A 288358-nucleotide genomic window follows, 5' to 3' on the forward strand; every position below is an offset into this window, starting at 1 on the left:
GGCAACTACTCAGCAGACTCAGCATATCCATCAGCACCATGTACTTGTCCTCAAAACTGAATTATAAATTTTTGTCCCTTAGGTCTCATACTGTCCTTTTCTAAAAATAAAAGGGTGAGAAAGATTACTATTTCTCTGCCTATGAATCTTTTTTCTTTGCTTAAAAAAGCTACTTGTTAACTCACTCTACATAATATTATTATCAAGTATTTTTCTCTGATAGTAATAACCATGTCATATCCTTCACAAGTAAGGATCTTAAGCCTTGAGTGTCTCATGGGAGTGTAAGAAATCCTGCCACCATGTATCTGCAGTCAGAGACAGCCCAGAAACCACAAAAACCCCCAACATTTGTCATTCAGTTTTGCTCTACCTTTTAAGCACATTTTATGTTGCAACATTTCCTCTTCAAAATGGACTGGGGGGAATTTAGAAGAGAGAAGTGTGTTTCAGGTATGGACTTACAGATTCAGATCATGTTCAGAGGGGTCTAATTTGAGAGGTCTAAAATTAGAAAAAGAAAATTAGGTTTTTGGGGAGTTTGTTTGTTTGTTATGTGGGTTTCTTTTAATCACTGTTACACCTTTGACTCCAGACCTGAAATTGATGGTAGATATTAGTTAGCCTTTGAAGAGGGCTGAGAGAGAGCCTGTCTTGCTTTAGCTCCTTGCAAGATCCTAATCTGTAGATAAGTGGATGTATCAGTGCTGCCTGACCACTATAATCTCATAATATTTCTTAATTGGCATATGCTCTAATTAAATGCATATAAATTTCACAGAAAAGAACTATTGAAGGATTTATGATAATGGAAGTTTTAGCATACAGGGAAAATTACTTTCTTATTGCTAAAGAGTTTATACCATGAGTACAGCTTTGCTTAGGGAGGTAAATGCACTTGTAAACTGTTAGGTCCAACCCCAAAATGAATGTGTCTGTGTCTCTCTCATGACGCTGCTAGTGACTGGAAAAAATATTCCCAGATAAACACAGCAGTGAATCTATGGATTCACAGTTTCTGCTAAAGCAATCACTGTAATATGTAAAGCACTGCTTTCAGACATGGGAAACATCCTGAGGCAGGTAAATTAAAAATTATTTTTACAGATTGGAAACAGTTGTCACCACATATCTACATAGATTTTTTTTTTTATTTCCCCCCAGGTCAACATGCAATGTCATATAGTAAGTCCTATGAAGAGACAGCATTACAGAATTCATGCCAAGAGTTCCATCTCTGATACTATGAGCATTAACTATTGAAACAGCTGACTGTTATTTATTTCAGTTGTCGTATTAAAAATCCCTCAAATTTAATAAAATTAGTCTCTAAAATAAATAAAGACACAATTACAGTCTTTTAAAGCTCATTTACATAGTTTGCATAAGTGAATTTAACAAAGAAAAATACAATTGACCCATTATAATTAACAAGATCAGTTTCATCAAGAAGTGATTAACCCTTTGTTGTACCTCAAAACTGGTATGTTTTATAGAGGTAGAATGATCTTCTATAGAACCTGAACACCACCTTGCTACCCTATATAACATTCAGACTATACACTAATGAAAGCATGAGTGTCAAGAAATATTTCTCAAAACAGTTAGAATTTAGCATAATTTCAATAAATTTTACTCTGGATACAATATAATTATGGGCTGGCAGTATTGCAATGTTCTGCTAAGGACCTGCAAGGTGCCTATTTCCAGTGAGACACAAATTGGACAAAAGCCAATGGGAAATCTAAATTTCACGTCCTACTCTCTCTTGAAATGAAATCCTTCCCCTTCTGCAAGTCAAGGAGAGTTTCACTCTTGACTTTAGCAGCAAGGATTTAATCTGTAAATAAAAGAAGGCTTCTTTATTGAAATCCTTTCATTTTGTATCCTGTTGGCTGATACCTTTTTTAAAAAATGAGATTTCAAAAAAGTGAGTGTCCAGTCACAGTCCTTAGTTTTGCAAACCTCAGGGGGTCCAATGAGAAGTAGAGAGAAATTTAAACAGCTATATTTTGCCACTTTAAGACAGAAAACCATTTTGTACCAGACACATAAGAAAGCACATTTAATTATGAAAATGAATTGCCAGCATGAAGGAAGTTCAAGTAGCATGGTTAAAAGGTAAAGTTTTCTAATGCTGCACTGTTCAGTTTTCATGGGCTTTAATCTTTTATTATGGACTCTTATCTGAACTATTCACATTAGCTAGCCAAATTGTATAATAATTGATCATGGCTTTCCCTTTCTAAGTAGGAAAAAACCAATACTATTTATACTTGTTCTACTCATTTACATTTTAGATTACTCAAACTGAAATCCAACATTATTTTATCATTTATTGACAGACATCAAACACTGAAAAAACATTTAATGATTCCTTCTGCCAGAGTCCTTCTTAATTACAGAAGGAACCAAGTTCAGTGCTCTTATTTAGTTACATTCTAAAATGCTTCTTGGATTCTCTACAATCATTTTATTCTCATAGACTGGATGATGTCTCCAGCATGACTAGTCCAGACTCTGGATGCACGCTCTCCTGACTTTATAACAAATACTTGTCATCTGCCAAACTCAACTTGCTAGGGCTTCGCCTACACTGTAATTGGAAATGAAAAAGCTAGGGTATCCAAGCACAGAGTTTGCTACAAAAAAAAAAAAAAAAAAACCAAAAAACAAAACAAACTTCAGGAAGTAGACAACAAAGGCACTTATAAGACACCACAGACTTTGAAGGAAAATCTCAAGTGAGACAGATTTCAGAACACAAGAAACACTTAAAAAAGAATCAAACATCTTGTCATCACTTGTCAAGTGGCTCTTTTAACATGTCTGTATCTGACAGATTGCTCTCCCTCCTTCCAGGAACAAAAAGACAGTACAACCAATGTTAATATTTACAATACACAGGCAAAACAATCTCATGAACCACCATGATGGGCAAGAGAGGAAAACCAGAGACTGTAATGGACATGTGGAATAAATTTTTGGAGATGATCACTAGCACAGTCCACTCTCTGTACTAGTTCTTTTCACTTCTAAACAGGTCTGTTTTGTAAAGTCATTCAGTCAATGTATTCCATTCAATTTTCTTCAGAATGATCCCTCCAGAGTTTTTACCCCATAATTCACCTCCTCTTATCTACTTTTACTGGTTTCCTTGTTATAAAGCTCCTTCAACCATTGTGCCAAAGTGCAGTCCAACAAATGTTGTGGTGATTCCTGACATGGGTGAAAATTTACATAATATGTTTCATGTTGATAAATTATTTTTCTAAATGAGAAAACCAGGAACTAGCATTGGATGTTTTCTACCAAGAGAGAATCTGACTCCCTGGAGTAAGTTTTCATGACAAAAAACCACGGCCAGCTCAAAGTCAGGCATAGATGAAAACAGATAAGCTCTCCTGCAGGAATATTATAAAACGCTTCTATCACGTCCCTTATGTCAGAAGACAAGAGCTGGAAATCAGCAGGGCTATGAACAGTGGCCAAGTGTGCAATTTTCAGTATAGACTGTTGAACTATTACACTTGCACGTCTCTCTGCGGTCTGATGTGGACAAAGCACAGCTGCCAAGTGTGCAGTGCTGGGACAAAGCAGAAATAATGAAGTGTTACAGCCCAATAGGGAATGTGGGTTAAGGATTTAAACAGGCAAAAAGTGTGAAGGGCTGATGCAGAGCAGTCCAGCTGCCAGAAAAAGGAACAGGCAAGAGGGAAAGGTACCTGCAGTAATCATGTCAGAATAGGCTACCCAGGCCTACATTCAGGATAGTGGCCAGTCATTTACTAGTGTTTTCAAATCTGATTTCAGTTTAAGCTTCAGAAAAGCCAAGCTAACAAGTTCTGTTCACTGGATTGAACAGTGAATATGAAAAGCACTAAAGTTATCTGGAAAAGAAAAGGCTAATGTGGAGCTCTGGATATCCCACAGAAAACTTTTAATGAAGGCAGTTAAATGATCATTTTAAAAAGCAAATTAGAAAGCTTCACCAGCAATAAAATGCATCAACGTATGTTGTATAAAACTGCAAGAATTACAGCCTAAAAAATGTGATGACCTAAAATTATTCAAGCACCTCTCAAGATAATAATAATGCAGATCCAGTATGAGACAGTTAAAAGAATGAAAAAATGTTTACAATAACATCTCTAAAGATAGCAAGACAAGGGGTATGAAAATATTTTTCTTTGGATCATTTAATCTGTGGAATTATTTCCTTTCTTCCTGTTAGAAATATAATACTGAACTGAATGAAGCTCTGATGAAGAACTGAAAGAAAAGCAAGGAGGAAGGAAAGTAAGATCCCATAGGTAAATGAGGGCAATATGGAGGGGAAAACATAAGATTTATATCTACAGTATTACTCTCCAGGCAACTAAAGGAAAGGCAGACTTTTTTTCTATCTCTATTACCCTCCCCACAGCCTCAAGGTTTTAACTGGGTTCCTGATAAGCACAAAAAAGTTGGATCCATTTGAAGACTCTGAAGTTACTGAAACTCAGCATTAAAAAGTTTCTTTTGCCTATGAGTGGCAGCTGGTAAGAGCATTAAAACACATCACACAAAAATTTAGGAACAGAGAGGATGAAAGTGAGCAAGGCTGCAAAGTAAAGCAAGTATGCTACTGCAGAATCCTCTTGCCTCATTTCATGAGTGCAATCATCCAAAGGCAGAGACTAATGTCAGGTTTAGGACACCAGAATGGCACTTGCTAAACAAGACATAACATTTCAATGCTTGGGCTTTAGACAGCTCAGCTACCCTCAGTCATCATGCTCTGCTGAGAATTCCAGGAGAAAAAAACCCAGCATTTGCTGCAGAAGCAACAAGAGGGCAGCCTGCCAGATTAACTTTTAGAAAAACTGGGGAAAAGAAAACAAGGCAACAAAAAAGAAGCCAAATACAATTTGAAAGCTAGGATCTTGTAAAGATATAACTAAAGTATTTTTGAGCCTAGTAGTGGGCTAGAAAAATACTCTCTTGTTACAGTAAAGCTAAAGATGGAATTGGTTCAACTGGCTGCTGTAAAGGCATATCAGGAAGCCATTTTTTTTAGTGTGCATTATTTTCATATGTTGGCATCTGCATTAATCTCTCAAAATGAACAGGGTGGGGCCATAGACACATGTAAGAAATTGATTACCCTAATTAGAAGGGTAACTTATGATTAAAACTGTGATATAAAAACAACAAACAGTTGAAAATCATAAATATCAACTGTAGAGAGCCATCCAAGAGGTAGGTATTGTTACAAGAGTAATTTGGACATTTTGCTGCCATATTGGAAGATCAGAGGTGTGAATCCTCTGGGTTCATCTTTCAGCTCTTCCAAATTGCTCAGCATACAGAAATTGCTTTTAACATTGTTTCCAGATGTACTCCTGGCAGCTTTTACCTTCTGTTTGGACTGATATGAATGATCTGAACCTTGGGAACGCAATTATACTCTGGGAAAAAAATGTTATTCTCTCCAAATAAAGAATAAAAAGCTGCAAGGCAAAGATATGTGGTGACTTAACATCTAAGTAGCTCAATACCCCAGAAGAGAGGGCAAAGGAAGTTTTGATTACTCCACCCATTTTTGAGTTTTTGAAGCCTTGTTAAGTCTGACCCAGAAGAGAGACTAGACAGAGTTAAAGAATAAAGTAGGTGTTTATTAAAAGGTTCAATGTACACACCTTGGGCAGTACAAGGGCCCAGTCAGGGCTACACCCCAGATGAGCCCAAAATGGTCACAAAACTGACAATTGGTCACAAGGTCTCTCACTCTTATAAGTTCTGGTCTATCAGCAGAGCTAATTATAGTTTTAGTTTATGAAGCCCCACCCTTCTTGGTTTTGTCTCTTCAGTCTACATTGTTTATGCTCTTGGGCCTGAAATTTTGATCAGTTGTCCTTGGTCCCAAGCTAGAAAAGGAATTGTTTTGTCTATTGTTTTGTCTAATTGTTTTGTCTCTCTGAAGAGAGATTACCATCCCTTAAGATGAAGCTCAGAACTACACACTAAAGCAGTACAGAATCTGAAAATTATAAAAGCTAAAACCTAAGGCCTCATTTGTATGAACACATTCCAACATATTCAAGGAGTTAATTAGATGACTTCAGGTTTGGTCTTAGAGCACCAAGTGCCCATTAAATTACAGATTAGCAATTGTGTTATCATACTAATGAGCTACTTTTTTTTTGGGAAAAAATAGACTAACTGGAAAAAAAGTAATTGAGCTAAATAATTAAGTGAAAGCTACAGAATTTGCATTTCAACTGTGGTAACTAGTCCCTGTGGTAGGCAGGCAGGACAGCCTCAAGTATTAGTATATAGAATGTAACCCTAGAAAGATGCCATGTGTGCGTGACACTGCTGGGCTGTGTGTAGTAGCATCAACATGCAACAGATCTGCCCAGAGTCTGCTTTCAGCACACACTAAAAACTTTTTGGCCCAACAGTGGCAGAGGCTGGAAACAGACTGCCAGAGCCAAGATGAGTAAATATGGCCATTTCCCAAGAGCTGTCATCCCCAGAGCCCCATGGCTGCCTTCTGGCCAGCCTGCTGCTTCCTTAAAGCCAGACCTGCAGCAAATACTTGACAGGAGGGGAATGCTGGCTCCCCAGGAGTAAGCATCACTTAGTGTATCACAGATCCCAGGAATTATCCTGCTGATCCACAAAAACTCCACATGCTGTAGTTTAAGCAATGTTGCTGTTGACTATTCAGATTTCAAGTAGCAGGACTTCATCTTCCAGTGACCAACTAAGCTGAGAATTCTGCTGTTAGTTTGGTGGGAGAACCTCTTTTCGGAGCAAATAGACAAGTGACCAGCCAGTTACAATACGAGGATCTCTCTGGGGACTTCCCATCACATACCAGGAGCATATCTTCTATCTAATAAAAGTATATTTCATCACTATACCAGAAACTATGGCAATAAAGAGAACAGCACAATTCCAGCTGCTAACCAGTTTGATGTCAGTCAGCCCAGCCCAACAGAGAAGAGAAATCTGGGCAACACAACACTGCTCCAGTTAGCAGCGTCTCAGGCCTTACCAGTGTATTTTCATCACTGAGTTTATTTCTACTATTCATATTCAGTTACTATTTTACAATTACCTGTATGCCCTTTACCATATTGATATTTTGGGTAATGCATTCCAAACAAAACTCATTCAAGCTACACTATCTGTGGATGAATTTTGTTTGCGGCACTTGGTTCTTTAGAGGAATAAAATGCTGAGAAAAGGCTCCATCCTGCTGCTGGGTTACTGGGCTGTTTTTCAGAGTGGCCACTGGGAAGAACCCAGTCCCTGTTAGCACTGAAACCAGCAATGCTGCAGTGAGCTCAGAGACACTTTTTCTCCCTGTAAGAATTATTTTCCTAAGACAAAATTACTTCCTACTTTTGATGCTGGAGTCTGTGAGTCTGTTCTTCATGGAAGAGCCATACGTGTGCAGCTCACAGAAAATCATAACTCTTTAGATCACTTTCTGCAGTTTCCAGCTTCCCTTACATATGACTAAATATGAATTCAGTGCTACATAAACATCTAAAAAGGAGCCCTCCTCATCATTCACAAGTGGGATATTAAAACCACTAGGCATTTGAAGTTAAGGCACAATACACTGGCTTTTTCAAAGTTAACTTGAACAATTTCTTTTATGGTAAATAGATCAAATTTGCTCAATAAAACAATTATCCTACATATCACTGATTTCAATTTATTTAAACAAAAATGTTATTCCTTTCTGTGAAAGGCCACTATGAGTTCAAATATAATTCACGTCTCCTTCTAACAATTGATGTTTTCTTTCACCTAAGGGCAAACATTAACATTTGAACACCATAAATTTAGTCTTTAATTCACTAAGAAATTGCACAGAAATTGTTTTGCTAAGCATTTAAAAAAAATCAGTTTAGTTAACATAGCTTCTGGAAGTGAGCATCATTATTCAACTTTCTATTACAAATACAGGCAGTGCTGCATTTCTCAAGTAGCATATGAGAACAGCTTCCCCATTTAATATCTGACTTCTGCATCAAAATTATTTTTTTCCTTCTGGAGAAGGTAAAGCTGAAAAAACATGAGTTCCTCCTACCAGTGGGAATCTCTGTCCCATCAAGCAAGAGGTCAGCAGTTTACTGCTGTGGAGTCAAGACTGCTCTTTCAGAAATGCTCCTTAATCATTCTTTGTTTTTTTTTTTTCTTTTTTGATTGTTTGGCCTATTGGTTGTTTTGGTTTTGCAGCAGTCGGGGGAGAGTGGAAATTCTTGTTGGGATGGGTAACAATATTTTAAAAATCCAAACAAACAGTTGTGTCACCACATGGAGTTGTACATACTAGGAACTACATTTATCTCATTTTCTTGATATGTTCTAAGACAGCCTTTCATACCCACCACATCCCTGCCCCAAGAAGAGTTCAGCAGATGTTGGACAGAATTGGAAGATTTGCCATAGCACTGCCCTTCTGACCAAACAGAGACTGATGATAACTGAGGTCACACACCAGCCAGGAGCCACAGCATTTTACCTGGCTGTCTGAATCACTACTGCTGAAAATAAAAGCATAAAAGAGAAGCAGAGGCCAGTGCTTTAAATTGATATTCTCCTGCCCATACAGCTGGGGTGCTTATTTTCATTTGTCTTTAGAGATGAAATAGGCTGATATGTTTTCAGTAGGTGGGGAATCAAACATACTGGACCAAAAAGTCAAAGTGAGTTGGATAAGTAAACAAAATATATCAAAGGAACTCAACAACTCCTTGGCAGTGGTAACAGTGGATTCCAGTGGAGCTTGTGTCTGGAAAATTGGACTCCAGGGCCCAAAGGGATTAATTTTTCAAATTTATTTTACTTTCTTGTTGCAGATTTGGAACTTTGTACTCTTAGGTCTTCCACTCATTTTCTTTCTCCCTCTAAGAACTGGATAACAGGTCAGGGGAAAAAAGTTGAAAATATGTACTAATTACACAGTAGATTGAAAGACTTCCTTTCAACTTGGTACTATAAATAGGAAAACAAACACAGCTATTGACATTAGTCACTATCAGAAAGTAGCTGATTATTCCACATATACTGTTTTTCTACAACTGTACTTTAAACTCATAAAGTTGCTTCAACATATAATGAGGAAAAAATTTTGTGGTGGTACTATTATGAAATTCTATTTCACAGCATTGTAAAACTACCTACAAAGACCTCCAAAAAGAGAATGTGAGCACTTGCATACTGTGAGGCCATTTACTAACAAGGACCTGATAATAATGTCCTTCTGGGACACAGTGCATTGTTTTGGGAAACCAGTAATCTTTAATTCAAACTATAAATTACAATGACTCTTGGCATTCCATCAAAGTGAAGTCTTTGCAAGCATAGCTATTTTAGGTTTTTTTCTCTTGCATCATTAAAAGAAACAAACTCAGGATCCTCTGCCCAAAAGCTAATCGGAAGAAACGTGACAACTTTCAGATTAACCATTTCTAGAGAAACACTCAAGGGTTCAAGTATTCTTTTTAGTCTTTCATTTGAATGTCTAGGCTTCTTTAAGCCTAAGAAAGTCTCACTTTCAAAGTGGGGTTTTACTGCTAAAAACCCTCTCTAGTAATGTGGTAGAATCATAAAACTGTTTGGATTGGAAGAAGTCTTAAAGATCTCGTTCCAATCCCCCTGCCGTGGGTAGGGACACCTTCCACCAGACCAGGTTTTTAGTGGACAAAACCAGATAAAGTAGCTAGAATAGCAAAATAAATGTTTCTCTCCGATGACTTCATTCAGCTTATCTAAAGCAAAGGGAAAAACAACTTTATTTCATTGTATAATAAATACAGCTCTAAATGAGTGCAAGTTAGCACATATAAGTCTGGTTACCTCAGAGCAAAAACTCAAATCCTACAGCTGACATTTCTTTTAACTAAAGTATGATTTTTTGTAACCCAAGTTCAGAGAAATTGTTCATCTATTTGCAGACAGCTCCTTTCTCATCAAGAGGTATTTTAAGGTAACACACATCATTACATTATGCCAATTCTCTGTCGCAGACATAATTCGTTCTGATTTGACTGAAATTTTAATCAGCTGCCAGGAGAGCAAGTCCTTCACTGGTGGCATTCAAAATCAGCTCTAATACCCGAGCTGCCTTGGGAATTAGAGCTGACATTATTGTTATAGCTCTGAATGCTCATACAATGCATTTTTATCTTGCACAGCTGAAAAAAAAAAAGTTTTCTATGCCTTGAAAATTAACAGAGAGCAATCTTATAAAACAGCTACCAACTGTATTGATACATAAATGAGTGAAGTGCTACACATAGATAAGCAGCAACTTGAACTTAGCTGAAAGGCATTCAGAACAATAATTGCATTAAAAATCATGTCTTTAAACCAAACAGTTTTAGAAAGTTTTATTTGAAAGCAACAGATCCTGTTTGGGGTACAGTGAGGGATGCCTGACACAACACAAAATTGAATTAATTAAATTAATTTCTCATTATTTGCCAAGCTTACTTGGGTACTGATTGTTATATCATAGAACTATCCCCAAACTAGATTATGGAACTGTTAAACACAACCAGAAAGATGCACTTGAACTTCCAGTCATAGGCATGAAATTGGCAGTCCAGGAATTTTTAAATCTAAGCTTTTATACTGCTCAAGCAGACAATTTTTGAAATTAAATTCATCTTTGTTTCCAAATCTCACATCTGAAACTTCTGCTTGATTGCTGAAGATGCTGATGGTAAGTGTCCTGTACATGCATCTGTGGCTTACCACCAGAAGTTACAGGGCTGAGCTGGCCTGACACTTACCCAATTTCTTTGCCTGATTAACATATTTCACACCTGCTGCCCATGTACCTGCACAGCCTGAATATTCTATAACCACCATGCATCTATACTCCTGACTTTAGAGATATTTTCTGTTTTGTCTCTCAATTCTAATCTTTCCAGAACCTCAAAAAGTAGAATCCTGTAAAGGTGAAATTAGGCACTACATGGAATATACAACTTCATTGTGTGCCATTTTTAAGGACAAATATACTCATAAAGGGGGGAAAAAAGAAAAATAATCAAAACCCCCCATCAAATCCAGAATTAAACCCTGATAACATTTTGTCACTGACTTCATTTTTACCAAGCCCACTATAAAGCCATTCTAAAAGGGAACATAGGGATTTGCATGGCTTCTCACAGGTAAAAATCATAAGGACATGGGGACATATGTGAAGGAACTAAATAATCTTCATTCCTTTCTGAAATTCTTAAATCTCTAATCATGTTCTGAAGAGAAAAATTAAGAACAATTAGGTCATATGCTTATGCTCTAAAATGTCTCGTTTAATGTTGCAGCAGTATTTCTTAGAAATACTTGATACAGCCATGCAGCAAACTCTTAAAATTGGTTTTTAAGTACTAGATTTTGTTCATACATTTTTCTTTCAGTGATTTATTTAAAGCAGTTGAAAGATACAGCAGTGGTTTTGCAGTAATGAAAATTCCATTTCTTGTAGCACTTGTGTCTTGGCTCCATAGCTGCTGATTTGCTCCAAAATATATTACATAATAAAATGAAATTTCCAGACAGAAGTCAGTACTCAGCTGCTAGATATATATCAGGGAAAAACCTCTTCTACACGTTGGCTGCTAATTATATGCTATTGGTTTTTGACAGAAATACTTTCTGGATTACATGGTTTTTTTTCTTATAAAGATATTTAGAGAAGACTCTATAGCATACTTCCATTTTAATTTCTACACAAATCTACCCATCTTTTCCTGGGACAAAGTGAGACTTTATAATGAGCAAGTAAATTTGGACTCCGGTTGGTATTTATTTTTTTTACATATTTTCCTAAATTTGAAAATTTGAGGTTTAAAAGGTGGTTTCTGAGGAAGAAGTACATCAGAAATAGAAGAACAATCTGCCAGAGTAATCTCATATTTGATGGTGGAGCAAGGAAGAATTACCATTTCTAAGGAAAAGTGGTGTATAATATTCAAACTTAAATACTGGATCCATGTGAAATTCAAGATTATAAACAAGTGATCTACTAACTCTTTGTTTAAGTTAACCAAATTTTGTATATGGAATGCATGTACAGTTCAGGGGAAATGGAAGGAAGTCCCAATTTTATTTAGCTGGAAAAAAACCATTAAGTTTTCAAAAAAACCCAGTTACATTGACTCCAGAAATTATACTGTTTTTAAAAATATGTCTCAGTGGATATTCTAATAAGCAACATGAAAAAGCTTGGACAAATTAGAATCAGGTCAATATAAATCATTATGTGATGATCTGATTAACTGTATGAAGTATGTAGGTAAAATATAGTAGCCTATATGCGCTATAGAACAAAGTCTAGTGAAATCACAGATTTTCCAAACTAAGAGGAAGATCAAATTAAACTTATGTAATCAGATTCTTTCTGTGTGAGATACAAGTTTAGCACCACATCCTATATTTTACTAAGGGAATGAGATGCTGGAATGCTGAGAAGTGAATAAAGAACATCCAGCCAGTCCACTTCCTTACATTTTTTCTCAGGAAAAGCAGATAAATCAGACTATTTTTATTTAGGCCTTGTCATGCAGCTGAGTTAAAATATATTTTTAAATTAATTTAGAAGACAAATATGTATTGATCAATGCGCATTCATCCATATTCTTGAGTAGTTTAATCCTCCAGCTGTTCTAAATATAGAGAGATTGGACCAATTGCTATCTCTTTGACTGAAGTGTTTTATCAACCTCCATTTGTATTTGGTAAAGAAACTCTATCCAGTTTGTCAAAATATCACCACTTGGAAAGGCATAAAATTCCTCAGCAAAACATGCAACAGAAGCACGCTTAAAGTAATAAATATATTTCATTTTTAGGAGAGACTCTTGAGCTAAGTAATTTTTCTGGAGATAAAATGCCAGTATTGCAATGCAAGGGATGAATGAAAGGAGTCAATCTGGAAAAAAATTATAATTCAAGTGACCTTGTACACAAATGACACAATTCTGTGCTTTGTCCTTCACCCATGTTACGTCAAACCCTTGGTGATCCTGTCACCATGGGCAGCATTTGCAGAGCCCAGGGCAGGGCGAGGCTGTGGAGACAGTGGGGGCCCAGAACAGCCTGAGTGCAGCCCAGGACCTGGCACAGCTGGCACACAGCTGGCACAGCCCCAGGGCAGCCAGGCCAGGCTCAGAGAGGTGCTCAGAGCCTCAGCTCCAGCACCACAGTTAATACCCCACAGAATTGTGCTTTGCACAGGAAACTTCCACTCCATCAAAAGCGTGAACCTTTTTTGAAGAAGAAATTTTAACATTTTGGAAAAGTTGGTTGCTCGTGTGTTGGTTGGTAGGGGGTTTATTTTGTTTTGCTTTGGTTTGAGGTTCTAAAATCAAATCTTTCAAACAAACGCTGGAAGAAATAATTTGTCCTTATCAGACTCCTTCCTTATATCTTGCAACTCTCAGCCACCTCTTCAGTTATGTCTCCAGACACCACTCTCACCTCTATCAACTTCTGGCTCCCCTCTCCTGCAGTGGGGCACTGAGATCTACAATTTAAATAAAAGCTCAAACTACAGCTGGATGTATATAGCAGCTTTGAAAAAAATAAGGAGGACATTTTTCTATCATATTTCACACACACAGAGTTTACTTTTGCAGTACTTTAAGATTTTCCATAAACACAGGCTACATTGAGGTTTTCTGTATGAAACTAGGGTCTGATATTAGTGAAAATGGAGCTTTTCATAATAAGTATTAACAGGTCTATTAGTACTCTGATCAGGTTTGGAAAGATTATTTTTTTAAACCAAGCAGAATCCTGGATCTCCTTTCCCCAAAAGTGGAAAAACTAATTTTAACCTATCCCAACTCCAATACCTCCTCACATCTGAAAAAGACATTGAGCAGTCCACATGGTGCTCCCTGAAAAAAGTCAATTTTAAACATATTTATGGGACCCAAATGTTTCATTCAAAACAGTATTAAAAGGTAGAAAGAAACCCCACAAACTCAGAGATTTTCCATATATGTCCCCAAACTTTCGCTCTTCTATAGTAGAGCCCCACTGGAAGAGTAGTGCACAGATAATAAAAGTCCATATACTTCATATTTGATCCTTTATTTAAAAACTGAACTATGAAAGTGGCATCTTATTTTGTGAAATCTCCAAGCACCTCAGAAGGAAGAAGAGCCACCACTTCCTCCCTGGCCTTTTAAAATTTTCCTGTCACCCAGAGTTCACTCTGTAGACCTACAATCTACAGCTGGCATAATGTTCCTTTTTTAGAAGTAAATATAGTTCACAGATGTAGTGTAAAAATAAAATTTTACTTCCTTGTGAATGAGACAGAGGTGACCTTGCCAGTGAGCGAGGTAGAGTTAGCTGTAAGAACCTCAGTGCAACAGCTACTGAATTACACACCTTCACATCCTTTACCTGCAGCTGCAGTGAGCATTTCCAGGAATCTGGAATGGACACCAGAGTTTGCTGGAGGGAGAGGTCTGCTTAGACCCCACCTCTGTGTTATCTCTGGCACTCAAATTAGCTGGACATCACAAGGAGACTCAACAGCCAATTGCCAGTCACCTGACAAAAAAATGGGTAAACAAAAGGAGCAAAAGAATTTTCAGAGTATTTTCAAGGCAGTTACAAAATTATCACAAGGCAAAAATTTAGCAAAATACAGACTTGGATCAAAATTTTTCAGACCTGCAAACAGCAAGTTGCAAGTATAAATGGGGGAACAAAAAATAGAATGTGAAAGAAGGAAGGAAATCCCCTAGATACTGAAGAAGGGTAAAAAATGCAAGAACTTATTTCCTAATTTAAGGAATTATAAGATTGGACATACAAGAAAAGCTAACTGACTGCAATCACACATGGTTGTGTAGTTTTTCCCCAAAATTATACAAAGCTTCCCTCAGTGCAAGTTCTAGGACCTATCTTGAACCTCAGGAGTAATGAATTTTTGATAGGCCTGATTTCTTCTGGATTACCTCTAAAAGGAGGGATTAAGAATTATGTGGCCCATACACAAAGCATACAACAATTTTTCCTCTCAGAAAAGTAATAAAAAAAGCTGAGATAACTTCTTACTATAGTGTTACCTGTTGCCTTTTTAAGTGCCAGTTGTTTGGTTTATTTAAGTAGTGCAACAGATTCCAAAGATTTTTGTTTAGTCTACAGGCAATCTTCTGAGCAACCATTTCAAGAACACATGCCAATAATTAGCTGAATATCTACTGGATGCCAGAGACTGTAAGAAGAAAAAGAATCCTTCAGCTGACTGTAACAAATACAATAATAATATGAAACAAATAAAAATATATAATAATAGTCTCAAATAGGTATTTTATGGTTATGAATCCATATTTTTTTGCATTCTGAATTCGTCATGATTGCCACTAAATATTTCCCAAAATGCCCTAGAGGCAAAGTATTCAAAGGGCCTAAGGAACGTAGGTGCATTAATCAGGTTTCAAAAGTTAGCTTAAGTTAGCTTATTAGCTGGATACTTCTGGAATATTTTCCTGTTTTCTATCTTTTAAGGTACATCCCATTGATAACTGCATTAACATATACTTCAAGTAAAACCACTTTGTGTAAGTAGTCAAATTCCCTCACATTTTGTAGTCTGTCTAGAAGACATGCCAATTATTTGTGATTTCATGTAAAAATCATGTGCACTCACATCCAAAAGACAGAGTACATGCAAGACAGTTCGCTCAAAGGTACCACTAGTAGAACACAGATTCTATGAAGTACAAAGTTATCACAGGTACTCCAAACTCTGGTTTCATATTAGCCCCTTCTAGGTGACTTTATCCCAACTTGCCAGGTCAAGTTTTGGGTCCTGCACATACTGTAACTTCCAGGAATGTATCTACAAAGCTCTCATTTTGGCTGTACTTAATACTCATGAATTGCATTACTCAGAATGAGTCAAGCAGACAAGCATATAATTTGCTGATTTACCTTCCCATTTCCTTTTTTCCCCTTTGAGCCAGCCTGTTAGTCCCCCTTTTGTCTTCCCAGAATTGCACATATAAGCAACACCAAAATCAACAATACTCTCACCATCTTCTTCCCTGTGTCCCAATGGTTCCGTTCAGTTCCTAGGTAGAAGTCCCTTTTCCAACATATCTGCTTTATTTAAGATGTAATTAGAAGCATGAGGCAGCTTTTCCCAGTTAATTCTGAAGCATCTGGCATTGACCACTGCTTGCCTTCTGTATGTCAATGTATATGTTCACAAAATTAAAACCAGACTAAGATAATCCTTGACCAAGCAAAATGCCAAATTTGCATTCCTGAATTCATAAGAAATCTACATCTACTTCACAGCATAGGCATCCTCATCCCCTCATGGACCTCTGTCTCTATTACTATGAAAAAAGAAATTAAACCAACAGCAGTAAGTAATAAAACCAGTGGATGGATGACAGAGCAGCCTGTTAGTGACATTCCTTTTCCTCTGCTCCATTCTTTCTTCAGTCACATTAATTTATGCAAGCAGTGACAAGAAGTAGAAGAAAAGGCATATAAGCAGCATCCCTTACATCTGACACAAATATTTTAGTTATAGTAGGCCCTGAAAGAGGGAATTTACAAACTTGGGGTATATTTTTAAGTTTAATCTCTTTTGCTGTGGAGTATACTCACAAGAAAACCATTTGCTCCACTAAAGAACTTATTATGCATACCTGAACTTAATTCATATCACCACATCTTCACCATTACTTCTTCATTCATTTAATGAATTCCAATTAAGAGCTGTCCAAAAATACAAAGCAGGGAGGTGATACTAGTGCAGAGTCTAAGCCTAAGCACAGACATGGCTGTCCAGCACTGCCCCTCTCATGCCCAGCAGGGCTGAGGGAAGCTGGCACCGCTGTTCCCACTGTCCCTGTCATGCCCAGGAGGGCTGAGGGAAGCTGGCACTGCTGTTCCCACTGTCCCTGCCATGCCCAGCAAGGCTGAGGGAAGCTGGCACTGCTGTTCCCACTGTCCCTGTCATGCCCAGCAGGGCTGAGGGAAGCTGGCACAGCTGTTCCCACTGCCCCTCTCATGCCCAGCAGGGCTGAGGGAAGCTGGCACTGCTGTTCCCACTGTCCCTGTCATGCCCAGCAGGGCTGAGGGAAGCTGGCACTGCTGTTCCCACTGCTCCTGAGGGCCTCAGGCAGTCTGGACCAGGGGATTCCTCTGCCCAGCTCCACTGCTGCCCGCCTTGCCAGCCAGCAGTGCCACATCTCCATCCCCCACCTGGGTCTGCCAGACAGCTTGAGGTTGGTCTCCAGTTTTGTTAATGAACCAAAATCAATTATGTAAAAGGCAGGGAAAACCCCAGGCTGCTCATTTTGGTTTATATTCAGTTAGGGGTGGGAATCTTGCTGAAGGATATTCATACCCATTGTTCCCCCAGACTTGGTGGTGTTCATCTGAATCACACCACAAAGACACAAACTTTCATTGTCCACCTCATCCATTCCCTTCTCCATTGATACCTGCAAGTTCTATTTAGTTCTCAGGAGGTTTTTATGGGCAGGAATTAAAAATGTTCCCAGGAAAGTTGCAAGGTCACATTGGCACCAGGTGTCTGAGGGGTGGCTGCCATGAGGGGAGGCCCAGCCGGCTCCACAACACCCCACAGCCTGACAAGCTGAGCCCTCAGGGAAGCTGCTGGTGCCTCTCTCAAAGAGTATTTAAGGGGAAAATGTCACAAAGGTGGTGAGCAGTGAGAAAAAAGTGGGGTAAACAGCCCTGAGACCCCCAAGGTCAGAGAAGGAGGGGAGGAGGAGGCAACCCAGACGCACCAGTGTGGTTGAATAATGATCCTTGGCACTACTTTTACCAGGGGCATTGCCAATATATTACATAGAGGGTCATTGCATGAGAGGGTCATGGCCATCCATGCCACCATGAGACACCTCACTAAGGCACTGCCCTTTGTCAGACTGCTCTAGATCTCTGCTTCCAAGCACAAAAGATTCCTGCACACCAGGCCCTGTCCCCTACACACATTCCTCTCATAACCTGAGCCTGTCTCTCACTCATGTACCCGCCGCACTTACTCATCTCCTCTGTGGGTGGTGGTGTCAGCATTTTGAGATGCCTAGAGAAATAAATTACAAGTTCAATTTTGCCATTTCAAAGACTGCTTGCCTTGCAGATGTTGCTGTGTTCATGTATCTCTGTGTGTGCTCACACAAGTGCAAGGCCTGCACGGACAGAAAAGAACCCAGAGCAAACTTCCAGAAAAGGATCACACAAACATTTTCTCAGTATAAAGTTCTTAATTAAAAAAAAAAAAAAAGGCAAACAAATCAAAACAAAACCCCCAACAAAACCACACTAATTCCTTTCTCAGCAGGCTTTACTATCTCAAAGATAGAGATTGGGTTGAATTCAACTACTGAGTTAAATAAGTCTCTAATTTGAGTAATTGTTGACAAGCAGACTAACCGATGATATCTCCATAACCTGTACTATGCATGCTGCGCAACTCCTCATTGTATATATACAAAAATATTTTTCTTCTTAACTTAATGTTATCCTTTTTATGAGATAAATTGCTAAGATTGACTTGATAAGCAAGTTCTGCAATATAAAGTTATGAGGTAAATAACTGTCCAGTCCAATTATGCCAAATTTCTTAGCTATAGCACAGGTAAGCTATAAACCACGTTTATCTGTTTGGCATTCTGTTTATCCTGGTGGGAGATCCAGTATCTGCCATCTCTGCTCATCTGTCAAATCCTCTCAGCTGCTCCTTGTATGTGCTTGCCAGAGATGTCTTGTGTGCTGTGCCCTGCTGAGGCTCCCTCCTCCTCTGCTCCAGGCTGGCTTCCAACTTGTGCCTCACGATGCCAACTGGAGATCTGCCTAAGCAGCTCTGTTTTGTTACTGGTCAATGTCCATTAATAATACCACTTCACATCATCTCACTAATCCAAAAGCCATCATTACTTAAATAAAGCACAATCAAGACCTAATAGCAGGCCACCCTTATGCTGCTGGACAAGTCAAAGCCAGCTCAAGGAAAAAAAAAAAAATCAACCTAAGGAAAAGCCTGCAGCAATAATTACAAATAGAATTTACCAATGTTTATCCAAACCAATGTACCAATGTTTGGACATAAGAAGTATGAAACAAACTTAGCAGGATAAGATACACTCCATCCTAATCAAGTTTCTACTGGTCAAATTTTAGTTTTATTCATGATTATGTGAGTCTTTGGCAATTCTAGTGTTTTCTCAGATAGCCAGTCTGGATTTGCCCTAGTGGAGTAAAGATCAGCATCTGGCCTCTGAACTCCATTCTCTTACTTAAAAGAAGCTGATATGAAGAATTTATTTTATTTTAGGCTTTCCAACCTTCTATTAAATCTTTTCGGTTTGGGGCAAATTTATTCCTTGGATATCACTTAAGTTACTACCACTCCTTTCCTTGGTAATTAAGATTTATCTCTAACAACAGAAATAAAGTGTGCTAAAACAAATCTGAACAATACTGATGATATTTTTCAAATGTATAATTTTTATAGGCTCAAGAGTACTAATGTTGTCCTTCCTAGTGTTCACCAGACATCCCCACTGGCACTAGCACACAACCCAGCCTTTTACCTTACACAGAGATAGCTACAGAGGCTGATAGACTGAAGAAGCTTCTCATAAAAAAATAAAAAAATTAAAAATCCACCCATCTGGGACCACTTTGCTATTTTCAGTTTTCCAGCTTTTCACTAGAATCAGAAAGACTCAGTTGCAAGAAAGAAGTTTCCTTCTCTTGCTGAAATTCAGAAACGTATAAGTCAGCACCACTGTGGTTCTAATCTCAGCTTTCAGCTTGAGGAGCTGAACTGTGGTCACTTGTTCTCTGTAACTACCAGAGAATTCAGGAAAACTGTTAAGATCAAATTATGCCTTTTCAAGGGCAGGCAACTCACATGGTAATGCACTGAGCCACCACCAAGGAATGCTCTGGATTCTATTAATACAGGGGCAATTTTGTAGCATTTTCTCTAAATATGCAGCTTTACAAAAAAGGCCTTATTTTCATGCAGCTAGCACAGAGGAAAATGTGGTTAGAAACTTACTGGTTAAGTATAGTAACTTTGGCTGGAATAAGAGGAAATTATTCTGGAGTTTGTAATTTAGGAATTAGCAGTTAGATCATAAAATAGGTTACTGGTAAACACTAAGTATTAAGGATTAGAATAATTTTTTTTTTTTTTTTTTTTTTTTTTTTTTTTTTTTTTTTTTGTTATTGACACCAAGAAATCAGTTCACTAACTGTAGTATGCATGCTTACAATGATTAGGCTTGGATGCAGTTTGAGGTATGTGTTCATGAGCATTCATTTACATCTTAATTTTTTCTGAAAATTTTCTACATTCATTTACATCAATGAATGATAAATCTGGGGAAAAAAAGCCTGGAATATAATTTTAACATAGCAACACCTAACAAGCTCTTGAAAACAGGCTTTTAAAGTATGTATCAGTTTATTAGAAATGTTTTGACAGAAAGTTTCCAAACTGCTTTCTCAACAGCTTGCTATCACAGAAAAATGCTGTTATATATACTAACATGCTTTAGATAACCTGAAAGGAGTATTAAATTTCTTAAGTCCATATTACAGCAGTACAGCTTTTCTGTGGCTAATCAAAACTAGAAAGCAGTCATAGCAAATCTGCAGTCAGTATGAGGCGTTTCAAACTGTTCATCTAGAAAAACAGTTTCTTTTTGCAGTCCAAATTCTACAGTGCTCATGAGAACCGTGACTTGTCAGAGCTCCACTGTGTTAAATACCAACCCTCCCCTGCTGCACACAGGGCTCCAGTGTGATTTCACTGTGTGAAGAGGGCAGAACACTTGGGCACTGGTAAAGGGACCTGTGTTTCTCAGGCTGTGTGTATTACTTAAAATATGCATGGAACTTCTTAGAATTACTCTGGATGACTTTCTGAAAACTATAGTTCAATACTCAGATGCTGACAAAAAGACAAAAATTGAAAGAGATAAACAATCATTCAACACTGACTAGAACTCTAGCACACACATCAAAACTGCTGCTAGTGACCACCTTTCACAGAAGGATGCCTCATTACCACACTAGGTAGCCAGTTCAAGCAGAAGTATGGAATGTTTTCTGAACAAGGATAAATTTAAAAGATCTAGAAACTTCAGCTTTGATATGAGTTGCACTAGATGTGAAAATTAAACATTATAATAGAGAAAAAGATCAGAAATTATTTCTCAGTGTTTCTTATCATTCAAGAAAACTGGCAGTGACACAAAGAAGTAATCATTCAGTAGATTTAAAGAATAGCAAATATTTTTTCACATGCTGAATCTTGAAATGGTAGCATTTATAACCTTAATATTTTAAATGTAAATATATAGATTCAAAATGAATCAAGCAAATTAGTATAAAATAGGTTTGTCAGCAGCTTTAAAACATGACAGTAGAGATGATCTGAAGAGGAAACTTCTTCAATAGCAAATTTCTTTAAACTGGGACAGTGCACTGAGAGATGTTCTTACACACCTGTGAGCTTCCACTCTTGGCCACTGTCTGGGACAGAATAAAGAGTTAGATGGATCATGGATCTGACACTTGACCTGTGTTTCCACTTGAACACAAAAAAACATCCTGCTGCTTTCCAAAGATACCAAAAAAAGAATTTGCATGATACAGTTTTCCTAATGATCACACAGGATTTAAATTTTAAGTCTTGAACTTAAGTTGTTCTGCCTCTGGGTACTGTACACTTCCTCAATAGACAGGAAATCATCTCTAGTTCCTGAAAGGAACATAAGAAAGGTCCTCAGAGAGATAGAGTTTCAGAATGGAAAAAATGAGAATTACCAAATCAAACAATCAGTTTCCTGTCTTTCAGGAGCCTCGTGCTTTACTGTATAATACAGTATAAACACGAGCTCTGTTTTTCCTCAGCATTTTCATTTCAGTTCATAATAAAATAAATCTCTTTATTCATATAAAAGAAATCAAATTAAAATGTAGCTGCCATTACTTTGGAAATTATTTTTATGGCAATGATAAAAACAGAACTGAACATGTGCTATTCTATTTTTATTCAATTCCATTATTTGTAAGAACTGGTTCAAACAAGTGATGAGCCATTCATGCTACAAGAGTCCAACATATAAAACTGTAGTAACAGAAAGTGTCAGAAATTTATTATTTCTGCCATGTCAGTCTATGGCCTGTTATCTCCCACACTGTGTACCCTGCTCCAGGAGTTAACTAAAGCCATAAGAGCAGCAGGAAACCTCTAAAAATATTCCAGGACTTGAGAGTGACTAAGAGGAGTCCCACCAATTCAGGCTGATGGAGAAAAGCAGAAGAGCTGGCAAGAGAAGATCCCTGGCACTACCTGAGCCAGGAATAAGGAACAAAGTGTTTTCCAGCTGATTTTCTATTGGAGGATGATGTGGTCATGCTACATCTGTGTGGCAATCAGAGAGGTTGGCTCGATTGCTCCTGTCCCTGGGAACAATGACTGAAGGTTTTATAGGCAGCTCCAGAATGCAAAGCCATAATAGGACAGACTGAAATTGGTTCAGGCAGAGGTAGGAGAGAGTTCTTGGCAGTTGGCTAGAGGAAAGATATTTTCTATACTCTGAAACTTGAAAATAAAGTCCTGAAAAAAAAAAAAATAAGTACTTGAACTTTCAAGTCTCATCAGTCCCCTCTGAGAATTTTCTGTCACAGAGGAGTTTAAACTCCTTAAACTTCTCTCTCCTATCCAAGAGCAGCAATCTCTCCTCCCTCATTCTTCATTCTCTCCTAACCTTGCTGGAGAGATTTCCCCACAGGGACAATTTCAGTCTAACAGCTTGCTCTTTGATTATGAAACACTTGTGGCTGTACTGGTGACTTGTGCTCATCACTACCAGAGCAATGTGAAGTATTTGCTTTCTCCAAAACACAGAGAGAGGACTGAAGATAGGATAAGCCACCTCATGCTCTAAATTTTAAAGACCTTTAGGGGGTTTGTGGACCTAATACATTTGCCTTCCTTAGCAGATACAGTTCAGTATCATAAATAGGTTATAATTAGGAGCAATGAATGCATCAGATCCTTTCATTAGGACTTACCTTGCTAGTAAACAGTCCTCTGTTTTTACAGCTCACTTAATATTCACACTTCATATGCATAATAAATTTTATTTTTTCAGTCTCTTTCACTAAATTTTCCACAGTTTTGCATGAGATTTACACTGCAAAAATGCTGAAGTTGTGCTGAGGCAGTCTTTTCTTTAAAATAAACGCCTTTTTTTAAAATCAAACAACTTCAACATATTCAGGCTGTCACTAAAATAGCTAAGCACCCCTAGGACTATAATGCTTGCCCAGACAAATGCACATTCCTGTCTGTAGAGACCTAGCCGGAATGTCTAGCATCAGAATTTCACATTTGTGCAGTCAATTCTATTTCACGTACTAAGCCACAAACCCATTCTGGTTGAAAACAGCAGCAAGTCTGTTTTGAATTAGGTGACGCAGATACAGTAGTAACAGAAACCACAGAGAGCCCAGATGTATATATACATCCACAGACATACAGGCAAGGCAACCAAGAAGCAAAGGCAGCTAGCACTTCAAATGCTCTCCAAATTCACCAGTTTAACACTGCTAATGAATAAAACAATATATTTACCGAACAAAAAGGCAATGTGGTGTTTTACATTTCCCTCTTACTGAAGCTCTATGAAATGTGAAAGCAAGAGAAACAGGTAATCCTAGAGTGTCTTCAATGAAGGTTCTTTATTACAGCAAGGACCCCCTTCCTTTGAATGCACAGCTCCAAGAGACAGGACAATATGAACAACTAAGGAAGGCAAGCCTTGCAAAGAAGACATTTAGACCCACAAGAGTCATTATCATTTACCAGAAAAAAGTAGGAGAAAAAAAATTATGCGGGCAAGAAATTAGACAATATTGTATTTTATACTGTAGCTGCTTAAGAGAGCAAGATGACTGTCTGCATCAATCTTATTTTTAGACTACCTGAGATGGTTCTAGCTTTAATGTGGAGACAGAAACAAATGGATGACAATCTTTTAAAATATAATTTTTCAATTTTTAAAGATCATGATTGATGATGTGATTTTATGCAAAAAAAAAGTTTGCATGATGAGACTAAACCCATACCTGTAAATCAGTGGATTAAAATAACTTGGGCCACTTTCTAATAGTGAATTGTATTAAATTATTTGATTATTAAATGAAATAACTAATTTATCTTAACACTGGGAGTATTTGAAGTGACTTGTCACTCAACCAGCTCAGTTCTTCCCAGCATAGTTCTAGCCATAGGACATTGTTCCACTTGTCCAAGGACAAAGGAAGTTATGAATAACAGGTCAGTGCCAGTAGAACCTACAACTTTTGCTGTGTTTTGAGATTTTTAAGGCCAAGAAAAGTTGCCTTGTTGAGGTGATAAAGGCTTGATTTGCATTAAGATAGTTCAGTAACTCAAGAAGGGCTGGCACAAACACTGAAGTTGTAGCCATTCACATACACACAGAGAAAAGGCAAACTGAAGAAATATTGAAAAAATAGAATTGTCACTTTTATCAACTTCTACAACACCACAGAACTCCTCTACATTTATGAAGTAATAAAATCATGCACATTATACAGCATAAGTTAAATATGAATCACACAGTAGTTATGTCAAATTGCTATTGTTACAAACAGCACATGGCTCAAATAATTGAGAAATTGGAATCTTTTCTGTTCAAAAAGATTGGCTACAAAAGCAAGCACCTCTTTCACTCATTGAAAGTTGGACAAGAAATTTGTTTTGCATCAGTACTGACACTACAGATACAAAAAAGACATTAAAGCAAAGTCTAGTATCTCACTAAGGAAAAAATATATTGTGCAAAACATTTCATTTCTTCTTCTGTATCAATCCTCTAAATTTTTCCCCATGTCCATCTCTAGAAATTTCTTTTACTTGCATATGTTTTCCCTCCTCTATTTTTCTATGGTATTTTCTTCTCCTTTATATAACAAACAAGCTATATTTAAAAATCAGTTCTTTTCATAAATTATTCTTATAGATTCTTCAAATCTATAAGCCACTGCTTTTAATTCATGTGACACTTTAAAGAAAGACTGTCTTGTGGTATTTGACTAAGATGAGTCAACATAGCAAAAGAGGAAATAATATACTGTTCTTAAGACATACATACTTTGTGATACATCTAAAATATTTCATCTTCAAATATCACTGTGGCACATTCACATACAGTTCATATAGTCCATGCTGTCTTATTATTTATTTTAGAAGATAAATATTGAAGAATAGTGTGGGTAAAGCTAAAAACTAAAAATAATTACTCTTTGATGTTGAAAACAACCTTTTAGTAATAAATTTATCCAATTTAGCCTGACAGAGGCAGTTCATGACTCAAAAAAAATGAAGTCTGCAGCATACAACAGGAGGGACAGAATCATTAAGTAGATTTTTACTCTCAGCCATTTTTTTTTCTTACTGTCTTTGCAGAAGGTTTCTGTCCTACCTCAAGCTGACAGATGGGTTAGCTTGGGAATGACATGGATGAAGGGGTTTTCCTTCTCTAAAGTACCAACCATTCAGTGTTCTCATATTCAGACTTAAAATATATCTAATAAATGTCTTCATACTCCACCTGTAAATAATCACTGCAAATAGAACTGATCTCTTTTCTTTCTTTACAAAATAAAACAAGCATCCCTATGATATCAAGAACTTTGCTAAAAATCCTAAAGCTTTTAAAAAAAAGATACTTCCTAGTGAAAATAATTAGTGGGATTTAAGCCTCAAGCAATGTCTAGCTCTAGTTCATTATTGCTTCCAGACATGTGTGTCTTCTGGAAGATTGGTTTTTTTTTTTCCTTCACATTTTAATTAATTTCTGCATTTTAATATAGCTGGTGTATAAGCCCAATGACATTCGCGTTTTCTCATCCATACGTTTGTGAATAATAGCGCAAATCGAGAGTAAATCTTAATAAATACAGAATATTTGTGAGACTTGTTGCATAGCTTCCTTCATGCCTGAAAGGTCCAGAAGAATAAAACATGTGGGCCCAAGCTGCAAGCTTTGGTATACTTTGTCAAATTAACAAGAATCTCTGCTGAGGGCAGGAAAAGTATCCCAGATTTGCATTACAGCATGAAGTTTGCACCGAGACAAAAAAAAATGGAAGAAAAAAGCCAAACAGTATTTATTATAAAACATTAAGGCAGAAATATTTCATGTAAAGTCTTCTACCCAAAGACCCTAAGCATTGCTTTCAGAACATGTATTCAAAATGAAATGGATGCAAAAAAGTAACAGAGAAAATAGGAAGTATTTTTACAAGAAATTACAACAAGTACTGCCTGATTCAGTCTACCAAAGCTGATGCTAATGAGAATATGATAATTTACCATCAATATACCAAGAAAAGTAACAAGTACTCTTTATGCAAATATATGATAAACTAGCCCTAGATAAATGTAGCCAGAAAATTACAAGGTTCTTTTTAATATCAAAGGATGGACTTCTGGAACAATCTTTCAGTTACAGAAACAACTGAATTCATTTGAGACGAGGCCTGATAAATTTAAAACAGACTTAATTTTCTTGTAGTTTTACACATTCCTTAACCTCTCAAGTGTAGGGATACTTTCCTAATGCTTTAATGTTTTTCTTGCTCTTGCTTGATCTATGTTTTTTAGCATCCATTTTGTGTTTCATGACAGCATAAAAAATGCAAGAAACCGTATATAATGATATGATTGTCACTGTAATTTTGGTCTTGTGCATCTCAATGATCACATGGCTTTGATATGCCACAGTAAGTTTTAAAATGTTGCACTTAATGGTAAATGTGGTAAGCCACAATTGTAGAGCTTGGTAATGCTTACTTTGGCTTTGTAAAATGGGATATCAAAGAGGTATAAGATCAACTTGCCATATTTGGCACCATCAAGTTAACTTAAACTTTATCCTAGGTGGACAGTCAAAGCCATGCCTCTGGAAATAGCAGGGTACTGTACATAAACTAGAAAAATTATTGGTTGTGAAGCAGTCTGGACTGAATATAACAAACTCAGCTGGCTTGAGCTCAGGGAGCTGTTTCTTTTGCTTCATAACAAAGCTTTTGTTTCAGAAGTTGGAGACCCTGTGTTTAGCCCAGCAACAAACCCTGAAATGAATCAACCATGTGTAGGTTTGATAGTGTGTTTACAAAGGCTTCCATGTGTGTATTATTCTGTCCTTGTACCTTAATATGATGTGGCTGCCTCTGTACTATCCTACACTAAAAGAAAAAAAAAAAACCTAAAAATAAACCAAAGCCTTCTCCTTAAAATATTTTTAAAGGAAATTGTGCCAGAATTTCTAAGCATCCAGAAGACATATCTACTATCACATTAGCTCCCACTAAATGGTCAGTCCCTCCCCATTTTCAAACAACTCATCATGCATTTTCCTTCTTTCTTGATGGCAATGGGTCATACTCCATGACCCATTCTTAATTCCTTTTGTCAGTTACCAACATTCTCCTACTCCTATTGCCATTTTAATCTTCTTGAATGGACTAAAATACATTACACAATCCAAGTTTCCCATTTCAGGTCATTATTATTTTAAGGTAATTTCCAACTTAAATATACATCCATCCCAGCCATAAATATAACTAGTTGAATGTGGAAGTACAAGTTAGCGTGAGGAAAGTTTATACGAAGTCTTTTGTACATTCAAATTTCAGCCAGTGTATTCCACAAAAATAGCTTCTGTGAAATTATTACCTTGGAGATAAAATAGCACTGTGCTTGAAACATACTGTCTTACAGCCTGAAATTTGTGGTTTATAATAATTACTTAAGAACATTACTCAGGAACAGAAAAACAATGGAAAGCAGGGATTTGCATCTACCCTATTCAAAATGCTTTTACAGTACCGTGACTTCATGTTCTTGACACCATCAGGAAAGGCTGGGAAGTTTTATCCAGAGATCCTGACAGCTTAACTGGGGTTAGAGAGATGCCTACCTGGCAGCAAGGGAAAGAAAGTTTACTTGTACTGACAGACACAGCTGTGCCTTGCATTTTCTGCACTCCCAAGGGAGATTTGTGCTTCACTGTTTAGAGAATCACACTGTGAGTCAGTCTCCAAACCTTCCACAGGTGAATAGAAAGACCAGGCAAGAAGTTAAAGGAATGCAGAGTCTGACTCAATTTATATATACAGCACAAGTGGTTGAAATATTTTTCAGACCTGAACAGGAAATCCAGTTAATACTTAGAAAAGGGAGTAATTAATTTGCCCAGTTTGTTAGGGAGGTTTTCCAACAACACACAATCTTGATTTTATCAATTTCTAAATTCAGTTATTTGGCCTTTTAGTAAAATACAAGTTTAGAACCCTCACTATTGCTTTGAATGAAAACCTGGTGAACTTAACTAGCCAATCCAGTTTGCTTTCACCACTACTGAACAAGGCAAGAATCTACTAATTTTTTATCCTGTTATCACAACACTATTATCACATGAGTTTATAGGGATAAACTCACACTTTTCCAGCTTAGCAAATATCCACAATATCAGCCTATGGCTATGTGATTTGCTACAGTTCCTCCATCTGCATGTTTCAAATCTTAGTGTCTCCCACCCACCTCTTCCTTTCCTACAAGGATGACAGTAAAATGTCAAAGTTCCAAAATACTTGGAAAGCCCTCTGGATGAGTTGCTTTGCGTTTTCTGATGGGCATTCATTGATACTAACTCAAGAGCAATGGACAAAACAGGAAATTGATATTGAAAATTATGCTCTACACCAAAAACCCTTCAGATTGGAAACAGCATCTTTACCTACATATTGCTTAGGTTGATGTTCTTTGCTTTTCCATTCCTCTGTCACAAACTATTTTTCAAGTGAAAAACAGAAAAAACTGCACAACCAAAAATAAACAAGATGATCCCAAGAAAACTTTAATTACCTCATCAAATCTTATCTTCATATTTTTTGGTAAAAATCATGATAACCTTAATATTTCATTTATATGTTTGGTTTTTTTCTCCTTGTGAAAAAGAAGATTTTAGATTCTTAATAATTTTGAATACTTTGCGTAACTTATGCCATTACCCTAGCCAATACAAAATAGCATTGATCTAACAGAATTAAAAGTAGAGCCAATTTTCAGAAAACAATAGAAATTAAGGAGTATAAACATGTAGAATTAACTTACCTCTTAAGTCTGTTTTTGAGTAACACAACACTGAAATAGTAAATAAGGATCCATTTTTGCACCTGTCAAAAAACAATAGGCAAAGGACTTCTAGTACCATATTGATTAGCAGGGGACAGAGAATTCATAATATGCTTATGGTAATCTATCAGTGTAAGAATATGAGGAAAAAAAGTCTCTGTACTTCTGATGCATTGATTTTCTTAGATTTATAGTGAGAAAATGAACAGCATAATCTCAGCTAATGAAGACCAAATCATGTCCTTCTGATATCACTTATTGATGACTTACATGGACATAAGTTTATTTAAGCAAGCATGTAAATAAAAGTGGCATTGGGATGAGATTATACTGTGCATGGCTTGAATTAAAGTTCTCTGACAGAGATATTTGTGTTTGAGAACTCAAGCTTCTCATTAGCCATCTTCCTTGCCGCTGATTTCTGGATACTTATTTCACAGTAGATATCAAAATACACAGAGAGGAAGGGAAGTCTTCAGGATTTACCACAGCAGGAATTAGCATCAAGTTACAGCATAATAAGGAGTGATGAAAACTTCATGATAAACCATACAGCTGGATTTTCTTTTAAAACAAATATTTAGTATTTTAAGGCATTTTCCACAACTTAAAACACTTAAATTGAATTACACTTGAAAATTCTTGTGATTGAAAAATAGACTGCCTTAGTCTGATGAGTTTCATTTTACAGACTTGGGATAAAAAAATATAACCAAGAAATGCTATTTACAGGTTTTGAAAATCAACCTGATCTGTTTTATTCTACATAGGAATGTAGGGCTTTAAATTCTGGCATCTCAGGACTTAGTAACTCAGAGAATTTCCCCTTTTAAATTACATTATTCTCCTAGTCATAGCTCTCACACCTTGTTTCTTTTGGTCTAATAGACTATCTCAGAAAAACTCAACATGGGTAAAGACTTGCCCTTTTGGTCTTCAGGCTACCATAACTGTGGGATGGAGTTCCATAACTGGCACAGAGAATATATAAAGGTGCATTTTTGCACCTTTGTATGGCAACTCATTCAAAGACAAGAAACAGCTTTCTGAGACTGCTCAAATGTTTGGAGTGTTACAGCCATGTTGTGAGAAACTGGCTGAAAAATCAAATGCAAATGAAATCATGAAAGATGGGTGATAACTGGAGTTTATAGTGACTCAGACTCACCATAGGAACACCAAAAGCCAGACAAAGAGAGATAGACCCAGCTTAGCTCTACAAGAATTAGTGTCCCTGCTTTAGAGGAGACCTCTATAACCCTGGGTGACAGGGCAGGGAGCCAGCCAGGACTTTAAGGCAGAACTATTTGCACCTTTCTTAGAATCAGCAGTTCAAAAGTGGTTAAAGGGTTTCCATTCCTAAGCTAGATTTTAGTAGAATCCAAACTGAAGCAAGGTTGCTTTTCAAGTACACATAATGCAGATGTTTAAAAAGGCAGGTTTAGAAAATAATTCACAAACAATTCATTCCTATCCTTGGTGCCTGTATATCCAAATCCTGCTCCCATGTCCAGCAGTTTTCAAGCCTTTGATTACTATACATTCAGCAATCCCTTTGAAAGCGTAAGGTGGCTTTCCTTGTCCCTTTATATGTAGTTACATGTCTGCTCCCTGCCCTACAAGCATTTCTCAAGTCCTCTGCAAACTCCTCAGCTGCTGTGAAAGTTCTGCCAGGTGAGCATGCCCAGCAACACTCAGAATCTAATTCCAGGGAAGCTCCAACATCCCTTCCTTTGAAAAAGTTCACCTGAACTGAATAAATCCCTCAACAGGCCTAATTTCATCTTTTCTATAAAGAGTAGTACACAATAAGCTGTGATCAAACAAGTGACACAATACACCTTTCATCACACCATGGATGTAATACAGTGCTCAATTGTTAATTTAAAAAATACCTTACTGCTAAATTTAACTTGCTTAGTCTCACAGTACAGCAGGATGTTCTGCAGCACCCAGCCCTCCTGCTTGTGCTTCCTGGCAGTACCATAACAATGGAGAATCCTTAGGAGCTCTTACACAAGGAGCTCCACAAGGGTTTTATTTAATCTGTGCTTGATCAAGAGCTCACTGATCTCTGCTCTTTTCACTTAAAATGAGACTTTAATTTCATGCTCAGATATTTGTTGGATGGATAAGGGAGCATATTTCTGTTGCAGGCCAATTTCCTGGTAAGGGACCAGCAGGAGAGGGTTTGTTTTCTGAGGCAGGTCATCATTTCCCATGAAATAGTCTTTACTGATATTAAGACAGTTTGCTGTTTTGTTGTGGTGGTTTTGTAAGCTCCCCAAACACAAGTTTGACATAGACCTATGAAAGGATAGCATGGGCTTCAATTTTTACTAACTCTTGATGTTTAACAACTTTTCTTTAAACAAACTATTGAAAACCTTGGATCTGAGTTATCTACCAAATCATGGCCCTCAGAATACAGTTTTAATTTGATTAAACAAAAGCAGCAATTTTTAAAGAAATGAAGATGAACATTTTTCAAAGTGAGAGGCCTAAAAAGTAAGAGAGGAAGCAAAGCACTGAACATCTATTTTTGAGGGAAATTTTTCAAAAACAAAATAATTCCTGCATTTTGTGCTGCTGTCTTCTGAATAGAAAGAAGCCACTGTTTTACAAGCCAGACCATTTTGCCTTTGGGGAGGGGAAGTCAGGAACAGGGAAACTCCCTGTTGAAGGGACAGCAGCAACATTCCCATGCCTGCAGCCCATTCCTGTGGCTCCCACAGCTGGAAATTAAACAGAAAAAGCGGGTAATGCAAACTTGTGGTCAGGTTTCAAAGTTAGTAGATTGTACCGGCTTGACATGTTTGAAATCAAACTGCACATTCTTTCATTCCATTTTTTATTGTTTGATCAATGTAGGTGTTTGAAATGTTATGAATGTCCACTGTGACAGTGTGCTACTGCTCTGTCCACCAACACAACCCTTAAATCATTGTGTTCCTCATTCTCAATGCAGTTTGAGATGAAATCTCAAAATATGACTAACAGTGTAAGGGTAAGTAATATAAAACATAAATTAGCAGCTTCATTTCATAGGATCATTTAATGAGTAATTTTTTTCCCCCTCAAAAACAGTAAGTCCAGTGAGTTTCAGAAACATATCAAAGTTATAGTAACAAAAGTTACATTTCTAATCAACAGGACAACAAGCTACCATCTCTTTGCCACTCCTTTTTATAATAAAGAAATAGATTCAGAGTTTTCTTGGGAATTTGAGACATATTCAAAGCAGATAACACAAATTCCTTACAGGCTAAGGTAAGCCATTGGGGATACAGGCCTTGGAGACAAAGCAGTTCTGATAAATGAACCCTGACAGAGACAAACAAAGTGACAGACCCACAGGCAATTCTGAAGGCAGCAGCTCTCCTGCCTGTGAAGTTTGCCACAAAGCATAACATGCCCAGGTATTTTCACCTGCTTGTTCATTACTCTCACTCCTGTCAAAATGCATCTCTCTTGCTACACTATGGATGTTTTGTCATCCACAAAACACTCACTTTGGGCTCCAAAGGCAAACAGGCCAAATTCAGAGCTCTAGCAATCTGACATGAGCCCACTGAAGTCAATAGCTACACTTGCTTATACATACATGAAGAATTTTGTGTCAGTATCCTAGAAGGTGGGAAATTCTCACCTATTCAATAAGGAGCAATTTAGCACAGGTTTGTAGGAATTTAAGGGATTATTTCAAACAGAAAAACTGCAAGACTGCAGCTTATCTCAGATACTATCTGGAATTGTTCATCTGAGTTTTAGCATCAACACTTCACCAATCTCTTCCTCTTGCGGTTAGCAGTACAGGCATCACTGAACGCCCATTTTCATTTAGTCATTCTCTGTTCCCAAAGAGCAAAGCACTGAAAATGAGCCTCTCATTCACTGCTTCCTAAGGGTCTTTCCAGGTATTTTCAGTTCCATAATCATCTTGGGTCCAACAGAAGAGCATATACAGGGAACTAATAATCCTTTTTGATTTCTTCATCCACTCCAATATTTCTCCAACTCAAAATCATGGTTATGTCATTCTGGTTTATATTTGTTTTCACACGATGCACAAATGCCCAGGAAATACACATTGATTCTACTTTTCCTATATAAACCCCCCAGTTATATACACTGAATTTAGAAATGCCTAGCTACCTTGTAGTAGTTGGAACTAGTCCTGGGGAGAAAAAAGATATAGATAAATATAAACCCCAATGAGGTGCACACATATCTAGATGCTTAAAAATTAGGCACCTGCCAAAATACTAGAACATCATAATCATAGCTGGCTTGCAGATGTGAAAATAAATAAAGAACAGAAATAGTATTTGTGGTTAAGATAAGTTGGATGTTTTTATCTAGGGGAAACTAAAAGACAAGATTGTTATATATCATCTGGAATGAATTTTGAGCCTTTTCTATACCTAAAAATAAAAACAGATGTATAAAATCCTATTGGCATTAGGAAACTCAGCTTTGAAAAAGCTATTGTCTGCAAATGTGATGATCCTTAAGTCTGTCTTTAGGAGGACTAAGGGATTCTGAGCAATCCCAGTATGATAGAGGGTATTCTCTATATAATAGCCAATACTTGGAGTCATTTTTTTCCTCTCAATTTCTTAGTCTTATTCTCATATCTGATTATAATTTGGCAGGGAAGTAGAAGACTAAACCATACAGTAAATTTTGGAACATTACTGCAGTCATCACCTGAAATCATACTGGATACAAAAATTAATCCTTGATATAAAATAAACATTGCCTCCTATACATCACAACCTGAAAATGTACACTGTAGAGGCTGTAAATATATCAAAGCCTTACTCGCACCAAACACTGAGAATCTGCACCAGCACTGCACCTGTGACAGACAGGTGATCTCCGGTTTTACTGTTTCACAGCACTACAAGCAAATAGGCATATTTCAATCTTCAGTATCTTGCCCACTGTATTTCAGAAATTCTGCAACTGATTTTATAGTCTTTTCACAGTACTACCTTATGGAATGTTCAGATTATTTCTGAATGATGTTTTGGATTAGCAATCTTATATCAAGGCATTACGTATAAATTAATCAAAATGTTTTTCATTATACCTCTATAACTTTCATTATGTAAATAAGCAAAACATTTACATTCTCATAATCCATGTCAAAATTACCAGAACAAATTTAATACTGAAATAAATTAATTTGGAACTCATCAGCATCACTGAAGATTGCTATGTAGTACAACATTCACTTATTGCTATGATAGCCTGATAATCAATAAATCCTTTAATCTTGAGGGTCCAATCACAAGAGTTTTAAAATAATGGAGTGGTGGAAAAAGCAATGTAACGGAACTCTGATTTCTTTAAGAATCCAGATGTGAACTTCCATAATCCTCTTTTTTACTGCCTATTTTATAGAATTTCATTAAAGATACAAGTAAATAAACTATATTTTAATCCAGAGTTTTATATTTCATACCATTTCATCTTCTTCAACCATCACTATAGTAGTAGACCTTGTTACTTTTTGCTTCAGTACAGACTGGTTACAAATGAATCTAATTATTTCATACTTTGGGCAATGTGCCTGGCAGACAGCAGGGCTTGGACACCCACTGCTGCTTTGAAGATACATGTTGAAAGCAAAACTTGACATTTTTTCTGATAAAGTTATTAATTTTCATTGTATTGACTAGAAAATAATCACTTCCTGGAAAAAGATCAGAATATGGGCAGCTGAGATTATTACTGATGCAACAGAATTACTGAAAATTGTGAGCGCCTCTTAAATATGTTTTTAAGTGTTGAGAGGAAATGAACCCTACCAAAAGTGAATGAAGTAGAAATTAACACGTTGATCATTTAGTCTAACACACATTATAGAGACAAAATGTGTATCACAGTTTCACAATAACATAGATAGGAAAAGGTGTATGCAAAGATTTCTGCTCATCCTTCATTTGCTGATTCTTTTTTGATTCTCACAGAGCTGCTATATACTTGCTGTTTGTCCTAATATCAGATGAAAATAGTCACTTTTTTTCATTAAACAATGATCAAAAATAGTACTTTCTTTACTTGCCTTCTCAAATCCATACAAATTCCCAAACAACATGTAAACACACCATCCCAGAGAGGCATTTTGTGCTGTGCAGGCATCTATGCCCATGGACAGGAAGCTTAAGGCAATTTGGGAGTTTTAGTGCAAGCCCTTTTTTCACTATCCCCTGCCACATGAACTACTCAATGCCTTCTGGGAACTGCTGTTAACACACCCAGCCCACTGGGCTCCTGGGACTGGTCCCTAAGACTTGGTAGGTACTGGGTACTGCCTCACATTTCAAAAGGGAATGGTCAGCCCTAAGCAGGGTTTCAAATCCGAGACAATTAAAAGGCACTGACTCAAATTAAAAGCTTTTCTGTGCCTAAATTTTAAAGCTACTACAAGTAACTCAATCACTTTCTTCAAAGGGGTTTCTTTGTTTTCTGGGATAAAACTGGAATGTTGGTCTAGAGAAGACATATTACATGGCATGCTAATTAATGCATGTGATTCAGTTTTCATCAGCTTGGACTACTAAAATGACCATTATTTTATGAACAGAGGTGGATAATGAGAAATATTTGAAGTCTGAGACCACTCATATTCCAAGGCATTTGTCAATCAGCAACCTCTGACTTCTCTGAGGATGTGTCATTTTGGACAAATGAGCTAAATAAAATGGGACTTTTATATTTATTAAATTATAAAGTTCTAATGTATTTTTTCTTTTATTATTACTTAGATGTACTTTATGTTTTGGCCCTCATCCTTTCAAAACTGGACAGGTAAGAAATGGAGCCTCCTGAGGCACAAGGCCTCCCTGAAATGTTACCTTTGCTCTCTATGTTCTTTCTTATAGAACAGGATAAATTTTCTTCTACTTCAAAGTGCTTTAGCAAGTGATCAGTCATGAGGTTCCCATGCATATGAAGAGGAAGTACAGGATTATCATGGCTGGACTATTCAGGATTATTCATTTGCTGTTAGAAATTTGCCTTCTTTACTTCCTCCACGTCTTAACTTCTATTTAAAAGGAACTGTGAGGGTGGTAGCACTAATGTTGCCAAAAACTAATAAACATGTTACAAGGGTGTGACACATGCAGACCACTAGTCTGTGCCTGCACTGCCTCCTTGTGTATTAGATAGGCCACCAGTGCTCCCCCAACACAAAACAACACCACAAAACAACGCAGAGGAGGGACTCTAAGAAGCCTTTTATACTTAAACATCTGTGTACATAATTTGTCCCAAGTCATAATTAAAAATGGACTGTGGTATGTAGATATTGGCCCACTGCTTCAAGCACGACACTGATTAAAGCAGAACTAAACAGGGACACTCTTTGATAATATGATAAACAGTTGCCAATGTGAGTAACTGAACCTGACTACACTGCCCCCTTTTAGCTCTCCCAGCCCATGTATTTGTTTCAATTGGTCTCCTGCAAAAGGAAGTTTCAGATAAAATGAAAAAAAAAAAAAAAAAGACAATAGTTTGGAACCAAAAAGATACCAGCAATTGAAGACAAATATTTGAGAGTGTTGCATTGCAAAACTGCAACAAACTCAAGTTTTAGTAGGCCATTGGAAAAGATTCCAAAATGGCAATCAAAATGCAGATTTCTGGCAGTTCTGGTGTGTAATAGCAATATGTAAAAAACTAAAAAGAAACTGAGAAATGGCATCAAGTATATGTCTCACTTTCAGTTGTCTTAAATGAGGAAAACTATGGTATCCCTAATGCATTATATTTTAGAAGATATAATGCACATTACACCAATAGCTCCTTTTGCTTTTTCTCTAGAATGAAGTATAATTACAACAGGCTATGATTTCAAAAAGAAATTCATACAAATTAAAAGAATGATGGGTTGCTGTGTCAGATACACAATGCAGTCCTATAAAATACCAGTAGGTGAGCCTTGAAAGCTTGGGGAGTTTGGCTGAAATAAGCCTTCAGAAACTTGAACCAAATGACAAAGCTGAGCTGGTAATGCAGCAGGACACTTGATATTTCCTGCAGCTTGCTGAACAGGATTGGGATGTGCTGTTTGTATGCTGTAAAACACTATTTCAGCAGTATTTTTCTGGGGAGGGAGGTGTAGGAAGACTAGATAATGCTACAAAACAGTCATGATTAAGATTCAGCAAAGTCAATGACACCAGGAAGCACAGTCGTTGCTTTTCTCCAATGAACTTCATAGGCAGACATTATTTACTTTCTGTTTTAACCTGAGGCCAAACACATAGCCCATTCCCAGAAAAATTCTGGCCAGAACATATTCCATTCACAAATGGGGATATGCAGTAGCTCCTCAAAGAGATCACCTGTATCAACATTAAAACACTGCTTTCTTTTGTGTATGTTAAGGCTATATAAAGTAAGAAAGGAGGAACTTCATAGAGAATTACAAATTCATCAGGCTACAGTGATCAATGAAAAGAAAGTTATTGAAAAAATTGTGCTCCTTAATTGTGGCAAGATTTTATGTAAATGCAGTTACTTTTCCTCACAAATAAAAATATAGAAGCACACTGATCAAAAGGAAGGTTAAGGAGTAGAACATGTGGAAGAAAGTGACTGTGTGACACGGAGTTATGCATCAAAGTAGGGGTAGGAAGCTCAGGTTCAAAACACATGCCCTCATCCTGTCTGCACAGACAGGTCAGAAGCAAGCGAATAAACTAATTTTTTTCCAAGCCTCTCAATTATGTGTATGTAAGCAAAACCACCAACAACCGTGAACCCAAACCTTGAAAATAGTGCAATAAGTTCAACTAATACCTGTTTCTTCTCACCCTTTGATGCACAGAAAATCCATATATAGAGGGTCCTTCATCCATTTCTTCCTAAATCACAGCCATAACCAGACCAATAACCACAGCAAGCATTAAAATCAACTGACAATTCAGGCTCTTCCAGAGAATTCTCAAGCCCACAAGCCCAACCTTAACAGCTACCTACATAACCAGCACTTGTAACAAAAGAGTCTCATAATACTGGCAAGCCCTGCAGTGTCTGGGAAAACCAGACTCTTCCATTTTATTGCCTGAAGCACTGAACATAACTCCAATCCTAAACATTTACTTTCTTTGCAGCAAGCAGAGGGATCACTACAAACTTTGTTAAATTGGAACCTCAGGTGCAGCCTGTTTGGCAATACTTGCAGCATCCCTGAAATAAGAGAGCAGCCCATGAAAACATGAGAGCTGTTCAGGGAGCTCTGCACAGTCAAACAATTATTTCCAACAATTATACCACATATTTAAGTTTTCTTTTTCCAAATGATACTTCCTAACTCCACCCCAACTCCTAATTTTATATGCATACACATGGGTATCAAAAAGAATTTAAACTCATGACGATTCCATGGAACATCCTATTCCTTCAAGTTTTGAAGAACCTTGCTTTAAACATAGGTCTTGAAAATATTCTTTTCCCATCCTAACATTCAAGCCAATCTTATCCCTAACCTTCACAACGCCCATTGCCGAAAACAAGGCATTTTCTGCTGATAGCAGTAAGCTGCTTTGTATTCCCCAGCAATAACTCAGTCTCCTGAAGTCATCTCTTACAGGACAACCTTAATGAAGGCTGGCAGAAAGATAGCAAACTGAAAATAAGATGCTAGACCTCAGCGATTTCAGACCATTTTCCATCTCTAGATCCAATAAACTAGGTTGTCTATGAATTCTAGTCCTCACCTCAACCTCTCCTACTGCTGACAGCAGCCTTCCTAACACTTCAGATCTGCAAAAATTGATTGTAAACTGGAGTCTTGACACAATCCTAATCTAAATCTGAAAGACAGTAAATCATTACTGAAGAACAAATAGCATCAGTTTCTAGCATCATTGGGTTTTTTTCCTGCCTCTAAAAAGCTTCCAGAGACTAACAGTAAATTGGATTTAGACAGTAAATCTTGTGTCAATCCTGTTCAGAAGGCCAAACACCTCAGGGCCACAAAACATTCCCTGGACCATTTTACGTACTGGATTAAACCTAAAAATTCTCAAACATTAATCCTTCAGTTCTAATCCTTACAATTCTAGTTCTCACATTATTAATAACTACCCACAACAGCTTTTCTTCATGCAAGCCGAGTCTTATTAATTCTCACTTCGGGGAACACTGTACATGCTGCATAAACGATGTTCTTTACACTTAGTCATCATCTTCCAAAGCCCTACTCTTAATCAGTTTCAAATCCTACCAACACCCTCCTAGAGAAATTATTCCTGCACAGACTGAAAGAGGAAAACACAACATAAGTCTTATAACAGTATCTGCCCAATTCTCACCTCTGTAGCATGTGCAGAGTCTAGTGCTAATTTGTAATTTATACATAACCTGTTATAGTGTAGGACAGTATCAGTCTCTGCTTTCCACATGTACTGTTTTTGTGCTTCTCTGGAGGAGACCCTGTACAACTGAACATTACTCAGGGATGCAGACACATCATAGTAAAAAAACCTAACCTCTCGTGTAGCAAAATTCTTCTTCGGATCTAGAGAATTCTAACTATAAAAAAACCAGGCTTAGTTTATTTCTCCATCTGATGTAAATACTATTTCTCTTGAGGAAGAAAACCATGAAAGCTTTAGCTGCCACCTTCATTAGTACAAAGATTGCTGACAGAATTCTGCATTTGGGTGAAATGAATTTACCTGTTGATCCTGTATTTTTCTAAGACTTAAGCCTTCTTTTATACTAGACTTCTTCCCAGCCTACAGGAGACTAAGGTATTGATTTCTGCCAGTTGGTATAAAGTACTGGCCTAACTCCTTCCTATCTCATTGCTTCTCATAGATTCAAACTGGAAAATGAAATTGTAACAATTTACAATGCAGCTATCAGCATTAAAGAAATTTCCAATAGTAGTTTCAGAAGGGCACCAGTTTCTACAGGAAATCACAATACATCAGCGTCTATTAATTGCTCCCTGCTACTCATCTTTAGCAGTCTTACATAGTTGCATTATTCAGTATTTATGACAGATACAATTCTCAAACCCCAACACTATCACTAGAATAATAACTAGGACTTGAGTTAACTAGTACATAAGGGAGCAAACCCCATAGTTAATGGCAGCATTAGTCAATGATTTCTACCACTTAACTTTGGGGGAACCTGCAGAAAGGTATTATGGCTCTTAGCTAAAACCTTTGGCCTAAACTCAATTGCCATACCTAATTGCTAAGCAGTTGTCTTCTAACTCCTATGGGACTAACAAAGCTCAAGGCACAGGTTTCTATCAAAACAATTACTATTTCCAGGGGTCAGCAGGAACAATCTGCCTCTTAAGACTTGAAATTCCTCAACTCCACCCCTGTGCCAAATCTTCCTCTGCTTATTGTTAACAATATCCTGTGTGTCTGTCAACCAAGTTCTGGAAGAAGAATTCTACTAACTCATTTCTGAGGTATCATCCCTAAAGTGAAAAGCACCACAGGTTATTGTCTTGCTTTGATCTTATCTTTGAAGAGCATTGGAGAACAAATTCTACAAATTTGTTCTCATCTTCATGATGCTAAGGAACAGGACGCAAGTTTGATAGCTGACATTTTTAACTATCAATGTTAACCACATAATTTAAAAATGAGATAAATCCTACATCGAGAGACGTACAAGTACCTACCAACAAACCCTTCCAAATCAGCAGACTGTTTCAAACAGCAGTTATGTCATTTAACCCCTTCAATCCATAACTCCGACCTTAATACTGCCTTCATTCCTTAACACAGGCCTGGAAGCTTTAGCCTGTCACGTTGATGTTTCTGGTAGCAACTTCCATTACTGCACATTCAACTTAAAGCTGTAAGGATTTTTTCACCAGGTACTGTACAAATTCAACCTTCAACACAGACACAGCAACAGACATCCTATTTCTGGCCACATCACAGACCTGCTTTTAGATCTGTGTAGGTTGCACAGTGCAACTTCACTCCAGTTTTGCTTAAGTCATCCTCAATTGGGAAAAAAACCCAGTAATGCTAACATTTCTGTAGTCTTGTGGTACCTGAGCTAGTGAGGATTGAACTATGCTGTTTTATATTTAATTTCTTTTACTATTCTTTTTCCTCCCTAATTCCTGGGAATCAAAAAGGAAAACATCCAAAAACATATACTGCAGTCAAGACATCCACAATACACTGAGTATCACTATACAATATCAGAAGGTTTAAGCATTTGTCCCTACAGAATAACACCTTACCACTTCAGAACATGCCAAGCTTCTAGCCACAAATAATAACACCTTACTACATCAGAAGGCTGCAAGCTTCTACCCCCTTGCTCTTTAGCCCAATCTTTTATACCCCTCCTGTTGATGCACTGCACCTATGTGCCCTCTGCTCCCTTGGGTGGTTGGGCACTCCATGGCTCATTGCTGTCAATGCTGCTCACCTGCTGCTCACAGCTGTAGCCCATTGGGGATGAGGCTCAGCCACAGCCTTAGTCATTCCCAATTACCACAAACTGTGCCTACAGGCACAGCCATTCCATAGAGCAAAGAGGTTTGCTGAGAGCCAGAGAAAGTCTTGGCTTCATCCTTCAAAACCACAGATAATGGAACTAGGGGACTTCAGTGAAGCTGTAGGCTATAATTCATGTTATTAAAAGGTGTATTGCCCTTTTTGAAGATAGAATTATGGTAAATAACGCTGTGATTATTTTGTGTATGTGCATGTGTTTATGTATTTCTTTCTTTGAAACTACAAAAAGGAGTTGATTAGTAATTTGTCTAGCAGAGATCATTCCACTGATCTCCATCAGTGAAACAACTTTTTTTTACAAAAGTTCACTTCTCTAAAGCAGTATAACTCACTCTTCTTCCTAATAATAATCATATAACAGAAAACTCATAACAAACATAGATTTGCACTAGAAAAGAGACAATGATAAAATACCCACCTACCTAAACCAAAAGAACTAAAGCAATAGAGAAGGCAGTGATGACTCTTAAGGCAGATATTTATTTTGCAGTATTCACTTATGTGCTGCGAATAGAATTGAGAGGGCATCAATATCTGTGTGAAACTAGAAAAAAAACCCATCAATATCCCTGAGATATAGGGAAACCAACAATAAAAGCATACTCTTCTTTACAGTGCATTGTTTATTCTCAGTGAAATGACCCCTTTATATATAGAGAGAAGCCCATCACTTTTGGTGATGTCAAGGAATATGTTAGAAAAACACAATGTGATTGCAAGAGAGCCAAAAAACACCATATTTACAGTTACATTTCAATATGGTGTCTATAGCTTGAAGAATGTGAAAGAGCTACTGCTGTGGGTTTCTTGTGACCTACAGTGGTCCAAGGAAACATATTCTCTTCTCCATAGTTCCTAACCCCTCCCCCTCTCTGCCCCAAAATACAACAATGACCCATCTGTGCACATACAAGAGAGCAGTTCCTTATATTTAAACATGGATTAATCTGCCAACGTAGATGTATCAGGGACAGAACATAATGAATGTCACAGTGCTTGGTCTTTCTTTTCACTAAAACTGTCCTGAACAGTAATGAGGAACAAAAAAGCCGACAGGAAGAACAAACCACTGTGGATCATGGATGATTTAATAAATAACATCATTCACTTCTCTTCTGTTTCTATCTGAAAATATTTTCATATTTTAGCCTTCTTCCAGATTCAAGAAAGAAAATATTTCTCCTGAAATTACATCTAAGAGCTGAAAATTTCTAACAAAAGTCTTTAATTTTATGGCATTCATAAAGCTTATCTATGCTCTGAATTGTTAATCTATTCTTCAACATATTATCACGGCTGCAATTACTTCCCTCTGCACTTCACTAGAACACCATCATTACAATTTAGAAGATTATGAACAATAACTAGGAAAATAAGCTAAATGTAAATCAATCATCCCTAATTAAATAATTTGATTGGCTGCAAAATGTGGATCTTCACCTAAATGACATGTAACTTTTCTCTTGTAACTGCTGAATCTGATGGCAACTTATTACATGTCTATGTTGCTTGACATGCTGGCATGCAAAAATAACTGAGCTAGCTCTAAATTAAAGTGGTCCTGGTACCAGAATTCATATAGAATTATACAGACTTTTATATTAAGTGTGCTACCTCACCAGAATTAGTACTCAGCATTTTGTCCTCTTTGTTCTCCTTCGGATTGATGTAGGACCACAAAAATCAGTGGCTATCTTTCCACTGACAGTCTGGGAGACGAACCACATCCCCTAACCTTAAGTAACCATAAAGGCACTGCGTGAAATTACTATTCTCTACACTGTGAGAATACTTGTTCTTTTTCACCACTATCTGAAATGCTTCCATTTCTTCTCCTGGGCAGTGACAGACTTTTTCCTTTTTATTAGGGAAGAGTTTAGCTGTATGCGTTCAAGTAAACAGAAAGGCTTAAAACAAAGTCAGAGAAGCAATGTTTGATAAGAGACTGCAAGGAGCAAGAATGCTGGTGACAAAGATGTATAATTTATAGTATGAAGAGGAAACTTGAAACTTTATAGCATATGAGATTTTCCCACAACAAAGTATTGAGTAAAAATAATAAATTGCCATTGGGACTACCTACTGATATTGTAAGGAAGAAGGTTGAAACAGCAAGTTAATCTGGTCTGTTCTACAAAGCATCTAGTGACTGAGAACTACAGTGACCAGCAGAGAAACAATAATAGTATTGACTTTTGGGAAACTTGTATGCAGCTAAGATGTGAGAGAGACAATTGTAAGACAGGATGAAATATTCCATAGGCAGCTGGGGGTAGTCTCACGATGACTGGGGAGATGGTTCAATGGTGCACATGGTGCTGTTGGGTTAAATGCCTGGTGATCTTAGAGGCCTTTTCCAACTTTAATGATTCTATGTGTAAGTTGTGGTACAGAAAGATCGGTACATATGGCATTTTGGTGCTCCATAGCTGTACTGTGGATGATTACCTGATGTGCCAGAATAACCTTGAGTATCTCTTCACTGAATGGCACCCAAAGCACAGCACTTAAGAGAGCTCAGACATAACAGTGCTATGCACCTTGGTCCCCTCCGATGCAAATCGAATGACAATGATCTCAACAGTTTCAGGAAACCAAGGACAGAAAGAGCTAGGTATATTAATGGAGTTCAGGAAAATGTAAGATATTTTATGAAAGAAGAATAAATTTCTGAAGTATAATTTGACACAGAAACATGTATTTTATTGGAAACTATGTATTTAGCAATTGTTGTAAGGCATTAAAGATCTCAATGAAGGTAGGTTTTAAAAAAAAAAAAATACATGTATTTCCACCAAAACGTGACCATGGTTTTCTCTCGTTTTCCAGAGAAGCCGGGGCAGACTCTGATCCGAACCGAGGGTTTCGGCTGGACCTGTTGCACAAGTAAGCTCTGCCAGAGGTCTCAGCCTACGGGCCGGTCCGTGTTACCGACTGTTGCACAGGTGGGCCAGGACAGGAGTGCGAGCGGGAGGTTCCCGGCCAGGAGCGGACACCTGGCTGCCCGGGCTGCAGGATGTGCTGAGGCGGGGAATGGCAATGCTCGGTGGCGGGCTTTTCCTTCACCACCCCGCTCCCTCCATTCTTACAGCCGCCTTAGAGCGAAGCCCCTGCGGTCCCCCCAGGGGTGTGTGCGAACAAGCTGCGCCTGGTTGGGGTGTGGGGGGAACGGGTCCGAACGTGCCGCCGCACCAAGGCCAGCCGCCGGTTTCGGGGGGTCCCAAGGGCCACCCCGCAAACGCTTCACCTCAGCGCCCCGGCTCCTCTCCCGCACATTCCCCTCCTCAATCTCGTCCTGCCTCGCTCCCTCCTCTGCCGGCGTCCCCCTCCCCCGCTTGTCCCCAGCGTCGCCCCCCCGCCCGTCCCCGCTCCGCGCCCCCGCCCTCGCTCCGCGGGGCGCCGCGGCCGCCGATGCGCATGCTCGGGGCGAGGGGGCCCGCGCGGAGCGGAGCGGGAGCGGGCGGGGGGCGGCGGTGACCCGGTGAGGGGACACTCCAGCCCCGGCCCGGCTCGCTCCCGCCGCGCCTTCTGCGTCCCCCGAGCGCCTTCGGGAAGGCCGCTCTCCGCCGCCGCGGGGGCCGGCGGTGCCCGCGGAGCGGCCGGTGTGCCGCCGCCGAGGCGGAGGGCGGTGCTGTGGGCGGCCGGGGGAGCCCCGCGATTGGCCTCCGCCCGGCGGCTGGCGTGTCAGTCGGGCTCCAGGGGTGGCCCTGGGAGCCGCTCGCCCAGCCCTCTGACGGGATGAAGCCTTTAGGGGGATGCGGAGCTCTTTGCATTTTGATTAAAGCCCCTCATCTCCCCTCAGTCTGAAGGCAGGGCACCGGGGAGGACGGGTCGGAGGGGCCTGTGCAAGGCCGGGCAGAGCGGGAGAGGGACGAGAGAGAAAACCTTCTCTCCGTTTAGCACGTATGGCTCTATAGGAGAAGTCATCTCTGGGAATATAGTGGAAAGGACGGAGCAGGTATAAACTGAAGGCGCCCGCGTTTAATTCACACTTGTGGGTGCCCAGCATGGAGATGCAGAGATGGTTCACAAGGTGGAAAACGAGAAGGTGGCCCTGGGACTCGGCTGTAACCGTGCTCATCACCTTCGCTTTCCTTCTTCGGGCTGCAGAGGTCAGAGGAGGTAAGAAAGCAAAGGGGAGCCGGGAGTCCAGCCGCCTCTCTCCCCTCCTCGGGGAAAGGACCCCGGGCACGGCTGAGGCCGCGTTCCAGAGGAAACCTGTCAGAGGGGCTCCCGCTGCTGGGGAGGTGAGAGTGCCCTTGCAGCCGCCTCCGGGCGCGGAGACCCGCGGGGAGCCCCCGGCAGCGCGGGCTGGGACGTCTCTCCCAGGTGCCGCGGAGGGACGGCTCTCGGTCAGCCTTAAACTTTGGGTGTGTTTTTAACGAGGTAAAGGAGATGTACCGACAGGGTGGGAAAATGAAAGAAATACTTGTTGCACAGAGAGACTTATCATCTTTCAGCACTGGACTCTTGTTTTGTGGAGTGTGCGTCCAACTTTGTTTTGTAGAGCTGCTGAAGTTCACCAGATTGTGGCTGAAATTGACCGACAAGTCAATTTCTCCTCAGAAATTGACCGCCTTCTCCTCTGAGGGGCAAGGAAAGGGAAAGTTGGGGGTGGAGGCTCTCTGCTCTCCTTCTTCGTTTTCCTCGCTTTTATTTTTTCTTTTGCAACGGGTTTTAGTGGTCAAAAAGTTTTCTAGGGCGCAAGCGGAGGAGAAAATACACTCGCAGGGCCCTTTGCCAGCCGCTGCGGAGGGCAGCTCCCGGGGCAGCGGCGCCCCGCAGGTGGTGCGAGCGGTGCCGAGCCCGGAGGTGCCGGGGGGCTCGGGGGGGCTCAGCCGGGGATCGCTGGGCTCCCCGGGGCGGTGCCAGCGCTGGGCGCCGTCCCCAGCCCTCTCCCAGCTCTGCAGCCTGCCCGGGCTATCGATGGTCCCTTAGGTGTCCGTGGACCTGGTGGGCAGGGTGCGGCCCGCGGGGGATTGCAGGGGGAGCCAGGAGCAGCCTCAGCAGAAAGGAATCGCCGCCCCCTCCCCCGCACCGCCCCTCGCCTTGTGCGCGCTCCTCCGTCCGCACCGCTCTCCCCGAGCTCCCCGCTCCAGCCAGCCCAGCTGCGCTCTCTGGGCTGTGCTCGCAGCTCGCCGAGCTGCAGTGCGGAGTCTCCGGTGGCGGGAGAGTTCTCCTCTCCTACCGGGAGTGAAAACGCTGCCTCTTCCTCCTTTCCTTCCTTCCTCCCTCCCACCGGAGCCCGCAGGCGCATCTGGAGGCCAGTCTGGCTGGGACTGAAGCTTTTATTTTTCTGTGGGTCTGACATCAATGAAGGGGCTTAACTCTCTGAAATGAAAGGTTTAAATTTTCATGTATTTATTATTTTAACGACGAATTTCTCGATCTGAATCCAGAATCAACAGGCGTCCTAGAGGGAGCAGGGAAAGGTGATCAGTTTCCATTCAAGCCTTTATACCTGGGCGCAACTTTGACGGTGTCAGATCAATCAGGGCTCCTGCCCCCTGCTGGCCCCGTTTCTGACAGGGACTGGAGGGGTCAGATTTCATCCCTCTTGCAATTCCACGGACTCGCTGGAGTTACACTAGGGTGAATTAACCTTGCAGTGCTTCAAGGATTCGGCTACTCGTTACCGTGTGGAAACTAAATTTCTTCAAGAAGAATACCGTCCTGAAAGGCATGATCAATTTCTTATGCCACTTTTCACAGTAGAACTGCCTAAATGAAGTAGGGTTTATGTAGACTATGTTTACATAATGGGTTGGATGGAAATGATCAGTTAAAAGAAAATCTAAACCCAAACAGCACAGGAAAAATCAACAGAATTTGCACTGAAATCAGCAGAACTGACACTTACTGGACTGTATTCAGCAACATTAGGCAGACTAATTTGGTTGTGGTAACTTTATTCAAAACTAAAAGGCTATATTGATAGTCTTCTAGTCTTCTTCATAAAGGACATTTCAGAAATATAGAACTACAGGCTTCTTATTCTTTGTAGAAACGTTCAGAAGAGAACTTAGTTCTTGACCTTTTCTGAGATACAGTGTGCTATTTGCTTAGGAACTACAGGGAGCTGTGTGTTCAGGGCTTGATCTGTTATTGAAGTCACTCAGAGTTTTTCCATTGACTACAGAGGGACTAGAATTTGACCTAATTTCTCTAACAGTGTACAAGGGACTTATTTCTGAATCATCTGTTACACATTCTAATCTTATTTAAAGTACTTAAAAGTTAACATATGACATAATGATTCCTATTTGAAAATTGGAGAGGGAAAATATCAAGGAATTAAATAAAATAGCATAAATGGCAGGTAAACAATATGACTAAATGAAAATGCTGGATAAAATATGAATGCTGGGCAAAATATGAGTTGCTCTGTCAAACTCTTTTAAATCTTCTGTTCTTCAATGTTCTTTTCATAAACCATCTCTGTGAAAAGAAAATTACATGGTGTATTCATATGAAGTGTTAATCATGTAGCAGTGACTTTTTAAACACAACAGAAGCCATTCCTTGTAGACAAACCTCAACAGATTCCTAAAATTTTTGACTTTTTTTGAAGTTTCTTTATTTAACAAAAAAAAAAACCCAAAACCATAGACAAGTATGAGGTGTCTTTCATACTTGTAAGAAATGGTGTGCAAAGAAGTGTTTGGGCTCTTGAGTTATTTCTTCTTTACACAGAAAAAGTTACAGAAGTGAGAATCAACTGCATGGGGAAAGCAGTGACTCATACTTGGTCAGCTCAGTGCCCACCAGCTCTTAAGTAGCTCTTTTCAGAAAATGTTTTTGCTTTATGACTTGGCTAAAGTAAACAAAATTCAGTATTTTTAAAGACATCCTTTGATTTCCTTTCCCCTTCCTCACCTTTAATACTAAAGCTGTTGGTAATGTGTTTGGAATGAATAAACTCATTTAGTCAAAGTGGCATGGCTTCAACACTATAAATTTTTGTTAGGGCTTGACATCAATGCACTATTGTGATGCTGATTTAAATTTCATGGGCAAGAAATGAAAAATCAGCCTTTTTATTATTTATAAGCTTTTCCAAGCAAATGGAAATTTAGCTCTTAATCTGTGTGGAAAAAAAAAGATTTAAGAAGCCTTACTGAAAATGAGGCTGTGAACCTATATATAGAAAACTATGGACCTTCTATGTAAGCGATGAGCAGATTTGTTTCTAAGATAAACAGATACTTCTTGCTGTCATCTTAGGAAATATAAAGCTTCCTTGTGCTTCCCACACACAGGCTTGGAAAGTAGTGGGAGTTCTAGGTGCAGAAGGAATGCAGAACTGGGCCAATTAGTGATGGCAAAAGGAGAGTTTTCTCAGTGGATGCACACTTAACGCTGCTACTTATTTGTATTTGCTTAGTAAGGAAGATATGGATCTGTTTGTTGAATGAAAACTCTTGAATGTATCCAGCTAGTCCAAACCTGTACAAAATAGTGCTTTAAACTAGAAAAGTATTAATTTCTTCTCAGAACTATTTGTGATGTAAAGTACTTTTGATTTTAACTGATCAAACAACTTCTAAGATTAAAAAAGATTGGCTTATGTGATAATTTGTGTGCGTTTCTCAGATTGCCATTCCCCAAGTTAGCAAAAATTAATAAATCAAAGGATGATTTCACTAGGTGCAGCTAGTGGTCCTAGCTGAAGTTTTTCTGAGTCCCAAGGATCAGCAGGTGAAATGGTCCAATCTTCCCAGAACAGTTGCAAGAGACACCTGCATGTCTCTTTTGCTATGTAGTTTTGATTCTTTAATTGTTTCTAAGGTAAAATTATTTCAACTTCAGCTGCAGACATCAGGCACAGAAAAAAATGACTGGTATGTGTTGTTAATTCTCTAGAATGTGTGTCTTTGCACTGAATTTAGGAGACCTCACATGGATCCAAGAAAGGATTCAGGCTGCAGGAAACTATGTCTCTTTCCTACCTCTGCAGGAAAGAAGTTTTTCAACTTCAGTTTAGTGTATATCTTAACAACTTTACCTGTATCTAGGGGCACATATACTCTGTGGGTTTGGCTTGAAAGAATCTCTTCTCTAGTACCTATAATTGAAATGACACTAGGAAAAAAAAGTCTTTGATATAAAAACTTTCCTGGTGCTATCTTTTGTTCTGATTACTAAAATAAACCCATTAAAAACACCCCACCCCCAAAGCTCTCAATTGTTAGTAAAATTGGTGTGTGCTGCAGATATAAAATGTAGGAAAAAAGTTGGCATACTTATTTTTTACAACTATCATGCCCAAAGTTTCTTGATCTCCCCCAAAGAGAACCCTTAATTGTGACAGAGTTGCAGCTTACTAAAGGAGCCATGACATAACTGCTGAGGTTATACCTAAAACAGACTGGAGCAATTATGTCTTTCCCGGATTTGTTTTGTACAGTGGTGAACAGTAGGGTTTCCATCTGCCAGCAAGATTAAGAAGTTGCTTTTCTTTTCTCTGTAGAGCGTTCTGCTTCTTTTCAGAACAAATCTTCCTAGCATTGGTTAATTTATCATTGTTCTGAGTATTTGTTGATAATAGGGGAGAATAAATTAAGCAGAGCTTGGAAGAAATCTTTAATGTTCTAAGAATGTGAAGTCTCATGCAGTGATAGAGATTTGCCCTCTGGATGGGCACAATAGAGAACAGTGGCTTAAAAGGAATTAGGTTAACACACAAGCCTGTTGCAAGGGCTTATAACTGTTCTACTCAGTATTAAATACCAAGTTTACAGACTGTAAATGTAAGGATTAATTGTTGACCCGGTTATTACAATAGTAGTAGAATCTGGGAGAATTTAAATTCTTTTTAGCACATTAGCACACATAAGGGACTGTAAAAACCTTTGTGAATTTCAGGTCTGGCACTTCGCTGCAAGTCCAAGTGTTAATGTACACAGTGTGTGAAATAGAAGGTATTTGGCAGAGCTCATATTATAGAACCAGAGTGTTTGCTGCAAACCAAATTGAAAGATGTATTATAAAAGATGAATAAAAATACAGCTTAGATCATGATTCTGCTATGAATAATGTCACTGGCAGCTAAGCTTTCTCTGACAGAAATTAACTTAATAGTAAATAAAATTATGATCGCACTTTTGAAGTAGACTAAGTACTACCTACTCTGTCCCTTACCTGTTACCTTACCTTACTCAAATTATCACAGTAATCTGATAGATCATCAAACATTCACAGCTTATAGATAGTTCAAGACTTCACAACCTTGGTGTCTGCTTAAGAGGAATTCCTGATAATATTGGTAGGATACAGAATTGAATCTGATTTCCTTCCATTGCTCTCACAAGAGGGATGATACCTTTGACATCAGGGAAAATATGGTGAAAGACTTTAGTTGTACGAGTTGTTTCTCTATCAAATAAAATAGAATTATGTTAAATGGCATAATTTCTAAGTCTTGTCCTTGGCTGTATTGTATGCTTAAAGCTGAAAAATGTTCAAATATTCCATATTTGAAAACTCCCATTAATTGGAAGATAATTTTTGAACACATATTTGAATTATTTCTCAATAAATAGCTTGATGACAGAACTTTTAAATGGACTCAGTTTCTTTCATGTTTAATTGCTGAGGGAACGCCTTGTCTCTTCCTGTAGCATGGACCATTTTTAGACTGCCTCTCTTTTTTATATGGCAATAGAAACAGGATACTCAAGAATGTAATACTTGTTTTGCTGGTGTTCACAGCTGAAACTACTGTGTCTGCAGTCTGTGCAAAAAGGAATTTTTGAATATTCAGCAGAGGCCTCAATACAGTTGGACACTTGGAATGCAGTCCTAAAAGATTTGTGCAAAATAAGAAAAATTCCATAGAGGCATGGGACAGATGTTAAAGTATTATAAAATAATGGGTCAATACAGGTCTGCACAGATTATGGACAAGCCAAATCTTCTGGGGGTAGCAAGTGAAACCTTTTATGAAATCACCATCAGGTTATTAGTGCTTGATGGCAGTCAATGCTGCTAAACAAGTCATAAAAGCACAATCTATCCAGTCTCAAGAAAGTTCTGAACAACACAAAAGTCATATTTTGTAGTGACTTACATTATGATAAAAAGCCTCAAAATTTAGGTTCCACTTCAGAATTATGCAATGTAATGAAAGCTTAAATTTTTTTTTTCTGAATATGTGCAGTAAATAAATCAGCCTATAAGCTAATTTTGCTAAAGATCTGAATGTGAAGTTGTACCTAAAAAAGTTTTCCACTGGTTTCAGTATGGGATGTAAGTGGTGGGGGATTGTGGTTTTTTGGGTTTTGGTTTGTACTGTACGTGTGATGTAGGTTGGTCTTTAAAGTGAGATGTAGTTCATAGTTGGTGAGTATCAAAATTGCCTCCTGTACATGCGTAGACTGTCTGCATAGCCTTTGAAATACTAAAATGTATTTAATAGACTTTTCAGCATAGGAAGTCAATGAAAAAATTCCAAATAACTGGTGTGGAAATGGAAGTAGCCATTTCTGAGCAGTTTCACAGAAGCCTTTGTGGGTGAAATAGTCAGTCCTAGGCTATTTAAAGCATTCCTGTATGCATCTGGATAATCTCTAGTTCTTGTATGCACTAAATATGAAAGCACTGCAATAACACCTATTTCTAAAAATGTCACCGGTCAAGATTCCAATTACATAATTCATCTAGGAAATTAATATAGGAAAATTCTTAACAGGTAAAACAACCTTGAAGTATGTACCTAGAAGTATATATATTTAACATATATTCAGTTAATCTCATAGATTTACATTCAGATTCCTAGGAAAAAAAACCCACTTACTTTTCAGGAGCACTATGTAATTAGGCAACTCAGTTGGTTCCTTTTTGTACCTTGAAGATACTCTGTTAGTCACTTTTGCAGCCCATAAAACAGAGTTGGTTTTATCCAACTGTATAAAGTCCATCTATGAAAAGTGTTGGAACCTTCCCAAAGGACACTGCAGAACCAATGCTTTGGTGCTGGTTCCCAGAGCAGTTGTGTTACAGGGCTGGGCTCTCAGCAGAGGTGGGAGGCTGGCACTTCTCAGACTGCCGAGCCCAAATGCCTGTGAGAAGGGCAGCTCTGCCCAGAGCTGGCCTGTAGGAAATGATGAGGACAGAAGAGTGCCTGATCCTTTTCTGGTGCTTAGACACCTATGGCTGAACTGCAGGGAATGCTTGCTTGGGATACAGAGACTAGACCCTGCAGTGGGATGGCAATAGCTCAGTGAAGCTGTTGGGCTTAACGTGCTTTTCAATTCCTGATTTTGGATGTTCTGTATGAATACCTAACAGATGAAAAACACATTAAAATAATAAGTGTAGATAATCATATGTATTTCTTTTTTAAAGGATATCCAGCATAATAACTGCCCGCAATACGTAAAAGTGTATAAGAGTAAAAATAAGAACAGAAATATTCTTACCACATTAGAAATGGTATAGTTTTCTGGTAATCGATGGGTCTTGTTTTGTATCCTAAAAGTCAGATTGTAATGCTGCTGTTAAAAATGAGGTGAAGACCTCTGACATTCATTAGCTCTTGGACCATTTAATGAGTGTCAGTTAGAAACTTCCATCATAGAAGTGTTTATCTTTACTCACCTATAGAATACATGGAATGTCCTTAGAATGAGGTCTTAGAGTTCTAGAGATTCAGAGTTTTAAGAAAAGTAAGTTAACTAAAGAACAATAGGTTATTATGTCTTTAATAGGTAGCATGGTTTCAAAAACCTCTGCTGCAGTCAGTGCCTTCTACTTAGGTCCTTAAATATATGCCTAGAAATCCAACTAGAGTTGGCCTCTTTTGAAAACCTTGCCCACAAATATAAGGAGTCCCTTCATTAGTACTCACCAAATACACACATTTTAGCCTACCAGTCCATCACAGCTTGTAGATTTTAAATGATCTGTTACAGTGACATAAAACTGGACTAAACTTTGAGAAAACACTCCATTTAGAGCTGAAGATTAACATTTCAAGGCTCTTTAAGTTTTAGTATTTGCAGTGGTTCCATTGGAAAAGATTACTGGCAGAATGAAGCCTATTTCCATGGAAAAATATGAAGTAAAATAATAGTAACTTAGAAACATTAGTCTTCCTAAATTTCTCATATAATTCTTTGTAATGGGGAAATTTAAGCTCTTTTCTACTCCAGGGTTGTATCTCCCTTATTAGGAGTTATTGATTGTAACTCTTAAAGGCTCTTTTTGGAGTGAGCGCTGGTAAATTTTAACTTTCACGCCAATGAAAAAAAAATCATCACTGAAGAATTATGGGAACTGAAGAAGTTATCTGTTTATTATATCAGGAAAACACAGTTCTGTTCAAAAGTACTTTTTACTGTATCAAAAAGAAGGAAAGACAAAGTTACTGTAAGTATTTACAGTATAACAAACACAGAGTTGCACCCTCAGTTTGCTAAGGTATATCTGTATAGTAAAGAATACTGCCTCTTTTTTTCCTCTTTGGGTTTTGCTATTGTTTGCATTCAATGTGCCCCAGTAGGCAATCTGAAAGCATCTAGTAAATTATGTAAGTAAGCACAGCTTTTAAGTAGGGAAGGCTCATTGTGCCTGTGCTTTCTCATAAAATTAAGAGACTAACAACCAGGAGTTAACAGACCAAAATCTAAATATAATAGGATTTCAACTTCTTTGCTTTATTAGGTAATTGGAGAGAAATAAACATATTTTAGTCTAAATGAGTCATCCCCTGAAGAATTTCTGGTGGGAATGAATTTTGTAGCCAGACATTGCCGCCACGGTCACTTTCCTGCCAGTCCTGGAGGGTTCCACTTTGAGGCATGATGGTGAAGTCCTTCCCTGTGAGAATGCAGATGATGGTTTCCTATCTGCCATATGATTTTACCCTATCTTCAATAGCTGAACTGTCTGGTCCTTAGGCACCAGCACCTCCATCTGCCGTTCAAAAGTGCTTTGCTGTGTAGTTTATAGCAAGAGAAAATATGTCAACCTTGGTACACCCTATCTGCAGAGGTTCAGGGCTCCATTCCCACTGCTGCTTGTAAGTGGTTTGCAGCATGTTCCGTGTTAAATAGAGGAAAATTTAGGGTGTTGGACCTTTAGATAGGCCCATTCCGACTTCCATGGTCATCTTTTAAGGAATAATAAAACTCGTTCTCTATTCAGTGAATAATAGTTTCAATCTGTATGTGTTCAAAGTCTACTGAGGACCACTGCATATAACTGGGATAGGATCACTCTAAATGTTTGACCTCTTCAGATGTGAGTAAGACATGAAATACCACCTGAGATCCACACTAGTGTGGAATTGCAGTCACTCATGGAATTGGCACACAAACTCCTTCTTAATACAGCTGTACCTAGGTTAGAAACCTGGCTCTATTTTCAGTGTGGGTTAATGGCCTAACATTTACAAACCTCACACTGACAGTAATGTCACTCACTAAATTGATCTGAGTAAAACTTTGCAAAAAGCATGTTGTAGATCAAAACATTTTCAAAATTGAAAAATCACTAAAATAATTATCTTTAACCTTTAAAAGTTATTGTAGCTAGAACAATAATATGTATATATTTTACTCTTTTATTCAAAATGATTGCAACTGGTATAATTCCAAAGATGATATTGCTGCCATTAGATGCACTGTTGATCCATCTTTTTTTGGGTTCTGTGCAGTTTACCTTTGCAGGGCCAGACAGACTTTGTCACAATACAGAAATTCAATGGTGGTGGCTGAAGGAAAAAAAAGGGATTTTATTGCCTTTTACTAAGGTCCTAGGTTCACAATGATCTCAGTTACAGACAGGATACATATTTTATAAACTAAAAAGATATTATTAAGTACCATTCATTTAATTACTGTCTACATTTCAATAAATCCAAATGTAATGAACCAGACATGAACACTCCAATGCCAATTTTCTTGCATATGTTACTTGTCCCTTTCTTGTAATGTCTATTCTTTTACCTAAGGTTAATGATGTGTGATCATCTACAAGTGTTCCCATAGGGAGATGTGGAATTGCTAAGCATTTTTACTGAAAACTGGGGTCATCCTAAGAGGAGGAGGCTTGATGTCCCACAGTGAATAAGTCATGAGCACATGCTGTTTGTCCAAAAGACTTCCATTTCTGCCCTTCTTTACAATTTTTCAGCCCCTCCTTTCTCTGCTGTCCTAATTTGTATTGTTATGGTGCTTGCTCCATCCTCCATGGACAGTTTCTACCAAGAGAAAGGCAGAGCCATGTTGTGTTATAGATTCCAGCTGAAATGTCAGGAAGTCTAAGTGAAGGAAGCAAGTCCTCTGAACTTGAATAATGATGTTACTTATATTTGTGACGTTAGGGCATGTCAGAAATGAATCTGCTGTTTTCACCAGATGGTGCTTAACTCCAGATGATACCACACTGAGCAATGGTAGTAATCGTTAGATGTAATGCAATATAAAGGCAGCAGAATTTGATCCATATGTGTTGTATCAGTATTATTAGTAATGATACATCACAGATTCTGTTTCAGCTTAGATATTGTGGAGTGAATGAAAGCTATGATATTTTCAACTGTGATTATATGATAATAATGTAGTCTAGATTCCTACAGACTTTCCAAATCTCGAATGGCATTCTATTTTTACAATATAGGGTTATGAATTAATAGAATAGAAAGAATTTGCATGGCCTATAAAACAAATATATCATTGTCTGTCGATGAAATGTAGGCTTGGAAATGCTAACCAAATCTGGAAGTAAATTTTGACATTCATTTTCTTCCTCTTCAAGTAAACAGAAAACACATGAAGTTCCCCTCATATATATGATGTTCAATACTCTCTCCAGTTTACAACTACTAAGCTTCAGTCAATCCTTTTAATTTCCAGCAGAGATATTTCTTTTCATAAGTAAAAAGATTTTTTTTTTTCATAAGTTTCCTAATGTAAGAAAGCTAAAGGGAAAGGAAGAGTAAATATGGCTTCAGAGTTACATTTATTATGAAATGCTTTGGATCAAATGTTCTGATCCATACCACTGTAAATATGGAAAGCTCACTGAGTGAATGGATCTACTTCAGTCATGCCACAGTAATGAAGACAGGATTTGACTCTACAGTTTTAAAGTTGCAAGTCATTTTGGATCTTGAGATGTGACAGCACTAATTTTTCTTGGTGTGTTTTACCTTATTTGAAAATACAGGAACTTATGATGGAGTTAAATAATTAATTGTTTGGTATCTCGAAAAATACTGGAACGCTCAGGTTCTGATTTTTAAAAAGGGATTTTTGAAGAATTCGCCTTTGCCATTCCAGAAATCCTGATATTTTTAAGCACTTCTGCTCTGGCCACAGCTATGCAGTCTTTCAGTGGCAGTGAGAGCTGCACGTCTCTCTGAACTCTCCTGAACCAAGGACAAAAGCCACTGAGCTTTGCAATATAGTCATTAGTGAGAAGAGCAATCCTCTGCAAAAGTAGCAGAGTAGAAATATGCATTTTGTTTGCAGACTGCAGGCTACCCTGATGAACACAGGCTTCTTTTCACAGGGTGGTCTTGTGGCATCATCTGTCTTGTTTACACCTCTTGCAAGAGGTGGCCTTCAAGCAGCAGTGCAACATGGCCATAAACATCTATGTAAGGGACCTGCTTTCTGGGCATGGATTTTGGTTTTTGTCAAATTTGCCCTGGCAAACAGAGTTGGGTTTTCAAAGCTGATGTGCAAGTTTCATAAGGAGAATTAACTCCATCCCAAGAACTGGTGAACAGAGCTGTTTGCATGATTCTTATTTATTTCCTTGCCATCTGAATTAGTCACACCAAATTGGAAGGATACAGAAGCGTAAGATTGTAGGTCATTAATCTGCATTTTTCTTTACTTTTTGAGAAAACTATTGGGGAAAAGTAAAATCATATAGGCAAGCTGTTTTATGTACCATAAGTAAGGTCTCATGAAAGATTCTGACTTGTCAGTATATGGGTTATATTAATGTTGCCCTATATAAATACAAGCTGAGATCTTAGTTTGTGGACCACATAACATTTCTAGTAATTATTTAAACTGACTAGTCCCGCTATTTTATGTTTTTTGAATCACAGTTTGTGGAAATAAATAAATAGTCAACTGTAGACTATTAGCAGAATGTTTTTTCTTATTATTTGGAATTTGTGGTTTGAAGATTGTCCTATTATTATTCTGTTTCTTGTCTGGAAGTTTAGCAGCAGAACTAGCAGGGAGTAATGAATAATCTTTTTTATGGGTGAATAGTCTCCCAGGCAGCCAGGCAAAGAAAAACCATTATTCTAAAAAATAATGAAGAATCTGGTACAAATTACAGAAAAGAGCAAAGGACAAAGGAATGTAGCAGTGGTTGACTTACACAGTGAATTGAAATTTGTACTAATATTTCTTGTGACTGGTTCTACATTACTGGTTCAAATTAATATAGGTACGTCAAAGATAGCTGTTGGTTACTAGAAAAAAAAGTGTGGCTTTTCCTTCAGAATGTTCCTTCAGTATGTGTAGCAATTCCTTCAGAACTGTTTGGAACACAGATAAAAATACATTATATCCATTAAAATTATTTTTTCAGTACTCAACAGAGAAGTTAGACTAATACCACAATTGAAACTTTTCTTTTGAGACTCTTCAAACATAATTTCTTGAATTTTCTTTGTATGTGGATTTTAGGTAAATTCAATTTTGTATGACAACATTCATTCCCAATGTGTTAGCTTGCAACAAACATTGGATATTTGGTTTATGTTTACTAACACAATGATGATCCAATGAGGGAAGGAAATGAAAAATTGCAAGATGTGAAAAAAAAATTTTTAAGTTCACAAGCATTTTCTTGTGAGTATATTTTAAGAAAGAAGAAGTTATGTGCATTCTAGGCTGACTGAGAAAACAAAGATTGATTTAACTACAGAGTTGAGGTTTTTGTATTTGGCACTGTCAGGAGATGAATAGGACGAACTAGTTAACTTTGTTCACATCTGTGGAAATACTTGTTTAAATAGTTGAATATTCACAGGCAGTGAATTTTGAACCTTAAGTTGATTTTTTTGTTGACACGTAAAATGAATAACAGACAATAAATCAGCTATAGTTAATGCCACTATGTAGTTCAGAGATGTGAAGTCAGATTTACCAAGCTCATTTCTCAGCTTTAACACTGAAAGCCATTTAGAACTTTGTCTTCCCAAATTAAGTGGTTATGAGTTTGCCAAGATAAAAACTGTGGAATAGTCCAAGTGACAAAAAAGTCTACTGAAATTTTGTTTCGACTCAAAAAAAAAGCCACATTAAAAAAGCCATGGTTTGTAGAGAGTATGAGAATGAGCACCTTAATTTTTCCTAGGATAAAAGACATGCAGTATACTAACTGTTTTCTCTTACTGCCTCTCTTGAAGTGCTTGTCTATTCAGTACTTTGTCCTTTTGCCATGGAGAACTTATATATAATATATTAAGGCTTTTTGTTGGCTTTACATATGTATGCAGGCTTTTTTCTTTGTTTCAACTTGCATCAATATCAGTGTAATAACAGCTCTGGATTTTAATTTTAGATTGTTAGACACTGAGCACAGATGCAATCTTATTGTACTTGGTCTCTAAAGTATAAATTTACATTTTAACTTGGAAATAATGAAAGACTGCAATTCTGCCCACTTAGTCCTTGCAGGCACAGCAGGTACATTTTTCTTTCTCTAACTTGCATGTGAAATTAGTTTAGCTGCTTCCTTATTCCTTGGTATCTGAGAAAGCAGTTATGTGTAATCAGAATATATTTTAATCTTAACAACAGATGATTTTGTGGTAGCAGATTATTAGCAGCTGAATGCTTCTGAAGGTTTTCTGCAAACTTTGAAGATCAGTTCCACTTCTCAGAAGTCACTCATTAAAAGCATGTATTGGAAGTTACAACCAGCAAGATCCTCAGCATTTGGAATTGGTGATTTTCAGTGTGTAGTCAAGCAGTTTGAAAATCCGATAATAAAAAGCACATTGGATGGGATGAACTCTTACATATTTAAAATTAATAATCCTATTAAAATAATATTATGGTGTAGGAGTAATGTGCAATAAGTCAAAGTAGGATGCAGCTACTGCTCTGATTAGACATATGCTTTTGCAAAGAAATTAAAAGCTTTTTTGGAAGCTAGGTGCCATAGAGATTCAAGACAAATAATTCTTCTTGTTGTTTTTCTTTTTTTTTTTTTAAACTTTGTCAGCTGAACCCGTTGATGTGCTAAAAGCATTAGAATTTCACAATTCTCCAGAAGGAGTAACAAGAACAGCAGGATTTTGCACAAACAGAAGGAATTCAAAAGGATCAGATGTTGCTTACAGGGTTTCCAAAACTGCACAGCTGAGTGCCCCAACAAAGCAGCTGTACCCAGGTAAGATTGGCAGAAGGCTGTTACGTTTGTACATTACCTTGCTGCATGTTTTTATGTTCTCTAAAGCATAGCATGTAGTCCAACACCAGGAGCACAAAACACTTCTCTTACCCCCAGAGTTGGCCCTGCATATGAATGGCAGGGTGGACTCCATCCACCAAATAATTCAGGTTTTATTGGCTTCAGTTATAAAGCTCTTCATCAAATTCTGTCACTGCTGGAATTGACTTGTAAGTCATATTACCTGTTCTTTCATGATGCTATCTGATGGAAACCTTATTTGGTGGCTTCGGCAAGTCTCTGCCTGTTTCAGTAGTGCTTCCTGGAGTAATGCTGCAGTGGGAGAAATGAGTTGTGGTTAGCCATTGCAAAATCATTCCCAGAAGCAGCATCTGGTAAGAATTACCTTAGAATATCTGGATATTTGGGGGACTAAACAAGGCTAGTTGTGGATAGCTGTGATTACATCTTCTCTCAAATTTCTTTGAAATTAAATAGTCAAATTTTGGGAAAGATTCTTTGGATGTTACAGAGAAATTTTTATTCCATGATTTTGCTATCACTTGTCACTTGCCTCAAACTGTTGAGGAAAATGATAGTAAGAATATTAAACCCAAAATCTTTGAAGATTTGAATTTTTTGTTTTGACACATCCTGTAGAATTAGAATGAGTCATACAGAATACATAGAGATTAGAAATGGCAAAGAAAAATACTTTCTTTTTTTTGTCCTTTGGAGAAGCAATCATATAGATATCACTCAGATGCAGAAAAGGGTCAAGCATGCTTTGTTTTATAGTAATAATGTGTTCCCAGAGCAACATGAGAAACAGCTATGCCCAGTTCAAGAGTGACTTACAAGTTCCCTTAACTCATCACTAATTGCTGATGGAAGAAGATCAAAGCAAAATCCACTACAGATATAATATTTATATTATTTTTCATACACTTCCTTCAGTTTTAATATATCCTCTCAACTAAGTTGAATGGAAAAATTCCTGCTATCCTTTACAGGAGTAAAAAAACCAAAACAATTTTTTGGAGGTGTTTATGGTAATTTATTCCTTTTCAATCTTGTGACACAGGCATTCTCTCTCCCCACCACAAGAAATCTTCACTCTTCAGATTATTCTTAAAGAAATCTGAGTGATTGTGTCTCTTTTTCTTAGTGCTGTGTAGCAGTGGAAAGACTAAAGATATCCAAGATAAGATCAAGCTGTTAGATATAATTTCAGCTAAACAGTACACATTTTAATCTGTCCTATCCTTGCTTTCATCTAACTCCTGTAACTCATCAGGATCTACTATATCCATTATTTTCCATCTTTTAAAAAATTAAATTTATTTTATTTACCAACTTCCCAACCTGATTTTGCTGACTAGTACCAGAGAGTATTCTTATCTATGGTAGAGGTTCTTGTTGAGTGAAATTGTAGTCCACACTTTTAAATTAGATGGTTGCTAAACAGAAGATGGATTAAAAAAAAATAACAGTGAATGTGAAACTACCATGGTTCTTTCATACTCTGTGTTATTACAGGATTTCACAATAGATTTAAAACACCTCTCCTACAAAGATAGGCTGAGAGAGTTGAGCTTGTTCAGCCTGAAGGAGATAAGGCTCTGAGTGTACCCCTTTATGGGGAGTGGGGGTCTTTCAGTAACCTTTAAATACTCTTAAGTCTTTCAGTACTTAAAGGGGCTTATAGAAAACAGGGGTAGGGACTATTTCTATGGGCAGGTAAATAGGACAAGGGGAAACAGCTTTAAAGTATAAGAGGAGAGAGTAGTATTGGATGTTAAGAAGAAATTCTTTATTCAGAGAGTGGTCCAGCACTGGAACAGTTTGCCCACACAAGTTGTGGATGCCCCAACCCTGACAGTGTTCAAGGCCAGCTTGCGTGGGGCCCTGAACAACCTGGTCTAGTGTGTGGCATTCCCCCATGGCAGGAGGTGACACAAGATGAGTTTAAGGTCACTTTCAATACAAACCATTTTATGATTGTATGATTTTCAAGTTATGTTTTTAAGAACAATTAAGGTTTAGTTTTCAGGAATTAAACTGAGATCAGAAAGAAAAAAAAAAAAGACACAGATAATGTTCCTAATATAATTTTTTATGTACTCATTTTTGAGAATTAGAAAACCCTGCAGTTTGTATGCTGGATCCTATGTGCTTATAGAAAAAATGGAAAAATGGTTTAATCTTTTCTGAATTTATAGCTGTATATATCACTTTGTTTGCAGGTGGAAGTTTTCCAGAAGATTTTTCAATATTAATGACAGTAAAACCTAAAAAGGGTATTCAGTCTTTCCTTTTGTCTATCTACAATGAACAAGGAATTCAGCAAGTAGGTGTTGAAGTTGGTAGATCCCCTGTCTTCTTGTTTGAAGATCAAAATGGAAAACCTGCCCCAGAAGACTATCCTCTTTTCAGAACAGTCAACATTGCTGATGGCAAGTAAGTGGAAAATTTTAAAATTAAGAATGTATTGCAGAACACTGTATATGTGATTATCTTTTTACAAAACTCTCCTTGAATATTTAAATATGTCAGTAACATCTTTTCTAGCTAGTTGGGCTGGTGTAGTACAAAATTAGAGAAGCTTTGCAGCAGAATACAGTTCCAGCTCTGAATGGTGCATACAGCTATGAATGAAACAAACCACCTTATCTGCCATTTTTATAAATTAAGGGTGAGGAAATAGTCGTAGAAGTTGATCCAACCCAAACTAAACCTACGAATATTCTTCCTGTGCGATACACAAAGAAGCTGTTTGCAAAAAGTCTCAAGGAACAGTCTCACTAAAAAGAAATGTCTGGTCCACTTAAAGGTGGTAGCCAGTATGAAGACAAGTTGACAAGACAGCACAGAATTTCTTCTATCCAGAGCCAAACCAGCAGATAAATAAAATAGTTTGAGATTTCTATGTATAAGGAAATCAGGAAAGAGTAAGGATTTATACCGTACCCTCAGTAAAGGAATGAATCTCAAATACCTGTTGCATTAGTAATGAGTTGTTAGTTTTTTGTAGCTTTGTAGACAAGCAATCATTCTCTGGGAATGTAATTCCAGTGCTTGTAAAAGGACATTCATTCTTTCAAAGGCTTTTTATTTGCTGTGCAGCAGTCCAAGAGGAGCAACCACAGTCTTCAGAGATATACAAAGTAAATTTACTAAAGCAAAAGAAAACGACTCAGCGAGGAAGGGCAAAAATTGAACTGTAATGAAATATGTTTATAAAACAATGAAGAAGAAAACAAAAGAAAAAAATTAATTGTCTGCTTGGCCTAGTATTACCAGACAATGAAATTATATGATGAAACGTAGACTTGATTCATTTCCCTAGCAGAAGGAGTGATTAAAAAAAACCAGCATTTTTTAATGGACTTTTGATAAATAACAAAGCTCTGACATAGATTTTAATTCAAAATGTTGATAAACTAGCTGAAATGAAAAAATATAAATGAACTTGGTTTGGTACAATTTCCTACACTGAGACTATACAACTTCTAAATCAACTGGAGTCAATCCTAGGCACAGTGAGCTATGATTTTATGCTTTCAGCTTCTACACACTTTCAAAAGATAAGCCAACAATTTTCTTCTGACTCAGCTGTTTTATGAAGGATCTAGGACAACAATCTTCATCTCAAACTGAGATATATTTAAAAAGTGTGAACAGTGTAATGTGCCTGAGGATGCATGGCCAGTTTGCTTTTATAATGATAGTGTTTAACAGCATTCCAGAGAAAACATGGAATTATAGTTCTGGCTCAGTGATACTGTTTAGCAGTCAGATTCCATTAGCTTCAAGGTGTTCCTTTTGATACACAGACACTCTTTGTAACAATGATCTAAGCTTTCTCTCTGATTTAGGCAACTCTAATACCACAAGGGCCAACTAAAATAATTTGATTCCAGCCTTCCTCTTACCCGTCATTAGTATGACATATTTTACATTTTTTACCCTGGTCTATCAAAGATTCTTTAACCTTTTGCTCCATGGTGGATTGCAGAGTGGTGTACTTTTGTTCTTAAACATTTGTCATAGTAGGGAGGCACACAAAACTATTGTAATCTGTCACAATTACTCATAAAGTCTCATAAAGAACATAGTAGAGTTGGGCAAAACATACAAAATTTTATTCTCAATAAAGTCACTCGTCTGTACTCTGAATCAGTTAATTCACTTTTTGGTGAATATTATGTAGGAAAGGCTATTGTTGCAGGAATAGTGCCAAATATTTGTGAATATATTTATCTGGAAAAGTATCTTTGTTGGAACTGTTTGTATGTATTTCTCTATAGCTATGGAATACCTTCAAATATGTAAAAGAACATATGGTAAAATTCTGATGGTTGATCACAGAGAAAAAATTGGGAATTGTAAATAATAAATAATAACCTGGTGGGCTATTTATGTTTTCTGAGTATATAATAACCTGCTGGGTAAATTATATTTGCATAAGTAATTTGGAAAATCAAACACATTCATAAAAAAAGTCTGCTGTCAGTTTGTTCAATCTATTAAAATGTAAACTGTGTACTGACATCTAATTTGAGTTTGGTGGTGTTCTCTGGTTAAAGATGCAAAGAACCTCAGCTTGAGCTTCACCTTACAGAGGATGTTCACAACGAGCTGTGGATTCCTTCTGTGCTGAGGGACAGAATCTATACAGCAGCTAGTCAAAGCACGTTGTACATTTGTGTATGTATAGGAGAAAGAAATAAAAGGAGACATTTTAAATTTTATCTGTGAACTAGTTGGTGCACCATCTCCTATAAACTGATTTGATAAGAACACAATGACCTAGTTTTAAAAACATAAATTACAGTCAACTTATGTTGGATTTTTTCAATAGGTGGCATCGAGTTGCTATCAGTGTGGAGAAAAAGAGTGTTACAATGATTGTTGACTGTAACAAAAAAACTACAAAACCACTTGACAGAAGTGACAAAGCAGTTGTGGACACCAATGGCATCACTGTCTTTGGAACCAGGATTCTGGATGAAGAAGTTTTTGAGGTACGAATCAATAATGAACAAATGTAACTGAGGTTTTTATTGTTGAGCAAGTTGCTTAATGCAAACCAGAATAATCTTTTAAGTCAAATGCTGGTATAACGTACAAACTTTGATTTATAGAACCTGTTAGAATAGGCTGAAATAAAAGAGAAGTAAAACAGGGAGGAGTACAGTTGGAAGATTTGGTGCATTTTTCTGTCTCTTTTGTTGTATCTGGAAGGGACTTGCTTTTTTTGTCTTTCTGCCTAATATTGAGATACCTGAGGTATTTGGGAGAATTAATCAGGGAAAGCTGTGTAGTATGATACTGAATCATTTTCTTTCCGTATCTCATGAGCATTTGCAGATATATGTGTGTGCTAACAGTATTTGAGAGCAGGGGAGAAGGACCTGGAAAGTTTTCTGTGTAATATGAATCTGTTAAAGTGTTTATCCCACCTATTACTCTTTCCAGTAAATGGAACATACTTTGGCAATAAGGACATATATGTTTCCATCATTTACTGGCCAAGAAGTACATATAGGAAGGGTAAAATGCCTTTAAGGAAGTAAGTAAATGCCAATCATGAGGCCGTTCTGGGTAGAATCCTTATGTCAATAATTATTTTTACAGACTAATTATGAAACTTCTTAAATCTGTACTACCGAATTTCCATTATAACATTGTTATACAATGGTTAAAATAAAAAAAATTAAATTAAAAATGAAAAAAAAGAAATTACAGATTGGTAGTTATTTCATCTACACAACATCTGTGCTCTATAAATGTAACAGTTTTAATCCTAGCTTTAAGCAGAACATATGCTTGAGAAGCTGCATAGGTATCAAGAGGGGAAATAGGAATTTTGAGTGTTGCATTGTAGCATTGTTATCTTTTTTTTCCATGGATATGATGAATTGTGGGCCTTTTGAATACAGAAATTTCTGGGGTGATTTAGTGGATCAAGCAGTATGATATGTTTGGTATATGCAGCCTAATTCACCTGTAGTCCCAAATCCAGTTTGCACATCTGAGGAACATTATTTTCTGTTTGAAGATGAATTCCACAGTTGCCTCTGTCTGGGATGTGAAAAGGATTTTTTGGTCTCCTCATGGGATAATTACTTTAAATTTTCATTTGTATTTCTTTCTTAGGTGAGAAACCAGCTTCCCCAATATTTGTGTTTGACAATAAACTGTCAAAAACGTGTGCAATGGGAATATGCATAAGTAAAAAAGGATTTGAGAAAAATAAAACTAGGTAGACTAATTTTTTAGTGTTTTCTATGTGATTTTAGATTATAAGAGAAGCTAAAGCAGCAATGTCTGGCTAGTTCTTGCAAAGTTTGTAACCATTTTTAAAGTTTTCAAGCAGGGAAATGTACAATAGATAAACACTGATGATTGGTTTGTTTAATTCAGTGCAATCGCTAAATAAAAATATCTGCCTGAAGTTTCAGTGGTGCTGAACTAATCATACATACCTGTTTGGAAATAATTTTTTATGATATGTGTGTAAAGGGAGATATTTATTTTATCATTTACCTCAAAAAATGTCGTAGAATGCAATTATTTTTTGGTGCAACTGTTGAAAGAGTCAGTAAAGTTGGATGAAGACATAACTAAGCAAATTGAAATTAGCACTTAAATCAGAATTATCAGATTAATTGATGAAAATCAAAAATAACCCTGGATTTTTTTGAAGTCAAACCCATGTGAAGTCAAAGTGGACACAAGGACATAACTTTACAGAATTTGCTGGAATGAATTAAAATTACCTTTCTCCAAGGGTGTTGCCATTTGTGGAAGGAGGTAAAAGGAAGGTAGTGCTAGCTGGTTCTCTGCCAGATTTTTTTCTGACATCTGGTACACTGACATGGCAAGTCAGTGTTTCAATTCCAGCTGAGACCCACAAAGCCTCCACTAAGAAGGAGGCTTTGGTTTCACAAAAGAAATTGTGCAGCTGTCTGTAAGGTCAATTCAATGGCTGAATCTTAAGATTCAGTACTGAGAACAGCAACATTTCTACCTTTTTTTAGCCTCACTGTACATTTCTGAATTTCTTCAGTGATTAGGTTTTCTTACTCAACTGAGTGCACCTCTCTTCTCTTTTCTTATTCAGAGAAATTACTTATAGTCTTACAAGGCTCTTCTTGAAACTGGTGGGGGTTTAGATTAAGTCTCAACTCCTACTTAAATTAGAAGCTTGCAATCCTCACTTTTGGGATAGGTTTCTGTTTTCTTTGTTACTGTACAACCACCATGGAATAATTTATACCTATGGTCAATTATCTGAATCTGTATGTAAAAATGTGCATTTTGAAATCAGAATGTACCCCAAAGTTTTAAAAAATACTGGACCATGTACAATTTTAATGAATCATAGAATCATAGAATGCCCTGAGTTGGAAGGCACCCACAAGGATCATTGAGTCCAGCCCCTGGCCCTGCACAGGACACCCCAGGAATCACACCCTGTCCCTGAGGGCATTGTCAAATGCTTCTCGAGCTCTGTCAGGCTGGTGCTGTGACCACTGCCCTGAGGAGCCTGTCCCAGTGCCCATCCACCCCCTAGATGAAGAGCCTTTTCCTGATATCCAAGCTAAACCTCCCCTGGCACAGCTCCAGCCCATTCCCTCAGCTCCTGTCACTGTCACCACAGAGCAGAGATCAGTGCCTGCCCCTTCTCTTCCTCTCTCAAGGAAGTTGAGAATGCAATGAGGTGTCACCTCTGTGTCCTTTTCTCTAGGGTGAGCAAGCCAAGTGACCTCTGTCCTAAGTCTGGCCAAAGAAAACATAATCCAGTTCATGTTGAGTTTGTCTACTGTTTTTTTGCTATCTAAACAGAATTCTTTTTGTTTTATTAACAAGAATTTATCCATCCCTTAGCTACTTGTGCTACAATGTCTAAAGTTTAGTGCTGTTTCCTGAAATCTATCCCTCCTTGACAGGGACATGATTGTGTGTTAAATGTTCTGTTTTTCTTATTCATGGCAGCTCAGAGTGACTTTTGGTGATTTCACGGGTCTCCTCGTTAGTATTTCTGTGTTATGAACCCTGCTGTATCTTGAGACCACAATAGTAAATGAAGATACACATAACACAATTTGTCTTGTTTTGTGGGCAGGAAATTCCAGAAGTTATCTAGTCATGACATTAGACTTAACTGTTTAAGACATAAAACTGTTTACTACAGACTTCTCATATGACACGTGCAGCCTTTGTTAGCTTAAATGTAGGAAGCCCTGAAAACAATTACCTTTGCTCAGTGTCAGAAGGATTTAAATTGTATCCATGCATCACAGGGGTCATCTTCTCTTGGGTAGTAGTGATATTTTTCTCATAATAAGCCAGTACTTTGGTAGGAACAGGAACAGTGGAGCACTCAGTCTCCTCAAACTAAATGGAAATTTAAAATATGGAAATAATAACCTGTAGATACATATAATGAATTCTTACTCTTCAGTGACCTACTAATTGAGTATGATACTGTTTCATTCTGGTCTTGTACCAATGTGTGCAGCACAACACAACTGCACCAAGCCCCATTGCATCTCTAAGGTAACTCACTCCCATTGAAAGCAGCTGTATACAACTGAGTCCAAAACGGGTATCATTACATTATTCTGACTCCTCATGACTTGATTGTATCTTTTGAAAAAGCAATACTCTTTCAGTCATATTGCTTTAGCATATTTGTATGGATCATTCTTTTAGAAGCTTCAGAACAAATATTGCTCACATTTCCTTTAAAACAATGTTACATCCCAGTGGCTCAAATATTCTTCTTCTTTGTTATAATTGTGTTATTTTAAGTTTCTAATACAAGATTTAACTAAATTAAATTCTTGACCATTTCCATTTCCTTTTCTTTTATTTTTTAACCTCTGTTTTCTAGGCAGTTGTTCTCTGTTCTAATTCTAGCAGTAACACAAGAAGATGTTATAGCCCACTGGCAAATTTTAAGTGCTTACATTTAATGGGTGTGACATGACCTCATGACATAACTTTCCTATGATGATCAATAATTTCTAAGCATGCTGGGTGTCCAGAGATCAGGTAGATCACTGAAAGAAGGAAAGGGCCAATTGGTGTCCTGAGAACATAATAAATTGCTGCCAAATTCACTGGTTTTGTATATCCAAAACACAAAATATTCTTTGATAAGCTTACCACTGGTGCTAAAGCTAAGAGGCATTTTTTTTAGTTGGTGCTGTCAGAAAGATTCTGGTTTAGCTGTAAAAGCAAGAAAAAAGTTATCTAAAGTGTTTTCTAAATCTAGTGGGCAGTTGTGTTTTATGTGAGAAAATTCCAATTTGGAGTTGCCTGCTGCTCATTCCTGAATATAAGTGCTAATCTGAGATTTTATGACATTGTGCTTTGTTAATGTGGAAATCAATATGATGTTAAAAACAAGATAGTGAATTCAGCAAGCACTAAGCATCAGGTGCATACAAATGATGAGAGGCAAATTATAAACCGTGGATGCATCTTAAAATAATAAAATTATGCTGTCTAGAAACTGTATTATTATTAACTGCCGAATTATGAGACCTTCATTTACACTGCTAAGCCCTTGCTCACTGGAGTGAATCTTTTGATATCAGTGGAACTAATTTGCAAATGCTTGTTTTTGAAAGACTGTCACAACATTCCTCAAACTTTTATATGTGTCTTTTGAAATTAATGTCTTCTGTGTTTTCAAACACATATTGCAAGAACAGCTGGTTTGTAAGTGCTTGCTGCAAAGAAGAGAATTCCCAAAATGCAAATGAAAAAAAAAAAAAAGAAAAATAAAAAAGGAAGGAAAAATGAGTAAGATGCTGGTCCATGGCACCTAGTAAAGGAATTTTGAATTGTATCCATTGAAATATGTTTATAGCTTACGTGTTTTATAAATAATAGGGATCTTTTTATTCTTTGCCAGCTTTAAGGATTTGTCACTCCTCATTTACTACTGTTGGTGTGAACAATCCAAGTTTTTTATAAGTATTTTATAATAACTTAATAACTAACAGAGTCTTTATGCAGATATTTCTCTATAGACACCTTTTTTCCTTCAAACTCCACACATCAAACCAATACCATAATTTTTTAGGCACTTTGCTGTAAATGAGTATTACAAGACAAAACCTGATGTATAAGAGTCTTATTTAAAGCCCATGAAAGCTTTAACAGTACAGAGTTTATGGATTAAATCCTTGCAGTAATACTTGTTAATAAAGGGCTTAGATTTTGATACTAGGCATTAATCTGTTCTCATGAAAAAAGCAGTAAAACACTTGTGTGCAGGATGCAATTCCTGTTTGAAGGAGTAGGAATAGCTGAGTGAGCAACTGGAGCAGCTGGAGATAGGCTGAGAGTGCCCTGGCAGCAGTGTGGGTTAGTCTGCAGCTGAGGACCTGTCCCTCACATATCTGTGAGCATGGGCAGCCCCAGAGTGCTAGTGCAGATTTTTCAGGGAAAAATGCTTAGAATCAGTGGTTTAGATATCAACACCAAAGTGGACAGCTTGAGCACTGAGAAGTAAAGAGCAAACCAACATCAACACCAACAAAAAGTAAAGCAAAGCAGACAATTTTTTCATATCAGAGGCACCTAATAAAAAAATCAGAGTTTCTTACAAAAGCTTTCTATTTGGCTTGTTTGGGTTTACTTTGTTCTTTTCTATCTCAAAGAATGGTGATCTGATGTTTATTAATTTTTTATAGCATTTCCAAACTTATGTTCAATGAACAAAGGTCAATCCAGTTTCCCTTTCTTATTTTTGGAAGCAGGAGGGGGACAGAAGGAGAGGGCAAAATTCTGGTAATTCATTGGAATTCAAGTTAATTTTCAAGGAATCTTCCCAAAAAATAAAGGAATGGTCATTTAACAAAACTGTCTGTAATTACATTTAAAATTAACAACCTGGGATCAAAGATTGCTGCATGCATCAGCTTCAGAAGATTTAACAGATAGGATTTATATCACCTCATTTATTATTGTGTCTAATACATTTCAATTTTAAACAAGAGATGTAAATAAGATTTTTAAAATACATGAAAATGTAAGAGATTTGTAGGTCTTTTATCTAGAAAATAGGATGTCCTTGGGCACCCGTGCACTCCTGTGTCTATGTACACTTGCTGTTGCATGGGCATTGTAGTAAAATCTAATCTCTCAGCCAAGAATTGCAGTTGACTTTGTGAACAGCTATGTTTGGAAGGTCAAAAATGATAATTGGCATATCAACCTATTTCCTAACCAAGCTGAATTTATCCTTCTATAGGCATGGTGTTCAAAGAATCAAGAAGACATTGATTTCCGTGGAAACTTTGACCTGTGCAGTATTCTGCTTTCACAGTTTATTGCTTTTGCAGTGCTTCAGTCTGGCAGGCTCTAAATATCTTTCTCCAGCTATATAGTACAATGGACCTGGGCTATGGAATATTATATTAAAAGCTCCTGGAATTCATCAATCCCTCAAATCTTTGCAGGAAGATTAAATGAATTCTGCAGCAGGTTTTTCTAAATTCTATCGTAATAATATCCATGCTGTCTAGACTTTTGTTCTTTAGAGTCTATAGCTGTACTGTCACATAACTAATTAGAGAAAGTTGGCACAAATACCCAGGTTGGGTATTGCTGCTGATCTGCTGAAAAACTCACTTTGTAATTTCAGGCTTTAGCCACAACATTAAAATGAAAGATATTGATTTTGTTCTTCTGAGTTGGTTTAGTGCCTAGCACTGCTTTTGTTTTGCTTTTATCACAATTTATGTAAACGTCTTTAAAACTTAATTATCCTTATAAGCACATACGACATAGTAATGTTATCCAGTGTGAATCATGAAGATGCATTTTGCTAATTCTAACCATCACACTCTATTTGAAGAAAGCATTTCTGAACTTCAAATATGTAAATTAGTAATTTAAGTAATTGCTGGGGATTTTTTTGTTTTTTGGTTTGTGGTTTTTTCCCTGCAGAGCTTCTGAAGTAATGCTTACCTGCTATTCCCTGGACAAAATAGCTTTCACCTGGCAGGGCTATTGTTTTATTAAAATTCTTGTAAAAGAGATATCCCTAAATGTGCCCCTGAACTGTGTGAGTTTCTTGTGGAACTAGAGAACAACTAGACCATTAAAATTTTACGGACTGGAAGAAAACAGTAATTTCTGCACTGATTTCTTTGTACAGTTCCCTTACAGCCTTCTATGAATTCATACTTTTGCCATTTTATCAATGTGGTCTTGATAGTAGAGGTGTCTTTTTTCAATTATAAACTTTCAATGAGGAACTTTTAGGTAATAAATAGACTATAAATGGACTACTTTATGGTTGTAATTCTCTAATACACCATATCTAGAAAACATTAGTAAGATTACCTAGCTAGAAGGAAAAGAGAATATTTCAAGAAGACAGATATCTAAAACATTTTATTAAGTCAATTAAGGTAATAAGCAGCTATTAGCATTTATTGATATAACAATAATTAGTCAGGCCCTTGATTTATATCATTGAGAAAATCTGACCCCGTATCTAACTGGAAATTTTCTTTGTTCCTATTTCTGCTGTGGAATCTAAGGAAGACTCCAAAAATTTGGAATCACAGGTAGCAATTATTACCACAAGTCTAACTAAAATGATAATTACATGAAGATGTAGCCAAAATTGGAAAGAGAACTTGTTAGTTTACTGCTTTCCTGAAAATTTGGTGTCCATTTCTTTTTTTGCTATTCAACACTGCATTTTTCTAGTGTTGCACTGTTTTCATATCAAAGCTATTTTTCCAGTGCAGATAACTCACTTTGTGCATTATTGCTTTGAGTTTTTCAGCAAGTCCTGGAATTGTACATACACATAAATTTTCTTATTCCAAGATGTCACTGTGGAATGTCTGTGAGATTCACAAAGGAATTTTCAATGAATGAATTCAGCACACTCTTCTCATTTTTAGCTGGGCTGTTCCTTGTAGTAGAACAGTTGACGTGAGTGAATGTGTGTGCAGTTGTTCCAGCAGGTGTGAGTTCTGCTGATTTGAGCATATTCTCCTTCTAGCCTGGTTCTCCACATTTGCTCTGGCATGCAACTAAGTGTATAGTTCCTCAATCACAACAACTCCTTTTAGAACTCTTGGAGGATTCTGCAAAGAATAACTTATCTGGTGGAGTACCTCTTAGAAGGAATCCTTCTGTACCATGCTTTGACATCAGGTATTAGTGGTTGGCAAGATATTTTATCTTGGCTCAGGCAGCTTTTATCAGATAACCATGAGGCTGATTCAAAAGTCTCTGGTTTTAGTTATGAGCATATCCCTGAAATAAAGAGGAATTAAAATGCTCATAGACTTTAACTATTTTTATTCCATATTACAATGAATTATTGAACTGTGCATTGCCTTTGTGAGTTATATGTTGACTTTGACAACTTAGTGCCTTTTTCTAGAAAGAATTTAGGATCCAAACTAAATATTAAGATTTAAAATTTACATCCAAACTGCTTGTATGTTTAATGTTATATAGAATACCTTGCTGGATGTTCTCCACTACTTCTGGGCAACTGAGATGTAGCTTTCATCTTTCTTATCTCTAATTAGCAAGTTACATTAAATATCTGACAAACCACTGTTTAAAATACACTGTTTTAAGTGTTATCCAGGAAAAAAAAATTGTTACAAGGCAGAAGGTTATGATTCTCAGAGGTGAGCTAGGCTTTTAGAACATTTTGGAGTAAGTTAAGCGTGCAGTTTGTTACGGGTATTAATAGGAAAAGTGGCTGTGTATGTCTGCCTGACTCCTCACCACTATGAGGTGTTCTCTGTGTCTGCCTTCTGCTGCCATCCCACTTACCTCTGACACCAAAGCATGATGGACAACTGGCTCAGCAGAGACCTGGAAGGCTTTTCCTCTATAGCATGCTACATAGCAACTTCCAGCTTTGGAATTGCCTGAGCAGTCTTTGCCTACAGATGTGGTGGTGAAATTTCCATAGAGAAGGAAGAACTTGTCTATAGACCGTAGGCTTTTGCACTTCCTTTTTTTCTCTATGCACTTTCCAGAATACTTTAAGGATGCTCAAGTGTATTTGTACATTTTAATCTATTTTTATTTCTCTTTATCCATTTTTGTCTCTCTCTTGCTTTCATCACTTTACCCCATGAGATTTCCTTTGTTCCTGAAATTTTCAAACAAAAAAATGATATGACATATGCATATGTGTTTAGATACCTCAGTATTTTTTACAGGTCAGTTATTGGAATTCTTAATAACCCATAATTCAAAGTTCTCGGGACTTGTGCAGGTAGATCTTTGTGTGCCACATTTATGACTCCAGGTCATGATATATGACCAGATTATTTGTAGTTTATTTGCAAGGAACTTTATAAAATTCTATTTTGGTCTCAAAAAGTCAAGCAGTTAAAATCAAAGAATGTGTTTGTAAAGACTGAAGCAATTCTGTGAAAAATATTAAAAGAGAAAGAGTATAGATTTGTCCAACAAATACCTTAGAATTGTAACTAAATCACAATAATGGAATCTACAGTAATGCCTTTGGAACTTCATGAGCTGGTATGATTGACCTGATCTGAAAGGAAAACTCTTGAACTATACTTACAGTATAGCCAATGCTTCATGGAACAAAATACTCAGAGAAACAATTTAATTAGCAAAGACAGAAAATAAAAAATAGAAAAGGAAAATGAATAATTTACTGGAATCATTTTTATAGCACGTCTTGAAGGAAAAAGAGGGAAATAAACATTTAGGATTCCAAAAGTAAAATCAATCAGTCCTTCAGTAAACTTTTCGCACATTTATAGCCAGTAGCAATGTATGTATTCTGTAAAACTTTATGTATTTTGTGCAGGATTTCTGAGGGCCTCCATCTATGTGGAGCCATGACAGGCAGACAGGCGGGGCTGGGAAATACAGTCAATGGATCAGGAACAGCTTTAACCAATTTAGGCACATTTAAGCCAAGTGGTAACAGCATACCGAGTGCTTCTTGCAAACACACAATCCAACAGAACTCAGTGCCAAAATTCCATGGCATTCAAGACCAGCACAAAGCTCCAGAGTACTGGCTGTATTCCTGGACCTGTGTTCTCTTAGGCTCTCTGACTAAACAGTAGTTTCAGGAGCTGTTTGGGCACGGCTCCCGCTGGCTGGCACTCTGCAGACACGGAGATCTGTCCAGGCACCTCAGCCAGGAATGCTCAGGGCCAAAGAGCAAGACCATGACTTGAACTCAGCAGGGTGAGGACAGAGGTTCTACACATCCACCTTTAGGCCGCTCAGAAGGGTCACTTACCTCTTTTGTCCTACAGTTGCTTATTCTCTCATTTTTTCCTCTGCCTCACTTGGTTTTAATGTGGTTGGTGAAAGAGAAAGGGCAGAGCACTTTGGAAACCCTTTGCTGGAGATGGGGGATGCATAGCTCAGGCTGACAGTGACTGTACAAAACCTCTCAAAGCACTCCAGCTCTTGAGGGAGTCATGGAAGAAATCAGAGGAGGAATTTTTCTGTATATGTAGTAGGTTTTGTAAGATGCCCAGATCAGGAAGCCTTAAAGGCTTAAGGAATTTACCTTAAAGGAATTAAGGTAAATAAAGGAGACAGTCCAGAACTGCTGACAGAGAAACAAACTGCTGCATTTGTAGTATTTCTGGAAGCTTAGGAAAAAATATTCTAAATCTAAATTAATCTGAGACACACGTGAGTCTATAAAAGTGAAGTCGGCTTAGAATGCTGTAAAAAGCAGACTTGTAACATATAGCCATTATGTGCTATGAAACTATTTCCTACTTTATGACCGAAAAATTAGTAAAAAAATATAGAATTGGTAAAATTGCAGATCATTACTTGATTTATTTTTTTTTCAGTTTCTGGAAATTTATATGGAAGGAATGTTGCAATTATTAGTTTACTATTATTTATTACTATAAATTTACTATTTAAAGCTATTCTCCATTTTTTTTAAATTTTCTAAAGGTTACTGTTATGATAGATGTAAAGTTATTTTGGAAATAGAGAGAATTATGAATTTTCCCACCTGTAGATTTCCATCAGTTATGATACCTTGTCTTTAAAGATGAAACAGGCACAGGTATACTAACAAAGGTATTCATTTGCCCCTCTTTTGTGTGAAACAAAGAAATAAATCCTGCTAGAAGTACATAAATCTTAAAAATCACCCCCTTGTGGGGAAATAGTGAGAGAATGAATTTAATGGGTTTTGACCAAGACCATGTGCCAATTTCCAACAAACTTATTTTTATGTGAGCATAAGAAGCTCCTGGATGAGAAAATTTATAGTGGAAATGTTGGCAGAAATTGACCTAATGCTGCCTAAATAGTACCACTATGTTAAGAAATACACTGGATACCAGACAGCTTTCTGTGGAAAATGATAAACATTCAGAATCTCTGTAGGGGATCTCAGCAGAGCCATTTTTATTATCCAGAATAGTGGGTCTCTTTCTGTGATGTTGTTTTTATACATGATATATGGAAATAGAGGCAAAATCAACATTTTTAGCAGTTACATTTTTTCCAACACAATCTATAGTGTGTATTTACACAGTGCTCACTTAATTATATTTTATTCAAATAACTGTCTCTATTTTACTGACTATTTTATTATTTTATTTTATTTTATTTTATTTTATTTTATTTTATTTTATTTTATTTTATTTTATTTTATTTTATTTTATTTTATTTTATTTGTCTCCTTTCAGACTACATATGTGATGCAAGCTCATAATTATACTGTTGATCACATGCATGCTGAGCTGCATGCTGGTAATAGGAAGTGCCTTGAATTAAATCTTAGGAATTTAGACTGATTCCCAGTGTAGAAGTAAACAAACCATGAAAATCACAGATCAGAACTTACACCTTCTCACTCTCTCCTTTTAATACCAGACATGATTTTAAGCCAGAATTTTTCACCTAGTCCATTTGGTATTAATTTGAATTGTTCTGCCATGTGAACAATAGTTGTTTTCCATAACAGCAGCAGAAATTAAGTAGATATGTTATTTATAACCACAGATGGAAATGTCTAAGCATTATGTGCCTGGTTTTGTTTCTGAATGTGAACTCAGTGCTCCTGATGAACTGTGGACTACCTTTGGTTTTGTTATTTAATCTGCATATGCTTTCCTGCAGGGTGAGATCCAGCAGCTGTTGATTATAGCTGATCCCAGAGCTGCATTTGACTATTGTGAGCATTATAGCCCAGACTGTGACTCCCCAGTGCCCAATGCTGCTCAGGCTCAAGATCCTCGAGTTGATGAGGTGAGTAATCAGTCGTGTATTACTGGATTTATTGCACATTAGTGGCTGTGCTGGAGAAAAATTACCCAAGGAACACTTCCAGCTAAATGGCATGCATTGTTCTAGAGGTGGAGAAATCAGCTTGCAGGAGCGCATTCATTTTTGCTGTCCACTCATTTATGTCAAGCATTCAAAGGAACCTATCACCCTGGTTCCATTTGAACAATCATCATTCTCATTGAAGTTAAACTGTAATTCTTTTTAAAAATCATGGCAGTATGAGTTTGTCTACTCATGCATATTTATTCTTCCTGTGTAGGTTTTTTTTTTAATTTTACTGATGCTGGATTTCAACAAATGCCACATTTGAAAGACGTGGGAGCTTTGAGTATCCCACAATTGTGAACTTCTCCTGTTAAAAGTGCCCTGTGTTTTAATGAGCTGCATGCACAAATGCATGTGCACACAAAAGTATTTCAGCCAGTTCCACTCACAGGAGGTAAACCAACAAGGACAAAACAGAGTAGGAATTTTTCCCAGAAACATGAAAGATATTTGGAGAAACCATTAGTCACTGTAGACAGTTCTCACAGCCACAAACTGAGTCATTCACCAGGTCAAGATAGGTCCTCAGATTAGACCTCTGAGCCCTTGTATGTACTGCTGTACACATTCTAAGTACTTGCATTGAGCAGTGTAAAGGGAAAAGCTTTTCCAAAATGTAACAATCATAACTGAACTTGGCTCTGGACAGCTTGTATGCACACCATGTGTGATCTGACTGGTTATTACTACTGATTGCTCAAGAGATCAGCGTTAAAAACTTGCTGAACTGTTTTTAGATGTCTGCTTTGAGCCTGTTTTGGGACCAAACATTTCCTAAACAAGTGCTAATGTTATTTGTTGTTACTATTTATTCTGACTTAAAATTATGTCAGCAGAGGACTTCCTCCCACATCCATTCCATCTGAGGTGTAGTTCAAGATGTGTCAAGTCGCCTACACACAGGCAGAAGACCTTACACTGCATTACAGTGTGTGGGGTCTGGGCTTTTCAGGAGGACTCCAGAGGACCTGCTGTCCATGTGCCTGCATGCCTGGATCTCCATATTCCAAACCAGAACAGATTGAAAGCTTATTGCTGTTAATTTATTCAAAGACAAAAAAAGATAGCAAGACCCAAGGGGTTGTTTTGTAATTAAGTTTCAAATAAAAATTTAATTTTGCTTGGGAATTTTCCTGGGCTTTGCTTTTATTTGCCTGCTCTTGGGTTTAGTGGTTTTTAATGTGTTTTTCAAAGGCCTATTTTCCCTCTTGGTAACACAGAGTTTGTGGGCATACCTACAGAGAAAAATATAAAATCAAGGATACTAATTTGCAGTGTAACATTTTAAGATTAATTTGGAAATAAATTGAAGAGCACTTAATGATTAATAAAATGGACAACTGCTGTTTCCATTTATTTCATTTTTTGCTGAGAGATGTGATTGGATTATTTTACTTAGCTTTCTGACGTAAGACAATTTCTTTTTGTGCTCCTTGTGTCACTTTGCATAAATATTCTCAGTGAAGTCAATAGATCTCTTCAATATCTAACAGTGATCTAAAATAATTGCATCAGCGATGCTACCGATGTGATAAATAGGAAATAGAATAAATGGCAGACTGAATTTATAGAATGATAGAATAGTCTACTGAATAGTAAAAACCAGCTTGTTGAGGCAGGCTACTTTATAATCTTTTGAGAAGGAGCCTGTCAAATCACACAGATAATTTATTTTAAGGAAATAAATGAAACAAGTTTTATTTAGGTACTGAAAGAATTGGTAGAAGACAGCAGTGTTGATTTTTTGTAAACTGTAATTGCAAAACTAAATAAGATGTTAAAAGAGAAAAATAAATTTGCAGCTAGTCTATAAGCAAAATAATTGTTTTAAAATGCTTCATTATATGTTTTGAGGAGATTATAATTTTGATTAGTGATATTGATAGATATTATAGACTTAGACCTCGGCAAAGCTTCTGACTTGTCAACATATAATATTTTCATTTTTTAAAGAAAGGTATTGTATGGTAAAGTACATGACAAAGAGATTTGAATCTGGGTGCCTTATTCCAGAAATTACTGTAAACAATGAGCTGTCACTGAATTCAATTTTTAGCTGAGTTTCTTAGTAATTCTGCTAGAAATACAGAAATGTGTATAAAATGGATGGCATTAAAAATTGTCAGTCATGATACTGCAGAGCAGTAAACAGTGATGGAGGCACAACTGAAGGCAATGTTACACACATACAAGCCAAAGAAATAACTGCAGGGCAAACATGATGAACTCAGTAGTACATTGCAATAACAGTCTGCATGCATGTGGTAACAGAAGAACCTTTCATCTGCAGCAGATTGTCCCCATCTGGGATGCTAATCATGCTGAAAGACAGCATGGAAAGATTATTGTTCAGCTTGATTGGTTTCATGGTTTGATCTTCAGTGTCTTCACACAAACTCTTGTGGTAGGAAGAAGGAAGAGGGAAAACTGGGCAAAAGGCTAGGCAGGATTGTGTCTTCAGAGTCTGGATTAAACCAGCAGAAACTAAAAATATTTGTTGGGCACTAGCTTCAAAATAGGCTGACTGTTAAAGAAGGGTAAAAGTTTTTCCCAAAATAGTACGACGCATGTCTTAGTTTGTGAATAAAAAGAATTCTGATGCAATATTACCTCTGCATGCTGTCACTTGGAACATAGACTGCATCATCACATATGTGGCTCGCTCACTTGATGCAAAGATCCAGGACAAAAAGAAAACGTAGACAAAACGGGGTGGGGGGAGAAGAAAGATCAGTAATTTCAATTAGGAAAATATCTACTACAGTTTGTAGGAAAGAAAGAACAAATTACCAAAATGATGATTCTCTAGATGTCTTCAGGCCAAGGATAGAGACCTTTCTGAAATTTGGGGACATATTATTCATACTTTAGTTGACTCAGTTACAGAGTGACCATAGGAAATTTTGAAGTCTACAAGTTCGCAAGAGTTAGCCAAGATGGTCTAATAGTCCCTTTTGGCATTATGGCTCTGAGCCTTTGAATTATTGCAGTCCAGGATAAGAAACTGGTACTTGGCTTAAAGATAAATTATGTGATTTCAGAGCCTATTAATGTGTGTTTCCCCCACTGATTACAAAACCCAAAGGAAGTGGCTGACTTTTCATCAGTAAATTAGAAAATTATGTTCTTGAAATTGCATTTGGGAAGATGAATAGGATTTCTCTTAAATTGCACACTTTTTTGGACTCCGGCAAGCTCACAGCCTAATAAGGCATTCAGTATGAAAAGCTGGATATTTCTAGACCACTAAAGAAGCATCTAGAGAGAAGGATTTACGTAAAAAGATACTGGTTTAAGGGCATAAGTACTTTGTTTAGCTGAATGTAATCCTTATTGCTTTAGGCAATGCTTCTTTCTCCAAAGGAGCAAATAATAAAATATGCAGTGTTTTAGGCTTGGGGGCACTTCTTTCAATAGCAGTGCTGATTTAAACGAGTCATTTTCTGAATTTGTTTCCACCATATGCCCTTGTTCCAGTTCAGCTGGTGGAATTGTCTATTGGAGTTTGTTTTGGGAAGGGTCTAAGACTTCATCTAAACTAAAAATAATTACCAACCATAAAATTGGAAAAATATGGAATACCTTGTGGTGAATTTCCATTAAATGAGCCTGAGAGTACATGTCACATCACTGCAGCATCAGAAATAGAAAATTTGCTTTTTAAAATATTTGAGTTTTTCTCAAGGCCTTATGACTTCATTGTGCTCTCAGATATAAATTTACTGGACACTGATTTGTAATCAAATTGTCTTTATCAATTATACCTTAAGTGTTGCATTGAGATTTCCATTTTCTTGTTGCATTTTCTTTTTCTTTTGCATCACATTCAAACTGCAGTCTGGGGGATCCAACAGAGAGGATTTCAATGCCTACTTTGTACTTACAGGATCTCTTCATGCCTGAATCAAATCCCAAGTTTACCCCAAGCAAAGTTCTGGAAGAATCAAACATCTCTCAGTCAGATTCACAAAAATAGCAGGCTGTGAATAGAGATATAGAACTAGTCAGCCTAGTAAAGGAGGACATATCTTAAATTCAACCCTTGTCTACAGGCTTACCCAGCTGTGCTGTCCTGTTCCCCACGACATTCTTCTCCCTCAGCAAGGTCAACTCCTGCATCCTCACTTTTCCCTTCCTATAATGGGTGAGCTGAGGATTTCAAGATATAAGCTTTGGACCTGATTGGGTCATTATATTTCCATTTTAATTCAGTCAGTCCCTTTCTGGACTCAAGTGACTGTGTTATGTGTCTAAAAAAGATTTATTTGACTGGCCAACCTCTAACTACCTTTTGTGTTCAGGCTCCGCAGAATGTGTTGCACTTGGCTGCTGGCCAGGACTGTGGGCTCTGTGTGAGCAGTTCAGGTTGAGCTGTTGGGATAGATGCATGTCAGAGCCCTCCCTATACAGAATGCTTCTATTCCCCTGGGATTTGTTCATCAGACCTAAGTGTCATTCAGACTGAAAACAGAAGAGCAGTAGATAAATAGTAATATCCGTACACTTTACTCTGTTATTTATTGTCATTTATTTCCATCTTCAAGACACGTTTTAATTAAAATGTGCATCAGTCTTCCTTGTTCTTGCTTGTGAATAGCCAGGTGTAAATCTCTGTATCTTGCCAAGGTCAGAGTGATGACCTCAGCAGTTGGCACTACACAAAAAGGTGCTGTCTAGAAGTTCAGGAATCTTTGGCTTTTTTCACATTGAATGTATGACTTTTAAGGATCCCATATGGGTTTGCAATTATATTTTAAAACTATCAACACTGTTTTCCTTAAAGATACACACCTATGCTTTTTTTATAAATACCTTGTGAACAATCTGGCCTCTATTCTGTCTTCAAACCCCTTTTTACTATAAATGGAAATGTATTAAATTCCTTTCCAGTTCAATCACATATGCTTTGCCAGCTCACAGAAATTAGAGAAGTGACAGACCTAGCCAGTCTTCATCATCCTTGATGTTGGGCAGTGTATTTTCTGGAGTATCTTCAGGTCTTTTCAAAGGAATCAGCTATCAGGCTTTCAAATCTCCACTTCGAAAATTAGTCTGTAACCTAGTGAATCACATGATCTGACTTCTGCTGAAGAAATGCCTCTCCAAAGGAACTCCGCTTCATTTATTTTGGATCTATCCCAAACTAATGGATTATTTTGAGACATGAAATGTTTTCTTTTAATGAAATGAATTTGGTAAATTAAAAGTGCAAATGGCCCCAAAATATCTTGACTTGGAGGCTTCAAGCATCCTTTCAGAATGTGTTAATTTAGTGTCCTTTGGGGTGCTTGACTGGTCAGAAAGAACAGTTTTCTGAAAAATGCAGAAAAGTGGTTATTTTTATGTTTAATCTTATGTTTATTTTTATCTTTGGAATTGCAGTTAGCTAATTTAGCCGATATTAAAAACTGTGATCTTCCTAGTTCTCTTTTTCTTTACATAGATATATAAACTTTTTATACAAGGGAGTAACATAATAGAGAACCTTAAGAGCATTATTCTCCTTTTGAAAGAGGATATTTTTGGAAACTGAAGATAATGTTCTTATTTCCTTTTATCTCCTTGCTTGTATCAGTTTTATGAACAATATAAGGGCTCTGTGGTAGAAAAGGCCATCCTTTGAATCTTTTAACTTTCCTTCTGCCCTAAGATCAACATCTTCTACCACTTATTTATTTATAATATTGCAGCTGATTTTTAAAACTCTCATTTTGCTTGGCATCCTTTACTTTATTGCATTTTGTAAAGTGTTAGTGAGCCTAGAATATTTCAAAGTAATCTTTGCCTTTTTAGCTTATTCATGATTAACCATAATTTTTAAGAATTGGAAAAACTGAGATTATGACTGTTCTTTAGTTGAGGATTTAGATTATTAATTATTTTTATTTGGAAATATAAAGCAAAAATTACTAAAATCTACATTTGGAATGGGACGTTAGGTTTTTAGAGTATGGATAGCAGAAGAATTGGTTTCAAAAGTAAGGTTTCCTTCAGAATGTTTAAGTTATTTCCCAGTTCAAATAGGCTTTGCATGATGCTGATCCTCTGCTTCTAAAATTCATCTGATGAAGAAAACAGTTCATCTCTTTAATTGGAATTGCATGATGATCTGGTAGTGTAATATAATCACTCTGGTAAAGAAAGCATGAGGTCATAATGGAAACATTTTGTCCCATCAAAAAGCAGCAGGTTTCATTCTTCCTTTCATTTGTAAGAAGATAGTCATATGCAATATTCATTACAAGAATGGCTGTTTAGTAACTATTGGTGGTCTTAACACAGAAGATAGAAAAGCAAGAGGAAGAAAATTGCATCACTTCTGAACTATGTGTTACCTGATGTCTCTTAGCTGAAATCCCTTGCCAAGTTGAACCTATTATTTATTTTGAAATTCTAGATCCTTTCTCCTATATATTCAAGAATCTACTCATTATCTTTCCTCGATTGGTGGTGCAACTATGATATATTTCTGTGAACTGCCCAAATTCTGTGAACTGACAGCAGCCCAAATTCTGTGAACGGACAACTGACAACTGAGTTTTGTGAATCCAAAATGTAAAGGAACTTTCCTCAAGATTTGTTGAGGTCAAATGGAGTGGATCATACCCCTGTCTCTGGTGATCTGATAAAGGTGACCTTTCAGTTGTGTAGCTCATGAAAATGAAGGAATATGTGCCACATATCCAGTCTTAACTGGATAATGTTAATGGCAGGGTAAGTTTGAGTTACCAGCTTCACAGCAGGTGACTAAAGCCATTAAATCTGTCACTCATGTTTCTATATTTAGTCTTCATTTACCTGGCTAGTCCTTCACTAGTCCTGTTGTGTCCTATTAAAAACAGGGTACAGCCTTCATCAGGTCAAGTTGGTAAAATCATTCTGTGAGTAAATAATATTTCTAAAGTGCATCTTTACATCAGCTGAAGGTGTAGAGATGCATTCCTGAAGGTGAAGGTGTAGAGACAGATTTTGCCTCAGGAAATACACCTGGAAGATTTTACATCTATATTTAACTCTTTGCAGCAGGACCTCGAGATCGATTCAAAACATATTTTCTGTTTATCAGCTGGTATGAAACATGAAGTTGCTGGTTTTTCAGAAAAAAGTCTTGGGAAAGGAAGGGTTGCTAAGAATAAAGTTTGTCTTTTAGAATGTTTAGACTACTACATATTTTCACTTGTGCTCTTTGTATCAGTGGGAATACAAATTACTGCAAATTCAAAACTGTTTGAATATGGTTTTGGGATAGTGGCTGCATGTCCTAGCTTGTAAGTTCAAGAATTTTTGTAATACCCCTCTGATACTGTGATCTTAAAGTGGAAGGTCTTCACCTGCTTGGCAGTAATCTGACTCCAGCATGGAACTTGTCATTCCCCACCTCTCATCCATTCCTATTATTTCTTTCTGCGTGCTCGCATATCGGTGCAACCAAAATATACTCTTGTATTTGTGATCACATTTTGCATATAAGAAAAGTTTCACTTTCTTTAACAGAAATGAGTGAAGCACAATACTCAAAAGTATTTTCTGTGTCATTATGCATGATGCAATAAATCTGTCCACATACTTGGACTTTTTTTATATGTTTTCTAGTTTTCATTCATAAATTTCTGACTTTTTGAACTAGGCTTCTTAGCATAAATATCAGGTTATTCACTACTTTCTTTTTTAATACTAATATACTTGGCATATATAATATTTTTCCTTCCTCCCCCCCCACCCAATCTACATTTCTGTTTAGTTTATGGCCTCTGAAAAACTACTTATAACCCACTGTTGCAGTTTTATTAGTCATGTGGTTGGCACCATTCAGCAGAGCCATTCAACTTACCTTGAGAAAAGCCATACTACTGAGATTTGCAAAACAGTTATAATACTGAGCAACACAGAGTTATATTTTAATTGTCAGTTGGTCAAAGTGACTGCTGGAATGAATGCTTCCAGTTTCAGAATCGGTTTACAATGCTTACGAAAGAGGAATTTGTGTGTCTATAAGTTACTGAAACAAACTCCTAACAGCATATTAAACTTAAATCTGACTAACCACATGGTAGTTCTCTCAAAAATGTTGCTCCACTTGCCTCCTAAGATATTGGACTCTCAGGAGTATCAGAAGTGGAGTAATAGAAACCCATGTAAAAGGATTTTTAAGTTATTAAGGGCCTTTCAACTTTAGCCTTATACTTGCTGAGGAAATAAACTTCTGTGCATTAAAATCATAAGTAAACAATTGTATCAAAAAACATTGCCAGAGGGAACAGTTAAACCAGTGTTTTGTTCACATGGTAGCATGTAGTTTGGAATATGGAGATCTATTTTAATTTGTAATTTCTTCTAACATATCCATTTCTTTTTGATAATGATGACTTTTATGAATACTCAGACTGATTTGGAAGTGCAACGTACTAATTCTCTTTCTCATCATCGTAATGAAACAAGCAGATATTGTCTTCATTTTACAGACAATGGTGCTGACTTGTAAGAGGAGAGAAGGATTTCAGAAGGGACAAGTTCACATGAGGCACATTTGAATATTTCTTCTTAAAGGGAAAGCAAACACTTGTCCCTCTGGCCACAGCTGTGCCTTCTTTTGGCTTCCTGGGCACATAAAGAGTAAACACAGTCTGCTTTAATTTGTCAGACCTACCAGTTCTTGTAGCTTCAAGCGCGGTAGGAGTGGGAAGATAGTTTAAAGTTGCCCTTTCTTCTCAGTTCTGATGAGTTGTACTTGGTGCAGATAATATGGAGACCAGGATCTTGGCACAGTCAAGAGTACAGCTCAGGAGTTCCTGGCTCCCTAGATCGTGCTCACAACACTACACAAGCCAGTTCTAAAGCTACTTTCTCTTGAAAAGTTTGTGTGCCAAATCTTCATTTGATAAAAATTATAGAAACAGAGTTATGGAGCAATTTACAGAAGATGAATCTGAAATGAAATTACAGCAATGAGGCTTTGCTCAGGAAATTTGTACCATGGAGCTGTCCTGGTTTTCAAACTCGACATCAAACAAGAGGAAGATAACCATGTTTTCTTGTGAGCTGTGGCCTCTCCTTTATCTGAAATTGTTTATTCATGTCAGATATTGGCATGTCTGCTCTTCTGATCACCTGAAAAAAATACAAGTAAAATAGGTATTATTTGAAATTTAAAGATTAAATAAATATATGGTTTCACAAAAATCGGTTGGTGCTCCCAGTAGTCAAAATTATACTTGATTCTTCTTTGCAGTCTAATTAATGTGAGATTTTTTCTGGCATTACTATTTACTTTTTACTACTTCTGTACTGTGCTTTGAAAGAAATGAGAAGTTTTGAGGTTTTTTCCCCTAAATGAATAATTATATTGAATTGTTAATAGTGCCTTAATTTTGTTAATCTTTACTCCTAAGTAAAGGTGAAGAAACTTTCCAGTATTGCTAATCTAGTTTGCTACCTCTAACATGGGAATGCCTGATATTTTTCCATTTGCGATGTAGTACACACCAGAAGATTTTGTCGAATATGACTATGAGTATGGGGATGCAGATTATAAAGAAACTGATTCTGTAACAGAGGGACTCCCACTGTTCGAAGAGACAGTAGCACAAACAGAGGTAACAGAATCTGATCTGTTTGTTGTGTGGTGTCCAGCTGTCTCCTACCACATGGTTTGTCAATTTGTGTCTTTGTATATGAGCTTGATGCTTTCCTCTCACTCATTTCTTTACTTCGTAGCTGTAACCTTTGCTTTCAGTTAGAGATGGAAGGTCTCACGACTGACAGCATTCATCTTGCATTTGGTTACCCTTCTTTCCTTCACACTTTCTCAATTTCCTTTTCATTTTATTTATGTTTTCCCATTCCATCTTTCATAACGTTTGCAGAAAAAGAAAGCCATGGTCAAAAAGAAGAAGAGGACAGTGGCCACTAGCTCAAAGGACAAACCTCAAAAGGCCACAACAAAAAAAACTGAAAAATATGCGTCCAAGAAGAAGAAAAGTTATCAAGCAGCAACAAAAGACAAACTAGGGGTAAAGGTAGCCAAGAAATAATCAAGATCTTTCCCAGACTAAGACTGGAAGATCTTTGATAAGAAAAAAATTTACCTAACCCCACTAGATGAATACATCTGGCTAATACCATAACCTGAATAACAGCAATACCTCTTGAATTTTCATACAAGATTTTTTTTTAATAATGGATTTGTTTTTTCACACTAGGCCAACGTTATTGATGGATTTCAAGACTATAGCATAGCTGAAAATGACTATGGGCCCCAGACAGAAGCTCCTTCCAGAGCTACTGAAGCAAATGAGGTAATAAGGACTCTCAAGAAAATACTTGTCCCACCGGGTGCTATTCATTAAAAGAGTACAAATGCATTTTAAAAGGATGGATTTCTGTGTAAATGATACAAAATCTACCAGCACTTTATGTGATTTTATACTTTCTCAGCCAATAGCAGAAACTACTATTTTCTTGGACAGAACTCCCATTAATTCTGTAGAGATCTGCTGAATCTTCAGCCTGAAGAGTTCATGTTTCTGGAAATAATTCAGTGATATGTGGTGTGGGAATGTGGTGTTGCTGCTTTCAGTGTGGATGTGAATGGAGCTATGTCTAGCACAAACTAGATTAGTTATTAGACATAGTCCTCCTGATCTAATAGGAAGGAGAGCCTCTAATTTTTCCTGTAATTTTTAAGGCGCAGCATAAAAGAGCCTAACACAAGACAAAGAATGGCTGCCACCGTAGGAAGTTGAGTCAGAAGCCATCGTTTCCTTTTCGTAGTTCTTCAGCTAACAAAACCAAATTACTTGATTTTCACTTGTTCTATTAAAAAGAAACATTATGATTTAAAGTATCAAGAAAGATAAAATTATTATTTTAACTTACATTAGAAAGCACATTTCTAGAAAGCCAGAATAACAGGTCTAAATATTATTTTGTTAAAATCACTGCACCTAAGCCGGTGTTGATTAATATGTTTGCATATTAATTAACACTAGTGTTAGAAAAATGATGGCGGATTTTAAGAAACATTGTTCTCATTTTTCTTTTCCTTTTCCTTTCAAAATTAAGATTGTTGCTTAAAAGATGTACAAAACTCCCCCTCACCTCTTTCCCCTGAATATCTGAAAAGAGAAAGAGTCCCCATTTGTTCTATGCTTTTCCTCTTATTTATCTTGGAAGGTGAAGGTGAATTAAGGTATGTTTTACTCATTTTGCTGTTAAGCATTCTTGTGTTCAGTCTCATGTTTGCTTCTCACAGATTGATCAACAAATGTATCTAAATCATTCCATTTCCTGGGCAATTCTAAGCTGATTGTACAATTGTACAGCTGTAATAAGGTATATTCAAAGTGCTAAATGCTCTCATTGGTGAGAGCACTTCTTCATAAAGGTAAAATTTGGCTTAGAATTGGTTCTGATCTCTGTTTGTTACAGCTATAAGGTAGAAGTTACACTCCTGTAACTAATGGAATTAGACAAGTGTTAAATCAGAATCTGGCCTTCTATTTTAATTGCAATAAATTTCAATGTTATTATTAGATCAAGACTTTTAATTACATTGGATGTTGATTAGCTTCTGAATATTTTCAAGATCGTACTACTTCATATTGTCTGATCATTTTATATTAGAAATATCTGAACTTCAGTTTCTTTCAAAATTGTCCTGTATGGAAAATTATTGAAAGACCTTATTATAACAGAATAAAGCAATCCTCCTTTACTTCACAAATGGTTTTGTACATCTCAAATATAGCATTCTTTTAAACTGCTTTAGTGCTTTTAAGGTGTTTGCTTGGTTTGACAGCTTACATACTTTAAGATGAAAGCTTAGATTTCTGAAATCTTAAAATTATTCTGAATTGTACAAGGAGAACTTAGACAAAAAATATGCAAATTACCATGACACACAACAAGTCATGCCTTTTACTGATAAATAAACTTCAAAATTGTTAACAAGAGGAAAGAAGTTTAGCTCAGCATTGGTGTTCATAGACAGAAAATAATGTAAAAGGCTGGGCTTAACTAAAGTGATGCTTGCACCTCCTCCACATTGCTATTATAAAAAGATTTGAACTTATTCACTGCTCATTGCATATGTTCATTCATGAATGCTTGTAAGAGTGAAACCAAGCAGCGAAATTCAGCTATATTTGGCACTAAAGTAACATTACGCAAGCAGTACACATAATACTGGATATATTGAATTCAGTGGTTTTGGAAATAAAAAACCAAAGCGTATGAAAACATTACTTCTTTGTACTACTTATACAAAGATCTTTTAATTACTCTGAAAGGCTGAGCTTCCATTCCTTCAGACTCTAATTAAAAGACAATATGCTGTAGTTCTACTGTTCTTTCTTCTTTTGACAAGTCATCATGGTGGATCAGCGTATGCTTACATTGCTTTACTAACAATAACCCACATATTCCTCCTATTCCCAAATCTTTGCTACTGATACGAATAGCAAAATCCTGTTGAAGAAGTATTTGCTGAAGAATACATAACTGGAGAGGATTATGATAAAAAAACTGAGGCAACTGAATATGGAAGCAGAGGAGTAGACCTCAGTGAATCTGATCTGCTGGTAGATGGAGATTTAGGAGAATATGATTTTTATGAATATAAAGAATATGAAGAGAAACCAACTGATTCCACTAATGAGGAGTTTGGTCCAGGTGTTCCTGCAGAGACCGATATCACAGAAACAAGCGTAAGTTGACTGGAGGCATAATGCAGATTAATTTAATTTAGCAATTCTTTTATAATTACAGTCTCAGAACTGCACAAACCCAGAACTCCTTGTGCATATTAGATATATTCTCATTTCCAATAGCCTTTGGATCAAGGCCATCCTCTTAGTAATATTAAATGTTTTATTTTTATCATGTAAGATTTTTGTCTCATTTGCTGAAGGGAGTAAGGGAGGGTGGGAGATGGGAGGAAAAGGAAAGAGGAGATGGAATTCAAAAAATAAATTATTAAAGTAACAGTTTTAAAAACCTTTCTAAACTAGAGCTAAAGCTGGAAAGAACATAAATTCTAGTGCAGGTACAAGTGCTGTAATTAATATTTTTATATGATTACCTTGAGAAATTGAAATGCATATAAGTGTCTAGAATCCTATGGCTTTTGCAGCTTTCCAAGAAGAAAATTCATGAGTGGGAAGGTTAAGGCCTGAACCCTTCCATGAAAATAAGCTTAGTCAATGGTGACAGGTTTATGGTCTTGCAGAAGTGATTTAACAGCTCAATATATATAAAGATAGGTAGGATGACATGGTGGATCCTGTGAATCATGCTCTTCATTCTGAATTTTATAGCTCTCTTTCCCTCTGACTTAATCATAGGCTAAACAGCAAGGCTTTAACTTTCCTTTAGTTGTGCCAAGATCCTTGTTTATCAGTTTACCAGCTGTGGATGCTGCAAAGAAAACTAATATGTCTAAGACTGGAAGGAAAAGAAATCCCATTTGGATTTTTTAATTAGGAAGACCCTGAATATAGTAGAACAAGAGAATTTTGTTTTCACTATTTGCTCAGTCTTATCTTCATTTTCTCCTCACAAAGTCAAAACTTCAGTTTACAAAGGATCCAAGAAATAACAGCAAATGCTGTGAGGTTGCTTTTCCCTGCCAGCCTTGAAACTCATCCTTCTGTATTTAATTTACCGCTCTTTTCTATACCCTATTGGGGTCATTGTATTTTTTAATGGTCCTTATCTGTGCAATGTGATACAAGTGTACTCTTTTCCTTCTAGCCCAGATGGGGACACTGTGGCAGAATGACACAGAAAAGGTCAGATTATCTGTGAAGCAAAGAGCCCATAAGGCACCATTTGTGTCTGCGTTAAGAAAATGACTGTGCAGACTCTATCCCCTGGTGTAAATTTCAACTTAAAATGCCTTGATACAAAGCTGAAGGAGTCAGGAATCTTGAATTAGAACACAGGCTCTGGTCTGTGTTACTTTATTACAGTGTCATCTGCTGAACCAGACTTATGTCATTTTCCTTTGGCATTTGGACGTATTTAGAATAACTGAAGTTCTACCTATGATAAAAAAAAGGCAAAATGGAAAGTACTTCAGTAAATGGGAGTTTTCAAAAAGGGGAAATATTTTCAAAGATGGAGACCCTGATATCATTTTACAAGTAATTTATGTTAATTTAATAAAACATGATTGCCTATACATCTTGCTACTTGATTTTTTTGAACTACCAATGGGTCATTACTAGTGAGATCTGTGCCTTTGTAAGTCAGTGCAAAATGCACAGTCTGTGAATCTCTGTTTTTCCATCCCAAAATATTTCATATTGAAATACTATAACATTATCATTACTATTTTTATTAATCCCCAGCTATTTTTTAAAGTAAATGTTGAATCACTCTATTGAAATTTAGAAAAAGCACATTTTAAATTTTAAGCTGGTCAGACCTTAATTTGTAGTGGATAAGTTAGCAACCAAGAGAGATACTTCTGAAGAAAAATATATTATCTCATAGTTTAAAAAAAAAAATCAGTTCCTTTTTCTTTGTTTGAAACTTCAGTGTTTCTTCCATTAGTGTGTGTTATTGACATATTGTTTTAGGCACTTCTGTTACCTTAATCCTGAACCCAAAACTTCCCACAGAGGTGGTCCTCAAAGAATTTGGCAGTTGATGCTAATTCAGGTAGTGCCAAGGCATTCAAAGGTTATCTGTGAAATATTCTTTAGTGTACACAGGGCCACTTATCATTTATGCCATAAAATCACAGACCCTTCTCAGGTTGCTTCATATGTTGTGGATGTCTCATGAATGAAATTAGGAGCTTGAAAGGTACAGTCCATATTGGACCAAGAGATCTTTCTTTCCATCTTACTTTAGGCTGCTTACCTCATAAAGCCATGAAGAATCATTGTCGATTACCAAGAATATTTCCAATCAAATAAGAAAAGAAATGATGTTGTGACTTGCACACAGAAGTTTTAGATTTTCTTTTCAAAGTTCTAATGTAAAGCATGGATGAACACTCATGGGATGCACATCTCATTCAAAAATTACAAATTGACAATATCCAATAATGGAGAAAGCATATACATGGCTTTTGCATTTTCCATTTCTCATGCATTAAGTATTTTTGACTTATGTGGTTTGTACCTGTGATGTATTTTTTTATAGTATACACCAGTTCCAGCTTTAGCTTTCAGTTACAGGTTGCTCCAATTCTTTATTGTATCAGGTCCTTAGACCTTCTACTTACTTTTCTTTTTGGGGTTGTTTTTACTGGCCAGGTGACAGGACATGGGGCTTATGGAGAAAAAGGCCAAAAGGGAGAACCAGCTGTGATTGAACCTGTAAGTACAGATGGCAGGGAGTTTTTCAGTAGCACTGTATCAAAAATATTCACTGTTAATGTATCATTATGAAATGTTGTTGTTCATGATAGGATGACATGATCTCTGAAACAGTCCCTGTAATGTGGATGATATAAAGTGATTACTGACAGCTACTCCTTTGGTTACATGAAGGACTAACCACATGTTCCTTAAAAAAAAAGAGAATCTTGTACAGAGGAAAACAGATCATTGATCTGATCTTCAGGCCATCTAGTAACTACATCTTGGACAGATCTACCCAGAAAACTTTCAGCTTAGGCACAGGTAACACCATCACTACAGCTTTCAGCAAGGGCAAAGAAGCCATCCTCATTTTTAATGCCATGCAACAGTTCAGGTTGTCATGCTAGGAGCTGTAGAGAAGATTCCGGAAAATTTTATCAAAACACTAAGAAATGTTAACTTTAGTATTTCAACTAAAAAGATTTTTTATGTTTTTCTACAAAGCATTGAATGTAATATTGTGATGCATCTATCCATAGGGTATGCTCATTGAAGGACCACCGGGACCAAGAGGACCTGCTGTAAGTAGATTAATCACAATTTCCTTTATTGCACTTGATTTATCCACTGTGCTTTTCTGTTCACAAGTTAACACAATATTGGTCTTTAATTATAGTTCCCAAATGTGTATTAGATTTAGGACTTTTAGAAGGGAATAGAAAAGGGTCATCTCTAGCATTTTCAGTGACGGCAAGCTACAAGCTGATGGCACATGAAAAATCTAAGTTTTGAATGTTGACAATAAATCTTTGTAAGAAAAAACAATACACTGCCTTATAAATTATTTTATCCAAATATATGTTCATCCTAAAGTAGAGAAAAAATAGTTCAAAAGTCTTCAAGCATTCAGCATAATTATGTCATTCATTTTCTATAGGGTCTTACAGGTCCCCCAGGTTTACAAGGTCCTGTTGGTCCTCCAGGTGACCCTGGTGAAAGGGTAAGTCAGCAAGCAGATTGTCCCATGCATTCATGAGATATCTTGCACTAATATCTTGCACTAATTGCTACATAAGGTTCTGTTATATCCTGAGCTGAAATAGATCCACATAGGTTAGAAACTTCAGTGGAACTGAGGCTGATTCATTCAGCTAAGTAAAAATCAAGTGAGAATCTGGACAAACATTTTCTTAGTTGTAGAAATACGTGCTGTAAATACAAGAAGATGTTTAAGTTCTGGTTTGTTAGTATTCTTCTGGTTTGATGTGTTTAGAAATATACTAAAGTAATAGATACAAACATTTCATATGAATTTGGATTAATTTTTAAAAAAACACTATGGCTTCAGCTCTAATATGTACAAATACAGAGAAAAACAGGCTTTTCAGAATCAAAACACATGGGAATATTGAAAGTGATGGATAATATTTAGATGACCTTGGAAGAATTTATTGGCCATATCAAATAATATGAGACTTGAGAAACCTATCCAGTCATGAAACTAGTTAAAATTTAAGCTATAATGTTAACCTTCATTTTCTTGCAAGCCTTTTCTTACTGCCACCACCAACACAATTTTAAAACAGCAACATATTTATTTGAGGAAAATATTATACTAAAAGGCTTTGCTGTGTTTTATGAGAGATATTTTACTTGTGAATCCAGCATGTTCATGCTGTATTTATATATGAAAGATGTTAAGAAGATGCTATCATTTCACTGTATAATGAGATAATATTAAAATCCCAACAATGCTTTACCTTGCTAGTAAGTCAGCATGAACACTTCTTTCATATTCCTGTCCCATAGATTAATTAAATATTCCAGAATTTGAACTTGTAAAATGGGTATTTTAGCACCTAGTAAAGGAATAACTACTGACAGCATTTAGTTTTTTAACTGGCTGCTCACTGAATTCATCATGAGGAAATTCTTGACTAAGCACGTCATGTGCCTGTCACGGACCAGACACGACACAAATATATAATTGCAGCAATTAGGCTGGGAGGAGAATGGATTGAGAGCAGCCCTGCAGAGAAGGACTTGGGGGTGTTGGTGGACAAGAAGCTTGACATGACCTAGTAACACACACTTGCAGCCAACCGTATCCTGGCTGCATGAAAGAAGCGTGAGCAGCAAGTCAAGTGAGGTGGTTCTGCCCCTCTGCCGCTCCTGTGTGCCTCTTCTATGGAGACAGGCTGAGCTGTGGGGGAAGGCTGCAAGGGAGGTGCAGAGAGACTATCCCAAGGGCCCATAGTGATAGGACAAAGGGGAAGGTTTTTAAATGGAAAGAGCAGGTTTCGATTAGATATTGGGAAGAAATTCCTTGTGCTGACAGTGGTGAGGCCCTGTAACAGGTTGCCCAGATGGCTGCGCCATCCCTGGAAGTGTTCAAGGCAAGGCTGGATGGGGCTTTGAGCTACCTAGTCTACTGAAAGGTGTCCCTGCCCATGGCCGGAGGTTGAAACTAGATCTTTAAGGTCTTTTCCGGGCCATTCTCTGAGCATAAATTTATGTAAGTGACTCAAAAGGTTTTTCCTACATTACTATCTTTTTTTTCTCAGTTTTTTTCCTCTCGTGTCTTTTTTATTTTAGGGTCCACCTGGTCGCCCTGGTCTTCCTGGTGCTGATGGTTTAGCAGGTCCTCCAGGTACCATGTTAATGCTGCCGGTAAGTTGTGGTTACAGGATAAGCAGCCTACAAAAACTGGAAGTATCTTTCAAGAAATGTATAGGTATTTCATTTTTTCATCTAATTTTGTCTGTGGGATGAGAGAATAATACAGAATTTCTTTTATGGTGTAAGCATTTGAAATTCATCTATATGGTGCCTTTTTTCCCTCACAAAAAACATATGCTTTAGCTCCTGCATGGCTGACAGATTGGAACCACCATGAGTGAATTACAGACACTGAAAACCACCTTATATTTTTAGCAGTAACTATATTTTGCTACTATAGTTCCGAAACAACGAGTCTGCTGTTGTACAGAGGGCCTGTACTCCCAACAGGCGCGTGTGCTTTCAAGTCTCATTGACATGTAGATTTTTATATATTCCATGCTTCAAATCGGACCTCAGTGTCCTCTTTGAAGAGTCAGTGCATCCTTTGAATAGAAATATATGCACATAGCCAACTCTACTCCCACTGGAGTCAAAGCAAAACACCATCTGTTTTAGCAGGTGGAGGAACAAGCCCAAAGCTGTTAAAGTATCTTGCAGCACTGGGGTACAAAAATCACTGTGTGCTTGGAATTAATTATTCCTAAATGTGTCTATGGGAGAAAAAAAACTGTGTCAACTCTGGTCATAGGCAAACTGGGCAAACTGTTGTGGGCAGTACAAGATTCATGGCCCTGATACCCAGTGTATGCCATGCCTTCGGAAAGCTGAGCTTCTTGCTGCAGCCTAGCATTTCTGCAACATTGCAAAGCTTCTGCCAGCAGTTTCATTAGCAGTAACAGTGCAGGAGCAAAGGAATGAGCACTTAAAATTTTTATTCTGTAATTTATTTTAAAATTTTCAGAAATTACACAAAACTGCTTTATTCTACATACCAAACATTTTTCACGTTTGCAGCTGCCTTAAATTAAATTACATTTTTAATGTGAGTAGCTACCAATGTATAGAGAATTAATTAATTTTGGTATCTCTTTTTAATGACATTTTAAAGACAAGTAAAAGTCTATTTTGGCCTCTTTTATAAATACACAAGCAAACAAACAAACAGAAACCAAAATACTATTAAATCAGGAAAATATTTGCTCATAAGGGATTAAATTTAGACTTCAGTTGCTATTACCAATGACTTCATAATCATGTTGGATGCAATGGCCTCCATGCAGCCACCTTATGAAGTTAGTAGAATGAACTAAAGACTGCGACCTTGTGACTTTGAAGCAGTTTGCATCATTGCAGCAAGTAACAAGTATGATTTAGATTTGATGAGTCCTAAATTCTTTTCTTGTTTTGGTACTTCCAGTTCCGCTTTGGTGGAGATGGTGAGAAGGGCCCAACAATCTCAGCTCAGGAAGCTCAAGCACAAGCTATTCTTCAGCAAGCTAGGGTAAGCACAAGGAGCCAAAACCTATTTTGTTTTACATCCTGCAGGATGTGAAGTCAAAGATGGCGGGTATTTGCTAACACATTCTAAAACTCTGTTAGTGTAGAATAGTGTAGAATATGTATGCTGGCTGGCAGCTTTTTCTTGACACCAGGTGTTCTGTTTGTTTGTCTTCTCAGATTGCTATGAGAGGTCCACCTGGTCCTATGGGACTCACTGGAAGACCAGGTCCTGTGGTAAGTAGACAAAACAGGGGCACAGATTAAAGAACATGGTGATGTAGCCATGGATGTCATTCTGGCCCTGCCTACCCCTCTCTATTTGTACTTGTTTTGTACTTATTTGAAATTAATGTTATATAATTAAAGCTGTAGCTTGTATTCTTATTCAAGGTCTGTGATGCAACCTAAATACTAAATAAGTTTTTATTGTGGGTTTTGTGGTGTTCAGACAGAGCACACTGCTGGACTTCCAAAACTATTGAATAGTTTTACATAAATATCCCTCTACATTCAATCATCTCTGTAATGCTATTAGTTCAATTCGTTGCAGTAAATAAGAAACTCTGCAGAAAGAGATACTAATGCAAGAGTTTGCAGAACCACCTTTACTCAATATTTAGGCTAAATCTGAAAAGTTTGTAAGAGGCATGCCTATGAACAATTAAGAGCCACAGGTATCTACAAGAATTACACTTCTTTATTTCAGCCCTGAATTTGACTCAACTTCTAACATCTAATGATCTGGAAATGGCCCTGTGGATGTTAAAATATCTTAGTATTTGTATGGAGTGTGTACACTTGTATTTTTAAGCAGATCTGTACAAGAATAATTCTTTTCTACAGTAATTCTTCCAAAATAAATAGTAGCTACCAAGCAGAGAATCTGGCTCACAGACTCCTGATTCATCATAATTAGGTATACATTACTTAAAAAGAGTAAAATATATTTGGTCCATATAACAAATTCATACACTATTTCCAGCAATGTATTTAGTTCAAGAGACCTGCAGGATAACATTCAGTCTGTACAGACAAAACTCTAGAGCTGCTCTAAGCAAGGAGGACTTTGCAAAGGCTGGTATGATACTGACAGTGGGTTGGATACCTTTAGCAGAGGTATGTCCTGCCTTCATACTCATGCTTTTATGTTTTAAAAGCCTTCATGAATTCCTGTATGCAAAGTTCATCAAATTAATATTAATAGTTGTTTTGCTTCTAAACCACCAGGAGGCTCTAGAAATCCAACTCTTTGATCTAGTCTAGAAACGTTTTTCCTACTGCTTCAAAAGCAAGTTTCTTGGTCTGTAAATTGGCTTTCTTCCCAGTTTCTTTTAAGAAAGTTGGAGCTTTTAGTCTTTATATGCATTTTATTTTGTTAAATTAATCAGTAGCCAATAAGATACATTAGTAACATATTCATTACTAAAAATCTTAAACATAGCAGTGTCAAAGCTCCAGTCTAGCATTATTTGAGTCTGGTGTTCACATGCTCAGTTAACATAGCATGAAAATGAATGTCTGCCTACAGATAGTAAATGTAATCAATTATATTAGAAGCAGAGCTTTAATCAGAGAAACCCCAAGAGGGAATCGCCACCCACCAAAACCAATCTTCTCTCTACTGCCAGTACCAGTTTGGGATCTGATTTCCAGTTTGCTTAGGACTTGAATTAATACCTGCAAGGTCAGTGGGGATCTTTCCACTCTAGGATGTGAGACTCAGCACTAAGCCAAGCCATTAGATAACTTCTTTCTTCCAATGTTAACGTAGAAGGATTATCAGTTTTCAAAGGTCTGCAACATTTGTTTCATATTAAATACATACTTTAAGTCACAACCTGTTTCAATGATCAAAAATGCAACTATTCTTTTGTGCATAGTAAAAAACTCCCATATCTTCTTTCTCTGAGACTGTATTCTATGTGTGCATGCCAGGATTTTTTGGTTTATTTTGTCTGTTTTTGTGAGATATCTAACTTGCTTTCACTAGTTCTGCCCCTGATTTCATGTACAGTATAAATGAATACCTGGTCTTGGCCTGTTTATGATTAAAGTGTACTCTTAAAATCTATGTCATCATTTCCTAATAACAAGGAGATGTAGTTATATAGATTCTCCACTTCTTCAGGGCCAGGTGCACAAAGGACTTGATTAAAACATCACTGAAGTTTATGACAAGATTAGACAGGGTATTTTTCATTGACTACAGTGATCTTTGGATTGAACTCTGAGACTGTTTTTTTCTGTACAACATAGAAATAAAGGTAAAAAGAGGTGGCTTTCAGCTCTTATTCCCTACAATGGATGCACTGCTGATTGCCCTACTTATGTTCTTACTCTGCTCATACTTAGCTCTCAAATACTAATATAAAACAAAGGGTTACATTTTGCATTTAAGTCCATGGGAGTTTTCTCTGGTAAGAGAAATATTTTGTCTGCCCAGTGTTTATACAATGATAAATCAAGGTAGATAAATATCTAGATACAAATGATGAATTCACACCTCCTGATGAATAGAGGATTATTTGTTATTTCTCCCTGTAATTCACATATGGAAATAGAAAGTAACTTTTTAATTTAAAGGGGCATTTGTACACTTAAGCAATATATGTTGGTTTTTTTTCATCAAGGGTGGACCTGGAGCAGCAGGTGCTAAAGGTGAAAGTGGTGAACCAGGACCCCAGGTACAATAATGTTCCATTATGTTTGAGCATGTTTTATATTTAAGAAAATTTATTCATATAAATTAGAAGAAATCAATCCTGCATTATCTTCCTGCATGCAATTGAAGAAAAATATCCTTCATGATACTATCTTCTAATTTCAATAGCGTGATCAATATTAAAATTGTAGTTAAAATCAATAGCTTTATTGTTCACTCTGAAATATGAAAGTAACAATCTTTGTATGACAAAGATTATTATCACATGTAGAGTGTCATCAGTTGAAAAGCTGTTTTAATATTGTCACTTCAGGCTCTTTTCTCAGTTCAATAATGATATGTTAGTCTGCAACTGGATGACCTTGGTCTCTGAACTTATCAGATCTCAAAAGGTGAGGGAGGTTGAATTTGATTGGTAATTAAAGAGGATATTTTCACTGTAGATGTGACATAGCAAGAATAAATCTTTACAAATCAATGCATGTTTTGTTTCTCAGTCTACTATTGTATAAAATTCTCCACAGTGATGTCAAAGAGTACTGAAGCACATGGCATTCTTTCAGTTTAAACCTAAAATCAGTAAGGAGATTGTGAAAGAAATTATAAAATAAGTATCCCAAACAATGATTTTGCCAGATCTCAAGTAGTATCATGGATTTGATGCATTACTAAGTGCCTGTCTTCAAACTGGACATGGACACTTGGAGCAGAAACATAAAATAAATTAAAAAAACAAATAAAAAACATTCTGAACAGTTGTACAGTCTTTCAGTTTGCTTAGTAATATTTTTAATGTTTTTTTTTTTTTCCTACACAATATTTGTGAATGGCTTGTTCTCACCATTGCTTTTTTTCACCTGAAAATGCATTTGGATGAGGGAGAGAAAATTTCCACAGTTACACCCATACAGTCGTCAGTGAAAGTTATGTGTGTTTGGAAAGTGAAATGTTTTTTCAGTCTGGGATAATTTGGTCCCTCTCTAGTTAAACCCATGTTGTGTAAAGCTAAGGCAGCACGTGAGCTCTTTACTAGCACAACTCATGTTTGTGTAAATATCTGAAATAAGTACTCTATAGTTTTCACTAAATAATTATAATGTAATTATAATAAAATAATTTTGGCATGAGAGGAAGATGGTTTTTCAAACTACAGGACTGAGATCTTTAAAGCCATGAAAAGACTGTAAGAAACTTACATGGTAACTTATGTCATGTATAGTGCCATCTCACAGAAATTGGTGTTAAAATTCATAATGCTAAGGCCAGTTTGGATGCCCATGTAGTTTTAAAACTAATGGGAATCTGGGAACCAGAATCCATCTCCTAGGGAAAAAATGCAGCTTTGTGTAGAAAAAACCTTACCTTGTTCTTGAGGTGAGGTTTTTTACTAGTGTTTTGCTGACGTTAACAGAATGCTAAATATTACCCTCTTTAAACCCAGGGTCCTCGTGGTGTCCAAGGTGCCCCCGGTCCAAGTGGAAAAGCTGGCAAAAGGGTAGGTAGCATATAGATCAGTTCTGGGTAAATAGTTTTTGTTTAAATGTATTTAAATATTAATTTATTCCATCGCATTTTCAAATGTTTGCCCCTTTGGGTTTTTCAGGGACGTCCTGGAGCTGATGGTGCCAGAGGAATGCCAGGAGAACCTGGTGCAAAGGTAAATAATTATGAGACCTCTGGCTTTACTTCAGTCTTGGAATGGGCTAGACAGATTTTATGTAGGTACCACAGTTTCATCCAGGCCAACCCAAAACTCTCCTCTCAAGTGAAAATACTGAGGTTTAAGATAGCTGGGTCAGATGCAAGAGCTGAGAATGAATTATCCAATTAAAATATGGTAATTAATGGTAATTCCTAGTAGTCTGACTTTGAGTTCTCTTGGGGCATGATTTCTCTCTTTCTGAGTTAGTTTCTAGTTAGACAGTATCAGTAATAGTAAAGTCAGTTTTGCAATTTCAAAGTGCAGCTAGAATCAAGTGTATCCTTTCAATGTGAAAATTCTTTTTATAAATGGCATAACTACAGCACAGTGAAAAAACTGTGGCATCTTCTCTTGCTACAATTTGTAGGGGCAAATTTTGAGTGAGTTTGATCTATATGCTCAGCCCCATGTGTTTCATTCAGTAGCAAAAGTGTACCTACAACCCAAGGGTAGAAACTAACTTTTAGGGGGAAGCCACTATTTATTCAGACAATTTGACAATCATTTACTAAAGCTGTGATTTCTTTCCAAGGGTGACAGAGGATTTGATGGTCTTCCTGGCCTCCCTGGTGACAAAGGTAACCGGGTAAGAAGGAAAATATGTACATTTATACATCATCAAACTAATTGAGTCCCAGAAATAATTCATTATTCATTAAGAACAGCACTAAGGACTGAGGAAAAAGTTAAAGCAGAATGTCCGCTTTTCACGCTACAAATAATAGCTGTACTATCAGGCAATGTATTCCTCATGAAACTTTTGAGTAATACCAATCAATAGTTTAAATTGATTTATGCTACTATATATATAGTAGTATAAATATAGTAGTGTATATATATATTATATATATATACTATATACTATATAAATATAGTAGTATATATATATATTTATACTACTATATATATAGTTTAAATATATAAATATTTAATTAAATATTTAATATATATATAAATATATATGTAGTTTAAATATGTTTTCAGAATTTAGATCACATCTTCAGCTAGGTTTTGCTCTAATTTTTCATAGTTCAGGAATTTGCCTGTTGGACTTCAAGTCATTGCTCTAAAGAGTAATAGGCAAAGGAAATTAGCATGAAGTTTCTGTACCAGGAGGATGTCAAATTTTAAGTTGCTTAGAAGCTTGATCAAAAAAATGGTTATGAATATTTCAATTACAAACTGAATTTTTAGTGGGGCTTATTCCAACAACTGCAGATTAAGAAAGGTCACAGTCAAGTCAGATAAATTAGGAAGATTTTTAGTAATATTTGAAACAACTGAAGTACTTGTTGCTTTTGGAACAAGTCTATGGAACAAATTTGTGGAATGAGACTTCATCTTTCCCTACAAAGTGCAGATATAATCACAGCCAGGGATTTCTGCTTCAGATTATACTTCTAATGTAGGTGCTAGCACCCTGCTGAGTGTCGCTCCTTTACTGTTGTCCTGGTAAGCGCAGCACACCATGAAAGAGTGAATGGGAATGTCAGCAAACCATTTCCAAATGTGCTAAAGCTCAGTGACCAAGGAATTATTACCTCACCCTCACCCTTCAGAGGGTAAGCACAGTTGTACATCCTAGAAAAGCTCAGCAGTGTTGGCTACCAGACCCTAATGTAGTTGTTTTTAATAGCATCTAAGGATACCCTTTTGAATTCTGTTTGCAATGGATAAAGAACGTCTGCTGTCATGAAGATTTTTTTACTCCTCTTTCATCATCCCTGTTTAGCTAAGGAGTGTAAAGCAGTCAGTGCATCCCATAGTGGAAGCCCAGCATGCTCAGCAGGCCAACAGCAGAGGGGGCTCAGCATTAAGCGCTTGCCACCTGCACTTGGAGGGATGAACAGAAATTTGACCTGTGACTCTGTGTCTTTGGCTAGCAATAATAAACACAAGTTAAATACTTCTGTTGAAGTTATATTTCAGCTGTAAAAGAATCAACATTGAAAAACCTAAATTTAGAGTAAAGTTTCAGGACCGATTTTAGAATTAGTTATATTGGACATATGAGTTGCAAACTGAATGTCTCTGTCAAGGACAAGTTTTCAGACAAGAGTTACTGAATGAATGAGATTCTTGGACTTCTATTGTAGAGCAGATCACATCACATGAAATCATATTTCTTTTAACCTCATTGTCTGTGACTTTGAACTTTTCTTATTTAGATTTACTAGATGGACAACTCTTCTTCAGTATAAAAGCAAGACACTTTATACTTTTAAAATAGCCCAAAGAAAAAGAAATTCAGTCTCTAAGACAACACTTGAAGGAAAGAAAAAGAGCTAAAAAACTGAACACTGATGATGATAGGAAGTTTTGTTCTTACTGAATGACAATACCAGGACACTGAATGCACACTCCTAATCTATATCTAAGTACCACATGACTGTGAGAAAGGTAGCCCTTAAGGCTATTTGAACTATTTCTGTATTTGAAAGCCTAAGTCAGTCTTCACCTGGATATTAATTGGAAGCCAGAAAAGACCATGCCTCTCATGTCATCTTTCAGAAGTGTCATCTAACATATAGAAAAACACATTCTCTACCTGCAGATAGCATAGAGTAGTTGCAGAACCCAGCAAAATACATGAATTGGTGTATGAATTAATCTTGAAGGTGTTAGAGAGCTGTTCATAAAATTTCACTTTCTCTTGCATACTGAGGGAGGACAGAAAGGCAATAGAATAAAGTCCTAATATCCCTAGTACTGGGGGATGTGCTCTGGATATATGAGGGTTACCTAAAATTCCCTAGGAAAGTTTGGAAGTGTAAAGAACAGAGCCACTGAACAGTGACTCCGTATATCCCTACCAGAATCCCCAGCAGTGGTCAGGCTCCTTGGAGACACTGATAAAATTAAGGCAAACAGCATGAATACTTGGGTGTTGTCCAATGCCAGAAGGAAGTCACAGTCTCAAAGCCTGCTGCCCAGAAGGAGGTCACTCAGTGGTGTTTGAGCTCTGCAGCACACTAGTTCTCTTCAGGAACTGGGAAAGAAAAATAAATCCTAAAAGTATGGTCCAGAATCCACTGAGGTTCTGCATATATAGACTTGAAAAGCCCCAGCCTCTGAGGGAAAGTGTGGAAGTCTGGCTGCCTTCCAAAGCCTCAGACAAGCCAGTCCCAAGGCTCTCAGTAGCTGGTGCCAGGGTGTGTGGTTCTGAAAGGTGGTTAGTAAATCTCTGGATATTCCTGGGCCCTGCAGCTGGTTTCTTAACTTCTGCCCCACATACACATCTTATTTTACTGCACTAATACATTGTGTAGGGGAGAGGGAAGGTAGTGATGAGACAAAGGAAAACGTGAGAAACACTACCTTTTGTAGATGTAGCTTGTGTATGTTCTGGGGCCAAAAATCACAGAATCAGAGAATCACAGAATATTCTAAATTTGATGGGCCCCACAAGCATCACCAAGTCCAACTCTTGTTACAGAGCGAAATGGTACACACACAAATTATTCATTGTTTCAAAAATGCTCATCTGTTCTTATACTAAGGTAATGAAAGATTTCACTGAGTACTAAAACGTACAGATTTGTATCACTCTGTCAAGACATGTTTTGACACATCATACTTCAGCTAACATATTTGTTTGCATTTCCCTTCCCATGCATTATTGTTTCCAGCAGCAGACAGTTTGCAGCAGTTATTTTAATGACTTTCCTTATCCTGCAGGGAGACCGTGGCCCACAGGGACCTCCTGGCTTACCTGGTGAAGATGGGTCAAGAGTAAGTTGCTGTTCACACAGGAAAATCTAGAGTGAATCCTCATGTAATGGGAATAAGGTCATGATAAATGGGCTTTTTTTTCCTAAGACTTGTTTCCTTTTGTTCAAAAACAGGGAGAAGATGGGGAAGTTGGACCAAGAGGTCTCCCAGGTGAAGCTGTAAGCAATTCTTTCTTATTCTTCCGCTTCTGTTACAAACAAAAGTCACATTCAGATATTTTTTCAATCTATTGAACTATTCTGAATTGCAGGTATAAAAATTCTTTCACATGTTTGCATTTAGAGAATACTGTTTCTGGCTGAAAAGCAAACAAATGGAATGTTTGGTTTAGGGTTGAAACACTGCTTACAGGATTAGAATTAAGTCAAGGATATATCCAGCTAAGTATATACAACGTCCAGAATCACAAATGCTATTTCTTATCCAATTGTGTAAAATCAGTAACTGCTGTCCTTGATACATCAGAATACAGCCAAGTCCTTGCTGCTTCTGAAGTGTTGCCTAAATTTCTACTTACTAGAAAGGAAGGCCTGGATTCTCCTCTTATTTCACACTACTGTGCTTCATTGTGTATTTTACACTTGTTTCACATACAGAATTTCCACCCCTGTCGGTTGGAATTCTGCAGGGGCTGTCACTGCAGAAGAGAGTTCTGCATTGCAGGCAAGAAATCAAGCCTCAGAAGGGGAATTTTTCCCTAAATGTCTGATCTATTGTTGCCTACTCACAAAGTACAAACACCTTGCTACAGTCAGTGTCAGTGATTTGTCACTATGTCATACACAAGGAGACTGGAGATTCAGTTCTGCCTAATTTAGCAGCAGAACATGAATGATGGCACAATCATGAAAACTAGTACTCATTGGCATAGTATAGAATGAAAAGATTATGTTATAGACCAAAATCTTGTTCACCTTATTGATGAGAATAGCCATTGATCTTTTGTGAATTTTTTTAGGAATAAGAGCAAAAAATCTAATTTTTGTTTCCAGAATGTCATGTATTTATTGTAATAAAATTACTAGCAATTTTTAATTACTTTTCCTTACTACAGATAAAAACCATCATTTTGTAATTAGAATAGTAGAATAGAGTATGACACACCATCACGTTTTCAAAAGAAAGGAATACAAATATGTATGTTACTGTTCAGGTCAGACCTTCAGGCCAAGACACAGCTAAAATTTTAGCGGAAGCTGCTGTGCCAATGTTCTACACCAGGAAATATAAATATCGATCTCCCACCTTTCTCTGAATTGACCATACAAAGGCTAAATCAAAGGTTGCCCTTCCACTGACATCCTGTTCAGAAATACAGTGTCCTTGAGGAAAATCTGTTCTCAGTAAATTTTTCCCATTCTTCTTTTCTTTCTTCCTAAAACACCCATGTTGCCTTCCCTTCATCCTTGCTACTCCTTATTCCAGTCCTCAGCCTCCTCAGCCAGTCCTGCTTACAGTCATTTCTGTTCAGAAAAAATCATGCAAGTGTCAATAAGGGTTTCTTCTCTTGCAGGGTCCACGGGGATTACTGGGCCCCAGAGGAACACCTGGGCCCCCTGGACAACCTGTACGTATGAGCTGTCGAGTATTTCCAGTTTCCAGAAGGAAAAAAGGAAGTCCACTGAAAATTGCTCTTGTTATATTGTTTGTTGTAGGGCATTGCAGGTATTGATGGACCTTCAGGCCCAAAGGGAAACATGGTGAGTAAGTAAACTGGGAATTAGAAAGATTCTAAGAATTCTTTCCACATTCTCTCATCCCAGCAACTATGCCATCCCTTCCATTTAATTAAACTTTTATGTCAACTATTTGGATTCATTATAATTTTATATGGAAAAGGCAAGGCTTCTGTTACTTAGTTTTCAGCCAAAAGCACTGACCATGCTTTCTCTCAGACTCCTTTAGCACCATGGACTCCAGTGCTCAGGTCCTATGTGTGGGCTGTTATTCTCTGTTAAAGAAAAGGTCATGATATTCATTAGCATGAAAAAAATTTCATACTGGAGAGAAAGTTGCTGGTGGACTTTAAAGAGGAAGGAACAAAGATGAGTTTGTACTCCTTTTAGTCCTGACAATGAAGATCTGTAGTGCAGAAATGCAAACCTAATGCCCTTCTATTTTTTTGCATGGTAGGGTCCTCAAGGGGAACCAGGACCTCCTGGTCAGCAAGGAATTCCAGGCCCACAAGTAAGTGTAAAAGAACTCGCAAGAAATACGATGTTATGTGCAGCAAATGTTTAATAAGTGGAAATTACCAAAAGGTTAGCTTTTCATGTGCAAAACTGATAAAGCTTCAAGGATTTTATAAATAATGCTGCAAATGTGCTGAGGGCAGTGCAAGCAGAGTTTTCAAGTAAGTTTTCAGAGGGATTTTTCATTCAGGAGAAAAATGACTCATTCAGTGTTCCTGGAATGCAGCAGGAATGGCCACACCTGGAGGAGGGTTCTGAATAGGATCTTGTTACAGACCTACTGCCAGAAGAGTGGCTTGTGCAAAAGACTTGCACAAAACTCCTGACCTAACTTGTAAGGGGGGGAAAAAAGCCACTTATATTTGCCCGTGTGTTGAAACAGATTAATGAGGGACCTCTAGTAGGGTGAATGTATGTACATTGTTCTCCCTGGTTTCTCACACTGGTTTCTTTCTAACAGGGGCTTCCTGGTCCTCAAGGTCCTATCGGGCCTCCTGGTGAAAAAGTAAGTTACAGCATTATTTTCTTATTTCAGTCAGTTCTGTGCCACAACCTTGTTTATCAGCTTTGCTGTCTTTTATGGAATAGTAATCTAAATTTAAATATTAGATCTTCCTGAAATCATCAATACATTAATAACCAATTAATACCCAATGGCTTTCCTCTCATATATTCTTTTTCACAAGCATAACTTCCTCCCTTTATTTTGGATTAGTTTTGTGTTATTACCTTCCCATCTACACTATTAAACAATTTGTACTTGGATGTTACTTAATTTCCCAGCAAGCTGCAAATGTATTTTTCTTAATCTCTTTTTTATAACAAAGTTTTACCTATTCAAGTCTAATTCTGTTCTTTTTTCAAGGATTATATTATGACATAACTGCAGTGTAATTGGCATACTGTAGTGTCCTTTGGTGGCTTTTTCCTCATCTGTTTGCACATGTTCTTGTGGCTTGAAAACTGTCTTCTATTCATTTGAAACATGTCACTACTGAATGTTATGCTAATTTTATTATTGTCCCCTTTTTGCTGAATTCCTGCTCAATTCATTCTTTGATTTTTTTTCTTTTCACTCTTTACTCTATTCTTTTGGAGAAATTAATACTTTTTACCTGTCAGTGTGTTTAAGTACTGTTCTAGCAAAATGGAAAGTCCTATGATATCTGCATTTCCTAGGCTTTCACAAAGACATTCCAGGCTTTTCGGCTATGAGCACTGGAGTTCTGTACCCTGCACTCTTTGCCTCTTGAACTTGTTGATAACTTTAATTGATGAATCCTTTTATTCCTGAAATTCTAAATAGTACTTAATTTTGTACACTGGAGAACTCTTCCCCACCTGTGTCATGTGTGTGCATGTTCATAGGGTAATTCCTGAAGCCTGCTCTCAGGCAAGCATCATATTGAAAATTATGGATCATTTTTGTAGGCTAAAAATTGTAAGAACTGGCCTTACTTACATATGGTATGGAAGTGTCATTCTGGCTTTAGTTTTATTTCTCTCATATCCCTGATATCCATATCAAGGGACTTAGGTATGACTGCATTTTATGTCCTTAGCTCTTAGGGTCACATGTGTTGGGCCTGTTTGCTACTGTTTTTAAAATGTGTGTCTGTTACTGCGTTTAGGGACCGCAAGGCAAGCCTGGCCTTCCTGGTCTTCCTGGTACTGATGGGCCTCCTGTAAGTAAAGAAATATTTAATCCTTTCAATGATTAACTACTTTTACTAAGTGACAAATACTGCTTTTACTAAGTGACTTCTGGATACCTGTGTTACAGAAAAAAAATGGAGGGGAAAAGCAATGGTAGTCCTAGTTGGCAACAGCATTATAAAATCCATCTAAAATCCCTATATCATTTGAGCTGTTAAAACTAAAATAATTGCATTTTTGAAGCAGCTGCTGAAAACATCTGTGGGCTTTTAAAATGTGGGCCCAGATGTTGAAATGTCTCTGCAACATCTTCATGGATGTGTTAATAATCTACTAACACACAAAGGGCCAAATACTGTTCCACTGTATCCTACCATGTCAGTCTGGCAGAGCAAATCACCTGTAAAAATGTTCACCACTTGTTCTCTGAGGAAACATGGAACAGACTGCATCTTTCTCAGCTTCCTGGCTTAAGGTGCATGTTATGTGCTTAAGGTGCTTCTTGCATTGTCTAGACTGGGACATACCTGAGCCAAGCTTTGTGATTGACAAAAAATTCAGCTTCACTGTGAGGCTGCAATCACTCACATGAACAGAGTGAAACCACTTGAGCAGCATATCTTAGGTATTCAGCTTAAATGGAATCATTTGCCATAATGGCCTGCCCATACACTTGTTTTCTTGCAGCAAAACCTTACTTTTTTCTACCACTAAGAACCTTTAGACAATGTTATTTCTGAGACCTTGACTATCCTCCCCGTGCAATTGTCCCTTACAATTTTTCTTTTAGGTGAAATCTGCATTTCCTAAACCTGACTTTTTACAAGGTTTAACAAGGTCACTGCAAACATATTGCAAATACAGAACTGTTCCCAAGGCTCTCACAGTCTAGCCTTTTACCTGCCAAAGTACCAATTTAGTGGAGAATGTTAAGTGTGCAAGGATTGTCCAGCTGAGTGTCTGTATCTTGAATAATTGTCTAAACATTTGAATGTTGCCCCTTATCCTTTCCTGTATACTGGAACCAATGTTAATTTCCAAACACAAGCATTATTTGTCATCTGCATCTTGTTAAACCTTCAAAGCAGAGGGGAAATGCTGTAAGACATAATCAGGTGTCAGCACAGGTGTGTGCCTGACGCAGACCCCTGCTGTGGTGGGTTGATCCCAGTCAGCAGCCAAATACCCACCTACTCACAGGCCCACTCCTCCCACAGCAGGGGAGGGCACAGAATCACAAGGGGAAAAGCAAGAAAGCTCCTGGACTGAGGTAACAGCAGCTTAATAAGTGGAACAAAGCTATGCGCACAAGCAAAGTGAATTAAGGGATTGATTCAGTGCTGCCAATCTGCAGGCAGATGGCCAGCCACTTGCTGGGAAGTCGGTTATGAATGTCCTCCTTCCTCCTTCTTTCCCTGAGCTTTTATTACTGAGTATGACATCATATGGTATGGAATATTTCCCTGGTCAATTTGGAGCAGTGTCCCAGCTGTGTCTCCTCACAGCTCCATGCCCTCCTGCAGAGGAGTCATAATTATCTGCTAATCTTCAGTTTCATTAAATTGCTTTTAAATTTTGCAATTTAAGTGCAAATTTTGTAAGAAAGGGAAACAGTGGATTGGCTAATGTTTTGAGTGCTGTAGTATTAATGTCAGTGATATAAAGCAAAGTCTAAAATGTAAATTTATTTTCTTTTAAAAGCAAGTCCCTGTTTAGAACAAAAACATAGAATGTTGAAACTAAATCAGCCTTCTATTGAATCTTTTGATAAATTCTATAGTTTAAAAATATTTTTAGGAATGTCTTCATGCTGCAAAATAAATCATCTATTTTTCAAAATCAAAGGTGAGAGTCTCTCACATTAAAAGCCTCTAACTGCTGAAATATTAATTAAGCAGAAGAACTGCTCAGCATATTCCTGAAAATATGGACATGAATGTAACTATTGTCCAGTGTTTCTTTTGTTGTGTAAATTATATTGGTGTTGAAAGTAAAACCTTGCCTCAAAATTTTGTGTGTCTATTTTAATATAAAAGAAATGTGATTAATGACCTGAAATTCAAAAGTTTAAATAATTGTGTTTTTATAATAAAACGTCACTCCTTAAAAAATATTGCTTTTCAAATCAGATACATTTCTCTCAAAACAGGGCCACCCTGGCAAAGAGGGTCAGTCTGGAGATAAAGGTGCATTGGTGAGTTTGAAAACTTTTCCATTTATTTACATAGATTACAAGAAAACATTTGTTTTCATTTTTTTCATAGTATTTCATCTTTATGACACATTTGTCACATTTGTTGCTTACAAGAACTATTTAAGAAGACAATAGACAACTCATGACACATTCAAAGCATCTTTTCACTGATAAACATACATTAAAAAAATTAGAGATTGTAAATAATATAAAGATTATTCTTTTAAAGTAAACCTCATTTTGGAGTTTATGGAGTGGCAATGAAAAGTTGCACACATTTCATACAAACAATTTTCAGATATTTTGAGTTTTCAATTCTGTTGTATGGAGTACTCACAAAAATTCTTCAGAAATTGCTTTGTTTGAAGGTATAAAACTACATGCAGAGACCATGCATTTTTTAGGTCATCTTCAACTCAATGTCAGTGTAAATTATTTTTTTCAATCTTACGAAGCCCTGAAAGGCTGTAGAGCTCCAAAAAGTGTTCTGCTTACTCAGTATTGATCCTTATTTTTCCAGAATAGCACCCTTTATAGGACTTGAATTCAGTTTCAGTTTTTAGGGGCAATACTAAAAGGTATCCTGGATGACAGGATGAGTGAATTAAAAGAACATTTCAGAAAGTACAGCACCACTGGCATAAGCGTATTATATTTGTCCAAAGTGTTGTTATCTGTAAAAGACATGTAAATTTTATCCTGGTTTCTTAAAAAGATAAAACTTACACACAGCATTTATGTTTTGCAAGTCAAGGCCTGTTGCCATCTGCCAGTTCTTATGTATTTTGAATTTACTGATCCATTTCAGCCAAATCTGATAGAAAGTTCAGTTTCTCAGAGGTGTTAACAGTCCAAAGGTTTTGTGAAAAGGCACATTGGAGAGAGGAAGAAGACCCCATCAATGTCCCCATTCGTAACAGGTTTTATTATCTGTCCATCTCAGACATGGGAGAATCAGCAGAGCAGCTCAGAGGTTCATGTTTCCAGGCTTCCTGGTTTCCACCCTTCGCAGAACTCAGTTTCTCTAGGCCCTGCCATCAGATTGCATAGATCCAAGCTGAACATCATTAAAATGCTCAGCAAAATGTGACTAAAAGGATCCAGGCACCAGTCAGTATTGATAGCACCATGAGCCTTTTAGCTTCCAGGCTTGGAATGTCATTTTTGTTCATTTTTTTTAAGACCATGATTTTTTTGTTATTCCCATTATTTTGGTCTCTATTTGTGACTTGTGACATCATCAAAATTAGCCTATAAATTTTCTTCAATAGAACACCACTGGTTTCTAAATGGCATATTTATTTTTCTGATTGTTTGTTCCTTTTTACAATTTCTATTGTTTCAGATAATTTATATTATGGATAGATGCTTCCCAAATATACAAGTTAAATCCAAGTTCACAATTAGTTCACAATTCTATTAATAGTTTATGGTGACATTGAATGGTGCTTTTTAATGCCTTAACTTTTCTTAGTGGCAGGCAGCCCAGTGTTATTTTGCTGTCTCATACATTATACTGAAAGAATAAGGATTAGATTCTGAAGAGAACTGCTTGCTAACCAAAAACTGTACAAACAAATGTTCTTTGCTTTAATGTATTTTAGGGGCCTCCAGGTCCTCAGGGTCCAATTGGATATCCAGGTCCTCGTGGTGTAAAGGTAAGATTTAATTATTGGATTCCTCCTCTCACACCTTTTGAATATATGCATGTGGGTAATTATTTATATTCTTCCTTTAGGGTGCTGATGGTGTACGTGGGCTCAAGGGATCCAAAGGTGAAAAGGTAAATCTGACTGCAGATAATTCTTTTCCCTTTTTACACTGCAGCCTCTTCTGTCTCCTTCGTTGCAGTGTGCTTTATCTCGCAGCAGTGAGTTTATTTTTGCCTTTCCCTAAAGGCATACCAAGCCCAGTGCCTAAATCAGTGACCTTCATGGTTATTTACACTGGTACAAAGTGAATATAAAACTTTCATTTATTAGAATGGTTTTCAATCCTCTTTGCACCAGTGTAGGTAACTTCTCTCTAAAGTGGCCTTGAGTAGAGAATTAGACATCCCCTCCCTTATTAGTAGATACTGTAGTGGATATTGAGAAGCTTGTGCATCAGAGAGATTTGTGGTGACAATACTTTTTTAATCTGTTTTGATAGAGCCATAAAATAGATCTGTATTTTTTATGTACATTGGTCAATGGATTTCTAGGATCAAGGTATTTTGTCCCAGATCTTTGGCTTTGCTGAAGTGATGGACAGCCCCAGTCTGATCCATGTATATGAATGTGAAGAAAGCTCTTATTTGCCCTGATGCCATTAATTCTGTGTGTAGAGCTCTTCCTAGAGCAAACACCAACCACTGTGGTCTGGGCTGACTCCTGATGGTCTGTGGTGGCTGAAACCACAGCCAGTGTTGGTTTACAGTCACACTTCCTTCAGCACTGAAAATAAGAGACACACAACAGACTCCATCAGTCATACTCCTCCTGAACACACAGGCAAATCCACTCCTGTGGCTCTGCTGGCTAGTATATATATCTATATATAGATAGATACATGATCTACAGATATTTATAGATATTTCTAAAGCAGAAGACTCCGTCTTGCCAAAAAGCCTGGATTCAGAACTCGACTCAGATGCCAAGAGCTGCTGTACATTTTCAAGCCTTCCTAAACCACAGTTTGTCTAGGCTGCATGCTCATTTTAGAGTTGCTCATTAAATCTAAGCTGAAAAAGTATGTGTTTAACATCCATGGAGACTGGACAGTTCAAAACCCCAGATTTGTCTTGTGCTTTATTGGATGATTAATATCCTGCTTGGACAAAATACAGGACTTGTATATAAATACAGTTCATAGATGTGTGTACATATATCTGTGTATATCAATGAATACTGATTAGCACAATGTCTGCAATGCTTCTGTGTTCCTAAAACTGATCTCACAGTTGCAGTAAGACAGTGAATTCTACCAAATACCTCCAAAGGTCACACAAAGCTATTTCATCCTTTGTTCTCTTAGTGTTTTAGATGTGTGTTCACAGGCCTTTTTGTACTGAAATTGTTCAGCTGCATTGCATGGGGGAGAGCAGTGCAAGAGAACCAAATAAATAACCTTATCATTCAGGGAAGCTCCCATAGATCTGGAATGATTGTCCAGGGATATCAGAGGAGGCCTATCTCTGTACTGACCAGTAAATGAGACTAGAACTCTTTAGGTATTTTATCTTTTGTTACCAGCAAAAAATTCTGTTATTCAGCTCTCTCCTCCTACACAGAATAAAGTCAGTTCTTGTAGATCTCAATAGCAGGAACCTCACTGTGAAAGCTGAAGAAGAATTTCAGCTCATTTGGCAGCCATTTGGTCAGTAGCTGGCACGTGGTCAGTCCTTGCTAAGGGTTCTCATGTAATTATTACTGGCCAGAACCAAGCAACTTTTACAACTGAAGCTTTTTTGATGTATTCTTCACACTGCCTTTTTCATTTCTTTCTAAATATTAAGAAAAGCCACCTTTAAATTTAAACTTAGGAAATATAAGATGATCACATAAAACTTTGTTTCATCATATAGAAAGCATGGCACAACTGCTTTTAGACTGGTTTTTGGTATATTTTTTTTCAATAAATTATAGTGTCACCTCTTTTGGGTTTTTTTTGCATTAACACATTTTATTGAAAAACAGTATTTACTTGTTAGATTTGTTTTGGGTTTATTTTTTTGTTTGTTTGGTTGGTTTTTGTTGGTTGGTTGGGGTTTTTTGTGGGTTTTTTGGGATTTTTTGGAAGGGTTTGTTTTGTTTTAGTTTGTTTGGGTTTGTTTTTTTTTTTTTTACTTTTGATGCCTCCTTGCCTATTTTGAGTTGTTTACCACTACCTGACCCACTTCTATCACCCTTTCTAGGGTTATTGTTGCATACTCTATGACTACTTCTAAATTCAAAAGGGCTTTAGCCCTGAAATCCATCTCACTTGGTGATCAGGGCGAAGATAAAATTTAGTGGGCCTGGGAATGCAAAAAGCATAATCCTCATGTTCACAAAGAACATGAGGATTAAATACAAAGATTTCTTGCTTCTTTATATTTTATTTTTTTTTCTTCAATAATGTCACATGTGCACATTGTCACTCTCTCCTGGTTTTATTGACAATCCAAATATTCCTCAGATTTGAAATCAGCAGCTTTACTTTAGCATATAGAAAACTAATAGCATCATAGCAAAATATTTTACTATGTTATTATTCATCACAAAGACCTTTGCTGCCATGTTACAACTAAGCATCAGGTGAAAATGAAGTCTTTGTTGCCTGGACTTTGGAACTGTAGTTCTGTGATGAGTCACACAGAATCTCTAGGTGGGAAGAGACCTTCAAAATCATTGAGTCCAACCCATGCCCCAATACCTCAACTAAACCAGGGCACTGAGTGGCACATCCAATCTTTTCTGTAAACACATCCAGGGATGGTGACTCCACCACCTCCCCAGGCAGATAATTCCATTACTTTATTACCCCTTTATAAAAAACTTTTTCCAACCTATATTTCCCTTGGCACAGCTTGAGACTGTGTCCTCTGGTTCTGTCAGTGCTGCCTGGAGAAAGAGGCCAACCCCACCTGACCACAACCACCTTTCAGGGAGCTGTAGAGAGTGATAAGTTCCCCTCTGAGTCTCCTTTTCTCCAGGCTGAGCACCCCCAGCTCCCTCAGCAGGGCACACTGCTGGCTCATGTTCAGCCAGCTGTTGAACAGCACCCCCAGCACCCCAATCTTTCAGCTACTTTCAGCCCTTTCTGCATGGACACTCTCTGGCCTCACCATCCCCAGCCTAGAGCATTGCAGGGGGTTATTGGGCCACTATGCAGGGCTTGGCACTTGGACTTACTAAACTTCAGAAAGAGAGAACCAAAGGCTGATCAGTTTATGGTGGAGCGAGACATAAACAACTCTGCTGAACACATCTGGAAATTTCTGCTTGTACCTGAACACACACATGTGTAAATGCAATTTGTCTGAGTATTGTGCTTGTACTTCAGCATGGAGACCAATTTACAGGTGTTTCTGCCTTTTTCAGGGTGAAGATGGTTTCCCAGGATTTAAAGGTGACATGGGTCTTAAAGGTGACCGGGTAAGCATTTATTCATAACCCATATATTCTTAAAAGTTTAAATTTTATTGTTTTGAAAGGATCACGGAAGTGAACAAATATACTTAAACCAAACATAAAATAAAGGCTAGTATTTTAAAATATTCCTATTCTCTGTGCATGCACAAATTCAATCCAGAGATATGGTTCTTGTGAATCAAAAATGGAACAATCATAAAGAGGAAGAGAATGTCACTCTTGAATATCCTTTTCACTGAGCTTCTTCCTATGGAATTGCCTTTCCCAGATTCCAAAATCTTGAGTATTTTCCTGAGGAAAAGTTATCTATCTAGGATAAAGATATTTCCATTCCAGCCTGCCATTTTGCTATTTATTTAGCCCAATGGGCAATTACTTCCTTTCTTAGGAAGTGTTGTGGAGGTTGTAAAAAAGCTTTACATAAGAGGCTCCTGGCCTGTATCTGTAGTGTGTATACATAAATAACTGTGAAGATGGAAGCCACATAAGTACTTAGATAATGACAATATTCTTCCTATGGACTGCGAAGGTGCCTTCTCAAAAATTTAGGAAAGGAAAAATAAGAATACAGCTTCCAAATGCAGCTGTCTTCAAGCAAGACAACTAGACTCTAACACTCTGAATGTGACATTCACTGCCTAATTTTTATATATTTGCATTTATATAATGAACATAAGTAGTGATATTTCCCTAGTAGGAAACTGGACAGGGCTTACAGCAACCTGATCTATTTAGAGATTCCCTGTGCACTGCAGGAAGTCTGGATGACATTTAAAGGTTCCTTCCAACCCAAAATATTGTACGATTCTATTCCCTGTTTAGATTTACTGAAAAATTATTTTTAAGCAATTGTAGATATTCTTTCCAATATATTCATGAATATTGTTCCATATTTATAAGATGATGTATTTTAGGGAGAAATTGGTCAGCCAGGCCCACGAGGAGAAGATGGCCCAGAAGGTCCAAAAGGTCGAGCGGGTCCATCTGGGGACCCAGGTGCTGCTGGTCCAGCTGGGGAAAAGGTCAGTAGCCAGAAATCAACATAAACATGCCATTGCCTCATAACATAGCTGGAATCCATAACCTCCATCACTGAAAAACAAGCCTTCAGATCTGGAAAATCTTTTTGTGACACTACTGCAGACCACTGGAGTTCCCATTTGATCAAGGATTGAGAATCCTTATCTTGTAAGTATACGAAGAGGCATTGGAGTACTCCACCTGTACATAAGGCAGCTCCATTCTTATCCCAAATTACATACAGTGCATGCCAGCTGTGGAAAACACAATGCAAATAAAATAGCTGGGCACAAAGGAGGATAAAGGTGCTGCTGAAGAGTGAATTCATACTGAGTCATAGTACAACAGACGGTGACTTGGAAATTTTTTTAAATGGAAAACATTGCCTGAATAGAAATCCAAAATAGGATTAGCAAAAGGGAAAGGGGAGGACTGATGAAAGGGTGGTGAAAAAAGAGAAATCAAGTGCAAGGCACAAATCTCTGTAGAATCCTGGCTTCAACAATGACCATTTGAGTTTGGTATAAAGGATGGAAAGGAAGCTGAGAATGTGTGTGTGGGTACTGTCAGAAAGGAAAGGTGATTTCAGCAATGGTAATATAAATAACTGGAGAAGTATGATAATATAAGATAATATAAAATAACATAAAATTATGGTTCAAAAATGTGTATGCTACATATATATGTGTAAACATATTGATATATGTTAAGTGAGAGGATGCTGATGAAAATGTTTTCCTTTAGATTTTTTTTGGTGAACTATAGCTTCAATTCTAGTTTTCTCTTGAAAAAAATAGGACAGAGGGTGCATAAACTAAATCTAAACAAAACAATCCTTTTTTAAAATAGTTGGTAGATTTTAAATTCAAATTTGAGTTATTTTTAGTTCTTATTCAAATTGCTTGCTATGAATGCAGCATATCCATTTATTCTTCACTGTGACATATTTGGGACTCTCACAGTATACAAGTCAGCCCTAAAGATCAGAAGATATTTGAAAAAATGTTGGAGTTAATAACACTATTAGCAGGCCTTTGAATTTTAGACCCATTTGGAAATATTTACAGCTTTTCTTGCCCACTGGAAGGCATACATCTTCTCTGGATATTCTATGGATACTTGGCCAGAATGGAATGGGTCAGAGAGGAATTCTTTGGTGCTAGTCCTGTGATATTTATTTTAGTGTAAAAACTGGAGCAGTTGTGAACTTTTAGGTCTTCTCACTACATTTGGAAAGTCTGTAAGAGCAGATGTCTTGTTCCTCTGTCATCATATGATATATTTAATGCAAAAGAACTTTTATTGTAAGGAAAGTAATGAAATTACCACAGTAGTTCTTCTACTCTGTGTTCTGATTCCATTATAAGAAAACTCTATTTCCCAAGTTGGTATAAAGCTGGATTTTCTTGGTTAATGAAATCTCAAGTAGGGTGCCAAAAAAAATTTGAACATATCAGAAATGAGCTCATAATAAAAAAAAAAAATCTGTATTCACAGTCACAACCTAGGCAACTGGGCTTGCTGACCCAAAAAATCAGGGACAAAACTTTCGCTGAATCTAGCAAGAGTTTGATGTGCTGTCGTGTTGCAAAACATTTAGATCATTGCAATGCATGTGGCTTGTTTCAGGGTGGCAAATAACTGACAGCATATTAAGTAGTTTCTTAAATGTAAATATGGTTCTCAATAATGTCTCACCAGACACATGCGCTTACATGAATGTGATAATACTCAACATATTTATTTATGTACTGTATTTTTTACCAATGGACATTTTTGGGAAAATGTCCTTCCCCATGCAAGTCTCTCCTTCCTATTTATCTATGGTTACTGCAAAGTTACAGTTGTCTTTTCCATTGAGATCTTCTCCAGAATTTGATATTCTAGAACGTAGAGAAATTCTTCCCCAGCATTCCCATCTTTCAAAGTCTGAAACTGCTTTCCCCTGCCTTTGAAACCACCACTCATCCTCTAGAGGTCTAAAGAGACCAACTCAATGGAGTAGGGCACTGTATTTCATTTCTGGGAATGGTTGATGTCAGTGCTGATCAGTCTTTTCTGAACACAAGTTGGTAATGGTTGTTGACAAATCCATTGTCAGCAAATAATCAGTGGAGTATAATTTAACAAAGTTTCAGTTTAGAACTATTAAAGAAAAGAATTGATTCTTCGAATGCCTATTCATGAAAGTCAGCCATCACATTGTATAAATTAAAAATAATTTCTTCTCACTTAAACCTATTAACGCCCTGATTTTTTAGAGAATAATTATTGTTTAATGATCTCAACCACATAAAACTGCACAGCGCTTCATGGAAGAAAAAACCTTTGAGGTATTGGTTTCTTTGTATTCATTAACTGGAGTAGGATTTTCGGTTAAAGTTTGGGGCACTAAGCCCACTGGTGATTAATTATAAAAATGAGAAATTGATTTCATTTAATATTGTATTCCATGGAGTATCATCACTCTATGTTGGAGAAAAAATATTTTGTATAGAAACTTGCTGAACCTCAAAGGAGTGTAAAGTAAAATTTAACACTGCCTTCTCATTCCAGGGCAAGCTTGGTGTACCCGGACTGCCAGGATATCCAGGAAGACAAGGTCCAAAGGTGAGCTGGAAATGAGCTGTATATTGAGTGTTTTGACACTGGTCACAATGGCACTTATTTCATTTCTGTGTTTGGGGAAGCAGGGTGTGGATATCAAAGAAAGGGCCATTTTTCTCATTTTCTTTTTTGACAAAGTAAAATCTTCGACAGTGCGACCCCTAGGTCAGGCTCTTTATGGAGCACTGTCTCTTAACTCTTCTTAATATAGTACCCTTTAGCATCTTGTCCTGAGCTGCATTGTGCCAGCATCAGACTGGCACCCACTAAACGATTGGAAAAGGAAGGAATTGCTGACATTCTTGAAAAAGAATAGGCACTATATTGACTAAATGGATGCTGGTAGTGATGGGAATTTTCAGTGTGCTGCAGGGAGTCCATTTGTGTGATTATTGTTTCTTCCATGGAATAAACAATATTTCTTTAAAACATATCATTTACAATTTTCCTCTAGTTTCTTTTAACACAAACATGACAAAACACAATCCTTAGTTAATTTAAGGGCTTATATTTATCTTTCAGCTACTTTACATATTTGGGTTACAATAGAAAACCACACGGGGGCTTCTACTTTAAAACATTTTTATGAAACAAATTTCTATCAAGTTCATCCTAATCCATCTTTAGGAAATGGGCATGTTAAATTAATTGCAGGATCTCTTTTCTGAGAATTAGAAAGAAAAAAGATGGAATAAAATCATAGTTCCACAGACATTTCACTGCATAGAGGATTCCATTAAGGAGGGATTGTAGCTCCAATCCTTCTCAGAGAATTCCCATCTAGCTAAATATCACAAGTAAAAGAATCCTTTACCACTCCTATACATCTGAACAATCAACCTCCAGTAAAGTCCTCAGGTCTATTCTTCTTTTGATTTCTTTTTATTTCCAAATTTGAAATTATGGGGGTTTTTGGATGAAATCCAACTTCCTGAGTAGCAAAGTCTTTTTCTCACTCTGCCCTATACTTTAACCCTTTCTAGTCAAGTGAATGGACTGTCTGAAGAATGCTTATTCACTGAAAACTGCATTAGTGAAAAATATTAAAACTATCTATGGAAGGTACTCATGAAAACTATTCACCTTGAAAGACACCGGGATTTTCAGCTTCAGTTTCTAAACTGAGATTTTAGTCTCATTGTTCTCCTTTAGAACTGTCTTTTGAAAAATCTAAGATAGAGTTTTACATTATTCACGTCTAAGAAAAAAAATTATGTAACATTCCAAATAAAAGTTGATTGTTTCTTTTTTCAACAAGGACTTGATCAAGAACTTCCTTGCACTAAATTTTTATCACATTAAAACTGAAAATAGTTCTCAAGCTGCATTCACTGTTGCTCTTCCAAATTTTTGCTTAAATTTCCAAGAAAGACTAATGACAGCTACAGTAGATAATTCACTAGAGACTTCTTTGGAAGCTGAGTCACAGGCCAGTTCGAATTAACATGAGGGAGTGAGAAAAAAACAGCAGAAAAATTGGTTAGCTATGTAAAGCAAATAGGAAATCTTGTCCTAGTATTATCAAGAAAGTTGATATCATTCTTTTTGTTGATACTTACTTGCTTTTTGTTAAGTTTTTTTCTATGATTTTTTTTAGAGTATAGAGTTTTTTTATCTGATAATTTTCAGTACACTTATTTTTCTCTAATCCAGTCCCTCTTGATTTGAAACACAGTTTCAAAAACCACTGTACACATAAGATATTTAGAACCAAGTCATGACTACTTGTGCCCCATCGTTTGGTCTGGATTTTTGCCAGCCTTTTAATGTTAAAGAGCATGCTTGGGCTTCACAGACTAGAATTTTTTGTTTTATTCTTATATAAAGTTATAACTAGTGAAGAATTAAGAAGAAAGAAAGGAAATGAAAGGAAAAGGAATATAAAAGGAAAGGGAAGGAAGAAAAATATTACTTTTCTGACACCAGTCAACGTCAGTAAGGGTTTCATTAGAATCTGTGTTAGTGAAGTTGTACTGCCTCTAAGTCTTTTATAGATAATTGGAATGGTTATGTAAAACAAGATTTATTAGAGGAAAAACAGAAGTAAGAGCAAGAGAAAAAAAAAGGAAAAAAAGTTCATTTCAAAGAGCACCAAGAAATTATATTTTAGGGTTTTTGAATATGCATTTCACTTGCACTAAGATGCTAACAGCAAGCTGCAGAGACATAGATGCATTGTGACAGCATGGACTCTGGCTAGTAAATTTTAGTGGCCAACCAAAACAAACACTCTCTACATTTTCATCCCCACTCAGTTAAAAGAATATTTTATCATGATTATTGCCTCTTTGATCCTAAGTTCCTTATGAAAAATTAAAACCTTGGCAAGTAAAATGTCTGCTGGACCTCTCTGCCAGCATCAGAGAAGAAAATAGTACTGTTCCCATTGGATTGGGCAGTTGGCAGAAGGAAAGGGGAGGAAAAAAGGAGGAGGAATAGAGCTGAGAGCAGTTTCATGTCACATCATCTCATAAATTCTGCCTATGTATGAGTTACATGGATCAGTTAAATGAAACTGTCCATTCTTTGGTTTACAGTGAGTAAAGAACTTGAACTAATTAATTCACTGCCCAGTAAAGTGAGTAGAGTATGTGGCAAATCCTCACCATTTTTTGGAATTATTTTTGAAAATAATTTTCTTACTGTGATGCAATGAGCTTGTCTTCATTATGATACAGTTATTTCTAGTGGGCTGTTATTAATTATTGCTTTCCTGCTTTAAAAAGGTGAAGATTTAATGAATATTTTATTTTCTAATAAGATGACAGATAATGTCCATTATATATCTTGATTTTTTTTTAATGCTTTCTGGACTTAAGGCATTATGGTAAGTTTATCTACAGCTTTCATAAGTTTATTTACAGCTGTTGAAGTTGCAAGTTTGACATGTGCAATGTGCATGACTTTGGAGTTGTGCTTTATGTGCCTCTTAAATGTTGGCTGTACCACTGGTTTGCTCTTGATATCCTCTGACATTTGCATTGATTTCTTACATAGGGCTCAACTGGTTTCCCAGGATTTCCAGGTGCCAATGGAGAGAAGGGTGCAAGGGTATGATAATTCATTCTTACATAACACTATTAGCTTCTAAAATTCAGTGCTGGGGGAAAAGACTGAAACCTAAGGATACAAGTTACTATCTAAAGAATGATAAAAACAGGCTTTTCACATTCAAGATGGACCTCTATCTTTATGTAAAACAGGATATACTGAGGCACCGTTTGCAATTCTTTAAGGTATTAATCTAAATATACAAAAACTTGCACACTTTCTTGCTGCACGTAGTGCCATGATTATATAATTTGAAAAAGAGAATAAAAATCACCTTTGCTGAAGGGCTTGGACGTTTTTTTTGGGCAATATAGCTGAGTGAGTTGGCAAGAACTATTTTCCTGTATCCCATGAATTATCCTGCTACCATGCAATTTACCCTCAAGGAAATTCAACTTGTATTTCATAAATATTCTGACTTGCCACAAGGAAGTTTTTTTTAGGCTTAGCTTCAAAAAGGCAAAATATACCAGGCAAGATGAAGAATGTGTACTGTTACATATATTTTAAAAAATGTAAAATTACATCTTCTGCTGCTTTGTTTGTTTGAAGCAGGTGAGGGGAAATGTGTTATGCATGTTCCTCAAACTATAACAATTAAAAATAGATTAGAAAACAGGGTCACTGTGCTGTGGTCTCTAAAATTCAATTGAATATAGCAGGGTATGTTAGAAAGATGAAGAAATTAAGAGATGAGTCAGAATTCATAGCTGATAGCCACATCAAGTCAAACAGGTAATTTTTTACTATAATTATTATTATTATAATTATAGCAGAAATTCATTATTTTAAGATTAAATATATGAAATCCAATAGCATTTGCTTTACTTATGTACAGTTTAAATTGTTCTTGTATCATTTTAGCTAAGACAAAGATGCATTGTTATCTGCAGGCACAAGCAACAAAGCAATGCTGAGTTCATGTTGTAAAAAAATGAGGCAACTGCTAATAAAGGCAGCAGATTGACAAAAAATGCAAAATGATAGAATCAAACAGAAGGCTTAAAATGATGAAAATCTTACTATATTGATCTGTTTTCAGGCATTCATAAAGCTTTAAGCTCAGCTGGGGTATTAACCATGTAATTAATACTATCAAGCTGCTGGTACACTGAAATATTATGCTGATCATCAATGAACCCATAACTGCAGGTTTTGTAATGAGAATCAGATATTATTGTTAGTCTTGCCTAAAGGGTTATCATGGTGTTTTATGCTACCTTGCATACACATACTAAGAAAGACAGACCTTGTCCTTGAGAAGATCCCAGGCTGAGTAGCATTTCTAAAAAACAGCACATAAATTTTATTCTGATAAGTGAAATAAAACCAACAGTAAAAAAAAAAAAAAAAAAAAAACCTGCCAAGAAAACAGATGAATGCATTTAATTCATTTCTTTAAAGGGGACGTTTGTGCCAGGTCATCTCTGATGATTTTTTGGTTGCTGGTTTGTTTACCTCAGATATTCAAAATACCAGCCATCAGGTTCCTTTCTCTACCTGAAAAGTAATTTATTGAATTTTAAGATTCTTTACATTACAATACACAGCAATTCCAGTGATTTCAGTGCAGAGCCTAAAGAAAAAATCATGTTCAGCATGATAAAGAGATATATTAAAGCAAAAAGTAAGAACTGGTATTCTGGCAAGTTCTGAATCTCTGTCAAGTGCGCATAATTTTGGTAGGTATTACAGTGCCCATTTCTGTTACAAATGAACAGAATATAAATGCCCTTTCTTCTCTTTATTAATCTGTGGGGCTGTCCATGGGAACCCAGGAACTTTGTTTTGAGGCTGTTCACAATGCCAAGTCCTTTAGACTACTACAGAGATACTCTGCTTGTTGTGTGCCACCTTCAATACCATTCTAATGTGATTTAAAATGTTCTAATGCCTCTGGCAGAATTTGACTCTCAGGCAAATTTAGTGCATTTCGCCACAAGTACCAGTGAACTCAGAAAGATAACCAATTTTATTAAGGACCATGATTCTGTAAATTGAAATGCAAAGTAGATAGTTAAAGGTAAAATAATATTTAAACTTAAGTGAGTTGCTCTCTGCCTCCACTTCAGTAAAAAAACTTTATATCACAAATAGAGTGCCTGCTAAGATGATTCCTGTGAACTTTTCTTTCCAGGGCTTGCATGGCAAACCAGGCCCCAGAGGACAGCGAGGACCAACAGTAAGTTCTTTTGATTTGCAATTTAGAAGCTTTCCTGTGTAAATTGCTTCCACTATACTGTGACAAATTACTTTTATTAGATTGTAATATCCAGTATTTATCATCAAGCGCATCTGTGTTAAATTGACAGGGTCCAAGAGGCTCAAGAGGTCCCAGAGGTCCCACTGGTAAACCAGGTCCAAAGGTAATTGTCAAGCACACTGTCTAGATTGGCTACAGGCTGTTTCTTTTAAATAAATTTAAATCCTTGAATGTACTCTCTTTCCCTTCCAGGGCACTTCAGGCAATGATGGTCCTCCTGGCCCACCAGGCGAAAGGGTTTGTGAAAGCCATCTTTGTTTTTCCCACTATATAGGAGTGTGGTTTGTTTTATTTTCAGTTCTCCCTCTCATATCTCTGTGCTACTTTGACCAGGGTAACCAAACTAAAAAAACCTTAGTTCCAATGATGCTTTTCACAAAGTTATGAATGGGGTGGCTGAAGTTTGCTAAAAGTTTCCTCCAACTGTATCTCAGTTACACACAGGACACAGAGAGTACATGCTCACTTTGTGTTCCATCCATGTGCTTTGTATAGTTCCTGTGGATTACAGGTGTACTCACAGCTCAGCCTCTTCAGAGTTCCTCCCCTGCTGCAGCTTACTGACCATTCACTGATTAGCAAACACTCCAGCCACATCCAGAAGATCCAGAAGTAGCTGAGCTTTTTTTGTTCTGGTCAGCTAAGAATTCCCTTCAACCTATTTTCTGCATGCTTCAGAAATCCTATTGTTCTCTCTAAAACAAAATTTTCTGCTTGCTATTATCTTCCAATCAATACACAAATCCACTACGCAGCTCATTGTACAGCACTATAAAGAAAAAAGAGTATTAATAAATCGTTTTTGTAATGGCAGCACTTGAAAACCAAGTCAATTTAAGTGGATGAGCTTTCTGCCAAAGCATTTTTGCAAAGCCTAAACTTGTCTTTTGTAGTGATATTTCATTAAACTGCTAAACTTCTTCATAGAGGAAGCCAAAAGCTCTTCTCCCAGTATCCACAGCAAAGTCCCAGTGTTCTGCAGGAGTGTTATTCTTTAGGAGGGAGCTCCTTGTGCATTTTGCCCAGCTCCATAATGCCACTTTTTTGGCATTAGCTAGGATGTGGGATGGAGAGAACGAGACATAGACCAAGAAAGAAAGTGTAGGTTGCTTACACTGAAGAGGATCAGAGGCAGCCTACCAGAAGGGGAATAACAGATCCTTGTGGAAGTTTTATGACAACTCCAGGAGTTTGCAAAGGAGAGAAGTTGTGGGGGTAAAACAATGAGCATATTAATCCAAGATGAAGGTATCCCTGGAGAGAAATTGATAAAAGCAAAGAGATGAAGAATCATAAAGCAACATGTTTCTCATCACTTGTGTAATATAAGTGTGAGGTATCTATTTGCTTCCCAAGAGGGGTGTCAGCCAAAAAATAAAACTGTCATCTCTACTCCTCTGAGACTATTTCAGCTACCAAACATGAAAATAATAAATAATCTATCCTGTGTAGCTACTGTTAAAATGAAATTTAATAGCAAGAATGAAAATGTAATTTTGATAGCATGCTGTTAGCATTCTAGTGCTTTTTCTCACACAATCCGTCAGTCCCCTGACTTGAAACCTGCAAGCCATATTGTGAATGAAGAGAAAAATGTAAAGATTTTTCCTTACAAAGCCTCAAAGCTTGAGAGCTTGAGAACAGGGGAAATAGTTGAGAAAGAAGGTGCCTTTAAATGTAAAACCTCAAGTTGTGTTCCTACAACCCAGTTTCTGACACTGACCAATCTCATTCAGGTGTTCTGTAGCTTAGTCAATTTTATTAGGTTTCCTCTATAAAGTTCCACTTTTGGTTTTTGGGTGGGTTTTTTTTGGGGTCTTTTTTTGGTTGGTTTTTTTTTTTTTTGAAGCTTTATGTTATATCCAGAAACAAATGAGGAAATTTAATTTTCTCACACATAAGGCATATTGAAAAACAACCCAAACCCCTCTATGGAGCATATTTGTGTGTTCTGAAGTTGATAATCTTTAGCTAAATTTGTAAAACCATGCTGCATGAAAATTTTCTGTCTCCATATATCTGTATATATACAAAACTATAAAAATAATATGTTCATATATCATGGGATTTTTCAACTATTTTTCATAATAGCAAACATGCTGTATGTAATCCCAGCTAACTCTGAAAAGTTTATTCTTTTTGGAATTTTTACTGTTGTACTGGTTCGAAATATTCTCAGGGTTTAGGAATTGCCAAAGATGAATGTTTGACTGGAAGTTAAAAAGATGACCAAAGTATTAACTAAATCCCCTGTTTTATGCAACATGGAAGAACGGTGCTTCAAATTCACAGTTGGTTCCTACTTTATTATGCACAGTTTTAGGGGTAAGATGCAAACATAGTTGAAATAAGTAGTTTTCCTCATTTTTTTACTGGATTCTTACACAAGCACTATTGCTTTCAGGAAATCCCTCCAGAGTCTGTGCATGTGAACTGTGACTACCAAGATTTATGACAGTGTGGCTGAGGCTTTATGCTTAAATCCAGACATTACCTGCAGGGTTCCTATATTCTATAATTGAAACAAACTTTTCAGTCCAGCTTGAGTAAAACTTCCCTTGTTTGTTTGCCTTTAATCCAGGGACCACAAGGGCCTCAGGGACCTGTTGGATTCCCTGGACCAAAGGGACCTCCAGTAAGTATCTCTTTCATTAAATTTGTGCAACAACAGGAATTGTAGTTTTTGTAGAGTGCCTCTGAAGTAAATAGTTGAAAATTTATGTAAGGGGTGGTTTATGTATAGATTGAAAATGCTCATGCTGAGCCTTAAGGGTTTGGGCTGACATTTTTAACGTGGTCATTGGTGCAGCTCTGAAGACATTGAGAGCAATGCACCAAGCTGGAGGTCTGGTATGTCCTGCCAGAGACCACGTGACACACTGAGTTCAGGCAAAATGCTACTTTGCTGCTGTATATTTTCTTTGAATGATTGATTCACAGAGGAAAAATGAAGAGGAAGGAAGCATTCATTAGTAGCAGGAACATATAGAAGTAATAGCTCATTTGAGCTGCCCCCTGAACCAGTCTTGGTGCTTTTCTGGTGTGCCTCTGCTCATGTGCACTACAAAAGCAACAAAGCACCTCCCATGCATTTGTTACTTTTATTTCCATTTCTGAGACCTGAAATTTCATCAAGTGCTTCTGAAATGCTTAGATTTGTGTTGAGTCATGAACCAAAGAAAAATGGAATATAGGAACTTTCCATGATTTCTGAATTTATAGAAATCTATTTTGAACATGTTTGCATTTGGCAACAGTCATTCTCCAAGCAATTAAGACACTATAGGAAGGACACAAGGAAAAAGTATTATTAAAATCCTAGTTAGCTAGGAGCAGTTTAAAGTTACCAAAGACTAGTCTAGAAATAAACAGAGAGCAGAGATTCTGATAGCTAATTGCACACTTTTTTTGAGAATGGCTAAGAAATTGCTTGATTTATGTATTTTATAATTGCAGGGTCCACCTGGAAAAGATGGCTTGCCTGGGCACCCAGGACAGCGGGGTGAGACTGTAAGTAAATGCACTCTGCTGTGTTAGTGTTGTTCTAAAGGTCATGGTTATGGGATCAAAACCAAAGAAACAGGGATGACAGGGAAAAGGGAAAGAGGCTGGCACCAAGAGGTTACATAACTGTACTTTTCTTATAGATGGGGCAGGGGAAAGCTTTATTTTGCTCCCATGATACAGGTGTGAGGTTATTTTTGCTGTGTCCAGTCAGTAACATCAGAATGAGATTAAATATTCACTAGAAGTAAATGAGATTAATACCCAGCTCTCTATTTAAATTGAGATTTTTCAGATAATTACTATACAGTAGTTTTCTCCCTGAATGCCATGTACCAAAGATAGTAGCATTTAAAAAAGTCTTATTGATGATAAATCGCTAGAAAAATGAAAAGTCAAGACCTTTGGAGGCTAGGATCAGGAATGATTGAACTTATTAAAGTAAAATAAAATTCTGAAACTATGCAACTCATTTAAGAATCACAATTTAAAAATTCTGGCATGAAAATTAAAAATACTATGTCATACTTTTAATTTAACTATCCTTAAAAAACACACTATTTCTGTGTGTCAGAATGTTATTCATATTCCATTATAAAATAAAAATTCTCACTGAGATTTTTCAGGGCTAGAGAAAGCCATAAATGAATTTATTGAGAAATTTTCTCAGCATGCAGAATGTGTTTTAAGCTCCAGCTTCACTGGAAATCTGTTAGTGACTGCTGAGTCACTTCCACTGCTGGAAGGAGAAGCACAGAGCCTGGAGTAGCATATCCCTCTGAAAATCTCTGTTTTCTTCTGCTAGTATTGTAGCATTGTCACACTGTAATGCTTTGCAATGATTTTTGTGTATGACACATTATTGGCTCCTTCTTTATTCTTTTCCTTTGCAATGATGCAAAGACTGTTGTGTACCATAAGGATCAATTGTTTGCATTGTTTACAATGCACAATGCCCAAATTTGTTCTTTAGTCTGCTGTTAATGAGTTACCATTTTTCCTGGATCTTTATTTCTTTTCAATTTCTTTTTGTCTCACCTCCACTTTAGTGCCCTTCCAACTTAATAGTCCATCTGTGTCTTTCTTTATAAAGCATTTTTATGTCAGGCTTTATGATTCACAATATACATATGTAAAAATGTATTTTCAGCTGTCTTTTTAGCTGCATCACTTATGCATTCAAACTCATCTAATCAAGTTCTCCTAGAGAGATCTGTAAAACTGATGACCATTTTTACTGCTGTACCACCTCAGAGAGATGGAAGAGAGATTAATCAGCATTTCATATCTAGGCATACACAGACAAAAAAGATTTCTCTCTTTTATTTTCTGAACAGAGGGAATGTGTGACATGGAATGTCTCATTTACCTCTTCAGCACAGAGGTGAATTTTGCCCTTTTATAACTTGTAAAGGGTAATATAATATTCTGTCATTTTTTTCACAGGGTTTTCAAGGAAAAACTGGTCCTCCTGGTCCTGGTGGTGTTGTTGGCCCTCAGGTACATAATTTCATTTCGTAGCTGACTTCATGAGACCAATGTTTAATGGTTATATTATGGATAAGGCAGTTGCTTTTGCTGTATTAAAGGGACCATATCCATGGTTATATTAACTTTTGTTACAAAAGTTGCATTAACAATATTAGAAAGCTATACTTAGTAATCATCAGTGATTCCATCAAAAAAAAATGAAAATATTTGGGTTACCTTTCCATTTTGTTTTATGTTTTGATTTGGGTTTTTTGTTGGTTCATTGCTGTTTCAGTGGTTTTTTATGTGATTATGAAATTGGTGGTTTACAGAAGTCAAAGAGACACATTTCTCTACCATTTTAGAAAGAGCAATGCTATGTGTGAATTTCTTGCCAGAGAAAAAATTTTCAGTAACTTTTAGATTGTGGAGAGATAAATTATCAAAATTTCATTTGATTTAACCTTGTTAATTTACAACTTAATCGAGCATTTAGAGCTTATTTAGTTAATTCCCTCAGTGGAACTTTTCTGCTAGGGAATCTGAAGAGAAATCTTTCAACTCTCCTGCCTTACAATTCCTGTTATTCAGACAAGCAACAGTACAGAACTGTTTCAAGGCAAGAATAGTAGATGGATTTCTCTCCTGTGTCCTTTTTATAACCTTCTCCCATACACGCTGTGCTTTAAAGCTTCAGTGCTTAAGGAACAAGGTCAGGATTTCACTCTTTGGAAGCTGCACAGACGTGTCTGCAGGCAAAATGCAATGCAAGATTTATTTTATAGGACAAAGATATTTTGTAAGTCAGCCTTGCCTGGAGGGAAGGTGAGGAATGTGCACTAACCAATGGCAGCACTGTTTGGTAACACAGCAGCTGGATATTGAGAATCTGCTCCTCTCCACTTCCTCCCACACCCTCAAGACATTAAATAACTTCAGGTGACTGAAGCTGTGCTTATGTGCCTAGGGTCCTACTGGTGAGACTGGACCAATTGGTGAAAGAGGCCATCCAGGTCCCCCTGGTCCCCCAGGTGAACAAGGCCTGCCAGGTGCTGCAGGAAAAGAAGGTGCTAAGGTATGATGTGGCTTTGGGGAACAAGCAGGAAGGGACAGATAGAGTGCTGACAGTGTGACATTTCAAATCATCATGAAGACATGCAGAATGAAATCAGAACATACAGTGTAAAATCATGATTGGCAGGTTTCACCCAGAAGGACTTGGAAGACTGGAAGATTCAAATTTTAGAGCTGAGTCTGCTTCCACTGAAATAATGAGAATTCTTTCAAGCCAAAAATTAATATTTTAGTAATAAAAGCAAAAGAAAAAAACTTCTGCATATAATATGCATTCAATATAATAATCATTTTCAATATTTCATACTTAGTAATGACATATTCACACCAAGGTAGAAATTTTACTTTGGCATTTAAAGTCAGATGTGTAGTAGTGAATGAAAAGTAGAATTTCACTGAATAAATTTAATTCCTTCCTTAATTTTTGGCTGCCATTGGTGAACAAAAAAAAATATTACTTATCTGGTGTCTATGTAATTCTATTCAATTTTTGATTATAATTGGGTATCAGCATTTTTTTATTGAATGTAGCTTTAAACATATTTTTACGGCTTGTTGTGTTTTTCACTATTTATATTCCATAACTGGTGCTGTATTTTGCCAAAGTTAATTATAAATGTAACCACAGGCTACTGTACTGATAAAAGAATTAGTGAGTGAATAGCTGGGGACACAGTCTTTGTTTTCATTACTATAACTAGGCTCTGGTAGTTAATTTTTATTGCTCACTGTACACATAATTTTTAAACATATTTTTTAATCAAAATGTAATATGTTTCCCAGGGTGATCCAGGCCCTCAAGGCATTCCTGGGAAAGATGGACCAGCAGGTCTTCGTGGCTTCCCTGGGGAGAGAGGGCTTCCAGGTGCTCAGGTATATATATAAGCTCTAGAGCAATTGATTCCCATGATATTTCTAAAAGAAAGAAACAATGTATGAATTTATTTATTAAGTCTCCTACTGTACTTAAATACAATAAAAGAACAGATAAAAATATAATTGGCTAGATAAGAAGGAATTTATTCAGGTTTGTTTCTTTGGATCTTTACATGTTTCCTATTATATGTGTTGCAAAAGTACTCTTGAACTTTCTAAACAACCTTTTAATTTCCTTTCCATTTTTTAGGGTCCAGCTGGTCTGAAAGGAGGGGAAGGCCCACAGGGTCCACCTGGCCCAATGGTAAGTAAACATAATAATTCAATGGAAATATAAACAATATTATCTAATAACCTTTTTCTTCCTTAGATGCTGGGATGTTTTCCTTAACACAGTCTGTAAAACAGCAGACAGATCAGACTTAACTAAGTATCCATACTAATGAGCATGCATGGATATGGAGGTAGAAAATATCGGAATCCTTCTGCCACTAGATTTAGTTATGACATTTACTTGCCGCTCTTGTCACTTGACACTTATGTCAAATTGGTTTTGAGATAAGAGAGGTTTTCCACAGTGGAAAAATCCATGGATAGTGACTCATGCTGTTGTGGTGGGCTTGCCTTGGCTGGATGCCAGATGCCCACCAAGCTGTGCCGTCCCTGTCCTCCTCAGCTGGACAGGAGAACACAAGATACACTGAAAGGCTTGTGAGTCAAGATAAGGACAGGAAGATCAGCCACCAGTTATATCATGGACAAAATAGATTGGGAAAATGAGTTTAATTTATTTTCTATCAAATCAGAAGAGGATAGATAAGGAAAAACAAAAACAAATCTGAAAACACCTGCTCCCCACCTTCCCTTCTTCCCAGGCTGAACTTAACTCCTGATTTTTGTTTTATCCTGCCCCTAAGCAGTGCAGAAGGATGGAGAATGGTTCTCAGTTCATCACATTTTGCCACTCCTTCCTTCACATGGGGAGGACTCCTCACACTCTTGCCCTGCTCCAGTGTGGGATCTCTTGGCAGTGAGGCAGTCCTCCATGAACTTGTCCAACATGCGTCCTCCCCAGGGCTGCAGTTCTCCATGAACTGCTCCAGCCTGGGTCCCCCCAGGGTGCAGTCCTTTGGGACCTGGCTGCTCCAGGGTTGGTCCCCCAAGGGGTCACAGGTCCTGCCAGCAAACCTGCTCCGGTGTGGGCTCCTCCCTCCACAGGGCCACAGGTCCTGCCTGGATCATCCATCACTGCAGGCTCTCCACGGGGCACAGTCTCCTTTGGGATCCATGTGCTCCAGTGTGGGCTCCTCCACGGGCTGTGGGAGGATCTCTCTCCCCTTCTGTTGTGCATTTTTCCCCCATTTCTTAAATACATTATCCAAGAGGTTCTGCCCTGCCACTCCTGGGCTCAGCCATGGCCAGCCCATCGGTCCATCCTGGAGCTGACTCGTGTGAGCGCCACTGGACACGGGGGAAAGTGGCATCTTCTCCCAGAAGCCAGCCCTGTAGTCCCCTGCTAGCAAACCCTTGCCATGCAAACCCAGTGCTCCTGTGTTCCCTTTGTACAGCTGGGTAAAATCATGTTGTGCAGGAATTTTCCTTCTCGGCGTTTTAAGTGCAGTAGTAGAGTATGCTTCAAGTTTCCTATTCTCTGTTGTCATGCTTTATGCAAAGAAGTTCTACAAGGATGCCCTGGCATTCAAAACATGCTAGAGTTATTCCCAAATGTGAATTGTGTAGATTTTGACAGTCATCTTGTCAACTTATTTCTTTCATACAGTGCAATTAAGGTTAAAAAAGAAAAGAATCAATCATCACAGCTATTCATGTTAGAAAAAAAAAAAGTAATGGAGGAGCTGAATTTCCATGTGCTTCAACAAAACTCTCTTATGTCCTTGCAATTCATATTCAGATTAGAATGCATTAAACAAGGATAAAAATCCACACATAGTACAGTACAAGTAATACATGAGACTTGAATTCTTAAAATGAGTTATTGAATTCTTAATGCCAAAAACCTGAATTTACAGTTCTTAACACTGTGCAGTATAATTCTCAAAAGGTACCCAAACAAAGAATGGAATGGAATGGAATGGAATGGAATCCAGCAGGGAGAGTCAAAAGGGATGTCATCTTACCCATTTGAAGGACCTGAAATGTTAAAAGAAGGGATGAATCAAAGTCAAGAAAGCATAGACCAGAATAGTCTCTTCAATCTAAAGGTCCTGTCTTGACTTTTTGTTGAAGGAGCCCCTAAGGCTGGACTGAGCTCTCAGGCAGATGGTTCAGGTGCAGTGACCCAGAGCCCTCCCGAGCATGCACAGAGCAGCCAGCACAGGCAGAGCTGGTGGGTGACACAGCCCCCTTTGCCAGCCAGCACTGTCCACACAGGAACTGTGCCACTCCTGTCATGGTCCTCAGAAAGACACATCACACAAGATGTGAGGCAACAGTACACACCTTATTTAGTGATAGTTGTCTGTATTCTGTCTGTTTGAATTGAAATTCAGAGGATCCATGTTTCTCTAGTTCTTATAGAGTGTCTATAAGTTAGTGTTTTAGTTGAAAACACCAGAACTTTTTTGAGGAGGATATCTCAATTATCCCCATTTACCAGCCTTTGGTTCAAATCACAGAGCTCTCTCAGAGCTCATGAATAGTATTCCTCTCATGTGAAATTAAATTGGTAGAGAAAGTCCAGGAACACTATTAATGCTCCCCAGCTAATGGGAGTTCAGTGCCAGCTGAAATCATCATTAATTATAGTCCAGAAGCACACAGAGTGTGGGTGTCAGGAGCACACTACCAAGGACTTCAGTTCATAAACCCATTTCTGTGGGGCCACCCTTCAGTCATAGAAAGAAACCCTTAGGAGGCTGAGGATGTTTTTGCATGTGGTTTTTGCAGTCTTTAAGAAAGAGATGTAGTGGTAGCAGGAGTTGAAAGGGAGTTTGAAGGGCAAAATTTTTCAGTTTTAAAATATATTTTGACCTCATTGCAGTGTAAGCTGGCCCCTTCAGGTACAAAGAGGACCAAGTAGCTCTTAAAGTATCCCAATAGTCCTCCATAGGATTTTTATCTGTTTCATCTTTAATTACTAACTTGTTATCTCAAAACAGTATTCAGTGAAAAAAAGGTGTCTAGGTGCCCTTAATACTGAGTTTCATTGCACTGTCAAGCACCACAATTAAACCACAACTGCTTGCTTTTTTTCACAGAAGCTCACAGCAGACCATGAGCATCAAATACTCTGCAAATATTTTCCCATCTATTTTTAGCCACCAGCGGGTACACGCACAGAAGTGTAATTGTAGTGGAGTCTTCATTTGCCATCTATAATAGGAAGAGAATCCATGCCACTGGCTGACTTTCCTGTGATTTCCTGCCAATAGCAATTGTTTCTAACTAGCATATATAGTCAATTATAAGCTTTGTTTGGCTGCTGCATACATCTGCAAGCATACCAAACAAATGACTGCTCCAAATGCTCTGCATATGCCAATTACTCTGTTTAGAGGGATTTGGACAAAAGAAAGAGATGCATGAATGCATGTCAGAGCAAGAGGGGGTTCTGCAGGATTGAGGGGGGTATTTTCATGGTTTGGGTTTTTTTTGGGAGGGGGTTGTGGTTGGTTTTTTGTTATGGTGGGGACTTTTTTTTAACAATTGTCTTTTATCTGCTCTCTTTGTTGCTTCTGTTTGTTTTCTTCCCTTCTCCTACTACCGTGTGGAATGCTGAATGCTGATGAGAGAAAGCTCTTTGGAATGTCAAGCAGTCATTTTTCATTTGCTCATTTAGGAATTGGATGCTCAAATTAGACTCGGAATAAGCCAGCTGTAGGCTACCCAATTATCAGTACTGAATATCTAGAACTATCTTCATCTATCTGACAACATTTTACAGTCATGGGGACCTTCACTTGTTGAGCATTTTTTAAACCATCAGTAAAAAGTATTGCTACTACTATGCAATGTATACAATAGCTGTCATTACATATCTCCTCACAGGAAGGGAGAGAAAACCAAGGTTGTTAATGAGTTTATAGTCTGTATAGCAATAATAGAAGACAAAACACAAACTTCCATTCTGTAGAAAAGTTAAAAAAAACCAACAATACAAATTAATAAAAAGATTCCATGATGTGAGTACTACAAGACCAAAGGTTAACAAGTGGTTTCATAACATAAGGAGCTTGTTTCATAGTGGGACAGAGTGACCAGAGAAAAATGAAACACAGAAAGAGGGAACAGACTTAAGAAGCTGTTTAAAATGCTTTTCTGAGTTGGGACTATAATTTAATATGTTCTGCTGTGCTCAGAGGCCATTCTCACAGAGAAAGGAGCAGTTCCTTGGAAACAGAAGGTGTAGTCCATCTTCATAACTCATGTGAAATGCAAAGATAAATGCGAAAATTGGCTGAATTAAAAGAGGTACTAGAAATTATGGCCTCTGTTAGTGTCTTCTGTCTGACACAGGAAAGATCTATGAGTTATTTGGGTTTTTTCCTCTCTATTCGTACATCCTCCTGATGAGATGACCTAAAATTGTTTAGCTTATGAGAGCTGACAAGATCAGAGACCATGGCAGTATGGCTGTAGGGTAATGACTTTTTCTTGTTGAATTCACTGAAGCCTTAGGAACTCAAATAACAGAAATAGGACAGAAACTTGGGCAGCCACCCAGACTTAAAAAAATCCCCAACACCTGGAAGAATAAAGTCATCTATGATGTCCATACAAATACTTTGAACACTCATGCAAATTTAGATCTTACTGAAATAAATTGCTAAAATACTTTGAAAAACCATTCAGCACTCTTTTCTGTCACATATACGAGGAGGGAAAAGGATCATATTATAAAATTAGTACCATTTTTGCTAATGATGTCAGTCCAGGACAAATATGGCATGAGTAAAAGCAAAAAAAATAGGGTCCTCATAGGTGAAAGCATCTTAAAATTCCAATATCTACAAGACAGCAAACTTGATCTTGCTTAAATATGAAAAAAATGCTATTTAGAGTTGCAGGGTCTTACTTTTATTATTTTTATTATTATTTTCTGTTACTTTTCTGTTCTGTATCATCCTGCTTCTAGTATATCAATTGAAGTGAAATTATTAATCATAAAGTGTTGCAAACTATCTTGAAAGTATAAAGCTGAAAATTTGGGAAATATTTTTGTACAGCAAACAAACATTTAACAGTACTCTCTTAATGCAAAAACTCTCTTAAATTATTTAAAAGACAGAAAACAATGATGCAGTTTTAGTGGTTTTCAATACATAGTGTCTGTTGTTTCACTCTTGATTTTTAATATTACATTTTTAACTTTTTCTTTGCTTATCTAAAGATGCCTGTACATAAAAAACCTCCTCTGCAGAACACACTAAATTAGTCACTGTGCTTGAATGGATTTTTACAGAGGTGCATTGAAATGCAGAAATGTGATAATCACAGCAATGAACAGCCCAAAACTTTACTAAAAATGTTGGTGTTGCTTAGTTCTGTATTTTGATATTGTGAATTTGCTTTCATCAAAGCAGTATGTTAATATATTTTGCAAACATAGAGGGAAGTAAATTCTTGAAAAAAGGCTGGTTTTAAGGACACTCTCATTATGATGAACAAGTACAGGAAGTGGTATTTACAAAAAAACAAAATTAGTGTTGCATGAACTGTGTTGGGTATGAACTTCAAGTTGGTCCTTCCAGCCTTTTTTCTTTACTTGCACACGTGATGGATGCGTAACCTTCAACCAGCAGAACTCACACTGCTGAACAGTCTCTCAGGTGACTTGCCTCATGAAAACCTCCAGCATTCCCAGGCTCTCAGAGTCCCTTTATCCCTCATCCCTTTCTCCTCTGTGTTCCCAGGGCTCGCCGGGAGAGCGTGGAGCCGCGGGCACCGCTGGCCCCATCGGGCTGCCAGGCCGGCCCGGCCCCCAGGGCCCCCCGGGCCCCGCTGGAGAGAAGGGAGCTCCCGTGAGTAACCACAGCCCCTGGAAATATCCCTGTGCTCACCTCTCATTCCACAAAAGTGCTTGCTCCCACTCTGTTCAACATGCATTCTCACAACACCAACCTACTCATTTTGGATTTACAAATATGTACACAGTAAAACATTTCTCATCGTGCTGTCTGAGACCAGGAGTGTTAAACCTGTTACTGTCACAGCAGGGAGTGGATATAAATCAGTCTTTCATTAAAACTTTGTACCCAGCCACTCTGCATTAGAGTAAAAGTGTATTTGACATCAGCTTCCATTATTACTTCATATAATTCTCTTATATGTTCTCTTGTCTTGATAGTTTTCTTTCTGTTGGGGTGTTTTCTGTTTTGTTGGGGGGTTTTTTTGGAGGGGGTGGGTGTTTTAATTTTGTGTTGGTATTGGGACTCCCCGTCCTGAAGTATTCATTACTCCCCTGTGATAATGTGGATTGTTTCATTTTCTTCAAAACCAGGGTGAAAAAGGTCCCCAAGGCCCAGCTGGACGTGATGGAATACAGGGTCCTGTAGGACTTCCTGGTCCTGCTGGCCCCAGTGGTTCTCCTGGAGAAGATGGCGACAAGGTGAATCATTGTAATTGGTTATTAGTGCATCTGGGAGAAGATCTGTCAGTACGTTCTCTGTAGCTCTCCTCACAATAAACAGGGTGTCAAAGCAACAAATCTAAGCCCTGACTCCCCCAGATTCCCTCTGCCTACTGCAAAAAATACCTTAAAACCTCTCCTATAACCAAATGTCTGAGGGACACAGGACACGGGGATTTGTATTAAAGAGCTAGTAGAATAACATTTATCCTGGCAAAGAAACAAGGATAAAAGTGTGGCAAAATAAGGCAAATGATGCCAAAATTAATTTTTGCCTATTTTAGAAATTTGGTTTACTGAATAAGATGAAATGTCTTCAGTAATATTCAGGGATTTCAAAACCACCAGAGGTTGTGCTGGTAGGTTGAGGGTGTCAAAATAATTATGTTCACAGCAGAGATGTCCTATTGACCTCTGGCAGAATTTAAAATATGACACCTTTCAGGATCAGCTGGTGTGGTTGCTTGACCAAGCACTTTTCTCTTAGTTAGCACAGGGTAAAGGTAAAGATTTTAACATTCATTTTTGTGATTCACGAGTGTTATTTATCCCATAGATGGTATTTTCTGTGATTTAATTTAATTGTCTTTTATTATTGTATAAAGAAAACATTATTTTCTAATGTGGTTTCTTGGTGATTTGAATAATTTTGAAGTTTGGAAATACTGTATGCTCCAGTGAGAAGAAGTAGTTCAGTCATAAACAGTTACATGAGTCTATAAATCAGGCTACTTTCATTATAAGTTCATATTGAAGGTGACATAAGCAACACAATTTCCTTTATTTAGAGCTCAGTAGCATTATACTTCAAAGCCAGGTCTTGTTGCCCTTTTCAATTCAGCAGTCAATATCTAGATTAATATGACATATTATTGATTACTGCAGAACTGCTCCCTTTAGGCATTCACTTGAAGCAGCAGCATAAAACATAGAATAATCCTATCAAAGGGAACATTTGGAGATACCATGATGTTGACTTCAGCTGAGTGTGAAGAAGAACATTTTAAACAAGTTTAACTTTTAACTTTCAATTACAGGGTGAAATTGGTGAACCAGGTCAGAAAGGTAGTAAAGGTGACAAAGGAGAAAACGTGAGTAGCAAAATCCTTTGTGCATTACATCTATTCTTTATAAATAAAAGGTATTAATGCATGAAGTATGCAGGTAATTTTGATGCATAAATGAGCAGAAAAAAAGACACACTCCTAAAATATTCCTTCAAAACAATGTTCTTTTAAACAACACTAGAGGTTTGTACTTACAGACCCAGGCATGTATTTATTATTGCTCATATTCCAGGAGTTTACAGAATCATTACAAAATATAAATTACTTTCTTAAGCACCCTTCCTGTATCACTGAAACTCCTCCATTCTGCATTTGAACTGGAGGGACCACGAATTCCCATATATTCCCTTACTGTGTTGAACTTCACTGACTGCACTGTGTGAACATTCCCAGCTTTGGCTTCTTAGCCATGAGGATGGAAACTGTGGAGACTCAGCAGAGGAATCTACTAATGTAGTTTTAAAAATTTCCAAAGGATATCTACTTCCTGGGGAGCACAATTAACTGATGGCAGATGAAATGGCTTATTCAAGTTTTCATATATTATCATTAGGCCTATTAGTGAACTTAGGACTAATCAGGTTTCTACTGTTTTGATTTGACATTTTTCTACCTTCAAAAATGATTTCTAAAGTTCAAACACTTCCTTTTTTTTTTTTTTTTTGGCCAGACATATAAAACTAAGCTTTTTATCACTGTGAAATTTGAAGCTAGAAAGAATAAAACTAGCATTTATTTATTTCCATTTGATTTTGGCTTCTTTTCTAAAAACTCAAAATGGTATGTTTTCAATTCTGTTCAAATTCAATATAAACTGGTACTTTACTTGAATAGTTTTCCTTGAGAAACAATTGAGAAGTAATGGCAGAAAGATCCCTTTTATTGCTATATTTCAACACTATTCACAGTTAGCAAAGCTCCAAACTCAGCACAGGGGTATTCATGGCTAAGTAAATTTATCTTGAAAACAGTGTGACTTTTGAGATTGACAAGTTACAGAACAGTATGTTACTTTAAAAAATTACACCAAATTTATGGCTTACATAATATCAGATTATATTTATGGGAGGATATGTACATACTCAAGCAAATCACAGGTCATGGAATCACAGAATGGCTTTGGCTGGAAATGGGCTTTAGGATCAGCTAGTTCCAGCCTCTGATCCAGTTCCACTTCAGGCTTTGCGTGTGGTCACAGGCATATCCTGTTTTCCCCTTTGCCATGCCTCTTCATTAGAAATGCTTTGCATCAGAGAAATCCAGAGAAAAAACACAAGCTGCACTCTTCTGTTTCAGATAATTTTAGCATAGCTAGTTATGCTGAGCATTAGACTGTGACCTCAGTTCCCACAGTGAGTACTGATGCATTTGGGCCTGCTCCAGCAGACCTGCTTTACAAATAAAATGTCTGCAGCATTATCATTTGAGAATGTATCCTGGATTCCCAGTCTCAAGGTTTAATGCATTTGAGAATATTACACATTTTTTCTTGAAGTACAGTATTCAGTGTTGAGGCTTAGTTGAAGTGAATGTAACTCTGGTTGAAGTCACATGTCTTGAATCTGCAATCAGTTCGCCCTCAACTGCAGTCATTCAACCCTGACAATTTCAGAATGTTTTCATTTTAAATCTGCTTTCCTTTCAACATGCTGACAGATGCCTGTTGGGGCAGGGAGAAAGGGCTTGTTGGTCACCTCTGAAAGGTTCTGACAATGAAGTACCAGTTCTGAAATCACAGGACATAAAGAACAGATATTTACAATCTCAAAGCACCCACAAAAGGCCTTGGTGGGCATTTAGAGCCCGATCACAGCAAGGATCCTGATCAAAGAAGTGATTCATTTTTCCTGTTTAAGAAGAGCTGGAAAAATCTTCAATTCCCCATTGAAACTAACAAAGATTTCTTTTTGTGGGTTTGAAAATCCAGTGCCTAACTATGTTGGCGTATTCTAGTTAAGACAGCACAACTTTGTTGTTGATGTGCTGTCCTCCCTTGAACTTCAAAACCTCCTCGTTTATCGCAGCTGCCTTTATTAACTGAGGATTCTCTCATTATACTGATCAGTCTTTCTCCATTTGCCCTCCAAAGCAATGGCTAAAAAGAATCTGGCCATGTGTCCAAATAACTCCTCATTAATCAACTGCAGAGTACGTTCCAACAGTGCTTTATATCAAAATGGGTTTTTAAATGAGTTTAAAAATGTGTAGGCCTCATTCCAGAGCCTATAAAATGAAGGAGCACATTGAAGCATCTTGAAGAGTGTAGAAAAATCCATGCATGCCAAATCTCTTTCTCATGGTAACACTTGCCAGTCAGCTGGAGCATTTCTCAGAGTCCTTTCATTTAGGCATGTCACAACAGAGGCTAGCAAGCTTTGTTTCATGTATTGCCATCAGGTATGGGACAAAAATACAACTGTAAAAGAGAAGAAATACAGAGCTTGATGCTTCATGCTCCCTAGAAAATAAAAGGGTCCAAAATATACATAAAACCCAGAGAAAGAAATAGACTGCAAGACTTAAGAAGTCCCTTTATTTAATTCTCCTTATAAAGGGCACAATAATCTGATTTTATCCCTAGCAAAGTCTATAAATCATGGCATTATTCTGCTCTAAACCAGAATTTGAAGCCTAGAAGTTGCAGGCAACTTGGCATCTGAATAGACTAAAATTAGCCAAGGCCAGGTGTTGAGTTTTGTGCCTTCTTAGCATAACTCTTCATCAGTCTACTTCCTCTAGTGTGGCAAAAACAAGATTCAAACTACTACATCATTTACACCTCATCATAGAGGAGGATCTTGCATTCCTGTACTCTGATAGCTTCATTATATCACATCTGCATGACTGACTTCTAATTACGTGCAATATAGCTTAATTGTCATTCTGCAGGGGGAATGAAAAAAAGACATTCCTCTCAGGGACTAGGGTTTTTGGTCATTCTGTTGAAAAGAGACTTAATATCAAAGAGAATGTGATTCCCAGTGCTCAGCAAGAACTTGCAATTTTTCATGTCTCCTAGAGGTCAAAATAAGCTTTGTGCCATTGCAAAAATAATTAGCAGTTTCATGAAAACTACTCCAAATAATAAGCATTTGAATTAAAGATAGATTTTTAGATGTTACTTTAAAGTTTGAGAGATATTTGACATAAACCTCATTGAAAGTTTTCATATTTTTAATTGTGAAAAAGAAATTTCATTTTGATTCATGTTCACATGGAAATTTATTCTGAAACATTAAAAATGAGCTTCTAACTAATGCCAACATTGTCTATTATAGATGTGAAAGTTGGAGTTTTTGAGAGATAGTTTGTACTGAATGGAAAGGACTTGTGATTTTGGAAAGGACTTGTGATGCTACATCCTCTATGGAGAAAATAGATTGTGGTCGTGCCAGTCGGGATTTCTGTCGTGTCCGTATTTGCTTTTAATCTCATTGCAGATGTCACAATCACTAACTTGTCCTTTGAATTGTGTTTGTTGCAGGGTCCTCCAGGTCCCCCAGGTCTGCAGGGTCCCGTTGGAGCCCCAGGGATTGCTGTAAGTAGCTCATTCAGAGCCAACCCCAACCTTGCATAACTCAGCTGATCCTGACTTCTCTGAACTGTCTGCTCCTTACTCAGGAATATATTTCAAAACACCACTAACAGTTCTGTCCCTGCCCACTTACTTGCAGTTTTTTATTGTAAACAAGCCTGAGTGGGTGTTACTGTATGGCAAATTTACAGCAGGGCAATAATTTGACAAAATTATTAAAAATTGAACCCTGTAAATAGTGAACAGAGGCCATCCTTTCAGTGAACTTGTTTGGTTGTGTGTTTGGCAGCTCAGTATAGATGCAGTTAAAAGAGTGTCTTTTTTTAAAATCCACCTGATACCAAGTGAATTAATTCTTATTTTTATTTGAAAGATTCTGACTTCTTTTACCCTGAGTAGTGGTAGAACCCTGTGCTACTCATATATACACCGGTATTCAACAGCTAGAATGTTTATACCAATGTGAAAAAGAGGGGGAACTTAGGGAAAATTTCTGTGAGAAATGCAGCACTAATTGACCTATATTAAACCAGAGCACGTGCTGACATTCTGTTTGTGCAACAGATTTCATCCAGCCAAGATGATGAACATGTATTTGTAAGGACACTTGGTGTAATTCTGAGCCCTTTTCTAGCTGTTTCCCAGTCATTTCCATGGTGCTTTTCCAGTTGTTATTATCAGAGCTGTGATAGTTTTCCTCTTCATTGTTTCCCAACAGGGAGGTGATGGAGAGCCAGGCCCAAGAGGTCAGCAAGGGATGTTTGGGCAAAAAGGTGATGAAGGTCCTCGAGGCTTCCCCGGGCCCCCAGGCCCTATTGGCTTGCAGGTAAATTCCTTTATTATTTTACCTTACAGCTGTAAAACAAGATGTAACAGAAAAAGTGTAAGAACACTGATTTCTGTGGCAGAAACTGAATGACTACTATCTATTATTAAATAAATGATAACATCATTTAATTAGAATGGAAAGATCCCATATTGATGGGGTTCATGCATAAACAATAGATTTAGTGCAGCAGGACTTTTATATATATGTGTATATATATATATACACATCAGAGCATAAATTATCCAGACTCCCACCTAAGCTCTGGATGATCCTGACAGTGTTTTAAAAATCACCCAGTGTAGCATTTCTGTGTGCATTTTTGGTGGGATTTTTTTCCCCCCAAATTTATTGTATCACTTAGTTTAAGCATCCTAGGATTACCTATATATTTACTTTAATATGAAAAGCTCCCTTCTGTTTCTTTCCATTTTAATGCAAATAGGTCTTTTTCTTCTTATTCCACCATCCTGCCTCCTCCCAAGTTCACAAGTTTGATGTGTAGATCTGATTGTTTCATATTGATTTTTAACTAATCATTCCAGGGACCCTACTTACAGTATTCTTCCCCATGTTTTTTAGGGTCTGCCGGGCCCACCAGGTGAAAAAGGTGAAAATGGAGATGTGGGCCCAATGGTAAGACTTCTTCCTCACTGGTCACTCTAAAGGACATAAATATTCTCCCTACATTATTGTCTTTTCTCTATTGCTCACCATTTGGTAAGATACTCCTGAATTTGATGACCGAGTATGAAACATTTTGTGTAACATAAACTTTCTCTGGGATTTTCTTCGCTTTCCCACATCTACTCCCTCATCATTAATATTGAGATTTATCTAACAGGAGAAAATACTGAAAAATAGATAGCAAAGCAGATGCTCTGTGTGTCTGAGATGGTCCAGTGACAGTCAGGTTCAAGAAAGAAAGAGGAAAAGTAGATACCAGTGCACTAGAGAGTCTGGAGCTACCTTCCTAGAGTTCAGGCCATTGTTATTAACATGCAGTGTCAGGTATGCAGGCCAGGAGATGGCGAACCCTGCTTGGCTCTGTTTACTTTCCCTGGGTGATGCATTTTCCAGCTGTTTCTCCTGCTGACAGAACGCCTTGTGGGTGTTCCTGAGTGCTGTGCAAGCTCTCTGCTCTATACCTTTGCCTCCAGCACCTTGTGCCAAGTCTGGCTGCTTCACTCCTGCCCATCTGTAGGCACCATGGTGCAGCTCTGCCCCAGGGCTGTCACAGACACTTGAGCTGCTCCAGGTCTCTGGCAGTGGGATGGGCAGCAGGGAACCTGCAGGGAAAGAAACAATCCTCAGGGGCTCCTAAGCATCAGGTCATGTCCAGCTCAGGTACTGTGTGACACAGCCTGGGCCTCCTGTCACCTTTTGAACTCATCCAGCAGGCAGCAATCTGGCCCTGCTGTTCCTGCTGCATGGTGAAGATTAAAAGCCCTCTACAGATTGAATATATTATTTTTCATTGGTCAGAAATTCTTCCTGATTGTAACTCTACTATATCTGTTCTGTAATTCTGTTAAATCACATTGTCTCTTTGATACAGGGTCCACCTGGCCCACCAGGTCCCAGAGGTCCCCAGGGTCCTAATGGAGCTGATGTAAGAATCAATCTATTTTTTGTTTTGCTAATTGAGTAAGAAGCACCCTATTTTGGATGACCGTATTTTGGGTAACAAAAATCTTTTGTCACTGTAGGGTCCTCAAGGTCCCCCAGGCTCAATTGGCTCTGTTGGAGGTGTTGGTGAAAAGGTGAGTGTGGATGGAAACCCCCAAGGAAGAGAAAACATTGGAATAGGAATGCTATATGACATTCATTCATTAAAATTATTTTCATTGCTATTTTCAGTTCTCTATTCTGAAAATTTTCTGTCAGGATATGGAGTGAGTTTGTTTGGGATTGGTTACTTTCATATTTTACCCAAGGAACATACCAGATTGTATCTTCCTTGTTTTAAAGGAAAGATGAGATATGCAGGGATATAAGGGCTTTTTTCCCTGTGATTTATTTGAAGCAAGAGAGTAAACTATTATATAGTGCTGAGCAAGCAAGAAGTTCAAAAGAGAGTCTTAAAGTGCTTGTTTATGTTTATTTTATCAAGCTACATGACCTCAACCACATCATCTATGTAAGCCTAAAAGCCTTCTGCTGTAATGTTACAGGTTTAATATTAATTTTTTCCTGAACTTTGGAATGAGAAAGAAGATCCTGAGTGGAGCACAAGATGGAGTAAACAAAATAGAAATATATTCCAGGCTAATATATAAATTGCTTATTGAGAAACTATGTAGATTGCTCTTGAGTATTTAATGATTTGTCACAGAGTATCACATATGTTCAAAGAAACATCAATGTCAGTGAATCCTAGAAACGACATCTCTAGGAATGTCATTATTGGTAGTTTTTCAGAAAGCTTTCCATATTTTTAACTTTTCAGAACATGAAGCAAGATTTCCCTTTTTCTAACTAAACCAGCCTTTTAAAAGAATTTCCAGATGTTTCACGGTTTGGTTTTTTTTTTCCTACATGCCCATCAACTACATCACTTACCAGTGCTCTGGGATGTGGCAAAGAGTGTACTAGAATAATATAACATAAAATTTGGTTTGATGGAGAAATATTCTATTTTGTGTCCCTTACTGTCCTTTGAGACCAAAGAGATGTCATTGTGTCAAGCTGGCAGTGCTTCACTGCAGTGCTTCTTTCTCAGGATGTGGCTCTGAGCATCAGCTCGCCTCTTGGGAGCAGCAGCATTCTGGTGTTTTCAATCTTATTCCCCAAAATTGCACAAGACACACAAAACATGATGCCCTCCTGCTTGACTGCATTATTAACAAGGATATTCCTTCTAATGTCCCAAGTTCAGGACATTGTTCATCCAGTCTACTTTAAAAAATATCTTGGCCTCATGAAGGACTGAAGGATTTGTTTTCTTCTCTCTGGGAAGAGTTCCAAAAATGTAACACAATCTAGGAGTTGAGAGAAATAAAAAGTTACTGGGAAAAGAGAGTCTGTATTTCAGTGGAATACAGACAATAATGGGCATTGTGGGAAGAAAAAATTGTCCTGTGACCACTACTGAGAAAAATGTTAATTATGAGAACATCCAGGGTAGCAGCCAATTATATTCAGTGCTTTAAAAAAACCCCGCCTTGTATAATATTGTGGCCCATTGAACTTGATAGGAATTTTTGCCATTGGTTACAGTCACCTCTTCAATTTTCAGCACTTCACAATCAAATCATATTCCAGCCATTTTCTAAACACATTTCCTTATACTGAGCCCCTTCCTCCTTTGTTTCTCCCTGCAACTCATCCGTGTGATTTAGAATCACCGTTTGTGATGATTAGGCCATGAAATTTAATTCAAGAACATGAAGTTCAGACTGTTTATCACTTGGCTGTCATTTTTTATTTCCTCTAGCTTATATCCCATATTCTCTGCATTCACAAAGAGAAGCTTCCAAGTGTATTATTTTGGAAGTTTATATAATTGTAATTACTTTCCTCCCTCCTCCTCCTCAGGTTTTAGTACATGCCAGGTTATTTTCTTTCTTAGGCTATCTTCCTTCTTAATTTCAGTTCCATTTAATGAGATTTCAAGCTGAGATATCATCAAGAGTTGTTTTTTCAGGGGGAGTTGCTGCAATGGGAGGACAGGTCATGCTTTTAAACAAAACATGCATTTTTTTCTTTTCCTTTTCTTCCCACACGTTTTTCCCCCAATGTTTTTCTTATTATGTCAGCATGCCTTGGCCTCTGCACCCCTTTCAGGAAAGACACACCATACTACACATAATTCAATACAGTGAGTAAAGAATGTGGAAAAACATTTTAGCATCATCCGTATTACTGCTGAGGAGAGAAGTAGGTTTGCTCACTTGCATATTTTAATGGTTTGACCAGGAGATATTTTTTCATTACACGAGTTTCAAAGCTCCCTTATCTTCTGGAAGAGATAAACAATTTTTGTCACACTTAGTGCCATGTATTTTTAACCAGTTGTTGTTTCCCCTGCTCTGCACACAAGAGGCTGAATGTTCAAAGGCATCAGTGCTGCAAACGCTCCTGCAGCCCTGCGTTATTATTGCTGTAACCCCCACCGAGGGCCTGCCAGTCTGACACTCTGCAGAGCCCTTAAATCCAGCTGCCACACCAGGAGCAGCCACTTTCTTCTGCTTTTAATTTAGAGAAATGGAAAACCAAATGTACCTACACACTCTCATCTCTGATTTGATATCAAAGGTTTAACATGCAGATATTCTAAACAGGCAGGAAGTTGCTCATGACTTCTCTAACCTGCGCCTTAGAATGTACATAAGAATTTACAACAGAGGGGAAACAGATCAAATAATGTTAACCCCACACTTCCACAGAACCGAATGAAATAAATTTGCCTTTCTAATTTAGTTTGTGATAATTGCACTGAGCAGTGTGCTATTCTTCTACCCCCTCTCCCTTCCACAGCAGTTATAAACCATCAGTTAGAGAGCAATACAAACCCAGCGTCTGTAGAACCTGAGAATTCATTCTGTAGCCTCTCAGAGTTCAGACCTGGTTTACTGCATGAAAAAGTCTGATGTTACAAAACCACAACACTCATCTGGGTTTCAATTTCTTCCTATTATATTGTTCTAAAAAACTTTCCAAAGTAGTACACTAATAAGGAGTCCAACACAGTAAACAAGTGAGATCAATAGTTCTCATGCTTAATCATTGATTTCTACTGCAGATGGAAGTGAGAGGACAAAATCAATTGAGTAGCCTGGCTCTAAGTTTAGGAACATGTTTGATAAGTGCTCACACACAATTTTATGTGTAAATATCATTTTTCCACACGCATGTGTAGACACTGCTAAGGTAACTAATCAAGGCATATCTGTGACAGTTTAGGCTACCTGAACATCCATCCTAAAAATTACTTTTAATAACTTCACATGACCTCCTGATTGGGATTTTTTTCTCATCCTTCTCCATCTCTCCAACACTCTAAACAAGAGCTCTCCAAGAAAACAGAGCCTGTAGAATTTCTCTCAATTAAATTTAGTTCTCCACAGAACCATCATATATAACACACATGCAGACCTATGCAAAAGGGATTCTCTTCTAGAGTTACAATTTCCCCCTTTTTTTTTTTGTTTTTTGAGCAAAGCTAACTTTTCGCAACCCAGTCAGTTGCAAAGTTGCCTCTCATTGTTATAAAATTAAAGACCATGTCCCAGATTTTAACCAAAAGGTGGCAGCCTTCCATCCACTATCTCTGTGCTTTGGATATCAGTTCTCTAGAACTGATCATAAGGAAAACAACATTTTTTAAACCTTAAAACTTTTTATTTTCATTTTATATTTTAACTTTTAAACTACTTGTCTAGCTTGGTAGAAACCATTCTGCTTGCTTAATCCAATAAGGTTTTCAGAATTAAGCATGTCTGCAAAATGACATGACCCTTTGTAGTTTAAGATGTCCGTCTTTCTTTTAAATTCTGTCAGAGGAAGACTTTGCCTAAAAAGACCACAGTAACTTTTAAAAGATCTGAGCTGCTGAAAAGAGAGAGAAAAATCTCTAGAGGTGGAATAAATATATTATTAGATCATAAAATCTGTTTCCCAACAGAACATGAAATATATCCTATGGAGAAGATTCTGAATTAATGCCATTGTTGCTAAAAATGAAAAGAAAGACCAGGGCCAACAATAGCTATAGATTACACAGGTTTTAGTAGCTATAAACATGCACTCTGTGAATATATATCAGCTACAGTCTTCTCTATCAAAACATTATTTAACTCCCTTAACAGTTATCTAAACCAAATGCAGCATTTCATAGTACCTGATACTTGGAATATAGAAATCACTGTCAGATAAAACAAGGGCTGCATACATGGAAGGGGCAGAGTTTTTAGTAGAGCAATGATACAGAAATATTAATGTGAGATGAAACTTTAACTGGTCTCATCTTTCACAAATGCCCTTTAAGGGAACATTTTGACATTTTTTAGCCTTTCCAATTTCTCAGTTTTTCACACTGCTGCTTGCTGGGGAGCTGCAGTGCACAGAGCCAACACCACTGTGAGTGCTGGAGCAGGCACCCCCAGAGCTCCCCCAGTGCTCCCAAGGGTAGGTCAGAGGGAGCCCAGTATTGTGTGATGGAATGAAGATGTGCTTGTCAACAGGAAGGGTAAGAATTGTACTATCAATCAAATGTGGATCATCATGAATTACAGTATCATTAGGCAGAAAGGCAGAAGATCTCTCTCTCTCTGAGAAGCTGCCGAGGGGATTATACGGCACAAGTGCTTGGCAGCAAAGACTGGGCACAGTCAGTGCTCTCATGTCACTGCTTCATTTTGTCCTGCCATGGGCTCACCTTTGGAAAGACTCTGTGGATATAGAATGGGTACTAACACGAAAAACATATTTTTGCTGATTCCAGACTTCATCCTCTTTTGCTACAAAAATCTCAATTGATTGATAGTAGGCATGGACAAAACCCCAATGCTAATGAGGCTGCAGACTCAGTAAATGCTGTGCAGAGAATAAGGAAATGAAGATTATGAATTTTCGTAGAAAACATTCTTAACACTTATTGACCTGAAGCATCCACTATGGGTTTTGTTTTGTTTTAAAAGGAATGTAACATCACAGAAGTAAAGACTAAAGTAAACACTAAAAGGGATCATTAATTTCTGAAGTTACTACAAATTTTAGTACATCTAATAGAACATACCAGAGTTTCCAAAGGCACATTCATCCTTTAATAGTGCCCTTTTTAAAGGGCATTTTAATATTGCTCCTGAAATATTGGTTATCTGTTAATTATCCTAGTCTGGAATTCAGTTGAGAGGTACTGAAATATTTTCCTTTAATCTAATAAAATATTTGTACTGGGCCAAATTCTGGTCCCAGTGAAGTCATCTTGGTGCTATGAGCTTCTCTGAAAAAAAGGTTCAGTATCTACACCATAAGTTTTGTTTTAAAAATGTATTTTATGATTTGTAGTTTCATACTGACCAGGTGGAAATGACAGACATATATGAACTAACTGAATTGTTGTAAAATGAAGAGGGGTTGGAGATCACACAGGTTAGGAAGGGTACACAAATTAATTCTGTGAATTCAGTAAATGATTGGGAAAAATACATTTTTAGCACTGAATGACTCTTGCTCATAGATGTAATTCTTAGAAAAAGAATATATTTTGGGGAAAAAATTCCCCCCATTAGCAGTTGGATTGAAAAATCCTTTAGGATAAGATTATGTATTTCTTATCCAAGCACTCCATAACAATCACAAAGCATATTCTGTTATCCTTCCATGATTTATGTTTCTGTAATGCTAATAACTAAATATTGTACTAACAGAAGAGTTTTCTATTAAAGTTTATTCATCAGACCACTGAGCTAGAAAATAATTGGTTAAAACTAAACTTTAAAATGAAGACTTGAAAAGACAGCCCTTGAGATAATACTCAGAAGGAGACTGAATTATCTTAAATGTTCACTTAATAGTGCACAATCTTTGACTTGCATGGATTTTTTTTCATACTGGTATGATCCTGAAAGCCATCTGCTTTACAGAATAAATTCCATCACTGGTAAATACACAGCACACACCTCTGTAGCCTGTGGAGAAAGTTTTTCTAACTGATGCTATTATTTCATCATTAGGTTTTCCTTTTTATAGCTCTTTCTTCTTCCAACAGTAGCTATGGCAATAATCAGAAGCAGGAAATTTGCAGTATGTAGGATAATAAAGGGGAATATCTCCCAAAGCCCAAAGGGAAGCTGAGTCTCCCTGGCTCAAGAACATATTAGTTTGATGTATTATGTCTCAAATTTCAGACTCCAGTTTTGCAAAACCGTACACATAAATCGACCCCTCTAGGTACACCAAATAAAAACCTTAAATTATGTTTACATAAATAAGCATGGGAAGAATATGCAATTACAAAAGTAAATTCATCAAAATATTCTCCCTAATGACTCATAAATTATTCTTATGCATCTATAGGGTGAGCCTGGAGAAGCTGGTAACCCTGGACCTCCTGGAGAATCTGGAACAGCTGTGAGTATTTGGTTGTTGTCTTATCATTAACATTTATTATGGTGAACTGTGGTATCTGGCAGGGCTTTGGTAAGCATTTCCTCAGATCACTTCTGCACTTGTGTACTTTTTCTTTGAATTTTCAGCTGAGGACTTTTACCTTTAAAATGACATTTGTTTCCGTATAATCATAGCCATATCTTGTACTAACAGAGGATGGAGACTTCCCAAAACAATGCCTATTTTTCCTTTCCTAAGTATTAACTTTGGCTTGCACGTTTCTCTTTCTGGAAACAGTTCACTGATGAAATCTGGGTGCAGAATTTGGCACTTGACCTAAGAGATCCTTATTTCCCACTCACATGCCACCATTTATTGAGGAAACTGATAAATTTCTATTGTCTGAAAAATCAGTTTGCCATTGTGATCTTTTTGGCCATTCCATTTCCAGATGGCATTTTTGTCTTCATGTGTTTTCCACAGGGTCCAAAAGGTGAAAGGGGAGAAAAAGGTGAAGCTGGTCCACCTGGAGCAGCCGGACCGCCAGGTGCTAAAGGACCTCCAGGTGATGATGGGCCTAAGGGTAACCCAGTAAGTGAGCTTCATAATTCTAACCCAAACCACTGTGAAGCATTGCTGAATACAATCTGTGAATACAGAACCATAGCATTTCCTGCAAGTGCACTACGTTCATTATATGCTTCATAAAAGATTTCTGATGAGTGCTACCTGCTTGGCAATGGACAACACATTCTGCTTTTTTCCCTGATCTATCTAGGGCCCAGTTGGTTTTCCTGGAGATCCTGGTCCCCCTGGGGAACCTGGTCCAGCTGTAAGTATACCTTAAAAACAGTTTTAGGTCTTAGTCTTAGTTTTGTACTTCATTCTAGTTGACCCTCTCTCTTTCTTGTCTGGGCATGAACTCTTGCCTGTAAGATCCTTTACTTTTCATGCATTTCTCAAGGCTTAGAAATGTTAAGAAATCTTTAAGAATTTTGAAAAATAATGACCTTGGGAAAATGCTCTATGGAAAAATAGTGTTCTTATATTCATATATGAAAAATAAGGGCCTAAATTAGCTGAATTTTTAATTTTGTTTATTTTTCTTGAATTCTGTAGGGTCAGGATGGTGTTGGTGGAGAGAAGGGTGAAGATGGTGATCCTGGTCAACCTGTAAGATTTTTCTCTCCTTTTATTTCACCTGCATAATCTCTCTGATGATAAGAAAGTATCTTTTTCCAAATCAGTGGCTTCTATGCAGTCACACTCCTAAAAATATTTTCAGAGTGGACACTTTTTCTGTTACACTGAAAAAAACCCATTTATTTCATTGAAGCGGTAGAACTGCCCATATTATAGTAACACAATGAAGGAAGAGCTCAATTTCCTTTAGAAGTAGTCATGTGTTAAAGGATTTCTGCTGGAGCTGCTGAGGAGCACTAAAAATAGAGCAGCTCTGAGCATAAGAAAGAAATGCTGCAGCCAAATAATCTTCATTAGCTGAACTAACGAAATTAAGCCAAGAGCTTAAGCAGTACCTGAGCAATACCCATATTAAGCATCAAAGCTCTATTTCTGTAGATTCTGTCCATTGATGGGGCTAACACATGGCAGATGTCCATGGCATTTAATACAGATGAGAACTTCATCCTTTATTCCTGCTGTGATTTTAATTTTCTGTTGCAGGGTCCACCAGGTCCTTCAGGTGAAGCTGGCCCACCTGGTCCTCCTGGGAAAAGAGTAAGGAATATCTCATCTTCTCTTGTACACTTCTCCTTCTGAGACACTGTGTCCTTGAGAATTTCAGCCATTTGTTTCATGCTGGGACACTCCTATCTGACATTTGTCATTTCTTTTAAGTAATGTTATAAGAGAAATTAAAAAAATAGAAACAACAGAGAAAGCTCTTTAACATGGGTAATAAGAACATAAGAACAAAAAAATACATAGGGAAGAATGCATTGCTTACCCATAAAGGTGATTTTTCTTTTCACTTAAGAAGTCAGTGTCTACTGAATCAGTCTGCTAACAGGAGTGGGTTGGTATGACAGTAATAGCAGACACCATCTTTAGGCACATGACTGCTATCAGGGAGCGGGAAGAATGTGTCTGTTTTGGTGTCTTTAGTCTTGGAAATAAAATAATTTCAATGCAGCTACTGTGCAAAACTATATCATCCTCTCTGTATACAAGATTAACAGGCAGGCATTTCTTTAACTTATGAAGCTATTTCATTTCTAAAGCTTTTGAAGGTTCACAGGGTTTACAAATATACCTAATCAAACCCAGTAAATAATGTGGCAAGTCACAGAACTATAGTAGATGCATCAACCCTTAGGTCTGCTTCAGAGAGCAATTAGATGCAGTTTTTACACTTTAAAAAACAGAAGAAGTGGCATTATTAAATGTGAACTGATAATTATTTAACAAAATATTTTAAATTGCTTGGTTTAATGGGCTTGAGTGGAATGACATGCCTAATTGGTTTTATTTATTTTGTACAGTAATCTATTTGCTCCACCAACATGCAAAGCATTTATAATATTTTAAATTATTATGGTCACGTTAGCAACCTTATTCTAAAACTGAAATATGGCTCAACTGAATATTAGCAATTATTATATTTGCTTGACATCAAATTAAAACTTCCTGCTTTATTATACAAAAAGGCAATAGCTCACTCCTCAGAGACAGGCTATATTCTATCTGATTGTACCTAGACAAAAAAACAATTTCAAAGCACAGATTCCATGTTACCTGTGATTTGACACATTTCCAATTTAGGGAAAATGCATGGCTAAATATTTCAATGTAGTCCCTATCTGAATTATGGAGAAAACATTTTTAGAATCCGATTCTACATTACTTGAGCACCAGAATATTTCAAACTTGTAGGGAATCTGTATTATATTAATATTATACTAGAGAGTAACAGTGAAAGACAGAAAGTTTCATACTTACCTGAAAAAACTGCTTTTCATTAGTTTTTATCACTTGTATGATAGAATCAATTTCAAGAAAAAGCCCTAACAAGAGTCTTAATTTGGATTGAGAAGGACACACAGTTTCAGTAGTAATATTGCTGTCTGTGAAGTGCAGCTCTGGCTACACTACTAGAAAGCAAAATTCCACTCCATTTTTTGGTTTTCAGTCTCCAAAATAATGGGCTGGCAGAGCTCAGAATCCATACTTTTAATTACAGGCTCTTGAAATCCTCAACAGTAGTCTCCTATTTATTTTGTTATACATTTTCATTCCTCTCTTCCATTCCATTTTGTAACTGACCTGACCTCAATTTTACTGCCTAGTCTTCTAAAATCATGTTTATTACCAGCTGTCAGAGTTTTGAGCAGTCTCTGTCTAGTTACAGAGTTTAAAAGTTTCCCCATCTCTCCCTGGGAACCAAATTCTAGTGAAAGACAAGGACATATATAGTTTTTCCATTGTATCTAAGAAACTGATAAGCCAAAACCATAATCTAAAAAGGGTGACTTTTGTGACACAGTAATTGAGAAAGTCTTGAGAAGTGATTTTTTTTAAAGTTTAATTAAACAGTAATTATTATTTTACATATTCTGACTTCTTAAATTATCTCTGCATGTACCAGATCAGAAAAATACATGCTCAGAAGGCTTTATACATCAATGTCATTTAGCTGCAAGTAATAGTATTAATTGTGGCTGCTTATCTAGAACTAGAGATACAGACTGAACCCCTCTGCAGTTTTGTTGTTATTATTATTTTTCTGAAACTTAATCCCTTGCTCTTACTTTTGAGTCTCCTTTTTGGTTTGCCATACAGTACTGGGTAACACTTTTAGTTTGAATTCATTGATTTCCATCTGGCAAATGTTAAAAGTAGCATGAGGAAAAGACACCATCAGAGACTATTTGTCCTTCAGATCAATATGCAGTCAATGCAGATCAGCACAGAGAGCACTCCTTGCCTGCGTTCCCAGCCCTTCAGTGTGCCAGGCACTTGAGCTTTGGGATCTGCTGCTGGGCTGCTTTCCTGGGCAGTGACAATCAGATGTCCACATCACATACACACAAACCTTCATATACAAACCAAGTTTTAGAATTTAAAACTCAAGACTAAGATGTATTTTTGTTCTCAACTGGAGGTCACACCATCTTTTTCCATTAAAAGATGTCAATACTGAAGCAAAGCCAGCAGTTTTGCAAACCAGAAGTTTATTTGGTTTGCTGCCTTTAAATACAATTTTGAATAACTCAGGAAAAAATAAAGTGTTTCTATGAAGGAGATTTTTTTTTTCCATTTTGGCTACATCATGATGCTGGCTCAGCAGGGTGTGTTCACCACTTAAAAATTAATTTCTCTCTTGATTTCAAATGCACAGAATACCTAACAATATGCTAAGTTCCTATCACACGGGCTAATGAAATGTGGTAATGGTTTTTCTGTGTTGGAAATCATGTTTTAAGCCAGATGACAGCTATAAACAACAACTGAAATTATTTTAATGAAATATGGAAGAACAGAGAAAAATATTCAATAGGTTCATGTAACAAAAGTTGAGAATGAGTTTGTTTCTGCACGATTGCTTTTGTCTTCTTGGTTGTTAAAACGTATCAGGCAGTATGTCCAAAATGGCAGTGCAATGTTGATAAGAATGAGCATGGCAGCTGGGGTGATGAGGGGTAGAACCCTGCATCACTGTCCAGTACTGTAACTGAGGTCCTTTCTGTCAGCTCCAATTCCCCAGCCGCTCCCCCAGCGCAGTGGGAGTGGGGAATTGCAAGGAGCGCGCTGTGCCTGCAGCGGCCCCGGGGCAGCAGCTCCGTGCCTGGGGCAGCCCGGGCACTGCTGCTAATGCCAGGCACTGCACCTGTACTTCAGCCAGCACAGTGGGCCTAGCCCTGCTAATTCATTCAAGCTGAAGCTTCATTTCCAGATTATTGAGAGACCATAATTCTCAAGTACAAACTACCACATTCAACCCTTTTCAGTCTCTTAGGGTGGGTTAGAATCCATACGGGAACTTCAGACAAGTAAAGAAAAGGGGCATATTAATTAATTAATGTAAGAAAAAAAGTCATGTTTCTAAAATTCTTCTTATTTTATTTATGTACCTGTTGCTCTTTCTTATTATCACTGCAAACTGTAATCCACCCAACAAATTATAACCTACACAAAGGGTTACATACATCAGACATTATTAATTATTATTGGAACAGCGGGGATTTAAAATATTCTTCCTGTTTCAAAGAGTCAGCATTTGGCCCAGGGCATCTAAGCTTCTCTGTATTTTGAAGAAGTAAAGCTAAGTCCTTTACCCCTTACAGCTCTTAAAAATACCAAAGAAAAAAGCTGCTGATACCCACAACAAATGGTCAAAGTCCTCTTGTGGTTAATTCAATTCATTTGGCATTATCTTTGATGTAGTCTGAACTATCTCTGCTGGCCAAAAGGTCTATGCACTGCTGCAGATGTTCAGTGTCACCCTGGAGAAAGCTTAATTTCAGAAGCAAATGAATGATCTTAATATACTTCTATGTAAATAGCTATAAAATGAATATAAATTTCCAGGAATTAAAACCAGTGGAGCTGCTCAAGGTATGTGCCAAGGTAGCAGTGGATAGTGAAATATATCAGGCAATAAAAGGTTTGGGCTAAGTTCATCTCTAGTATAAAAAATGGCTTTAGGTCAAATACTGATCCAAAGCCCTGAGCCCACAAAGCAAACAGGCAGATGCTTAACTGGAAGTACAGTTCTTACTGGTAAAATTCAATTTGTGTTCTGGTGCTTTACCTTTAAGGAGCTTGAATTGTTTTTCTATATGTTAAGAAGTCAAAAGTAGTAAATAAATGGAAGTGATTGAATTTTTCTAGTTGCTGATCTTCAGAACATTTTTTTTACATAAAAATCTGCTTGTTGCATTAATGAACAGATGAGTCTTACATAGATTCACAAAATCACAGCATTTGAGCATAGTCACTTTTCTTTCATGTTCCTTTAAGCTGCTTATTGGTTGGCAAGAAATAGCTACTTGTAATAAAGACATTTCCCAGGCTAAAAATTAACCTTGTAGGAGAACAGTTGGTCCATTATCTTGAGTGTATCTTTTCTAAACTAAGCATATAAGAGAACCATTTTCAGAAGAGTGCATTAAATTCTAGACACTGCTCCTGTTCATAACTGAAGCTATGAATATTAATTACCTGACCTAAAAATCAGCCCTTGATGTTCTGGAGGAGAAAAATGTCATTTTATTTTTCACTTTCATATTTAGTGGATAATACGTCAAATTTTGGCTGTCCAAGTGTAATCAGGCCCCTTACTGAGCTCATCCCTGACGTAGAGAATAAAGAAGTATTTGCCATGCTGTGCACTGTAGAAAGAGAGGCCTTTTTGGAATCAGTGGATAAACTACAGTGAATAGATAGAATTCAATGCAAAGCAAGTTTAAAATTAATTGTTACTGTACATATAAATTAGTATTGCCTTTTTTCTTTTGTATACTGTTTTGTTGGGTTTTTGGGGGGGTTTTGGGGTTTTTTTGGTTTGGTTTGTTTTGTTTTTTTTAATATTCCCAAACAAATTAAATCGCATCATCTTTTAGATATTCTAAAAAACCAGAAAATTATATAGCAGAATAAGAGCTGTTTGGTAATTTTTAGCGTGTGAATAAAATGTCAAAAAAAGAAATTTAATGTTATTTTGTAAGTATTTGCTACTTATTAATATGGTGGGAATTGCACTTTCAGAACTTTTTTCACTGGTTATATTTGAAAAAACCTGAGATTATGAGCTCAGTGTCCATATTTTATAGGGACCTCCTGGAGCAACAGGTGCTGAAGGCAGACAAGGTGAAAAAGGTGCAAAGGTAATACACTAAAGATTTTTTTTTGAAGCATAGAAATATAAACTATTTATAATTTAAAAGTCAATTGCTTATGATGCACTGAGTGTGGAACTTTTCAAAGATATAACAGGCACTGTGTAAAATTTAAATTCAGACCCAGAATTACTAGCAATATGTAATGGAGAGGACCCAGCAGTGCAGGCCCAGCACAGCTCACCTGTAACAAGCAAGGGGAGCTTGCTCTGCTGGCACCACACCTCTCTGTGAAGCCAGAGACATTTTACTCAGGAAATCATCCTGTGCAGACCTCTGGCTTATAAAAGCACTTTGCTTCTTGTACATCCCTTCAGTGCCAAACTCAGCCCCTCTCTGACCTGGTCTGTTCTTTCCAGGGTGAACCTGGTGCAGAAGGGGCTCCTGGAAAAACAGGGCCAGTTGGGCCACAGGGACCTGCAGGGAAACCTGGCCCAGAGGGTCTCCGGGGCATTCCTGGCCCTGTGGTAAGTCATGGAGCACCTAAAATCTTAAATGTTGCATTTCCTCTATACACTCTGGTAAAGCCAGCTTTTTGTTTTTTCTAGGGAGAACAAGGTATGCCTGGAGCACCAGGTCAGGATGGCCCTCCTGGACCTCTGGTGAGCATCCTTTTCCCACATGTCCCTCACAGAAGCCTCCAAAAACATCACTGAAAGATCCCTCTTCTAACATTTGAGAGCTTAAATAGTCTGTTAAAATTTGGAGCTGAGTGTATTAATGACTATATACTTCCAGTTACACAGACTTCCTGTCAGCTCAACAAGAACTTTTCAATGCATTGCTGCAACTTAATTTTGGATTTTAAGAAAGTAAAGTTGATATGTAAAAGTTTCTCAGGTTATATTTCCTTCCTTCCCCTCCCATCCTCCACAAAAGATTGCTATCAGGAGAATATGAAGCCTTATTTGCAGTAGAGCACAACACACTGCAGGTGAAAAGTCTAATTCTGCATTCCAAAGGCTTAAAAATTTCACATTTCATTCATGAATTATGCATTTGCCTATGCTTTTGCATCTAGTGATATCCTGAAGTGGAGAAGGAAAGCATAAGCACTGAATAATATTTTGTACATGAAATGTTACAGCATTTTTGAGTATGTGCCAGGTGGAAAAGGTCTCTTATCACTCCTATCCATAGCAGAAGTTGCCCACTGCCACCAGGAGAGCAGTGGTGAGGAGACACAGACTTGGTGTAGCAGCTCTACACCTCATGGACACATGTGCAGTGTGAGATTAACAGCCTCTGAAAAATTCATGTCTTTTGCACAGGCACATGCACTGCACATGGCCTGCATTTTTCACTCCATTATGTACAAATGACACAATTTGCATTGCCATTCTTATAAAATCTAAAGATTTCTCAAATCAAGAATTGAGTTGACCCTCTGTTCCATAGATTTCTACTCATACAACCTTTTATAGATTTCTAATTATAAAGTTATTTGAATACCACTGTAGCATCATTATGGCTTTTTAAACATACATTTCATCCTGGGCTCTAAATCATGTCATCAATCACAACCATCAGCCACTGAATGTGTACTTTGATTTGAACTGCCTTCAATAACATTTCAAGAAAATGTGATTCAAGCAGGATGTTAAAACTTACTTTAACATTACTTCCCTTGCTTTATAAAGGGCCCACCTGGCTTGCCTGGACTGAAAGGAGACCCAGGTTCCAAAGGAGAGAAGGTATGCTTTGCTAATTAGTTGTGTCTTTGTAACTTCAGCCCAGTCTTAAACCTGTATAAAATTACCAGAGAGAAGCAGCAGAGTTTTTATCAGCAAGACATTGTACCATGCTATAAAACAGCTTCCACAGCCCTAAGAGTCATCATGAAGTTTTAAGCGATATCCTGGAAACAGCTAGAAAGAAACAGATTACTGCCTGTGTGGTAATTTATTGACCATGTGGTCCCTGCAATGAAAATCCCAAAGATAATGATATAAAGAGAACTGTCAGATTTACAAGAACAAAGCAAGTAGAAATTATGAGTATTGGCAATTTTTATTTTAAAAGAAAAATATAAATATTTAACAGCTATAATACTTTCTTTTGAAATAATGGATTGAGACATCTGGGTTAGCACTTTCCTATGGAGTCCCAACAATATATGGATTGCTTTTGTATCAGAGAAAAACCTGTAGAGAAAGAGGTGTGAATATGACTGTGCCTTGTGAACTGCAGGTTCTGTTTATCTGCTTGGATCAGCTGTTTATGCAGCCATAGCACATGTGGAACTCTGTGAGATGCTGATAGCAGCTACCTGTGAAAACTGGTATGAAATTTGTACCCAGAGTACTAGCATTTCTCTGCTGGTTTCAGCAAGGACTGCACTTGGATCTTTCACTGAATAAGCAGTCACAACTTGCAAATAATCTGAAAGTTGGAAAGACCACCCAACAACAATAAATACGCTTTTAGAATAATTTGTTTTCAGGTTGATTATTGACAAGCAACAGTGGCAACATGTGAAAGGTCTAATTTATGTGTTTGCAAAGCACATTTACTTTAATGTATGTTAACTGTATTTTCTTAAATCTTGTTTAGGGACATCCTGGTTTGATTGGCCTGATTGGACCTCCAGGAGAACAGGGTGAAAAGGGTGATCGGGGTCTTCCTGGCCCACAGGGATCTCCTGGAGCCAAGGGGGATGCAGTGAGTACAACATATTTGTGTTCCATTCAAGTGCCATGTAAGAAGGAGTGTCTATTCCAGGCTTCCTTCTGAAAGCTGTTCTAAACACTTAACACTCAGAGTCTCTTGCAAGAGGTTAAAACTTTCTTCTCTTTGTACAAACACAGCAATATTAAACATCTTAAAATGAGGTTATAGAGTGTTTTTGGAAAATTAAGGAAACACATACACCCCAACATGCACACAGAACACGTTAGCAACAAGATAAAAGTAGCAGCAGCAATCTCATCACATTTTCTGATTGCATTACCCAAAGCAGCTCCCTCTCCTCTAGTTACTAAGCCACGTTTTTAGGGCAGTATGTAAAATGTGAGGTTTCCAAGCCCATCTGAAGAGGAACACAGCTCTGACAATCCACTGCAGTCAGTGTAAGAACAACTACAAGCAACTCACATTGTCAGATCTAATATTTTAAACTTGCCAACTATTCTGGCCCTCTAGCAAATGGCCTAACTCAAAACTCACCACAGCTGGACACTTCATGGAACTACTTTTTTATAGATACAATTTTTTAACACACTCCAGTATGTAGAATACTTCAGTTCTGTGCTTATTCTCTTATTCCTTTTTAGGGAATTTCCGGTCCTGCTGGTCCCCTTGGACCCCCTGGTCCACCTGGATTACCTGTAAGTAATTTCATCCAGCCCTCCTGTTCTACGCAGCCCCAAGCTGTGTGCAGTACACTCTAACCAGAGTTATATGTTCTTGCCCATAGGGTCCCCAGGGTCCCAAAGGTTCCAAAGGATCCAGTGTGAGTAACTCTCCTCTACACTTTCTCCTCTTTTCCTTAGCTTTCATGTGTGTTATTTTTAAACCTTGTGTAACATGGTCAACACTGCACTCCTTTCATTGCTCTGTAGGGTCCTGCTGGTCAGAAGGGTGACAGTGGCTTACCTGGTCCACCTGGTCCTCCAGTAAGTTACAATTTTTATCTTGCATTACCCTGACATGATGAACCTGCTTTGACAAGGGTAGACAACAACGTTTGGGAACTAAAATATGAATGATGGTTTGAAAATTCATTTTTCTGGAAACACAGATCCTCCAGGCACAGAAATACGTATCTGCACTGAAAAAGCCAGAAGAAATTTAAAACAAATAAATAAAATAAACAAAAAGAACACTCCAAAAAACCTCTATAACCAACCCAAACAAAGAAGCCCCTCATGCAATAATTATTTAATGCGTTATATTGAAGCACAGAAAATAAAATTCTATGGGTTTCCCCTGTTGATACTCTTCTGTTTCCATATTTATTTTTAATATCTTAACAAACTAAAATGAAGAGTCCAAACCTGAGTGAAGTTCTTCAATTTCTTGAAATTAAATATTGTTTCCTAGACCCCAAGTGGAATTTTCAACTTTTATCATAGGAAACATCCAGAGTTTTCAATTTTCATAGAATATGACTGTGCTTGAGGGAATTTACAGGGATACAGAGGCAACTGTGAGTTCTGTGTGTCACTTGTGTGAGGGCAACACACTCATCCCCAAAATCAATGTAGTGAGAGGAGTTTAGAGCACAACAATGGTCTGGCCTTTTACAATCTTTTTTGGTTTTTTCTTCAAGTAAATCAAAGCACATAGGTATGAATCTAAAAGAAAAAAAAAAAAAAGGTGAAATAAAGAAATAAATACCTTGAAGAAATTCTATTCAAAGCATCTCCAAGCCACATTCTGTGGTCCTTCTCTGCTGAAAAACTAACAGAAGATATAATTAGATATGTTGTTTTCCACTTAGGGCCCTCCAGGTGAGGTTATCCAGCCACTGCCAATCCAGTCAGCCAAGAAGACAAGAAGATCTCCTGACTATATGTTATCTGATGCTGGTGATAATATTCTGGATTATACTGATGGCATGGAGGAGATCTTTGGCTCTCTGAATTCCCTGAAACAAGACATTGAGCACATGAAGTTTCCCATGGGCACTCAGAATAACCCAGCCCGGACCTGCAAAGATCTGCAGCTCTGCCACCCCGACTTCCCAGACGGTGAGTTCACAGCGCACAGCAGGGCACACGGGGCTGAGCCTGGCTCTGCCAGGGCTCTTTGGCACCACTAACCCAGTACTGAGACAGGGCTCATACAGCTGCTCAACAAACACAGTCTCATTGAATCCATTTTTACAGGCATAAAAGTTTAAAAGTGTAAGACATGTTCTCTTGGTCAAAGCTCTTTAAATACATAACCTTATCTGTTTTTTGAGTTAAAACCTGTTAAAGTGATAAATAAAAAGCAGTTGTTGTCATGAAAGGTGGGCCTTGCATTTCCAGGATGATCAAAACAGGAGTGTGATGAAAGAGTGTAGTATAACAATATTTGTAGTGGGTGTAGTATAACGATATTTCAGCATTGGTATTTTATGACTTTTATGTTCAATAATGATTCTCAAAAAGTTTACTAGTCTTTTAGCCCTGGAAGCAATAATTTTCTCTACTGCATCTGATTTTTTTCTAGATCAGCCAGCAAAGAGGCATGGAAGTTTCTTTGATACTGTTTAATGCTACCAAGTAGTAGTGTAATAAAATGCATAGTAATATGAAGATACCCAGTGTTCCTAAGAACTATCTTGATTTCATTATTCTTTGTTGTTTTCTCTTTTTTCTTTTAAATAATTTTACCCCTCTGAAAATGTTTAAATGAAAGCCAGCCTTCACTAAATTTTCTTCCTTTCATAATTTTTTCAATTGCAATGCATATTTTTCCCAGTTCAAAGCAATATATTTTTGCTTTTAAATGGGAGGAAAAATAGATTTTGACAGTTTAATAATATTTTATTGCTTTCACTCTAGATAGATAAGAACAGATGGCTGCCTTGAGGAGTAGTTAAGCTGTGTATGTGCTATATGAAAAGTAGATATTTTACAATTCAGTACCCTCCATAATAAGGAATGGTTTTTACATTCTGCATTTACCACTGTTTGCTTCTTCTTCAGAGCTGTCTTCATATAAAAGTAATCTTATTTTGGTTAAAATAAAAGCAAATATGTTCATTAAAATTCAGAATTCCTCAGGGATAAGACTTACAGAAAGGAAAGACTGTTTTCAATATACAGCCTAAATCAACAGAATTGTTAAACCCCACAAATACTTTGTCTATGCCCTATATTCAGAAGACAGAACTGGTGAAAGGATTAGTCACTTCTCTTTGAAATCTCCACTATTTGTTTGAAATGGGATTAGAACTGTAGTTGTCAGAAAGTTGCTTGCTGCCCTGCTTGTGAAACACCTGAAGATAAGAACCCTCATCACAGAAATCATCATTCTAATTGGAATATCAGATTTTAAAGAGCACTGACTTTGAATGTACCTTGGATGGGCTGCAGCTCTTTTCATGCCCAGCTTTCACTGGTGTTGCAGCTTCATAAGCCAGGAGGAAAAGGTCTTTGCTTGAGGTGGATCCATCTCAATGGAAGCTTTAGGTGCTTGTGCCAGCTACAGCCCCAGCAAGCCACATGCAGACACCTCTGTTTGCAGATAGGGATGCATTCCAGATTTTGCTCCCTGACCTAAAACATTCAGATAAAATAAATTTCCTACTTTGGAGGACCATTAGTTAGCAGTAAAACCTGGCTCTTCTGAATACCATTTCTACGGTATAAGGTGAATATTTTCTCATTTGTCTTAGGGGAATATTGGATTGATCCTAACCAGGGCTGTTCTGGAGACTCCTTCAAAGTATACTGCAATTTCACAGCAGGTGGGGAAACTTGCATCTACCCAGATAAGAAATCTGAAGGAGTAAGTACCAATCTGTGTTTTCAGTTGGCTGCTGACAGTTACTATTATGCTGTTACAATGTTGAACTAAACAGGATAATTACACTGCCACATTTTCATGTATCTGTCTTTCTGATTACATTTACATTTACATATATCTGAATGGAGCAGTAAAATGGTACATAGAGTTAACAAATACCATTTTCAACTTCAGATAGGGAATCTGTGCACCTGCTTGCTAACATGTCAGTACATTTCAGAATGCAACACAGCTGAGCAGCCACTTACAGCAGATGATCTAGTATTTGTCACCTAAAAGCTAAACCTTCCTGTGTTTCCCTTGTGGGTTCATTTATATCTATTCATGCATTCCTATGCAAAGTAGATGTAAAGATTGTATTAACAGTGTCCTTATTCACTGTTATAGATTACATCTGCTGAGGCATATGGTATAGAGGAAGGCTTTCTGAAATCTTGCCTAAATGACAGCACTCCATTAGCATCAACACTGGTGAAAACTCATTTAGATACTTCACAGCAACAACTTATACCAGCAGCTTACCTGGCTCTTAACAGGTTACAACCATCTCCCTCAAACAGAACTAACTCTCTCTTGGATTCCATTTGAAGTCACTGATTTGAAGGCATTGTCTACAAGAAAAAGATTCCATTTCAGACCTTTAAAGTGGCTGAAATTTCAGAAGAACCATTCTGTATTATCTGGTGTGGTATTTGTCCCAAGTAATGTAAAACCTTCCTATCTGTCAACATATGTTTTAAATACTTCTGTCTCTGATGTTTGACCTCACAGGTTAGAATTTCATCGTGGCCAAAGGAGAACCCAGGATCTTGGTTTAGTGAATTTAAACGAGGCAAACTTGTAAGTTGTCACTGCAATGTAACTGTATTCATAAATCAGTTCCATCTTTTCAGCCATCAGCAGATCACAGGGAATTTTACAAATATTTACATAATGAAAAGACCCCCAGCCCTTTTGCCCTAAATATCACAGCAGCTCTGTGGTCTCTTGCCCCTGGACAGCCAAAGCCTGGTCTGTACTGTCCCACAGTGATCCCAAAGGTCACTGCACAGCTGGTGGTGAGGATCTGGCCCCTGTCAGACACACCTTACCACCAAACCTTGGGAAAGCAGCTGGAGCACAGATCCCCCACCCCAGTCTAGGTTACTGGAAATATTCTGGGTATGCAGGGGTGAGGCTGCAGGCTGACTAACTTTATGATTAACTAAAAACAGATTACCAAACAGATTCTGCTGCTTTACACTATAAGGCAGGAGTGATTCTCTCTTTTCCCAGTAGAACAAAGCTCATATATGTAATTCTTCATCCTAAATATACTGCTACATCATGAAAATCTATTTACTGAGTCATAGCTGTATCGACCTTTAAAACTTCATAAAATGTTATGTGTTGGTTGATATTTTTATTAAGGGCAGTTATATGATTCTCCTTTGTCAACAATAATTTTGGTTTGCATTGTACCAAAGAAAACAGATAAATATGAATCTAACTTTTCATATTTTCCAGCTTTCCTATTTGGATGTTGAAGGCAATTCCATTAATATGGTCCAAATGACATTCCTTAAACTACTGAGTGCCTCTGCCAGACAAAATTTCACTTACAACTGTCACCAGTCTGTAGCCTGGCACGATGCACCCTCTGACAGCTATGACAAAGCACTAAGGTTCTTAGGATCCAATGATGAAGAAATGTCCTATGACAACAATCCTTACATCAAAGCTCTCCATGATGGCTGTGCAGTAAGTAGAGCTTCAAAGAGTCTTTACAAAACCAAGCTGTCATTTAAAGTGGAAATCAAACAAATCTATTTTTTCACAGCTTTCTTCTGAGACAAGCTTTGTAAACACTTCACTTGTCATATACTGTTTTTTAGTAGATTTTTAACCATAGTACGCTGGTGCCATATTCAATTTTCACCTATGTACCAAAAAAGATATAACCACAAGCCAAGAAATTGAACAAACCTGGAATGGATGCAGGCTGTCAGCACCACTGTGTTGAAAGCAGACTATCTGCTACTGTGTACTTCCTTCCAGAATAAGGAAAGAACAGAAGCAAAATAGATAATGAAAGGAGGCAGCCTATAAGCAGAATATACTGATTCTACAAATCAAGGTATACACAAAGAGAATAGTCATTGAATACAGCAAAAACTGTATCACATAAATCCTACGTATGTACCCAAACAGCGAATTAATTTCATAGTTTGATATGTGACTTTGTGTTTCCTTTTCTTCTTTTCTATATTCAAAGCCAAGTGAAGTTTGTGGCTCTTACTTTTCAGAATCCCCCTTTAAGCTAAAAATCCCCAGAGGTGTCCAAGCATACATCAGCTCCCTGAGCTCTCCTCTTTCAGGGTCTCTGTGGGCATAGCAACTGTTACCACTTCTCAGAAATAGAACAGTCTCTATTGAACCCTTTGAAACAAAGACATCAAAAGAACAAGGGATGGTTGAAGCCTCATTAATTATTTTGGTGTTTGATATAGGAGCATTCTGAAAGCAGTTTCTGAGCAGTCAGAGATACAGAATTAGAGACCTGAAAGTGCCAGGATATACACCTGAGGCAGAGATGCAGCTCAGGTGGTGCAAAGCACCTCCCCTCAGCAGTGAAACTCAACTGCTTCATGTCAGCCCTTCTGTGTGCCTTGTATTTCCATTTCACTTTTGTTATCCACAAAGATAAATGTAGAGCTCCAGAGAGAGCTGAAAGTTGCAGCTGTCACTAAATTGAGAACACTCAGGTCTGTCAGCTTGGATGCTCCTCTGAACTCCAAGACCCTGGTATAGCTGAAAGGGGTCTCAGCAGATATAAGAGACCATCTAAAGGAAGTGCTGACAGGTGATGTGATGGCTGGCTGAGTGATGCATGAGGAGCTAGAGAGCCTTCTTCAGGCACCAAGGGTGTGCCTTCAAAGCTGGCTTCCAAGTGCAGCACTTGGCAGTCCTGTCAGAATATGACTTTCTTCTTAGTTGCTGTAATAGTTTGTGAGCCTGTTACAGTATTTCTTCTTAGAAGTGTATCTTCTCTGTTTCAGAACTAATTTGTGATTTTTTTCCACAGGAAATATGTGTACTGCTGTGGCAATATTATTGTTTATTAGATAGTATAGACATGAACTATGGAATTCTCTAAAAAACATGGAATATCTTAAATTATTTTTCTTTTGTAGGCCTACTTTAATAAGTAAAAAAATCTATGGTTCATCCTCCAACTAAAATCAAATCAGTCCATGTCACATTTTTAGAATTAAATCATAAGAAAATACAAGATTTAGGGTTTGCAATATCTGGTGCATGTCAGGGCAATAATTTCAAAATTCTACACTTCAGAGATAAAATATGAAGATCGACAGCATGTTAAATGCTCAGAGGTATAACAGTTTGGGTTTTCTTCTTCTCTTTCTTAACAGTCAAGAAAGGGCTATGCAAAGACGGTGCTGGAAATCAACACTCCCAAAATAGACCAAGTGCCCATAGTTGATGTGATGATCAATGACTTTGGTGATCAGAACCAGAAGTTTGGATTTGAGGTCGGTCCTGTCTGCTTCCTTGGTTAAGCTTAAGACAAAATCAGATCAACACAAATGCTGCACTTTGGTGCTACCAACCCACTTCATGCCACATGCAAGTTTTGAGTAAGGATGGCATAGAAAATGTCTTGCTGTGTATGTATGTCTTATTTAGAAAGTAATCATTGCCCTTGTAGGGCCAGAATCACATGACTTAAACTTATTTTGCAAAGATGCTGTGGCACAGACAGACAACATAGGGCTCACTTCAGGAACACCCCCTTTGGATTCCTCTGGTGCTGTAAAAAACCAACGACAATGGTGCTCCTTCCATTACAACAAAGAGGTGTTTAGAGAGTGTTTAATATAAACTGTAATTATTCTATGTACAGTACTATACTGTGATTTCTCTGTCCACTTCCGAAACTTGCATGTGTCTCTGAATTGCATCTGGCTCTTATTTTACAATTACAAACTACACTGTCAATACTGTGTATGTATTCTGAAAAAAATAAAACTGTAATTGCCAGTGAAGCCAATTCCATTTCTGATTAATAATAAAATCCCTTTGTATATATTGTTGTTGAAGAGCTTTGTTATTTGAAGTCGCCAGTAAAATTAAGGTGGCAAAACTGGAAGAGCTTGAGCAGCACACTCAAACAACTCCTTTCTGCTGAGTCTGTGACAATGAATTTAGATGATGAAATGAAAGCACTTTCAAAGGTGCTGTGTTCCATGGTGCTATACCTCAGACTTTTTCTTTTCTATTCTAATTCCATAATTTCATAAGATAACTGTATATACCTAAAATAAACAAGTTTATATTTTTGGGTGGGGAAAACATGTAAGAAAAAAACCAAACTTGTGTGTTAGAGAACTGTTTAAAATCTGTGAAATAAATTAGTCATATAGCTTTCCTTTTTTTTTTTTTTGTTTTAATCTCATCTGGATTTGTTTCCATTGTGCTTATTTGGGCTACATAAATATAAAACTGGATTTGAAACAGTTATTTATGGATTTTGCAGTGTTTATTTAGATGTTTGTGTAAGCAATGATGGATGTTTGCTTCCTGAACTGGATACTAAAGATTTCACAGAATAGTCTATACAATATTTGCCTGTCCCATTAATATGAATTAATTAATATGAATTTTTCTTCCTGTTACTCCACCTGAAGGCCAGGGATGCAATATGTCTAGGTCATGTGATTCTACACAGTTGCTAAGCAACACAGGAGGGACTGCTTCCTAAAGAGCTGTCTCTGACCCAAACTCTTACAATTCACTGTTCAAAGCTCACCAAAAAACGTGATGGTTTGGCCTTCCCTCTGAACATTTTATTCAGGTAGTTGGAAGTAGAAATTACATTTTAGCTTTACAACACAAATCCTTTTGTAATTATTTTTCATAATATATGTAAGACTTGAAAAGAAATGTTTGTTTCTATTTCTTATAAATTGTTAAATTAAATAGTACTAGTTTCTGCTGGCTCGTTTCCAACTGGTATTTTCTTATGCACGTTTATACATGTAAAAGTGAGATTCCAAAAGTCAACTTCTTGCTGTTCATATTTTCTTTTATTTTTGAACCAAAGTTTGTAACTGTCACCTCAAAGAGGGAAATACAAATTTTATTAATAAAATCAAGTCTTGTTTATCTGGATTGGTCATTCTCTTGTTTCAATGTCCAAAATGCACCCACTGTCATTACTTTAACTTTATTCTGCTTCCAGACCAATCCAGGCTTGAAAAAAGGAATGTTACTACATGTCCTGGCAAGCACTGGGCAACAGCACTGGGAAGGGAAGTGTTAACAGAGAATGTGCTGATCTGGCCATTGGCAGCAGGGATAAGTTCATACGTGGTTGGTATGGATTTATAGCTCCAGCAGTCCAGACAATACCATCAAACACAAGACAGGAGCCTGATACTCCTTCCCAGCCACTCACAACCTACAGTGACTGTCCATTCCTCAGTCTTGTGCTTATCCTTGTAGGACTCCATTGGGTAGGGAAATTACCCTATTTATTAATAGGAAATGGAAGACAAGAATGAGACCAAGACTTGGAAAGTAGTGGAACACAAAATGTCCAGCACCTTGTTTTAGACTGTAGAACCAGAACCAGCAATGGGTTCAATGACATGACAAATGCCCCCTTCTCCAAAGAACCTTCTCTCTTTTTCATCTGCTACCTGTTCTTCATGAACTCTGGCTATGTTTAAGTAAGATGTGAAGGCAGCTGCATTAAGTTTGGCAGAGAAGCAGCCACTTTTTCCTGCTCAGGGGGGCTGGGCTAAGTTAGGAGCTGACCTGTTCAAGCCTATCTAAAAGAAACCTCCTTGTCTGAGTGCTTCAGGGTAACAAATAAAGACGGTTGTGGCTTGGCAGAGTCAGGGTTAGTCTGCAGCAGAATGTTGTTTCTAAGAATGCAATGATGTATTCAAGCAGCCAAATGAAACCAGATCTTCTCCAGAATTAGTCCAAGCATCTTGCCAAGGTTTCTGTCAGCAACATCACAAAGGAGGAAATGAACATGAGTTTTCTACTCTTTTCAGCAAGGACCCATCTGGTTTTTAACATTCTTTAATATTTCTTTAGGCCTTAACCACTTACTAGTTATCCTTTTCATGAAAGCATCTCACCATTATCTAGCTTCTCTTTGTCCATTCTCTTTTGCAATCTGCTATTAAACAAAGATTGTGGTTGTGTTGCATTGAAATGGGAGTAACTCAGCACATGGCAAACCAAGGCAAAAAAATACTCCAGACTGAGGCCATGTTCTGTCCAGAATTACATGGACATACAAGAGAGACTTAAATTACAAGCTATGACTGGAGTGGCAAAAACTGCTCTGTGAGCATGAGTGGAGTTTCTTTGCCTCTCTCTCTTCCAGGATAGAGCAGTATCAACTCACCATGACCGGCACATCTCTTGGAAAACTTCATAAAATGCAATGAAGATATTTTTTCCCATTCCATGTGAGAACCATTATGGCTAACATCAACGGTCACCTTGTGACATAAAAAGCTACAAAGCTTCAAAAAATAAGTGAGGTCCTTAAGATTCTTCCCCTTGGAAACAGCTTTGTTAATTTTAAAATTAATCTTCACATGCTAATGGCTGGAAGGAGAAGCCTTAATAGCCACTGGTTTTCTATTGCAAATACACTCATTTTTCTGTGAAAGAACATCTTCTATTGTAGATGCACCAAAAAAAAAAAGAAAATTACAAAGACAGGATATTAAATGTCACATCTATTATATTTACCTGGAAACGTGTCTTATTTGTGTTCCTTTTGAAAGCACATAAATTATCAGAGGCTCATTGTTAGTTCAGTGAAAAGCAATGCCAAGATTATTGCCAAGGAGTAGATTACTCTAAAGCTATTTATACATTTTGTTTTCAATAAAAACATTAAAGATTAATACAGCGAGGAAGGCTGCAAGCTTACAGATATTCCAACGCTCTGCTCTAGCCAAAATTGGCCTTGTTTCTTTCTCAGCTCTTTGAATGAAGGCTCTGTTCTAATGAGAGAGAATGCAGCCAAAGCCCACAATGGACATGTTTTGTCTAGGTTGTCCAGGGAGCTTTGGCAGACCTTGACTTTGTTTCCAATATCTCAAGGGGGGAAAAAGTGATCTCCACCAAAACACACCTAATTTCACTAAAACAGACAAGAATTGTTACAAGCCTCAGCAGTGGGACTGGGATCTAAGCGCCTCCTCTGCTCCCTATTATAATCTAAAAAAATTGGATTTTTTAACATCAAAAAGGCAACGTAGCTAAATCTTGCTGAAGCATGAAAGAACTCCAGCTTGCAATGTGATTAAAATGTGGATGAAAATTAAAAATTCAGTCCATCCAATAAGATCCTGGACAGAAACCAAATTAATTCTCTTCTAGCCGCAGAAGTTCTCTAAACTGGATCTTCTGTTGTGTTTTCAATGGTTAATTAAAAGAACCTTTCTGAGTTCACAGGACTGGGACAAGGCTGCCCCACAAGGTCACCTTAATAATCATGAATGAGCACAGCAGCTTCACACTCAGCTCTCCTCTCACCAGAAATATTTCACAGCCAGAGATCTTGCATATGGCCTTAGCCCCTGTGGGCTGCAGCACTGCAAGGCCAGTGAGTCATGGTCTCAGAGGGCCAGTCTGAAAGCTCTGAAGTTCCTCAGCACAAGTAAAAAGTGAACGTAGCTACAGCAGAGCCATAAAGCTGAGTTTTTAAATTAAAAATTTTAACTAAATGAGGAGACTCAGGATGTGACTAACAAAATAAAAACATTACACTATAATTGTTGTTTCTGAAATGGAAATACTGGTTTCTTTTTTATTAGTTTACTGAGAATGTTACTCAGAAAGGCCACAAAAGTCAGCCAGGGTATATCATGGAGCTGCTTGACTTCTAGAGCAGGTCCTCCTCATTACAGTAGGAAAGTATATTAATTGGAATGAGAGGTGGAAAGATTTAGAATGAAGTTGTTTTTATAGACATAAAAGCTTTTTTCTGTCAAATATTAACTGAAAAAAAAAAAAAGGTAAGGTTTTATATCCTATCCTTACAGTCTCTTGAGCCTGGGCCTCTTTTTTGTTACAATATCATTTCAATGGCAGCTCAGGTGAAAAAGTAGCTGTGCTTTGTGGTCCTGGTGCCCAAATCAGCTCACAAAATAACATAGCACAATGTCAGGGCTCAGGTTCTGGAAAATGCATTAAAAGATAATCTTCCTAACATTTGCTATTCAGTAACTTTCTGATTTGGATGTATGGGGATCACTTATCCCTTTGTCATTCCTCAGAAGGATTTTAGAAATATCCACTTTGCTCTAAGCCTGCAGAGTTTTCAAGTGCACAGATATTAAGATCAAAGTTGTTTACTGTCAGAAAGAGCCAAAAATGGAATTTTAATTTGTGAAAACTTTCCACAGCACTCCAAATTCTGAAAAGAAGAAAGAACATTTCACCTTCCTTCTCCCCCTTTTTTAATTGTGCTGTTTCCATTGGAAATAATGAGATGTTTTTGTCCAAACTCATTGAAAGTATTTGATTGATAGGAAGAAGTCCAATCTTGGTACCCTCACCAAGATTGTTTTCCCATGTGCTGGGAGACAAGAGCTGAGTACTATACTAGCAGTGGAATAAAGACACTTTTAGAAGTGAAAGGCACAATAAAATAGTTCTCAATGTATCACAGAAAGGAGGAAAATGTAGTAGGGGAGGAAAGAGGAAATAAGAAAGCAGGGGGAAATGTGTGGGAAAAGAATGATAGGAGAACTTGCTTCCCTCAACACAGGGCAGGAGGGTGAGAAATCCTTGTGGGCAGTCTGGGAGCATCCCATGTGACTGCTGGAACTGCAGGGCTCAGCTTTGTTTCTCACAGTCAGTGCAAAGGCAGGGTGCACTGGCCCCATAGTTAGGAGGCAGCAGTAAAACTGGTTTATAAAAAATATACCTAAAGAGCAGCCAAGATTGTAAGGCTGTGTGGGAAACACCTGGAGCACAGCCTGCAGCAACATCCCTGTGCCTCTCCCTCCCCTCCCTTCCCACACTCACCTCTCTCTCAGACACTCCTGACACTGCCTCCTCTGCAGCATCTCTGCTCTTTGGAGCAGCCACATTTTGCTGGGGCACTGGAAAGCACAGGAGATCTGAAAAGGGAGATGGGAAATTTAACTTCTAAGGTGAAAAGAGAATGGATGATGGGGGAGGGGAGCAGGCTCAGAAATCATAATACACCCACACTAACATACTCCCAGACTCATAAAATATAAAGCCTGTCTGGACCATCCAGATTAGGAACAGGCAATGTCTGTGTCCTTTTCCTACCACAGAGAAACACAGAGACCAGGCAGCACTGAGGGCTGTCTCTGAAAGGAAAGTCAGATAAAAACAATGAGGAGATCAACTCACACTGCTGACCCTTTGAAACCTTACTCTGCACTTTAAAATTGACCTATTTCATTTTCTGAACACATTGACCTCAAACCAAAACCACAGTATTTTGAGGAACCACATTTGAACTAGCATCATATCTTCCCATGAAAATATTCCTGATAAAAGCAATAAAAAATTAAAAATGGACAGTCCGCATGAACTGAGGATACCTGAAAATGTTCCTGATTAAATGATTCTTGATTATTTCAATGCATTATGCAGTTTTTCATGTGTGCATTCATTTCTCATGTTTTGCATAATCTTTCTGATGACTGTATGCACAAGTGTACCATGTAGAAACAGCGGTGAGCCAATGTGGTTACTCATTAAACTTAATGAGAAGGTTAGAATTATCTACTATAAAACCAAGATGAAAGCAAAATCACAAATTTAAAAGCTAACTAAAGGCTGAAACATCTGCAAGTACAGTTAGTTAACACCCTCTTAACATGCAGAACAATAAATACATCATATACATATACAGCAAATTTGGATTACCCAAGTGTAACTCAGCTGTGATGGTGTATGAAATGATACATTTAACTCTAATCAGACACATAACTCAGAGGAAGCAAAACCACAAAATACTTAAGGGCTGTCTTGCAACACTTTTTTCTTTTGATAGCCAGATAGTATTCTGCCCTTTTCTGTTTAAACACAATCAAGGAAGACAGAGTTTGATGCGTGCCTCCAGATCTCTGTAAATAAATGTAGGGTGACTCCTACACACAGGGGTCAGGGCTGTAACCATACAGTAAAAACCAGAAAAGGATGAAGCCCAGGGCCTGTGAACAATGTATGTGTGACAAAGGAGAGTTACAAAGTACAGCAAGGGATCATAAAACCATAGGGTATCCTGAGTTCAGAAGGACACACATGGATCATCGAAGTGCAGCTCTGTCCATCACAAGGATCATCGAAGTCCAGAAGGCCATGACCAAGAGTCACACCATCTGCCTGAGGGCATTGTCCAAGCACTTCTTGAACTATGCCAGGCTTGGTGCTGTGACCCTGGGGAGCCTGTTCCAGTGTCCAAACACCCTCTGGGGAAAAACCTTTGCCTAATATCCAACCTGAGCCTCTTCTCAGCTCCACATGAGTTACCTGAGAGAGAGATCAGTGGTCACCAGACAGAGATCAGTGCCTGTCCCTCCGTTTCTGCCTGTGAGAAAGTTGTGAACTGCCCTGAGGTCTCGCCTGTGTCTCTTCCATACTTACAAAGCCAAGGGACCTCAGCTGCTCCTGATATGGCTTCCCCTCAAGGCCCTTCACTGTCTTGGTATCTCTCCAATAGGTTTAAATCTTTCTTCTATTGTAGCACCCAAAACTGCACTCAAGGTAATACTTACAGTTTAGTACTCCAGGAAATACTCAAAAGCCCTTCTTTAACAGGAGGCCTTAAGGACATTTTTAGATGTTTGTTCTGACTAAAACTCCCTGAAGAGCCCTGGGTTTGGCACTCCCAGGGGCAGCCCCCAGGTGACCACTCAGGGCCTGTGGGCCCAGCCTGATGGGGGCTGTGCTCTGATTCCAAAGCCCAAGAGGTGACTTTGAGCCCATGTGTGTGTCTAAAGACACACTCCTCCACTTACCCCTAGATGAAATCCAGTGTTATCTTTTTGTCAGGAATTTTCCTCCCACCAATTCTCATTTCTCCTAAAAGCATCATATTCAAAATGTACCATTCCCAGCACCCAGAGTTTTATGCATGTGAAAAGAGGTAAATTCACATTCAGTTGTTACCTCTTCAAAGGCATAATTAAGGTAAAAAAAACCCACCCCACCAAATACAAAGGTTGCCCTCTCCTCCTCGGAACCTGTGCATGTGCTCTGACTCCCTGCCCATGTGCTCACAGGGCGATGGCACTCTGACCTTCCTCCCTGACAGGCAAAACACTTCCCTTGAGTTAGCACCACTCTGGGGTCATCCTCTCCAGAGCTTGATGTCTGCAACCTGAGCTGAGAGACCTTTTCAGAGTGAAGGAACACGAAGGGCTTGTTTTCTTTACCCAGGTATTTCTGTGGTAGAATGGGCTGCAAAACCTGAGTTGCTGTGAGAATTCAAACAGCAGGCATGCAAAGGCAATATTTAAACAGCTCTATAAATGAGCTAGGGATGTGTGTCATTGGTTTTGAAGCACTATCTAAAGTTTTTTTGCTGAAAACACTTCTGTTGAGACATGAGTCATATTAAGCAGCTTTGTGGCAGATACGGTAGCTCCTCTTTCATGCAATCTCTTTCTCTGAAAGCTTTGATTGAGAACTAAGCCACGTTAAGGGTTTAGTGGTTGAGCCTGGAAGCTTCCTTCAGTAAACTCCTTCCTGAATTAATTGCTGCTGGAGCTTATCACCCATAATAACATTTTCAGAATCTTTCCCCTATTATCTTCCTCTGTCAGGTTAAATTCACCTTTTTGATGTGACACACAATAAATACTGTAAAAAAGGAACAAAAATTTCACTGCTCAATAGGGAGATGCAGCACAGAGTGTTAGTGTCCACAGGACTGCTTTTGCACTTGGTGAAATATGAAGGATATTTCAGCAGAATTTTAAGATAAACAGCTGAAAATAAAGAATTCCCTTCTCCACAGTCCGTCACCTTTAAGGACTATGGCAAGGATTCCACTACAGTCACAGCTTTAGGATGTTTCTACGCAACATGTACAAAAATATGAGAGACCTGCAGAAGTCTTACACAGACAAGCATTAAATTATCAGTTGTGGTTTAGGTTGGGCTCTCCTCCCCTGGTTCTCCTTAGCTGTGAATTGTCTTAGGCTGAAGGTATCCCTTAGAAACAAATGGAATGATAAGTCTTGCTCAAGTACTCAGCTGCCAGGCAGGCAGGTGAAGACTGCAAGTTAAAACACTCCTGGGCAGGCAGAACTCCAGGCCATGGTAAATTCTTAAATTAACAAAGGTGCAAACCATGCAGTTTCCCTTGCTATGCACTGCTCCTAAGGGGATTGCAAAAAAAGGTCTTACCTTTAATGAGCTAGGATCCAGTTATGCAGGAAATGCAAAGACACATTTTAAATACCTAGGGATGAAGGGAGAGAAAGGTTAAGACAGACTTGATCTGTATCCCATCTGAAAATAAATACAAATTCTCTCTCTGGCAGATGCTTTTAGAACACTTGGAAAAAACCATACCCACAAAAATTATTTTTCTCTAATGCTTTCATGAAAATACTAATGAAATTTTTTAAAAAATTGCTTGAGCTGTAAATATAGATGATGAATCTTACAGGTGTCCAAAACTTTTAAAGCAAATCAAGATAAACTTTTTCAGTAGGCTCAGACTTCCTGTACATAGGTGTAATACATTTCATTTTTCAACTTCTTAAAAGCTTTTATATGACGTTTGGACAGAAATAGTCCTTTAGTCAATACATGCATGCTAGTATAAAACATACAAAATATACTTTATTAGAAGTTACTTACACAAATCTAAGTTTATATAAAGATTAAAATATATTCACTCTTCACTGTGGTGAACTCAACCACTTATAAATACCCTTGGTCTAATTTCACAGAACTTCCATGTTTTGTGATGCTATCAAACCAGGACTGCAGAGAGCTGAAGGCTGATACCAGGTTAAGTGAAAGGGAATCAGAGCCACTCTGTTTTTCTGACAGCCATTATGGTAATGTGATCAGTACCTTGACAGATGCTAAGAAGAATAATTTTGCTGATTGACTTTTCTTCAAACCTAAGGCTGTGGGCAATCAAAGAAAATATGAACATCTGGCTGAGCTTTTGATTGCCATGCTCACTGATATAGTGCACCCAAATAAGCAACAATTAGTACAGCTTGTGTCAAAAGACCCATCAGTTAATTCAAATTAAGTCAGGAAAATTGAATCCAATTGGTATTCATGCATATTTGTATGCAAAGTTTAAATAAGATTCTTCTGCATTACATTATCCTTTATTTACAAGGGAAAAACATGCAAAGTTTTGTGGTTTAAGCAAATATCTTCAAAAGCCTTCTGACTTCTTAAAGCCAAACTGCTGGGAAAATTCTGTGTACTTTAAAAGGACATATTTAATCTAATAAACATAAAAACATGGTGGCTTTCTCAAGTTCATATTCCTCATTTCTTAAAAAATGTCACAAATTTGGACAAGTTATTCATTTTGTCAGTAGTAATTAGAGTAATGCAGAACTGATACATGGCTAAATTTATTAACTAAGATGGTGGCCAAGATAGTTACAGACTCTAGTAAGAAAGAAAAATCTGAAAGCTGAAGACTAATTTCCTCATGTTTTTGCTTGATTCTGAGTGTAAAACCCTGGGAATATGTACTTTCTTTCTATGTATGTTTCTTTTTTTTAAAAAATAGCTTTCCTGTTGGGACTCTATTTATGGTAACAGTAAATTAGGTTGCATGAGAACCTGAGATTAAAACTAATCAAAGGCAAAAGACAAATTGTGTGCCTAATTTTTTGGAAAGAGAAATTTAGGAAAAAAAAATCAATTTGATTTTTATTTAATTCTTGCTCCTTGCAGTAACTAAACTTTAGTCATTTTGTGGAAGTTAAGCTGTAATAATTTTATTTGTAACTTGAGTGTGAAATCTGGTTTTTTCCTTAAAAAATAGTGACAGACTCCCTAGCTGAGGTGCTATCTGAGCTCAGCTAACTAGAAGTGAAATTTACTGTAATCTCACCTAAATCTCAGTTATCTTAATCTGACCTGACCCTAAAATCCTGTTAAAAAATTCCAGGATTTCTGCAACTCATTCACATGTGTTAGTCTAAATCCCAAAGCAAACCAGTGTATCTCAGGCTCCACAGGGAACAGGGTCACACTGGCAGCCCCAGCTGTAGCTTTGCTCATGGACTGGTGTTACATTGCACCTGTAGCCACTGACCTGAGTGCTCAGTGTTGTCAGAGCCAGGGAGCTTCAGAGCAGAGCTGGGAATACCTAAAATGCTGCTAGAGCAGAGGAGGGACCATGGCACAGGAGAAGGCTGGGTGGGTCAGTCCATTGGCTGGGAATCACACACTATGTTATCAGCTGCCACTGATGCAATGAGTGTGGCCAAGCACCTGTTACAGTCTCTTTTTTCTTAGGGTTCCCTTTGTTTTGATGACAAGAAATAGGTTTTCCTAATCACTGACTCTAACACTCTTTAAAACAATCAGAAAACTACTACTATGCTGCCTTCATAAATCAAGAGTTAGCTTGTGATCCATAACTTAAGCAGTCTTTTAGCAGCTGTTTTCTGGAAGTTCTTTCCTTTAAAATACTAAGATCTCTTATACATCCATCTTCTGATTCAGAGGTTAAGAGTTCTTCTACTAGTGTTACCTTTAGAAATATAGTTGATGGAAAATCCCCTAGGTAGTCTAATGATATGGTCCAGTTACTCTCAAGTGCACAGGCCCCTTATAAATGCTACTCAAAAATCAATATCAATCCTTCAGTGCCTTCAAAAGATGTGGAGTAAGGGCCATAATAATGGTGATTGCCTCTAGCAAAACTGCTCAGTGATTATACTGCAGCAGCCTGGAAGTCCAAATCCCTTTCAATAACTTTCGAAATGGATGCATGCTGGGAAATGTAAAATCATCCCTAGCAGGCAGGTCAGTAGCTGCACTTTCCAGTCAAGTACCTACTTATTTATTGTGTTGTTCTCTCATTATTGACATAAGATTTTGGAGAAGTCTGCTAAAAAAAAGTAAGCTGCAAACGAGTAGGTCAGCATTTCAGACATGTTCAGCACAGCAAAGAGTACTGTGCATTACAGGAGAATCAGCTGGCAGCCCCTCCCTTTGCCGGGTTCATTTAGAATCTGAAAGCAGACCAAGGAGAATACAAATTCAAAGACTATGGTAGTAGGAAAAAATCACTCCAAGTGTAAACAAGGCAGCATTCGTAATTATGGCCTCTGATATTTATTCTCTGAGTAAAGCAGCTGCTTTCTTGGAGTCGGGAACGGGAATATTTAGCAAAGTTTGAAGTCGTGTTACTTACTTTACATCTAACACTCTGAATGGCACTTACCTGGAGTTCAAGTTTCCATGGTTTGCACATTAGAAGGTCTCAGTGGGCAGTATCAAAAGTCAGCACAGGCCAGGTGTAGCAGCCATTGCTTTGACTCTACACATCAGCTGCACCACTGGAGTAAGGGACTGGTTAAAAATCACCCAAAGCCCAGGATGCTTTGGGCATTGCCTTCCCACCTCATTATCTTCTGCATGCTAATACTGAATCAAAATTAGCCAGCCAACCAAAAAGGTTTGCCAAGACATCAGGGATAGAAAGTCCTTGCCATACAGAATAGACAACCTTGCTACACTTACACTTCACCCTAACAAAACTTTTAATTAAAAATACTAGAAAAAATTGTCCATATACATACATAGATCTATTAACAGCAATGTTACTTGTTACAAGACACAATTAAGTAATTATAGAATACTAAAATAAAACCCACTGGAATTTGAAAGACAGTGATTTTTTTTATGTTAAAAACAGAAGTACAAAATAAAGATTGAAGAAGGAGAACTGCCAACTTTAAAATATTTTTATTTCAACAATCTCTCAAATATTAAACTTTATTTTCTACTAGTATTCCTCTCAATTTAAATGTCTTAGCAAGTTCTGGAAAACCAACTATTTTTGCAGACATGCTGTAGCATCACATTGAGTTCTAGAGCTTCATTATCCATAATAAAGCCTTCATTATGTGTTTTCCCTGCATGTATAATACACTGTTTGTATGAATGCCTATCACAACTGGAAATATATTGAGCCATCTAGCAGCTGATAGTTCAAGCAATGCATAAATATTAGAATAGAGAAAAGCTGAGTATGATTTCAAAGCCAGTTTCATTTAAAATTCTCTGAACTGGCCACTCTCTTTGTGCCATCTGTTTCCATAGGACATTCTGGTAGCTGAGGGGGTTTTATTTCAAAAACTCTGAAAACAAATGTTATGGCTAAATATATTCTCTGCAATAAGTATTAGGTAGTGAAATAAATTAGTACATACCCAGGAGTAAAATTTAGATTTTACAGACATGAGTGCTACCAGAGATATCAGACTCAGGGAACCCATTATGATTTAGACCTTAGTGATATGACAATAATAAGACACCTTAAGCAAGCTGTTGGCTGAATCAGTCAAGTTAATCTCAACTGTGTGTTAGTGAAGTAATTTTATCCACATAAGTTGATTTTAGTCCATTAAGACAGTCCTTTTACTTCACAGTGTGCATAATCATTGCATTTCCCTACCTTCATTTGTCTTCATTCAAAGGAGCACTGAACCACCTCGGTGCTTATTGCCATTAACAAGGTTGTGGTTTAGTGGACACTAAATACAGGGTCAAATGAAGTCACAAAGAGTCATGAGGATGATAGCAAGAGAAACTGCATAGGTGTGCTCAAGGTTACTACGTAGATGAGAAATATAAATGAGGGATGAAATGCAATTTAAGCAAACACTCAGATGGAAAACAAATGTGCCATTGCAGATACACAATTCCTGAAGCAGCTGTATAGGAGTCCTCCTTCACTTGTAATTCTTATAATGGGATTGAAAATCCGAAGAAATCAGAATTGTTAAGCAATGAGGAAATAGCAGATATTTTTACTAAAGCTGTATTTCAGTGAAATTACCTTTTACTGACAAGACAAGCATTATAAAACATAGAGAGTTAACTGCATGAGCATCCTAAAAGCCTGTGTATTAAAGCTCAAAAGTTCATTTGGCAGAGACTAATAGGCCTAAAAGCTTTATAGTTCATTTTAACACCTTCTGTTTTTCTCATTAGTGCTGGCACTGATGTTCAGTTATTATTGTAGGATCTGATCATATTTACAAATCCTTGATACTTTTCCTCCTTAGAGACCTGATCTGAATCACTTTTGAATATCTAGCAGATGTTCAAGACACTGAGTTCTTAGAAAGATGCAAGGCTATTTAAATACCATGTGAAGCACAGCTACAATCTCTAACTACTTAACTACTTGTGCTTAAAAAGTAAAACTTTCCTTGAAGACACTATCTCATGTAAGTATCTGCTGCTGGTTTTATCCTCTGAATCAGCTTGTGCTGATCATGAAGGATTCAGGATTCCTATGTTAATTTTGTCTCCAGCACTTATACTCAACATTTCCAGCATTACTTTTAACATAATGATCTTTTACTATGAGTCCTTGGCCTCTCACGTCTGGTAGAAAAAGAAATGTGACTCCTGGGGCCAAAATGTATGGATGGGAGAGGATGGTTTTGCCTTTTACAGTACTAATCTTAGTAAGCTTTAAAGTGCACACTCAAGAGAATATGTTAATTTCACTGAGTACTCCTCACTTCACTAAAGAATCAACTTTTATCAGCATCTCAGGTTTGCTCCCCAACTCTTGTATGAAATGAACTCAGGGGGTCTGTGCACAGCTAATACGTCTAATGGTTTTTTAGAAGCAAAGTGGTTTGTCACTGTGCAGCAGCATATGACCTGCTGAGGTCAGATCAGATGCAGATGTGTTTCAGAAAACCTTGCAATTTTCCTTTTCTCTGAAATTAAAACTAAAAATGTCTGCAGGATAAAAACCACCTCCATTAAGGATGGGTATGTCCTTATGTACTCCTTTGTGTACACCTTAATCTTCCACATTAGCCAGAGGGGAGTTAATCAGATGCTCAAAGTGAACTTCAGTGAACATGCAGAAGCAGCAGGTAGGTCAGAAGAAATCACTTATCCCTCACTGGCATAGCAGTCACATTATGAGTAGAATAAGAGTGATGCTATCCAAACTCAGAATGCCTCAATCCATCAGCAGGGTCAAAAAAACAATCAAACCTAATTTGCTGAACTGCTAATTGTTGAACTGATTTGTTTTTTAGTGTGCATATTTGTATGTACCTGCTTTGTCAAATTCCCTAACCAATGTGTGCTACCAATAGCTAACCCCAATACCGCCACTGCAGCTGCACCTCCTAAGAATCTTGGCTTATTCTGCTCTCTGAGGAGAGAGGAAAAACATCAACATGACATCCCACACCCCTTGAAATCTCCCCAAATCAGGAACAAGTTCATGCAGGACAGCTTGCTCTGATTCTGTCAGTGTCTACACTTAAGGCAAAAAGGGCCTGACTCTGATGACTAACAGTACAAGGACAGTGATGTATAAAACTGCATCAATTAAAAGGAAACATCTACTTTCATATATTAATACAAGAATATAGTCAGATATCTGAAAACCCTCTTTTGTTCTTCCCAAATTAGATTACACATATATCATTATAGTCATAATTTTATGGATATGTGGAAAAGAACATGTATGACTGACCTTCAAATCAACCCTCAACTTGACAGCCTAGACTGATTTACTATCCAGATCTCTATTTCTCATTCTTTTTCAACAGTCAAAAAGAATTTGTTTGTTATAAATAGCAACCCTCCAACAACAACAGAAAATAAGATACAGGCAGCCACCTTGCAATGTACCTGTTCTCAAAATTCTTTTTACTTTTTAAAGAAGCCCAAGTTTCCAGGCTGCTTGCATGAAGAGCATACTCATCTCTTGGACAGGAGTACTTGTAATGAAGTGAGATCAACTATTTACAATGTTTCCTGGAGGACACAGAGGTGACATAAGTTACAGGTTAACGGCTTGTTCTCTGTGTGGGAAGGTCATAGGAAATCTCAGGTCCTAGTACGTTTCAGTTTCAACAAAAATGTAAACCGGAGACAGAAACTTCTGGACACAGACTATAACTTAACTGCAAAAAAGCACACAAGTGGCTTGCCACCACTTTTTAAAGTCCATTTTAGTTTTAATACTGTGTTAAAAAAACCCAGTCTTGAATGGAAGATTCTCCTAGTTTTTCTTTATAGATATAGAATTATTGAGAAGTTGTAAGAAAACCTACCATACTCTTAAATTAAAGCTTCAGATGCCCGGGATTCCAACAACTGGGTTTTTTTTGAAGCCAGGGTACCTTTGAAAACCATAAATGTCACTGAGCTTCCCTTGTTGTGAAGACAGGTAAGGACTGGGTGTCTGAAGTCATTGTTAGGCCTAACAGACTTGCATTCATTGCAGGTAGAGTTTTTGCTGAAGTGCATAAGCAAGCCTTGGGAACAGCTCATGCTGGGGACGTGTCCTTAGGCCAGCAGTAATTAGCTCCCCTAAGAATCCTGTAGCCACAAGGTGCCATTAGCATTAGCAAATGTACTGCACTTTGAAGATGTAAAAGGATTTCAAAGAGCTCATTGGTACCACATTATCCACTAAACTGGGATTTCTGCATTACTGTTTTCAGCTCTTATTATAAAATTATAAATAGATATTCAGACAAACTTGTAAGTTATTTTTGACAACCAGTTATTGCACTTACTACTCCAAACCCCAAAACATAAGTTTTCACTAGGAATGTCCCTTTTGTTTAAGGAAACAAAAGTTTGTTTTCATTTATTAAGGAGCCTGAAAATCTGTTCATTTTTCTTTTTTCCACTCGTTAACTCCTTAAAAAAAGTTTGTAGTCTGTACAAAATAACAGAATTCTTAGAAGTAACTCATTTTTTCTTCCCTGATGATACTGCAAGATTCAATTAAAAAAAAATTAACAAACCACAGAAGGATTTTGTCAGGTTTTGATAACAGGACAACAGAGCAGAAATGTAAGCTTCAAATGGCTTTCCTTTGCTCCAAAAGCTCAAGATTAATATGAAAGTGATAATCAAAAACTCAAGTTGAAGGGGAGTCACATAAAAATCAGAAAGAAAACCTTTTCCCCAGCAAGGTATTGCTGCTCAGGGACAGGTTGCTCAGCAAGAGCACTTCAGGGGTATTGGAGACACAGCAAAACAAGGCCAGGAGTGGCTGGACCAAGCTCTAGTAACAGCACAACTTCAGGAGGGGTCCTGGGGGCTTCGTACCAGAAGACCTTTCCAAGCAAAAGTTCTCCTCCTGCAGCTACTGAAACTACCCAAGAATCATCTAAGGAAAGAGATTATAGGATTTTAATTAAAAGGTTAAACAAATATAGAAAGCCAAATATTGAAACCTAATGCAAAAAGAGCAAAGTTTCAAATAAGGAAACATACACATTCCTCAAAGCCACACTGTAATTTAGGGCTTTTCACTGAGTTGTACAAAATATATGGAAGCTAAGAACCCACACCTTTTCTTCCTTTCAAGTCATCCTAACAGGAATCAGATACATTTACTCCATCACAGCAAGAGTCTGCAGACAGATAGAGTATTTACTGAAATTACCCATATCATCTGTCATCTGCATTTCAAAAGTAAAAATGTAATTTTGCAATAGAAATCTGTTAAAGATAAGCACCATCACTTCAACACACTTTTCTTCATATAAGATTTTCTTTCCAAAAATTTCACCTTCAAGACTTCAGACTGTAATAGAAATTTTTCTTTTATTTTCCCTGTTCAGCACTGCTTAGACTCAGGCATTCAACTCAACAATTAACACTTGCAAGGTTTGTAACTGGCTGGATTGGCTGCCTGTTCTGCAGGTAAAAAATTATATAAATATAAATATATATGTTAAATTCCTCTCTAATACTTGGATCAGTGTATTCCCAACAGGCAAGAAACTGATACTTTATTCTATGATCCTGAGAGCACATCTTATTGTAGACAAGCTAAAGAGAGAACCCAGCATGAAACTCAGCTTCCCTTCCTCATAAAAGTCCTTCCCATGCCCAACCACCTTATGAGATTATTCTACTTCTTTCATGAATAAATGGATCATGATTCCACTACAGTGGAATAGATACAGTAATTTCAAGAGACCCAGCTTTAGCTGGGGAAGAATTAACTTATGCTACAAATGTTGTTCAGAATTTTAAAATCTGGAGATTTATGTTTCATCTTCTCTACCAGCCAATATCATATCTGTAGAAATATTTTTCTTGCACAGGGATTTTCCCATATATTTTGGACTGAAACCTCAGAGAAAATTGTTTGAATCATGGTGATTTCACTATAAAACAAAAAAAAAAAAAGAGAACTACATTAACCAGACTCATAATTCAGTGCCTGTATCAATTCCCTACATGAAACAAGTGACCATCTGCTCCACTTGCCTATAAGCAATATTATCTTCTCTCTTTGCTACCCTATTTATCCCCCTTCCCCCCTCCCTGCTTTAGCTTTAAATCCTTCTCTCCATACAACACAACCCACCTATTTTTAACTCATGTCTTCTAAATTTCCACTTGGCTGCTCACCTCATCAACATATGTTAGATCTGCTCGCTGGTGCTACAGACCTCCTATCTGGGACCATTTATGAACCATCTTGTAGCTGGCACAGTCATTTACATGTCTTAAAGGCATTTAGAAAATGTCATCACCTCAGAACATATCCTCAGAAAAAGCTGTGGCCAGATCCACTTAATGCTCTTGATCTTAAATTTGTTCACTCTGTAGTGTTTTTTCAAAAGTTAAAATAAAGCTTGATGTTAAGTCTGGTTTTATAGTTCTACTCATCCCATTCTGATCTTGAGACTTCCATTTGATCTGGAAATTTCTCTTATATTGAAAAATAGGGATTTGTTAGATTAAGAAACTATTTAGTATTTATATTTTTCCCCTTCAAAAGAAGAGGAAAGATATATTTCTACTTTCAATTTCTACCACTTTTAAATTACTTGGAATACTAGATTCTCTCTTTCAGATGTCTGGTGAGAAAATTGTATCTAATGAGTGTTCTCCTTTTAAAAACAAAATGTAAGGAAGTTTCTGACCTTAGAGGGTCTTATTGCTGAAGTTTGAGTCTCCAGTGACTATCTTACAGCTGTTCACTACCAATTCTGGGTTTCATATAAATGTGTAAAGTCTTTCTTGTACATAAGCCAAGAAACAATGCAGAGCTGCTCATCTGAGCTTTTTTAGTTGTTCTTATACAATCAGCAAAGGAATTATTGTAGACAAGTTTGCTATTATACCTTATTGTCATTTTTTATTTAACAATGTCACTTGAAGCTCAGCAAACTCTGCAGAGGAATAGAGCTATGGTGACTACAATTGCGATGCTAATTAACAGACATAACAAATATGAATGTTTTAGTAAGAATTTTTTTAAGAAGTGTATTGGATGAAAAGCAGCCAGGAAATACTTGGAAAATCAAGCTTTATTTCCTGGAAAATTTGATACTCTGCATTAGAATATATTGAGCTGAAATGCTGGGCAGCAAATTAAAGCAATGGCCTTGTGTGTGCCCCTATGCATTATTTTTCTGGTGTTGATGTTTACCTCACCTGCCCTTTGAGTAGACTGCAGAATTCAGATGAATTTATAAATTTACCAGTAATTTCTAAACTCTAAAATACTTCAATACAAAGTACTAGCAGCATTCATCTCAAAGAGATTTACTGATTAGGCAGCCCAAGTCAATTATTAGACATAGCAGTTTTACCATTGCTGTCTCATGTTTGTAAGCGAAACAAAGGAAACAGATGCACTTTGCTATATTCTGATTCTCCGAAAAAAGCCAAACCATGTTTATATAAGAAATCTAGAAACTCATCTGAGTTCCTCTGCAGAAAACAAAAGTTAGTAAAGTCAAAAGATAAATGAAAACTGGTTCCACTACTATATTGTCTCAATATACCTGGTATTGTTGTTCTTGAGTATCTAGAAGTGCTAATATGCAATGTTTAAAATAATCCTGGCTCAGAGGTGAGGTCTGAAGGTAGATACAGAGATTTTATTAATCCTTCCCTAGTACTGATTTTACTCTGATAATATTAATTCTTTTTCTCCATTATGTGGTGTCCTTAGGGTCGGCTATATCTAACCCAAATATCACCAAAAAAGGAAGCTATAATAGAGATAATTGATTTGATTTGTCTTTATCTAGTTAATTACTTCATCCTGCACTCACTTTCCTTTATTTTTGCTATTTCCTGAACCAAAAGAATGATCTGTTATTGACAAAGGAAAAGGAGAGAAAGAGGGGGAGGGGTAGAGAGAGAGGAGACGGAATCTTCATTTGTCTGCATTTCTCTGTATCTCAACTTCTACTTTGCATTCAGATAGATTCAGTGCTAAAAAATCCTCATTAATAAATAAAAGCAACTGTCTAACTCTGTATTACTTTTGGTCCTGAGGAACATCAAAAGACTGTGCAAACCTAAAGTAAAATTCAATCAATTACCAAGCTCAGGGGATTATTTCACCAAAGCAATTGATTTAGCTTCACCACTGCCGCCACCTCTCACTGGAAACATATCAGCTATTTAACAGCACACTCATAAAACAAGGTAACAAATTACCTCAAAATTTCCTAGGGAATAACCTTTCAGTCTTTCACTGGAAGAAGACTGGTGAAAAATCACGTTCTCTTCTTTTCTTTTCACTTCAGTTCATATGATCTCTACTGTATCTACCAGAAATGTATTATAAAAATAGGGAATCCTACTGAAAATTACATACAGTAGAATGTATGGCTTAGGTTTCAAGAAAGATAATGGGATCTTTAATGACTACACACAACAAGGATTGGGGCTTGTCACATCAAACCACATTTCTATTTTACAGCACAACAGGAAACAGACTTCAGTGACAAACACGACTCAATACACAAATGCAGGGTTTCCATCAGTGCAGATATTCTATCCATGTGTGATCCCAGAGGGAGTACATGCAGGACTTGGAGGACTGACATTCATCTCCACAAAATAGAGAGTTCTGAGCTTGACAAGGAGCACTACTAAAAACGGAAAGGAGACACTGTCCAAGATATCATATCCAAAGTAACTAGTTTATTTCTTTCTCTTGCTATACATTTTTTATTCTGTCAAATGGGAAAGTGATTCCTTTGCTTCCCTCCTCTTGGGCTAGGACCACATCCTACTTTCACTATGTATCTAAAGAGAGAGCACTCTCTGTTGATGTCAATGCCCTTCAGACACTACTCATACTAGTAATAAGCAAATTAGATTTCCCTTTTTACAGAAGTGCTGAAAAATCTAGACTTGATTATCACTCAGCAAGATACTGTGATATTTTTCACTGTGTTGTTGGTTATGAAAAGCTACATAACATAATACAGAAATGAAATCACTTCATTTTCACCATCAATTCCTTCTTTCCAACATTATTCAGTATGTGGATCATACGTCCAGTATTCCCATGATCAGATATTGAAACTTAGCTTTAAAACAATTTTTCTCAGAAACCATAATGCCAGGGACTAGAATCTTTCTCATGTCACAGGGTCCTGTCAGGGAAATCCAGCAAGGTGAAATCATTCAAGCAATCACAGTTACACAGAGGAGAATCAAAAAGCCATAATATACCCAGCAGGACAAGAGAGGAGTCCCAAGTGCTGAGTAGCAGCTGCCAGTCTGATGGAAGTGCTCATTAAGAGCTGCCAGTGTTCATGCAGTAAGCTGGAAATGCCTGACTCTAGGAATATAATAGGCCAGAAATTGCCAAGTGTCAAGAACACCAAGTGCAGAGCAGCAGCAGCACTTCAAAGCTCCTATAATTCCTGAAGATCTGTTTGGAATGCTATTCCTCTTGAAATCTGTCAGCCCATGGGTCTGCCTGACCCCCCCTTGCTGCTTGTGTGGAGTCAGCTCTACCAGCACACAGGCGTGAAACAGCATTTCCCCTGCCTGTAACCAGTCAGAATGAAAACAGGGTTATAAATATTGAAATAGATTCCCAGATGCCAGTGTCTCAGGACAGGTGGGAACATGACAGTGCATGAGTCTGTCTAAAAGCACACAAGGACTGTTCAGGTAATAGAATTTCTCTGAATAAGAATTTTCTCTGGCTTTGGACACAATAACTGCCTGAGATTTTATTTTCTCCCCTTCAAATCAGAATCGTTCTCAAATCAGCACTGCTCTAAAGAGGACAATTTAAATACATATTAACATGTACAAAGAATTGTCCTTACTAATTTTCAAAGGTTTTTTGTGTTTTGGTTTCATCTTTTTCTCTCTTTTTTTTTTTTTTTTAGGATATTTAACACAGTACTATTAACTATCCTCAGAGATTTTTTCATCCTAATTATTGAAAAATAAAAAATATTTATTGATGTGTACTCCAGATACCTTATGATTTAAGCAAGAAATTTAGCATTCATGAATGATATTTCTTACTTTGCTGATGGCACTGCGTTTTCACATACCAGCTGAATACTTGTAAATGTATAGGATATACCAAACCACTCAAAAAAGGAAATTAAGGTGGTATGTAAGGTGGCATTTCTTTAAGTAGAAATAAAAAATATGGCAAACTAGTGAGAACTCACAGAAAGACATTTGGCAGCACTGGTTATGTCTGAAAATAATCCAGCTGCCATCTTAATTTAGACAGTCACAGGAGTCTGACTGACTGATCTAAGAAGCTGTCATCAAAGAGATCTGAAAGCTCGATAAAGTACAGAGAAATCAATTTTTCAAACCCAGCCAATCTTCAACTTGGATGCTCAGGGAACAAAGCAGAATAAGTGACTGGTGTAAAACTGGTGTAAAGGAACTAGAAAAGTTAAATTACTCAAGATATTACTGGATTTGTATATTTTGTCTGTCACACAGTTTGCACACATGAATATTATGTTCACTGTACTATATTCATTTTTTTTCCAGTAAACAGATAAAATGGACTCAGCACTTCCACTTTTGGACTAAATTTTTCTCATTTGCAGACATTGTACTTACAAAATAATTGCTTCCATTTTTTTTCTGCTAAACATCTTCCCCTCCCAGTACCATTTCTATTTATGTATATTCAAGTGTCTAAGTTCTGCCAAAAGTCAATAGAGTCTTCAAAGAAAGTCCAACATTTATTTTATGGAAAACACCTCTGAATATACAGTCCAAAAGGTTAAATCACTTCTGGGACCGAGACAACACTGTTGCCCCAAGTTTTCTCTATGGCTGTTTCCTAATGATGGAAGCTGTGGTGCCCATGTCTGAAACTCATTAACACAGCTTTGAAAATGCCTCCTCTCCATTGCTCAGCTCCAAAGAATTCTCCACCTTCCCATATAATTTCTTTTAAATCTATTATTTCCAATTAAACTTCTACTAAACAAGTTTAAAAAATATATCGCTGCTCTAAAATTACTGAATTTCTGGTTTTGTTTCGTGCTCCCTCAAGGAATATTTTGAAGAGTGTACTTATAGATCACATTTTGCAATGGCTTGGGCGTGTTAGGTTTTAAAAGTGATCAGATTTCAATTACCAATAATGAACTTGCAGGACCTCAATAATTATCACAATTCTCACAGGGTGCTTATTAAACTTTTAGTGGTTTTTCCTCCTATTTAAAAAACTTTATTCCTTTTGCACAGGAAAAAAAAAATCTGGATGATTTCAAGAGGACTATTTATGCCTAGAGCTACTTACTGATGATAAAAGAGTAGTACTGTTTGCTCATATTTTATTTTTCCACATTTGCAGCTATTTAATATTCTGCCCTACCTTGCTATGTGCTAAATGCTTTGCAGCTTTTAGATGCTTGATATTATAATTTTTAACAGTTCTTATATTTCCATCTATTGACATCAGATGTAATTTTTATCCTTAATTTTATTGAAATAAGTGTTTTGGTTTTTTTCCTTATATCATAATCATCTCTAACATCTCACAGTAAACAGCAGGTGGTTCTAATCAATCTCTCTCCACCCATTACTTATTCCCATGAATGTTGTCTTTTAAGAGTTCTATGGGATTGGAACTACACATTGTATAAAACTGCCACGTAATTTTTGTTTCTGATGATCCATTATCACAAGATACCAGATGTGCACTACTTCTTCTTAATTACCATACTTAGGGCTTAGGTCATAAAACTAACTGAGATAATCTTTGATCTGGGTATTTTCTTCCAACACTGGGAGGACACAATACCACATTACCTCAAGATATGCTCACACAATATTTAGTAATTGCTCATAGGAAAAGCAATTTGATTGTCTGAGGAGCAAAAAGAAGTCTGCAAAAGCTGCTTTTCCCATACATTCCTCAACCTCCTGTAGCCCATAGAGCTACAAAAGTGTTGAAGAACTACCTTCTTAAATCAGCAAAATCTAGTTTTTGTCAGGGAGGAAAATATAGACATACAAGAAAATATATTGCTTAGTAATGAATGACATCTTATTTTAAATATTGATTCTTCTTCCCTAGATCCTCAGAGCTCTTACCAGAAATTACAATATTTTAGAAACAACATTCCAGAGATAGAATAACCTGTCTGCTGCTCAAAAAATGTTTCTTACAAAAATTAGAATTAAGAATTTTTTCAAAAATTTTAAATTTAATTTTTCCTCCAGTCCTTGTTTCTCAAAATAATGGATATTTTAGCCAGCATGTTGTTTACAGCCTGATTTGCTAAGCCCATGCTGCCTGAATCACACCACAGAAAGCCTCTTTTCAGAATGTATTGTCTGTCTTGACCACCTGGGAAAGAGACGTTGAACAAGTCCCTGCTGGATTGTACAGCTCAGAGGTCATCAGGACCAAAGTCTCTCACAACGATCACTTTCTCTTCCAAGAGTTGCAGAATGTTCTAGTGCTGCACAGCAGTGTTAATGTTACGGATTTTAAAAAGAAAATTAGTTTGAAGCAGATTTAAGAGTTAAAAGCATATTCAGCAGTGCTATTTTTACATTGCCAAGTAAGCATAAAACTCTTCTTTATTTCTGAGGAAAAGCAGAGAGAAGAGCTTATCTTCAGTGGGAGAGGGAATGTCTGTCTCAAGAGACTGAGCTGCTTGATCTAAAGCCTTCCAGAAAACGCTGTGTGCCAATCAGTTCAGTTCCACTGAGTGCTAAAAGCAGGAACAGGCAGGTTAATGTAGCAAACTGAGCCTGAACCTGGCACTTTGGAAGCCTGGCTTCCTTTCCTTGCCAAGTTCTCTCTAATCTTAGTTAGCTGTGCCCTGCTTCACTAGTCCTTAGCTTTTGTCTTACCTTTCATTATTGTTTTGAATGCCACTAATACAGGAGTGCTCACAGGGGAAGCCTCTAAAAAAACTTTTGAAATATTCAATTGGCAAAAATTATACATATTTAAGTGTTTGATTTAACATTTGACCGACTGCAAACAAAACACACCTTTGTTTTCTGCAGAAATATTATGTCAACTATAAAGACAGCTGGCTTTAACTAGGGCCATAACTTAGGTTTTGCTTTTGTGATTATATTTTTGATGCAACTTTTCCAACACAGTTTTTGAATTATAGTTCTGAAGTTCCCAATCAGAAGTCAGAATGTGTTTATTTGCAAGAATTCAGGCAAACAGTGAAAGATTATCCAAAAGTAAAAGTTTAGAATACCTGGTATGAAAAAAAAAATTTAAATATTTTTTTCTGAGAAATAAAAGAATCACCTATTTAAATAGAGTATGATTTTCCTCTATTCAACACTTTTAAAGCAAAATTTCCAGGCAGAGCAAACTGACATAACTTCACCAAAACCAGTAAACTTTGCAAGTCTACAAGCTGGAGATCTAACCCTTCATTAGTCAAGTGACTTCTTAATACAATTTTACAGCCCTGGTACTGTTCTGAACCATTATTTTCCAAGTATACAGACTCTCAGAATTCAATGGCTTCCAGCCATTCTAATAGCTCTAATTTTGTGACAGTTCTTCAAAATTGGATCCCAAATTACTAAAAAGTGCAAAAATGTCATCTGCATTTTAGAATCTACACACAAAGTTCCAGTCTGATTTATATATTCCTTAACTCTACTGCAGATAGCTGAGAGCTAAGTCTGCTGCAGTTTGCACTAAAATGGATGATCTCACCAGATCATTCACTTGCAGATTCAACAGTTTCAACAAGCACTGTCATGGTTTCTAGTCTTGCAACAAGAACTATTCTGCTATCATCATCTTCACACTTCACACTTTTAAGTACTTCTATCTTAAGGGAAGCATTCAGTCCTTCTCTGCAGCAATAACAGATCAGTATCACTCAATAACACAGACAGTTCTATCCTGTGTATCTGAAGCCATCAACACTGTTTTCCTGGGATGAGGCTTTTGTTCATCACTTCTAGCTAAGTCAAAGTACTGGTTTGGCATAAAGTCTCTAAAAAGTGCCTCACAAACCTCCAAAAAGGGACACGCCTAAGACAAGCCAGAAAATGGAGCAGGTTTTTCAAAAGCAGGACTGTTGCAGGTAGAGCTGCAGTGAACTTGCAGTGCTGCTGGCCTGTAGGCAGAGACAGACTGCACTAATTTAGACAGTCCCTTGGGCCTTTCCAATTATGCCATGGGCCATTCCTTGGGTGTGAGTTATGAACTGCAACTCTTTGAAGAACAGCACTGAATTTCACCTCAATGTATAGGCTCTGCAGCCTAATATATATCATGTTGACAAAGTCACTTCTTTCCCTTAGACCTATGTTGTTCAAATCAGTGAATTCAGAACTTATTGAGGTTAGCATTTGGGGCTAGTCCCTCATTTTCTGAATTTGGTAGGCATACCTAATATAATTCAGATCAAGCTTTTATTCAGATTTCTAAGCTTTTATTTCCCACATTTTCTTGTATTTTTATGTTTCAACCACACAATAAAGAAAAATATTACTGGTGGATTCATTTCTTAGTTTGCAAAATTGACACTCAATTCCAGCATATGAATATGCAGGACTAGATAGTGAACAAGCATCAGCAGGGAGGAAAAAAGATGATGAGGAAGAAATCTACCTGACATGTTGTGCCAGCCTCCTTCTGCATATTTTAGCTTTTCACTCTTGCTCCAATTTTTACTACCTCATATTTATTTTTTTCTTCTTCGTACACTGATCAAAAACTCACAGTTTGTCTTTCATACAGAATGATATCACAGTCATATTTTCCATCAAACTATTGCCATTGTAACAAGCAATGGTGATTTCTCTTACTGGAGCATGTTACAGTTAATGTCAGAAAACACGAAGTAATGAACCCAAGAAACAAATAAGTTACCATTAGATTAGATCTCTGTTTTCTTCTGATCCAAAATGTCCCTTCAGGAAACATTGGAGGTGTGTAAAGATTTCTTCAGGTGACCTTCAAGTCATTGAAAAAATAAACCAGTTATTTCTTCTAGCAATAAACTTTTGTTTAGGATAAAATAGGCTCTAATTTGATACAAATGTTCCATCAAAGAGAGATGATGTGAGGCATTCTGGACAACAGGGTCCATAGACCCTTTCTAATTACAGAGTTGGCACCAAGATTTCCCCAAATTAAAAAAAAAAAAAAAAAAAAAAAAGGAACTGCATCCTTGTCTAGCACGGCCTGCAGGGTGAGAAGCCATAAGAGAATGATGAGAGGCTCAGAGGCACTTTGCAGTTTGGCTAATACTTCAGGAGAATCAGTGAAAGACAAGTTGCACTGAGTACCACATTCCCAATCACCTCCCGAAAGACCTGCCAGGAAAAGTGTGGAAGTGAGTGTTTTTGCACAGGCACCACCAATATTGTGTAGAAATACTCACATTCTGTAGCTTACTCTAATTCCCCAACAAATTTGGTCCTGTAACTGTCCAATCCTCCAGCACTCCTGCCAAAAAAACCCCACATTTGCATTTCTGATTTTAAACAGCCTTTGAACTTTGTGTATCCAGGAAGACAAAAATCAAGTCTTGGACTGTGCAAAGACAAGATCTTTTGCATCTTTCATCATTCACATCCAACAAAAGAGGAAGCCTCAAATCCATCATTGTGTTTCAAAGAGGTTTGTTTCCTCTCCCAGTTTTTCCAGTTTCACAAGGCTTTGAAAAGGCAAAGCTATGCTTTGAGTTCCCATGCTGTTCACAGAAATTGAAGAGCCTGAAACACAACACCAGATGCTTAATATTCCAGGACATTTGGTTTGTGGGATGTGTTACAGGCCACTTGCACTGGTTTTCAGTATCTTGTCTCACCTTCTTGCTTCATTTCACATAGTACTTCACTAGGCACAACATCAGCTTTTTTCTCCTTTCCTTCTTTTGCAGTTTGGAAAACTGAGATAAAGCAAATTCAGAACATGCTCAGCTACCAGGATTGACTTTATTAAGGTTCATGTAGGCAACTTGCAACTACTGCTATTGTTATAAATTCTTTCTTCTACTTTGCTTTTTATTGAAATATTGTAACTACTTTACTGTAAAACCAGCTCCTAGATTAATATACCAGAGTAAGACTACACCAATTTTTACAAAATTAATAATTGTTGGACTTGGTGTAATATCTGGTTTCTGGGGAATATAGTTGTTACATTTTTGCTATCAAGACCATAGTCTGATAAATGTTCCTTCTCCATCCCTCTCCAAAACATAAGTTTATGTTGTGATTATTGTGACTGGTTCTCACCAGAACAATAAGTTTCTCTCCCAAAATAATAATTCATTGAAACTAAAAGTTAACTAATACTTGCAAAAGCCCATGATTTCTAATTTCAAAATAGTAAAAATACAGTTAAGTACGCAAAATAGATTCAAGCACACATATTCCTGGAAGACACTTTTATCCCTCCCATTTCTCCAATTTCTGTATATAACAACTAGAATCTGAAATAGGACTAGAGCAAAACCACTTTGAGTGTACTTTAATATCTCTCAAAGAAATTTTGTCAGACACAACTTGTTAGTCAGTGTCCTCTCCTTGCAAATCAATAATAGAGTTGGCAGTATTTAAAGCACAAAAGAGGGAAAACTGGCTTTCTTGGCAAAAATACGCCTCTGATTAAGCCCTCAGCATTTCTTTTCAAGACAATGCTCCTTTGCTTCAATTACTGTATTCTGCCACTTCCAGAGCAGTGGCACACTGCTCAATCCATCTCCTGCCATAGCAGGTATTCAACTCCCACAGCTTCATTAGAAAAAGATTTCCTTTTATTCATGCTATAAAATGACTAATTTCCTTCTTCTGGATTTAGATATACTTTTTGTCACAAATGCTCATTTTTAGACTACATGCTAAGCTTAATGCTTTTGATTTCCTCATTTTCATGTTAGACTCTGCTTCTCAGTTTCTAGAACAGGGTAGCTGTGTGAACCTCATTGACTCCAGGTAAACCTCATTTGCCTCTGAAAAGCAGGCAAGGTGAGCTGGACCCTTCATCCATCACTAATTAATTCTAGAAAGCTGTTAAATAGCTAGATTGTAATATTTCATTCAGACATAAATTAATCTTTGCATTTCTCATTAGGAAGCATTCTCTATTCCTTTACCCTTCAAAGACATTTGTCACTGATTTTGAAGTTTGTCATACTTCTGAACATAATCACTCCCTTTGGCAACTACTCCATTGTTATTTCATTGGTTTGAACCTACTGACTTGTTGCTCAGCCACCTTTTCTGACCTAGGTTAAGCAGTCTAATTTTTTCTTATATCTGCCAAGACTTAAGCAGGTAATTGAAGAAAGTGTATTTCAAACATAGTGGATACCTCTCTGTTTCTTCCCTTGTTTTGAATTCCATTCCTAGACATGGTCTTACATTTCTTATCCATTCTCCCCACCTCAAGGGATGTTGTGGTTAAGTTGTAGAGAGAATTGGCAGAGAATTTCAGGAGGTGGCCTGGCACAGGTCAGGGACACCACAATGTGTGTACACAAGCCCCCGCCAGGAAAGTTTTGTGTGCCTTTGTAAGACACAAGTCACTTCTAACTTGCATTTCTATTGCTTGTGTTAAAAACATTACCTTCCTTTTCCTTGCAAGGTCATAGTATTTTAAGCAGTTGTGATTTAGAACTAAAAGCTGTAATAATTTCTTCTTGCTGAGAGTCCAAAGACACACAGGCAGTTAATTTGGGTGACAAATTCAGATGGTGCAGATTTCAGGTCCTATACATCTTGTCTGCAGTCTTCCTCGTTCTGGTTCAATAGTAGTTCACATGAGATTTCAGGCTTGTTACAATTTATGTTTCACTGTATTCCCCCTATGGACCCTGCAAGCTCTGCCAACCCCAAGAATTTCTGTTAATGAGACCAACAATTCATCTGCTATCCCATCCCCCTCAGTCCTTTAGCTTCTTAACTGCAAATAAAAATGAAAATTATTCCTAAGCATTCTGCTTGACAGAGAGTGGGGGCTTTGAGAGATATGAGAACATACCAAGGCTTTTTTAGGAAACAGTAAGCCTTTCCATCTAAAACTTTGCAGGATTTTCTCTCTCACCTCTCAAAAGGTCAAGATTGCCAAAGAATCTAATTTTTTTTTCACTGAATCTTTGTGTCCTCAAAGAAAAAACAAGTCTACAGTTATAGTTTTAATTGCCAATCTTCTTCATAACGTTATACAGACAAAACCAAGGACTTAATCTTCAATATACTTGAAAGGAACCACTAAATTCCTATCAGTGTCAATGGCAGAAGATCAAGGTTAAAGACCCAGCACTCAACAATCATTGTAAACTCAACAATCATTATAAACTGTCTAATTGAATCCACACTGAGACACAAGATAGGTGCTAAGCTCTCGTGGTTCTTTTCTGAGAAAGGAACAGCATTCCTAAACTGGAAACATACCTTATCTTGCACTTACATATTAAACACTGGGGAAAGGGCAGGGAACACCATAGCTTACAGTTAGGTGCCTATATCCAGGTCTCTGCAGGCAAAAAAAAAAAAAACAAGAATGCCACCAAAGTGTGATCAATAGATTAACAGCCTGACCACCAGGTGTGCCATCATGTTCAATTGTAAGAATACTTAATTCAAAACAGGCTCTTCAGCCTAGCCAGTAGGAATTTCATTTCCTAGAAAGGAAATCAAAACATCCTGGGTTTAAAAAAAGGTTAAGTGGTAGGTTTCCCAGCCAGTTACACTAAAACACCATTTCTGCTGTATGCAAAGCACTTAAAGACTGTGTGTTTCAGACCTTGATGGTTCTGGGGCTAAAAGTTTTGATACACTAAATGAGTTGCCTGTTGCCTACCTTGATTTCCAACCAGCCCAAAGTTCCCATTTTTCGAGCTGCATGTGTCATCTTGAATGGGATGAAGCCATTTCTTTCCACCTTAGTCTTCCTAACCAGACACAGGTTATTCAGAAGTAAAGTAGATCTCTCTCATAACAAACCTACAAAATGACATACATAATTACTGATTCTGACATATCTTTAATCAGTGGGCATCCATTCTTTCATTAACTAGTAGCATTGCTAAAAATTATGTACAGAATATGCACTATTAATAAGCTAGAAAAACTCCCCTTTGCATATTTTTCGAAGTACATCAGCTGGTTACAAAACATTGTTTTTTCCCATTCAACCTTGACCTGAGTTAGAACTTGTTAGTTGTCATGGCAATAGAAGCATTCAGGTGGTAGGAAAGAGAAATTAACAGATTCCAGCTGAAACTGCTCTGGTAGGGTGTGTTCTCAGGAAGATTTATATAAGAGGCAAAGATTGATAGTATTTACACTTTGATGTAGGTGAATGTTTTGAAAAATCAGTCAGTATGATAAATGTGAGTTTCTTATTATCTGCTATCATTTTATCCAGCTGTCTTTTGCCAGAATACACCACTGACTGACTAAACATCTTTTTTAAAAGTTATTCTGGTAAAATAAATAGGAGGGAAATTAAGTATGAGTTTTCTTAAAAAAAAAAAAAAAGTTATTGCAAAAAAAATACCAACAGAAAAATTGTCTTGTGTAGCTAATTTTGTATTATTCTGTATGTACCAGAGAGTTAAACTTACTTTTTACAAGCAGAGCAGAGCAATACTGTTACTTCAGAAAGTCTTTGGAGCTTTTAATAAAGCCAGCTTGAAGCTATAAAAGTTGGGATAACTTGCACCTGGCCTTTATGCTCAGAGCATTTAATTTTTAAAAAATCATGTGTGATCATATGCCAGTAGCCATTTTCTAGCTTGGGACATACATTTTAACTTTTATTGTAGAAATTTCACTGTTTAAGTTTTCACTTTCACTGATATAGATAACAATTAGAAGTAAGCTGATTTAGGTTTGGGGGATTTTTGGGGGGAAGAAAGGGGGTTGTTATTGCTTTGGGTGGATTTTATGTGTGTGAGAACAGGAAAACAAGAAAAATTGAGCTCTTTTCAATGAAGTCTTCAGAAAAAGTCCTCATGGCAAGCTCAGTTCTTGACAGATACTTGTCTGCTCTATTCTTCACCATCCCCCCTGATGGGGACTACACAGCCCTCCTAGGAAATGCCCTGCAGCATTAACAATCCTTATAGCTGAGAAACTAATCTTAACATCTAAAATTTTCATGCTGTAGTTGCCATCCTTTTCTCTTACACACAATGAATATGGAGATCCATGTGGTCCCTTCCTCTTTAACATTTGAAGTCTGTTACTATGTCTGTTGTCAGTGAGGTTCCATTAAAAAAACCCAAAAACTAAATTTATCTCAGGTCACGCGTTAATGCCACCCACTAAGTCACCTTGGATAACTCCACTGCTTTTTCCTGGCTCAGCTGTGAAGGGAAGTACATAAAACCAGTTAAGTTAAAAGCAAGGGCTCTTACAAGAGGGACAAGACTGGAGCCATCTCATGGCTTTCATGAATCAGCTGACAGGAAATAATTCTGATGTTTTCAGTACAGCAGCTATATATTAGCTTGTCTAAACAAAACAACCTGAGGCTTATAACTGTTTCTCAAACATCTTGTCTTGTAACCTTGCCCTTCCTACTTCCCATCTCCAAAGTAAACTTCTCATCCTTAAATTGCAGTCTGGTACACATACCTGGAAATAATATTGAAACTTCTGTTAAGCTTATGTTAAAAACAGTACAAACCATTCTATACCCTTTACCCCTTGTTATTTGCCGCCTTCTAATTAACAGCAGAATGATAGATTCAATGAAAGTGCTGCTAAACCAGGCATACCCCACCTTCTACTCTGCAGTCTATTACCAGTACTGTAAAAAGCATAATACTTTGCATGTGGCTTCACAAAACTGCCCTCCATTTTTTAGGTTTGGGGCTTTTGGTGATGTTTTTCCTATTTCCTACTTGTCCACACTATTGTGAATTCTAATCTTGTCTTGTAATTTGCTTGCAGTCCTTGCCAGTTTGGAGTCAAGCAGTGAATGCTCTATAAAGGGCTCAGCAATTACACTTCCCATGCAGTGCTCAGTTCTGCATATCTGGCACAACAGGGTTTGCAGACTCATCTTGCTGCCATTAGATACGGCTCTAATTATATTATGGAACAGGTAGAATCAAAAGCCAAATAATTTAATAATCACTAAAATAACACTGCCTTCTAATTCCAAAGGGAGTAGCATGGCTATCCCTGAAAACAGGCTGTTCATATGGAAAATATGGAGTGCATCTTTTGCTTTGAAAGAGGGCATTTAATTCTCTGACCTTCATGAGCAAGCCCAAAAACAGCATTCTGAGATTTTTTTTTTCTCTTTGTTTTATAGTAGTTGCTCTTATTTCCAGTGTCATTGAAGTACTTAGAAAACAAAATTATCTAAGGCAGCTGGAGTAGAGGATCATTGTATATCCCTTGCAACTGAAATAGTCTGCTCTATTCTGTCTATTCTACTCTGCCTCTGCACAATCAATCACATGTTACTGCTCCTTCAGGGAACGTTACCTTATACTTTATCTTTCTGTATTTTTATGCCATTTTAATGGGTGGCCTGGTATTAGTTTAGAACTGGTTATTGATGCATTTTGAAAATTGCAAATTTTATATTATTGACCTAAAAATTCTGTATCAGACTTCTGGAATAGTATGTGGAAGTAAGGGGTACCACACACAAATTGTGTCACAACATTAAAAAAAAATTTTAATGTCTCCTGGGACATGGAAAAAGGAGGAAAAGCCACATGAAAGATTCCCAAAGCAAGTGAAAGAAATTCATCACTACTAGGTCATCCTTCTCCTTCACATTTTAGACAAAAAAAATCATGATTATTGGTGAATACTTCTGTATATTTTGAACGCTGGTTTTGAAGCACTGGAGAAAAATAATGTAAGCTGACTCCTCAATTCCCTGCCTGTGATGGCTTAAGGGCAAAACCAAGGTTCTGTGTACAAGAAAGAAAGACATTGAAATTGACAATAAAGCACAGATACAGGAATATCCTCATGGATGTTAATGCAATAATAATACAATATTAATACAATATTTTGACTCAAATTGTCCCTGCCTTTCCCCCTGAGGGTAGAATTCAGACACTGTAAAATTCTACCACCATAGGAAACTCAGGAAACTGCCCCATTCCATTTGCCTGATACCATATTAGTTCAGAGTGCAAATAGGCTGAAATTCTGGGAACATCTTCAAGGCTGAACCATTTCAAAGGAATGCATTGCTTTAAAATCAGGGAAATGAAATTAAAAGCTATATTCCTTCCATTGCTATTGAGTCATAGTTCTCACAAATATGTTTTTTAAAACCAAAACAAAGCAACTAAGGCAGATATGTTGATATGTTTCCAAAGGCAGTAATATGAGCTAAGTATACAATAACATATCAATTGCATAGGTGTCAATTAACCATTGCAACTTCACATGGTTCAATCCATTAATAGTAACAACATAACCAACCTTCTATTCTTTGTTATATGGATTTTTGCTTCCTTTCTTAATCATTCCTCCCAAGTCTCCTGCTTATCACTACTCTTTGGATATTTTTAGCTACTTTGCTCAACCCTGAGCAGAATTAACATAGCTCCTAGGTACACCTGCAGATAGTGCTATGGAGAGCACTTACAACTCTGCATTCAAATGTTTGCTTTCATTGTTCTTGTGACAACACTGAAAATACATTGCTTTTTAACTACAATATTATGGGCTTGGAATGCAGAGGAGTACAGAACCTGGTCTCAAAATTCCAGTTCCTCCCTTCATTCATTTATGTTTCCTTAATATAAGTTCATTTTTTCATTTCCCTGTTTTTACCATGGTAAATTCTCAGTACGGGCAAGCTCATTTCTCTCCCACTGCAGAAAGACATTAAGGATTAGTTATATTTCAGTTTGCTCAAAAGGTACTAATGAACATTCACTCTAAGCATTTTTAGCCAGTTTATGATGTTTACTCCAGTGTCTTTTTCCTAGGGCTCATTAGATTTTGAAGAATAATGTCTAATTGCTGAATATAATGTAATTTTTACAACACTGAGAAATGTATGGGTTATTGTATTCATGTTAAGCAGGTATTTCATTAATATGTCACTTGAAGTATCCACCATCCTCATTTACTATTTCAGGGGTCTAATCTACGTCCATTTCCTTGCCAATGGCTGAACTGTTAATTGCAACATCAGCAAGGCTACAAGATTTATAGTCGGCCTATTCTAGAACAGACTCATTTAGGGATGAATCTAAAACAGTGACTGAAGAATTAATTAGAATGATTGTGCAACTTATCCAACATTCTTCAAGACAGTTAGGACAAAATAATCAGAAGACATCTTTTATTTTTCAAAACTACTGCAGCTAGAACACGATCAATAACAACACATCTGTTCTCAGGTGACAATCATGCATTCAGCAAACACATCTCATGTGCAACATCAGCAAAGCCTGTCAAGTGTTGAAAGCCACGTTTACATGCCAGAATGTGCATTTCACTATTGGAATTACTTTCAGAGAAGGCTGAGTAGCTACAGGCATTAAGTACACACACACACACATACCCACACAGTTTCTTTCTGCAGCACTGTCATAGTGCTGTCAGATACTGTTGTCCCTAGGATCACTTCTGTTCAAAGTTATAGGATACTAATTCATTTTTTTACCTGATTTCAGCCTCTGATGATCTATTTGCAAACTTCTCTCTGACTTTTTTTTCAGTTTTCCTTTTCTATCTGAATCTAATGCAAACAGGAAACTTGCAGTAATCTAACAAAATCATGTGCGTTATTAATATTTTAAAGTTTTTTTTTTAAATTTTCCTTCAGCATGGGTTGATCAGATGGTTGTATAACATGCTTCTCCTGAAATTCCTTTTATAGAGCTTAGTGGCCTAAGGGTGAAAAAAAAAAAGCCAAAGCCTACAGGGAAAGGGGAACATTGACTGTAGCAACTCACCTAGCTGGAAATGTCACAGGAGTTTTCAGACCTGCCACTGAACACATGAAGGAACTCTCATCTGCTGAAGGTTTATTATTCAAAACAAACCCTTCAGATGCCTCACTTCTGAAATGACATTGTGAATCCTTACAAACCTTGCCCTAAAAAAATATTTATCAAAGATAGAACTGCCTTTTTCATCTCCCTTACCAGCTGGAAGATCTATGTGGTGATGAGCCACATCAGAGAGCAGAGTGGAAGGTACAGTAAAGCTTGGATAACAACAGATAAACTACAGAACTCTCGTTTCAGTTACCTTACCACAGATTGTCCACTATGTATACTATGCTAGGGAATCACAAAAGGTTTTTCTTTTGTTTTGAGTGTTTGGACTTCCCCATCCCCTCCCCCCAAAAATTCTATAATCTATTTTCTTGCCACTGCAGAAGCCACTCTTGCTAACATTCCAATGCTCTCACAAAAGGAAGCCTCCTTGTTCTCCTTCACTGCCTGGTGACTTCTATCACATCTGTGCAAAGTGCAGGTTCTGTATTCTCAGTCCACTACTCTACAGCATCACCCCACTCTTGAAGACATATCTATCTAAGACTTTTACTTCTTGGGGGGCCTAAGGAGCAAAAATTTTAGGATTATTTTTCACATTAACCCTGTACATGCTGACATGAGAGCTCTGTAAAATGGAGAGATAAATATAATTAATAATATTAATAATTATAATAATAAATAAATAATAAATATAATTTGGTTTTGCACTTTTGACATGGCACATGCAAATTTTATGGACTTTTTAGTCTCAAACACTGATATTAGCTGTATTTCAGTTCAATGTATCTTTCCCTTTAAACACAATCTCTGGAAAGTATTGTTTTACTAATGTAATGAGTCATTTCTTCTGATTTGACATAATGAAATAAATATCAAAACAAATGTATAGTCTTGCAGAAGCTCTTCTATTAAAACAAAATATCAGTGGAAATGCAATACAGCAAAGAGAAATGCCCAGCAAATGATAACTTCCATAAGCTTTGTTAAATGTCTAAGCCAAATTACTTATTTTATGCAGAGCAGAGAAATGGGCCTTGTGCAAAGTCCTGATATCACTCGGGTCTCTCTTTTTCAGGAGCAAAGTTATAATTGTGTCATCATGACTCAGTGGAAATCTGTTTTCTATAATATTGCCTTCAGTCCCTTGAAGTAAAACCTTGTGAAAACCTCTAAGGACAATATTTCAGTAATGCAAAAGTTCATCATTTCCTGAGAATGTTCTTTTTATAACCCCATGGAGCTGGGGTCTAAGATGCTGCTAGATCTTGAAAACATAGCGCTAATCTGTTAAACCATAAATAGATATACAGCTCAACACTTTAATTCACAGGTCACTAAGTGAGTAAGGAAATTATTAGATTTAATAAGATTTATTTTAACTCTCCCAGATATTCATGTATGTTAAGACTGAAATTTACTTTTGTGAGAGCCCACATATTTTATAATTATTATCTTAAGTATGAAAATTATGAGAAAATGTACCTCATACCAGTTGATCACTACCTTAAAAGTCTTAGTCATTTAACATAAGTACCCAATACTGTATTTTAATTCTGGCATTCTGGAATTGTGCTGAAAATGTTCCTTGGTAAAAAAAAAAAAAAAAAAAAAAAAAAAAAAAAAAAAAAAAAGCCAAAACCCCCAAGGCATTTAGTTAATTTACTAAATTTGCTATATGGCTTTTAGTACTCAATAAAGCTTCTTTTCTAGGCCAAAGCATTTTACTATTGCAATAAAATATTTAACACTTGATACCAACTTTCCTCTCCCCAGGGGCATTATTTTTATATTTTCAAAATATCTTTACTTTCTTAGCCAAAAAAAAGAGAGCTAATAGTATATTTCTAACTAATCGTATGATTCCAAACCTATCTAACTTTCTTTTTCTCCACAAGCATTCTATTTTCTCCCACAAATAAAGGAAGAGAAACATCAGAGAGAGATAAAATCAGAAAAAAGACATTGTGACTTTGTTATGATATCATTGTTAATGATAAACATGTAGGCTGATCTGCTAGAAAGAAAAATACAGCCAAATGATGCCAGAGATACCTGATAAGAACAGGGCTGAGTGTACAGACTTTCACCAGCAGCAAGGAGCCCCAGCTCAAAGCTTTGCTATCCCACAGTCACACACACCGTGGGGAAGATTGGGAGGCTCCACTGGAGTCTGGTCCCACCTTCCTGCTCAGGAAGGTCCCCTAGAGCTCATTACTCTGGGTTGTGCCCAGATGGGTTTGAATTTCTCCAGAGGAGATTCCACAACCTCAAATATGTAACGTTCTGCAAGAGAATTGGTGACTTCTTGTATTTTAAAACTTGGTAGAAACAGAAAGGAATAAGCAGATCTTTTTGTAGAATGCTTCTTAAGCTAAAGTTTTCAGCTTTAATCAGCTCAAAAAGGGAAGTCAAGCACAGAAGAATCAAGCAAAATGGAGATATTTAAGAAATCATGCAGCTAGAAGCCATGACAAGACATGGTCAGACTCTTCTACGTAACCACAGAATATAAACAAAGTTAAAGAGTAGATCCTCTCCTTAGAGGATGGATGGTAAATTAAGTGCATCTACTTGACATATTTGTAAAATGACAGCTTTATGATAATGAATACAAAATAAATAACAGGAACACTCATATTTTGCTAAAGGATCAACTTTCAGAAAAGACACACAAAGATATTTATCCCCTCCCAAGTAAGCATCTAAAGCACAGGGATAATCTAGCTCTAACAGGCTGTGTCACATTTTTCTATTTTCCCACATTGTAAGGTTTATTAAGATTTCAGCAATAAGTATATTTTCTTGCCTAATGGAACATAAAATTTCATTACTTATGTATATCTTTCACAAAATATTTATAGTACACTAGTTGTTTGTAAGTCACTTTTAACAAAGTTTCTTTAAAATCAATTTTATTTTTCTGGAAGTGACTCCTGTAGTTCTCTGAAGACCTTTCTGTCTTCAGGTGGCAGCTGGCTTTGCACTGGGTCCATGCATAGCTTGGCACTTGCCTTTGTATGAGAAATGAAGGCTAATACTCCAACCTTCTGACTCAGGCTCAGGAGAGGCACTGACCACGAGGCAATTTCAGGGCACACAAGTATTTCGAAAAAAAAAAATTATAGGTTTGGTTGAGGTTTTTTTTATAAACTCTCTGCCTCGTTGTGGTGTGACTGAGTTATATTTCTGGAGACAAGCAGTGTTACCCATTCAGTTTCTTCAACATCTGTCAAAAGCCAAGATAACCACACACATGAGTTCCTTCAGCAAACAGAAGTTCCCTAAGAAAGCACTGTTTCTGCTCTCTAGGTTTAACACCCAGTACAGAAAGAATAGAATCAAAATCCCAAGGAAACATCAACATTTTGATTACTTTTCCAGCAAGATGCAAGGAGATTCTCACATACTGGATTTTTCATCTGCAGGCTGAAGTTAAGTTGTTACCAGGTACTGTACTTTTTTTTAAATGCCATTATTATTCTCAAGCTCTTTCTTTTTAATGTTGACCCTTTATAACAAAGCACCCACATGCCTAGAAATGCCCAACTTTATCCATTCTAGCATCACATTTGTCTTTATCATAGATATCTTTCTGGCTAATTATTCCCCCAAAGTTTCTATTTTTATACCCTCCTCGTATTTTTTTCCCCTCATTATCTTTTTAAGTAGAGGTGTGTTTGCATCCCCATTTCCTGAGAGCTATGAGCGTGTCTGTGGACAGCTGCCACAGCTGAGGGGTTGAGGTGGACTTGCATGAGCATTTGTCTGTGACTTGTTACTTGTGGGTAATAATTTGGAAACATGGTTTGCAATCTAATTGTTCCATTTTCTTTTAAAGCTAACGGAATATTATCTACCTCTTTTATATATAACCTCTTCATGATAATCCCGCTCTTCCAAGCCAGGCAGTTACATCAAACACATGACACTGCTAGGAATTGAGCAGCTATTCCCGCTTCCCTTATGTCCCTGCTTTTTGCTGCCATTGACTTTTTATATAGGGCTTCCCAGTGTACTCTCTTTTAACAGCAGAAGATAAATCATCCTTTCATGCACAATCAGGTATCAGAGACTGCAGTCATTCCAAGATGGATTTGCTCTACCTTTATAGCCTGTTCTTTAGCTACAATTGGACCTAAGGTCACACTCTGATTTCGCTCTTCCATACAGATTGCTGAAATAGTAGATAATAGATATTTTTACTCATAATATTACCAAGTATCCTAAGATAAAAATCAAAATTACATTAAACTGTTTTTATTGTTCAACAAGGACTGTTACAATCTCAGAAAAAATAATGCACCCTAAAATGAGCATAATAAACTTTTGTAAAGGATTCAGCAGAAGCATGCAAAGGCCAGGGCAAGCAGAGCATCTACTGTGAGTGTCTATGTAGGGAACACAGGTCACAAAAAACACCCCAACCTCTGGCTCTTACAGATGGTTCCTGCTGCCACCCAGGAGCAAAGGATTCAGGCTCATGGGGACCTAGGAGGAAGGAGGCAGCATGGGCATTAAGGACCCCATATCACCTGAATGGAAACCTAAGGAGTGAGACCTGCTCACAGGGAAGAAAGGATGACCTGGTATCAAATTATCACAGAGTGGCTCTGGTTTTATAACACAGGTTGTTACAAACTGCTATCATCCAGCAACTTTCATCTTTGAATTTTTTCTATAGAGTCACAAATCTATTTTGATCATAATAATATTAATATTATATAATATTATATAAAAACATATTATATACAGCACCATTATATATAATATAATAATAATATTTTTATCTTATTGATAATCAATTTTGATAATCTCTTTGCAGCATATACTCTTTCAAATATATAGCATAACTAAGGTGTAAGATTGCCTGCACCTTGTGAAATGCAGCTGTGCTAAAACAGTAAGACAAAATTTTCTTTTTCACTGAAAGACAGTGAAACCAGTAGTTACAAAAAATAGAAAAAGGAAAGATGCAAATGGCAGCTATTTCAGACAGCAGCAGTGGGTGATATTCTATGTTGCAGCTTCTTGTTAGCAGATAATTCCTCTGACAATAGCAGTGCACAATTTATCCTACAATCAGAACTTTAGCCATCTACTTTAGATAATAATACATGATCATTTACAAATACAAAACCACTAGAACAAATGATCTTGTTTAAATGTCATCTTCCAACTCAGCTGTTCCTCTCTCTGCTTTGTATTTCAAGCCTCATTTCTTTACTTGAATAGAAAACGAAATATTTTTAAATTGCATTAGGCTTAAGAGCCCAGGAGAAAGTGAGCCAAGTTTTCTTTTCCCTCCACAAGTATTGGCAGGCTTATGAACTGTGTGTCAGGTACCAAGAATAAATAAGAACAGCTCCAATTAAGTTCAAAAGGTCTGATAATTCATACCCACTGAGGACCTGAACTGGATTACAAATTGCAGAGTCATTTCTGTCCTTAATTATAGTTATGCCACCTCACTGCAAAATGAATTTCTACAGGTGGAGCTTAAGGTTTGAGCTTATATAATATTTATAAAAGGTCATGATGTATGAAAAGGAGAGGATTTCACTTGGCTTTCACTTGCATCTGAACATTCACTTAGCATATGAAAGCTTGTTTTCTAATTTGTACTTTGGTAGTAGAACTTTTAGGAATCTTCTATTGAAAAAATCAGCTTCAATACTGGAAACCAAACACTGCATGTGTTTGAGATGTAGCAGTGGCTTTCAATTGTTTTCAAATATATCTGTAAGCAAGAATCTCAAAACAGCCTTAAGAAACTCCAAATACTACATCCTTCTGTAGCCTAAAATTCCCATTAGAAGTTCCCTAACTAATATCAAAACTGGTTGAATCTGAAAAGATGTTTTCTTGCTGGAATTGTACAGAACAATTGGAATCTTCAGGGAAAGCAAACACAGCTGCAGCATCTTGAATAAGTGCAGTGATTAAGTGTACTACCACAATTATGGTAATCCATGTTCAATTTGAACTCGGACTGAAACAAGTGAATTGGAAGGCTGCTGGCATTACCAGAAATAATGAGCGTATTACAGGTGGAGAGGACAGAGAGCTTGCTCAAAAGGAGCCTAGCAAAGGAAAATCAAAGGAGCTCAGGGTTTCTGCTGGAAGATTCAACATGTAGGAAGAAGACAGCTACAGGAGCTAAAACAATGTGGCAATAACAACTAAAGTTTATTACCTAGGAGAAATTTAACCTGGAAAACTGAAAGGTGATTTAACTGCAGAAAGAAATCTAATTTAAATGTATAATGACTTGACCTCTCTATGATACAGAACAAAAAATATTTAGCAGGAAAATACCTTCTTGTGGTAATTCTAGTACATCTTTTCACACCAAATCATTCATATATATCACTGAAAAAATAATCTTTCTAAGAGGAGGGCCAAAGTAATTCTTATTACAGCCACATGTGGGAAGGACAGATATAAGCAACAAGAACAGATGGGGGGAAAAAAAGGTATGAAAACATCAGAATTTGCATCAAAATTTCTTTGGTATGAAATTTTGGCTTCCTCTCTCATCAGCTGGAATCTCTCTCTTTATTCACTAATCATTCCTTTTATGAACCTAATTATGATGAGTTTAATCAGACAGAAAATGGCATACTTTATGTCAGATTTAAGTCACAAAATCAGGAGGTTGCTCTGAGCTGTGCTATTTGATGCTAAGCAATTGCTTTGTCCTTTTATTCTCCAAAATACGCAACCACAAGACAGAGATGCAAACATTTAGTTACAAACTGTGGGGCCAAGAGATAAAAAGCACTTACTAAGAGTAAATTATTTTAACTGCTTATATTCTGTAAAATGCATTGTTTTATTCAGTTTTAGAAAGCTGCACAAAACATTATTTTCTTCTCCAAAATCAAATTCCATTCCTGTTCAGGTCTAGTAATTAGCCATAATTATTTCAATATTAATTGGTGCACATTGCCTTTAAAATGTGCTGCTCAAATGTTTATTTTTTTATTTGTATCTGATCAGCTAAAACATCCATATGGTTTGCTTTAGAAAGATACACTGAACTTGTTTTCAAAAATAATATGGGCCACCAGATATTCCCTCAGTCAATTTTCAGAAAGCTCTATGAATCAGAAACTGGCATTTCTTAAATTACTGGGTGCCTGACTTAGCACAATCTGTCATTGATTAAAAAACTAGCAAGTGGTGAAATCCCCTTGGTGTTCTTTGGAACAGGCGCAGATGGCTCCCATCTCCCGGAATAAGTTTTATTTTGTTTTCCTCCTCTCAAAAGGGAAACTTGGTAACACTGTGACAAAAAACATACTACACAGAATAACAAGTTCAGGCACTTTATGACAAACTGAGACATTGTTTTAAAGGAGAATAGTACTTTCTTGGGAACTGAAGTGTTTATAGGATTATAAAATGCCTGGGATGACAGCACAATATATACCCAGACAATAAGTAGTGCTGAAATCTTTGTGTCCCTCACAGTTTTCTCCTGCAGTTTTCTACAGCCATGATATCTCATACTTTCAATAACACAGATAAAACCAGAGCTCCACAGGACAATCACTGAGCCTCCCAGAAATTTGCTAACAACAGACATGGAAAAACCTCACAATCTTCAGTTCTATTCTAGCTTCAGGAAAATAAACTTCTATGGTAGGTACAGCTCCAGTTGTATTTCACCCCTAAAAACTGCTTTTTTTTGCATTGCCTTTCTGTTGCTGGTCTTTGTGCTTCCACCTAGTTTGAATCTTCCTTACCCATTCAGTTAATCCCCTTCTCACCTATTACTTACACCTGGGCTTTCCTCTCCAACCTCTTTCCTCCAAATTTCCCCATCCAAATTCTCTGTGACTCCAGCAGGTTCTCATCCTCATCCTGTGTAGTGAGGGAAGATGTTTGGCATGGCTCAAGGGAAGGCAGAAGAGAGCTATCACCTGTGTGTGGTCACCACTGCAGGCAGGAGTCTGGAACAAATGACAGTCCCACTTAGGGTGGGTTGGACAGGGGAGTGACCAGCAAGAGAAGGAAGTCCTGATTTTCAAATAGATTGTAAGGGAACTGGATTTCAAAGAGGGGAAAAAATGCAATATTTCCTTTTCATGGAAGGTGTACGTTTGTGAATCATTCTGGCCTGAAAAGAGCAGGAATGCACAGAGTTGAATCTGGTTTTCAGATCACAACATAGATTTCCTACAGTAGAACTGACTGTAAGAAAGAGCAACTATTAAACTGCATTATCTCAGATATGCAACTGCATTAGCAGCAACTAAACTAATATTACACTTGGACCAAGTTTAAGGATTGCCTACTTGAATTGTGGTTAACTTCAGTTTGACATGATTCTAACCAACACTGAATTTAGAAATCAAAACTCAGGGCTAGTCATGCCTAAGGGTACTCTAGTAATTTAGTAATTTAAAAGATAAAGCTAATTTGTTTAGCTAGCAATAACTTTTCTCATGTATAATCATCTGTACTGTGACTGGTAATCCGGGACTGTAGAAAATCTGAAGCATTATTATACAGTAAAGCCTGTCAGAAATTTTGAATTATCCATACCAGGACATTACTGTGTTATTCATTAACACATACTTCAATGAAATTGAGATAATATCATAAAATGAGAATTTTAAATGGCTTTGACAGGATTATACAAAATGTAAAACTTTTTTTTAAAAAGTAAAGGCAAAAAATTAAATTGGCATTTTAAGCAGCCATTTCAAAAGAATTTCAGATTTCCTATGAGATGACCAGTGAACTACCTTTTGTGGACAAAAGAGTCCCACTTACCAACTCAAGCCCTGTCATTTGCCCATAGTGCTGACCATAGATATTTACAGATATTTTTCCAAATTCCATCACTTTTCTGTGTTGCTAGCTAAATTTCTCATCAGAAAGAACAGCTGAGGCTGTGCTCTTCATTCCGCCATGGCATGAATGTGCCTAAAGACACATACAATTGACAACAAACTCACCTTAGAGGAGTTTTCACTGACCTGCAAGTAATTACTTCAGTGTACACCTAGAACTTGTCTGTAATACTTCTCCTTTTGTCCTCTAGACAAATCATCATCTGCTGCGAGTTTCGGAGGTGGGTGTTGTTAGCAGAATTGTTTGCCTTTCAAAGCGCTACAGCCCGTCTTCAAGGAGAGCTTTAAAAAGCTGATCACAGCCGCAGCTGAAGCGATGCAGAAACGCCCCTGGGCGATCTGCAGGGCTCAGTCAGCAAGCCGAGTGCCAGTCCTCTGCAGAGAGACTGCCAAGAAAGCCTGAGTCAACTCACGCGAGTTCAGCGGGAAGAGCTCTCTGCACACAGTCATTATTGAGGGAATGAGAAGGCTGGAACTCCACATTTCAAAAGCAGATATATTCTATTAGGAGTTTTGCTATATTTTTGTGTGTACACAGCACAATTGCAGTTCTTCATTTCCACTTTGATGAAAACAAACCAAACTAACCAGAATGCAAGTATGTGCTGTTGAAATATTTGGCGGTTTAATCCATATATTTATCATGATTCACTGGGATACTTAAGGAACAAGGTATTTGTGAACTACTGGGAAGGAGCGTGCTAATTTGTGCCAAATACACTCAAGAACATTACTGCAGGACACAGTATCAATACCTAAATGAAAGCTACCTTAACCAAAACAAACAGAGAATAAAGATTGCTCCTTAAGATAATTAATGTTATAGAAGATTATACGGTTTCAGAAAAAAAGGGGAAAAAAGATAAACCTTTACAAACAGATAGACCAAAAAGAAAAAAAAGTAACTTTTTTCCTCTAGTCAGACACAGAAGATTGATGTATATACAGAATTGGGGGAAAATAATACTGAATATGCAATAACAATTCAGTAAAAAGATATCTAGAAATAAATACCTAAATATAAATACCTAAAAATAGGCAATAGAAATAAAAACCAGAAACCCCACAGTGCTTGTATTTTTAATTGAAACCTGTCTCGTGTTTAACACTGCATTTGAATTGCTATAATTATATGTATGAATATGTATATAATGAAAATGGAGTAATCAGAGGCAAGTACTTTTCCAAAATTTGATAAATATCAAACTTATAATATATCAACAGATGTGCTGAGAGGTAGTTGTTTTTTTGGGTTTTTTTATTAAGTGATGCTGAAATTTAAAAAAAAAAAAAAGGAATTCATGTATGATTTGCAGTCTTTATTGGGCATTGGTTGATTATAATGACTGTTTGTAAAGATTTACTGGATTTAGAAATATTAATGTCCACAGTTTAATCTAAGCTCTCCAGAACTGACCTTTATTTCCAATATAGAAGATACTGCATGGAAGTGTTATGGAACTTTTGTTGGTTTTAATTTTACGGCAATTATCTAAACCCACTGCATTTCTGCAGCTGGAACAGTCCTTAAGCCCACAGAGACTTGTGTTTCCTGAAACTCCTTGGCATGGTGCTATCCTTCCATTTTGGAAGGAAAGTTTTGCAGACTGTGGCATGCCAACACTTTGGGAATGTAGGAGTCCTGTAGTACTAACTGGAGTTCTGGGGCCAAGAGCTGACTCAAGGAGCCTTTGAGTCCATCCCATCAGATAGATGTTTATCTCACAACACTCAATCTTCTATTAAAGTCCCTGCAGTACTTCTTTGTATGGGAAAATTTTTCCTTACTCCCCTTCAAAAGTAACCTATGGACTAGACCAAGAAAGAAGCCATGTGAATTCTTTGGTGCTATATTCACCAGGGCATAAACAAAAATGGAATGCTTTTTTGGATCCACTGTATTTAAAAAAATTCAGTTTCACTTCATACTTAGGATACTTTATTCTACTCACAAAATCATTCTATATTTTCTCAATTTATAATCTTATCCCATAGGTACAAACGTTTACATCAATAATTGGCTTGTATGATAAAAATGTGTAATGGTGCTTTTATAGCAGCATTGTAATAGCTTTGGAATTAATGATTAACTCAAGGCCAGAGAACTGCAATTATTCAGCTGGATTTATTTGGAAGGAGCAAAATCTCCCTTACAATTGCTTTAGGAAAACAATTACTAGAAAAGAGAGAAGATTAGAAAGAAGAAGGTAGCCTCAACAAGAATATTATTTTTAAAGTGCCTTACAAAGAAATCAGTATATTTATCTTACCAAAGGCTTGAGAAGGGATTTGACTACTGTGTGTAATTATCATCATCAGAGGAAAATGCGAGATATTTAATGAAGCAGAGCTTCATATGAGTCATTTCAATAGATATTTGTAACCTTTCTAAATCTGAAGGGTTAATTAATAGACTAAATCTTCTAATGACTTCAGGCCCCTTCTTCCCCTAACCTGTCCTAGTAGAGGAAACCCATCCATCTTCCCCCAAGAAAGCTAAAATTAAGGTCTTGTCTTCCAACACAAATATTATGTTCTTTTTTCTATTAAAAGATCAGGTCACCAAATCTTAGACCCAGTATTAGAATCAATAAAGTTTTAGAAATACAATCTCATGACTTTTTATAAATTTAGCTTTTCTTTTTCCTAACTGTCTGAAGTAGCATAGAAAACACAGTAATTGGCAACTTCAATGAAAAAAAAGCACCGCTGTAGTAAATTTTAAGTTCATCTTGATAGAAATCAGTGGCAATTTGTCCACTGGACTATTCATGCATTAGCACACACATTCGTGTGTCTGCATCAGCACAATGTAGTTTTGCATCCTGGTCAAGTTCTTTCTCTGGTGTGAGTAACACAGTGCAGAGCAGAGATGCTCCTTCACTTGTACTTCCCGTTTGCACTGCCTTTCTTGGTCTCCTCATGCAATACCAGCCCCTGGTAGAACTCCTGTCCTAAACACAATTGAATGCCTAATGAATTCAGCAGAAACAACTCCAAATTACATTAAACTGATTTTGCTCGCATAATTGTGATGTTTAAGCATGCCATAAAGGAAAAAAACTGTGAATTCAAACTAAGAGAATTAATTCTGATTTGGAAAGACACCATATGTAAATGTTGATTACTCTTTGATTATGTTGATTTGGGAGGGGCATTCATAACGAAGGCAGTACATTTTTCACTTTATGCGTCCCACTTCTAAAGGACTGCAGTAAGACAAGTGCAATCAAAACAGCAGATTTAGTTTACTCAGTCAGGAGCTATGAGCACAACTGCTTCTGATTTCCAAACTTGCCACAGTGAATCAGAGTAAAGGCCCCATGCAGTGAACAGCAAGGCAAGGACTCTGCTAAAGCATCAAGGCCCCTCAGTCAAAAGGCTGATATTCACCAAGGTTACTGAAACACAACAGAGAATTTTTATTGCAACAGTACTTTAAAGCAAGCCAAGTCAAATACCAGTGTGAGCTCAATTATACCAGTAAGTATGAAATTGCATCACACTACAATTCACAGAACATCCAAGAGTCTTGTAGAACAATGATACGGCATTTTGAAAAATCCAGGGATTTATTTCATCATGCCATAGATTTCTGTAAGTACCTGCATTCCTTAGAAGCATGAACCTCCTTCATTTCAAGTGGTGAGTTTGATTCTAAATCACTTGGGTTCTTCTAAAAATCTCACTTTCTAGCAGAAGCTTCTCAAAAATATTTCTCATCTTTTGGATAATTATTTCACATAAAGAGCTTCTTTTATTTTTTAAAAAAAGCATGTTTGATTTGAGAGTCATGAAGAAATTAGGACTCTGGTTATTAAACTTTTGGCAGCTTTGAAACTCCCAAAATTTATTTCCACTGGTATGTTTAAAATCCTATTTAACCCTAACAGAAAGTTAATTAATTCCTTTAACAAGTCATTTGTACAGCTCCAAGTAACTCATAAACAGACAGTAATGGAAATTTCTAAATGATTCAATACAATCCCACTTTACTAAACTATTACACTGTTGAATACTGCACTTGTGCAAGAAGTTACTTCAATTCTGTTGATTTTGCACAAAAAAGTTTGAGGTAAGTTTTAACTGTCTTCTCTGCAAAAATACACTAATGCCAATGGATCCCATTATTTCATTAGAAATATCCCTTGATTTGGGTCTTCATTTTACCTAACGTGTAGCTGAACAGCCTTGTTATTAATCATGTCTTAAGGTAAACACTTCGAAGCTGTTGCTACTCAGTAATGCTCATAATAAATAGCCCCTGTGGGAAACACCAGCTTATTTCATTAAAACTCCTGCCTGCTGTAATTGCTCTCAGGAAAACACGAACAAATTAACTGTGTTTTAAGAGACAGTGGTGTAAACTTGTATGCTTGTGTGTTTGATTGCTGGGCCTAATGATTTCCCTGATAATTCTCTGCTGTTGCACTCAGTGTATGATAGCTGGCAGCACCAGCCTGTTTTAATCAATAGCACTTGACGTTACACAGGTTACATTAAAAAAAAAATTGTTTGAAAACCATAGTGTTCACCATGCCAGCCAAGAGACAATATCATTCCAGGTCATGAGCAACTAGCTTTTAAGTTTTAATGAATTTTTTGTGTGAAAGAAATGATGCTCATTAGCTGGGATGATTAATGTATATTAAATGAGCAAATTAAAAACTCCAGAATATTTTTACCATGACAATGGAAAAAATAGGATATGTGATACCTTCAAGGTGAAATCAAGAAATTTCCACAATTCAGAGAGACATGGGGCTTTGTATAAACTGTAATAATATTCAGTTAAAATAGTGTAATAAAGAAAAGACCATTTAATTTAAATGTCCTTATTTAGAATGTTAGTAAATATGCTCTATGGTGTAAAAGCAGCCTCCAGTACAATTTTCCCAGGAATAGATAAGCAAAAAGAAAATTACCTTTTTCAAGAAGATTAAGTAATGCTTGCAACAAATATGTGTTAAAAAATAAAGTTATTTATTATCTTCCTCACGAAAACCTATAACATTATAAGACATTCCAGATAGTTATCTGGGCTTCCTCACAGATGCCTGAAGTCCCTTGGAAAATCTGTGGTTGGAAGCCAAAAATGAAAAAGAATCAAGTCAAGAGTAATATGGGGATATATTTATATGACATTAAAGAAGTCATTACTCTCTCTACTAGGAAAACTGAGCTTGAATTTTTACCTTTTGTATTCAGTATTGCACTCTGATTTTGGGAGAACCAACACTTCAGATTCAGATAGGCATCTAAAAATCAGCAGTATGATTGTCATTAATCATCATTAGCTACTTAATCTCAAAAAAGCCCCAAAAAACTTAATGGGTAACAAAGGAGAGGGAAACTAAAAATGCTGATGGTAAATAAACCCTATAGCATTGATAATGATTAATTTAATTACTCAATAATGTGTGTATTTCAGATAAGAAGGCAATATAGCTGCTATTCCCTGTTCCTCTGTCTGGGTTCATCTCAATATTCCAGAATGTATAGTAAATAATATCATTTTGGCTAAGAGTTGTGTTTTAAATAATTATATCATTTCCAGGCCCTGGATTTTCAACACACAATCCTGACCATAATCAGAGGAGTATTTTAATAATACATACTTAAGGTAAAATGTTTTCTCTACTCCTGAAATTTTCCAATCATCTCGTTTGTAATTTTCAATCCTCTGCTCTAATATTTTTGCAGAGCAAACTGGAATTTCAGTTCCACTCTGAGCACTCCTGGTTATTCATAGCATATGAATAAAATAACCAATATGGTGGTGGCCCAGCAGTTGCAAATGATGGCTAATCAGAATTAGTCCCTCAAGAAGAGAATGTCATTGATGATTGTTTGCTCTACATATCAACAACTTTATCACACTTTTGGTAATGCACTCAATCATGGGAATCTCTTTCTACTCTGTAGAGTGAATTCTTTCCCAATTTGACATTTATCAGAACATAAAATACCACAAAAACCAAAGGACTTAGAAACAGTTTAACAGATGCTTAAATAATTCTCTGAATTTCCTTGTGTAATCTTGATTTAAATGACAGGATCATCTTAAATACAGCCCTGTATGCATAAGGATTTCTTGCAGAGATGCACCTGGTAATTTGAAAACTCCAGAGTCTTTGAGACACTGAGCCCTCTACTTGCTGATTTGAGGAAACCTCAGGCTTTTTGCACTAGAAGGTTAAAAAAGCAAGCAAACAAGTAAAAGCAAAACATGTAATTCTTGGTTATGTGGTTTGTTTTCAGAACAAAAGCTTTTCTGTCTTTTAACATATAGAGAAAACACAAGTAACTTGACTTGTGGCAGTCAGAAGAGCCCTGTAGGGAGTAGGAAAAAGAAATGAAAACAATTTGGGGTAATTTTTTTTTTAAAGGTATTTTGAGTGTTTTGTTTACTTGCTTATTTATATTTTCCCTATTTCCCTTGAAACTGCAACTTTTCAGATGCTAGGAGTACAGATTTAATAATTCATCTGAGGCATAAATTTGACATTTTAGGTCTCCACCAGAGAGTGTAGCTTCTACACAAAATTAAAATATTTATCTCAAACCACTGAAAATCTTCTTCTGCTTAATAAGAATTCAACTATTCAAGAGCATCTCCCACATTCACAGTGTGCATAAGCCAGCTACTCTGAGCCATCAGTAAAGATTAAATCACATTTCTAATGGAGAGATTTTGCAGAAATGCTGCAAAGTCCTGGTGAACTTGGTAGCACTAGGTTAATGGTTGGAATCCATGATCTTAAGGGACTTTTCCAAACCAAACGATCCCATAAGCCTTTGAACGCCATAAAAAGTGATGCTACAACTCCAGACTATTCATAAGTAGCTCAGATTGTAAAGTGAAAAAAACTAATCCTTCCTCTTGGAAAGCCTTTCCTCAAATACCAGGCTCCCCAATCCTACACCACCATCATACTGTCAGTGAGGAAAACCAGAGAGTCTGCTGGAATGGAAATGAAAATTAATAAAGGCGTGGAAAATAGAAACCTACTGTGCAATCTTAGAGATCCTAAGAAGTGCAGAAGTTCAACACCATCACCTGACCAGTCAGTGGGGTTTGCATTTTCCCTTGCCAATGGAAAAAGAAGTTATTTAATTTCTGAAGATGAGCTACATCCAAAACATCATGATGAACTTGACTCAGCAAGGGTTAAAGGAATGAAGGAAAATTGTTTTTTATGTGCTGCACAGATTGAAACAATGCAACCTGACAAGGAAATGCAATTCTCTGGCTTTTTCACTGAATGAGCAGTGTATGTTTCACAGCTGCAAGAAAATTAGATAATCTGCAGAAGAAACAAGCTTGGATCAGCCAGAAAGGACATCAAGGACAATATTCATACTGCATTTTCATGATAAACAGTCTGGAAATGTCAATGCTTTTTGTGTCAAAGAAAAACTGCAAGAAATAGAACATATACATAGAACTTCCAGGTCAATGAAAAACCAAAAACTGGAAAAACACCAAAGTACATTTTAAAATTTATCAGCATGTTTGGGGTAATATGTAGCCCAAGGAGATTTCCAGGATGATTCTGTAACCATCCAATTTGGAAGGTAATTTTATTTGGATTACCAGAAGGAGCAAAATGGAATAAGTCTCCCACAGACTTTTTTATTTGGAAGCTGGGTTATCAGAGAACAGCTCCAGAAAGTGAGACTGTAATTCAAGGCATATGAGTATGGTCAGAAAGTCTTGGGACAGGATTTGGTGCAGAATTGTAGAGCCCTGCCCTGGGGAGCAGTGGCAGGTATTCACAGAGAAAGGTTCAGCTGCTCTGGAAAATCACTGTGTCTGGAGGCTCACCATGGCTGTTAACCTGTTCCAAAACAAAAATGGCTGGCATTTTGGGAAAGGTCACACAAGAGCTGCCAGGACACAATTACAGCCTTAGTACACAGGAAACAGAAATTGTTTAGAATTTTGCAATGCCTAGGTTTTGTACTGTCTTGCATTTTTCATGGTTACAGTCAAAATCAGAGGCAAAACTTGCAAATTTTCAGTCCTTTGGGACTGCATTTCAAAACTCATTGCAGTAAGTGCTTATCTGGATCTAGGGTAATTTAAAGATCAGTTTGACCAGAATGGCAACAAATCTCTCTTTTTTTTTTTTTAATCCAGAAAAAAGGCTTAACCTGCCTTACTGCCTGGCAGAAATATTTCCTCAACATCAACCTTGCTAAAACCTCTCTGGAATGTAAAATACAATAAAAAGGGGCATATTCACTGAAACAGATACTACTTACCATGAGCTTATAGGTTAAGTGAGATAACAGAACATACACAGTCTATTTAACAGTGACTTATGGGAGGGTATTTTCCTGCCATCACTTGTTCACACCATCAATAGTTACATCATTTTTTATTGAAATATGTTTTTTTTTCAAGTCTTTGAAAAATTCTTGAAATCTGGAGTTTTTTAATGTAGCATTGTAGAACATAAGGAAAATAAATTCATTTTCCTAAGAAACCAAGCATATTGGAATAATATGTTATTAATAATACTGGATCTTTCATAAAACTTAGGAAAAAATAAAACTGTGGGACTGTACATTTGGGCACTGGAGGTAAGTTCCAAAATACTGCAATTGAAGAGTAATCTATTTTCTCCTACTGCCATTACTCATTCTCATATTAGTAGCAGTCTCTGTGAGCTCAGCGAGACCAGAGCCATCAGTAAGTGTTAAAACTCTTGTTACATGTTCCTGAATGGATTACAAGCAGAACAAACTCAAATTATATTTCAATTTTCAACTATTTGTTATAATAAATAACATTAAAAATCTCACATCAGCTTCTTACCAGGTTAAAGAAGTAGATTAAAAGAATGATTTGATCAGACACACAAACATAAATGATTGTATTATAATCCCATATATGCTGAGCCTACAAAACAAGGTTACGATTTTTACATTAATTACAGAACAGCAACCCACACTATTGTAAATCAGAATGTTTGGTCTTCTTTGTTAGAGTATGAATGACCAAAAAATTGCCTCAACAAACAAGGACAAGGAGAAGAGAATTAATCTGGCCTTGAGTTTTATGATTTAAAAAGAAAACATTCTATAACTCATATGCTCATAATTCCTGGCCTCCTGGTTTTGTCAAAGAACATCAAGCATGGAGAGATTAATTTTAACTCAAGTTTCCAAAGACAGGCTGTGCAAGGCACCTACAGATGCTGCCCCATTTTCCAGGCAGTCTTAGTTTGGGTCACGTGAGAAATCCAAATCCATGAATGGTTTTTGCAGTCACAGGCCTTCCAGAATAGAAACCAACATTTACTTTCCACAGAAAAGTGCTCTGAGGGGGAACGTGGGTTTGTATTTCTACAGTAATCCACTTGTACTGAAATTTATTGAATGAATAATATTCAAAGAGAAGTTATCTGACTAGCAAATTACTAGGAAAAGACAAATATGCTGAAGTGCCCTGCAATTAAAAAAACTAAATAAATCAATTTTTAATTGACATAGTAATTAGCTCAATGTATAAAGTCAGACACAATGCTTTAACAATGTTTATTTAATGTTTATTCATTTTTAACTGTTACTTTAACTTTCAGTGATTGTAAAAAAGCCCCAAACCCAGAATCTTCTCTACTAAAATGACTGCAAAATCCATTTTTAAGTAGAACTTTTCACTGATTTAAATATGTTCCAGAATGCATGAAACAAAGTAAGCTCAGAATGTTTAAGAATCCTACATATAGCCTATGCCCTGCTTTTACTGAAAAGTGAGACTGATTTTTTAAAAAAATCACATTAACTAAAAGTAGTTTACCCTCTGCTACTGTAGAATTCAGCTGAACTGCATTAACAAAGAAGCACACACCTAGTGAGAGAAAAAGCCACAACATCCAGAGCTCAGTACAAGCAATTTCCTACCGTTCACATGGGCATATCTGTGATCAGACTTAGACAACCAAGATCCAGCTCTGATGTACTGACATTCTTGGCAACTTCTCACTGCCTGCTCCTTGTAACTTGTCAGAGTATAGGGCATGCTTAATGACTTCAGTTAAAAAATCAATCACTTTTCCTGATGCATGTCACACATTTGTTATTGTAAAGCCTTGATAAGTGTCATAGAAAGAGATATGCCTCCCAGAAAACTAGTGAAGCCTAGGAGAAGCTGAAAGCAGAAATTAATAACACTGACACACACTTTAGTGGGACAGGTTAAAGTCTGGTGGGTCTCTCAGTCAAGAAATTGCTGTATCCACTAGTTCTACCTTGAAGTTTGTGATTAAAAATGTTTTGGTGATATCATGCAGTCTGAAATAAAAAACAGCAATTTTGCATAAGCTACAGCAGGCTACGAACTTGTCAGAGTATCAGTTGAAACAGCACGTTCCAAGTCATTAAATCTCAGTTTATATTATGCTCCAGAGATTTCTAAAGTAGCAGAAAGTGTGCATTACTGTGTAGGCAAAATAGGAAAGACAGATGTTGAACTGACCTATTCTCACTGCAATCTAGTCCACTATACTAACAATTGCACTAGAGATATCTCTAAAGGTGTACAGTGAACTCCACAAGAATGAAAATGAAAGGTGAATTCATAAAGATAATATCACCTGATTCACACTGCAAAAAGATTGTCAATGTCTTTGTGGGAAAATGTTTTGGGAGTCAAGTAATAATGACCAAAATCACTCTCTATCATAACCAAATTATTTCTGATCAGTCCTAAAGAAGAAAAGAGACAACACTGATATTCTAATCAAACATCATTTAAGTCATCTGGGAAAGCTTAAGTAAGGGAGTTTCAACACTGAGAGACCTCAAACAACATCATAAAATTGTGCAACTCTGTTGCAATTACCATAAGCATAATGAATGTAGTTTGAAACTTCTAGCGTCTGCAGGAATTTGAGAAGCCAAAACAGAAAAGCAGTTTAATTTTTAATGATTAGTATTATGTTATGCTTTTAGGGTTGACTGGGCATGCATTTAGTGCTGACATTATAAAATAATTAAATTGGAACTTAAGAACAAAAAGGGACTGTGACTTCCAAATGAAATGGCAGGGAAAAATGATGGATAAGCAGGTCATACTAACAATTACTGGAAGAATTTACACAGCTATGATCTTGTTCTTCTACCAGGGGCTCCATGCTGAAAATGTCAGATGTTGAAACCTCAGCAACAGCTCAGCAAGTACCAAAGAGACTGCTCAGGTGAAGAGCTCACTTCTGCAGCAAAGCTACTCAATGACATAAAATAAAAAGACATGGCATCAAATCCTCCAGACACAGTAGTAAAGATTTTTGGATACAAACATCCACATCTCTTCAATTCACTTTCCCTCTTCCCTTCAAATTTTTAAATATCTATCTACTCAGTCTATCATCTTTCTTGTTGCTTACCAATTTTTAAAGCTGATAAGAATTTGATTGCAATGAGAATTAACTGTATTTTTCCCTAAACTTAAGGGAAAAAATATTTTCAGGAATTCTCACTTTTTCCATCTTTCTCTTGTTTTTAGATGGAATAATATTTGTTTCAATTTTGCACCAACAATCTCAGCTGTGGCATTAATCAACCTGAAGAAACAGTTGGTTTTGTCAATATTGATCAGAACATCCTAGGACAATTAAGCTTTTAGGCTTACCACTTAAAGCAATTATTACTTTGTAAAGAGTCTAATGATCTATTAGTCCTCTTTGGGAACCCTGCTATCTTGTCTTCATCTGTACTAACATTCCACATAGCCTAGCAATGCTACATAAATGTTGGAAATGTCTCATTGGTGGTTAAACAATCAAAAGTCCTAAATGATTGAGGTAATTGTACCTGTGTGTAATTTCCATGTTATGAAGGCAGTAAGGCTAGTTGTACGCTTGAAGCTGTATGGCTTCTTATTTATACCATACAGGAGATTTCACTATGAGGAAAACAAATTGGCTTTTACAAAGCCTCTAATAAGATCCAAACCAAGGCATCCTTAAACAAACAGTATTTATTGGTTGTACATGCTCAGGGGCACTGGATCATTCTAACACTGTCACTGATGTTTCCCTCACCTTTCAGAGCTGGGTATTTGGAAGCCTCCCCTCATCAGGGCTGTGCCATCTGGCACATACCACCTGGCATACCTGGGCTGCAATGGCTGAGGATCAGAACCTTAATTAAACACATTTTATCTGCCTCGCAGGGATGCCAACAGTAATGGACAGTAGTGGCAAGGTAGATACTTGCACACACACTGAACACACACTCCCTCATGGGACCTGCAAGGCATTTAGAGAGATTATAAATACAGGAGGTGTGGCAGAAAGTAGTATTAAGATATCCACAGCACCCATTTCTTTCAATTATTCTGATCTTAGCCTTTCTTTTTCTACCATTTGTCCTGCATCTCACAGTTGTTCTACAGCAATAATTTACAAATCCCACCAGGACCTTGTGTGTATTGCATACTCAAGCACCTGGGAATGCTTCTGTAATGACTGCACAGTATTCAATGCAAAAGATTGTAACCCTTTGGCAAAATTTCAGCCAAAGCTGAAAAAGAAATACAGAGCTCTACAGTGTTAGAGCTCTCAAAAACAAAGTAACTGGAAAGCATTAACTATTTGAAATATGCTAGGTATTAAATGGAAAGGTAGATTATACATTAAAAAAAACCAACTTCTGAATTGTTTATGGAGTCCTTGAAAGATTTCTTTCCAGGATTTAGTACATTGACTTGAATAGATTATGTATTACCTAGTTCAGTATATTTAGGACAAAATAAATTTACAGGAGCTAAGAAAAAGGTTAAAAGCCACTAGAAATTGATCATAGCATAAAAGCAAGGGAGAGCTAAGAAAACCTGCCCATCTCAGTTCTGTGTCACAGCAGTGATGGGTGAGGCAGAGCTGTGGATGCTCACCCAGATCACCTCACGGCAGGAGCTCTCTGGAGCAGCAGGAAGTGCATGTGCTGCACATCTGCTGCTTCAAATGCAGAGGTGCTGAAGGAGGAGCCTGCACACTCAAATGCTGTACATTGCCAAGATGATAAGAATTAAGTGGTTCCACATAAGTTATCCCAGTTGGGAGGGCTAGGATAATGGTATAAAACAATGTTAAATAATCAGGAAGGGCAACTGAGATTTTGTGTTATGCCACCAGACAAAAAGGAGAAAACACAAAGGCTATATTTCTACTGGCAAATGGAGTAGCTTATGGATTTTCTTTGACCTACTGTTAACATGAAATTATCTCATAATTCAAAGCAAAATATCTACATAAAACCAGCCCAAAAATATCTATCCTAGTAAAAAGGGAGAAAAGAAACTAATACAAGCCTTGGGATCTGCAATACCTTATTCTAAAGCCAGACAATTAAGAAGTCATGATGATCTTCTTGATCATCAACTCTATACAAAATTATATTTATTATCATGGTCTTCACACACAAACATAAGCAGAGCATTTCTTTCCAAGTTACTCTTGCTCCTTCTTATTGCAAAAGTGGAAACAATTTTGCTTAAAATAATTTGGTTTTCAAATGCCTTGGGTGTCTTTTTTTGAATTGTTTTTCTTTCTTCTTTAGCATGCCATTTTTCTTATTGAACCACAATACACAATGACTCACTAAACCATGTTCAGAGGAGGAATCCTAGGTGGGGTGAAAGAAATAAAAGTGCTGCACTGAATAGAGGGAAAAAGGATTTCACAGCAATGACAATTATGTGAAAGTTCATAAATCATTGTCAAGATCTCCCTGCTAGGCTCCACAAATATGACTGCCATCTCATTTAATAATACTTCAAGCTTAAGTATTTCTGCCTTATGCATTTTTTTTTTACTTCCAAGCCTGCAGCCTTCCCTGTTAGCAGTGAGTGTATCTGTAGAAGTACAACACACCTGCTGAAAACATAGTGATCTAATCAATTACAATTACCTCACATAAAAAAAATAAATTTAAAACATGATCATTCAAACAACCCCAAGGAAACACTTAACAGCATCCTAAACTGATGAGAACCATTCTTACTGGAACATAAAATGCAAGCACACAAGTAATCATGGCCAAAATTAAAACAGTGTTTGCAAAAAAACAAAGATTTGCACTGAATTTCCCAAAGCTGGATGTGAAAGCTTTTCCCCTGGGTAGCTATTTGTAAATCTTGTCTGCCTGGCTCTTGCTATTCCCATTTCAATTTTAGAGTTGGAAATGATCATGTGATTTCCAATATAACAACTGTCAAAAACCCCTTACTAACTCAGGCAAAAAAAACCCAACAAACACACCAAACCAAATGAAAACAACAGATTCACAAAACCCCCCAGCTTCAGTCTTACCTGTGTGCTCAAGGTAAGTTTAATGATGGGAAAACAGATTCACTAAATCTTTTAAACTGCAGGGACTGCTATGGCCAGCTGCCTAACATATGGACAACTGTTTATTGAACCAAAATTGACATCTGGACATGGAAGCACAGATACAAATGCTGATTATTTTCATAGATTTTTTCTGTATATGCCTTTTCAGTAGGTCAAACTTGTTCAAACTCAAATTTGTGTTCATGCATTTGCAGTTCAGAAACAGTAAATGATAACTAAGAGTGTGGAATTCAGAAAGCTATCTGCTTGTGTGAAAATTATTGGTTCATGTACTAAACCAATAAAAAGTAGGAAAGTAAGAATCAATACTTAATATCCAATAACCACTAATTATAGCAATAAAAAGTACTATATTTTTTGTTATGGATACATTTTAACACATTATGAACATATTTTAAAGTGCCACCTGATATTTATATATAAAAGGTCTATACATTATATCATGCACTATGTACACACACACAGTGCCACTGTCATGTGTAAACATGCAGCTTTCCCCAAGACTCCAAGGTACAGTTGGATTTCCAAAATTTGTTATCATACAAACACTGTTAATTTATTTTGTTGTATGCATCATACCACCAGTATGATATCACAAATATATGAGAAAAAAAGATTCATTATAGTTAGTCCTAAGGCTGCTCTCTGTTCTCAAGTTTTTCTGCTGCTCCCTTCGCCTCATTTTCCTTTCCAGGGATCACTGCTAGGCAGAATACCAGTATCTTCCTTAGCTAACCCCCTCAGCTTCACCTTCTCTGACTAGCAGTGTCCCCTGGAAGTCCAGGAGCCCTTTCTGAAGCCCTGGAATTTTTCATAAACTGCCTCCTGCAGGTAGCAGAAGGGCCAAGCTGACCAGAATGCATCTTTTGCCTATTTCCCAACCTGTCTCACAACTTAAAGACTCCACATAGATTAAGTGATGAAGACACAGACTAAAGCACTTATTTTAAAATTACTATGATGAAAGTAATCTCAAGGAATGTTGAAATATTAATGTATGGCTAACCTTTTAGCTTCCCTTTTCAGTTTTCACTTTGATCTAAGCATACTTCTTTCATTAAAGAGCAACCAACCCATTTTAATTTGTCATCTTAATTTTTCAATTTCTTCACTGTGGTCTGAATAAACCTAAATCATCTCATCAGATGATGTGAAAGTTAGCACAATTTCCATAATATTCACTTGCTGTTTAAAATACTCACAAAATACAGGCACTGACTATTCAATTTTCTTTCTTCTTTCTGCTCTTTTCTTTCTGTTCTTGTCCTTTTCTATTTCCCCAAAACAGAGATTTTTCTCCTTTTAGCTGGACTTAAAATTGGGGTGATTTTTTCTGGCTCCTGAATCAAAAAGCCTCCTCACATAAAGCAATTTAACCCATCAAGGCCCTGCTGCCTACAGCAGCTTCATCAACTGATGGCAACAAAGTTCTCAGAATAATATTCTTCAGCTGGCTATTGATGCCAATTCAACACAAACAGCATGGATGACTTTATTTATCTCAGGCTGTATCTTTAATATTGGATGTAGTGATTGAACAATGCAAGCAAAAGAGCTTTGCAGGGGCAGGGGAAATACAGGAGATAGAGAAAACTAAAAGACAGGCAGGCAAATCAAAAGGCTGTGATGAAAGGCACTTATTTGTTTTTTATATGGCACAAGTACAGGGCTAGGCATAGTCCAAGGCCTTAGATCAGACTTATCTGGAATTAAGTAGCCTTTTAGTGTCCATGCAGCTGCAGCCTCCATAACCCCCGCAGCATCTCCCTTGCTGAGTGCTCCCCATCAGACAGAGTCCATGGGAGGTGGAGCTCTCTTAACTGCTCTGTCACAAGCATTGCCCTCAAAAACACCCCCTATTTTGATGCCTTTGCTCCAAACTTTTCAAACCAGGTAAGTTCTACTCCCAAAGAAAATTGCAGGATATTTCCCCAGTAACTTCAGTGCCATCAATATCCAGCAGCTTAGAAAGGCAGACCCTTCTATTACTGTCCTGTGGTGTTTCTTCTTGTAGCTGTCATTCCTCAAGACATATGAACAACTACTAAACACTAGTGGTGAGGAACAAACTTTTCTCTCCTCTTGGAATCCTCTTGGCCAGTTAAGGGTGATGACAACTCTTCACAAACCTCCCCATATCGAAAACAATAGTCTGTACTCTTCCACAGCATTCACCAAAGCACATGTATTTACACCATTTGTCACGGCAAATATGATTTGTAAAAAGCACATATATAGAGACAATTATTTCATAATGAAATTTTTATCATGTATTTATTTCTATATAATTGATAGTAATGGCATCCAGATAAATCTCAGACAAAACCCTTGTAACTATTTCTAAGTATCTATGAAAAAAATTGTTGGTGGGATTCTCTTTAACATCTGTACCAGCCACAGAGACAGTTTGCTAGACTTTTGGTTAATTGTTTGTATTAATTGTTTGGCTTTGTCATTTCAGAGGGAGGTGAAGCATCAATCCTGATGTGCTCCTTTAAACCACTGTCATGATACAGAACAGAAATACCCACACTACCAGGAACTGTGTGAGGAATTGTTTATTACATATGATGAGCTCACAGTGCTGTTTTAACAATGTTCGACTGAATTTTCCTACTAAATTGGAGTGCCTTTCAGTATTAAAATGACTACTAACCACTTACAAAAAATAGGCATATACTTACTTCCATTTTAGAAGAACAGCAGTTTTATACTAATTTGTTAATTTGAGAGTTTAATAGAGATGAATATTAATTTTGCCTTTAAATCCACTTAAAGAAAACCACAAAACTTGTACCTACTGACTTTGTTTCACACAAATTATTATCTTCAGAGAATATTAGAATATTGATTTATCTTTATTTCAATTTCAAAAAAAAATTTTTAATTGTTCAGAATGACCTGCAAAACAGAGCCCTTTATTAATAGTGAGGATGAAGGTAACTATACATCACGTGATTCAACATGAATAATTACTATTAGCATGATGAAAACTGCATCAGGAATCACCACAACGTTATAGTATCTCTCTCCATCTTTACTTCACTCTGTTTCATTTATTTTTTTAGCTACACTTGAGAATGAACATTTAAAAAGACAAGCCAGGAAGAGAAGGAAATGAACCTAAGGTTAACAAGAGCAATTTATTTCAAGAATGGAGCGGTGGTGATTGACATGAAATAAGATATATTGCTTTACTTTATCTCATTCCAGAAGAACAGTGCCAAGGAAGGAGATTTCTGAAGAGGGAACAACCTACATTGTCACAGCCTTCAGCTTAAACCATGGCAATAGCTTAGGATTGCAATTGCAAATAAATTACAGTCATTAAGGCTCACGTTTTGAAAAGGAAGCAAGAAATGCTGATATGATGTCTTGCAAATACTCTGAACAAACAAAAAACCCCAGCAATCTGTAGAGGTGAATATATAGAAGAGTAAAAGAGATGGATTTTGCACTCAGGTTGTTTAAAAGATTGTTCCTAAGCTCTTCTAAAACAAAGCAGTTGTGATGTAGTAGCAAATTAAGAAAACCCTTTAAGTGCTGTGGCTTGTAGGAAAATTACTGAAAAAATTGAATCCCTTTCCCACTTGAAAAAGAAATTCCTGCAGTTCTGCAGCTCAGTTGGGGTTCTAATTACACTTTGGCACGGTTATGCACAGTCAGCGCCCAGTATGTGCTCAGTTACAGAGGGTAGCATGATTAGCTCTTCTGAGTGTGAAAATTTGTAATAATGCCAGTATTTAGATGTTTTGATCAGAACCAAAATTTAAGTTATCACCACTGCAAGATTTGCTGAATATCTCAATTTTTCTTGCAACCATAGTCAGCCAGAAAAATACTATTTAACTACTCTCTTGTGACAGCCTATTTCTCTACTGAAGAAAAACAATAGTGTAGCATGCACTGGTTTACTTTTCACTAAAAATAAAAAAAGAACATACTTATATTAAAAAACTCCACTTCTGTAAATGGACTGGAAAAATAACTTTTAAAACTAAACTTTCTGTTTTAGAGGACAAAGTATTCTGAGTCCAGATATGCTTAATGGCAACCGTGAAGTATGGATCAATAAAATACAGTAACTGTCCATCAAAAATATGAAGATAAACCTAAGAGCTGTGCAGTGAAGCATGGAAAAACCTATCTTTTCTTCTTGAATGTCACAGAGAAAAATAAGTACTTCAGAACAGTAGAACAAATGGTTGAGGTTATATAAGAGACTGACAAAACCAAAATTGAATTGTCTTGTTTATTCTACTAGGAAGAGATATGAATATCCATTTAGAATTAGCTACATATTAGCATATCACATATTAGGAGTTGGTGAATGTACAAAGATTAATACAGATAAGAAAAAAAAAAAAGTAGGCTTCAAAACATGCCCACACTGATTTTTTTATAAAACACAAGAACACTTCAAGCAGTTCAATTTCAAATGGATCATGGGAAGGATTAGTTAGAAAAAGCTGGCCTTTGATTCTGTATGTTTCTTAAGAGTTGATTAAGGGAAAAAAACAACAAACACCAACACCCCACACTGCACCCATCCTTCCTCCCCCAATCCAAATCTTGTCCAATTATCTGTTTATTGCAACCACTGACCACGTCTCTGCTGAGGTATATTAGGGTACAGATGAGCAGCATAAGCCATGTATTAACACCCTTTCTGCTCATAAAACAGAATAAAAGCTTCTCAAAGTTTACAAGTGGGAGGAAAGAAAGACCTGGGTTTCCACTAAACTGAGTTGTTACTGAAATGCCCCACATTCCCAAAACCCAAACAATTAATATAGAGTCCTATTCAACCAACTTGCTAATCCTGAACAAATTTAACATACAGCTAAGGCTAAAAGCATAACTTCAATTCAGAGAATTTTCTCTTTTTTAGCAGTAGGGGAATTAAATGCTATAACATCAGCCTCAATTCTACAGAACAGAGCTGATGGACTGTCTCAGCTTTCCGGGTGTCTGCTGACCACCTGTAATCAAAATGGGGTCAATGCCACAGGAGAGCTGGGCCCTCCTCCTTTGAAACATCTGAAGTTCTTTTTCCTAATAGTTTCTTTTCCCACTGACTTTAATCTGTGATGATAAAAATACAACAGAGCTCTGCAGCATTAATTGCATTTCAGCACAGCTTTTAAACACTTCAGAGATTGGTACATTTTTAGCTGTTGAGGTAGCAGCCACAGCACCTGCTGAAATACTAATAGTAACTGTCATATTTTATCAGGCAGGCATAAAAGAACAGCAGGGGACTCAAAGAGGAGTAACAAAAAGCTCAAAAATACAACAAAATTTTTGCCCCTTTTCTCAAATGATGTTTACCTAATAAGGACTCTTGTTCTTCTATAAACAAGGGTATTTGAAGAGCCAGTTAACGTGAGCCATGAATCGGAAACTGAAAAACAATTATCTCTGACCCATACATCTACTGTCTTGTGAGGAGTTACAGAGCAAAAGAGAAATTCCACAGGAATTTGTCCTTTGGGGGAATCCAAAGCTAGAAATGTAACCAGTTTAGAAAGATACACCAGAAAAACAGCATACAATTTAATTCTTTAAACACACAATACCTCTACATTTTTCTACTCTGTCCTTTCTGGAAATACACATGGTGACATTCTTGTTCTGATATTTTTGCTACTCTTTATATGAAATCAAACATCAGTTAAATGGTACCTTATACAAGAGAACCACCAAGAGAATTAAAAAAAAAAAAAATGAAAAATCCATACTCCACTGAAATGTCTTTACTTCACTGGGAATTGCTTCTAGTGAAAAAGAATTCTAAAAGTTCACTACACATAACCTTCAACTCTTCTCCCTCACACCCAAATGGTCTCCCAGCCAAATGCTTCATATCTCCTAAAAGACTGTGCCTTTAGAACAAGACTATTTTAACTGAAAAGAAAACAATGATGAATATTTTTAAAATACAGTAACAAAGTTTCCATGGTAGTTGTGTTGGCAACAGCGCTGAAATTTCACCTGTGTGTTTTGATTTTATATTGTTTACCTCTTTTCTATGCTTACTTGCCATGAATAATCATGCTCTTTTAATGAATATTCATGAAGTATGTGGGACTGAAGTTGTAATGGAGCCAACAGGCATTTGCCACTTACTGTTAGAAGGCAGTACCTGTGAAAACCACAGATGCATTCAGCCAGGCATTTTGTTTTTAACAATGGGTAAATGAGGGAGGAATGTATCCTTAGATAAGACTATAAGACAGATGCACTGATGATTGAATTCTGCTTGCATGACCTTTATACACTTTGGTAGCCACTCAGCCTGTGGACAGGAACAGCAGTCCAATAAAGTTTAACATTAGAAATTATTTGCCTAAGTTTTTAGAATTACTTTACCTCAGGATTCCGTTTCTTCCCACTAAGTGGTGGGTAAATGCAGTGGAAAACACGTGTTTACAATATTTTCTGTAATCATTCATATTATAAATCTGGTGCTAGCAGCTTTGCATCACCACTAGATGAGAGACAACCCACTTGAACAAACCAGACAATCAACTATGAGCAACTTCAACAAATTGCCCCGAGGCAAGCAGGGAGACTTAGAGTAATATTTGCACATGTTGCAAATTTCCAAATAGCTGAGATGTTCCAATTTTCACAGGAACAATTTTTCCACAGTTTATGTTTTTAATAGGCTAGTGGATGACTTCCTGCACCACGGATAGCATTTTCAACTCTTAGGTTGTAGTGCCATATGGAATATGAAGTATTCAGGGGAATGCAAATAACTAAAATTATCCAGGTATACGTCATTTCTTCTAAGATATATTTTATGTAAAATGTAAAATGGGGAGGAAGAGAGAAAAACATAATTTAAGAGGGTTTTTTGGGTCATATTTTATCCCATATTTTGTAACTTTACCAAATTTCATCCCCTCATCACCTTTTTAAAAGAAAAAAATGTATCTTTACATTTGCTGTACAGGACATGCAACAACAAAAATCACAGACCTAAGCAATGTAGGAATAAGAACTAACTTTACCTAGTTAAAATCAAGTGTATATTCTAAATTTTTCACTTTACCCTGCCGTAAACAAAAAATTTTGTAAGCTGATTTCTTTTCTTCTCAGTCCTGGTCAGGTTTGGGCTGTTTGGTCACCATAATTTAGGAGAGACTGAAAAAAGACATCCTAATGAGGAATTCTGCAATGGCTGCTTGCCAAGAAATCAATCAAGTGATCTCTTTCAAAGTCTATCACTGCCCTCATTAAACTAGTGAGAACTGAAGCTGTGACTTTCTCAATTCATTCCCTCGAGGCCACACTGAACTCTCAGTGAGGAGCACTGAGTGCATCCCCAGATATGCAGTCTGGTCACTGGTCAGGACACAGATACTGTGCGTCTCATATGGTCACAGAGATGAAAATGGCTGCAGGGCTGCTTTAAAGACTTCCTTTATTTGCTGTAGTTTGCTATGTAAAAATGGAGAGAACTTAAGCCAATGTCAGCTTCACCTTCCAGGCTCCCAGTCTTTATCTGGCTCCCAGTCACTGCCATGGGGATTCATCCTAATGACAAACAAACAGCTGTTGGGAGGTGCCCTGAATCAGTACACGGAGGCAAACAGACTGGCAGGAGTCTGTGCTTAAAGCACAGGTGCTCTGGAAGATAAGAAAGCCCAGAGGAAGTGATAAGAAGGAAGATGATGCATGTAGCACATTGCAGCTGTGTTCTGGCTGCTGCAGGCAGGCTCACAGGAAGCTTGCTACTCCCTCTCCCTCTCTCAGAGCCTGTGCCATTCCCTGATCCCCACCTGTTCTGTCCCAGATGATCACATGGATATGACTTCACTTCAAAGTGTCACACATTGTTACACACTTGCAATAAGAATAATAGAATTTATTTTCTAATAACAGCATTAAACTTAAAAACTAGAGATGGAATTGTCAAAAAATTGGTATATACCAACACAATTCTAAAGGCCTTTCCTGAACTGTATAAAACCAAATGCCTGTAATTATTGCAGCTCTCCAAACTAAGAGGTTTTTTTTCAATACATGTTATAAAATATTCGTCCTCTTAATCTTGTGAAAAAGTTCCCTAGCCTCCAGAATCTTAATAAATTCCAAACTAGTGAGATTTGATTAAAGACTTTGTAGCATGAAAAAGGTTTCTTTTTTAGTAATTATTACATTCATTCAATATGACATCCACTCATATGCTGCAGTCCAGCATAAGGCTTAAATTCTGCTCAAAACATACTTAATCCCACAGGCCTCTCCTTCACATAAATCAGCTTGTTCACCACATTTCACAGCACTAAATAATGACTGAACAATGTTATCAAGAGTTGGAATTAGACATCAATTCACATCACTCAATGGAAGCATCTAAACAGTAGGCTGAGGAAATATTGCCATATTACCAACCTATGACATATATAATATATCATGAACCACAATGAGAATTCAAAGGTTTCAAGTATATATACCCTGCTGCACTCAGTGTTTCAGAGAAGCATTCTTAAAAAGTGGTAAAATAGTTTGGTCTTCAATAAGAATATTTCCTACTTTGGACAACTGTTGTTTTAATTAGACTGGAACATACAGACAGTTCTTTTGGATGCGCTTAGAAAGATTTCATTTTACCATAAAGAATCACTATAAAGGAGAATCATCAGTGTTAATCCCACACAATGAAATTACACAAATTAAAGGAAAGTATAATCTGACAGATTCATTTTGCTGTTTAATTGGTCTAACTTAACCTGGACATCAGTTCTGACCATAGAAATATTCTATGTGATAGAATATTTCACAAGTGAAGGATATAGGCATAAGGTGGTCCCCAAACTCTTCCCCATAAGATAAAAGAGGAAGGCCCTTAGGAGAAGGCGAGCATTTAATTTCCTCAGCAAACATTCTCCAGGAGATCTTCAAGAGAAAAGCTACAATCTAAGGCTTAGCCCTAAGCATTAAAAATGAGTGGGGAGGTACGTGTTATTGACTCTTTCTTACCAGTTATTCAGTACTAATCAGCATACTTTGTTTTCTTGTTCAAAATCAATGTGGTAGTACAACTCTGAATTATTTTTAATTAGTTTAACAGTATGATTTAAAACGTCTCCATTTGTCTTTCAAATAAAGATGCAATAAGTCAGAAGTAATGACAGAAAAATGCTCAATACATAACTGCAGCTGCAGGAATTATTTGGATTCAGATATCTTTACCACAGCTGAGGTAGAGGGTCATAGCTGAGGTTTACCACCCAATGAAGTTAAAAACAGAACTCCCATAGATTTCACAGTGTTATGACTAAAACTACAGTGAAAATTACTCTACAATACTATCCAGAATAGTGTGGATCCTTACTGACCTTACTGATAATGCTATAACATTTTCATTAATTATTATTTTATTTGGATAGTCTTCCAAATTTGAGTCACAGGACACACTACATTAGAAGAGGATGCATGGAAAAATACAGGGCAAGGTTCGAGAAAAACAACCACAGAAATAACTGCATGAAAACTCAGAGCCCAGTTCCCAAACTATCCTTAAACCTCTCCGAGAGTTTTATTTAACACTGAAGTTACTCATACTAGAAAGAAACATCAGCTGCTCACTGTACAGGTCTCCAAAGACCTGAATACCTGAATGCAATTCAGCTTCAGTAGCATTGCTCAGCAGCTTTTCGCATATATGCCTAGCTTGAATTAATTTTCATAAGCTGTTCCTAGTTTGAATTAATTTTCATAAGCTGTTGCTAGTTTAAATTCATTTTTATAATGCTGTTCCAAGGGATCTGAAAGGATTAGACATGCTTAGAAACATTTCTAAAATGTTAATTTCCTGGGTTTGGTTTCTCTAATTTTTCACTGTACCAGTACGAGGTATGTACCATTATCTGCGGAAAAATTTCAACATATTTAAACAATTCCTCACCCTCTCTCTTGCTCCTTTTTCTCTACTCCATCATAATGGTTAAGGCAGCCTCATGAACCACATGTCAGGAAGATGAACATCTTTGGTCAAAACTGAGAAATTGACTTGGACTTCTCATATCACAGTTAGTTACTGAAGTACCATAGTTACCACATCTAGACTGGAAAATTTGGTTCCCTTGGTTCCCTTTTCTATCAATCCCAAGAGGGTGAAAAGTGAGTTGTAACTCTTACCAACAAAGACAGGAACATTTAGAAAGTGACCTGCAGATGCACACTGGGGGCTGCTCCCAGTGTGAAGGACATGACTTCAGTCTGACCTTGATGTACAGACTTCTCTTCTCTGGTAATCAGAAGAGGAGAGGAGATGGAGACCATGAACAGGCAGGGATTGAGTGCTCTGAACTGCCTTAGCTCTTGGAGTGCCATAGAGAGTTCAGGGCCTCATGAAGCACTGTGAAGTTTCCCACTCTGGGCAGTGTCTCCAACCAGTTCTTAGACAGACAGCTACTGGTGATCTGGTACCTCCCTGCAAGGCATGAGCTCACCTTTCTCTGCTCAAGGAGCTGATGTGCTTCTCACTGCATCTAAAAGTGAATTTTTACAACACCCCACATCCCAGTGACTGTCTATTTTTAGAATAAGTCTCAATGGAAATGAGAAAGGCCGAGAGAAAGAGACCACAGAATGACAAAAAGAGATGTGATTATACTAGAGAGCCAAGCAGTGATCTCTCCTGCTGAACCACTGCCAAGCTTTTGGTAAATGCTAAAGCAGAGTAGATTTGGAACACAGGGCAGAGTTCCCACTGATGGAAGCTGGAAGTGCAGCAGCGACTACAAGGGAAGATACAGCCTTTGCTGAAAAAAAAAGCATATAGTAATCATTGAAATAGTAGTGTGTAAAAGTTGTTAGTAAATTACAGGAAAATTCATCTAAATACGTAATAGGTTTTCCAATGAAAAAGCCCTATCCAATCTATACATTACATTTCTACTCCTGCAGTACTTGTGTTTTTTCAAAACAGCTAGTTTTTCTTTGTCCTAAATGCTTACAGATACAGAAGACATTTTGTAATATTTCAGATCACTTCCCATCCAACAAAAGCTTTATTTCCTAAAATAAGCACAAAGGTGGTTTAGGAAACAAATCAGAAACAATGCAATTGCAGCAAGACTTGACTTGCCTTCAGAATGTAGCCTTGATGCCTGCAAATCAGATTCTAATTTAAATCCCAGTGGGAAACTTAAGAATTAGAATGCTTATCACCACCATGGTGTTCTGTGTGTTATTTCATTTCGATTTCGACATGCAGCATTAGAGTATAGCTGGCTGAAAGAGTATAAATGTATGACCACCTGCCTAGCTTTATTTTGCTTTTTGCAGATTCACATACATCTCTAACTACACACATGTAAATAGACTTAAATCAAAGGGGCTATTAAGGTGTTAACGGTTAAGCAGGTGCTAACATGATTTACAAAATTTGAGCCCTAAAAAGCAAATGTTTTCAAATAGGAAGGCATAAAACCAGTCATCTCTGATTCCGATCTCCTCTGGTTGCTTTAAATTTTCTTTATTTTCACAATCTCCTTTTTGTTGCAGCACTCAGCTCTATAGCCTTTTGCCTTATTTTCTTCTTACAAACCTACTGATTAAAAAAAGGGTTAATTTAATGTTACTGTAGGGAATCACAACTGAAAGTGTTTAATTTCAGTAACTGCCAAAACAGCTGCTATGCTCGGTGAGTATGTCTGAGCAGTCATCTCTTGACTTGACAAAGAATACATAGCCCTGTACAAGACAGCTATTCATCACCTTGATGAACGGCTACCTAATGAAGTGAAATAGTTTGCGGCCTCTCAGTGCCCAACACCCAGAACCTGCCTCATCAGCAGCTGATCAAGCTGGGCAAGCTGGACAGGTCATCCTTCCCCTGTACAAGTCCCCATCACCATCAATACCAAGGCATTTTCAGGTAAACTTTTCTCCAACTCAATGACCCTGCTACCTGAACCTTAACAAAATCCCAGCTCTAATCACTTACCCACAGTATAGTGATACTTCCCCACCTCAACCGAAAAAGCTGTTTTCAATTGGAACATGCCAGCTTCAGGTTTTAGATCAGTGTTAATAGCCTCTCTCTGAAATCACACCTTATTATAGCTCATCTGTATTTGCAGTTCATGTGTTATGGTTTTTATATATATATACAATGTTTACACATTAAATCTACTCCAGACCCTCTAATAATAAAAATTAGCCTTTACTAGCACTTTTGGAAGTGCAGAAATAGCCTGAATCTCTTCTTCCCTTTACTGTGTCTCACTCAGCCACCATCCTAAGCCCTGGGGCTACCTGTCAGCATCAGTCCTTTGCTGAGCCTGGCAGCACCTTTGGAATCTATGGCTCACTCTGAATTACTTCCATATCCCATGCACTGCCCTGCACCACACTTCCTTATTTCACTTCATCTGTCAGTGAATTAAAAGATGCATCTCAGCATTTTAATCTCTGCTGATGCAGCTTCAACCTTTCAACTAGAATTAGAACATTTTGACCCATCCCCCAAAAGCAGTGTAGAAAATTCATAAACTAATCTAAATTATTTTCTAACTTAAGCAAACTGTGTTTTATTATGGAAGATGGGAAAAATTAAACTCTCTTTTACTTTCATTTGAGACACAGCATCCTACAGAACACTGACATACTGCTCTGCCACTTCCAAAAAGAGCACCATTTCAACCTGCTCTGTTCTGCTGCTTTTCTAGAAATCAAATAAAATTATTTCAGTAAGAGAGGGAGCACATGCTGTCACAGTACAGCTGAAAATAGTGTGTACACTGGCCAGCACTGAAAAGAGTGAGAGCTGAAATGCATTAGAGATTTTTCACTGCAAAAACTCCTTTGAAGTCATTTGCCAAGGAAAAAGTCTGAAAGCCTTTCCCTGGCTTTCTGGAAGATTCTTACAATTGCATCAGCAGGCACACTTCTCCTGAAGGTTGCAGTCACAGGCTGGCCTTGCTTTTGGAACTATTCAATACCTTATCACAGTTCTCAGTGCAAGTGCCAGTGCTTATTAGTGGGAGTCAGCCCTGGAAACACAGAGGATGAATTTCCTTCCCAGTAATGGCGCTCCCCAGGAGCCTTAGTGTGCAGATGAGTATACTGATACGTACTGCCACCACTTTCTCAGTTTGAGGTGATCTCTCCTGTTCCCACATCAAACTCTAATTCTCTACATATTTGAAGAAGAGGGACAGGTTAAGCCTATAGTAACAAGCACATGACTAAAAATTATGTGGGGGTTTTATGGTTCAAGTCTAATATAAAAACATCCTAGATTTGGACTTAATTTACAGAATAGGCAAGAATCTTACAAATATACATGACCACATGGATATCAGTGAAGTTTTTTCTACTCTGTCATCTTAGAATCTGCCACTTTGGATGACTATAAAATTCATTACTTTTTAAAATGCTGACTTTACACTTTCACCCAGTATATAATTCAATTATCATATCTGGTATGAAAATATCTAGGTATCTGCAGAATAAGCAAAGTATAATATGAAACCTGAATTAAAGTAAAACTCTCTTGTGGGGTAATAGATGTCTTTCCTTTTTAATATGATGGAGAAAAAAAATGGGGTTGACATGATGGTGTTCTAAAATCAGAAACATCAACACTGCATTATAAATTATTCTATCTCTCTTTGTACTTTATATTCATGTAGTCTTAAGCACTTGTGATTTCTCATCTCTAGGCATCCTAACTATACTTGAGAACCAGAATAAATGCAAACTCGGAAACCTTCTTAACCTTAAGATGAAGGAAATTCCATTAAATTCCTCATGACATTCTCTATTGTAATTTCAGCACATTTATGATAAGAATATGGAACTGTCTGTTTTCAATGACTCTTCAGCCTGCTATCTACTGGCTTGCCTATCTCTTTAATAGTGCTTTGGATTTCAGAGGATAATACTGATAGTTTCTGAAATGAAACTATCTCAGTTTTAAAAAAATATCCTCAGGCATTAATTTTAAATACAAAGTAGAACTATCTGTGTTTAGCTTAACATTGATTTATGTGATTAGATTTAATGTGCTAATTTATCACATTACAGTGATTTTATAAGCTGTGAATCTTCTTTTCAGAACACCTTGTTTCTATTTCTTGATGAAAATATTCCCTCTTTCATTTATCTGGATATGAGCATTATGTGACAATAAATTACACACCACAAGTTCCCACATACCAACACACCCCTCACCTTCTGATACAGAAAGCTCTCTTACAATTAGATTTACAGAAATACATGTTAACATATTAACAAATAAGGCAGGAACTTGGTTTTATGGGATTACGCTGAGCAGTATAACAAATCAGAGGATCCCAAGTATTTTGAGTATGCATTTCATACTCAAAAGATAATAATTTTCAGAAAAGGAATTCTACTGTTTATTATTTAGGCCAGATGTCTTAAAGCACTTACTTGACTTAGGGTCACAAAATCCTAATAAAAATCAGTACGGTTTAACATTATTTAATTGGTTCATTTCCAAGGTAATTATGAACTAAGGGATACAGACAAGCATCCAGTGGGATCCCCTAAATACCTAACTGTCCCTGTTTTCTACCTGCAAATATTTTCTCTCCATGTGGAACAGAAAAAGGAGGGAAAAAGAGCAGTAGGTTAGTTATACCTCAAAAATGTCACCCTACCTCAGAATAATTAAACTAGCTAAAATAAAAGAATACAACGTGAAAAGGCAGCAATATGGGATATTAAAAAAGAAAAGTAAATTAACCCCTGCAATGAATTCCACATGATCTAGATGTGTGCAAAGAATCAGGATATATGACATAACACTGATATCATGTCACATCATATACAACATGATCCAAGAAGCCAGCACAGGTATTAGTCCTTTGAACCTATTCCTAACACAATTTTTTTAGGGCAAAATAAATATAACTCTTGAAGATACAGACATAGAAAAGCTGGAAGTTATGCAACTAAGACTCAGAGTGTACGCTGAAGAATTATAGTTAAAAATTTAAAATAACCCAGTCAACTCCATAAGACTATGCTCCATCATGTGCATAAACCCAGAGCATCTAACATACATTTTTGATTTAGAAATGCTGTCTCTAACCATTTGACACTGATATTTCATAAGGCTTCCTGGCTGCCAGCAATCACATCCATCTGTTATGCTGGCAGTGTGCTCAATCACAAGGTGTGTTGGATCTCTTCATTTTAGGCACCATTGCCAGAGAAATAGAAAACCTTTTGAACTGAGTGCAAATGCATTCAGAAAGTACCAGCTAAAGGCTTTTTGGATAGGGCAACAAACCTTGGGCAGAAAATAAAGAACAGAGGAAGGAAAGTAATAGATGTACAGAATGTAATAGCTCTAACAGCAGTCTTACCTTTGCTTGAAGAAGTGAGCAAACATCAAAAAGAGTCATTACCAACCAACAAGTGTCATTCAAGTGATCCTTCCCATGAGACACACCTTGGAAGTCATAGCACTATCTTCTATTTCTTCCACAGAGCTTAAAGATCACTTTGTGATTTCTCTTTCACATATGTGCATATATAGCTATACATACATATAAATACACATGCATTTACTAAACATATACATATAGCAAATAAAAATATTACACATACAAAACAACAAAGACATGCATGTTATATATACATATGCATATGTATAGACACATACATAATTTTTACTGGCAAGCTCCCTGTACTTCATTACAACTACTGAGGAGCAACATCTACTTTGCTGTAAAGTCTTTTTGTTTTTCCCTCGGGGAGGAGGTAATCACTCAATGCTTCTGCATAGCAAACACATTTTCCTGCACAGTTACAAGGGAGAAAAGCCACACAAGAGAGTGTGGCTAATCCATTAAGACAAGTTCTGTATGTTCTAGAAAACCACTGCAGATTCAACCTTGCTTCCTTTTGAAGGAGAATTAGGAAAAGGTCTTCACTTCAGCAACAGTTTTTCCAGCCATCATTTTCTTGCTACTGACTAGTACACAGGTTCAGAAGGATTTAAGCATGGCAATCTCACTGGAATTTGTGGGGCTTTTTTTCTCTGCAACTAGAAAGAGATCCTTAAAATAACTTCTCAGCTATAAAATGTGGTATTTGCATGCCAAATAATTTTCAGATTATTTCCATTTATTCCAGCTGTGTCACTCCTCAAGGGCTCAGTAGAACAGTCTAAGAGACCATTTTGAAAAAAAGTTCTTACATTTTAGCTTCCTTTATATTTATTCCTCTGCAGAGTCAGCCCTTCAAAAAGAGTAAATTCACAGGAAAGAAGCTCAGTATTTTCACAATCACTTACAGATACTTGGGCTTTGCCTTCCAGAAAAGTGGTGACTGTGCATATGAGGAGAGCAAAGGAGCAGTGTTAGAACCCCTGCACTCAGCTCAGGAAGTGCTTTGCATTACCAGCTGTCACCAAGGGCTCAGCCCTGTGGGAAGGATCCTGTTCTGCCTGCTGCAATTCCCTCTCAGCTGTTTGGCCAGGGGCTGCACCAAGGAGCATCCTCATGCCAGCAACAGTACAGTCTCCAGCGAGAACTGATCCAATTTGGCAAAAATGGCTTTATCTTTTAGCTGCCTGTGACCAGAACAGATGAAAACAGTGAGGTCCCTACACAGCCAATGCCTAAAGCGCCACTCCACAGTACTTAACTGCAACTACAGCACCAACGGGATGTTCAGACACAAGCTTGTCAAGGATTAGGATATATTTTTAGCAATGAAAAGTGCTTCATGGCATCAGCTACAGGAATTATTGGAGGAAACTACAATATATAGTATTAGATGTCAAAAAATGATAGTAAAATGTGAGAATATTGATCAAACCGGAAGAAAAATAATGGTCTGCAGTAGAACAGAATACTTTAGCTAAAATAGTGAAACCGTAATATATATTTCATTTTTAGTACTATTTTTGTAAGAGCAATTCCCTGATGTTTCAATTAATTACTGATACTTTGTCATTTCTATTTATTTGAAAGTATGTACCACATAAGCTTCACTCAAGAAGCCCAAAGTATGAAAGCTTCAGTTTACTCACCACAGAACAGTTCTTCATCTATAATTCTGCTGGTTTGCTGATGGCTGTCTTTGTGAACTTCAAATTATATTAGTCTCTTCTTAGGCTGGAGGAAGACAAACAATTCACCTCTTGCAAATATATTCCTGATTTTTGAACACAAAAATATGTACACTGCAATGCTCTAAGAAACAACACAGCACATCAAAATTAAATTCAGAACATGACTCCATCACTTTGACTACTGAAGCAATGTTTTCCAGCAACAAGATTGTTTTACAAATATTGTACATTAATGCCAATGTGAAATGATGTCAGAATCAAATCAAATTTCACATCAAATGATGTGAAATGTGTGGCTGTACAGTAAGACTGCAACTCACAAAAAATTACCTGTTTTTCTGCAGTGTGACAGTGAGCAATGAGGACTGATAGTAACTGAGTGATAACAAATTTCCTCAGACTTCAGACCTTCCACCTGTCACATGCAGGGACACCAAGTTCTTTTTATTTTTGTGTGTTTTTTCTTCTTAAATACTGCTTTCCATCCCTAATAACAAAAGACCGGTTTTCCACAAACATTTCTATAAATTTCAAGTTCAACTTCAATTCACTTATCAGATTCCTCTAATACTGCAAAATGGCAAATATTAGACAAATTCATAAAATAACAATTTCTAAACTGAGAATTTCTTCTTTTTCTTTTCTTTATTATTTTAAGCTTCTTTCACCTGTGGGAGATAAGCCTATATCTGAATCATAGATTGACTGCTATATATATATAGAATTTGATGTGGAAAAACTGATTGAGTTGTCCCAGTTTCAGTTTTAAGGATGATAATGCTTTTGGCTTCAGATCTTAAAACAGTAAACATTACAGTACAGGCCCAAAGTATCATAGCCTGCACTAGTATATTTTCAAAGCTTTCATCACAGAAATGGGAAAGAAAGCAGCCTTGTAAGTCAGTCAGGGCAATACATCCCACAATTAATTATTTGCTTTCTTCTTTATTACATGAACAGTTCAATAAGAAGTAATAATCTCTCCTCTTCCCAATTCCCATTTTTTCTTTGCAGTAGACCTTTCAAAAGTTACTTGTAGCATTATCAAGCACATGAAGTCCTACCCATCTCTAGTGATATTTGTGGAGCTGATTTAGCTCTGTTTCTGAGAGAACATCATCGTTTCACACTGAAAAAAATCAACCAAGGAACTATTTCTCCCAGAGCTTTTCATACTATTCCTGCTATACCCCAGGCAAATTACGTTCTTTGCAAAAGTAACTCATAGAATAATTTTCCCAGAAAGCAATCAATAAAAGCTCCCCTCATGCCCTTCCATCTCTCTTTGCTTTCCTGAGAAATAAAGCCACTAGGTGCACTGGCACCTTTGATAGATGATTTAAGTGAATTTTTCTGAACATATTCCCTCTCTCTAAGCATATAAGCTGCAAAACTGTTATTCTGCAGACCCTATATATCATTGAAGTAGGTTCAACCTTTCAGTAATCTTGGAAATACAGCAACTGAATTTAATCCTGAATGAAAGCAAACCAGCCCAGCTGGAAACCTAAAAATGTATGACCAAGTCACACTGAATGCTCAGAAAGAGAAAATAATTTTCACCAAAGTTCAATAATATTTTCTCTAAATTAATAATAAGAATCGCATTATTGCTACACAACAAACACAGATGCAACAAATCCCCTTCAAGCTTTAGGAGACTAGATATACTTTGCTTACTTAGTTTACTAATTGTAGTATGTATTTTTAAAATATTCTACATTCATATTAAATTATAAACCTATGAATTATTTTAAAATAAGGCATAGATACATGTACAATAATTTCCTTAGCAGTATGTCAAATTACATAATTGATCTACTTCTAATCCTAAGTAGTGATAAAGGCTTGCAATGGCAAGGAGTATTTTATCACTAGTTATAGATAATGTACATTTTTGTTCTAAAGCAAGAATATATTTAAACTTTTCCTACTCCTTGGCATGAAACTGCAATGATCTCAATTTAACTTAGAAGTAAAACAAGAGCTAATTCAAGTACAAGAAAAGCTAGTCTGGTTATGTAAGTCTTGGGATCAAACTGAACCTCAAATGAAACACTTGAAATGAAAATCAGCCCCCTGTACTTTCCTTTTTACTGGGCCTAGGAGCAATACAGTTGGAGCTCATCCACTCAATCACTTCTGATTTCCAGAGCTTTTTTCCCAGAGGGATGTTTAAATGAGATACCTAAATGTATTTTATGCCAAACAGTCCAAGTATTAACAGAACTGACTTTGGGTCTTATACCTAAGAATAATTACAGAAATCATGTCATCTGTCATGTGAAGAACCCAAAATAAAATGAGCTGTCACAAAGCATTGTGTCATGTCACCATACACATGCACACACACACATTTTATACACACAATATTGCAGCTGCTCATTTTCCCTCCTACAGAGACACTGTCTAAGGTGGCAGCTTTCCTTGGGGAATATGCTATCATTAGATTTCCCATTTGGGCCTTTTCCATGGAGAAAGATTTTTCCCTTACCAGATTAAATCATGCTAATTTCAAACTGGAGGCAGTCACATCGAATTGATTTTTAAAAGCTAAAGAGAGGAAAAGAGATGTTTGGTATATGGTGTGAGAGGAAGCAGCAATGTAATACACACTCTCAAAATTGTCCTTGCATATTCTGTATTTCAGAAGCTCTTGAGATTTGCACTGCTCTCTTTACCTCATTGAACACTTCAGCTGTAGTGATTCCCACTCTCATATCCACTGTCAGAGCATCACTGGCAGCGCTAGATTTCTACGTTGTAAGCAGGACTATGGCTCCTTGTTGAACTTAGGCAGTAATTTCTTCCAACAGAACCAAGACTGTTCCAGCAAAAAGCATAAATATTACAAAAAAATCTCTGACAATCAGAAAAATCACCTTAGGAGTTCCACTTCACTCATGGGAAAATGGAAAGGTCATCAGATGTCAGAAGTAGTTTATACTCCAGCAAAACAGTAATGTAATGTTTCCTATACATTCTAATTTTCCAATACGTTGCAAAATTCTGAATATAAATCTCATTACTGCCTTACAGAATCAACTAAAAGAAAGCACACATTTGTAACAGCTGATTAGTAGACATTAGGATTCCTGGAAGCTTGGAAAAAAACCACTAATTCTTGCTGTGCAATAGCAACTAAAAGAGACACACCATTGAGTACTAGTCTGTAGAAGTGAACTAACAAGACACTGAAATGCTTAAAAATTGATTTTCGCAAAAATTGGAGGCAACTGCGTTTTAGTCTAGTTGCAGTTTACTCCATACGGTCAAAACTGGTACAGCTGACAAAACATATTTGTTCCTCAGAATTCCTCAACAGTAATTCTTTCTCTTCCATATGCCTTTGAATATTTTTTACTATTCCTCAGAAAATTCAATTTAATTAAGGCAGAAGCATTTAGAATTCCTAGTTCAGATACTATGTGCTGCTTTCAAAAAGCTACTTGCATATGCTAAGTGGAATGCTAATAATAGGCCAGTACAATGCAAAGTTTGTTTCAAACTTTCTGAGAAATTACTTTCTGGCAGTCTTGAGAAGAGCTATTAAATGTCAATTCAGTATCGCTTTTGATTTCCTTAGACCAGATTTAGCAGCTGAACTGAATGAAGCGAGGCACAAGGGAAGACATCCTCAATATAAGCTTCCCAGGCTTTTATGTTTAGATCAAAGGGTATTGATTTACAATTCTGAGGATGAAAACAGTGGTGAAGAAACCCAGGCAGCTTTAAGTAAAGTGCTGACATCAGTGACAGATCTGATTTTAGCTATAGTGCCATCAAATAAAAACAAGGCCAATGGCCTTGTCAGAAACATGCTTTCCTTTCCCCACCCTACTTGTAACACTGGTAACTGTGGGAATGCAAAAAAAAAAGTAAAATGAAGCTATGTAGAGAAAACACCAAACCAAATTCAAAACCAATTCAACCAAACCTTTTATATGTCCCATCTCAATCACAAAATAAATGCAATTGAGATGCTGGAGGACCACAGAAGAAACAGCAATAGGAATGAGTGCCAGAAGAGAAAGATCTCTTGTGGTACAATATAGTGAGCCCTTACTCAAATCTAAACATAAACCCTTTGCTGTCCCAGCAATGAAAGGAACAGATACCCTTCCTATTAAAGATGTAGTCCATATCCAGGGATCATCCAGTACTAAAGGCTCTGCAGATCACATCTATGCTTGCTTTTGTTTCAGGATGAGGCATATTTTTAATCTTCTAGCCATTTTTAGTGTTAGCATTCATAAGGGTCATTTCAACATAAGGGAGAGGAAAAGCTTTTTGAAGTAACATGGATCACTTTTAACAGTGACTATTACTTTTAATATTCATATGGGTGTAAAGTCCTCCTTTTTGTTAGTCAGCTGATTTTCTGATTTTCTTTTTTAAACTGCATTAAGACATTAAAAAGTTCATAATCCTAAATAAATTAATACTAAACAAGAAGAAAACATAGGATACCACAAGTTTTACAAGAGAGTTTCCATATGCTCAACCAGAATTCCAAAAGGAATGAAACAAGCTTCAGCCCTAAGATTCCTTAAAATACCAGGAGGAAATTAGCACAACTTTTATGGGGTTAATTCATTTTTCTCTCTGAGAAAAAGCAGAGGAAAGAGCAGTTCAGAAGCTACCAGCTCCAAGTAGTAACACGACTCATGACATACCAGCTCCCTTGCTGTGTTTTACAGTGCTCTCAGCAGCATCAGTCCTGGTATTCTTCAAAAAAAAAAAAAAAAAAAAAAAAAAAGCACCAAACAGAGCAGCATCTGCAAAGTTTGCCCTGGAAGGTGGCAGAAGAAGGTGCAAAGTGTAATGCTGAGCAGGACAGTGGGGGAGAAAGTGACTGCTCAACTGCCCTGCAATACAGCTTTGCTTTCAGAAATGGCACTTGGACAATAAATAGAAATTTATTTAATTTGCTGCACTCCATGCAATCCCTAAACCTGTGTGTCAAATTCTGCTTCGTGGAAGCAAGAAGAACTTCAGCAAAACAGTGTATTTCTTCACAAAACTAATACAAAATGGATATGGGAAGTTCATATAACTAAACTCTGGGGTCCTTGGATGACAGTATTTCAGCTGGATGATCATACAGTAGCATTGTTTTTCCTATTCCTCTTAAAGACAACAAGAAAAGCTTTTTTTTCTTGTCATCAGTGTGTCTGAAAAAAACAGGTCTTTAATCGGGAAGTGTGTATGCTGATGCTGTTATACAAACAGCAAGGCAAAAAAAAATTATTCGTTTTTCTTCCACAGGAATATTGGTTTTAGAGGTCAGAGTAAGAGTAATTACTAAGAGTAACAAATGAATTAATGTCTTTGTTTCTAATCAATTCATATAAGCACACTTTCACTCCTCGAACTTTGCAGTCACTTGTCAGCTGGCCTTATGGAGAACCAATCAATTGATAATTATAAATTTAACCTGACCAAGCACAGCAGTTAACACAGACATCACCAGCTTTTTTATCTTTTTACAAAAGGTTCTCTTTTACTCAGTGGCATGGCTTCTTTTACTTAAAAGAAAGAAGCAGCAGCCACAGAGATACTCTTTAGAGCAAACCTCTTATCAAGTATTTCGCTGAACCTATTAGCAACAATAATGAATAATTTCTCAAGCTACAATGCCCTGCTCCAGTTTAAACCTCAGAGAACAAGAAAGCATCTCAATAGCTATCTAAGGGTGAAATGCACCATTGTCATAGACCAAAAAACTGCTCTACAGAGATAACACAGGCAGAGGCAGGATATCTGAATTGCCCCTGAAAATCCAGGGCAACAGAGCTGCTTTAGTCACTGAGCTCAACACCAGAGTCACTGTGTGACATGGCAGGGCCCATACAGGGCTCCCAGACAGCTCTGTTGGCACTACATTGTTTTCCTTCATATAAAAGCAGTCTTCCTCATCAGCCATAGTGTCTCTTGCCCCCTACATCCATTGAGCATAAAGACTTGTTACCAACCTCCTGTTTCAAGGCAAAATCACTCTGTGCCTATCCTGGGATAGGATATAAAGAAATACAAAGAGCAATCTTAAGGAAAAAAAGCTATCACAGAAAACAAATATATCATGAGATCCAAGCTTCTAAAATTATATGGTTCCCTATCCTATTTGAAACATTTTAGGAAATTAAAAAGAAAGCATAATAGGTCATGGATAGGGCTCAGAAGCTTTCTATTCAATCCCTCTCCTGTCACTGAATTTCCCTCAGATTCTCTTTTGGCCTCAGAATGAATGCATCAGCTTAAACCAGGACTGTTTATACATACACTAGCAAAGGAGGAAGGCATATAAAGTAAGAGCAATTCACAGATGAAAGGGACATCAATAAACAAATCAATTTTCTCCCAAAATATTGCAGCATCAGCAACTATCCAACAATATTTAATGCATTGCTTTGTAAAAATGAATTACTACACTGTGCATTGTTAAAATATTCCATGTAATTACTTGGAGTTATCTGAACATCACTCTGCACAACTGACTTCAGAACAAAGTAGAGCTTGGTCTGATTCATGTGCAGACATGAGCAACAGAATTAACCCCTTAGGCAGGAAATAGGGAGCGGACAGAACAAGGAAAAAGTGGAATCAATAAAAAAGAGGAACTTTTCTGTTACACACACAGTATCTTAGGTAAATTTTAAGCAACTTTTTAAAATGTATATGTTCTTTTTCCTAATACAGAAGAAAAGGGACATGGATTATTAAAATTGTGTTAATCAAAGAAATTGTTTTTCTAAGTACTTTTGTATTGGAAGTGATATAAGAAGAGCAAAAATACATAGAAAAGGATCTTTTCTTGTCCTTATCCATCAATTCTAATAAATTTCACAGTAATTTTTGTAAGCACAGTTACAATGACCAATTTTTTCATGGCACAGTCTCCCTCTAGAAAAATCAGAAATAAGAAACGTGAGGTGTTTCAGTAAATTCCCACGATTGTTTACAGCAGGAAGTGAGAAATGGGATTGATCAATGTTTTTAATCAGACCCTGTCATGGTGCATTGCTGCCCTTGTTACAACAATGTTAGGTAACTATGCTATTAAACTAGGCATTGTTGCAATTTTATCATGTCAACATTATAGATTACAGATTATTCTCTTGGACAACATCACAGACACATAAAATGACACTTGTGATATCAAGCACAATCTATTTTACTTCAAAAAACAACTACTGTCCAAAAAGGGGCATCTGAAGAGAAATTTGCTTTGACTAATAAGGCATGACAGAAGCTCAGAGAGGTGTACAGCTGCTAAAAGTTAAATACTTAATATATTGCAATTGTATTGCAAGAATAAGCTAATTCTTAAATGCACTTATTTATTTCACCTACTTAGGTCAATAAATAGGAAGTTTAAGCTCAGCATGATTAACAAAAAATAAACTGATAAAGTACAATCACTATCTGCATTCTCTCACAAACAATAAATATATAGCTATTTTCTGATTTATAATGTATAAAAAAGAAACACCAATGACTGGAAGATACTGTAGAAAATTCTTTTCCAAAGACACATATATTAGTCATTCCACGTCAGGATAATAATAACACCCATAAAATATTTAAATACACTAGTATCTATTGTAGAATAACATCCATAAATAGGATTGGCATTAAAACGACAAAAGAAAATGTAAAACAAAATAATTCATGCAAAGAATTTTAAATACTGTATTTGCCTAAAACTGCTACGCTATGCAGATCACATGAAATTATTTCTTGTTTAAGCTACTAATCTAATGCCTAAATTGCCTATAAACCATTAGCCTGAATAATCTCAGGGGAATGCAATTACATATACAAAGTCCTTCATGTCAATTATACTGAATATAAAAACAGTAAGTAATAAATAACTTTCCATAAACAAATATTTTCTGCCATCAAAGAGATCAAGATTTGTTATTGCTACACATTGGGGCAGAGAAATAATTACAGTGTGAAGATTCATCTCATCAGGATTCAGCAGCACTCAGACTCTGAACGTTTAACTCACAAGGGGTCTGCAGGCAACCCCAGAGATGGAATCAGGAATGGATCAGAACATCTCCATAAATCACGAGCTGGTCTAGATGGCACTGAAGCAAATGTAAGTGGTTAAGAAACCAGCATGTACTTGAGAAGAGGAACCAGCTGCCATCTGGCTTCAGGACTGCACAGGCACAGAGCCACTTTGCCATCACACAGCCCTTGTCCTTCCTGATAAAGCCGCTCCTGAATTTAACCACGTTACACCCCATGAGAGATGTAAAGGAATGCTGAGCCACCTTCATTGCACAGATAACAAAAACAACTTTTTTCCAGAATCATCTCATATGCGCTGCAGAGTGAGACTAAAATAAAAAGCAGAAGATCATTCCCCTTTTAAATAGCAAATCAATCTAGTTTTCTAAATAAGTATTTTAGTACAAGCTGTGCCTAACTCCCTTACAGATAGATGCACTGAGGTCTTCTACATGAGCATGCATTTTCTATGAGGCTCTGTAAAACTTTGAAACAAGGAGTTAACACAGCCTTTTAAAAATATTTAATATTATACACTCTTCCTATTTTTACAGTAAAAAAGGCAAGAATCTTCATCTGCAGATGCTGCAATGTTTTTATTTGTATTAACATGCCCCCAGTGAAGCAGAAAAAATTTCTAACCAATAATAAAGAGGGGAATTGCTAATGTATGAATGATGTTAATTATACAGAGTATGAATGTACTGCAAGACCTAGCTGCAAGGAAAGACAGGAGTCATCAACATAGTTTCTGCCCATTTCTATTTTTCTTTTGGAAAATATCTCCCCATTTGCTAACTCCTCTTCTATTTTATGGCGATGACACTTTCATTCAGCAGCTTTGCTGTGCCTAAAACAAAATTCAATAGAAGACAAAAAGCAGTTATAATCACAAGTCTGCAATATGGATTTCCCCTAATTATAACTACAAAATGGCAAGAGGTTGAAATAAAAAAGAAAGATTATTAAATATGCTTTTAAAAAATTAATTCTCTCCTTATCCCAAAATTATTTCCAGCTTTTCTATAACCTTGCATGCAAGTCTGTCTTGATGGAAACTAATGATTCATGATAAAGCAATGAAACCCATTTTCAGACTTAGGTAAACTTTAGTGCTGGGTTCTGTTCCCAGAATTCTTTTAATCTTCTCTAGTTATACTCTCCCAGTAAAGCTGCACAGTTAGGCACAACTGCACAAACTACTAAAGCATGTGTTAAATGCATTTTTCAATCAATGCTTTATACCATACTCAATCACCCTGACTTCAGAGTGACTCTCACCAGACTTTTACCACTTCTACTTACAATTAGCTTTCTGAAAGCATGACTGAGTCTTAAATTTTCCCTTATTTCTCCACCATCTTCTCAGGTTCTCCACTCATCAAAGGGATTCTGAATGATAACTGAAGCTTTTGCTCACCATACACCCAGTATTAAATTCTGCTTCAAAGACAGCCAAAAATACTGCATGCTCAGTGACAATAAAACAATAAAGCATCTTTATTTTCTCCTGTAGATGTTGTCCTATGTGAGCACATAAACTGTGAATGCTTTCTAAATTTCCAGAAGCATTTGAATACACTTAATTGGTGTTTCACCAAAGTGTTTTCCTATTTCAGGAAATATCTCAGACCTTTCAAAGAAAATTCAGTGAAATCCTAGAACTGGACAAAAATTAATTCAATTCTATTCATATGTACATTACCTTTTCATAGTTCAACAGCATAGTCTATAACTTATATTTAATTAAATTATCATCAATTATCTTACTTTCCTTTTTATCTGCATTTTAATGTAGGATCTTTTTCTCGCCATAAGTACAATTCCCAGCTCCAGCCTGCATTTAGTCAGGTAATAGTTCCTCTTTCACACTCTTTGGAAAATAAAAAAAGGACAAAAACCACAAACCCTATTTCTAATGTCTGTGCGTTAGAACCTCTAGGCAAGAGTATTCTCAAGTTGACATATAGAAGTTCTTGGAGTGTTTTCAAGAGCTTTGAGTGGTTTTTCTGTTACTGTAGCATTAAATCAGGGCTTTGTGGATAAAAAGTGTTATTAGCTCAAACAATTAATATCTCTGCATGATCATTTGCTTCTAGCAATGATTTTTATTTGATTCACTAAATATTTGAATTTTGATACTATATGAAAGATGTAATGACCCATAAAAATTGTGGGGAAAATCAATCTAAAAATTAAATAATGATTTCAGTAGAGAAAGAAGTAACTGTGAATAAAAGCAGTAAAAAAGGGGGAGGCTTAGCACTTCATACTAAGAAAAAATTGTATCAGTAAAAAAACCCCCACACTGTAGTTTACAAACTACTCTCTAGAAACTCACTGCTGTGCAGAGCAGACAGAAACCCACAAAGAGCACTCATCCTGTAAGAGAACACTCTTCCTCTATAAGGTATCAGTCACTTGCCTGGCCCAAGAGAAGATGCAGGTCTGAATTCTGCACTTACCTAATAAAGGCAGAATTCATATTTCATTATACTTTCCTATTAACTTGGTTTCTATACCTTATCACGTATTAATCACTGCAAGTTTAAAGTCAATTTATCACTTCTGTATCAGCTATAAATAACTAAACAATGAGAAGCCCATCATCTGTAATACAGGAAAATCCCTTTTGAATTTCCTATGGACTCCTTCTGGAACTCTTGTGTTTTCAGAATTTATTTTTATGCAATGGTCTTTGAAATACTAATTTTAAAAGTAATTTTTATTAATTAATATTGTACATTAAAATGAAGTTCCAGGAAACTGAAGACAGAAGTTATAAAAGGTTCAGACTTAAATGAAAAACTCATCCTTACATAATTCTGATGTCCTAAATACAGGTCTCTTTAAGTTCATTTCATAACTAATTTGCAGGTCAGTCTAGCTGTTTCCTGTCACTTTAAACACCCAGAACCTCACAGCATAACATGGCATGAACCATGGCCCTTTGTTATCCAGAGAACTAATTAGCTGTAATTATTAAATTTTCACAGTCTGCACTGCAGGTATTTAAAAATCAACCCTTGCAGTCCATTTGTGTGACACAGTATTTTCCAAAGAACAGAGAAGTAAAATTTCAGTTTTGAATATACTTCTGATATTATTGTGATTCTTAGTTAAGACCTGCTTATACATGTCTACACATATATGGAATATAATATATATATAATCACTAAAGCAGCATGGTTTGTAGGTTTTTTTCTTAAGGGCTCAATCAGATGACTTGCATTTCTTAAGATACTACTATTTTTTAGCAAGAGGTGGCGACTCTGTATTCTGAAAGGCAGATAACCGACCCAGGTACTGATGCTTCTGTCTCAGGTTTCCCTGAATATGCTTTCCATTGCTGGCACTGCCAGTGGAACCCTGCCCGACTGTGTCCTGAGTCATTGCAAAGATGGTGATCAAAGATGGTGATTCAAAGATAAAGATCTTTGAATATCAGAAGCTGCGTCCCCACGTAAAGCAAAAACCTGGCCATCATTCTCATGAGCACATCAAAGCTGTCCCCTTGCTCCCTCGCTACATGAGCACACACCAGCAGGAAACCCCTGAGAGGAACTCAGCAGTGGATACTGTACCATTTGTCTTAAGGTTCAGATGGCAGGAAGAGCCACAGGCTGTATAGAGAACGCAGTGAGCTTGTGCTGACCATTTCCCTTCAGTGCAGATATTTAAAAATTGCAGTAGCCTAAGATTTCTTTATGTCCATTAACTGTGTATGTGAAAAAACTGTCTGTAAGGCTAAGCAAAGCCTCTCTCACTCTCTGAAGGCATCTGGAAGACATAAGTTCCTACAACCTATTGGTTGTAAAGTTGGTTGTAATATTGTCCCCACCATGACACTGAGTTTAAGTCTCCATGATCTGTGAGTGTCTGTGGACTACAAGCTTCAAGCACAAAAAGGTACAAAGGCTTTAATTGTCACACTGTTCAATGTATCTTATTATGTATAAAAGCCATTTGTGTCCCATGCTGGGGAAAATAAGGAAGGCTAATATTTTTTTGGAACAAATACTACTGATCAGGTAGATTGGAAAATAAATATTCATAAAATCTTACATTTTATGGGAAAAAACCAAGAGGTGGTCACTTAAAGGAACTTAGTAACACTAAAATAGGTATGTCTCTATTATAACTTGGACCTATCTAAAACTTGTATTTGTTCACTGCCATCTGGGATAATTAAAATATTCTCCCACCAAAACTGCATGCAGCTGATTGGCTTTAGTGATTTTAGGATCTTTGGCAAGAGTCTGGGTTGCTCCTGTGAGCAATAAGAGATCCATCAAGGAGGCTGCACTGTATTTCTTGCAGAGTGATACATATGTATCAAAGTTTTACATAAACGTCCATAAATTAAACCTCAGTATTACACTGTATCAGAAATGCAGTGCTTTCTCCTTTGTAAACTGAGATATTGTGTAGGCCTATTCCCTTGATGTCATTGAGATTTCTGCTGGACAAAGAAAATCACAACCCTGATCCCGTCTCCTCAGATACAAAAATTAATGCATTGATCCAGCAATTAATTCTCAAGGGACAAAGGACATATAAGAAAACTTGGGTGTGGAAACTTGTGCCTAGGTTTCAGCAGTGCAAGTAGATTGAAATGGCTGATGAGCCCAGTGACAGCAGCTGAGCTGCAGGGCAGACACGAGGCATGGTAAGGTCACGCTGCTTTAGGTACAATTCAGCGAATACACGTGAACTTTAGCATCCCCTGTCATCTTACTCCTGCTGCATCCCTGGAGTATTGCTTTGTCCAAGCATGTGGGGAGCTGACCTTAACACAAAGTGCGGGCTGAGGCTGTCACGTGGATTAGCCATAGGGACAGAAATCCTTTTCTGACACATCTGAAAAAAAGCCCTTGCTGCTCCTGCACAACATTTCATAAAGAATGCAGGGCACAGCTCTCCTAGCAGATCACCAGTCTATCTTCCTGCTAACTCTGACCTCTTTATCAAATCCCCTCCTGCACTTCAGGAGACTTTCTCTCCCACACATCCCCTCCACTGCAACATCAAGTTCAATGACTCTCACAAGCTCTACTTCTTCTTAGCCCATATCCCTCTGATCCTGAAGTCATGCTTAAAATCAATTGATGAGATTCTAATCACACCAATAGCAAGAAAGGAGAAAGTTACAAAGTCATGTTTCTTTTCATTAAAGGAGCGACAATTAACTACCTTTGCAAATACAAAGATTTTTATGTTTATAAAGGAAAATAACAAAGCACAGTGGTGCATTTTCATTTGTATATTTCTGTACTACCAAGTCAGCCCATTTGAAGTCACCCAGCTTTCCATCCCTTTCCCCATACACAATCAAATTCTGGCTACATTAGTAAATATTGCTAATAAAGAAAATAATTTATTCTCAGCTGGTAAATCATGAATTAAGATTCAGACTAAGGCACATTTCTCATAGCAGAAATGCAGCATCTGGAAAACAGGGCATTTATAATATCCAGATTCTCAGGTGCAATAGCATAAATGATGATGTTACAGTAACTTCAGAAATAACTCTATTAATTGGATCTTAAAATTGCAAACTCAAGTAAAACGTATGAGTCATATACACATGCTCACAGTATTGAGATGGTTCATATCTGCCATCCTGCCATGCTTCTGACAAATTGCAGAGAGAAAATTCCAACCTTCTTTAACCAGATTGAAATTACATAGAAGTAACTCCATGTTACCTGGCTCCTATTTCCTATTACCCTGGTTTATATTATCCTTTCACATTCTCATGAGAACTGAACTTTTCTATGAAGATTAATGCTACACTCACTTCGCTGCACATTAATGCAGAAGACATTATTACTTGGAGCCACAGGAATTCCCACTGGCAAATGATATTAAATCCATGCATTGTCTCTCCAGGTATCCTGACATGTCAGCCTTAGACCTGCTGTAAATTCAGTCATGGCTTATAGCAGAACTTCAGCCAGAACTTTGATTAAAGTATAAACCCACTTAAAAAAATATAAATATATCTAGATACATAAAAATATATCTATGTATCTTGGAAATACATAGCAATGCAAAACTACAATTGCTTCTTCCTATTTCATCCCATTGATTTGTATGGAAACACTAGAGGAGCTGCCAAGTTTCACTCTGAAATATTACATTCTTTATAGAATTATAAGACCTTCATATATTGATATTAATTATCTTGTTTAATGTAAGGTATTCTTACACATCAGTAAAGATGTGTCTTTCAGAGCACAAATATTTGTAGAGATTTACCTCTACTTTTTTAAGAGAAATAGCCTTGAAACTGCTCTAAGGAAAAATGTATGGGGTAAGAAAAAGATATTTCTTATATATTCCCTGTATCTTCTTGCCCAAATAAATAAGGAAAGACTGAGACACTTCAACGTTCTATAGTGTCATCACTCTTTAGAATTAAATGAATATAGTCTGTGCAGAGACTTAACAGGTCATCTCCAACTGCAGATTTACTTATCAAACTTAACTTCCCCTTCAAGCCCTACAAGATTTTGGGTTAGGAAAGGAAAATAAGCATGAGTTGCTCAGATCTGAAAACTGTACAGATGCTTTCCTTCTTGGATGCAGCCCTGACTGCTATTGCAGTAATTACACACACAGATTGAAATCACATGTATCAGTTGTGGTGCAGAAGTTAAGAGAACAATGGACAGTGTGTTCATGAAGACTGCCCATAATCTTTAAAATTCTTGGAAAGCAGGATCCTATTCAGCAGCCCATTACCCAACAAAATGCCTGACATGAAAAATCTTTCTCTCCTGATGGTATTAAATCCCACAGCTCTGCATATTCCCATCTTAACACCTGAAGTAGCAAAGCTAGAAATCATGAAACAGGCCAAGGAGAATCTACAATCTAAAGGTCCTGTTTAACTATGCATTTAATATTTGGAGCAAGAAGCAAGACTTGAGGTATTTACTGTTTCTGTGTGGCTTTAATATGGGTAGCAATAATTTAATGGTATTAATCTTCTGATCTCATATTGATTTCCACTCTTAGAGTGAAGGTTCCTTACCTGAGAATTCCCAAAGGAACAGAGAGAGGCAACATGCAAACACAGGAAATGGGATGAGACTGATCAAAGTGATGCAACTGAACACAGGCACTCACCACATATTAAGAGCAGCATCATTTTTAAAAAAAAAATTATAATATTTCAAATATCTATCATAAGTGCTTTACTAACCACAATCCTCTTCTTCAAAAATGTGCTTTTATCATATTTTTTATATGGTGAAACTCTTTCTGCTACAGGAAATAGAACCCTGCAGAGTTCTATGTAGGTAAAAAAGTTGCAGGTAAAGCAGCCCTTTGGGAAAAAAACGTCCTGTTAATCATATGCTCGTCACAGTCACACCCTTCATCCTGAAAAGATCTACTTCTTCCAAGTCATGCCAGTTTCAAGCTGCCTCTTTGATGGATGCACTCAACATGGACTAAAGAAGTCTGATTTGTGAAAGCTGGGTTTGGATCCTAAATGCTCCTCATAAGGATTTAGGATTTTAGGATTCCAAACTATATGTCAAATGAGAAGTGGGGCTTATCCTAATAATTTTCACATTTTAAGTCAAATCAAATGTAATAAAAAATAGCACTATAGAGCAGGAAGCTACTTTATTCTTGCATCTCATAACAGCTTAGATTTTGCACCCAAAACATAACAGAAGAATTCACACTATTTCCCTTTAAATATTTTTTTAAATTATGTTTTACTTTAGAAAGGATGAAATTGAACTTATTCACTTTGTGTCATATCTCTGTACCATGAAATACCATGATTTTCATTTCTAGCCTTCTCCACAATAGCTCAGAAGTCTAATACTGCCAACATTTCTACACAGCATTTAGCAGCAAAAAATGGCCAGATTCACAGATGTGTCTCTCTCCCTCTGAATGCGATCCAGATATAAAAGCCTAGTGAATACACATGGCCTAGACCTTGTGCACATCTTAGATGTGTTAACAGCAATGTTAGTGAAAATGGCTCATAGAGGCAGTTTTACATTTAGAAGTGAACAGTATTCGACACTGAAATTGCACCTTGAGCTGAGAAATCATTCTACTGTCATTAGACCCCAATTCAGAAAGATACTGAAAGATGAAGGTCATTTTCCACGTTAAAAACTCACTTTGAAATAATTGGCATTTCAAGTTACTAGACAAGATTGCATTCTTTAAAATGAGGCAATGAAATTATTCCTTGTAAATTCCTGTCAGTAGGACACTGATTTGGTTTTCTATTCCAATAACTGCTTACAGGCTACTTATCTTACCTCAGCAGTACCAAACCAACACAACTATGAATACACTTTTTCAAAATTAGACCAACTTCTAAGTATTTTAAATCTACATATTTGATTTTAAATGTTAATACTGGATTTCTTGAAATACTTACTTGTATAATTTTTCACAATTCATGTCTGTGGGGCAAGTTTCTTCAGAAATTGCTGGTATATAAAAGATCACTGCTCCTTCTACCAATTTTTAAAAAAATCCACTGTAAATCCACGTGGAGATCCAGGTTCTACAGATTGTAAAACTAATTGCACACTTTCTCCTTTGTTGATCTTTACACAAATATTTTTGCTTTGATTTTTAAGGGGAAAGAAAAAAATCAAATGCATAAGGTCTAGGGCAATCTACTAACTTTGATGCCTTTGTAAGTCACTGGCAATAATTTGTTCAACACAGCCATGAGGCTTTGGTGACTTCTTTCACCTGACAGAAGAAATCATTAAACTTTCTTCCTTTCTTCAAACCCGCGTGGGCCTCAGTGGTCATCATGTGAGTAGGAAAGGTCTGGATATGTTACGTTTCTTCTTTTTAATTCTTACCCAACTTATAAATACTTTTTATGCTGTCCTGATTGTGTTTTATCAAAGAACTGGACTCCTTATGAAACAATTACAATGAATAACATGTTTCAGGGGTAGCACTGCTGTTTCCTCCAAACTCTGCTATTTCCCAAAAACCTAATTGTACCCTATGGCTAAAATATAGCTACTCCCTTGTCTTTTTTTAATAACTTGCACATCAGAAACAATATTTTGTTAAGTAATGGCTTACACGCCTGGACAAGTCGCAGTACTCAGCTAATGCTAATTGCATTTGCAGCTGACTGAGAGTGTGCCCCGTGGCAGTTCTTTCAGATCAGCTGCCAGCCCCAACCTGTCACTCCAAAGCAACATTTGTGTGACTGTGCTCTAATTACTCATCTGCCCTGTTCACGTGACCACGGGACTTTATGACTTGCTAATCTATGGAGAACTGCCAGACACCAGATACTACATCTTCTATAGCATTTTAGACCAATTTACAGTATTTCCAAAGAAATATTCTGCCAATTCCCACTGTGACTACCAGTAGATGCAACAGCTGGCCCCATAAGATACATTCTTATTGTGCATCTTTCTAAGGAAGAGGCTCAGACATGAATCTCCATAGAAGCTGTGCAGTTAAAGGCTGTACCTGCTACAAGGAGGATTCCTGAGAGAACAACTCACAGAACAAGAGGCTAAATTAGTCTTGGACAATTTCCACAGAAGAGAGAAATCCCATTTTAATACACCAAGACTATCCCTATTCTCTGGATAAACAAACCCCATCTCTTCACATCACTCACTATGCAAAGACTCTCCCTGGATTTTATTCCCCTTTCTGTCAGCTTCCTGTTGCACAGATGAACACAGAGTTTTCCTTAAAACCACCCCAGTGTGGCTATTGCAGTGATGAAGAGCTAATGGTGTATTGTTTCAGAACAAATGAGAGTGGCCCTCCCAATCTGTTGTTTTGTAGGTAAGGAGCACAAACAGACTTTGAGCTGTCTGATCAAAGCGTAGCTATTGATTAAATGACAATGGAAACAGAATGTCAGGTCTACATTTTGGAACTACAGGAAAGCAAATGCCAGCTTATATGCATAGCCTCTTTATGTCTCAAAAATAGCTTTCTCTTTCATAAACAGTGCCATTGATTGATGCTATTCAGGCAAATGTCTAAGAACATTTTGTTCAGTAATTATTGTAGGCTTGAGCACACAGACTATAGAAGAAAAATCTATTTTAAGCCCAAAACTCAGTGTGCCCTTCACTGCAGGCAGGGCTGTGACTAACAGAGATGTCATCCTTATTATCTTTACCAGATGCAGAAGCTCAAAACAAACCATTGAGCTCATTAAAGACACAAGCATGGGATAGCATCCAACAGTCATAGCAACAAATTACTGGGCTCCAGGCAAACTAGCTAACTACAAATTGAAGTGGGAAAAAAGAGTGAGCATAAGATACACAGCAATCATTCACAGCAAACACAAAAGTCAAACCAACAGCCAAATTCTTGATGGTCTTTGAGCTGTCAAGGAGGAATACACCAAATGCTATCATGTCCTAACCACTAACAGATAAAAAACCCGATAGTTACTAAAAATTAGACAAAAAAACATGCAATAAGCAAGTACTACAGCTGGGATCTGATTAACACTTTTGCCAGATCAAAACTTCATATGCACTTCCACGTCAGTGATGCTAAGTACCTCCCTCCCTCAAGCATGCCCACTGCACTTCTGACTATAGCAGAGTTCTAACTCTTCTGGCCAAAGAACAGTTTCTCAAAGCCACTAGGTAGAGAGAGAGATTAATTCTTCATTTTCAATTGCACAAAATTGTCCTCATATCATTTTGCTGTCTGTACCTCCATATAGTTTGCGTTCTTTTATTCTCTTGCAGATAAATTTTCAGTGGAATTACACAATGTAAATCAGAATAAGAAAATGAACAGGGCTCAGGATTTGGGCAAAGGGCTTTATAGTTTTTCTTCAGTTTTGCCTTACTTATAAATCCATTTCTGTTTGTTTCTGCTATTTTTATTTCTCTTTTTGAGTCTTGTATCTCACAAAAGATTCTTTCACATTTACTGATATAATGCTTTACTCACAATCCTGAGGCATTCTGAAGATGAAACAGACCTATGTTTTGAATGGGTTTGGATTTCTGTCTCTACATTCTTCTCAAAACCCAGAAGTGATAGGTTAGAAGTGCTATTATCTACCAATCTCAGGCTTTTGGCTATACTGAAAAAACAAGCATCTTCTTTAATAATATAATTTTTATATAGTCTAATAGAAATTACCCCCAAGAGGGTGATGGGTCAGTGAAACAAGCTCCCTCAGGAAGTGGTCATAGCCCCAAGCCTGTCAGAAACCAGAGCATCTCAATGATACTCTAAATCCTATGGTTTATTTTGAGGTAGTAGGGAGTTGGATGCAATTATCCTTAGGAATCTCTTCCATCTCAAGATATTCCATTACTTTATTGTTTTCTATGGAGGTTTGCTGCTCACAAAGTGGGCATCTACTTTATCACTGAGTCCAACAGTTTCATTCAAAAGTAAACTAGTGTTAAAACTCACTGGGTATATTCCAGCACCTGCCTTGAAAGGTTTGGATAATCCTTGGAAAGGATCAGTTCAGAAGGTGAAGTCCAAAAGGGCTCTTACAGTGGTCTCAAGTCCATGCCTAACTGCAACAAGGAAAGGACAACCTGGTCATGAAAAGGCAATACTTCCATCCTGAGACAGCCAAAGACATTATGGGAGACTGTCAGGAGTAGGAGTATGTTTCAGCAAATCAATGGATAAATGCAAATTATATTTCAGCATCTTTAGCAGACTATGAAATCGTTACCAGTTGTGGCTGAAAACCAAAAACAACTTTGAGAAAGTGAACAAAAGTCTGCTTACATTTTAGGGGCACTTTTTCTCCAGAAGAGCTCTAAGCAGACTGCAAATCCTACTGGATTGTTGCTATTCCTGAACAAACACATAATCCCAGCAGTTAAACCTTGGTTCATTTCAGTCAAACAGAAACACTGCAGCCTCTCACTCTGCACCTGCCTTATTTTTCACTTCCTCTGTTAGAATGCTGTAATTTGTTGTTACAAATGTGGAATCAAAGCAACACCTCTGAATCCAATTAGAAAAATGGAATACAGTCAACCTAAGTTTTAGCTAATAAATATAGCTGAGTGGAACACACTGGTATTCCATAAGAGCCTACTTTGTCTCTGGATACATTTTCAGCGCCCATTAATTATCTCTAAAAACATCAGCTTCTTTCATCCATAAAGATGAAAAAACTGTGCTGGTCAAAGTGCTAAGTTTCATGTAGACTTCTTGTCAAACTTTAAACTACTAAAGGAATAGAATCTTCAGTATGAAAAAATCTTTGTGTTAAGAGGTCTGCCAGCAGATAGGACAGGTCATCTTCAAGGCACAATCCAGTATCTGCCTTTGCAGAGGGAGTCAGGAAAAAAAAGTCATTAAAGAGAAATAGCTAGGTCTAATACAAAGAATATGTTTCTTTCATGTGAGATTTTAAGCCTGAATTAACTGCTTCCTGCGCACATTAAGATTTAAAAAATAGCATTTTACAGGTAGATATTCAGAATCTCCAAAAGATGGTATAGACTAAAATCAATTCTCCATGGAATCATTTCATTTTACAGTATCCTACAATACCACAAAAGAGTTCAGCAACCTACTGGGTATGACTCATTTTTCATGAAAGTGTCTTAAAAATAAAGCACAGAAGCTCTTTATGAATTATCTCCCTTTGAAAATACTTGAAAGACCAGACTGCAGATTGTTGACATGAAGATGTCAGATGAAAAGAAAAACTATCCAATCCATTTTATTGCGCATTAGATGTATTTTCATTGGACTAGACTATGCACTCTCATGAATCACAATTCTAAGATGCCATGAAAAAAACAGTTTTAAGAGTTATTTAAGGGATATTACTGCTGACCACTATGCCACTTAGAAGACAAGAGATAATTTTAAAATTACTACATTATAAAAGATAGTAATTAGATGTTCATTAAACTATGATTATTTACATTTCGATGGTCCATAACAGTTTTAAGATTGTTATGAAAACCTTTTACATGCCTTTTTTACACTGTAAAGGCTAAATCCCTGTGGAATTATTAGAAGTTGACAGCTCTACATAAAGTTGAAATAATGAGGTTTGGCATCTGAGAGCTCCTTAATCTTCCTCCATCAATACCACTGCAATCATTGCAAATGTCAGGCTAAAATGACTGTGAGCCTCAGACATCTGTCACTTACAATTACACAAAAAAATTGGTCTGATTATTACACTGTATGGTTATCACAGAACCACTGTATTGAACGAATAATTACTACAGCTTGTGCAGTTTGTTTCAATAGAAAGAAAATAAATAATTTTTTAAAAAGAGAAAACCAACGAAACAAAGCCAGAAAGACCACCACACACACAAAAAGCCCACCCACAATGGACTTTCAAGGAAGCCCTTCTCAACTATCAGAAGAAAATTCTCCTCTTCCATAGGATGAGACAAACTGTAATTTCCATCATGTATTCATCCATGTTTATAAAGAATGACACTGTTACTGTGACTGAAAAGAGCAGCTACACCGGACCTATGATAAGTAACAGAAACCAACAGTATTCAGATATACCCATGCTACCTCTTCAGAGCAGTGTCATGCGATGTTGCAATTTTAATCAAGAATTCAAGAATTTTTTTACTCTTTCTTGAGATAATCGACCTTTTCTGACCTGTTGAACTGTCAGAGATTGCTGTATACTGATGCAATAGTACACTGTAACAACTTCTCTTTCCCACAGACACTCCTCAGCATTTCCGTTCTTCCTTATAGGTTATGGTGACTGCAAAGTGCTGAAGGATTATGCACATTTATCTCAGTCTGATCACACGGTGATAGAAAGATTGCTTAACATGGAGCATGTAAGCTTCAGCCAGCTTTGCTGAATCAGGATGATTTCAGTCAGTTAGTTCTTTTAATCCTGTTGCCTTATATAGCTTTCATAATATTATTTCCTCAGAGCTAAAAGATCTTGCTGCTTTTGGTTACTTGGTAAAAAAAATGTGTTTTGTTTTTCTTTTTGTTCATTCTACAGTACAAAAGTGAGGGCTTGCACAAACTACCCATATATTCAAATATCTGCCTGGAATAAGTGCTGTTCTTAAATAATTACAGTTGCTGTAGAACCATTAAAAATTTATCTTACAAAAAAAAAAGAAATCCTTTCCTTATTTGCCTCTCTATTCTTCCCATGCATTTGGGTATGAAGGCTGAGGCACTGGCAATCGACCAGACTTCTCAATGGATAATTTCCTCTAAATGATGTACTAAAACTATTTTTACTTCTGCATTTTCAGATGCTCTGCCAGTTTGCTTTTTATTATTGGTATGAGGAAGTCATTTATTATATTGTTATGGGATACTCAGTGTCTTCTCTTTATGTATGTTCCTCTAAAGACATAGATATACATACACATTATATATATATATGTATACACACATATCTGTTTACTCATAAAAGTAATTACCCAAACTCATGTTGATATCAGAACTAGGAAACTCACAAGAGACCATTCTTGGCTCATGCAATTTGAACTGAAATATTTGAAGGGAAATCCAGAGTGTTTTAATACTGAGCCTTCAGGGTTGTCAGTCAAATAAGGAAGTAACAGTCTTTGGAATCTCCCTTAGCAATTCCAATCATACTTAACACCTCCACCTACTAACTTTTTTGTCCTAAACCTAGAGGAAAATGCTAACAAAGCAAGCTGCATCTCACCCTCAGTCAGAAGTGAAATGTTATGCCCTAAAATTGTGTAACAAGCTAATTTGCCTATTTATCTTCCATACAAGCCATCTCCAGGTTTTCTTCCCTATTCCCTCTCATCATCACAATAATTTTCCTATAAATACTGTAAAGCTACTCTTCTCTCCCTGCCCTTTAAATCCTTTAAGAAAACCTGCCTTTGTGGGATGTCTACAAAACCCTTGATGCTGACATGCCAGGGAGTAATCTGTCTTCCTAACTGGCATTATTTATTGGGTTTCTTTACTCTTCTATTTGTCATACCTACACACCATCTTATGTCTAAGACTTAATTCATAAGCACCTGGGGCAAGGATCATTTATTAACTCTGTTTGTACAACATCAAGTGCAACAGGGTTATGATTTATGCCAGACCTGACAAATTAAATAAATAGCTTGTCTTTCCCCTGAGAATCTCAAACACTGGTTTTCAGAACATTTTTAAAACAAGTACTGGAACTGAATAAAATTACTCGGATGGTGAGCTCAAAGAATAAATTCTATGGACATTCCTCTCAAACTTAGGAATGCTCTTCAACATTGCTGATTCTCTTAAAATTTTCTATTTCAAGAAAGCTTTCAGCATTTTTTGCTCCCAAACATAAGTACCTGAATAAAGTGAATATAAGTTTAGGTGCATGAATAGAAAACTAAAAATGACAGACTTGCAGACAGAGGGATCTGTCAATTACAAGACAAGAAATATTTGTTTGTTACTCCGTGGTTCTCTGGCAAGAATTTGATCAAACCTTAAAGATACCCTTTTATTGGGAATTAGGTAAACACACATGGACACAGGTTGGGTTTTAGCATTAACAAACTGGAGAGCATATGATTAAAAAAAAGGACTCAGCAAACACAGAATGCTAAGAATGTAATATTACATTTCCTCAGGAAGATGGAAACATAAAAGATGGGTAATGGTACAAAGAACAATAAATAGAATCACTTAGTAACAGGTTTCCTTTCCTAACTGAGGAAAAATTCAGCTGTTAAGACTGCATACAAATGAAATAGAAATATATTATTACAATCTACATTACAATATTCTAGTTAACTTTGACTTAAGGGTATTCTCAGAAGGAAAACGTTTTCTGCCCAGGTAAATACACCAAGGAGAAAAAAGAATTTCAACATGCACATAAAACATTCTTTAAAACCCTATGTCAGGAGAAAAGCATTGTTACAGGGAACAAGGGAAAGCACAAAGAGTGGTTTTCATATCAAAGGCAATGTTTGCCAGGAGGCTGGGCATTGGTTTCCTGAAAGAAAGACATGAATGCCCTGGGACAAATAAGGAACCAAGTCAAAAGCACTAACATGACAATGCCTCACAGTTTTTAATCTTTGTTACCTGTGCTTCATACAACTTATGAGACAGATTTCCACAAAACAAAAATTCTGGGGATTTAAGAATAAATCTGCCATACTCTGCTCTTTTTTAAAGTTGCATGCTCTAGTCATCTTATGCTTGTTTTTCGGATTTACTTCTGGAATAGCATCTAATGATATATCTTGACAGATACAAAAACTTGCCAAGGGGGAAGATCCTCCTGGCCTATGGCAAAGGGAAATTACAACACAGAGATCTAGGTTGAGGGATGTCACAGCAGCTGGAATACACACTGACAGAGATGAAGCCCACTGGCTGTGGGACACCAGATAGCGCATGCAGAAATTATACAGCTTGATCATGAGTACCATGATACAACCATACGTTGTGCTTCTCCAGCAAATTATCCATAATCACACCTCACAGACATCCATGCATGTAATTTATATGCTTGTAATTCAGCTGAACAGTGGCTCTCCTGTCTAGACATGTAAATCATTGTCATAGTCTGTAGTCAAATTACCACCATTGGGCATGAGTTACTTTACTATGGGAACACAAGTATTACATGATGAAGTAGCAATGGCATTTTGCAATCACTTCGTGTTGATTTCCCACTTACTGCTCATCTCTGTGCACCCAGATGACCCAAGTAATTTTGTAATCATAGGCATCAAACCATTTTAAAATGTTATCCCAGTCTCAAGAAATTATAGTCAATGGATATCAATACAGCACAGCTGGATATTTAATAGACCAGGCTTTTTCTAAGTAAGATCTCTGGAATTTTAATTTCCACACATTAATGCTAGAAATGACATATGACCAGATATGAGACCAAAGCAGGTTGATCAGGGCTTTATCCTGTCTGGTCTTGAAAATCTCCAAGCATGGAGACTACAGAGCTTCTCTGAGCAAACCGCTTCATTGCTTAACTGTTCTCATGGCAAAAATGATTTCCCTAAATCCACTCAAGCAAATGCCCACCCTGAAAAAGTAATGCATGAATAGGCTCCAGATACATTCTATAAACCCTAAAAGGTTCCATTAACAGTTTATATTTAATGGAGAGCTAAGCATGAAACCTAAATTATCAGTGATTCTCTAAAAGCAGAAATGAAGCATTGTATAACATCCACAAAATTTGCATTACAGTTTACTGAAATATACAAGAATTTATGTTTTATCACTTGCATATCCAAGGAACGAAGGCAATATATGAATATAAGTATATGAATATAAGACGCAGTAATATAAACAGGATCAGTTAGCAAAAATCAATATGCAGTGAACAGCAACAGAAGTGAAAATAGGTCAATGTATTTACATCACGAGTCTTACCATAGTGCTTGTTTTCTACTGAGTTAAATACTACATGTGACACAGCTATACCCTATTATACATTACAGACACTGCATGTTATAGCGCTAGGCTTGGTCCCTTCCATAATAATAAAATTACTTATTTGCTTTTGTTCTTTAGATTTTTGTAGTGCAGACTGAACTGTGCAAAATGACAGCCTTGCAGTGAATCAGTAACAAGCACTGCTTTGTTTCATTGTCCAAACACAAGAAAGGACATTTGTCTGAAGAACTGCATTTGCATTTAAATACTTCTTTATAAAAGCACCTTCTGCAAGTATTAATTAGACTGTAGTATTGAAGTGCTGTCAAGAATGTGCTTAGTTTAATAACAGAATTTCATAAAAACTAATTTAATGCAAAAACAGTACAGTGCAAAATTACAACTGTATTATATTTCTGAATACCATTCATTAAAAAGCAGCACGTGTACATATCTCCCAAATTTCTTTCATCCAAGAGTATCACAGGCATCTTCTGTGAAGAATTAAGCAGTTATGCATTGCTTCTACAGATGGCATATGTTACACAAGTTATCAGTTTGATATTAATTCACCTGACTGCCAGGAGTTAAATCAAGAAACGATGCTACTGTGAAAATCAATAGAAAAGAACACAATGAAAGAAATAAGATATCCATGCTGCTACAAAGTGGTAAAAAATAACATTGGTTTGAAGTGTTCAGCAGGTGAGAACTAGTGGTCCAGCCCCACCCAGTCTTCTGATAGTTTATTCTTTTCTGGCTGATAGCCTGTAGCAGAAGGAAATCCCAAACCTTAAAACCTTTCCTTGTTGTCCAAGGAAAACAAGAAAAGCACAATAACTATCAGAACCTTAAAGCTTAAAACCACGTGAGAGAAACATATGGACATTTTGTGTGGTTGAGAGATGTATAAGAGAGAGGTAAAAGAAGCCTGGTTTGCATACTAAGTAGGTAGACTTGAAGTCATTAGTTTCCAGAGTTAAGCATTCAGGCACTTTAAAATGCAGACATTCCTTGGAAAATACCATCCTGGGCTGTCAATTATCTAAAGGCATCTCATATTCCTGATTTTCCTCCTAGCTCTATTGCTACACGCTGCCTTTCCACTGCCAAAATTCTCATCCTCCTTTAATATCAGAAGGCTGATCCACCCTTCTCTCTCTCAAAGCAAACAGAGCTTGTTCTCCTTTCAAACACAACACAGTTTGAAGAAACTGAGACAGAGTTTGAAGAAAATTCTGTCATGTTCATCTGTTAACAACTATACACAATGGTATTTAGGAACCTTCTACCAAACTTTTAATGATAAAGATTTGTTTCTCTTACAATGTCAAGCATAGGTTCAGAATTCTAAGTCATCTCAGTATCCTCTTACACGTCCATGCTCCCTCCATTTTATTCTTCCCAGTATCACCCAGTACCACTTCCATTTGCTTGGAGTAGAAACATCATATCCCCAGTTATTTTTTAATGCAACAGAAGCAAAATTTCTTAGAAGGTGCATTTCTCTGAAATTCCATTGAGCTAAAAAGGATGGACTACATCTTCTCATTATCTAAACAGTAACAAACATTAATATTAAATTCAAAAGGCAAAATTAAGAGTGCTACTACATTCCAGCTTTAGAGAAAACAATATTCAAAAGGGGAATAATCAAAATATTACAGGGATGTATGGCCTCAGAAGGGAATAGCCGGTGGGAATATGAGAAAAAAGTGAAGGAAATACTTGAAAATTCTACAGGAATGCACTGTAAAGTCTTTTAAGCAGACTAATTTAGAGTTTCAAAAATAGCTTCTTCCTGTGAAATGAGCATAATGGATTCCATATTTTGGAATCATAACACCATACCTGCTTCTCTAACATTTCACTAAGGGCACGCTCAGTAAAATGAGGCATGGAACCATGGATGACCTGGCAGTGACAGCAGAGCACCATTTTGCATTGTTCCTAACAGAAAAGACTACTCAGATTGTGAAGTTCCACCATGATGTCAAATGCATGGAACACAAAAAATAAAGAGTTTTAAAGCTTTCTTCTTAAAAAAGAAAAAAGGAAAAAAAAATCCAACTGCTTTCTCTCTCCCACCATGCTGTTTTTTGTGTATTGAATGAAATATCTATTTTGCATATGAGTACAAATAGCATGTTCCATTCCATCGTCTGAAGACTTCATGAAGATCTCAAATGTCTTTTAATGATTAACTAGACAAGGGGTGCTGTGTAACTGAGGGGTGAAAAGGTTTGCTTGTTGCAAACAAGCTGTACGATCCTTTCATGATTAAACTTAAAGATTAGATCCAACAGTTAGTACATAAAGCTCTACATATTATAGCATGAGTTTATTAATACAGAAAGAATTAAGAAAATTTACAAACCATTTCACTGTAATTAAACGCTCTGCAACACACAATAGTATGGGCTTACCAAGGAGCCAGTCTCAGTCTGGAAAAAAAAAATTGTATCCAGGAAAAATTACTAGATACTACGTTGTTAATCTCTGGGCAGTCTCATGCCTGTCTAGTATATTTATAATGTTAAATTATCCCTAATGATAGGTTCCCATTGCTTACAGATATGAAGCAGAGGAAGGGCTAAATGGAGTACAGCTGATCTTTCCCACTGAGCTGAGTAAATAATTACTCTGCCCTTGTGATACCGGTGGAGCTAATGGAGCAGAAAAGAGGCCAATTTTTGCTCCTGAAACTTGGTACATCATCTGAGCAATGAAGGTTAACTCATCTGACATTCCTGTTACCTTTTGAGATACCCAGTGACTAATATGAAACAGGCAAAGATTGGGTTTATGCAGGACAAAAATTAAATTACTTCCCTTGACTTTCTAGCCCATCTAGACAATGGTTGACACTATGCTGTGCATCTGCTACCTTTAACGCCTCCACAGGACAGTGTATCACTCCTTTGCTACTTATCTGCCTTTCAGAAAGAGGAAAGAAAGTGGGTAAACAATGACATAAAGATGATAAAATGCCTGTCCTCTAGTTTGGTCTAGTGCCTGTCTAGTAGTAGCTCTGTGTTTGTGCCAGACTACACCAGCTGAATGCTCAGTGTTCTGTCCATGTGTTGCCCCTTTCCTGTCAAACTATACACACAACTTTCACTGAGCTTTCACAATGGGTCAGTGTACATTCCCCATCCCTCTGGTGAACCATTTCACAGTTCCCTCATGTGAACTGCAACTTTTTCTCAGAAGTGGATCATGAATTTATAGAAAATCACAACACATAATGCCATATATTGACTGATACCTGAACACTATTATTATTGTCCTCCTGCAAAATTTTCCATTGCCATTTGATGTACTTAAAAGGCTCACTATATATTAGAAAGTAAAAATAAAATTACCACCGTAGCTGGTGCCCATGAAATTATTCAGTGGTGTTTTTTTATTGAATTCCAGACTGTGGCAGTTAAAATAAGATCGTACATTGTTTTTCATGTTCTGCTATTTTCTGTTATTAAAATCACATCACATCACTTTTTGACATCTCATTTGGAGGTCCATCTGCTGCAGTTTTAGCCATACTGTAACTGGTAGCACAAACACAGCAATTTATTGTATCCCCAGAAAGCAATTCAAAGCTCTGCTCTTAGGAACAGGGCTAAACTTTGTTTAGAAAATTTGGTCTGGGTACATTCACACAGGGAAAAAAAAATAGGAAGACAAGCTGAAGTCAGTAACATCTGATTGATACTGGTAAAATGCAGAGTAAAATTTCATCTGGTAATTTATCATTAACTTAGTTTGAGTATGAAAAATTCTGAATAGCAAAAAGCCAAAAGAGGAAGGAAAAAACATTCATTCACTTCAGGGACATCAGAAGTTCTTCCTACTGGAGAAGTAAAGATAAAAATTTTGAAAAAAATTGAAAATTTTGAAAATAACAGATGCAGAAGGAGCAAACAGCAGTAGACACTCCAAGAGTCTCTAGGATTATGCCTTAGGTCTGTCTCCCCATGTTTAGTAAGTGGCTCTTCTGAACTCCTTTTCTCTGCAGTACATTCAATTCACTGCTGCTCTACCACTTCATTCCATTCTCCTTTTACTTTGTCATCAAAGCATTTCCTTCCTCCCAGCAGTCACTTTGCCTGTTGGAAAAATGCCTCACCCCCATTGTGTCTGTCCCAGCAGTGTGGGCTGAAAGCTGAGACAAACCCTGCCCACTTCTGCATTTGCTCACCCCGCGGTGTGGCAGTGCATCCTCTTTGCTGGTCATCAGGGGCTACCAGCACCTACCCCAGTAACAGAGCCTGCAACACCCTGGGCAGCTCCACACTGGGAAGGGCTCCTGTGCACATGCTCCAATATAAGAGCCATGGCAATTAACTTTGTCACTAGTGGTATGTAAAAACGGAGTAAGTGGTGGTAGGAGGCTGCTGAGTGGTTAATTACAAGCCTTGTGGATGCTGAGAGCTCTCAAGCCCTAATTTATACTGTTAGTCTCAACAGTATTGGCCAGCATTTACCATTTTGGCTAAGTTCTGTCAGCCTTCATTTACAAGGGAACAAAAGTAATGCAGACTGCAGATACAAACAGAGCCATGGCCCATTTCCTTCTAAATAAAAGCTGTAAATTATTTCTATTGGAAAGGATTTAAAAAGAGAAGTTCAGCTGATGGTGTTTTGAGTCAAATTCCAGAAATATACAGATCTATTTCTAATAAGCAATTATGGGATTTTTATCTGTAATGGACTATGTTCATCTGGAACAAGAGAGAGCAGGATCTTTAAGCTCTTGTGTGAATGTGTCTGTCCATTAATTTTTGACAAAAGCTGACACACAACCATTTACTCATCCACTATAATGTCAGATGCCTTAGATCGATGTAGAGAAACTATCATGCTTTCCACCACAAAAAACCAAATTAACAAGTATCAAGGCCTTAACTTCATTTGGAGCTCTTAAAAGAGCCCAGTTCTACACACTACTTTCAACTACTGTAATTTCTGATGGTCTTAAAGGTGCAGACAACAGAATTAATCTTAATGCAGGAATTTTGGATTACTGGTGTCTCAAAATACCTCCAGACCTTTCCAGAAATAGATAATAAAGACATCTTCAATGTCTTCACTAAGCCATATTCGCCAGTAATTTCAAGTGAAATTCAAGCCACAGATAGGCAAAGCACAAAATAAAGTAACACTAAATTGAACAATTCACAATTTTGATTGAACAGAATACTGCTCAATTACAAACAGTCTTAAAACCAGGAAAAGGATACACTTACATTTATTTTTACATTATTTTGTTGTCATCTTATTGCAAAAGTCCACACCTTCTTGGTGATTTCTCATAGGCATCTCCTCACAGCATTAACTCCTTTTTCACAGCACAGCCAACAAACCCCAACTCTCCTCTCAACCAGCTAATCCACTCTTTTACAGCACTCATCCTCATTGGACACAGCTGAGGCCTGTTAAGGGCAGGCCTGTTCCTAATCTTTGGTAATTAGTACAGCTGCAACTCCTCGGGGGTGAGATTACCTTCTGCACTATCTTTATTTTCTTACAGTCTATCCCCTCACATTATTTATCAGTTTAACTCTCACAGACAAATCTTAAAGCTAGTATCCACAGAGATAAGAAAATATTTTCCATCGACTCTCACTAAATTGAATTCTTTACTCTTACATGCACCTAATAAAGGTTAACCATTCTGTTAAAATTACTTCTTATATTAAGCCCTTCTTTTCCTTCCTGCAGCATGTGACCCACTAAGATTTATGGTACATTTGTAAAGATGCTGTCTTCAAATTGCCTCTGTCATAGTACAGGTTGTCAGAAGCATCCCAAGACTTCATCTTATAGTGATTAATCTTACAAAGGTCTCGGGCAACAACTCTGGGGCATGTCATATACATGGGACTAAGCTTAAACTAAAAAAGTTTTTTTCTTTTAGCATGAGGAAACATGGAAAATACCCACAAAACCTCAAGTCTTTTTCCAGCTGTGATCTATGTTTTGTGCTGGTGCTGATGCTTCTCTACTGTTAGCATATTAATGCATCATCTTAATTTTTCATTTAGTATATTCAAAATTTCAAGCACTGCTCAGACAGCAAAAGAAAAAAATCTCTCATGTGAGAAGTACCACTAAGGTAGTAAATAGCCAATACAGCCCAAAGGTAAAATCATCAATGACCTAAAGTTGCATTTAGCTTTCATACATGTATTGTAATCAAACCAATACACATACACACAGCCTGTACTCTTGATACTACTGGATCTATTCAATTCCTCCTTAATTTAGATGGGAAAGGTTATTTCTCCCCTTATGGGATGTCATTCTGAGAATGCTGCAGACATGCTAAAGTTTTCAAGTTATAGTAGAGGCTGTGGTGTGCTTTTATCTACTCCTACTAAAACACACCATTTAATACCTACACTAAGTTGTTGCAGAAGGAATAAATAAATGAGAATCCAAAATATTGTAAACAGCCAGACAACAGTAAACAGTAATAATTTAAAAAATTTAAAATTGCACAGGCAAGTTTGAAGTCCCCATGGCACTTATAAATTACTGCATGTATAACCCACAGGAAGTCCACCAAAAGTTTATAAATCCTTTATATTTCTGACTAAACTTAAGCAATTCTAAGGGCTTTAAAAGTTGTTATGGCACTGAATGAGTGCTCAGTCAATATTACTTTTTCCACCAATTAAATAAAACAACTTGAGATGTAAGGACTCTCACAAAACACAACTTTCAATAATTGTCCAGCGTATTAGAACAGGAAAGTTTGAATTTTAAGAATTTTCCAAGTGATTTAGGTACTGAGGTGAGAGTTTTTCTTTTTTTCAGGAAGAATTTACACTGCAATTTTAAAAAAATCCATCTTTGAATGCATCTTTGTCACTCCAGCCTTTTAGTATACAACCAATTGAAGCTCACTCTTCAGTGCAGTTGTACTAGGGTCTAACAAATCTCAAGTATAACTGACAATTCCCTTATGCTCCCGACACAGCTGGGCCTAAGATATTATTTAGGTTCACACATTTCTTTAATTTTGGCTATGTTCAGCAAAATCCTGAAAGACTTCAAGTACCTGCAAGCACTGTTTCAACCAACCAGTATTGTTAGCCTCATAATAAATTGCTTAATTCCTTCTTTCAATTTTATTGAGTGGGTTGGGTTTTTTGCGGGGGTTTTTTTGGGTTTTTTTGGGTTTGGGTTTTTTTTTTTTTTGCCTGGCTGAATACACCTTACACCAGGAGATTCACAGCAAATGTAATTATTCATCATGGTTCATTTACTATAAAATAACTGTTTGACTAGCATAAATTCTGCTCTTAGAGTAGAATTTATGCTAGTCAAGGTAATCTTAAGGAACCAAATATTTTTCAGATTTCAACACAGTGTATCTTTTTCTACTCTGACAATAATTCAGAGAAAACCTGCAACGAAAATGTTTCATACCAGAGTTGTTGAAGCCAAGTGTGAGGAAGTACTAGAACTTTCCTAAAGTTATAACACTGACATCCCACAGGAGCTGAGAAGCAGTGGGGGAAAAAACCCTCAACACAAGTTCCACAAAGCAAAGAAATTCAGAGTCCAGAGAAACAGTAACTTCTTAAATTACATTGAATCATAACCCATCATCACCCTTCATTTACTGTATTGTTTAGATGAACAAAGGAACTCTGAAAATCACTAGCAACACAATATAACTACCACAAAATGCTTCCATACATCTTGCTGGAACAAGATTAAAATTGCTAGGTGTACCCTTTAATTCCCATAACAGGCTGTCATCATTTAAACACTGAAATTAGGTATTGTTCAAGTTGCTTAATATATGCATGGGAAATAAGCAATACCTAGCAGATACAAATTATCATAATATGAATTTTTATTAATAAACTGTGTCTACAATTTTATTCAAAACCACATTTAATTAAATTTACACCACTTGTATTAAAGTCACTATTTACATAGAAAAATATCAAATTGTAATACCTCTTTAATTTACCTGAAAAATGGTTTCTTGAATTAAAATTTCTCACCTAAACTACAACTTTATGGCCCTTTCCTGTCTTAAGAGTCCAAATTTGGACTCTTTTTCCAGATCAAGGGTTCTACTTCCCCCTCCCAGCCATGTATGTTTGCATTTGCCGTATCAAATGCTCTGTCTGCTTGGATTTACTATTCTTAATGTTTCTTCAAGAGGCGACTTTTTACATACTATTAAAAAAATATCCGGAAAAGCCAACACACATATGGTGTACTTACAATCTCCTCTAAACAGAAATTACAAGTGTTACATTAAAAAAAAATTAGAAAAATACAACTTTGAACAAAAGCAATCAGTACTTATTCCTGGCCTTATTTCTTTATCATTCAATAACTGTTTGCCCATAGATTAACAACATTTGCATGTTGGCTTTTATCGTCACATTAATAAGCACACAGTAAATCATCTCAAAGTAACTTCAGTATATAAACATTGCCCAACTTTCTAGTCAAAGCAAAACTTCTGCTGGCATAACTTGACACCACCAGAGCCACCAAGCTTGACTTCAGCTCTGCTGGGGAAAGGCAAGGTGGCATAAGATTAAAACTATATTTTAAAAAGTGGGGAGTTTAATACATAATATCTCATCCACATAAACTCACAATTTCTGTTTATGCAACCGTCTGTTCTGTAATAATGATCTGCATTTAGCACAGTATTTTCAGTTGTACTCTGAAGATGGTATTTTTTTATTCAGCTTGCTTTCTAAATATATTAGCATGAATCTGTTTTTCCCAGATGGATTTACTAAAATAAAAATGTAAATGATTTATGGATCTAGTATTTTTCTACTAACTTGCTACATTTATCCCTTATAAAATTTTGAGACCAGAATATAAAATCTTGACAAATGTTTCTACAAGCAATTAACCTGAGTGTATACCATTTTGAACATTGCATTTTCTCCTCTACTCTCCTTCCAGTAAGGGTTTTTTTAAATTAATATTATGGTTTGGTCAGCTAGAAAACCATACTTTTATATCCATAAGGAATATGCCTACTAAAAAGAGCAATATTTAGAAATTCCCTTTTTAAAAAAAAATTCTTTATTTTTTTAAAAGAAAGAGATGAAAAAACCAGGGTTATAGTTCAGATTCTTATTTTCAATTTAATTCAGAGAGCCTGCCACTTTCAAGTCCCTGGAAAGAATCCTGTGTATGAAGCTAGTACTGGACAGTGGCTGCTTTAGAGCCTTGTAAACATCCATGACTCTTACCAGGAACACTATAAAAAATCTCTAGAGCTGGCAAGTCTTTCCTTCCTCTGTTTATAACTGTAGTGCACCTATCCATCACCTTCCATAGCCAAGTGAGGGAAGTATGACAATTCAAACATGCACCACAGCTGCTGTCTCAGAGAAAAACAAATCAGAATAATTCAACTGTAGAGGCTGTTTTTGTCTATGTGCTGTAGTGACTGACCCAGCTAAAAAGCAGGTATCAGTGATGTGATGCTATTCATGGAATACTTACCATAGACATAACACTTGTCCTGCTATACAGATATTAACTAAAAAGTCATTATAAAACTCCATCTGAAGACTGAACCATGTGTGAGCAATCAACCTATGCTACAAGAGAGAGCAAAAGGAGAACTGTCTACTTGCTAGAAAGAACTAAAAGGTCCATAGTAATTAGCTGGCCTCTGTAAGCAATCATTAACCACACTAGACCCTCAGATCAAAGATAATTTAGCACTGATGGCTAAGAGGTTCCTTTAGTCAAAGTAATTCCAGAGCAAGGTACCTAAAAGCATGTTTTCATAGAACTTAGAACTATTTTATTCCAGGTTCAACTGTAACCAATTAATATCTAGTCAATCTATCTCCCAACTTCCAGTGACATGAGCAAAATCATAAGCACTCAAAAACTGTCCTTTTTGTTCAGCATCAGTATTAGGACCAAAAAGTAATTTTTCCTTTTTGTATTTCTCTGCATAAAACTTCTACATTATACATAGACTTCACAGCTACTGCTCCATGACTGAAGAAAGTGGAAGTCTTAAGAGTATATAAACAGAGGAAATATTATTCCTAGTTCAGCATCACACTGCAGTAAACTGAGCAAGTGAAAATGCTGCTGACAGCTCTTGACTCCACTTCTTACCCCACTGCACTGTGATCTGATACACGAAAGGAAGGAATGCAGCCATTCATAACTGACTCCATTGCTCAAGGTGAAGTCTAGTTACATCTGCTAACACACTGATTGCACATAATTCCTAAATCTAGGAAAAAAACCAGTTTATCCTTACACATTTAAAAGAAAAACAATTACACAACACACAATTCTGTCTGATCCTTTTTCAACTGATTTTGAAATCTGAGTGGCTTTGGTCAATTTGGGATGCTCGAAATTTAACAAGTATATTTGATTTTAGTGTCAGTTTGGACTGCATGCAAATAATGTAGAGATGTATAGACTTATTTTTAACTTGGACACTATTTATGCCTCTCTCATGTACAGCCCTACTGCACAAGTTGCAGCCCATATCTGGGCCAAGATATATAAACAAAAAACTTTGTAGTCATGCTCTCAAGCAAATAAACTGTCCATACACCTGGAATTGGGGCCAGCTAGACAGTAGAGAGCTGAATGTCTCTGCAATTCTTTTGAAGCTTGATTTATGCAAGCAACTTCACCTGCACCACAAGTGCCTTACAATGGCTTTAACTCCTTCCCTCAGATAAATGCTATCTAATCTGTGAAAATCTCATATTTTCCCCATAACTTATGGCAGCTCTTTTTCTCATTCCCTGACAGTTCTGACCAAGTTAATTGGCTCCTGAAGAACACAGCTATATAATAGATACGATGCCTTTCACAGGCACAGCATGGCTTGCCACAAGAATCCAGACTTCCAGCTCTAAGAAGCTTCTCTGTCCTGCTCAGAACATCAGTCAAACTCAGGAGTCCGGGTATCATTCACTAATGGTCATTATTCTCCCTTGACAACTATTTTGGGTCAGTCTGAATTGCACTGTCACTTTCTGCAGCAGGAGGCAGTCAGAGCAACCTGCAGTTAACTCCCTGCTTTATGGCAAAGTTTCACATGTCTAATGGATATACATGGCCTCCTGTAACATCAGCGCTGCTGCTGACTTGTGCCAATGCCTTCTGCTGCCTGCACCCTTCCTAACATCATTTTCTCACTTAAAATGTTAGCTAGAATGTCTTTATTATCTTTAAGCAAATAGTATCTTAGCCACATACATAGCTCTTACACAGTTTTAAAGTACATATATATATATATATAGTGCAACTTTACATACTTTTGCTTTCCCATTAATTATTTTCATCTTCTTGTTGCTGCTTCACTGCTGCCCAAAACAGAAGGCATTAGTCCACGTTCAGTTTTCCCTGTGTTGTACACAAAGGAATTGTGACCTCATTGGTCTGTAAGTTTTATTTTCACCCCTTATTTGTACACTCAGAAAAGTCAGTAAAACATTTCTTTTGAAACTGCTATAACTTCTGCAAATGTGATTTATTGATTAGATGGCAAAGCATCAGTCATTGACTTCCTTATACACTGGCATTGAAGAACATCACAAGAGACTTACACTCACTTTCATTTATTTGCTTCCTAAGCTTATAGGCTTTCTGGTTCATTGGTTGTTAACAGTAGTGCTGACTTCCAAACCAAAAAAAAAAATTACAAAAATCAGACTTCAATCCAACACATTAAATGGAAAAGTACACTTTGTATTCATTGAAGAAAGAAATGCAAGTGATAAGGATGAAGATAAATATAAACCACACCATTCTATGAACAAGTTTCCTTCCTCACACTGATGAGAAATGTGAGCTACATAGTAAAGGCCAGAGTAGCCTAAAATAAGCACAACTGAGATCAGAAACTGCCTCCAGTAAATTTAAACTAAAAGTTAATTAATCAAAATTATGACCAGATAGTTTTTCTGGTCTAATTTTTACCCGGTTTAAAGCAGATCCAATTACATTCAGACCATGCTTGTATTTATACGGCTGAATTTTCCACTGGAGTTTATACCACAGCCACCAATCCAAATGAAGACTATATGAAGCAAGAGAGAAACACTTAAAATAGTGTTGAAGTAGAACTTAATTTAAAAGTGGTTTGTTAGATTGTGTACTAGAGGCAACTTAACAGAACTGTATTTTTGCCTCTATTCTGCTGAGTCACATAAAGAAAACCATAGTTTTTCTCACACAGAAAGTGACATAATCATAATACTTACCTTCTTTCTCACCTACTAATGAGAACTAAAATATAAAAACTAAGCACAATGTTATTTGCAAACTGACACCTTCACAGAAAAGAACTAAAAGTTATTTTAAAACACTGTAATTTTGATCTTTTGTGTCTAAAGATCATTTAGCAACATTAAAACTTACCTAAGTGATAACTCAGAATAGTATGACAAGTTCTCACCCTACACTTTAAGCTCCTCATTTATGATACCTTTGTTAAAATCATAGCAACTACCTGAGCTAAACTTAGCCAACATCGTTAGACTTGCTGCCATAAATCCATCCTTTTCTTTTAAATTTATCACATTCTTTTAGGAACATTTTCACTGCAGCATTCTGGTTGAAACATCCTCTTGTTTAGCACCACATATTGGGAAAAAATCAAATTGCCTCCTGAGGAAGACGAAGTATTGGCAAATTTTCCTGAAAATTAATAAAAAAGTTGGTACACACGTTGACACCCTCCTACAATGATTATTAAACATGTATAAAGCATGATTCATTCCATTAAAATAGTTACATAGCCAGAAAGTTTGTGGGAAGCAAACTCATTCTCAGTATAAATCCAGCTGAAGTCCATGGCCTTGTACCAGGGATTAGGCTTTGACCTACATTTCCTAAAGGCATGAAAATATGATTCAGAGTTTCTTATGAACAAGGCATCTGGCCCTTAGAGACCAGGTGACCCTTGCAGGCACTGGGTCAGACTGTCAATCTGACCCAGTAATTCCCTGCATTAGTATTACCCCCATGCTACCTTGGAGGAGAAAACACCTTTCAGAACAAATTGCCAGCTCCCTTTTAGGACACTGCAATGAATTATAGGCTCTGACATTGATTTGTAGATGTTTAAACTGGTCAGTGATTTGCTGCAGTCAATGGCTCTAGCTGCAGAGTGCAAAACCAGAGCACCTCTCACAACATGTAGCTGACTCAATATTTTCCCAGAGTAATTGCAATTCTTTTTATGTTGAGGAGACGGACTATGATTCATATCATCTCCCACAATCCCTTCTTCATAACACACCGTTTGAACAAGAACAAATGATTTGGAGGTTGTCACTGCCAGTTCTCTAGGGAACAATCTATTTCTACTGCCTGATGGTAAACATGTGCCATAGAATTTTGAATTTTGAAAACACTACATTTGAAATAGCCTAATATCTACTGGAAAGATATGGCCATAAGTAAAAGCTATTGAAATGCTTCTATTTTCACCTTTCTTGTGAATACTCCTGCTGGGGACTCAATAGAGGTTAACAATATGTGCATATATGTTACGCATATTTTTTAATTCAATTATTACAGAATTTTTCATTTACTGTAAACAGACAAGGATTTTAAGGTTCTGACAAGATCTCTTTCTGAGGAACTATCAACTCTCTAAGCAAATTAAGAGATGAAGGAAAGGAAATCATTGCAGGACAAGATCTGCTCACCTGATAGAAATAAAAACAGGATAAAAAAGACAATTGGATTGATGGTACACAAGTACAGAAAAAAGATGAGACAGAATATAACACAGTGGTTACATTCACCTGTAAATATCTAAACTATCTGCAATGAAAAAGAAATGCAAAGAAGTAGACATTTGGAACTTAACTAAAATATGGTACTCCCCAAAATATATCTGACCTGCAGTGTGCTATGTCAGCTCAGTTACATTGGTGCAATACATGTTGGTATGGACCTTCTCCCTAATAGGCTCCTTCTAACCTCAAGCACTCTTACTCTCCTATAAGTTTAGATTTATGCATATTCTTCTCTGTATCACCAAAGGATTTTCTATTATCTTCCCATATTCAAGAGCATTCTAATCTGCCTCTCCCAATTTCTTCCAAGACTCACTTTCTGCCACAAGTAACAAGGAATACAATTTTCTTTACTTGCCACAACTTCTCAACTTGGACTTATATGGATAATTCTTAGGGGTGAGAGGATGACCTGATCTTGCTTGTTCCAGAGTGAGGGAATCCTACCAAAGGAACCAATTGCCTTGGATTTCCAATTGTTAGGCAAATTTCTAGTTAGAATACCAAAAGCAGCTTTGCTTTTCTAAGATTCAAACTTAAGTTGAACCAGAAGTCTAAATAAACATTTCACTTAAATAAGATTCTTCATAAAAAGCAACTAAATGTAGCATTGTTTACTATGACTGGTCTCCTCAATTCTATATAATTTCAATATTTGCAACTATAGAAGCTCATTTACAAAAATTATTTTAAAATATATCAACTTCATTGTTGCAATACTGTAAAATAAATGAGAAACAACACAACCACCTATAAACAAGGTTAGCTATAACACAAGTGGGAAACACACTTGTCAGAAATATTGTAGCATAAGCTGACACATTTGCCCTTGTAACTCTGTTGGTTATCACCCTAAATTACTTACCTCATTTAGGGCATTTAACAACTCATCTTCCTCACTAACCATCACTTCTCTATAAGCACAAAGCTGTGATTGTACAAGGTTCTTAAGTGAGCAGACCACTCTAGTAACAGGAGTGAGCCCTAAGAAATAAGAAAAGGTATTTATCATTCATGTTTTAACATAGTTCACCTTTTGCTAAACTTCTTTTTTTCTTGAAGACTGCAAAAACATGGAGAAATATATTATCAGATGAAAAAATGAAAATTCACAATCGGAACACAATGACAATGCCTGTTGTGTTTGTAACAAAATAAGCCAGTTCTACACCTTGACATATTAGCCTGAGGAAAGAAACAGCATTATTCAGCCAGATTTGCCTGCAATAAAGCTCACTGTCAGGTGAGCAATGAGCTCACAGGGATGTGTTCCCTTACTGCCTCACAGCAGGATTATCTGAGGTCATGCTACTTGGACAAGCAGAAAATTCTAAACATCTACAAGGATATGCAGTGCTAGGACAAAGGGGATTGCCTTTAAAGTGAGCGGGAGTAGGTTTAGATTAGACATCAGAAAGAAATTCTTCCCTGTGTGGGTGGTGAGGCATAGGCACGGGTTGCCCAGACATGCTGTGGATGTCCCATTCCTAGAAGTGGTCAAAGCCAGGCTGGATGGGCCTTGGAGCAGCCTGGTCTAGTGGCAGGTGTTTCTGCCCACAGATCTCTAAGGACCCTTCCAACCCACACCGTTCTATGGGTCTAAGAATCATAATCTGCATGCACTCCCTCCATATGATTATCACTGGGGGTGACTGAAAACTAACTGGTTTTAACTGGCAAGTGGCTACCAAGTGTTCTGGTAGGAGAACTTTTCCCCCCATAAAGCAATAGACAATTTGCTGCACGTTATAATTCTGTCTAGATTTGTCTATTTAAGCTTTTGGTTGGTTCCAGGTTTGTGATTTTTTTGGCCAAAATAAGTACAATTTTAAAAGCAATGACTAGAAAAAGCACCAAGACATTAGAGAAAGCTGCCATTCAATGCACACTGTTAAAAAGCACAGCATGAGACAGCCCAGCTGAGAAACAGAAAAATGGCCAATAATTATCGAGGCAGGTAAGGAAACAAAAAACTGGGAAGAAAAGATAATACTACAGGGATTAGTCATAGGAAGTGCTGAGGTGAAGAGCTAAAAATGTATCCACTGTGCTCCGACACAAAATTTGTGTCTGAAGGTGAAATCAAAGCTGTGCTTGTTCCAGATCTCATCTAGCAATTGTCAAGTAAAAGGAATATGAAATTATCTCATTTTAAATTGTGAGAGAGTTCAGGACACTCCATGTTTTAAACAATCTTTCAGTTGGATATGTATGAAAAAGCTGAAATAAAAAATTGCTACTTCTTTGCCTTTTCAGTGTCTTTACCATATATTTCTATGTAAATATTTTTATGTTTGTAAATGGAGATGTTGAAGGAGAAAAAGGAGATGTTGAAATTGGAAAAAAACCAAGAAGAGTCACAACAGTTACAATCTTGCCAACGTACAACACAAGAAAAAACAAGTAATGAGCATAAGGTTAGTAAAGGCTTAGTATTTTACTTATCAAACAAGAGCACTGCAAGAAAGATAAAATGAAAAAAGCAGTAAGGAAGCAGCCGAATATTCTTTCAGGGTATTAAATTACTCAGAGGTGATCTTTTGAGACATCTGTATTACAAATACACAGAGATTAAAGAAGCACCTGGTTCTAAATTTTATCTCAGTATCCATAAAATTTTTCATTGGAAGCCCTTTTTGTATTGATCCAAACAGGGTTTTTACTTACCATACTACAGCAGTTTCTATTATTATTCATCTAGGGTGCAAAGAAGCTCTTTGTTCTGTAAATAATTAGGATTCAGATGCCAAGAAACCAGCTCAGAGTGAAATCAGTGTCTTAGATGCTCAGAAAGACACATACCATCAAGATAGAGCCTTCACAGTCCAAAACTTCAGTAGTAACTAAGTAGGCACTAAGTAATACAAGCCCATAGAGTGTAAAAATGAAACACTTCACACTCAACAAGGTCATGAAAGCTAAGAAATATGAAAAAATGCAAAAAGCCCATTCCTTTCTTTTGACATAGTGAACAAGAAGGTCCAGAATTCAAACTAAAGTGAGAAGCTAGCAGCACCCACTGATTCTCAAGGCCTGAGTTTTCTCTTTTGCCCTGCAAAGTCAGCTCATCTGAACAGCCTCTTCCTGAAGTTAGAAAGGAGGGAAATGGTTTTTTCCCACAGGAGTAAAGCTCTTTTTCTGCTTGAACCCAGGGAATTCACATAGGCTGACCATGACGTGTTCCCCTCTGTGTTAGAGAGGATCCTTTGGCAATCTCTGCTCTTCCCAGACACTAACATAAACTCAGTGTGTACCATTTTTTTCAAAGGCAAGTACCAAAAAATTTTACATTAGAAAAGCTTAGATTGCAGGAAAATCACAGACTACATTTGCTACAAAAATAAATGAAGGAAAAGATGCTACACTGCTATAGGAAGAGCAGATGCCTGCTTAACCCATAAAGTAGAAATATATTGAGCAGGCTATAACTAATATTTTCTTCTAATTAATTTAGAATATAGGCATTCTAAATTAACACAAACATACACTGTTATCATGTATAACCATTTTGTAATGCAGAGAAGTATAAGACATAATAAAAAAATGGGCAAGGAATATAGAAACACCTACAGAGGGAAAGGAAAAATAGGGAAAATGCTGGTTTTACCCACTATGCTTCCAACTCCTCTCAGCAAAGAGCCCTACAGCCTTATATGTCAATGTCAGTGACTATGACCACATCCATCAGCACTAACTGTACAGCTCTGTGGCACCCCCATTAATTTAGGGTAAGCTTGTTAATAAGATTTGACTGCTCTGAAGTGGTGATAGTTATTAATAAATTTTACAAATGAGGCACTGGCAATATGCCTTGTTACAAAATGTCACTCTAGTACAGTTTTCTTTGAATGTTCAAAGTGGCCTGATTTATCAGTTTCTAAATACTCGCATTGCTGAAATCTTTCAATCTCTTATTCCCTAACTTGCACATTCACTTGCAGCTGAGCAGATAAAAAAAACATTACTGCAAAATAAAC

At 37.1% G+C, this 288358-nt stretch overlaps 1 protein-coding gene and 1 long non-coding RNA gene across 5 annotated transcripts; one reads left to right on the forward strand and one right to left on the reverse strand.

The window, feature by feature from the left end:
• The first annotated feature begins 45531 nt into the window (after window positions 1–45531).
• On the forward strand, window positions 45532–170600 carry COL11A1 (collagen type XI alpha 1 chain). 3 transcript variants are annotated; one of them, XM_063165590.1, is made up of 68 exons: window positions 45532–45927; window positions 60010–60177; window positions 62424–62637; window positions 65042–65204; window positions 77338–77466; window positions 87027–87143; window positions 87414–87566; window positions 87750–87845; window positions 90009–90254; window positions 92814–92876; window positions 93401–93442; window positions 93799–93861; window positions 95457–95531; window positions 96841–96924; window positions 97101–97157; window positions 99554–99607; window positions 101027–101080; window positions 101189–101242; window positions 101820–101873; window positions 104966–105019; window positions 105133–105177; window positions 106533–106586; window positions 106675–106719; window positions 107153–107206; window positions 107672–107716; window positions 108843–108896; window positions 111017–111061; window positions 112666–112719; window positions 112800–112844; window positions 116125–116178; window positions 117090–117197; window positions 119752–119805; window positions 122800–122853; window positions 124991–125035; window positions 125166–125219; window positions 125309–125353; window positions 127698–127751; window positions 128573–128626; window positions 130067–130120; window positions 131058–131165; window positions 131948–132037; window positions 132291–132344; window positions 137914–138021; window positions 138501–138608; window positions 139667–139720; window positions 143181–143234; window positions 143950–144057; window positions 144640–144693; window positions 145616–145669; window positions 145767–145820; window positions 152080–152133; window positions 152596–152703; window positions 152891–152944; window positions 153232–153285; window positions 153799–153852; window positions 158907–158960; window positions 159332–159439; window positions 159521–159574; window positions 160613–160666; window positions 161526–161633; window positions 162245–162298; window positions 162388–162423; window positions 162533–162586; window positions 163414–163663; window positions 165301–165413; window positions 166203–166271; window positions 166938–167171; window positions 168845–170600. In XM_063165590.1, the coding sequence occupies exons 1-68, from the start codon at window positions 45813–45815 to the stop codon at window positions 168989–168991; spliced, it is 5577 nt and encodes a 1858-aa protein (XP_063021660.1). In that variant the 5' UTR covers window positions 45532–45812; the 3' UTR covers window positions 168992–170600. The 3 variants fall into 3 exon arrangements, with proteins under 3 accessions (XP_063021660.1, XP_063021659.1, XP_063021658.1); XM_063165589.1 differs by lacking the exon at window positions 87414–87566; XM_063165588.1 differs by lacking the exon at window positions 87027–87143.
• On the reverse strand, window positions 143959–214221 carry LOC134423019 (uncharacterized). Of its 2 annotated transcripts, XR_010028987.1 has the most exons (12): window positions 213874–214221; window positions 199750–199892; window positions 196322–196386; window positions 195808–195891; window positions 177864–177918; window positions 174498–174592; window positions 165954–166042; window positions 164983–165181; window positions 163311–163373; window positions 162567–162741; window positions 153651–153841; window positions 143959–144086 (listed from the first exon to the last, which is right to left on the reverse strand). It is a non-coding gene; the product is annotated as an uncharacterized LOC134423019 (long non-coding RNA). The 2 variants fall into 2 exon arrangements; XR_010028986.1 differs by lacking the exons at window positions 195808–195891; window positions 196322–196386; window positions 213874–214221 and adding an exon at window positions 212659–212818.
• Window positions 214222–288358: the final 74137 nt, after the last annotated feature.

This window comes from Melospiza melodia, chromosome 11, assembly GCF_035770615.1.
Source record: "Melospiza melodia melodia isolate bMelMel2 chromosome 11, bMelMel2.pri, whole genome shotgun sequence".
Taxonomy (NCBI): Eukaryota; Metazoa; Chordata; class Aves; order Passeriformes; family Passerellidae; genus Melospiza; species Melospiza melodia.

Excerpts from the sequence above, each read along its gene's own strand:
- COL11A1 (XM_063165590.1), top strand. The coding sequence starts at position 45,813 with ATGGAGATGCAGAGATGGTTCACAAGGTGGAAAACGAGAAGGTGGCCC. Across the intron at positions 96,925-97,100 it reads CTATTCTTCAGCAAGCTAGG|ATTGCTATGAGAGGTCCACC; the intron begins GTAAGCACAAGG and ends TTGTCTTCTCAG. Across the intron at positions 105,020-105,132 it reads CTGGTGAAGATGGGTCAAGA|GGAGAAGATGGGGAAGTTGG; the intron begins GTAAGTTGCTGT and ends GTTCAAAAACAG.